General features: G+C 41.2%; 10 protein-coding genes and 1 long non-coding RNA gene across 42 annotated transcripts; 8 read left to right on the top strand and 3 right to left on the bottom strand.

Annotated features, from left to right (window-relative positions):
- The first annotated feature begins 2,221 nt into the window (after window positions 1-2,221).
- LOC144537218 (uncharacterized) lies at window positions 2,222-8,094 on the top strand. 2 transcript variants are annotated; one of them, XR_013503833.1, is made up of 4 exons: window positions 2,222-3,172; window positions 4,171-4,272; window positions 4,381-4,577; window positions 5,374-8,094. It is a non-coding gene; the product is annotated as an uncharacterized LOC144537218 (long non-coding RNA). The 2 variants fall into 2 exon arrangements; XR_013503832.1 differs by lacking the exon at window positions 2,222-3,172 and having other exon boundaries at window positions 4,114-4,272.
- Window positions 8,095-8,835: 741 nt separating this feature from the next.
- utp6 (UTP6 small subunit processome component) lies at window positions 8,836-17,744 on the bottom strand. Its single transcript, XM_078280740.1, has 19 exons — window positions 17,486-17,744; window positions 16,670-16,754; window positions 16,524-16,565; window positions 16,296-16,388; window positions 15,939-15,986; window positions 15,790-15,853; window positions 15,583-15,701; window positions 15,300-15,377; window positions 15,080-15,161; window positions 14,484-14,565; window positions 14,204-14,382; window positions 13,641-13,720; window positions 13,461-13,538; window positions 12,355-12,534; window positions 10,857-10,937; window positions 10,330-10,439; window positions 10,100-10,166; window positions 9,823-9,895; window positions 8,836-9,473 (listed from the first exon to the last, which is right to left on the bottom strand). The coding sequence occupies exons 1-19, from the start codon at window positions 17,575-17,577 to the stop codon at window positions 9,319-9,321; spliced, it is 1,788 nt and encodes a 595-aa protein (XP_078136866.1). The 5' UTR covers window positions 17,578-17,744; the 3' UTR covers window positions 8,836-9,318.
- A 1,058-nt stretch (window positions 17,745-18,802) lies between these two features.
- Window positions 18,803-31,446, top strand: suz12b (SUZ12 polycomb repressive complex 2 subunit b). Of its 4 annotated transcripts, none has more exons than XM_078280727.1 (17): window positions 18,803-19,133; window positions 19,458-19,535; window positions 20,156-20,202; window positions 20,285-20,349; window positions 20,568-20,636; window positions 20,807-20,856; window positions 21,785-21,870; window positions 21,960-22,191; window positions 22,454-22,559; window positions 22,644-22,749; window positions 22,854-23,031; window positions 23,894-23,982; window positions 24,330-24,473; window positions 25,880-26,037; window positions 26,579-26,777; window positions 28,477-28,556; window positions 30,476-31,446. In XM_078280727.1, the coding sequence occupies exons 2-17, from the start codon at window positions 19,460-19,462 to the stop codon at window positions 30,786-30,788; spliced, it is 1,998 nt and encodes a 665-aa protein (XP_078136853.1). In that variant the 5' UTR covers window positions 18,803-19,133; window positions 19,458-19,459; the 3' UTR covers window positions 30,789-31,446. The 4 variants fall into 4 exon arrangements, with proteins under 4 accessions (XP_078136853.1, XP_078136836.1, XP_078136844.1 ...); XM_078280710.1 differs by having other exon boundaries at window positions 19,391-19,535; window positions 23,897-23,982; XM_078280718.1 differs by having other exon boundaries at window positions 19,391-19,535; window positions 28,477-28,550.
- Window positions 31,447-33,734: 2,288 nt separating this feature from the next.
- Window positions 33,735-39,090, top strand: atad5b (ATPase family AAA domain containing 5b). 2 transcript variants are annotated; one of them, XM_078280666.1, is made up of 14 exons: window positions 33,735-34,377; window positions 34,523-34,858; window positions 34,949-35,045; window positions 35,150-35,232; window positions 35,405-35,553; window positions 35,727-35,895; window positions 36,104-36,378; window positions 36,484-36,577; window positions 36,652-36,716; window positions 36,845-37,043; window positions 37,244-37,368; window positions 37,455-38,245; window positions 38,411-38,569; window positions 38,837-39,090. In XM_078280666.1, exons 1-14 carry the CDS (start codon window positions 33,810-33,812, stop codon window positions 38,913-38,915), a joined length of 3,189 nt encoding a protein of 1,062 aa, XP_078136792.1. In that variant the 5' UTR covers window positions 33,735-33,809; the 3' UTR covers window positions 38,916-39,090. The 2 variants fall into 2 exon arrangements, with proteins under 2 accessions (XP_078136792.1, XP_078136783.1); XM_078280657.1 differs by having other exon boundaries at window positions 34,520-34,858.
- Window positions 39,091-39,363: 273 nt separating this feature from the next.
- tefm (transcription elongation factor, mitochondrial) lies at window positions 39,364-42,708 on the bottom strand. 2 transcript variants are annotated; one of them, XM_078280688.1, is made up of 5 exons: window positions 42,555-42,708; window positions 41,769-42,253; window positions 40,805-40,954; window positions 40,430-40,608; window positions 39,364-39,793 (listed from the first exon to the last, which is right to left on the bottom strand). In XM_078280688.1, exons 1-5 carry the CDS (start codon window positions 42,595-42,597, stop codon window positions 39,529-39,531), a joined length of 1,122 nt encoding a protein of 373 aa, XP_078136814.1. In that variant the 5' UTR covers window positions 42,598-42,708; the 3' UTR covers window positions 39,364-39,528. The 2 variants fall into 2 exon arrangements, with proteins under 2 accessions (XP_078136814.1, XP_078136805.1); XM_078280679.1 differs by having other exon boundaries at window positions 41,769-42,256; window positions 42,555-42,707.
- Window positions 42,709-44,928: 2,220 nt separating this feature from the next.
- Window positions 44,929-49,806, top strand: LOC144537161 (arf-GAP with dual PH domain-containing protein 2-like). 2 transcript variants are annotated; one of them, XM_078280634.1, is made up of 11 exons: window positions 44,929-45,236; window positions 45,736-45,866; window positions 46,310-46,401; window positions 46,667-46,752; window positions 46,885-46,997; window positions 47,112-47,258; window positions 48,389-48,472; window positions 48,579-48,641; window positions 48,801-48,878; window positions 49,124-49,352; window positions 49,452-49,806. In XM_078280634.1, exons 1-11 carry the CDS (start codon window positions 45,149-45,151, stop codon window positions 49,478-49,480), a joined length of 1,140 nt encoding a protein of 379 aa, XP_078136760.1. In that variant the 5' UTR covers window positions 44,929-45,148; the 3' UTR covers window positions 49,481-49,806. The 2 variants fall into 2 exon arrangements, with proteins under 2 accessions (XP_078136760.1, XP_078136771.1); XM_078280645.1 differs by lacking the exon at window positions 44,929-45,236 and having other exon boundaries at window positions 45,780-45,872.
- A 1,351-nt stretch (window positions 49,807-51,157) lies between these two features.
- Window positions 51,158-66,740, top strand: rhot1b (ras homolog family member T1). Of its 4 annotated transcripts, XM_078280597.1 has the most exons (20): window positions 51,158-51,521; window positions 52,755-52,813; window positions 52,983-53,064; window positions 53,223-53,266; window positions 53,361-53,414; window positions 53,580-53,632; window positions 54,112-54,220; window positions 55,553-55,654; window positions 55,845-55,943; window positions 56,250-56,358; window positions 56,470-56,590; window positions 57,105-57,189; window positions 57,580-57,725; window positions 59,919-60,019; window positions 60,364-60,494; window positions 60,750-60,833; window positions 61,856-61,978; window positions 62,061-62,263; window positions 64,755-64,877; window positions 65,500-66,740. In XM_078280597.1, the coding sequence occupies exons 1-20, from the start codon at window positions 51,485-51,487 to the stop codon at window positions 65,615-65,617; spliced, it is 1,983 nt and encodes a 660-aa protein (XP_078136723.1). In that variant the 5' UTR covers window positions 51,158-51,484; the 3' UTR covers window positions 65,618-66,740. The 4 variants fall into 4 exon arrangements, with proteins under 4 accessions (XP_078136723.1, XP_078136730.1, XP_078136739.1 ...); XM_078280604.1 differs by lacking the exon at window positions 53,361-53,414; XM_078280613.1 differs by lacking the exon at window positions 64,755-64,877 and having other exon boundaries at window positions 51,160-51,521.
- A 7,721-nt stretch (window positions 66,741-74,461) lies between these two features.
- rhbdl3 (rhomboid, veinlet-like 3 (Drosophila)) lies at window positions 74,462-134,615 on the top strand. Of its 3 annotated transcripts, XM_078280576.1 has the most exons (10): window positions 74,462-74,674; window positions 74,875-75,545; window positions 76,299-76,322; window positions 108,725-108,883; window positions 118,003-118,227; window positions 118,831-118,979; window positions 124,960-125,072; window positions 129,100-129,200; window positions 129,930-129,990; window positions 130,897-134,615. In XM_078280576.1, exons 2-10 carry the CDS (start codon window positions 75,405-75,407, stop codon window positions 131,166-131,168), a joined length of 1,245 nt encoding a protein of 414 aa, XP_078136702.1. In that variant the 5' UTR covers window positions 74,462-74,674; window positions 74,875-75,404; the 3' UTR covers window positions 131,169-134,615. The 3 variants fall into 3 exon arrangements, with proteins under 3 accessions (XP_078136702.1, XP_078136694.1, XP_078136712.1); XM_078280568.1 differs by having other exon boundaries at window positions 74,462-75,545; XM_078280586.1 differs by lacking the exon at window positions 76,299-76,322 and having other exon boundaries at window positions 74,462-75,545.
- A 1,788-nt stretch (window positions 134,616-136,403) lies between these two features.
- Window positions 136,404-146,832, top strand: znf207b (zinc finger protein 207, b). Of its 14 annotated transcripts, none has more exons than XR_013503816.1 (13): window positions 136,404-136,564; window positions 137,152-137,278; window positions 137,409-137,547; window positions 137,672-137,863; window positions 139,901-139,976; window positions 140,160-140,221; window positions 140,400-140,539; window positions 142,100-142,348; window positions 142,724-142,880; window positions 143,246-143,422; window positions 143,700-143,737; window positions 145,371-145,413; window positions 146,592-146,832. XR_013503816.1 is itself a non-coding variant. In XM_078280547.1 (11 exons), exons 1-10 carry the CDS (start codon window positions 136,524-136,526, stop codon window positions 143,395-143,397), a joined length of 1,335 nt encoding a protein of 444 aa, XP_078136673.1. In that variant the 5' UTR covers window positions 136,404-136,523; the 3' UTR covers window positions 143,398-143,422; window positions 146,592-146,832. The 14 variants fall into 14 exon arrangements, 4 of the variants coding, with proteins under 4 accessions (XP_078136673.1, XP_078136629.1, XP_078136681.1 ...); XR_013503812.1 differs by having other exon boundaries at window positions 146,574-146,832; XR_013503813.1 differs by having other exon boundaries at window positions 145,371-145,427.
- A 1,672-nt stretch (window positions 146,833-148,504) lies between these two features.
- cd7al (cd7 antigen-like) lies at window positions 148,505-154,584 on the top strand. Its single transcript, XM_078280482.1, has 5 exons — window positions 148,505-148,669; window positions 149,125-149,463; window positions 151,112-151,489; window positions 153,241-153,338; window positions 153,746-154,584. The coding sequence occupies exons 1-5, from the start codon at window positions 148,609-148,611 to the stop codon at window positions 153,953-153,955; spliced, it is 1,086 nt and encodes a 361-aa protein (XP_078136608.1). The 5' UTR covers window positions 148,505-148,608; the 3' UTR covers window positions 153,956-154,584.
- A 3,785-nt stretch (window positions 154,585-158,369) lies between these two features.
- tnrc6c2 (trinucleotide repeat containing adaptor 6C2) lies at window positions 158,370-212,239 on the bottom strand. Of its 7 annotated transcripts, XR_013503800.1 has the most exons (23): window positions 211,464-212,238; window positions 199,806-199,900; window positions 199,454-199,475; window positions 190,195-190,593; window positions 177,348-179,819; window positions 176,405-176,608; window positions 174,115-174,281; window positions 173,192-173,266; window positions 172,845-172,902; window positions 172,419-172,561; window positions 171,921-172,067; window positions 171,010-171,150; window positions 170,441-170,560; window positions 170,113-170,196; window positions 168,258-168,531; window positions 167,884-168,048; window positions 166,623-166,814; window positions 165,726-165,875; window positions 164,528-164,743; window positions 163,292-163,365; window positions 162,760-162,899; window positions 161,674-162,079; window positions 158,370-161,342 (listed from the first exon to the last, which is right to left on the bottom strand). XR_013503800.1 is itself a non-coding variant. In XM_078280430.1 (22 exons), exons 2-22 carry the CDS (start codon window positions 199,860-199,862, stop codon window positions 161,731-161,733), a joined length of 5,649 nt encoding a protein of 1,882 aa, XP_078136556.1. In that variant the 5' UTR covers window positions 199,863-199,900; window positions 211,464-212,238; the 3' UTR covers window positions 161,351-161,730. The 7 variants fall into 7 exon arrangements, 6 of the variants coding, with proteins under 6 accessions (XP_078136556.1, XP_078136575.1, XP_078136568.1 ...); XM_078280430.1 differs by lacking the exon at window positions 158,370-161,342 and having other exon boundaries at window positions 161,351-162,079; XM_078280449.1 differs by lacking the exons at window positions 158,370-161,342; window positions 190,195-190,593 and adding an exon at window positions 186,484-186,594 and having other exon boundaries at window positions 161,351-162,079.
- Between the last annotated feature and the right edge of the window lie 75,863 nt (window positions 212,240-288,102).

Raw genomic sequence — 288,102 nt, 5'->3', positions numbered from 1 at the left:
TGAGGTGCAAACATTTATCTTTTATCTATATTTGATTTTAAGTATATTTTATGACTTGATAACAAGGATGTTAAGAGTGTTTGAAATATTCTCTACATGTAACATTAATTAGTAGTAGGATATCGCCTACAATCACAATGTATTTAATTAGAACTTAAGGAGTTTAAGTGTCAACTTTCCTTGCAACGCCTTACAGACGTAACAATAAATAGCAGGCTTGTAAAGACAAATGACCTGCCACTGATCTGTAATGCACGGCCTACAAATAACTTATGATCAAGCAGTAACTTTTCAATAAATAAAACTGACGGAAAGATTAATGTAACCACTTCCCACTTACTGCGATGCCAAGGGAGTCTGTTTCACTAACAGGACTGTTTTAGGAGTGTTTTAATAATCACGGAGGTCTCATGTTTTTAAAATAAAAATCCCATGCTTCAGCGAATGTCTTACCTATGTGTCACTTGCAGCATGGAGATGCCACCCTGGCCCTCCGCTCTTTTAATTACATAGAGCATCTAGTGTCAGGATGCTAAATTCATTAGTGAGGTATGTACAGCATGCTAGGGTCAGGACAGATATAGAAACAGGCCTCCAAAACAACTTCTTCCCCACTTGACACACTTGTTCAACATAATAGAGAATAGCACTTTGGGATTTTTGTTTGTTTTTATTCATTTCAGTATATTATCATATATTTTGAGCTGAAGGTTTTACAGAAATGGTTCAATTTTGGATTATATTACTCATCTAAATTTAAGGAGGGTATGAATCCCTTGCTTGTGAATGCAACCAATTTTAAGTTTTTATCATTTGTGCTTTTTGAAGATACATTATATTAATTCAACAAATTAACTGATTTTCCATGTAAATTTAGCTTTTCTCCTTTCTCTAATCTATTTTTGATTAGGCTAAAAAAATAAAAAAAAAAGCTGAGAAATGCAGGGACGCTTTTTTTTTTCAAGAGAAATGGCATGTAAAAGTTGTTCATCATTGTAAGCATCAGACAGAAACGCTCTCTGCTCTGGGTCTCTGTGACTCTTGAGAAGCATGCTTCTCTTTCACAAGGCAGTAAAGTTCAAGTTTGACTAATCAAAGGTTTTAGCCGATTATTAAGCAATGACATTCACTGTTTGACCATCTGAGCTGGTAATTTTACATACCTGTACATTTCCTTTGGTTAAGTACCTGCAGCTGTTTGCTAATGCAGTCCTCTTTTGTGCATTAATTCCTTGTGTAGTTTACTGCCTGAAGTGGAGCTCATACATTTCAAAAAAGAAGTGTAATATTCGTATTATTAGTGACCTTATTATTCATAATATTTACCCCAAAAAATGATTATAGATCACATAATGTCAGCGGTACTAAATGGTGTGTTTACTGACCTTATCGAGCTTTATAATGAGACGACTTTATCTCCTGAGATATCACTGTGCTTCTTTAAAAGGCCTATTTATATTCTCCGTAAGTATCTGTTCCCTATTTATTTTTCTTCAAAGGATTAATATGTAGCAGAAGTGTACTTTCAATAACTTGGTGGTCACATGAGCCAAAAACTGGGACTTTGTAGGCCAGTTGAACGAATTGAGGACTCACCTTGCCCGCAAAGACCCAGCCTCTGACACACACCATCATCATCCGTCCCATCGCCGGGGACTCATTGTGGCTGAAACTACAAAGGTTTACCTATCGGATCCTGGAAATGTCTTTAATACCAAAAGATTTGACTTCCAGACGAGGTAATGAAGGAATGCTACGGGGTTTAATCTGTGACCACGCCGATACATACCCGCTGATCTGCTGTCTGTCAGTGTCTGCAGAAGTAGGTGATGCTGCCCGGTTGTTGTTACCTGCGTACCGCGCAGGTGTCAGCATCCCGCAGCCATATGGGGACTTCGAGGAAAGAAAAAAAAACGACTGTCTGGTTGGTTGTCTGGCTGTTTGGAGGAGATCTCGTCTGCAAGCGAAGTTGAACTTCACCATCTATCCTCCGCCACCACCACCGCCCCAGTAATATCTGATCACTTGGTGTTGTACGCATCCCAAATTGAGCAAGATTATCCTATTAGGGGTGGGGGAACGAATTTTCTTTTGGAAGAAGTCGGACAGTCCCCCCGGCCTATCTTTTCACCTATTTCCAAGGGGGAAAAACATGCAGACGCAACAGTGTCGCGCATTGTGTCAGTCGACCCTCCCCGCCCTCCCTCCCTTAAAAAAACGCCTTTGCGTTTCCCACCGAGAGATTCCCGGTGCGCACCCAGCACCCAACCAGTCACCCAATATCCATTCTGGAAAGAGACAGCCGGGGAGAGAGAACGGAGCCTGCTGTTGCTACTGCCATGCTGCAGCCTCGATATTATGAGCAGGATATTCCCAAACAGCTGGAAGGAGCTGATATATGGTGCTGCGCCCTCGTGGTGGGCCCTCCCCAAAATGGACCGGTGCTAAGTGGAAACCTGGTTATTTTCAGCGCGTCACTGGCTCGTCTCCAATTATAGGTTTCCGTCGGGGGCGCAGCAATGTAGCCCCGTATTTCCAATTATTCTGTAAGAGGACTTTAAAAACGGACAAGATCACTACATTGAGTAACGTCCGAGCATGTGTTTGCCTGTAACTGCACACATTCCTGCGGTGTGTTGGCTCGCCCGTCCACGCTCAGCTGTGGCTCCGGCTGCTCCGGAGCGGCTCGTCTGCGGCTTTCTCGAGGTGTCCCCCTTTTTTATCGATGCTGTTCAGGAGGCTATAGACGTCCCAGGTTCATCACACCTCTCGTTTCCTCCCTGACCAGCAACATGTTAGTGGGCTGCGACCCCTGGTGGCAGCGACGCGCCACGAGACTTAATTATATGCACGTCTCAAACACAACATTCACTGTTTTAGATCAGTGTGATCACGTGCAGTTTCGTACAGAGGGTAATAACAGCGTGACGGATAGATCATTTTGGATACATTTAAGCAGTGGCTTCATTCCAAATCTTAGGTCAGCAAGATTTATACTCTATATTGTTATGTTATATTATGTTATTGTTAAAAGTTCCCAAACAGAGGCCACAAGACCACACATCAGGGACTGCCTTAAAAGGAACCACCTCCTTAGGTGCAATCACTCACACCAATCAGAGGCAACTGCCTTCCTCCCTTTGTGCCATCTTTTCCACCTCAGCCATGATGTGTGAGTCCTGTGAGATGATTTCCTTCAAACTTGACTTGAAACCTGTCTTCTGTAAATAAAACTGCTCTGCTTTAAACGTTAACCTGCTGGCTGCTTCTCATTCCGTGCTGAAACCAATTAAGTCAACTCCAGTGATTCCCTTATTTATTGTGCTCAATTACTTTACTCTTCTACTCGATATTCTATCATATTATTTATGCCATTTTGCATTTACTCTATTCTTTCCATTTTACATTGCAGTATATTCTGTTTCAATCTCTTCTTTCTGCTATTTAGATTTTTTTTCTCTTTTGTATTTTTCATTAATTATCTACGTTGATATTACGTTCTATTATATCGTGATATTTTTATTTTCTATTCTATTGTGATAGTTTCCATTCTATCCTAATGTATTGTGATATTTTGTTGTCTGTTCTTGTATTTTTCATTACAATATTTTCTGTAATATATATTGCGTTCTATTGAGATATTTTGCTTTATTTTTAGGCTATTTTATTGTGATATTTTGCATTCTATTCAAATCTTGTGATGTCATTTTCAATTTTATTGTGATAGTTAGCATTCTATTATATTCTGTTCTATTGTATTCTATTCAACTCTGTTCTATTCTCGAGGTCATGCTCCACTTTTAGTGCCCGTGGTGACGCTCTCATATGGCTTCGGTCAGCTGCTTCATGTTGACAAGAAGCCCACTATAATTCCGGAAATTGGGAGATTTTCTTATCAAAATAAAATAAATGATCTGATGATTTGTCCTGAAGGACCTATTTATTTACCTTAATATCAACTGTAACTTTTTACGTGGTGTATTTTTTGGCGTCACAATTATTCTTCCATGCACATTTCTATTCGCGGATGCATTTTGTTACTGAAATATATTATATATTGTATTTGTTGTAGAATTGAACTATTTTTTTTTTTACGGGTTGGATCGGAAGCGATGTTTGTTTTAGGCTAACTTGACGCCAAATATCAATGTCCGACTTTGTACCTGATAGGAACAAGCTCGGCTTCTCCTAAACAACGCATTTCATTACTCCAGCAACAGCAGGATGGATGTGCATCATCTACATCATCACATTAACATCTGACAGCTGTCGGTGAGTTTTTAAGTCCGTAAATAAATGTCTTCGCCAAACAGCCTGTGCGTGTTAATCTCTGTGTATAACATCATTACCGTCTTGTTCCTTTATTTTCACCAAACTCAGGTTCCTGTTGCACTGCAGAATTTGAGTTTTCTGATCTCACAAGACCAAATGTCAGCTGTGAAGCCAGTTCAGTACTGGACCAAGTTTATTGCTACTGAAATGACGTCAGCGTGTGTTGGAGGAGTCGGTCGCCTATAGAGCAGAGGGAGAGGAATGTAAAGACCCTTTGTGTTTATGGCAGAAAGACACTCAGTTAGGTAGGTTAGATTGCATCTGTTGCTAAAGCAGGTAAAACAAAATGCATCATACATTACTATAGAAAAACAAGCAACAACTTGCATTTACAATGTTTACTCAAAAGTAGCCTACTGTCAGCAAAATATGCTGAGGTATTAAAAGTAAAAGCATCCAGAATAAAGTTTTCAGTGTTGTGTATATAGGCTATTAAACTATTGAATTACTATTGATGTATTAATGTGTAAGTTGCATTTCAATGTTAAAGGGGGTAATGTACTTAATGTACTTAGTATCCTGGGTAGTTCCATCTTTAACTACATATTTTATTAGCAGAATACATGTTTTGTAAGTAAACTCCTAATCTGTTCCGTTCCTAATCATACAATATTTGCTTCTGAAATGCAGTAAAGTAGAAGTATGAAATAGCAAAGACAAACACTCAAGTAAAGTAAAAGTACAAAAGTACTGTACTTGAGTAAATGTATTTATAATAAAACAATGAAATGGCATCTATAATGTGATTAGAATCACAGAAGCGCTGTGTTGTATTCCTGAATTGTCATAACAGAGCATTGTCTTTGTCATATGGCTTTTTTAACAAGTTTCACTCTTCCCACAGTTTTGCTTTTATTTTTTATTTTTTTTACAATCTTCTCAGATGGAGCTTCGCATTGTCTGTTAATGTTTGTAGATGTGTAACTGATTGCTATTTTGGAGGCTATCAGTGTGCCTACACAATGCTCTCTCCTCGCTGCACCATGTGTCACCCTCTTCTCTCTCTCTCTCTCTCTCTCTCTCTCTCTCTCTGTGGTGCAGTGTGGCCAAAAAGCAGTGGATGTGGCTGGCGTCCAGCTGCAGCCGGCCTTCTCAATGGTCTCTCCCACTATGAAAGCATTGGTGGATGCTGTATGGGCGGTGTGGAGCATCGGGGCCTCCATTTATGACTACATCCACACCAATGCTATGGAGGAGCGCATCCATGCTCTGGAGGACATCATCACCATCCACCAGTGTGTGATTGGACTTCTGTCCGCAGGCGTATTGGTACTCTTTACCTACATCCTTTTCAAGAAGATCTGAAGATGTATGAAGGGGTGGGCTATTGGGGAAGGGGGGTGGACTGACCAGAATCAAACATTAGTGTCCAGCGTAGTACAGCAAACACTGACCAGATAAACAAAGGGGAATTTTTACACGTTGGGTACATCAGACCAGCTCATTAGAGCTAGAGGGTATTAATAGCCAGGGGCGTAGCACAACATTTTGGACCATATACACAGGCATTCTCTATGGGCCCCTCCCCGCATCCTCAGCTATTCATTCTAGTAACTTTGTGGGCCCTCCTCAAATGAGGGCATACTCAGTCCCCCCCCCTCTTTAAATTTGTATTTAAAATGAATGGCTTTACTTCTAAAAAGGATTCATTGTTCCCCCCAAAATGTTATCTTTTACAGGCCTCTGATGAAGTAATTAGACCATCATGGGATACTGTGACTCAGCAGCTCATCACAAGTTTTGTTGGTTGAAGCTGTTGACTAAAATATGTTTATATTTTCTTAGGTTTGTTCTCTGATACAAGAACACCCAGTGTCAGCAGAACAGACACTCCATTATATCACCAGTAAACTGGCCAATTTGCAATTTGTTTTGAGCCCAAGTAGCTGAATGTATCAGCAAACCAGTACATCTGCCAACACACACACACACACACACACACACACACACACACACACACAACTTCAGATGACAGTATGAGTCTGGGAATTGTCTTAACATAGTAAGTCACAAATTTTCTAAAGGGATCTTTATTGAAAATAATCATTCGCTATTACTTTTGCCTTAAAGCATTTGATGCTTGATTTGATTGATTTTACACTCTCTCTCTCTCTCTCTCTCTCTCTGTGTTCATTTCCTTAAAGCCTGACTGAGATATAAGGAGAAGCTAATTCCCCTGAAACTAGTGTTGAGTGCAGAGGTACAGTTGTGTTCAAAATAATAGCAGTCCAACATCACTGACCTCATAAATCAAATTTTTTGGTAGAAGTGATATTTCTACATGGCAAATAATTTACTAGTAAGTGTTGTAGAGTCATAGAAAACCAACAGACCCAACAGTCATGACATGCATGCTGCTCATTCTGCGTAATTGAATCTGTAATTGAAAGGGGCATGTTCAAAATAATAGCAGTGTTGTGTTCAATTAGTGAGGTGATTGATTCTGTAAAGAAACAAGTGTCAATTATGGCCCATATTTAAGGAAGGAAGGAAGCAAATGTTGTGCATGCTGGTTATAGTGCATTTCACACTGAAATACTCAGCAAAATGGGTCGTTCCAGACATTGCTCTGAGGAACAGCGGACTTTGATTAAAAAGTTGATTGGAGAGGGGAAACCATATAAAGAAGTGCAGAAAATTATAGGCTGCTCAGCCAAAATGATTTCAAATGCCTTGAAATGGCATCCAAAGCCTGAACGACGTGGGAAAAAACGGTCAACTACCATTCGAATGGATCAAAGAATAGCCAAAATGGCAAAGGCTCAACCAATGATCAGCTCCAGGAAAATCAACGAAGACTTAAAGTTACCTGTGAGTACTGTTACGATCAGAAGAAGGCTACGTGAAGCAAAGCTATCAGTTAGAAGCCCCCGCAAAGTCCCATTGCTGAAAAAAAGACATGTACTGAATGGGTTGAAATTTGCCAAAGGACATATTGACTGGCCAAAGGAGAAATGGGGCAACATTCTGTGGACTGATGAGAGCAAAATTGTTCTTTTTGGGTCTAGGGGCCGCAGACAGTTTGTCCGACGACCCCCATGCACTGAATTCAAGCCACAGTACACTGTGAAGACAGTAAAGCATGGTGGTGCAAAAATCATGTTATGGGGATGTTTCTCATACTGTGGTGTTGGACCTATTTATCACATACCAGGGATCATGGATCAGTTTCAATACATTAAAATACTTGAAGAGGTCATGTTGCCTTATGCTGAAGAGGAAATGCCTTTGAAATGGGTCTTTCAACAAGACAATGACCCAAAACACACCAGTAACAAGCAAATATTGATGTTATGGAGTGGCCAGCCCAATCCTCAAACCTCAATCCCATAGAAAACTTGTGGAGTGACATCCAAAATGCTGTTTCTGAGGCAAAACCCAGTAATGCAGAGGAATTGTGGAATGTAGTTCAATCGTCCTGGGCTGGGATACCTGTTCACAGGTGCCAGAAGTTGGTGGACTCCATGCAACACAGATGTGACACAGTCGTCAGAAATAATGGTTATGCAACTAAATATTAGTGCAGTGATTCAAAGTAAAGCAAACCCTTGAGACATTTTTCAGTTTATACAGTAAATGTTTGAGTTTGTAAAGAAAAATGCAAATACTGCTATTTTTTTGAACAGCCTAATATTCATTTTTCTTCACTTTCTGTAAAGGTATAACACAAACTTGATCAATTTTGGTCATGTTTTGATTTGGAATTGAATGTGCAGTGTTCCCAATGCATTGATATTATGGAATTAAAAGCTATTCTAAGGATTTTGAGCATCATTCACTTTTTTTATTTGCCATGTAGAAATATCACTTATACCAAAAAATTGGATTTATGAGGTTAGTGATGTTATTAGTTATTATTTTGAACACAACTGTACATGGTTCTCTTATGAACATCTCTTACAATGAATAGGAGACCATTAAGTAGGGTTGCATCCACTTTACGATGCCCATGCCTGCAAGCTTTTTTTAAATTTTGTATCGGTGTTTCAGATGAGTATTATCTATATAATCGGTCTGAAAGTGCAACTTCATGATCCATTTATATAATGGATTTATAATAAATTAACGTTGTTATACCTCATAGCTGTTACATTACTGTAGGTGCCATTGCAGGCACACAAGACATTTGAAGTGTCCTTAAAAAGTAATTGTAAATAGATTTAGATGTTTATGGATAGTTTTTTTTAGCTGGCCATTGTAACATTTCATAGATGTTCAACTATCCCATAGTACTACTGCTGCTTAATGTTTTTTTTTTTATTTTAAAGGCAACATTTTGTACCATGAAAGGCGGGAATCTAAATGAGATGTTTCTTGTACTGACTGCAAACACTGGATCTAAGTGTGAAATGAGAATTTGAGAGGATAAAGGATGTTTTTGTCACTGTAACTTAAATTAACTTCACTAACCTGCTAAGGGAACTGTTATGGTGGGTCATTGAAAACTATTGCCGTGTGAATCTGAAGTATCTCGGAAAAACCACAGAATAGAACACCCCAGAATGAAAGCCTTTTCAATGTTTTATTATAACAGCATCAAAGTTTGTCTTCTCAAAATGCCAAATAAATGTGGAATTTAATAAAACTGGACATCCTTACAATACTACGTGTTACCAATGTCTGGTATCAAATGCAGTACAGACTGCTGTAAATGTAAAGTTGTAAATTACAGCTGCAAAATACGACCGCTTAAAGCTGCAAACATCAGAGGCAACTCAATCAAAAACATTTCCCCCCAACACTGCTGAAACCTTTAAAGAAGGATTGGCAAGCCTTTTCCTAATGGACAGAAAACTGCAATACTGGCTTTCCAGTTAAAGGCAATTAAACAATTCATGGATGGGCACAGCACCAATCTTCTACAAGGCCAAGAGGAACACCTGCTCTGAAACATGTGCTGCTTCTTCAGCTGGTAAACTTCTACACAGTTGTTGAACACTGGCTGTTATCTGAACTTACTACGCTACTTGGACCTTTCATGGCGACTCATAAGTGTCCTGTCTGAACCAGAGTATACTTGGAAGTGAACCTCTCCACACTCTCTCCCTCCAGAAACTTCATGGCTCTCCAGTGGATCTTGCCACAGTTCTCCGGCTGTCCAAAGGCTCCCAGCTCCTCCTGGATGTAATGCAGCCACAGATCTTCAGGGAAATAAAAAAAAAAAACAGAAAACATTTTAAGATAAAAAAAAGAAAAGTGGAGGTGTCCAAGGAAGATCATTGGGTACATATCTCAATTGATAGCTTTTTCTTTTGTTTAGAAACCAGACTAGTAGTTTATGTCGGATCCAGCCTCAGTCCAATTTTTATCTTCTAAATAGATCTCAGCTATATCTAAGTATTTGGTATTGGCACATTTCTGGTGCAGTTGTTGTGTTAGATGGAAACTTAGAATCTAGTCCTCGATACTTGATTAACAAGTAAATATTTTTAACTATTGCTACTTTTCCTTTTCGACTCTTGTTCCTTTAGGCATTTAAACTCTGCTCACCGTCATCTGAGGTACCAAACTCCTGCAGTGCCCTCTCATAGTAGTCTCTGAGATTGTTCATCTTTGGAGTCTCCTGGAAGAACAAACAACATTGTTATCACAGCTCAGGGTTGTCTCGGCTTATCGGTAATACAAATATTAACGTCCACCATCTGTCCCAACACATTATTATTATTATTATTATTATTATTATTATTATTATCTGTTCTCCACAGATTGAGCTGCAGTTTACATAAGAGCTTTCACATCTGACAGCAACGGTAATTGCTATACATACTTGTTCCTTCTCGATCTCAATCATTCGGGTGAAAAAGGCCTTGGACAAAGGACGGTTTTCCTGTAAGCTACAGAAAAAAAAGAAGAAAAAAAGCCTTTACTTAAAATTAAGCTTAAATTCTACAGCTTCGTCACAAGACACTTCTCAGGAGTTTATTAAATTTGCATTCCTTTTGTGTTATTTAAATAAACAACGTGAGCAGATAAAGAGTTTTTACAATTTGTTTTTACCTTGTAAAGGTCTTCCTAGATTTCTTGTAGCCTCCGGTGGAGTACGACCAATCAAGGTAACGCTCTTTCATCTCCATGGCAACAACCGCTACTGCAGACAGCAGACCTCTCTGGGAACAAACAAGAGAACTAACTGTCTGCGAGGCATTCTCGTTTCGGAGGCCAAAACACTGTTCAGACGTAAGGGGCTATTCATCTTTTCTGTTTCATCTTTAAGTATTCACCTGCAAGGATTATCAAGAACAGCACCTGCTCTTCCTGAATCCAATTTATCTGTATACAGTACTTTACATTATTGAACGGAAAAGTAACTTGACTTCTGCATACTTCTAAATAGGAAGAACTGGTTTTCCAAGCAAGCCAAAAATGTTCAAATGTAAACTACTCCATAAAGGCATGTCATTATGTGCTTAATGTTTACAAACAGCAGCTCTCCCTGTCAGTTGTCACTGGGAACACACTGTAAATGCTGTCAAAAGACTTGAGCAGTAGTTTCAAACTGAATCTGGTGGATTCAGGTGGACTACCTTGAACACGGCTTCTGTCTCCTCAGGACTCTGGTTGGCCACGCTCCACTGGACCTGCAGCTGCCAAAGAGGTAGACTCTCCTGTCAAGACAGGACAGAAAGGATTTAGCTAGCAGTTGGTTTTTAATCGGTATCTTGCTCAGTGGGGAGTCCACTTGCTTCCTGGAGCATTAAAGCGATGGTTAGTGTCAATGTCGTATAATATCTCCATCCCCTTTTAGTCTTAGAGCGAACAAACCCGAACATGATAAGCTTTAAATCAGACCCATGCTTGAAGAATCAACTACTGTGTTTTACCATCAAATGCAGACATTTAATAAATGAGTCAGGATCCCAGTGTATGATTCTGAGTGACAAATCACCTTGCTCTGATATCAGCTACAGGTCAATATGAAGTAAGAGAGTGCGTCCACATTTTCTTCATTAATTTATCTCCACTTCTGTGCCGTGCAATTCTTCATACTCTGGGGGTTTATACTATTTCCCAACATGTAAGTAGAGTGCTGAGAGAAAAGACTTGCCTAATGAGCAGCATGTAGTAATCCTCACACAGCAACTCAGGGCCACAGTCTTATGAAACCCCCACCACAACAGTAGCCAGCTATTCCGCTTATTACTGTAAAAGCCTGTGGCCGAGTCAAAGCATGTGTATTCATAGACAGTACCATTGGGGAACCCCCACAAGGCTAGAAAAATCTTTTTTACACATACATTGTGTAAAGTGATGCACTGCCATGAGTCCCTGAACGAGGCAACTGTCTGTGGTAAGTTCAGGCTTGATAGTGAATGACTAGTGAGCTAATGTGCTCATATTTGCCGTTTTTGTGTTTTTAGCTAAACTGGACTAGAAAATATTCAATTAAAATGTCCCTCATCGTTCGCCGTTAACTTTTCTGGTAGGATGTAGCATTTTATGTGGAGTGAGCACTGCGCCGGACTCCATTTAAAGCTATAGTGTGTAGGATCTGTCTCCCCCATGAGGAATTCTATGTAACGACAACAAAACTGTTGGCGCGTCGACATGATACAGCCTTCCGGGATCGCGCACGCGTCCCCACCCCTAAACACCCTAAAGCTTTAAATGCTACATTGCTTGTAAGGAAATACCGGTAGTAACAGGCAAACCAGCTTCAAAGTGATGCATTTTCTTTTTAAATAAGTGCTGTGCGGTTTATGTGGATTTTGAATTTCAGTAATACTGCCCATTTACCTGTCATATTCAATTTAGACTTAATAAAATAATAAATAATTACACAAACCTTATTAATCTCTGGGTTATGTTGTAATGCATTTGTTATGGAAGGGTTGCTTTAGTGCCTTTGTACACTTTTTCTGACATATAGAAGGAGGCTAAGGAAGCCACTTGAGCAACTTTGATATAATGAAATAGATCATATTTGGGCCAAGGAGATGGCCCACTTATACAGCAGTGCTGGTGTGTGTGTGTGTGTGTGTGTGTGTGTGTGCGTGTGTGTGTGTGTGTGTGCGTTCTGTGTACGTTGGGATTGACGTGTGTGAGAGCCTCCTGGAATAGCCTGCCCACGTCTCCACTCCCCAGCTGCATTAGCGTTCGCAGACTCAGGCTCCACACCGACACTGATTGGCTGTACCGCTGCGTGGCTGCCATGGCAACACTGGCCACTCCCTCAGCATCACCAGATGAGAGCAGGATCTGCAACTTTATTTATAAAACCAAAGAGAAAGTTAAATCAAGATCAGATTTCCTCCTGTTTCCATCTCCTTTTTTATTATTATTATTGTTCCAGCTCCACCTATGCAGGTAAATAAATACATAATATAGGAATTAATAAATGAATACCCCCCAAAGTCCTACAAGGCACAAAAACACAAGGGGCTCCATCTACAGGTGCAATCACACTCACTTTGTTGACTTTGGTTCTAATCGTATTTGTGTTACAATTTTATATCTGACTTGTTAAAAAATAAATAGGACTTGTAAATAACAGTCAGACTGAGTCACAAATAACTTGTTTACTCAACAAAGTTTTGGCAACATAAGATTTTGGCAGCAAGAGGGTGTTCTGTGTTATTTTATGGACTTCTTTAGTTCCTTAATTAGATGGTTAACAATAGAGAGCAGCAGGAAAAGTGGGGCTGGCATAGATAAAAAGGTCCAAAACCAAGATGGCTGCATGGTATGAGCCTTTAACCACAATGCCACCAGGATATCCTCTTTTTACACTTTCTTCTAATCAACTGTCTCAGATTTTGAACATCACAGGAGACAGTGGTCTGGTTTAATTTTGTTATGCTAGGATTTCCAAATATGATAACTGCAGACTACTAGCGTCAGATATAAACATTGTTCTCCTCTTGCCAATCACACCTTGTGTTGTGAGTGCAGTTACATTGTCACTCCTTATGAAGTGCATTTGAAAGAGGACAGAGACTGGCAAGCATTCAGAGATGCTTGTTGGCCTCCCTAGACTTTGACTACCACTGTTCTCAGACAGCCAAACAAGCTAAACTTTTGCAAGAAACATTCATTGTGTGAACAGACATTTGACAAGTCATTATTCAAATGAAGGGAGAGTGAGGGCCCCTATGATTCCTTTTACACATTTAATGAAGCCATTATCTTACCCAGTTCTTATAATATTCCTCCTTCAGCAGTGAGGAATCGTGGGCGCGCTGCAGCACTCCCAGCTGCCTCTCCTGCCTCTGTGACACACACACACACACACACGTCAGGATTTACCCCTTAAACATCCATGTCAAAAAACACTGAAGCCACTGACATTTTTCAGTGTAAACTCAACTTACCTTTTCCTTCAGTTCTTGGACGTTGGTCTTCCTCTTCAACCTTTCCAAGCAGAAGGCCACATAGCAAGTCCACATGGGCTCTAGAGCGCAGAGCACACAAGCGCAGCAATTGTTTCTTTATACAGACACATCAAGTTGGCAGGGAATATGCAAGCAGTGCAGTAATAAAGGGCACCCATAGGCTAACTGGATTTGGACACTGGCAGTGTATGCAAGATAAACTAAAGGAATTGAATTAATAATCTTGTTTGGTAATATAGCTGCCACTATATTGTAAAGAAAATTACATGTTTCATATTGTAAATCTCTTTTTGTTTTAAAGCACATGCAATGAGAAGAAATGTGTCACGGTCACTGCATAGCGATAAAACCTCAACTGTAGTTGTATTTTTTTTTTTTTTTACTGCTTTTCTTATTTCATACTTTATAAAACCAAAATGTCCATGTAGTAAAACGTTGATTGTAACTATTCATCCAACTTCAGTCTCAACAAGGATTTTTGCCCTTTGGAAAATATCCCAAGAGCATGTCTAGTTGCTCTCTGTGTATGTATGAGCACCTACCGGTGCTAAGGCTCTTGACAGCCTCCTCGTAGACCTGGCAGCAGCGCTCCTCTCTGCGGTTGATATCGGAGGCCCGGCCTTTGGCTGTCTGCAGCTCCTCCCCTGCCCCCGGAGCCTCCAGCTCCCTCTTAGCCATGAAATCCCACGTCAAGCTGTCTTCTGTGTAGTTAGCCTGTAAGCTGCAATACAAGGGGAGGGGAGTAGGTACGTTCATGCTTAGTGATAAAGTTCTGATTGAGTTCAAGAACGCAGATTGTGGCTTAGTAAGCTGGTGCCTTACTCTTGCAGGATGAAGTCCTGGAGTTCTTTGGTGAAGTCAAAGATAGCTGCTATGTTCAGAAGTGAGATGACGAACTCTGCTTCTGTTGGACAAAAAGACTGGTGATACAAAAGGTAAAGTGACCAGATCTGTGAATTTCTGTTGTTGAAGGAATAGTTGGACATTTTGGGAAGAACGCGTATTCGCTTTTTTTTTTTCTTCAGAGAGTTTGATGAAAAGATTGATACCACTCTTATATCTGTATGCCAGCAGTTGATTATCTTAGCTTAGCATAAAGAGTGGAAGCAAGGGAAACAGCTAACCTGGCTCTGTCCAAAAGTGAAGAAAGCCTGCCTGCCAGCACCTCAAAAGCTCTCATTTGTTTAATCAGTACAAAAAACAACGTGTGAAAACAATAGTTTGTGGTTTTTACGAGGGGTCATGTGCGATATCTTTGCCAAGTGCAAAAAAAATGAAATGAATGAATGAATGAAATAATTTGACAAAGTAGGCACATCCTTCTCCAATGCATCAGTTTTCTTACTTAAAATACAAATACAAATTATTGTTTAAATGACAAAATAAAATGTAAAGAGATAAAAAAAAAAAAAGCCTACCTTTGATTTTCCCTGTAGCATCTCTGTACACAACCTCAGCCAGTTTGCCACTCAGGATTTCTGGTGAAAACTCATATTCACCCTGAAAGACGTTAAGAGCAGAGTATTCAGGCACTGAATACAAAATGAGAGCGTGTGTGTGTGTGTGTGTGTGTGTGTGTGTGTGGACTTTTTAGATTCCCCCCCCCCACTGTTTGTGTTCCATTTGTGACACACTCACCAGGTCCATCTCAGCTTTTTCCAGCTCTTTCTTCTGCTTCCTCAGTTTCTCACAATGCAGCAGCTCCATACGGAAGTACTAACACAAGTTGTTGGAGACAATTAGAAAAGAATATTTGACAAATACCCATTCGTCACTCTTCAAACAGCAGCTACCGCCCCTTGTAAATGAATTTTGGTCAAGCAAACCAGTGAACAAAGTTTCTCTTTACAGGTTTCATTGTTTAAAAATGGAAGAGTTATTTGGATATAGGAAAGAAAAACTAATATTTTGCTTATTTTACCTCCTGGTAGACTTTCTTGTTGTCAGGATGGAAGCGCAAAGCCCTCAGAAACAGGTGTCTGGCACTTTCAGAGGAATTTCTATCCTCCAGCTCATTCTTGGCTGCCATTATCCACAGGGCTTAAAAGAGAGAAAAGTACAAAGTTCCTATTAATTACAGCTAATAGTGTCTTTGTTACAACTGATTGAAAAGTACAATCTTTTGTACCTGGTTTGTCAGGGTGTATAGCAAGCATGGCTGAGAAGACTTTGCTGATCTGGCCTTTGGTGGCCTGAGGAGAAACACAGAAGAAGAGCATTATTACCATAAGAAGACCAAGTGTTTGGTCTAAAGCAAATGGTGAGATCATTACATACCCATTTCTTACAGAAAGCAACATGTGAGAGCCACAGCTGCACATCATCCTGTGGGGAAACAAGGCATTTGACTGTTCACTCAGTTATGCTTACAATGATTCAGTCAGTTACAACTAACTATACATTGTATTTTAAAGATAATGGTAAGGGAAAACAAAATGAAAAATATAAGAACTGAACTGCTATAATGTTCTTAAAAAAAGAATCATGATAAGTTTGATTGAAAAATCATGTCAAGGCAATTTGATGATTTCTTTTAGCAGATCAATGCAGCTCATTTGCCACAATATATAATTAATACAATGATTTCATTGATACACTGCAAAAGTACAATACAAAAGCTTTTTTATACAGTACCTTCCACTTATTTGTTGCTCTTCTGAAGACACTATTTATTCTATGGATGACGGGGAACTCAATTTCCTCTTTTTTGAACTGGTAATGAATGTGCTGCAAACACAAAGTTAGGCACGGTCAAACGATGCAACATTATCTGAAAGTAACCATGTTTGCCACTCACTCAATTTGTTATGCATGTATGTTAAAAGTTTAACCATTAGACTATCAAAAAATGTCGCCACTTACTGCTCTTCTCTTCTTGATCAGTTCTAAAACATTGATTTCATACTGTAATTAAACACAATTTTAAAGTTAGTGTTTAAAACATATCACTCGTAGCTTTTATTTTATTTTTAATGATGGAGGATTAAGGAAAGATTAAGGCACCCTACCTGAATGTATGCAATGAAGTCCTCTTTGTTTACGATCAACCTGTGGAGCTTGTATTCCAGGGCAGTCGCTCTCTTGATTATGGATCTGAAATATTGAAAAAATAAACACTGATTTACCTAAAATGGAAAATGAGAATCAAAACTTGAATTAGCCGGTATACGTGCAGTTTAGTTATTTTCCAAAAACTGAGTGTCCCAAATGATGAGGGTCTTATTTGGTTGCCCTAACCCTAACCATAATCATAAACATAACCCAAACACCTGTTAAACAGGTGGTTTAGCAGGTTCATAATTAAGGACATTGTATGGGGAATTTGGGACACTAAACTGTCCGTAAACCAAATTAGCCTACTGTGCCAGAATTATGGACTGACTCTATACAAATGCATATATATATATATATATATATATATATATATATATAATTTTATATATATGGTATTCTAGCTGTGGATCAGAAAAAGTGCATTATGCACTCAGCCTTATATGTCATATGGAGGCTGTTCCATTATTCAGCACCTATACAGTTTTATGAAAAACAGTACACACTATGTGAAGTTTATTTTAGGGTTCATTTTTCTTTTAATCCATTTATATTCCCTCAGTAGTAGTGAGGTCAACGAGACAGTAAAAGATCACAAAACATATGTTCTTGTCAGGTTTACGGTCAGTTATTGCCCACAAAACATAACATTTCTCAGGTGGGTGGTGACAAAATCAATTCAACTATGCACAGGACATCACTTTGTATAGTGATGTGTTTTTCTACTGAACGAACACATCTGGAAACACTCGGTAAGTCTTATGTCGTCTTACTTGATTTCTTTCTTGGTGAACAGACCCACTCTCTCCAGCTGCTCCAGCTCAGGGATTCTCTCCTCAATCCGATGTTGAACGATCTCCGCCATCTTGTCGACGCAGCCGTTCGACTCTTATTTGGTGATATTAAAGTTATTAATGTCAACTTTAAATTGAAATACCATAAGACTGTAAGCACTGAGGCTGATTCTCTCCCACACACATGCGTGGAAGTTGTGATTCGCCGCTCTTCTTCCGGTTCCGTCTGCAAATAGCTCCGTCAGGAAACACGATCAAATGTGCGTGATGGCAAAACAGTCAATGGGCAAAACAAATTAAAACCAGCTAACGTTGATCCACTGATTTAGGAGTCACATACTGTATGTTTTGGTGGCATATACACATCATCTTAACTGATTTTCAATGGCACGATCTAATCATTGTCATTAGTTAAAACAATTTGAAAACAACTCAGTTAATGCCTAATACAAAGACAATAGAATAAAATGTCATTGAACTCACAGTTATATGAAAATGAAGAGGTCCTAAGCCGCTGTAGAAATATACCTGAAGAACCCGAGGACAGAGTATTTCCTCTTATTATTTGCCGTCTTGTTGTCAATTGTACATATTTTCTACGAACAGTGTACTAATTTATGCTGTTCTGAAGTTCAGTTTCAGTGGTATTATTACTTGGGACTAATAACTAAAGCACTTCAGCTCTTGACTGTGTAATGAATTCATTGCAGACTATAGTTTATTTTTGCATGAAATAAATCAGTCATGATATTCAAGTCTCAAATGAATAATAGAGTTTTAGCTGCAAGATCGTCTTGATAAGAAATATCTCTGACAATACAATACAATACAATATAATATAATATAATATAATATAATATAATATAATATAATATAATATAATATAATATATACTGGTAGTATTACCAGTAGGTCTCAAGGGTTTACTAGTGAGCGTGCCTTTGAAGAGGTGGCTCATCCGACCATAGACACATGTCCGACACTGTGGAACGCCCTTCTCATACGTTCTGTGGTCTCTGTTGACGCTTTTAAAAATTGTGTTTTTTCGGTTTTTATTTTTTATTTCAAATTTGATGGCATTCATTTTTATTGTTTGTTGTTTTTACTGTCGTTGGTCTTATTTTCCAATTTTACTCTTGTGAAGCACGTTTTTAACTTTGTTCTGTAAAAGGTGCTATATTTAATAAACATATTATAATTCTGATGAACTCGATTTCCCGCAAAATCGCAGAGAGCGAGAGCGGGTTGTATGTCATCTCCGGAGGTCAGCAGCCAATCACAGCGCTGGATTCTCTTAGTCCGTCTTCTATTGGCTGACAACTGACTACTGCTCTGTTGTTCAGTACAAATTGAAGGAAAGAACGCCGACAATAAATTACAGATAAATAATCAATAATTTGATCCGAAATACTCCAACCAGCTCCAATTCAAACGATATTCGTGATAGCTGAAAGCAGGGGAACCTCAGGCATACGGAGGTTTGTTTTTTCTAGTAACCATGCTAGCATTGCTCGCAAAGTAGCCAGCGTCTCGTCGCCTCCTCTTCATCTTCATGGGTCTTTGCTGTTGAGTCTGCCAGGCTTGTGCTGGAGGCAGCGAGGCTAACAAATTAATGCCATCGGCCAGGGTGGGTTGCTTTTATATATGCACAATATGTACGACATGCCGATTTTAGGATTTTTGTTAATCGTAGTCAGACTAAACGAATTGATACTACGATGAAATGCCAAGCTATCTAACCTGTTAGCATTGTGCTTTTAGCTGAGCTAGGTAGCTCGACTGCTAACGCTAGTATTTGCCTGCTGGCTAAGCTAACATGTTGTATTGCCACCATTTGTTCTGTAACAATTTATGTGTTAGTATGTGCCGTTGTTTCACTCGTAGAACTCCGGTCATATTATGAGTGGGGCGAGTTGCAAAGCTAACGGCGCTGTGTACCCCGCCTCATCAGCAATGATGAACTCTGTGAAGAAGCCGAAGATGGAGCAGATTCAGGCCGACCATGAGCTGTTCCTACAGGCCTTTGAAAGTGAGATTTCACTACTCGTCACTTTGTCAACTTTTCTAGTTTAGTAACACGATAAGAACTTTTCCATGCGCTCAATAAACATTTAGCCTACCCGCTTAACTTCACTGTTAATTATTTTGTTTTCAATAACTGCTTTTGGTTGACAGGCCTCCATAGTTTATCTGGCACTCTAGGGAGCTCCGGATATTGTTATAACTAACTAAAGTTAAACGAATCTAATGCTAACCTTTTTTTAGATAGCAATTCTGGAATCAATAAAAACACATTAATTTTTTAATACATGTTCAGTTTTTCTTTGGTTGTTGGGTGTTTTGCCTAATCAGCCACCACCTGTTAACACTCCTTCTTTTGACTTGTTAGCAATAATATGGAGTAAATTCTCAGATGCTGACACAGTGAAAGTGAAGTAACAGACTAATGAAGGTGTTGGTCTCACAAACCAGAAGCTGTAAAACAAAACAAAAAAGCCCTTTTTGTAGTTATACTCAGTATAATAGTTTCATTTTAGTGGGTTCCTGGTTAAACTTTGCAAAATTATCCAGAAAACGTATTGATGTGATGGGACTGTGTGATAGTGTCCAAACTAAACCTAACAATAACACTTTTTTTTCTATTTCCAGAACCGACTCAGATATACAGATTCCTACGCACAAGGAATTTGATTGCAGTAAGTGAATTAAAGTCATTGCATTGATTAGTCAGCCTACATAAAATGAGTGATTCATTCTTTCTTTTTTTCCCCTTTTCAGCCAGTATTTTTGCACAGGACGCTCACTTTCATGTCTCACAGAAACGGCCGAACAAATGCCAAAAGGTATGAAATCTGATGACGTGTTTTCAGTTAAAATATATATATATATATATATATATATATATATATATATATATATATATATATATATATATATAATCTCTCCACCAACAGTTTAAAATGGTGATTCATACCTGATATGTTTATAATCATCTAATTGATGTTCTGTTACAATATTAATGAATTAAGTTTGAACCTGTGTGACTAATCCTTCCTCCCAGGAAAACATTCAAAGTGGATGATATGTTGCAGACAGTTGAGAGGATGAAGGGAGAGCAGGATTCTTCAAGGTAATGAGGCTCTACAAGAGTTGATCTGCCCCTTTTTTTTATTGCTGGATATTTTAGGGACTAAAATACCAGAGAATCCGTATTGACATAATTTATGACCATTCATATTAATAGTTGGAGCACTTGAGATGACCCAATTTCACTTGTGCATTTTTCTGTTGGTTCTTCAGTTTGTCTTCACATCTACAGTTAACCTTCACTGGGTTCTTCCATAAGGATGGTAAGAAGATTTTACTCAAGCACCTGTGTGTAGTATATTTGTTTAAAGGGAAATACTCACAAATGCATCGGAAATTGGCTGAGTAGAAGTTTTGTTTTTTAACTTATAGTCATGCTCTCACTGTCATCAGGCCAATAACCAGTTTGTCATTGAGTGCATTTACATGCACACTAGTATCCTGGTTATCATCAGGTCTTTGGAGTATCCTGGTCCATGTAAACACCATATGGTGTACCGGAATAATGTCGCATGGCAACCAGGGTGCAAAATTAACTTTTTGTCCACCAGCCAAATGGCTATTGAATGTTCAAATTTTACCAGACACTCAGTAGATTACCATTGTGTTTTTGGCTGGTGAGTGAAACATATCTACCAGCCACTTGCATAGTTTACCAACATTTGGCTGGTGGATGGTGCTGATTTTGTACCCTGATGGCAACACCTCATTCATGTTTCTGATCATTCTCTGTACAGAATATAATGGGTGAGAGGTCAAGACACAACTGCACACAGAACCTGGATACTGTTAGAATTATGTATACAGGATTTTTTGTGTTCCGCGTAAACATCCAAAATAGGACGAAAACCAGAATAAACCTCAAAACCAGGTGTGTGGTGTGCATGTGAACACACTACTTGTAAGTGCTATGTTGCCATGATACCACCCAACTTCAGTCATCAACTGCTAGCATGCTAAAGATTTGTGTTGAATCAGTAGTTTGCTTTAAAAAATTGTAAACACGCTGATACTGGTAATAAAAGGAGTGGACACTTTTCCTCAGGAGTGACGCAGAAACGTTTTGTATAGTCTATCAATAGAGCATCAGCCTTACATAGAGATGCCAATAAATTGTGTGTGTTGCACTTAAATGTTATCTGGGATTTTGTTGTATGTGATTTACACTGAACTCTTTTTGTTGCCATACAGAAAAGCCATCTCAGAATTCAGAAAATGAACAAAATTCTGTGTCCTTAGAGGTGCTACTTGTCAAAGTCTGCCATAAAAAACGCAAGGTAAATTTAAAATATTTTTGAGGCAGTCTCTCACTTTAGCAGCAAGTCATTTCACCTTGCTTAATTAAGTTTGGTTATTTTTCTTTCAGGATGTCAGCTGCCCGATAAAGCAAGTGCCTACAGGTAAAAAGCAGGTGCCTTTGAATCCTGACAGTAACCAAACCAAGCCTGGCTCCCACCCTTCCTTACTGGTCTCCAGCAACGAGTTTGAGCCCAGCAACAGCCACATGGTCAAGTCCTACTCGCTCCTGTTCAGGGTGTCACGCACAGGGAGGAGGGATACTAATGGTCTGGTCAACGGAGAGGCCAACGAGAACATTGGTAGGAAATCCACGTCAAACCCTTTTGTGCTCTGTTTTTGCCGTAGTACAGTTTGTATTGGGAGGAATTTGTTAAAACTGCATTTTGTTATGAGATCAGCCTAGGCAGATTCTAATAGCTCCAGAGTGGGCCACAGTAAGCTGCTGGTTGCAAGGAGACTTCCTCTGGGCACATCCATATAATAAAATAATTCTGGATGCAACTAAAACGGTTGCTGGTGGGATATGAATTTTCTCAATCTTATTTTCTTTTGTGTGCAAAGATGTAACAGATACTCCTAGTAGAAAGAAGAGAAGTTCATCCCATAGAGATGAGGGAGAGACCACAGAGACCTTTGTTGCACAGATGACTGTCTTTGATAAGAATAGGTAAGGTTTTTCGTTTTTAATATCACGTTTGCCATTCCTTTTGACTGTACCTTAAAATCCCCACTCTTGACTTGTTCTCTGCAGGAGATTGCAGCTGCTGGATGGGGAATACGAGGTGTCGATGCAAGGGATGGAGGACAGCCCTGTCAGCAAGAAGCGGGCTACGTGGGAAACCATTCTTGATGGAAAGGTATGGGAGGGTTTTCTCCTTTTCGGCTCTCCCTTTCATATCTTAAGGATTTGATTGTCCTCTTCACATCACCACATCACTGACCATTATTGGCTGTCCCACAGAGACTGCCACCATTTGAGACATTTTCTCAGGGACCCACATTGCAGTTTATGCTGCGTTGGACAGGTGATGCTAGCGGAAAGTCCACTGCTCCCGTGGCAAAACCCCTTGCTACACGCAACTCCGAAAGCTCCAGCCCCATGGAGACTAGAACCAGCAATCACCGAGCTGCCCTCATGAGTAAGTACAAAAACACCACAGGGTAGCTTGCCTGTTTTAAGATGTGGCTGAATTAGAAATACGCTGTGATGTGGAGGATTTCTATCAATATTCTTGTGTGGAAACGGAAGTAATAATTTCATGACATCTCAAATTACATTTAAGAGCAGGAGGCAGAAAAAATCCATAGATAATGTAGGAGGGGGCATTAATAGTTAACAATTCCACCTTCTGCTTTATAAAATGGCTTCAAACCTCTTCATGAAGGACACCAAGCAATGAACTGAATGTTTTATTTATTTCATGCCAGATTCTCTGAGCAAAGTTGAATGGGTCATAGTTTTGGATTTTTCACCCGCTGTGATATTGGTGTGGGATGGTCTATTTGTAACTAAATTGGCAAAAGGCACCCTATGAGTCATAGCTGTTGAATTCATGCACTTCACTCCATAAATGTGCAACACAAGTTCAATTGATTTTCCTGGGATTGCTGAAAGAAAAACATGATTTAGGAAAATAAATAAACACATCTGTTTTTGCAAATGAACTTTTCATTTCAGCTGTTGTGGTAGTAAGGAGGAAGGAGCCAAATATAGCAAAAGCATTGCTGCCCTACCTGTAATGGCCCTGTCATCTTTTGAACAGAACCATAATAGAATATTTGCACTGAAGAGACCTGTGTAAGCCAGCAATGTTGCACGTTCCATGTCTGAAAGGGGCTTTAGCAACAGTGATATGTGTGTGCTTGTCAAGTCTTGATGTTATGGGGCGAACTATGCAATTTTTTATTTTTTTATTTTCTCAAATACATCTTGAATGTATCAAATCAGATTCATGATTTGGTGATTCACCAAGAAATAACCTGTCCATCTGTTCCCATCAGCAGTGAAAGAGTCAGTCAGCACAGACATTCAGACGAGGAAAGAGCAGGTCCTGTGTGAGCCGCGGCAGAAGCTACGTATATTTTATCAGGTACACCACACTAAAGTAAGAAACACAACTGAGCCTGGGACACTGATTTACTAGTCTTCTGGTGAGATGTTTTTTTTTTTTTCTTTTTTGCAGTCATTTAAAAAAAAAAAAAGTGTTTGGAATTACTGTCGCATTTTGAGACCGTGGTTTGTAATTGTCCAGCAAGACTAGCACAAGATTCATAAATAGCTTAAACTGTGACCCTGTTGGGCACTCAAACCTTAGGGTTTGTGTAACAAAATGTGACAGTAACTCTGTTATGCTAGAATAGAATCATCCATTTACATCTGCTGGAGGTTTACCTTCTCTAGTTTACTTTGTAACCAATATGATGTGTTTGTGTTCAGTTCTTGTACAACAATAACACGCGGCAGCAAACCGAGGCAAGAGATGATCTTCACTGTCCCTGGTGTACCCTGAACTGCAGCAAACTCTACAGCCTGCTCAAACACCTCAAACTCTCCCACTCCCGCTTCATCTTCAACTATGTGGTAAGGAACTGAGTGCAGGGCTTAAAGTATTCCGGCACCGTGCCGGATCTCCGGCGTGCAGCTGTGAGGGGAAAAAAAAAAGAAATTGGGAACTCGCATGCGATTTATTATTTTCGAGGCAATTGATTTCACCTACCAATCATATGAGAGGAACGCAGCTCTAACTAACGCAGGGCTTAAGTACTCTGGCCTGGTGCCCGATTTCTGGCATATGACATATTTTAGAAAAATAAATTTAAAAAGTCCACATGGGATCTGTTTTTGATGCGCTGGATTTAACCAATCATCGAACTTCCACCTACCAATGAAACAAGTTCTAGCCAATCAGATGCAAAGTAGGGCGGGTCTTTGTCGAAATGCGAGAGTGCGGTGCCGGTGTGGTCTCCGTGGTAACGCAGCTAAAAAAAAATGGAGGCCAAGTTTATCAAACTTGGAGCATGTAGATACAGCTTTAGTTGAGAAGGGAGTTAAAAACAAATGGCCCTGGGCATGATTAGAGGACAAGAGGTAAAGGGTGGAGACGGGAAGCCATTTTAGCACTTGGTGTCTCAAATTGAGGGAGCCGGGTGCTTGCTTCTGCAGCGCATGTTCAAGGAAGATACTGTACGGCAGCAGCGGTAAGAAAGTGCTGGCTAGTCATTAGCTAGATACTAGTCACAAAGCGTCGGTCCGTGCACTCTGTCATACGAGTACGTTACCGGCAACGACGGCTACCGCTGTGACTGCGCCTTCACTGACCGACCGTGTTTGTAATACAAACAATACGTGTGTACACATTCATAGCGGAACACGACTTGTCGTTAACGATGGCCACTGTGTAAAAGCTATCTGAAGCCCAAACTGCCTTGACAAAGCTGTCTGTTTGGAATCAGCATGGCAGGTATTTAAACATAACGGCCTTTTCCCAGAGTTTAGTTTGTGTGTATGTAAAGCCATATCTCAAACGCCACAACTCGGTAACAAACATGGACGGCTTGGTGGATGAATGGTAAAAGCAAGGCTACTTTACTCTGAAGGTTCTTTGATGCTCTCCTAAACAGCTCTTGTGTCAGAAGATTGTCACTGCACACACTGAGGGACACTATTCTGGGTTTACACTGTTTTGCTAGTTTGGTGAACTGAGAGTAAAAATGTACCTGGAAAACTAGTCCACCTAGTTTATTAAGCAGCTACAGTAGTTGCTCGTTCTTCACCTTTTCTCTCCCCTCAATGGTTTGTGTTCTCTTAAGATTGTGGCCATATGGCCCAGCCCTAATCCAAAGCATAATGTGGCTTTCCCTTTAAGAAATCTCCCTTCTAAACTTGACAATGAGTTCCCAGTTCCCCTTGATCACAGTAAGTATCAGGCAAATTTCATGTAAAATTTCACTGTTTATTCTTTTTTTTTTTTTTTTCATAATCTGCAGCCTCACCCCAAAGGAGCAAGGATAGACGTGTCCATCAATGAGTGCTATGACGGCTCGTACGTTGGCAACCCTCAGGACATCCACAGCCAACCCGGCTTTGCTTTCAGCCGCAATGGCCCAGTTAAGAGGACTGCCGTTACTCACATACTGGTTTGCAGGTAAACCTGTGACCTTGGTTCAAAAGCAGTTTTGATAGTCAAAGCATATCAGACAATGTAATTACCTATTTTCAATTGAATTTGGTTTGGTGATGAATTAGTAATCAATGAATTGACTTTAATGAACTGTTCATGAGCAGAGAGTGGCCTTAAAACCGGTTTAGAACAAGAGCAGTTTGTTGCACTTGGCAAAAAGGTGAACCTTTCAGCTCTTTTCAGTCACCAGATTTCTTATACTGGTGTGGTTATTAAAAAATGAAGTGTGGTGAAAATTAAAGATGTGAACTTCTGATATAGGTGCACTAGCACCCAATCGATTCCAATCCTTCTGCCTATACTGAGTCTGAGCTGATACTTATTTAAATGTTAATTAAATGTATCCAACACTTTAAAAACCACAGTGGTGGCCTACGTAATCTTTCACACCTTATTTTTCACCAACTACCGTTTAAGTACTAATGGTCCTGGTTAAAATATAATGAAGTTAACATTTTTAACATGGTAATATCTAAAATCTGCTTTCTCTCCCCCATTCTACTAGGCCCAAGAGAACCAAACCAAGTCTGTCAGAGTTCCTGGAGTCTGAGGACGGAGAGTTGGAGCAGCAGAGGACCTATGTCAGCGGACACAACCGCCTCTACTTCCACAGTGACAGCTGCATGCCCCTGCGGCCCCAGGAGATGGAGGAGGACAGCGAGGACGAGAGAGATCCGGAGTGGCTCAGAGAGAAGACTGCCACGGTGAGGAGCCCATTACTCATTGTGTTTGACTTCACTGTTGAATAAAGTTGTAAAACCACTTATGGAGACACCCATAAAGGTACATTTCTTAAGTTACTCTCACTAACTGAAGCGTCCAGAGAATCTCACCTTGGCTGACTTGAGAGGCATTGATTGATTAAAGGTGCCGTAGGTAGGATTGTGAAGATCCAGGACTTAGCCAAAAAATGTGAACATCGACAACTTCTCAGTCCCTCCCCCCTATCCGCTAAAGCCCAAAACAGTCCCCTACGCCCCCCCCCCCCACCCACATGGGAAAATGAATGAGCAGCGATTGACACGCAGTTAGACACCCCCCTGGCCCTGATTGGTGCATCTGAACAGGGAGCGGTGGATTTTTGCAAATCACACTACAGGCTGTACGTGGTGCCAGAGGAGCCGGATTTCTTTTTTTTTTAATTACCTGCTTCATGTAGTTCTACTCGAACATAGGGTCAGTTTCAGTAAATATGACAGTTTTATAAGTCTTACCTACTGCACCTTTAAAAGTCTGTGGTAATGACTGACTTATGATGTTGTTGAAGTGTGTTTCATTATGTTTTTTTTATTTAATTTATTTTTTGAGATTTTATTTTTATTTTTTTGGGGCATTTCTGTGCCTTTTTTAATGGATAGGACAGCTGAGATATGAAAGGGGAGAGAGAGGGGAGAGACATGCAGGAAACCGTCACAGGTCGGACTCGAACCCTGGACCTTCTGCGTCGAGGAATAAACCTCTACATATGTGCGCCCGCTCTACCAACTGAGCTAACCCGGCCACAAGTGTGTTTCATTTTAAGGAGAACATAAGAGTCTACTTTACATCCTGTCGGTATGCAAAAAGACATCTCATCAGTTTCCTTGGTTTGACTGTTAACTTGTAACACAATGTACACTTCAGCTTACATCATAATGCTTTGCAGAGATACTTGAGATTGGCTGAAAGCACAGTACTATGACAGGAAAACTGCATCTTATCTGCATCGGTTATCATTAATTCAGACAAATCAATAAAAACTGAAAACAAGTGTTTACCTAACTAATGCAAGTAGCAAGAGCCCATTAATGAAATCAATCAAAGGAAAAATGTTTAGTAACCTTGACTGAGGCCACTATTACAATCACTCTTGCAATGTTTTAAATAGAATGTGGTAGGAATAGTGTTTCTGAGGTACCCAGATAATAAAATATTGAAGGGGAGGTGAAAATGAAGCTTTGGAATACTGATGTTGGTGTCGGATTACCATGGCAACAGCGCCAAAGCTTTTGGGTCAACCCTGCACGCCATAAATAACTTGGAGGTGCTCAGAGCAAAAACAATTGCCAACACAGAACACTTCTTCAGCTTGCTCTTACACAACATTTGTATCACTTCAGTATTGATTTCCAGAACCTGCTAACATTACTTGCTGTAGTCTCTATCAATATTACAGTAGTGTTACATCAGGGCCAATAGGAAATGCCTAAAATGAATTTGATCATCATTAAAGTTGTTCCGTTGCTTTCAAGACCAAACTTCATTACAATCTGATCACAGGTATTGGAGTGTTTGCTGACATCACAGCAAAGGTTTTAAATATGACATACATTATAGTGTTAGGGGCCATGGTGCTGAGGTATTCCATCACTTTAATTGTACCATACTGTAATTTGTAAATGTGTTGTTTTTTTTTACTTGCAGCAACTGGATGAGTTCACAGATGTCAATGAGGGAGAGAAGGAAGTGATGAAGCTGTGGAACCTGCACGTCATGAAGTATGGGTATGTGGGTTATGGTAGACATTGCTCCATCCTCATAAAGTATTCATGGAGCTGAGATTTAAGCAATATAAGAGTTGGGTAATGTGTGTATTTATGCAGTTTTATTTTTGATGGTTAACTTGCCTAAACTGAAGAGAATTTTGTTGCTGTAGAAAACCAAACATGATATAGTGTCAAACAGGAAGGTTGCTACAGATTGAAACCAAATCCAAAGCACTTAGATTCACTTGTAATCCCTCACATGTAAAGTACAGTGGGGCAAAAAAGTATTTAGTCAGCCACCAATTGTGCAAGTTCTCCATCTTAAAAAGATGAGAGGCCTGTAATTTTCATCATAGGTACACTTCAACTATGAGAGACAAAATGAGAAGGAAAAAATCCAGAAAATCACATTGTAGGATTTTGAATGAATTTAATGAAAGATTTCTGGCTCTCTCAGACCTGTAACTTCTTTAAGAGGCTCCTCTGTCCTCCACTCGTTACCTGTATTAATGGCACCTGTTTGAACTTGTTATCAGTATAAAAGACACCTGTCCACAACCTCAAACAGTCACACTCCAAACTCCACTATGGCCAAGACCAAAGAGCTGTCAAAGGACACCAGAAACAAAATTGTAGACCTGCACCAGGCTGGGAAGACTGAATCTGCAATAGGTAAGCAGCTTGGTGTGAAGAACTCAACTATGGGAGCAATTATAAGAAAATGGAAGACATACAAGACCACTAATAATCTCCCTCGATCCAGGGCTCCACGCAAGATCTCACCCCGTGGGGTCAAAATGATCACAAGAACGGTGAGCAAAAAATCCCACAACCACACGGGGGACCTAGTGAATGACCTGCAGAGAGCTGGGACCAAAGTAACAAAGGCTACCATCAGTAACACACTACGCCGCCAGGGACTCAAATCCTGCAGTGCCAGACGTGTCCCCCTGCTTAAGCCAGTACATGTCCAGGCCCGTCTGGAGTTTGCTAGAGAGCATTTGGATGATCCAGAAGAGGATTGGGAGAATGTCATATGGTCAGATGAAACCAAAATAGAACTTTTTGGTAAAAACTCAACTCGTCGTGTTTGGAAGGAAAGAATGCTGAGTTGCATCCAAAGAACACCATACGTACTGTGAAGCATGGGGGTGGAAACATCATGCTTTGGGGCTGTTTTTCTGCAAAGGGACCAGGACGACTGATCCGTGTAAAGGAAAGAATGAATGGGGCCATGTATCGTGAGATTTTGAGTGAAAACCTCCTTCCATCAGCAAGGGCATTGAAGATGAAACGTGGCTGGGTCTTTCAGCATGACAATGATCCCAAACACACCGCCCGGGCAACGAAGGAGTGGCTTCGTAAGAAGCATTTCAAGGTCCTGGAGTGGCCTAACCAGTCTCCAGATCTCAACCCCATAGAAAATCTTTCTGTGTTGCCCAGCGACGGCCCCAAAACATCACTGGTCTAAAGTAGATCTGCATGGAGGAATGGGCCAAAATACCAGCAACAGTGTGAAAACCTTGTGAAGACTTAGAGAAAACATTTGACCTCTGTCATTGCCAACAAAGGCTATATAACAAAGTATTGAGATTAACTTTTGTTATTGACCAAATACTTATTTTCCACCATAATTTGCAAATAAATTCATTTAAAAATCCTACAATGTGATTTTCTGGATTTTTTTTTTCTTTTCTCATTTTGTCTCTCATAGTTGAAGTGTACCTATGATGAAAATTACAGGCCTCTCATCTTTTTAAGTGGGAGAACTTGCACAATTGGTGGCTGACTAAATACTTTTTTGCCCCACTGTATACCTGTTGGAGCTGTGGCATCAGTTTAGTCACACATACAGTTGTATTGTAGTTACAGCTACTCTTGTCCCATCAGTCTTATGAAACACTAGGAACAAAACTCTTCTCCATTTTTCCCTGCAGATTCATAGCAGACAACCAGATGAATCAGGCCATCATGCTGTTCGCGGAGAACACTGGTGCTCACATCATCCGCCGCAACCTCTGCCGCAACTTCCTCCTGCATCTGGTCAGCATGCACGACTTCAACCTGGTGAGCACAGCCACCATTGACCGCGCCATGGCCCGTCTGCGACAGATCCAAGAAGAGCTCCCAGACATAGAGGAGGAGCAGCAGGACCAGACTGTGGTATCGGCAGGAGCCTGCAATGGCAATGCCGTCACCTCCACTGGAGGGAAACAGGGCAAGAGGACAAAAAGCGCACTAACGGACTGATGTAGGATGGACGGATGGAACGATTGTTGTGTTTTTGTTTTCTTCTTCAGTGAACATTACCAATCCTTTGGTGCTTAGATAGGTGGGAGAACTGGTCGGCGCAGAATCTGACCTGAAGCAGACCAGTATACAAGGTAAACAAGTTTTTGGAACTTGAGAACTGAACCAAATATGAACAATATAAAAGTGAATCACCCACATCTACACAAACCAGGAATTTGAGGATGTAAATGGAACCTACTAAATATGCATTTTGTAGGAGCCGCTGAAGTCTTTGGGAGAGAGAGTGAACAAACTTGTCTTTTGATGTGGCACGACTACCTGTGGTATGTCCATGTTATAGACAACTGTATCAAGACTACAGTTAAAACTGTACTGGTAACATTGTCACTCGATTATTTGTACACACACAATAACCTTGTTGACAACTTATCCTTTTAGCAGATTATTTTAGCACTTGGTGTTTGTATTTAGAAATGTTACCTTGAAATTGTCTTTTTTTTTTTCCTCCTTTTGTTTTTTTTCCAATTCATGCTGCGCCAATTGTTAAATGCAGCTTCTTTACTGTCAGTGGAGAAATGCTAGTGGGTTTGATTTCACTGTTGTGAATGACATTTAATTTGAAGGGTCATACAGTAACAGTAACAATCTACACTATTGGCATCCATGTCTAGAGTATATAAAGCCTGTAAGGCTTGTGTTAGGCCCCCAAAATGAATTGTGGGTTTTGCTGGTAGGTTGCCATGACAATAGTGATGTTCTGTAAGCTTTTATTCCTGAACAAGAGAATAAATTCTGATTTGGGTCCATGCTAAAACTCCTACATGTACTTCATCACCCCTAAGCCTTTTGGCCTGCATTGATAAAGCTCAAGGAAAGCGGAAATCAATTTTTCGGAATGTGTTTTTTTTTTTTTTGAAGATTTACTGAAACAACCAGCAGCACATCGCCCCATGTTTTCGTGCAGAGTGCATAGCATTCAAGATATAAAAGTAAAGTTTTCTGATGACCTGTAGTTTCTTTCAACTTTGAGGTTTGAACATGTTGCAATCAAAATGTTAAACGTGTTTCAAGATGGGTTCTGCGTATCAGTAGCTATTGACAGAAAATGTGTTTCCATGTAATCACGTCAAATGTTTAGCTGTGCCCTGTTCTGAATCCAATAATTAACAGATTGTAGTTTTTCTCTTAAAGCAATATATAAGTCAGTTTTCTGTCCTATTAGGTGCAATTTATGCCAAAGGCGGATCTTTTCATCAGTCTCTTAGTTCTGTATATTATTTAGCATCTTTTCTTTTGTTCATTCCAAAACGAGTTTTGAAGAGGGTGTGGGGGGGGAAAGCAGCAGTAGTTGTGTTTTGTAGTGTGCACATTAATTGGTAATCATCACCACTCATTGTTTCATCAGACTTCCCTTGTGGCCAACCAAACAATATATTTTTCCTCCCTCCATTATTCATGGAAGGTTTCTGTTTTCATCTGGAAAATGGGAGACATATTCACTATTATTGTTAAAACACTCTGTTAAAAAATTGTGAACTGTACACTCTGGCTAGGGGGATTTTTATATTTAAAGAAATAAAATACATTTGACCTTATTCATGGCTGTAATGTTTAAGCAATTTTGTACACTAGCCATCATTACACTCTCCATCAGGGTCTCTGCCTAGCCATATCAGTTTTATCATAATCCAGTCTGAATAATACCATTTCCCTTCAGGTTAAAACCTCGGTTTATAAAAAAAAAAAAAATATATATATATATATATATATATATATATATAAAAAAAACCATGCAGCAGAAAGTTAGATACTTGAACTTAGTATAACACATTTTGTTTTTCAGTAACAACTTTCTTCTTAAAGAAATGGTCAGCTGCATGTTCTGTTGTATTGTAGGCCTTTTAGTTTGACAGCAAAACAATTTGCTTAAAAGTTTTTGACAGCATCATACTGTCCTCACCAGATTGAGATTGCTCAGTTTGATAGCACTCAAAACAAAAAATAACAGGCGAGTAAGTGAACCTAAAGCTAAGACTATTTTGTCAACTGTTTCAAGGTAAAACTCAATTTAAAATTGAAGATTCCTTTCATAAATGTTAACTAAACTTAATTTTGCTGAGGTTTCATGCGGCACATAACTGTGGCTCTTAACGTCATAACTCTTACCGTCAAACATGACATAAAATAGTCTTTAGACGTGGCCTCAGCATACAGTGCAAAAACAAAACTGACCATACACATACAATAGCTTATAAAAATAATGTATACCAGTCCAAATGAGCTTTCAAAATCAGAACCGTTTTTATGAATGTTTACACAAGGCAACACTGAATATGAATTACTAAATTGCTAAAGGAAACTTTGCATGTCTCTAGTGAATACCAAGAGAAAGGATTAGAGTGCAGACCTTGTACAGATTCCGACGGGTCACAGATTTCGGTGCAACACTATGTGCTCTCAGTGTAACCATTTACAAACACTGGTACACACCTAGTTTAATTTATTTTTAACTTATCTCATGAATATTAATCTACCAAATAAGCAGTGTACTTTTTAAGGGACCCACTATTTCAATACAGTGCATTTTACATTGCGGAAAGCTGTTTTATTTTAGGACAACAAAACCAGTAAAAAGCTGGTGACAACAGCAAGAGTTACCACTCTGCATTTAATTCTGGGTGAGAAAAAAAATGAGTGGTGGGAGTTAGGATTTTAGAGGAAAACGTGTCCTCCATGACCATTATAGTTATATTTGTTTATAATGCCGTCGCCACTAATAAGGTTTAGGCTTGTGTGATGTGAAGCTTTAACGACTTCGTTATATCGGAATCAGTTTGGTTCACTTGCTAAACTGTAGCTACGTCGTACGAGAGGAGCCTGCGTGTGATTTGTCTATACACGATCTTTGGCTGCTACACCCAACCTTCTCGCGCACGTTTTAAACGTCATTCCATAGCGGTTGAGACGTTTTCTATTCAACGCCAACCGTTAAGAGCAGAAGTATTTTACTAACTTACTATGCGAAACAAACTCAGGCGGAACAAGAAAAGTAAAGATGATTCGTGCCCGAGCAAAGAGCTGCCGCGAACCGCCGAGGTGATAACGTTGGAGTTGTCAGAGTCGGGAGTCGATAATAAAACGTCTCCAGAAAGAGCATCAGCCTCGCTGGCAGCGAAATACAGATATGTTGCTGGAGACATGACGACCCCAACACCACTTCAGGAGCAGAGGAAGACTTTTTGCGCAACAGGCATTAAAATTGCACCCGTTTTCTTACACGCAACACTGCGCAGTAAGAGTAAACGGAGCAGTGACGGGAGGCTGGGTCAGCCTGTAGAGAAGCTGCAGGAATCAGTGCTCCCTCCTCAGACTGAAGATGTGCAACTGGTGAAAAGTCATCAGCGTTTGTCAACAGTTTCTCACCTGACAGAGAGAAAGAGGTCCTGGAGAGGACAGCTGTCACCATCAGCTCTGCACAGCTGTCTGGACGAAATCCAAACAGCCAACCCAGCATTTCCAGTCCGAACAGTGTTCAGCACTTTGCAGAACAAAGTGGGTGAAAGGCTGCAGGATTTTGGATCCACAGGTTAGATTGAGCAACAGTCCCTGTTACTCTGAGTGTGTATTCAATCCATTGATTTATTCATTCATACAGCAGGTTGAAGGTTTATATAGCCATCTGAACTTGTGCTGCCATGACCATTTATGCCTCTTTCTCCTTTCCAAAGAAGAACATCTAAACTCCCTACAGAACCACTTAAAAGAGAAGAGAAAACGGGGGAATGAAAGCTCTGAGAGGGTGCCCAAACGTCTGAGGTCCAGTCTCGCTGCAGAGGGTGCTGTTGGTATGGGCCACTGTCTCGTGTCAGCACAGGGTGTCCAGGAAAGTCCTGTTACAGTCAAGACGCAGGGCAGAAGCAACAAGCTAAGTCGTACTCACAGACTGAGGCAGCAAAGTGGGAGCCCAGCAGGCCTGGTGAACCCCTGTGAGCCTGTGTACTCTGGATTGATAAATCACACAGAATCTTACAGCCAGTCCCTCAAAACCTCTGACGTCCACCAAAGAGGTAAACTTGTCATATGATAATTGTTTTGTGACATGTTTTATGTCCTTTACATTGCAGGAAATCAATCTTTTGTCAATTTATTTTGTCTAGATTCCAGTTTAGAGGACGTTCTCTGGACAGACAAATACAGTCCTCAGCATTCAAGTGAAGTCATTGGCAACCCTGCCGCTGTGAATAAACTGCAAAGGTTAGTTTAATATAATTAGCTCCCTCGCCCTTTAACTGATATATTGGACTTGAGTAGACAGTGTGAAAATAGTCTTTGAATGTTTTTTTCTCTCTGGTGTTCAGTTGGTTGAAGAAATGGAAACTAAGGGCCGACTGTTACGAGAGGAGAAAAATGGAGGAGAGCAAACAAGAACAACACAGCAGTGGTATGAGCTGGCATTTGTCATTCTCTTGTATCGCAGCTCAGGGTCAAACTTTTTATGTGGTTTCTAACTGAGCCACGAGTATGCACATGCCTTTTAATGACTCAGGATTTTGCTGATTTTTCCATGTGTGGGAGTTTTCGGTTAGAAAAGTCATGACTGTCATCCTGTGCAGACTCATGGGACTGTGGAGACTTCCAGGGTGAGGCTGGGGCCGAGGACGACAGAGAGGAGACGCTGTGCAACACCATGCTGATCACAGGACCTCCAGGTGTGGGCAAGACCGCCTCCGTGTATGCCTGCGCTCAGGAGCTTGGCTTCAAGGTTGGAATCAAGCTGGACCAATATATCTGGAATCCATGCAGCCAAAGGCTGATAATCTGCATTCATATCAATGTCTTTAAATACACTGCTCTGTAGCTCACTGAAATTATGTCTTAGTTAAAATTAAATAAAAGGAATTATCCTTTAATGGTTGTTTTCCTTTACAATCAAAGGTATTTGAAGTGAACTGCTCCTCACAGCGCAGTGGGCGCCATGTTCTGTCTCAGCTGAAGGAAGCTACCCAGTCCCACCTAGTGGAGATGCCGGGGAAGGACCCACTGAAACCAACTTACTTCAACAACTACATCAACAGCTGCACTCCTAAATCTGAGACTTTACCTGGTACGACATAGATGACGAAGATACAAAATCTCTTGCTTGCTAACTTACTTATTTAGACATGCTTGCAACAGATATTGTTTAAGGAAAAAGTAAAAAAAAAAAAAAAAACTCATGGTAACAGGTTTCTAAATTGTTTAAATGTACATATGTAGATAGTTAGGAGGCCTATAACATATATTACAGGTATTTATATTCTTTTCTTTAACAGGAAAAACCACACGTCCCAAAAATGTCCCCTCTACCTCAAAAAAGAGAGCAGCACAGAAGTTTGGCCACTCCATTCGCAAAGGAAAAGTTAATCCAGCCATGGTCACTTTGGCCAACTACTTTAAGATGAAGGCCAAAGCAGATTGCTTACATTTTGGTGGCCTTTCGCCATCTGAAAAACCAGAAAGCGAGAAATCAGGCAACCCATCCCCTGGCTCTGATCAAACAGTGCCACAGGATAAAAAGACAGCCACATCACTCATTCTGTTTGAAGAGGTAAACCATCTGGCAACCCTACACTGTAAGACATCATTTGATGGATATGAGACCGCACATGAACCATGTTTGGTTTGAGCCTTTTGCATCTGTCTGCTCCTACAGGTTGATGTCATATTTGATGATGATGTTGGTTTCCTCGCAGCCATCAAGACTTTCATGACCACCACTAAGAGACCAGTCATTCTGACCACCAATGGTAAATGCACACACTGTGTAATTTTAGAACAGATTTGAGGACAAGCTGTGATGCAAAATAAATGTCTTCCTTAGATCCCTCATTCAAAGAGAGATTCAACCACAGCTTGGAGGAAATCATTTTCAGAACCCCATCAGCGGTAAGTCGGATTTTTATGTCTACACCCTTGTACGACTTTGTATGTTTGTGACAAAAAACGTCCTCTGATGGCTGCTCCGTGTACTTTTGAAAAATTATTTGTCATAAACTTACCCCATGTATTCCAAGGTGAACGTCTCTAGCTACCTGCAGCTGGTGGGTTTGGCTGAGAATGTGCGCCTGGAGTTGGCCGATGTTAGCAGCCTCCACAGACTGTCCAGAGGGGACGTCAGACGTTGCCTCTCGCAGCTGCAGCTCTGGGTGCGCAGCGGTGGAGGACGGGCGTCTCGGAGTGGAGGCTCGCCTAAGGAGCCTACTCATGTACAGCGTGCGTTTCTCTAAATAAATCACAATCACGCCCCCTTATGGACCAACATTTTGTTTCCAAAAACGCCGGTGCAGATTTGCAGGATTTTTCTCAATATTTGCACTCCTCCCTAATATGTATTGCAACTGCTGCACAGCAGTTTCACTCTGGATAAATAAAGTTCTATTCCATCTTATCTTATTTTATCTTTACTTATCTAGACTCGGGTCTTACTGTAAGAGGAGAAAATGTAGACTCCCAACTTCCTGACTGTGACCCATGCTGCGCTGCTAGCATGCTGGGTCTCCACCCTGTGACCCAAAACCAACTGTTAAACCTTCTAAAGGCAAGTATTGCTTTCTTCGCCTACTGTATGTGAACCTCATACGCTTTGTATCACAGACAATTTACTCCATCTGTTAACATTTTCAGTGTCAGTATTGGTCTGAAATAGACATGGACAAGCTCCTGCGGCTCCTAGCTGAGAGCTGGAGAGGAGGTGTTCCTCTTCTGTACTCCAACCTGGAGCTTCTTCTACCCATCGAGGCCAAAGGGACTTGTGGGCTGCAGAAGGAGCTGGCACCCTCTGATATTGATCTTCACATCACGCAGCTGGATGGATATGTCAGGGGAAAGGCTTCAGCCACCAACAGCAAATCTGTTAGGCATATCTCCAGGCTTAGCAGAAGGAAATATATCGCAACAATGTCTGACACATCTTGCGGTTTGACACAAAACGCATCATTATCGTCAAAAAGGGCTCATTTAAGAGTCCCTAGTTTAAGAGACAAGACTGAAGAAAACCCAGCCAAAGTCGTAACAAACTGTTTGGATGCCTTGAGCGACTTCTTTGACCTCATGTCATGCCTTGATTCCACAATGCCAGCTGCTGCAGCACCGCTTGGTTCAGGCTCATGCCGACCTGAGGCCTTTCTCTGGACAGGAGCTGAGATAAAGGATGGCTTATTGGATGTGATGAGTGAAGAGGGGGAAGTGGACAGCATTTGGAGCCAGGAGAGGCTGTTGGATATTCAGGCCGCTGTTGAGGGCTTGGGGTGTCACAGGTGCTGTTGGCGAGTGTCTGAGGCGTGGACTGAAGCCCAAAACTACAGACAGGAACTGGGAGACGCAAGGTGGGGGAGGCTGGTGGAGAGACTGACATTACCGGTCTCCTCCAAAAAACAGAGCCTCAGCTTTAGTTCGCAACCTCTGTGTGCACCAAGGTAAGCCTATTCTCCATCTCAACTTCTTAATACTGATTCAAATTGTTTGCGGTCTAGTATTCCAGTCTGTTAAATGACTGGTATGTTTTTTTGTTTTGTTTACAAAGCACAAAACAAAAATGTCTTGTTTTTTCCACCGCCCCACACTGGTGCCTGTCCCTCCAGTGTGTCTAAAAGGAGGTACGAGCTGAGCAGGAGGGTGCTTGGCAGTAAATCCTTCAGCCTGCTGGGGAACAGACGAGCTGTCAGTGTCGACTACATGCCGCTCCTCCGCTACATCGGTCGCTTTCAAAGAGCACGGCAACAGAAAGAGGAGGCAGCCAGGTGAGCCAAGCACAGTACAGGTTTAATTCACTTTCATTTCAGGAGACCAACTATCATCAGTACAAATAGTGAGTCATTTAGAATGATAGCACTGTTTTAATGAAATAACAATAGTTTAACTCAATTACAATAAACCGATGTTACTTTGTTAGATCCAATTCATTTTTGCATGCCTTACAATTGTATCATTGTTGAATAAAATGTTTGTACATCACAATAATACTCAATATTTGCAGACAAACTTCAAATGATTTTTTCCCACATTAGGTGTTTGAACTACCTCAGCAGCACACATCTGGGCCTCTCAAAGTCAACCATTCAACTCCTGGCAGAAGATTTCTCATAGAGAACCTCATATACTACCTCTCTTTCCTCCAGTCAGTATTTACTTTGCAATCATTTTACCTGAATACTGTCAAATGAATTTAATGCTGTTGGGATGAGAAATCATCTTTTAGTGTGTACCATGAAAAGTAAATAAAAAAATAAAAAAAAAGTTTTATATTTTTGTAATTTTTTTAAGAATGTAAAGCACTTTGCTTGCTCAGGTATGGATGTGGGGGTGAGACCAGTGCAGTGTTTTTCATTCTCGTAAAAAAAAAAAAACAGAATTATTGCATAATCCATTTTATTACAAACCAACAGTAGTTGAAAACCTCAGACAGCAGGAAGATGGCAGACAGCATTTATTTTATGTAAGTGTCCAAATCGAACTAGATCAACAGCAGCAATAACACTGCAGCAACCCTCGTGCTCTCAGCAAACCCCCCCCCCCCCAAAAAAAGGGAAAAGAAAACGGTATTAAGAGTGTTTTATGTAACAGCAAGAATGTTCAATACTTGAAATGTACCATCAAATCTGTTCAAGAGGTAAATGTTTGGTAAAGGGCAGAATGCCACTCAGGTTTGTTTTGGTGGATGTAGTGCACAGTTCAGGCATCAGATCGGCACATGTAGTGGCTAACTGGAAGATTCGCTGAGCAGCTCGTAAAAAGCAACAGCCTGAAGCAGAGCATCACAGAGTTCCTCTCCTCCTCTTCTGCTGCCCATCTGGAAATAATTCCTGTACTTTACCAGCAGCTCTGGGGGGAAGTTTATCCTGGGAAGCTTCTGTGTCACCGACTCAGTCATCAGCTGTCGCACTGTCTGTGCTCCACTGGTCCGAGACTCGCCCACCATGAGTCCAAAGTGACGTCCCACAGCAGTACGCATCATGTTCAAAACTCTGCGAAGGAAGAAATGAAGGAGGGAACGTCATTTCGTGAATCGTCACCGACTTCAAATAGTTGGAACACAAAAAAATAATATCAAAGGCCAAGCACATTTTAAAATAAATGTGTGTTTGTACTGGACTGGGTAAACCCAGCCCGATCTGCCGGCGATTTGATTTCTCCCTGCAGCTCAGGCTGGAAACCTGTACGTTTATCTATCCTGCTTCCGTTACAAATTTGCGGGGACCAATCACAAATTGGCTTATCCACCTGGCGCGCTATTGGCGGATTTAACACAATGACGATAGAGACGCGACCAAGCAGCTTTTTGTTTACATTCAACAAGACGGCCACCGAAGCGCAGCAACCCGTTGATGCCGCTGTCGCTGCTACATCACCCGGATCGTTGGTCTGATTGGTTGAAGAACTATCCAATTGCGTACAGAGTCATTTGAACTATGCCCGTTGATCACGCCTCGTGTGCAGAGAAAATACAGAGCAGACTCCCCAGACTAATGTTCAATCTTAAAAGATTGAGCTTGGTCTGGTGATAGCCAGACTATGGCTGCGTCTCATCTCATTATGTTTGGCCAGTATTTTGGTCCCTTTCATAGTTGAAAAGTCATTGATATGAAATTGCTTCTTCCCACCTTGGAGGAATGTTGGACTCAGGCGATGAGTTTCTTGGCTCAAGCAGAGCGAACAGCATGGCCTCCACAGTCCTCATGTGGGCCATGACAGGGAACAGAGCCGTATTCTGTACGGAGATGGACGATTTCTCTATTATGTAGAAGTCAGCTGATGGGAGGAGTGCCAGAACTGTTGAAACCTAATGACAAAGAAAAATTACAAATTGTGCAGATGTAAATGGGCTTCTATTCAATACCATGAGTTCAACCTAGTTGCTAATAACAAAGTTAAAACAAATGGACAACAGGTGTTTCTCAGTTTCTCTATGAAAACTCATTTAACTAGTCACTGTGTAAAATTTCAATAATACCATGGACTCTGGCATTTATACTCACGTCATTCAAGTAAGCAGAAGCCATGTATGTTCCCCTCAAGAAATTTGGACATTCCAGCTGTTGCCAATCCAGTACTGTCATCCCACGGTCCACATGAGCCCAGGCGATTTTATTAGTTCCACATATTAGTGACACAATGCTAGTTGCATCCTGTGTAAACAAATACAGAATCATGACAGGTCATGGTCACAGTGAATTATCCTGCTTTGTCTTGTTACATTTGTTTGACAAAAGAGATGAGAGGAGAGGAAATATGGACAGGAAGTGGACTGTTTCCCTACACAGATTTTACATTACAGTGTTACATACAGTCACAGGGAGTGCTGCACAAAGGTGAAAGTGGTTTTAAAATATCTTCTATGGTTCATGGCGAGCTTTGTCAAGAAACTGAACTCATTAGTTGAGTATTATTGGCCTGGGGACAACAAATTTTGAACACAAAACCAGCATTACAAACGGAGTGTGGAGTTTTAAAGGCAATGGTGTTTTTACAGGCTAAGAGGGTAGAACAAAAGATGCTATCAGTTGTGGGAAATGCAGGATCTAGCATTTTTGGACCTTAACTACTACCAACCTTACTAGGGACTGTAAGTCAGGATCTCTCTTCTGCATAGAATTACCAGTTTTTTTTAAATCTGTATCTCACAAGTCACAACTTGATAGAAGCGCAATATTAAATTGTAAAAGTAGGCCTACCCCTTTCGGCTTCTCAGGCAGACCAAAAAACCCCAGTGTGTAAGCCTAGTATGACCTAAATATAACAGAGGGCGGCAGCAATGTAAAGTTGATCAGGCATTCCCTGTCATCTTCAAGCAGGGTCGATGTTTACCAACTGAGAGACTCGAACCCAAGACAAACAAAGTCTCTGATTGGCCACCCCACTTCATGTTTACAACTCGGGCGCTACAATAAGCACGTATCTCATATAAAGACAACTGTGTTTGAAAATGTACAAAGACCTCACCTCCAACCAGGACCTGTCAACCTCTGGCTTGATAAACTTTGCCAACTGAATCCTCACTTTCCTCTCTTTCTTAACCGGGTTGAGAATGGAGTTGAACACTATTACAGCACTTTTGTGCTTCAGCAGCGGTACATTCACCACACTCTCCAGAGTTTTAAAGGGTCCGTTTTTAGTCCTGTATTCCACAACGTTGAGCGACTTGCGGCCTCTCAGGAGCTTGACGCCTGCCATCTCTGACGGCGTGGCAGTGTTGAGCAGCTGGAGGATGGCGTCTCGTTGCTCGGAGGTGTAGCAGGCATCCAGTGATCTGTTGTCCTCTTTGCAGGGCTCAGACGTGGAGGAGATGGTGGCGTTCAGGGTCTCAAAGCCTGCCACGGGAACCCGGCTCCGCCAGCAACATGTGCACTGGAGATACCGCAGCTCCAGCTCAGGGAGGCCGCCGTGCTGAGGGCGACGGAATAAGCCAGACTGTCCTGCATACTGACCTGCTGAAGAAATAAAAGAGGGAGCTGACGGGTCAATCCAGTCAGGTTGGACTCTCCACAACACGTGAGGGAGCCCTCGTGTCACTTGCTGTGAACGTGTCAAATAGACGTCAGACTCAAAGGCTGTAAAAACTCTTTCTAAAACAGATAAAACTACGAACATAACGTTACCTGTAACAGTTTAAGGTAAGGTAGCAATGGAAACTAGCTTAGTTAAGTTAGCTTAACTTTACCATTGCTAGGCTGCGAATTCAAATGTAGTCCGTATGTTTTGCAAACGCGAATAAAAGACAAAACTTACTTCTCTGAGCGACCGACGACAGAAATCGCCTGGCGACCCACATCGTCGGTGATTAAATACAAATAATCGATGGTTTTAGCTACAACATCATACAGGTTGAACAAGTTTGCCCTTTGGTTGTTGTCCGACGGTTTTCAATCGGTCGGCGTAGCACCACAGCACCACTGTAATAGGTTCCGGTATAATAGTTCCGACCAAGTAGTTACAGGAACGTAGTACAGGAACAGTCCACTTCTAAACAGTTCTACTAACTACTCTCCCCCAAAACCGGGTTTGAACTCATTCACGTGGTGCTGATTATTGAGCTGTATTAATAAAAATGTTTTGTATGATTACATAACCCATTTATATTAATGAGGGTAGGTTAAAAAACACATTTTAGTATCGTGCAGTACAATTCAATAGCACCTCAAACTACCAGATGTGGGAGGCAACTATTTATCAATCAATCAAATTATATTATAGATATTATAAGAACAAATAGAAATAAGAAATAAAATAGAATGTGTGTAAAAATGAAATAAAAATATGTGCATTATACCAAAATGTATAACATCAAAATAGAGATATGAAATATGTAAAAAAAAATAATATAATAAATTAAAATATAATTTGATGATACTATTACATATTTATCCTTTTAATCCAAAACATTTTAGTTTATATAATATGTTAAATTGATATTGATTTAACTACCCAACCATAAAGTAGTTCAAAATGTCTTCCACCTCCACCAGCTATATAATCTGAAAATGTTGCTTACACAGAAGTCTCACATTGCCAGACCTTCCTCCACAGCGTTGTGGAGGACTTACACAGTAATGCAACACTACAGAGGGGCCATTATGCTGCATAATAATTACTTTTAATACTCTCTTTAAATTCATTTAGCTGATAATACTTATGCTACATACCTTACCTAAGTAAGATTTTGAATGCATGACGTTTACATTGTGGTATGTACTTTTACTTAAAAGATCTGAACATTTCTTTCATTCCTGCAACATAAGGGAGACCGGGGTTGGTTGTCACACTGCTTATTACAGCTACACTAAAGTCCACTTTGACAATTTATTTGATATTAAAACAGTTGTGAGAAGTTGTGAAAATAAAAGGGATACCGATTTCAAGGCAAGACCTTAATGCTAATTGGTGAAGTATCCCTTTAAGCTTTCATTTAATGTAGGAAGGACTATTAAAAGATTTTAATGATGAGCAATTTACACACAAGTAAAAAGTGTGACAACCAACCCCGGTCTCCCCTACACCCTTCAAAATGAGCATCATTTTAAGTCAAAACCCTGTAAAACAGTGTCAAAAGCATTCACAGAGGTGTTTTTTTGTTTGTTTTAAAGGGCTGTTTAGACTGTATTAGTAACTACCCACTGAAAATAAACTGGCAGTGTGTCTATTAGCTTGCTTTGCAGTTCGCCTGCCATATTGGCAGGCCATAATACACCAATGCAGCTTAAATTTAGATTTAAATACACCAATCTTTCAGCCATCTGTATTGACCTTATGCATTATAGCAACAAGGAAGTGCTCAGACTCCAATATTTTGTCTTTTAACTTCCTGTCTACACAGTGGGAATGTGTTGCATTATTTAGTCAGGCTATATGTCCTCTACAGAGTTGTGTTTGTGTGTTTCAAACTTTGAAAAAAAAATAATTGTGAACCGATCAAGAACAGCCAGCAATAGCAACCAGACCCTGAAGTGGAACAAACAATAAATATACACACACACACACACACACACACACACACACACACACACACACACACACACACACACACACACACACACACACACACACACACACACACACACACACAGACACAGATACAGATACAGACATATAGGCAGAGGAAGAGAAAACAGAAGAGGTCTAATTAGGCATAATTGTAAACAATAAGTGGGTGGACCAAAATGTGTAGAGCCTTTGAAACGTTACGTACTTAAATAAGTAAATTGTTACAGGTTGTGAAGAGTGGTTGTTTAATGCTTCAATGTATTTATCTACAAAGTAGTTATGTATATCCTGCATTTTAATTAATTGCAAAATATTCTTAACCCTTGTGTTGACTTTGGGTCAAATTGACCCGTTTTCAATTTTTATTTTATATCAGAAAATATGGAACGTAGAAATAAGCGCTGAAAATGTGTAAAAGAAAAATTTAACAATTTAAAACGTTGGAAAAAGCAAAAACAAACTGTGAAAAAAAAGCGTCAAAATTTACAATATTTACACCTCACACACACCAGTCAAACTTACAGTTATGAGCTACACACAATTCTATCACTTTCATAGTGTAGGTCAATCACTCTGTTACACAGTGACGTCTGTTTCACTTCCTTTCTCTGTTATTTCTGGACCTCTACGTTTGTGTGCAGAACAATAAACTTCATGATGCTGTGCTAGTAAGAGGAAATGCGGTGCGCCTGAGCAGTGAAAAGAAATTCAGTTTTTTCACCTGCTACAGAGCAGATCAGCTCTGTACCATTCATTGTGTGGAATCAGTATGGAGTTAATACCCAGTAGCTCTTTTGTTGGATTACAACTGTCAATCTGACCAAAGCAAATTACCTTCACCTATGGCCAGTCTGGAGAGAAACAACAAAATCCTACTTGATTTGGTGCAACAGCCAGGTAACAACTTGTGTGCTGACTGTGGAGCTCCTGGTGAGTACATGCTGACAAAGATTCATAACCACAATACATTCTTTTGATATGATAGCAAGCAGCAACATTGTTTGACTGATTTCCAACAATACATGTTTCAAGGACCATCGTACCTGATTTCTGTGTGAGTGAACATGTTTTCTTTATTAAAGTTAAAAGAATGATGAGCAAGAATGATGAACAGTAACGTGTGCCATCAGGCCATGTAATCTTGTTGTTAACAGAACTATCTCCAAAGTCATATTTTATAGCCTAGTCAAATTTTTTAATAAACATTCAAAAGGGGAAGTGGTGGCTGCTGTATATTCTGTGATATTACCTCATTGTTCCTCCTAACACTTTGTGGCCATCACTGACGAGAACAGTTAACAGAGTCTGTGTGAGAGGAAAAGACAAACAAGAAATTAAATACTTAAATTAATTTCACTGTTTAATGTACCCCCAGATTAGTAGTGCACATTAACCTACAAGAAAAACTTTTTTTTCCTTTTGCTTACAGAGCCTGACTGGGCCTCCTACACGCTTGGTGTCTTTGTGTGTCTGAACTGCTCTGGGTTGCATCGTAATTTACCTGCTGTCAGCAAAGTGAAATCCATACATCTGGATTTCTGGGATGATTCACTAGTAGAGGTATAGGTTTGTAGTTTGTACTCATTTTATATGGGTAGCTAATTACATGTATTATTATCCATTCAATTTACGTTTTTGTATTTTTATTATTATTTTTCTAATTCTTATCATTCCTATTATTCTGTTTATAATTTTGTAGCTATTGTATGCACATGTGACAGATAAAACCTTTCAAATTTTGAATCTTGAAAACTAATCTGTCCACTGTGTTAATGCTCTATTTTGCATAAGGTATTTATGGTTTAGGTAAGAGTGCACTTTGTTCTCAATATGTAAATAATTGTTTATAATCTCTTGAGATCTGTCTAACTTGTAAATTGTTTCTGGTTTGAGTAAATCAGTTGTCCTGCTCTGCAAGACAGGGATCTTCAAATATGAAATGAAGGGCATTCATATTATTTGTATTGTTGTAACTTTTAAAATCTCACATCTTGTGATTTCAGTTCATGCGGAAGTGGGGAAATTCTGCAGCCAAAGCCATTTATGAAAAGTGTGTCCCTGCCTTCTTCTACCAGCCACAACAGAAAGACTGCATGTGAGTGACCGTCATCACATTCACCATCCATTCACCTCAGTAGCACAGTGCAAAGTGAAGTACTTTACTTCTGAATGGGTGTGGAGAGGTAAAAAAAAAGAAAAGAGGAACAAACAGTGCCAATTACCGAAGTGGAGCTATTACTAAAGACAGTATGAATTAGCTTCATTCATCAATGGCAGGTTTACACATTTTCTGGTATTTACTTAAACACTCGTGTTTCATCCATATGGAAACAGTAACGTTTTTTTTTGTTTTGTTGTAGTGTTCTTAAGGATCAGTGGATCCGTGCAAAGTACGAAAGAAGAGAGTTCACAGGAGAAAACAATTTTCAGCAAGCTTATTGTTCAGGTAAATATCCTTCCAGTATACCACCATGTTCTTCCAAACAGCAAAATAATCAGAATTATGCATTTGAATTTGGCATGCATAGAAGTTTAGTTGCTCTTCATCTCTTTTATTTATTTGATGTATCCAACGCAGACCTGTTTGAGTCAACACTATGGAAGAAGGGGAAAGACAACAAGCAGTTTTTAAAGAGGATCTTCCTGTTGTCCCAGAAAGACTTCACCCTCAGATACTTTATTAAAGAGGATGTGAGATTTTCCACATCACCATTTAGTCTACAATGTTTTTGAGCATACATGGGTAACAGTCAAGTACCTTTCATTTCTAATCTTTTGAAATCCTTCCTTAATCCTCTTATTCAGTCCAAGCTTCCCAAAGCAGTCATCTCCATGAAGGACCTGAATGCAGTTTTCCAGCCGGAGAAGATCAGTCATGCTCACGGTCTGCAGATCTCTTACATGCATGACAAACGCACAAGGAATCTGTTTGTTTATCACGAGAAAGGACAGGTGAGCTTGAGGGCCATAGTGATATTTTATTTCTACTTTAAACAGCTAAATGTCTTGACTTCAGCTCATGTATATAGTCTCTTACCTTTGAATCTCGCACTTGCTGTGACAGTTGTGGACTTGGCCTGTCTGATGGGCAGGGGCTAAAAAATAAATAAAAAGGGCACCAGCATGTAGGGCAGCCTATATGGTACTGCATCACGTTTTCTCCACTAGAAATGCACCCAAGAGGGCCCTGCATCGTACTTCCTCTACTAGAAGGGCACCCTAGAGGCCCCTGTGTCACGTTTTCTCCACTAGAAGGGCACCCTAGAGGGCCCTGTGTCACGTTTTCTCCACTAGAAAGACACCCTAGTGAGCCCTGCATCGTGTTTTCTCCACTGGAAGTGCACCCTGGGAGGTCCACCTCCCAAGTCCACAAATGTGCTGTGGTGTAGGCCTACATCTCAAAGACTAGAAGTACAAAGGCAATACATCACAATCTCAATAAAACACCAAAAATACAGTGGTTAGCAAGAGGAGAGGGGGACCTGGGTTAGGGTTAAACAAAAACTAACTTTCTGTCATATTTACTGAAACTGCCCCTATGTTCGAGTAGAACTACATGAAGCGGGTAATTGAAAAAAAATCCGGCTCCTCTGGCACCACCTACAGCCTGTAGTGTGATTTGCAAAAACCCACCGCTCCCTGTTCAGATGCACCAATCAGGGCTTTGGGGGTGGGTGTCTAACTGCGTGTCAGTCACCGCTCATGCACACGCATTCATTCTCCCTTGTGGGGGGAGGGGCTTAGGAGACCGTTTTGGGTTTTAGCAGAAAGGGGGGAGGGACTGAGAAGTTGACGATGTTCAGATGTTTTGGCTAAGTCCTGGATCTTCACAATCCTACCTACGCCACCTTTAATTAACAGAAGTCATATCAGAAAATCTCCACACATATGCATCATATTTTACTGGTAAAATACTCTACAAAAATATGTGTGTCATGGTCAAATACAGCTTCTATGTTCAGCTATCCTGGTTTTTCAAGCTCTGTCGTTTTTTAACCTTAATTGTATGAAATTAACCAGACAACTTGCATGATACAGTTTATGTCTTCCTGATATGCTCTTCTATATCTGATGTCTTACAGGTAATTGTATCCTTGTTCAATGCTATTCGAGCAACACGCTTGGCATACCTCCTGAAGAAACATCCCACTCTTCGAGATAATGACGTGAGACAAAATTTCAAAAGATTTAGCTTGGATAGATTGTTAAAGTTAAAGTGTTAAACTGACACTTTTGGTCAGTTAAGATTATTAAATGTGTCTCTTTGCACAGTTAATACCTGAACTAACGGTAAATTGGCTGAAGGAGGGGTACATGGAGAAAACTGGCCCAACGGTTCGTCTGAGTTTATTACAAAAATGAATTTGATTTATGATGATCTCATTTATTATAGCTGACAAATTTAGTTGATTTTGATTTGAATTCATTTTCTCTTCCTCTGCCTATATGTGTGTGTGTGTGTGTGTGTGTGTGTGTGTTTGTGTGTGTTTCCAGCATCGGGAGCCATTCAAGAAGAGGTGGTTCACACTGTGCTCAATGAACAGAAAGCTTCTGTATTTTAAAAGTCCACTGGTAATTAACAGATAATACCAGTGTCTACAGTGTGTGTATAAAGTGTCTGTATAAATAAATGGATAAGTAAATGAGCAAAAATTCTAACACTCATTTATAAAAACTACAATGATTATACATTCAAATCAATTGTATTATTTTGGAGGTGGACATTTCCAGGAAAATACGCAGACATTAGCCTGATATGAAACAATACATTTTTTTTGCTAAGTGCTCTTCTTTGTGCTGCTTGTTATCAATGTTAGGATGCTACAGAGCAGGGTGCTGTCTTCATTGGCACAGAGAGCCACAGTTACTCTGCTTCAGAGAGCAGCAGACAGAGCTTGAGGGGAAACCGATGGCACTGTGGCATCAGGCTGGAAACTCCGGAAAGGCAGTTTTTGTTTATGTGTGAGCAGGAGCAGGAGCAGAAGGAGTGGCTGGAGGCCTTCAGAAAGGTTATCTCTCAACCCATGACCCCAGAGGACTACGCTAGTAAGATACTGTTGTTATACCTCATACAGTGTAGGTAATGTCTTCTGGTGCTTATCACATGTGAAAACCCACTCCCAACCTTTTCTTTCTTTGATATAGATGAAGCCAGCATGAGAAGGGGAAAGTGACTGGAGCAGTTCGACCCGTTGGTTTGCAGGAGTTCAGGATGCAGTCTTTGCCACTATGACATCGCATCAAAGAACTCTTTGCAATACATTATAATTACACTGGAACCACATATTGTAGACTATTTATTAAAAATAAGTAAAGAATAAGAGAATAACATTGTATGTACAATTTGCATTTGTTCTGTAGTTATTTTTTATTTTATGTTTCACTGAATTTGCACATTTTTAAAGGATTAGGTTCATTTTTTCACACACTGTTTCATTTATCTGTCTAGTTGTGTGAAACTGAAAGCTCTTTGTAATTTTAATAAATTGTATACACAATTGATTCCTGCTTTTAATATTTTACCAATTCTATAGGTAGGCCTATGTACAGTATATTCCTCTTCAGTAGCAAGATACAGAATACTGTAGTGATGTATCACAGATGACAGTTGAAGATTATATCAGGCATGGCAGAGGTGTCTATCTGGATGCCTTCATCGTCATAGGCAGGTTATTGTGATATGCAAGGGTGAATTAGCAACCAGGCCAAGCGGATAATGGACCCTTTTTAATGCCTTTATTATTTCCATTTATATCGTGTATATAGTGCTTGCATGGTGCAATATTTTAAATAAATAGATGCTTTATAGACACACTATGCAACATTTCTGGTTTCTGCTGTTGGTTTTCTTGCCTATGACGCGTTTTGACAGGCGCTGTTGAGCTGGGGGAAAAAGCAAGATGTGTCACTCAACGCCATTCTCCCGGTACCAGAAATGTCATCGAGCTAACCAGCCAACGGAGATTATGGACCTTTTTCACAGCAGACATTTTGGACTTGTCATAGTAGGAAAAGCACAGCTGAAATTGATAAACTTAACGATGGCTCAATTCCATCAAGTGTCCCAGTAAGCTATTTCAGTGAGTCAGAATGCACCATACCAGAGCCTCTCCTAAGTGGAATGCAGCCATCATTAATGGTTTTGAATACACCTGTGCTTTTCCTACTATGACATGTCAACATGTCTGCCGTGAAAAAGGTAGTGTTGGAAGTGTTGGAAAGTAGTAACTAAGTACATTTACTCAAGTACTGTTTTTATGTTCAATTTGCTCCACCAGCTGTAACATTAATATACAATGCTTCTTACTAAAGCATCGATAGGTTGTAATCATATATGGCCATTCTGCTAATAGGCTACTTTAAGTACATTTTGCTGTTAATACTTTTGCACTTTTAATTCTTGAATCTTGAATAGGACAGTATTGTACAATATACTAACTATAACAAACTATATATATATATATATATATATATATATATATATATATATATATATATATATATATAACTAAATAAACTAAATATTTAATAAAATAATTAAATTAGTTATTTAATATAATGTATATAATGTATTATTATGTATCTATGTATATTACATTAAATAACAAAAAAATAGACTAAATAAATAGACAAACCAGACGTAAACTAAAAATAAAGTTATGATACATTTACAACAGTGTCTAGGGAACTTACATGCATATGCACAAGAGGTAGAAAAGACGAAGAAACGTCAATGCTATGATATATCAACAAACAGTCCAATGCTTTAAACACTCCTGGCTACAGTGGCTGTTTGTACGTGGTTCAATATACGATCTTTGCTCGCCCTCACTGTCATGAGAGGCGTGGCGGAAAGCACGCATGCTAGCGCCCGCTAATGCTCTTCAAGTTTGTGTGAAGAGCTGGCTGTGGCTGAACACAGCAGCAGCAGCAGCACTGTCTGACTGACTGAGCCTCGCAGGTGGAATATATAGTAAAAACACCGTGTTAGTATTCCCGGAGATATAACAATTGTCTATCATCTGTTCTGAATCAGTGTAAACCGGAGCTGTCATGCAAACATAGCCGTTAGCAAGCGAGCCAGGCCGAGGAGAGCTGGCTAGTTGTAGCCTTCATCCAGACAGGAGCATAAATGTTTCACACAAGCCAGTTTATCGAGTTTGTCTACGCCGAAGACGATGCGCAAGGACGTGAGGATATTATTAGTGGGGGAGCGTAAGTAAAGCTATAAAACTGTGATATTTAACGTAACTTACAGTGTGTTGGTCAGCAGTGATTGTCTGCAGTGTCAGCTTTTAGTGTTCACTTTGCACTGGCGCTACCAGCAGGGCATCATCATCTCATGATGATGGTGTTCATTCAGTCCATTCATCCTTTCTGTGTAACATCTGATCTGTTTTGTGTTGTTGCTACATACATCCTGCCCACGATACTATTGGAAAAACAAAACATCTGCTGTAGCTTTTTGAAACAGTAGATATTTTTATGTCCCCATTACACAACTAACATCAGTCTTTCCATTGTATGTTAGTGGACATAGAACAGATAAAGGTTGCTCACTTTAAATCTTTGTTTAGTTCTCAAGCTATAGAAATATATTGCAAATTGACTGTCCCATGTTTCCTGGCAGACATTTAAATCCCTACAGTCTCCAGATATGCTCATTTCTGTTTTAAACAGCAAAGCCAAATAAATAAAATTTAAAAAAAATAAAAATAAAAAAAATAAATATATATAGTATTTTACAACTGTGAAGAAAGCTCATTCTGCCTTTGGTAGTTTTCTCTGGTCATTGAATTCATGGAATATCTGGGATTGTTTTTGGGAAGTAAACTCCAGACAGACAGAGAATGTTATTCTATCTTTCCACCTTCTTCACACTGTGGCTATTTTTCCACAGGAAGCCCAGCTGTTTTGGGAATTATGTTTTCACACTGTTCACACACACATTAACAGAACAGTTAGGAATACATTTAGTCTTTTATTGAAGGTTTCGGGCTTACTAATAAATAGGAAGCCATTGTAAAGGACAGTAGTTTTCAAGATTATTTTTTGGGCTTTTCAGCCTTCGATTTTTGACAGGACAGCTAGGTGAGAAAGGGGCGAGAGAGGAAGAAGACATGCAGGAAACCAACCCGGCCACAAGGACAGTCGTTTTAAAACTGAGCCAGGATGAAAGCTTCAATTCATAGATTGTACACACCCATAAAAAATTGCCCTGTGGTGTTTGTGATGTCTGTAGTGTGATATCTGTGTCTCAGTCACATGGCCCGGATAGCTTGTTAACTTAATGACAGTTAGTTATTTTCATCGTAAATTAATAAATGATGTCCCCCCGCAGTTAAAATATTAATATGAATTGTAATGAGTTGTAAGCAAATGTGGTTGAGTGTCTGCTAAGATCTACCAAATAATCAGTCTCATTTATACTTTCGCTCCTCTCGACAGCCAAAGTGGGGAAGACGTCTCTCATCATGTCCCTGGTCAGTGAGGAGTTCCCAAATGTGGTACGGATAAGTGATTATTATGTCAGATGTTTGATACTTTGATGCCTCTCTACCTTCAATATCTAATATTTGTGGCGTTTAACACCATTGATTTAACCATATTATTGGAGCCCTGTAACTAGTTGTAAACATGTCTGTGTAAGTGAGAGCCATGTTGTGTTCATCCTAGGTTCCCTACCGAGCTGAGGAAATCACCATACCTGCAGATGTCACACCAGAGAGAGTTCCCACACACATTGTGGACTATTCAGGTAATTTACGCCCATGACTGTTTCTTTGTTTTTAGATTTAACTGCATTAAGTTGTGGTGACCTTTGTTGTAAAGTCATAAATATCACCTTTTCTGCCTGCAAATTGAGAAAGAAGAACTCTTGGTATTAACTGTAGTACACTTATCTTTCTCCTACAGAGGCAGAGCAGACAGATGAGCAGTTGTTTCAGGAGATCTCCAAGGTCAGTCAGTGCATTATGCTCTCCTTTTAGTGCTCTGTTAAGTACTGAGTTCAGGTATAAGCCTAAAAGAGGTCTGTGTTGGTCTCTTTCATAGGCAAATGTGATTTGCATTGTCTACTCTGTCAACAACAAGAAGTCCATAGAAAAGGTGAGCTACCTCTGTGGCTAGGATTTCCATAATTGGTTTGTATTGCAGTTGGACAGTAAAACGTTTGAGGCAGTCAGTGTGACACTCATAAATTAGAAGTTGTCTCTCAAAATGGTGACGATCTTTAAAATTTTTATCTTTTTTCTACCTTTTTGTTTTCCATAGGTGACGAGCCACTGGATCCCCCTCATTACTGAGAACACAGACAAGGACAGCAGGTGTGAACTTGTATGGAAATAGGTCAGAGTTTTCATTGTCAGCTCAGTTTTGGACAATGAAATATGGGGCGAATAGGGTTCCTGTTTCTTCATTTCTCTATGAGCACAGCGGGCTCCTAATGCACAATCAACCTAATGGAAAGTCTCCAAAAGACCGTTTTCTGTAGGAAAAGGCCAGTCATGGAATCTTTCTACTAGTCGTTGAAGTGATGACGTACAATCACATGGTGGAAGTTGTCTCACAAATGCTTTTCTGTAAACAGAGAGCTGAACTGGAAGGCAACATTTCACATGAACCGATAGCCTTATTCTCCATTTGTGTTTTGATTTTCACTGTGAATTGAGTCACTGCTTTTCTGGGAAGGAACATGTATTAAAGGGAAAGTACTCTTTTGCCTAAAATGTTACATCTGTTAAATTTACAGTTTATGTTTGTATTAGTGTTAATACAATGCTGTGTTTGTTATTTATGCGTCCAGGGTTCCTCTGATTCTGGTGGGAAACAAGTCGGACCTGGTGGAACACAGCAGCATGGAGACTATACTGCCCATCATGAACCGGCACAGTGAGATAGAGACTTGTGTTGAGGTAGGGAGCGACAGATCTGTTCACTGTTCGCATGTGAATGCTGTGAAAGTGCTGATCTGTTTTAATTTGCCAGACAAAAACTTCCTCATTCAAGTAATGCAGTAGCAATGCTATTGTTCCAGACAGCAGTTGTGTTGCTACGTACACAAGGTCAAAAGGGACATAAACACAAACGGAAATCAATATCTTATTCTATTGTCATTAAACAGAACATAAAGAGGGGAAGAAGTTTTTGTTGGTTTAGGAGCCAAGAGGAACAGGATTGTTTTTAGTTAAACATCCAGACATTGTTTTTTTTACTTTATTGGCAGTGCTTTTAGTGGTTTTACCAGCACAGTGAAGACACTTAAGTTGATGTAAAAACATTAAAATCTCAATAAATGCATTTAAATTGTTTTCACATGATGACCGTATACATGTAGAAACAGAATGCTTACAAAATAGAACTGGCCCAAATTAAGAATGCTATTGTCATTTACAGTGACCTCTATTTGTAAAGCCCTTCATGTTTATGATCCTCACTATCAACCAAACTGAACACCCAGTTCTACAATACAGTATGTGGAGTTGTCAGTTATGCAATTTTAAACTTGTTGAAATCCCGAAATGTGGAAGTCTGCAGCCAAGGGATAATCTTGTCAATTGTATTGATTGTTGTCTTCGTTCGTATAAATTAACCCTAATTGAACCTTTTGTCAATAGTATTGCTATTGCTGCCCCTTTTTTTTATTTATACTTTCCATGATGGACTCCATTTCTTTGCATATGTTTACTATAAACAGTGTTTACAATAAGATAGCCCAACAATTGTACAAGAAGATTTGATACTTGACACCGGCCATGAGCTTAACTCAAACCCATAACATGATGACTGCTGTATCTAAGCACGGTGAAGAAGCTCCTAATGGTTGAGAAGTCTGCTGTTCGTGCTGAGTTCACTCTTTTCCTCCTCCTGTGTCACCTTTGAACACTGAGTACTATCTCCTAACTGGGCAGCGCCTGTGTTTCTTTAGACTGGTTAATTAAACTAGGCGTGTCACTCAGACAGATCCTGTGTGTTAATACCCCGTCTGGCCCTGACTTAGCTCCCGCACACACATACAGTATATACAGGAATATATATACACACACACACACACACACACACACACACACAGGTACGTAAACAGGGTAGGCCCCATTTTGCCATGACGCTGTATTTTCACAGGGTTGCAAAGACGTTAAGGTGTTTATGTGCAACAAGGCTGTATACAGGTTGTTTTTATAGCATATTGAAAAATAGTATACGTATGTATAACCAAACTCAGTTCTTCCTTTTCTCATTGTTTATAGTGTTCAGCAAAGAACCTGAAGAACATCTCAGAGCTGTTCTACTACGCCCAAAAGGCTGTTCTGCACCCCACAGGTCCTCTTTACTGTCCAGATAAAAAAGATGTAAGAGCAAACAAATTGACACGGTGTTTTTGTGATATGCAATGGTTGTCAGCTAAAAACCTCACTCTATGAATTTACATTCGAGAGAGTTATTATGTATATATACAGTATTAAACGGAATTTTAGCAGAAGGTGAATTACAAAGTAGTTGCGTTTAAAGTAACTTTTGATTTGCCTTTTGGATTCCCAGATGAAGCCACTGTGTGTCAAAGCCCTGACTCGAATCTTCAAAGTATCTGACCTGGACAATGATGGGATTCTCAATGATAACGAGCTCAACTTCTTCCAGGTAAGTCAACTGATGACTACTGTCGCTTACAAAGTTAACAATAGGTTTATCGCGGCTACCTCAAGCTCACCCGGTAGAGCGTGCGCCCCATGTAGGTTGAGTCCTTGGCAGCGATTGGAGTTTGCATCCGACACGCAGCCCTTTGCTGCGAGTCATTCTCTCCCCCTTTCCTGTCTACCTGTACTACCTAATAAAAATGCAAAAAAAGGCCCGAACACCTTATTTTATCAAAAGCTACTATTTGCACAGGACCTTTCTTTGGCTGCTTTTGACAACAACGATGTTTTTGTCTGATTGCTCACACAGCGGACGTGCTTCAACACCCCACTAGAGTCTCAGGCGTTAGAGGATGTAAAAAATGTGGTGAGGAAGAATTTGACTGACGGAGTGTGTGACAACGGACTCACTCTGCAAGGTGAGTCCGACATGGATGGACTGGCTTTCTCCTTGTGTTGACGTACACACACATCTCTTGTAGCATTATTCCTGACTGTGTTTTTCGGTATTTCTGTGATATCCTCTCCAGGCTTCCTCTTCCTCCACACCCTGTTCATCCAGCGAGGGCGCCATGAAACAACGTGGACAGTGCTGAGGAGGTTTGGGTACGACGATGACCTGGAGTTAAATCAGGACTACCTCTTTCCTCCGTGAGTCTCAGTCTTCATTTCTTTAGACACCCACCACCAACTGCATCCTGTGTGCATGCCTTAATAAAAGCCTCATTATTTCCCTCACTGAAATAACGGATGGACGCAAGTATTTGTGCTCTTTTTAACATAATACTTTATTTTCTTCAAACATAATGTTACCTTTTTATAGTTAAATTTAAACAAAAATAAAGGTGTAGCAACATCTGTCTTTCACTTTTGGTGCCTGTGCTCATTTTTACCAAACTGTCAGTGTTGTTAAGCCCTTAAATTAGATACTAGATTCAGTACTTTACATTGATGTTATTACCAAGGAAGGATTAATAGGTAGATTGAATATGCACATTTTCACAACACCTACTAAAATGTCTACTGAGGACTACTGAGCCACTTTTATAAGTAAACTGTAATATTTATCCTCTTATTTATATTCTTTTGTAGTAATGTTTTCTGTTTATCACATGTTCTGCTCATTGACTAGAACATTTACTTTGAAACATTTTAATGTCTTTAGGTTGAAACTTCCTCCAGACTGCACCACAGAGCTCAACCATAATGCCTACCTCTTCCTCCAGAGCGTCTTTGACAAACATGACAAGGTATAATCCTGTAAACCTGGTTCTGTATTTACTTTACCCTCTGCCCTGGAGAGGCTTTTACAGAAAGCTGCTCAGTACGGAACACCGCACAAAACCAAACAGCCAGCGCTGACCACCTGCTGAGGCGTGATTTAAACGTCTTTTCACTGAGGAGAGATTGACGGGAGAATTAGCCGCGAGGTTAGACTGGAAGTCAAAGAGTAAAAGTGGCAGCTTGTACCATGATCTGCTTTTTGTCATAGTGATGCGTGTCCTACTGTGAATGTGTGCTTCAGTCATGTTTTGTTTTCTCCGGTAGAAATAACAAACTATTTCCTTCTTCAAGCACCATTTTCTATAGGTTACCATAGTTCACTGTCCTGAACAGTAACCAACCTTTGTGTCGATCAGGACCGTGACTGTGCCTTGTCACCAGAGGAGATGAGGGACCTGTTTGATGTTTTTCCCTACATGCCCTGGGGTCCAGATGTCAATAACACAGTTTGCACTAATGACCAGGGCTGGATCACCTACCAGGGATATCTCTCCCAGTGGACGTAAGTGGTGATTATGTAAAGGTTCTGTACTCGACATTCAGAACATTAAAGCTATAGTGCGTAGTTTCTGTCGCCCCCATGAGGAATGACAACAACACTGTCGGCCCACCCCTCCTCCACGCAGTTGCTAGTAGCCGAAGAGGACACGGAGAATAAAAAAAACATGATGGATTCTTCAGAAGAAGTAGTTATCTTCACTCGAGCTTCTACGCGGGAAAGTCACCGGACGACACAATCTTCTGAACACAGCCATACTGAGAAATACAGAGAGTTGTGTGCAGCTGATAGTCTTAATTAGCTTTGTAGCAACTCATTTGGCAATGGCTTGAATGTAACGCATGTTCAATAATATCAAAAAGTTACGCACTAAAGCTTTAATATAGCAGCAAACAAATATTTGATATGTAAAGATATAGTGGAGTAATGGTGTCCTGAGCAGACAATGAAGTCACACTCCCTCTGTGTCTGTTGTAATCCGGGCTTCTGTTTTTTGTTTTGTTATGTTGTGTGCATGTGGCCGTGACAAAACGTTGGTATTTCACAAATTGCGGAACAGCCCACTATTTGTTTCAGTATTTCAAGTATAGCCCCTCTAGGTTAAAGCCAGTATACGTGTGTACTTTGAACATTTCTGACATTGGTGCCCTCTGGTGGCAGTATCAAAAAAGATTATGTGTCTCAGATGGGGTAGTCTATATCCACGATGTTCCACTTCCGGGATTGCTCCATTGCCGTCGGAAATTCCGCCGGATTTCACTCTTTTCAGCCGGATGTCCGTTACCTGCCGTTTTGTTTGTGTTGGAATTTTACACTCTGGTTGATTTATGAGGAAGAATGTTGACTGCTTCTCAGATCTCTGCAGGGTAAATCGAAACAGCTAGCTAGACTTTCTGTCCAGTCTCAGTTTTCTGTTGCACGACTAAGGGTGTTTTCACACCTACCTCATTTGGTCCGGACTTTCAGACTTTTCAGTTTGGTCCAAACCAAAATTGCAGGTGAGAAAGATGCATCGGACCACGGTCCGGATCAAAAGACCAAATTTTGGTCCGAACAAAAGAGGTGGTCTCGGTCTGGACCAAACTGAACCATGGATCGGTTCGTTTTGGATGGTTCGGACTTTTGGACCAATTACAGGAAGCTCTGGCAGGCTATCATCGTTTTATAAGATTGGGGAAGCTCCTTAAGGAAGAGCTCAGTGCTTACGTGTATGTGAGAGAGAGACAGTGAATGTGCTCAGAGTAGACAGCTGTCGGCTATCAGAGCAGAGAATAAATCAGCAGTTTACTTGTTAAGTGGTAGTAAATGTACAGCGTAGGTTTCAGTTTGTCTCTGAATAAATGCTGCAGCTCCTCAAACCCCAAGTACATTTCCCGTGTCTTGCTTCTCAATAATGCAACAAAACAAAAAGAGCCGCCAAAAACTCTGACAGAGAGAGGATATGAGAGGACGGGGAAGCCCGTCTACAAACCAACTATTACAGTTACAACTGTCGGGAGAAGCAGCGCACGTATGTGATGACAACAGGACGTAGTTTTGTCACGGATAGTTCTTTAGTGTGCTTGCATAACTGCAGTGTGAAACCAAAACTTTCCAGATCAAATGTATACAATGTAACAAAATCATGAACCTTGGTCTGGACCTGGTTCAGACTTTCAGGTGTGAAAACATCCTAAAACAACTTTGAACATACACGTTCCACCAAAACAAGTTCCTCCCCTAGGCTATTTTGCAGCGGCACCGTGGCTTTTCCCAGTGCTTAGCGCCGCCCCATGACAATTGTGATTGGTTTAAAGAAATGCCAATAAACCACGCAAAGCACGTTTTTTCCCCCATCCCGGAATGCTGTGTGGACTAGCCAGTCTGGCAAAGTGAAACTACACATGGGGCTGCTGAGCTTAATAGGCTGCAAAGACGGTGCAAAGATGCCACCAGTTGTCTCATTTGTCAACAAACACAAAACTTGTGCCACCATTAGGGCTAGGTATCAAACTTCCTTAAAATACTACACATAGTGGCTTTCAACTAGTCTTTGTTGGTTTTTAGTGAACTTATTCAAAGTTGTTTTCAGGAAAACACCAATGTACACACATTTCCCTGTCTTGTGTGTGTGTGTGTATATATGTGTATGTGTATATATATAAAACCACAATATCTCAGTCACATTGGTTTTGGCTGCAACTTACATTTGTTCAGGTTAACAACATATCTGGATGTCCAACGATGCCTGGAGTATTTGGGTTACCTCGGTTACTCAATAATTGCTGAGCAAGAGTCCCAAGCAGCAGGAATTACAGGTGAATGAAACCATCACATCTGCTTTTACATATTCATACTAAATGATGAATTGTAGATCCCTATAAAAGTTTGCTGTAATATCACAAATATAGTCATATACATTCATAGGTTATAATGTTTGAGCCATTAGTATTATTCAGCGTCATAAGCTGATCGGAAGTTGCTTTACACATCATTGAACTACTCGAGAGTCAGTAATCCCATCAGTAAATCAACACCATACAACACTAACTTTTGGACAGTTGAAGCAGCAGTTCAATCTTAATGTTGTTGCTGACTGACTGCAGGCATGTGTTGTCTGAACTGAGCTCTGATACCCTTGTGTGGTTTTCCCCCTCTGCAGTGACCAGAGATAAGAAGATTGACCTCCAGAAGAAGCAGACGCAGCGCAGCGTCTTCCGCTGTAATGTCTTTGGAGACATTGGCAGCGGCAAGAGCGGCTTCCTCCAAGCCTTCCTGGGTAGAAACCTCATGGTAAAAAAAAAAAAATTAAAAATAAGCACCAGTAATGACACATTTGAATGCATACTTAGCTCAGATATTTCACAATGTCCCATATTTAAATGAAACATATTACACTTGTTATTATCACAACACACTTCTCATTCTTGCATATATGGGATAGTATCATTATAGACCGGCAAACATTTTCCTGTTGATGCTTTCAATCATAGTTTACAGTTTCATATTCTGATCTGCTTTTATATGATGTTTCTTCTCTTCTCTCAGTGCCAAAAAACAATTCGAGAGGAACACAGATCCTACTATGCCATCAGCACAACCTATGTTTACGGCCAGGAGAAATACCTTCTTGTGAGTTTCAAAGATACCTCTACTATTACTTGAATTACTATAATTTTGCAGTTATGATTTTAAATAACACTTTTTTTTTATCAAGAATTCTAATAATAATAATTGCCAAATTGTGTGTGTGTGTAAATATATAGATATACATAGATATGTTTTATATAATATTTTTTTATATTCATATAAAAGACATGATTTAAATGTATACGTACCACTACTACGAGGTTGTCAGCTGTGAACCATCATGTGAACTGTGAGCCAGCCCAGCCTGAGGTTGGCTGTGCTTACATGTACCTGGCTGTTTATATAAGCTTGTTATCAGGTTCACCCAGTGCTTTTGTCAAGCAAGCCTTTCTACTTGCTTAACAAAAGCACTCGCATTGCACCACTCACTTGTAACAGCACATGCAAAGCCTACAATGCTAGCCATAGTTTAACATAGTATTAGTTTATACAGGCACTTAATACATCAACTGCACTCTTTTTTTGTTGGCACTTGTTTGTCTTTTAAAAACACACAGGCACTCCCTCTGTGCTGGCATCCGCAATGAAACCCCTCGCAGCACAGTGACTCTGCTTCTGTTGGCACTCCTAGGCAATTTGAGCACAAATGTGGTAATGCTCCTGTGTGGTTCAATCTTTAGTGACTGTGTCAGTAAAACAGCAGCATGTGCTCTTCATTGAACATCCTCAACAGAAGACTGCTTTGTTTAAGTACATTTCATTTCTGACAAGATATTATGAAATTCGCAGTGATCCACATCATTTCATCCAAGTCAACAGTATGCACTCTCAACTGTGATTGCTGACTGAGCTACACTGTTGTTCCCATGAAGTCAAGAGAAAAAAGACAAACCTGCAGTTCTTTCCACCATCCATTATTGCCAGAAAATTATGGCTGTAGTAAACCAGGCCACTACAGCTGGCCACAGTGATGCAGAGAATATTGGCAACTATCTAGCATGGGACTAATGTTGGAACTCAGCAGTGTTGTTCTAACTATCTCCCCTCCTCTCCTCCTCTATCAGCTTCATGAAGTGTTCCCTGACTTTGACTATCTGTCTGATGCTGATCTGGCCTGTGACATTGTCTGCCTGGTATATGATGTCAGCAACCCTTACTCCTTTGAATACTGCACCAAAGTCTTCAAGGTAAAAGGGTGTAACTGCATTATTGTTAAAAGACAAATGACATCTGAACCACGGTCATTCATCGCCCTCTTTCCCTCCTCAGGAATACTTCATGGACAGCAAGATTCCATGTATGATGATAGCAGCGAAGTCAGACATGCCAGAGATCAAACAGATCTACAGCTGCAGTCCTCTGGAGTTTTGTAGGCGGCACAAGATGCCACCTCCCCAGTCCTTCACATGTAACACTACAGCTGCACCCAGCAGAGACATCTACACCAAACTTACCACAATGGCCATGCACCCGTAAGTATGGAGACACTTGATCTAGATTTGTTAAACTTGCACTAGTCATTTTCGCACATAGGTGTCCCAAATGGTAGCAGAGTTAACTCATTTTAAGAACTTTATTACTAAAGGCTGTTTTATGCTTCGGCATTGAATCGACGGCGTACCCCCCACAGACCCCTCTGCCTCGCCACGAACCCCTCTCTGACCCCTCTGCCGTAGCTCGACATGCACCTCCAGAAATTTGTAACTTCGCATCTGTGATTGGTCAACTCGTCCTATGTGTTGATAGTCTGTGTTTCAACAGCCTACCGTGGGGAGTAGCAACATGCTAGAGTGCTGATTGGGCCACATTTTCCTGTCCGAGCCCGGCCTGCGTCCGACAGAGCAGTAACCGAACCCGGCCTGAGCCCGACAGGCATTAAGATATTTATGTCCGAGCCCGACACAGTTAAAATCTCATTTTTTTTCTCATACTAATGACACATGTACGTTTGTTTGTGGAAAACGCGCTTTTATTAAGCAACTGTAGGAAGGCATTCGGAAATGTCAACAGATGAGCGTATCAGCGCACACGGGGGAACAAGTGCACGTTAATAAGCTGTTTAAACCAGGGGAGACTCGTTACCTCCAGGGCCGAAGTTAAATGAAAAACGTCCCGTTTCTGGTGAGCAAATGAATGAACTTTGCTTTCAGTCTGGGGTTTATTTCGGACACCGCACACACTATGTACAAAACTTAAACTTATTCCACCAACTCTGCTCCGGTTGCATCTACATCTACACATACTCTATCTCTCTTCTGCCCACTTTGCACACACATACCCACACGCACTGAGCTCTCTTAAAGGAGCCGCAGCGCCATTTTACAACAAATGCCTTATCACGCTTATGTGACCAAGCCCGACCCGAACCTCATTTCTAAATATCTGTCCGAACCCAGCCCGTCGGGTACCGCCGGATATCACAGCTGAAGACAGGAAAGGGGGGAGAGAGAGGAGGGATGACATGCAGCAAAGGGCCGTGGGTCAGAATCCAACCTGGTCGCTTTGGTAAGGACTGAGCCTTAGTACATGGGGCGCACACTCAACCAGGTGATCTAACAGGGCGCCCCAGGGATGTCTTTTAATCTAAGGTTTTAATTTGTATTTCCTTAACACTGAGATTCATTTCTGCAGTTGGGTCATGTTTGGCAGTGAATCCTGTGTAAAACAGGTGGAATAGATGGATGCCTTTTTTTCTTTTGTAGTCCACTTGATCTGTTAGTTTACAAAGCCCTACTGTGTGTTATGTCTGTGACTTTACTCCACGCCTCAGGATAAACCCGCTCCCTATGGGAATGCTCCTACTCTCTGCAGGTGTCAGTATCAGACATGATGTACTTGAGTCTAAAATAATGCACTTCGCTGCTCTCTGAACATGTTGCTTTCAAGTCTGATGCTACAGTGATTTGCACTGTGGGTAAATGGGTTTCCCTGCTGAGCAGTAATGTTGATGTCTCGCACTCCTGCAGTCAGTCAGGCTGCAGTGTGCTGTCAACACATAGTGCGTGAGTCCTTTTTCCAAATACAGTGGGGCAAAAAAGTATTTAGTCAGCCACCAATTGTGCAAGTTCTCCCACTTAAAAAGATGAGAGAGGCCTGTAATTTTCATCATAGGTACACTTCAACTATGAGAGACAAAATGAGAAGATAAAATCCAGAAAATCACATTGTAGGATTTTTAATGAATTTATTTGCAAATTATGGTGGAAAATAAGTATTTGGTCAATAACAAAAGTTAATCTCAATACTTTGTTATATAGCCTTTGTTGGCAATGACAGAGGTAAAATGTTTTCTCTAAGTCTTCACAAGGTTTTCACACACTATTGCTGGTATTTTGGCCCATTCCTCCATGCAGATCTACTCTAGACCAGTGATGTTTTGGGGCTGTCGCTGGGCAACACAGACTTTCAGCTCCCTCCAAAGATTTTCTATGCGGTTGAGATCTGGAGACTGGTTAGGCCACTCCAGGACCTTGAAATGCTTCTTACGAAGCCACTCCTTCGTTGCCCGGGCGGTGTGTTTGTTATTGACCAAATACTTATTTTCCACCATAATTTGCAAATAAATTCATTAAAAATTCTACAATGTGATTTTCTGGATTTTTTTTTTTTTCTCATTTTGTCTCTCATAGTTGAAGTGTACCTATGATGAAAATTACAGGCCTCTCTCATCTTTTTAAGTGGGAGAACTTGCACAATTGGTGGCTGACTAAATACTTTTTTGCCCCACTGTAGTTGGATAATCCCATTGCATCTCATCGATAGATCTCAATTGAGTAAGGTTTATCTGTTTTCATTGTCATTCATGTATTCTGTCTCTTAAGCGATGAGCCCCACTCAACTACTTATTTCATGGTGGTGGCATCTTTTAACTCTATCTTCTTCCTCTTGTGTGTTTTTATATATATATATATATATATATATAAACTGCGTGTTGGTGTTTGTCTTCCCAATATCTCTCCTCAGCCACGCCCGGCTGCGCTGCATGTGCACTTGTAACCGGTGCACTTTCTGCTTGTGTCAAAACTTCCTCAACTCCGAGCTGCTGCAGACGGTCAGGGCCAAACTCTACGCTGTTGTACTCATAAGGTTCTTTGACCTCTCTTTACCTCTGCACACTTCTCAGATTTGTCGCCATCGTCACCTCAAGCTTGTCCCGTTTATTTCTCCTCATTTTTTGCTTGCCATCTTTTTGCCAAGTTGTGGTATTTTATGCAACGATTTCCCAGAAATTAGAATAGAATAAAAGTGTCAATCACTCACATTTTATACATCATCATTTCCTGCCACAATTTATTAGTACCCCTTGTTTCATACTGTCAGAGTCCTTTGAGTTTGTGATTTAATGCATTTCCCTTTCTATTTTGATCCCAGTCCCATTGTCATTCGGTTGGAGTCAACTTCCTTGTTGTCATCTTGTTTGCTCATGACACTGTGCCTCAGAGGTGTCATAGCTAATTTCTTGTCTTGTTGTCTCATGTCATAACTATAATCCTGCACGTCCCTCATCTGTTCGACTGGCTTTTTCTTCAGCATATACAGTATATCCATGTTTCTACATCCCTGTTCTGTCATTTCATCCATATTTTCTTTAGTTTCATGTTATTTATTTTCACATCATCCTTCTCAGCACCTACTCTTTACTGTCCTTCCCTTCACCCGGTCTCTGTATTGATCTATTTCTCTGGGCCTTCTTCTCTCTGTTTAACAGACATGTAAGCCAAGCAGACCTGAAGAGCTCGACCTTCTGGCTGAAAGCGAGTGTCGGGGCCACGGTGTTTGCCGTGCTGGGCTTCGCCATGTACAGAGTGCTGCTCAAACCACGGTGATCCTCAGGCACCTGGGTCCAACCCTCTTCACCCCATGGTACATATAGAGCTATTTTGTCACACCATTGGGCTCTCCCACTTGCATTTGGTAAATCTAAATCTATTTCAAATCTGTCGTGGTTTTATTTTGGCAAGAAAGAAAAATGTATGAAAGCTTACCTTAGCATTTTTGCATTTTCATTCCACTGTAAATTTCTCTTCTTGGGAATAAAAAGAGAAAAATATTTGCAAGTTTTTGCAAAGTAATATATCTATATTTATATTAAAAATGAGCATGAGGGTAAGCCACTGATGAGCCCAAGTGAGTAACAAGTGAGTTACATATATAGCTATTTTTGGTTGCTTGCTGTCAGTTGTGATAGGGATTGTGATATGTCAATAACACTGATGCTTTTATTAGACTGAACTCTATGTATATAGTGTATATAATACAGTAGACTGTACATTTGTTTGTCATTGTCTAACTTACACACACAATACTGAATGCAAAGGTATTAGCTTAACAGTCTGGTTATGAACTCACACAAACATTAGCATTGATATTCACATTGACAGAAATTGGTTTGCCTTTTAGGGCCAAACACTTGGATGCAAACTTTTCTAATGTTTGTACATTTCTGCAGGTCAGGGTTTGATCAGTGGATGTGGATATGGGTCTGCTGCTCTCTCTCTCTCTCTCTCTCATGTCTTCTTATGTTGGTCACTTAATTCGTCAGCTCATGCGCGTGTTACTGTGCTAAGATATTTGAAAATGACACTTTACAGCCACTCTGTACATTTTGAATTTGCATGCTTCAGAATTTCTGACCACATTCCAGTGTTTTAAGACTTACTGTACAAAAGAATTACCACGCCAACTTCTCCACATTGCTTTCCATCATCCAGGGATTATAGTAGTAACGTTTATTGACAGGAGTGCTGGACAGAGAATAGTCGAGTCATAGTAAAGTCATTTGAACCTTGTTGTGATTCCCGGTCACCTCTCCTGATCGCAGAAGATGCAATAATGTGGCCCCAGATGTTGATTTCCATGCATTTGCAACTGCTTGCCACAATGTACTGTTTGATGTATTCACTTAGCCCTGCCTTTCCAAAAGTTTACAATAAATAAATATCTCTATTATATCTGGTGTAATGCAATTTCTTTTCAGTTTTCAAGAGATTTGAAGATTTTGCCAAGTAAGGGCAAGCTTTTGTGTGAACGAATTACGGTAATTTGATTCTTTTGTGTATTTCTGAACAGCAGTGGGGCAGTGACCAGTGATCATGGTTGCTTGTAATGAATATGATGCAGACAGTATTCTTCAGTTATTGAAAAGGAAACTGTCAATTATTTGTGACCATCCTTTATTATGCTTTTGTTTCTGATATCCCACCATGTCAACTTTAGTTTAGTTTAATAATAATACATTTTATTTATATAGCGCTTTACATGGTACTCAAATACACTTTACAGTAAAACCAGCACATTAAAAACGGATGAAGCAATACAACCAACAAAACAAGCATATTAAAAGCAAAAGTGATTTTTTTTAAATATATATTAGGGCTGTCAATCGATTAAAAAATGTAATCTAATTAATTACATACTCTGTGATTAATTAATCGAAATTAATCGCATACATAATTAACGGTGCCTGAACCGATACTTTTTAAGAAAGTAAGAAAAGAAAAAAAAGGGTACTAAACAACAGTTGGTTAAACAGCTTGTTTATTGCTAAGGCCATATGGTCAAAATTAAATGATTTAATAATAATGTATAACAATAACAATAACTTATTTCACTAGTAAATTGCTGTTGAACGACAAAAACAACAACCAGATAGGAAATGGACATTTACAATAACTTCAAATGCACCACGAGACTGTAGTTTACCAGTTTCATTGAGCACTGGCTGTGTTTTTTTTTCACCGTCTGTGTTGTTTCTCCGACGGCAGCTGCAGATTGTTACATCCCGGTGTTGAATCCTCTACAGTGAAACACAGTCAAACTTTACACCGTTTAGCGTTAGCTGTCAGCATTGTAACCGTGTTTAATCCAGCTACTAGCTAGCGGTAGGCTAACGTTAGCTGCTGTCGAGTATAGTGTTATCTAGCGTCACATGCAGCGGTGTTTGTGTTTCCTGTAACGTCTGTTTCAGAGCAGCAGAGAGAAGCGCAGACATATCAGTGGCACCAGATTTTCGTCTGTATGCAAGCGTCAATATGGAATGGATTAATCTGCGTTAATTTTTTTAACGCGTTATTTTTTCTCAGATTAACACGTTATTTTGACAGCCCTAATGTGTGTGTATGTGTATATATGTATGTGTATGTATATATATGTATGTATGTGTATGTATATATATATATATGTGTGTGTATATATATGTGTGTGTATATGTATATATGTGTGTGTATATATATGTATATGTATGTGTGTATATATATGTGTGTGTATATATATATGTGTGTATATATATATGTGTGTGTATATATATATATATATATGTATGTATATATATATGTGTGTGTATATATATATATGTGTATATATGTGTGTGTATATATATATATGTGTGTGTATATATGTGTGTGTATATATATATATATGTGTGTGTGTGTATATATATATGTGTATATATATGTATATGTATGTGTGTGTGTGTGTATATATATATATATATATATATATATATATATATGACATGAACTACTACGACTACCATTGTAGTCACTGTTCCATTATCTTTATTGTGACTAGTCCTACTCTATCTGTAAAGTGTTTCGAGATAACTCTTGTTATGATTTGATACTATAAATAAAACTGAATTGAATATATACAGTACTGTGCAAAAGTCTTAGGCAGGTGTGAAAAAATGCTGTAAACTAAGAATGCTTTCAAAAATATAAATGATTGTTTATTTTTCAATTTACAAAATGCAAAGTGAGCGAACAAAAGAAAAATCTAAATCACATCAATATTTGGTGTTACTACCCTTTGCCTTCAAACCAACATCAATTCTTATAGGTACTTGCAAAAAGTCAGGGATTTTGTAGGATTGTAGTCAGGTGTATGATCAACCAATTATAGTATATAGGTAGTTATACTGCATCAGCAAGGTCTCTCCCAGACAAATATTTCAAAGCAGACTGGTGTTTCAAGATGTCCTGTTCAAGCTCTTTTGAAAAAGCACAAAGAAACGGGCAACGTTGATGATCGTAGACGCAGTGGTCGGCCAAGGAAACTTAGTGCAGCAGATGAAAAACAGGTCAAGCTTATTTCCCTTTGAAATCGGAAGATGTCCATCAGTGCCATCAGCTCAGAACTGGCAGAAACCATTGGGACCCAGGTACACCCATCTACTGTCCGGAGAAGTCTGACCAAAAGTGGTCTTCATGGAAGAGTTGCAGCCAAAAAGCCATACCTCCGACATAGAAACAAGGCCAAGCGACTCAACTATGCACAAAAACATAGGAACTGGGGTGCAGAAAAATGGCAGCAGGTGCTCTGGACTGATGAGTCAAAATTTGAAATATTTGGCTGTAGCAGAAGGCAGGTTGTTCGCTGAAGGGCTGTAGAGTGGTACAATAATGAGTGTCTGCAGGCAACAGTGAAGCATGGTGGAGGTTCCTTGCAAGTTTGGGGCTGCATTTCTGCAAATGGAGCTGGAGATTTGGTCAGGATTAATGGTGTCCTCAATGCTGAGAAATACAGGCAGATACTTCCATCCATCATGCAATACCATCAAGGAGGCGTATGATTGGCCCCAAATTTATTCTGCAGCAGGACAACGACCCCAAACACACAGCCAAGGTCATTAAGAACTATCTTCAGCGTAAAGAAGAACAAGAAGTGATGGCATGGCCCCCACAGAGCCCTGATCTCAGCATCGTCGAGTCTGTTTAGGATAACATGAAGAGACAGAAGGATTTGAGGAAGCCTACATCCACAGGAGATCTGTGGTTAGTTCTCCAAGATGTTTGGAACAACCTACCAGCCGAGTTCCTTCAAAAACTGTGTGCAAGTGTATCTAGAAGAATTGATGCTGTCTTGAAGGCAAAGGGTGGTCACACCAAATATTGATTTGATTTAGATTTCTCTTCTGTTCATTCACTGCATTTTGTTAATTGATGAAAATAAACTATTATAGTTTACAGCATTTTTTCATACCTGCCTAAAACTTTTGCACAGTACTGTATATATATAGGTCATATATATAGTAAATTCAGACTAAGGAACAAGCATGTAATGATTTGAGCTATGACAACATGATTTACTAAGACACAAGAGGGCAGCATTGCTTAAAAAAATACTAATTCACAAGTGGATAAAACTTGTCATCAAATTGAGTGGCTGCCATGTAATTTATTTGGCTGTGCTTACCTGGCTGTAATATTTTGAAAAATGCATTGTGAAAGTGACTCAAATCTGTTCATGTGATTACTGTAGATAAGTACACCAGCTTCCATAATGAGCCAGTTTGCGAAGGGAGACCAGGGTCAGATCGGGAGTGAGGTGAGTCTTTTCAGTATATAAGAAGAGCTGCATCAGGAATAACTTGGAGAAATATCATGAATTTATGGCTCAAATATATAGAATCATTATCTTATTGCATTATTGTTCCAGTGCAACAAAGATATGATCAAGCTATTACCTCAACTTACAAAACCTATTTTTCTCCTAAACAAATAGGCCTTCTCTCTCCAAATGCCTCTCATTAAGTGAAGTAAAATACAATTTATTAACCGCTCATTCATCTTATCCCTCTATAATTTAACAGCACCCTTGTGTTATCTCTGTGTTGGTTTTTGGTATTGGGTTAATCATTGATTTAACCCACATGGTGGTGGGTATGGCATTCAAAACAGAATATCAAGTCATGTAGGTGATTTAAAAATTAAATTTGGTACACCTTCACTTCCAGTATCTGTTTTACCTCAAAACATGTTCCACAAAAAAAACACATCAGTCGTTTTTTTTACAAGCATAGTAGTCTGGAGCAGCTTCAGTTGACCCCACAAAAATATGGATGATGTTAAATCCAAGAAACACTGCCTTTGGACATCTAAAGCTAAATTTGCTGGTGCAGCTGCTTTGTCAGCACATTTAAAGCACCACTGGTTCTTACTAATGAGTATCTGTAATTATGGGAGGCAGTCAGACACTGTGCTACACCAGAACTCTTATTTAACCATGGAAATGAAGTCCCTGAAGTGTACTTTCTGGTGAAACCATGGGTACTTGTACCTCAGAGGGTACTCCTGCAGTTGTCATGTGTATACAGTGTACTATACACATATTGCGTCAGCTGTGACACCTAAATGCCATTGTTGCAATTGCGGGTGCACGAGAAGTTAGCGAACAGAGAAGTTGAAACAGTTTGTTAAAAGTGATGAATTAATAGTAAAAATAGTTGGCTAAGTGTAAAAGATAAGCAGTGCAGCTGCTGTAATGGTTAAAATAATGATCTGAAAGTAATTGATAAATGATTTAAATTGTTAGCTTAGCCAAAAGTAAACAGTTCAAATTGTTGTTGTTGCTGTGCCTATGTGTATGTTTTCTTTAAATACCATCAACCTGTCAGGGACTGCAAATGGAAATTGTCTTGCATCACCAAATGGTGATGTTAATGAATGTGCATTGTCCCTTCTTAAAGTATCAAAATGCTCAATCCACAGAGAAATAACATTAAAACATGTAAACATGTTCTAGTGGAAACCCAAAATACAAGTATGAACCTGAAAATTACAATTATATATTCCCTTTAAAATCAAAATACATGTTGGGCGCTGCATTAAAGCTACTCGGGGGAAGAACCGTGACCCCGTGACCAGGATTCAGGAGTTAGTCCAGGTAACTAAATATAAAAAATGTGGAGCATCTAAATTTTATTAGATTTTCAGGGAGGCTCGTCCACCCAACATGGAAGGGTTGAGACTGTGCTGGGAGAAAGATGTGGGCGAACAGATCTCAGCTGATAGATGGATGAAGTTGGTTGCGTCCTGGCATAACTGTTCTCGTGAAGCACAGTCTCAGCTGATTCAGTACAAATTACTTAACAGAAACCACTGGACCTCCAGTAAAATGGCCAAACTAAAACTTAAGGACAGTAACACGTGTTGGAGGTTTGAGAAGGAAGTGGGTACTCTGATACACATGTTGTATTCTTGTGAAAAGGGCTGTTACCTTCTTGAATGATCTATTCGAATTACAACTCACCAAGACCCCAGCTCTGTGTATTCTGGGTCTGCTGCCAGACAATAACACTCTGACCGGAAGACAAAGACTATGGATACGTCTGGCTACTACAACAGGATGTAGAATAATTCTGAGGCACTGGAAGTCATCTACTCTGTGCTGTTTTAGGGAATGGACTGAACAAATGACAAGAATGGCTACGTATGAGCGAGTCACTTACAGAGTAATGGGGAGAGAGGATATCTTTAATCAAGTCTGGGGCTCCTTCCTGATGGCAATAGAGGGGTTGTCTGTCTGAATATAAGGCACCTGTTCTGATCCAATCCAATATAGCATTTGACTGGTAGAATAATGTAATGCAATGTAAGGCACATTTTCTTCTTCAGTGGATGATATAGATGTCTTGTTAGTTGTGATGGTGACATAGGTTATACTGTCTGTCAAAAATATGAAAAAAAAAAAAAAAAAATCAAAACACATGAACACATTTTAAACATTGCTAATATTGTTAATAAACTTGAGTTTACAAGTAAGGGTCTGTAGGGGTACGTCGGACAGAAAAAGTTGGGAACCACTGGCTTAGAGAACAGCTGGTGCCTGGAAACAGCTTTGAGAGATACTTTTGTCAAAAAAATAGAATACTCCCAAGCTGTTAATTTATACATGAGCTAAGTTCTCCCACATAGCAGGTGTTTTTCTTGCTGTATATCTTGTCTCTTTCGCTTCTTTCTGTTCACACTCCCTTCCCTCATCTGCCTCTTATGTCACAGCTCTTCAGATGATGATAGCACATGAGTTGTGAAAGCAGCCACTGCAAAGATTATTTTGTCCAATTAGCTGCTTTTAATGGAAATTCCCATTGGTGCCTGTAGCTAACATGACAATAATTCCCCTCACTCCTTGGTTAATATGAAATATTGAATCAAATCTGTGCTAGAGAGTCTGTGACATAGTGTATTTATTAATTGATGTATCTACCTAGTTCATTTTTGTCACTGTGGGACCCAAAAAATCATTTAATTTTGCAGTGTTATTATTCTTTCTCTCTCTTTTTTATTGCCGTTACACCCTGTCATTTATTTGATGTACTATGAAGGATGTTATTTCTGGTTGTCCAGCAACAGTTGAAAAAAATAGATCTGATAATATTGAAGATGTAGATTCTGATTAGGTTATAAGTTTATGCAAATAAGATATACATTACATCATTTTATGCAAATCCCAACAGACAATATCTCTTTCTCCTTCCTTTTCTCTCCGGATAGGCTACATCGGATTTTTATCATCACAATTTAACTCCTTATAACTGATGAACAGACCTAATGTGCAATAACCCATTATTGCGAGTGGTCAAAGTAAATTATTTTGAGGCTGTTGAAATTTGTCTGAATTCTGGGTGAGGCCATAATAAAATATTCCATAAAAACATGTTACGAAAAATTGTGTGAAAATACAGAATCTCAACAGGTTTGCGAATCTCTGACCACGGATACAGAATGGCTCCTGAGTCTTTTCTAAACAACATATCAGACTCCAACTTTAACCCAACAGTGCTGTGTAGGAGTTGGGAAAAGACCCCTAGGGTTAAAAATATCAACTTTTATCATATTGTTTCCATGGCAATGTTATCACATACCGTACAGTGTTTGGTGTTTTAAGCCCCTGGGGGAGTTTCACTAAGGATACTGATCAACCTACACACTGCAGACGCCACCGCCATCACATAATTTCTCCTCACATGGCTTCCACCCCACTATTAGTTTTGTTTGATGTCTCTGTAGGCAATAGGCCGGTGTTTGTCTGAAATGGGGCCCGATCATCTGGGTGATTGTAGCAGCAGACTTGAAGTTTATATTCCCTCAAACAACCTGGAATTTACAACCTTGGACAATCCCTTCTTTCTGAGCCTTTGAGCAATTCAACTGTGTGCTGTTTTTGTGGGACACGATGAATTAGTATTTATAACACGAGACGAGATTGCATGTGAATGAACCCTGTTGAGAAATTTCTAAAGAGAAAAAAATAATGTTCCCTTTTTGCCCACTTTCTTATAATGCACCATCTATAAAGCATTTAGGTTGTAACTGATCCTTTTGACTATATCGTTGTAGCTTTTTCATTTGTTAGGAAGACCACTCCCATGGACCATGAGGCCATTTAACAGTAATAGGACTAAATCTTTTATTAGGTTAGTTAACAATATTAACATTTTTTTAATTAATGGATAACCAACATTTATAACAACCAGAAAAGATAAACCAATGGGAATTGTGACGTGAATGGCGTCTAACTGTTCTGTAAAGCAATGATGATTGCATTATTTACCATTAGTAAACCCTAAACGGTTCCTTATTAAAAAAAAAAGTAGTCTACCTGATAGGGTTAAAATATTGAATATTGGACTGGTGTCGTCAGTTACCATTTAATTATAGCCTACAACTAGGCTACTACATTTCAACAGCATGCACAAACGACCTACAACCTATGAGCCGGTGACGGCCAGCTGTAGCCAGGGAGCCGGAGTTCCTTGAAACCCCTGAGACAGTGAGACAGGCTGGTGATCCCTCCTCAGCGTCGGTCAAATCTCTCCCTTCCTCCCCTCTCTCCGCCCCCACCCTCTCTTTACATCGCTCTGTGTGTGTGTGTGTGTGTGTGTGTGTGTGTGTGTGTGTGTGCGTGTGTGTGTGTGTGTGTGTGTGTGGAGGGACGCATGCGGCTGGAGTAGAGTCCCGGCGTCTCCTGGAGCTGAATCAACCCCAACGGAGGCGGTCGGTGTGCTACTCCCCCTCTTTGAGGCTTCCCGTCGGCACGCGGCGGACAAAGCAGACGGCTGTCCCCGTGCTGCGTCGCAGACCGGCCAGAAAGCAGCTTGCCAGGTATCATGACGCACCAAAAAATTGGGCACTTGCTTGGACTTCTCTTCTCTTGAGTCTACCATGTGGCAGTGCCCACGCTGTTTAAGTCGACTTTTACCGGCTCCCGGATGGAGCAGCCATATAAGACTTGTGTGGCTTGTCTTCTCTGCCCTACCTTTCATGTTGTTGTCAGTGTTTGGTGATGTCATTATTTATTTCAGATGGATCTGCACTCTGTCGCTGCTGCGTCGCATCTCTCAAAGTGAGAAGACTCGCTCTGCAAATGTGCGTCCCCTGCTTCATAAACTTGGACCACTGCCTCTGTTCGTGGCGAGCGAAATCCAGGCTTCTCTCCAGCGCTGCAAACCTCTGTCACTGCTGACTAATGATGTGGTGGACGGTGGTGTGACACCGCAAAGGGACAGCCCAAGACTATCACTAAACTATTACCAAATCAACTTTTCCTCTGCGGATGAAGATTTGTTTGCCCGGTCTATGTGGAAGTGCTCTGGGAATAACTGGAGTAACTGAGTACAAATTAGTATCCTACGTCTTTAATTTATAGGTGTCTATCATTCCACCTGGACTAACTAATCTGACTGTCCAAAGTCAAACTGGAAGGGATGCGAAGGCGAGCATGATGCTCTGCTTTCTTACCTTCTGTTGTTGCTAACGCACAAAGGGAGCGAAATTGGATTGTAAACTATGTGGAGTGATTCCTGAGGATTGAGTCGCTGCTCTCCGCGGGTGCATGGAGAAAAGCAGCCCGAGGATGACGGGACTAACCCGGGAAGTGCCTGTGAACGCCTCTCCGGCGGTTGCGTCAAACGCGGAGGGCGAGGAGATCGAGGTTTTGGAAAGCACCGACGTCCTCCCAGTGGCTCCAGAGGACGTAAGTCTGCGCACAGTACAGAGAGACCTCAAGTGCACATATGAACACTGTTATCTTTCACGTTTTAACAATCAAGCAGAAGGACCTTCACTTTACTTTGCACTGGAGCAAATTCATGCAATAGCTTACATTTAATTTTTGAGGCAGAATACCATAGCATGAGCCTAAAATACATTTTAGATGGTTATTTATCTAAATGTCATGTCATAACTTGGAGTTTTTCCAGAGGTACCAGATGGGATTTAAAATACTTAGTATTACAGAACAATGAGAGTATCCACAATAGACACAAAGCACAACCCTTCTAGGAATATGATTTTTTCAAAGGGACAGACAGACACACACACACACACACACACACACACACACACACACACACACACACACACACACACACACACACACACACACACACACACACACACACACACCACTCTTGCTCCATTAGTTGTCTTAAACATTCAAATAGCCTACAATAAGAAAGTCCTTACACATAATGATCCACACTTTTGTACCTTATTATCTTTTGCTGTGGCTCATTGAACACAATGATCAGTTAATAACAGCATGTGATTTTAAGGCTGCAATTAAGGCAATTGTGCATAGAGAGGAGAGAAGTCATATGGCCAAGACTCATCATTTCCAAACAGGTGCTCCTCTCCACTCCAGCACCTGTTTCTGAGATTTTTTTTCTATCTCTTCCTCTCACTCACTCCTTCCCTTGCTCTTTTTTTCTCCCTTTCCTTTTCTCAGCAATGGAAGTCTCTGTTTGACAAGGTATGTATTGCAAGCTACAGTGGCTTGAATCTCTCCCCATATGCATGGTTTACTATCTGTGTGTGAACTGTGGGTGACCTCTGACTAAACCTGTGTTATTAGCTTGAAGCAACACAGATGTATAGACTAGATGAAACACTGCATTGTCCTGCCTAAAGGTCATGAAACATTGGGATGATTTTGGATGAACCGAGATGCCATATTGCAAGAATCAGTGGAAACAGGATAAAGTTACTTTTTAATGTGAAAAAGTCTAAATTTAGAGCTTTAGTGTAATACATATACATGCCTATAATTTACTTTCAATACTGTGATTTTTACAGATTCTGTCCATGTATCATGGCCTTGACATTGTAATTATGCTGTAACACTGGCTTCATCACTAATGGAAGTGTCTTAAACCAAATCATGATGTTAAACTTCACACAGCTTGCTCATGTTTGTCATCGTTGCTGTTTAAAGGATCTTAATTCTGCTTCTCATTCTGCTGAATACATCTATTTTTCGAGTGATCACTCACTGCTGTCTATAGTTTTTGTATCACTGATTCATTTAGATTTGTCTCTTTCTGTGGGTAAACATACCCATCACCAGAATTTAATTTGACTAACTGAGGTGAAACTTCTAGGTCTCAGCTAGTGAAGATGGCTCAGTCTTCTCTCCTATAGCCCCAGTTTGTGATTTCGGCTGATTAGACAAATGTATTTTTAGATAAAAATCTTGCCTAGTGCAGCTTTAAATCCTTTGCCTGCTGGGTAACAATCACGGCATAACATGTAACCAGGCCGGGGCTTTGTCAAACCAAACTCCACCAGAGGCTAGAGCATCAGAGGAGTGGAGCACACCGGGGGTGGTGGGTGTGTCGTCCGCTTACATTGACCCTGATAAGGCAATTAGGATAATACATAATCCTAGATGCATTGATCCATCAGTCAGACCGATAATAAGAAACACACACACACACACACACACATATTAATAGAGCCAATAAACCCCAGGAGAAGAGAAACACTGACCAGCTGATCATGCACGCAGAATGTTGGACTGACAGACGGCAAACGGGCCCCTTACTATCACACACACACACACACACACACACTTATACACGCACGGCCACCACTCTGTGGGGCTGCTGCAGCACCTGCCCGACCTGGTGCCCCCTACTTTCTCAGGGGGGAATTGTATGCATGTGACTGTGTGTGCAGGGGGTTAGCGAGGATGTTTAGGGTTGAGTCAGAGGCTTGTGTCGCGCTCACTCTTTCAGGGGGAAACTGAGGTCCCATGGGATTATGGTAAAGGCTAGCTGGGGGGTGGGGGTGGGTGTGTGTGTGTGTATTAGTAATGGAGGATATTCTATTTACAGGCAGTAAGTGGGCCTCTCAATCCGCTGTATTATGCGTGTGGCACAGCTTTGAATTTCCTCAAGTGGACATTGGTCTAAAAAAACGTGGGTTTGCCCTAATGGGAAGGTCATTGCCCAGTCTTGCAGCAACAAATGTCCTTTCACTCTTTTATTCTTTTTTCCTCCTTTCTCCTCACAATGAGTTGATCCATTTGTCAAGGGGCTGACCTCTGAGACCCCCAGCTTCTGTGAAGCGACACAGTCTGGCAACCTGTGTCACTGCATGAGAGACAAAAGACTGAAAGAAGAAAGTCTGCTTGAAAACAGAGTGATGTCTAAGCTTTTATTTGTCTAATGCACACTGTGCCTCTCTGCATGTCAAGTTTATACATAGTTCAGTTTATTTCACAGCATTATGAGAGGGAAGATGTAAAATAGGGCTGTCAAAATAACGCCTTAATTTCGATTAATTAATCTGAGAAAAAATAACGCGTTAAAAAAATTAACGCAGATTAATCCATTCCATATTGACGTTTGCATACAGACGAAAATCTGGTGTCACTGATATGTCTGCGCTTCTCTCTGCTGCTCTGAAACAGACGTTACAGGAAACACAAACACCGCTGCATGTGACGCTAGATAACACTATACTCGACAGCAGCTAACGTTAGCCTAGCGCTAGCTAGTTAACACTATACTCGACAGCAGCTAACGTTAGCCTACCGCTAGCTAGTAGCTGGATTAAACACGGTTACAATGCTGACAGCTAACGCTAAACGGTGTAAAGGTTGACTGTGTTTCACTGTAGAGGATTCAACACCGGGATGTAACAATCTGCAGCTGCCGTCGGAAAAACAACACAGACGGTGCGTTCAATGAAACTGGTAAACTACAGTCTCGTGGTGCATTTGAAGTTATTGTAAATGTCCATTTCCTATCTGGTTGTTGTTTTTGTCGTTCAACAGCAATTTACTAGTGAAATAAGTTATTGTTATACATTATTATTAAATCATTTAATTTTGACCATATGGCCTTAGCAATAAACAAGCCGTTCTTTAATGTCACCAACTGTTGTTTAGTACCCTTTTTTTCTTTTCTTACTTTCTTAAAAAGTATCGGTTCAGGCACCGTTAATTATGTATGCGATTAATTTCGATTAATTAATCACAGAGTATGTAATTAATTAGATTACATTTTTTAATCGATTGACAGCCCTAAAAATAATACATCTACAAATATCAAGAATGACACTGTTTAGGCTGCATGGACTGCATTTGGCTCTACATTTAACACATACATGGCGATGGCTGCAACTATAGTTTTGGTGTCCTGTCTGAACCAGGGGTCAGTCAGATCCAGACTCAGATGAAGACTCTGTTGTGCACCAAAATTGGCTAATAGCAGATGTATCAGAATGGTAAGTGTGGTTAGCATCTTTTATTTTTTTGTTAGCTGGTAACTGGCAGTGACTGACAGCAGTGATGACAGTGTGTTTTTTCGCTTAGACTGACAGTCCGCTATGCGCTGGAGGTTGCAGCTTTCCTTGCTGACTTTTGCATTAGTGACATACCTAATCAAACTTGCCTGTGATACGTTTGAATAGACATCTCTCCGTTCAGCAGAAGAATGTGAAAACACCTTTCTTTTTAAAGTTTTTTTTTAATTAGATAGTGATAGTTCATAGACAGGAAAGGGGGAAGAAAGAGAGAGGATGACACGCAGGAAAGGTCCGCAGGTCAGATTCGAACCCTGGCCGCTGCCAAGGACTCAGCCTGAATGGGGCACACACTCTACCAGGTGAGCCGGAGGTTGCCCCCAAAAACACCTTTCTAGTGACAAACTTTGCACGGATACAAGTTATTATGGTCAAGGTCAGACATTTTGGGTGACATAAACATAAATAAAAACACATTATGAGTGGAGGGAGACTTAATAAAATGTTCCAGTGTGTGTAATGCATTGGCAAAATAAGATTTTCAGAGATGATGACAATGATGCATCTATTGTGTTAATCAATTCTGGCAACCCTGCCTTGTTAAATGCAGAGCACATTCATTTCTGTCTATCCCATCAGGGATGTTTACCCAGTAGAGAAAAGACAGGATCATCTTCTCTCACTCATGCTTTTTTTTTGGAATACAACTTTTCTCTGTCTTCTTCAACACAGTTTGGGCTGTGTACAAACCTTCCCCATCATATCATTTTTACCAGCCCCTGTGTAAACTCGGTACATACAGCTATCAGTTTCTGGGTTTCAGACCGCCGGGGGCTGGAAGTGCTGTGTCGCTCCGTTCGCTTTCCCCTTCACTCCTCTCTCCTGTCCCTGGAGAGGATTTTGTTGCTGTATAAGTGCTTTCCTCCTCTGCGTGCAGGAAGTAAGAGAGCAAACCTCAGAATGCTTTGATTCATGGTCCCCATCGCCTGAAACAAACATGAGTACGGAACACAGACAGAGACAGTCTAATGAAGGAGATGAGATGCTATTAAAGGATAGCAGCTGCATTACCCTCTCTCTCCCTCATTATCAAAGTGTCCCAGCCTTTATCTGTCCTCTAGACACACACACACACACACACACACACACACACACACACACACACACACACACACACACACACACACACACACACACACACACACACACACCTCCCATCTAATAAACCCCAACATTGATGATAGGCTTACTGGCCTATAGGTAAGGTAGCCACTATGGTAGCCATCTACAGATACAGGTAAGCTTATGGATTCACTGTGCCTTCCACATGTATGTTTGACATTAAAACATGATGATATATGAATATGTAAACAATTATTAGTATTGTAGGGCACCTGTATATCTGTGCAATAGAAACATGTTTATGTTTTTTCTTTGATTCAGGCTTTGTGTCCGTGTGTGTGTGTGTGTGTGTGTGTGTGTGTGTGTGTGTGTGTGTGTGTGTGTGTGTGTGTGTGTGTGTGTGAGTGAGTGAGAGAGAGAGAGAGCGAGATCTATACATGTATGTGTCCCCAGTTGCCTATGTGTTGACAACCTGCCCCCAACACCATGTTGAAATGCCCCCAGGCGCGTGCCTGCAGGAGCTTAGTGATTAAACACTTTCACATGGCTGCATACTTTCCCCCTTCATTGCTTGCTTGGTGGCATAAAAAAAACCTCTCAATGTGAGTTATGATCCTAAAACTCCTCACTCTAACCCACAAAAAAAAGTCTTTTAGATATTTCAGGAATGTCGTCTAGCCAGAGGGACTTACTCTGTGTGCATACTGTTGTAGTTAAAAGCACTGTTTTAGCCATATGGTACATGATTTATGTTCATTCCCCCATCACTTCTTAACTCAAGTATTGACAGTTAGTTCTGGTGTTAGAATAGCCCAGCTCATGTCATTAATTAAAACAAGCAGGGAGCACCTGGATATCTCACCTGGTTGAGCTTGCGCCCTGTGTACAGAGGCTATGTCCTTGCCGCAGCGGCAGCGGGTTCAATTCCAATTGCCCTTTGCTGTATGTCATTCCCCCCTCTCTCCCCCTTTCCTGTCTTCAGCTGTCCTATCTAATAAACGCCCCCAAAAAACCCCAAAAGTTATTAAAACAAGCAGAAATTCAGTGTTGGGGAAGCCCCCTGTTCCCGGTCAGACTCGTGTTTCTGTCGTATATTTCAATGAGCTTGTTAGTTAGACATTCAATGGCCATGCTTGAGAGAAAAGGATGGTCATTATTAAAGTCTTTTTGTCTGGCAGTGCAGTCTAGCTTCACTGTCACGTGCACTACACAGCTGGCATCCTTCTCAGCTTTTCGCTCTTTTTTTTTTTTTTTAAGTACACTTCAATGAATGATCCACCACCCAGGTAACAGGCACTTAATGGATAAGGAGCCCTCAGCTGCATTTACCAGTGCATGCAGGGATAGCATGACTCGTCGCGCCCTGTCAGTTTTACCTACATTAAAAGCAAAAGGGTGTGTAGACAATGAGATCATAACAGCAATCAGTCTTGCAACAGTAGTAAAGACTATAGCTGCAGCTGTTAAGTTAGTATTTTTGAGTAGGTGTTGGCCTCTTCTTCTGGGTTCCTTTCCTTCATAGTGTGTAGATTTCTCTTTTTCCCATACAGTACGTCTTTGGCATACTGATGTGCTTATCAAGCTAATTGCCTTTGACACACACACAGATGGTGGGGTCACAGTCTGCTGACCTGCTCATCTAACTCTACAGCAGTGATTGACACCAGCTTGTCTAGTCTTGGAGATAACTCAACGACAAACGTTTTGTGGTGATATTGAAGTGTGTTGTCTTGATTCAGAATCGTAAAAGTAAATAAAGGCAGCAAACTGTGCCCCGCCCCATTCTATTAAAAAGCTGTGAGGTGATGAAATAACAGACAGAGCCTCAAACATTTTCATTGGAAGATTTAATCAGAGCTCATCTTTCCCTGCTCCTCTGCCTCTCTCCTCTACTCGGCTCTAAATAGATTTCCTTAATGAAAGGCACAGTTCCAGTTGGCAGAGTATGAAAACAGTTTCTGCTTTTATGCAGAGGTAAAAATAACTGCTGTGCCTGTCGATCTGTAAATGGGAGAAAGAAGATGTGCCCGTTTACCTGTAATTGGCAACAGTGTGCAAACCCATGGCAGCGGTGGAATGAAATCGAAGTGTCTCTTTTGATAGTTGAACGGCTCAGTGATCTGGCAAGCTCCATATGCTTTGTGTATGTATGTGGGTGTACATACAGTATGTTTGTACTCACCAGGCCTAAAAATGTAAATCCATTACTAGAGGTCAAGGGAGGGCAGTTAAAGTGACAGCACACAATCCACGCTAAACAAGCATGTGGTGGATGCTGGGTATGCCTGCTGCCTTTTAGGACCAGTGTGAGTGGGAATTGGGATTTGGCTCCTACACAAATTAGCCCTGATTTGTCTTTCATCTCCTTGTCACTTATTACCTCTACCTCTCGTTCTCTATGTCTCACATCTTTTTGTTCTGAAGTCCCCATCAGAGTTAAGTGGATGACACTGCAGATGTGAAGAGGCTTCAGTCTCAGTCTGCTCATCAATGCTTTCATCTCATCAAAAAACATCAAATTAGGGTTTGATGTTTTTGTTTTTTTTACATGTTGTGTTGTCGTGAATTCAGTGTGCGTCTGTGTCACTGCTGGCTGTAACCTACTTTTGTTTGGAAGCGTATCATATTTCAGTCATTGCAGTTAAACAAACTTATCGATGCCTTATTGTTCTGTTCCTTGTTAAGCCAAACCAGTTAAAGAGACTGGCTTTAGAGGATGGATACCCGAAACAAGCCCTTCGGGCCGGGCCGGGTTCGGACAGATATTTAGAAATGATGTTCGGGTTCAGGTCGGGCTCGGTCACATCAGCGCGATAAGGCATTGAACATTTTAAATTTAAAAAAGCTTATTATGTAGGTGCGCGCCTGTGTTAACGTTCGCTTGTTGCCCTGTGTGCGCTGATGCACTCATCTGTTGACATTTCCGAATGCCTTCCTACAGTTGCTTAATAAAAGCGGGCTTTCCACACAAACAAACGTACATGTGTTATTAGTATGAGATTTTAACTGTGTCGGGCTCGGGTCGGGCTCGGACATAAATATCTTAATGCCTGTCGTACTCGGGCCGGGCTTGGTTACTGCTCTGTCGGACGTGGGCTGGGCTCGGACAGAAAAATGCAGCCCGATCCGCACTCTAGCTTACACAGAAGAAGCTGTTTTTGTGTGAAAACTATTTGCACCTACACCAGTGTTTCCAGGTGTTTTCCAAACCTCTGTCCTGTCCTCTGCTGCTCTGCATCTCATTTGTGTGTTTTTCAGTTTTTTATTGCCAGACAGCTAAACGAGTATGAAATAGTGATTTGATTACCTGTTAACCAAGTGAACAGTAATTCCTGCGCTGGCACACTCAAATCACTGTTTAATGAGAACAAAGTCACCTCACAAAATAGATACAGTTTAAAGACAAGTGTACTGTGAGATCAGCTATGTATGAAGTGTTTCTGCTACACAGCCCAAGACAATGTCGGAGCAAGCATAATACATTGTTTGCCAATAGCTTATTTTTTCCGTCCACACATTTTTATGCTCAAAACAAACTCATTTGTACAATTTGTTCAACCTGATGGAAGGGAAAGTGTTTATAGATGTTCCAAACGTCCAAACTTAAAGGTGGATTTAAAAGCCTGCCTCCATAGAGAGTGGCGAAATGCGATAACCATTGAAATAAGGGAATAACGGTGCACACTCCACTTTTGGACAGTCTGTCCTTTAAAGCATTCATAGTGTTGGACACACAAAAAGCGGCAAAGTAGTTGTGTGAAGAATGAACAACAGCTTAAGAGGAAAGCCATCTTAAGCTTAACCCTCTACATTCTCACCTCTGGATACCTGGCCAATCACTGTATGAAGTGAAAGTGATTGCCGGATTGTTGATTCGCAAAGTCTCCCCAATTCAAACGTCAAAATGTGTTTGGGGGTTTCCGACGCTGTTTGACCATCCAACAGATGACAAAGTTTTAGCATACTGACACCTTCATTTTGGACATATCGCCAGAGTGTATCATAAGGTTGTTTATTTTGGGTCTGCACATGGCAGCAGGACTACCTTTGTTCAGGGTAAGTTGAAGAATGTCTTACCTACCTCTAACTTACCAGTCAACCAGCACTGTTAAACTGCTTCCAGCTTCCTATTTCAGTCCGTCGCTGTGATCCTCCGGGAATCAAAGGCACAGTGCAAGTCCATTCATTCCTTATGGCTGAAACAGTAATACCTTCCCACAGGTTATAGTTACAGAACCGTTGACAGAGTGACGTGTGAGTGACCCATCACAAAAACACCTGGGGGCTTGTGTGTGCGCATGAGTGTGTGACAGACTTGTAGGTCTGTTGTTCTTCTGTTGTCTAGTGACGGCTCAAAGGTTCGTGGGACCTGTGGAGCACAAAAATGTAAAAGGTCTGTTTTTTGTCACAGAGCTTAACGTCACCATGGGAATGTTCACTGAGTAAGATCCTGACACACACACCCACCCACACACACACACACACACACACCCACCCACACACACACACACACACACACACACACACACACACACACACACACACACACACACTTTGGGACTCATCCCTGCCATAGGCCGTACAGGTCCGCAATGAAGCCTGACAGGTGCACTGCTGACACCAGGTACAATAACACTGTTTGATATGTACCCCTGTGTTTGTGTGTGTGTGTGGGGGTGTTCATGTGTTCGTGTTAACTGATTTCTGCCTCTTCAGTCAAGCACAGCCCATTATGGAATGTTCCACACCGAGCGTACAACTCAGCTAATTCTTTTATTCTCCTTTAGAAAGATCAGTTGAGTCTTTAACTGAGACAGATGGCGAAAAGCTGACGAGCTACCAGCATAGATGTTTATGCCTGTGTGCTGGATTTATGATGTCAGCTACACTTTCTGCATGTGAATTCCACATTGTTTGCCGGCTTTCACATCAGTTTGTCTTGCTATGTGCTCAGTTGTCCATGAAGCACTGTTCAAACAACATTGTCTCACTGTTTATTCCTCCTTTTCCTTCGCTCCCTGGAGTCATAGCAGACTGCGGTGTAGATAATATAATACACTCATAATTCAAAAGCAATGGAGTTTTTTGCTGCTTATACGCCCACGCTAAACCTGTAGGTAGTGCAGTTCACAGCCACTGCTCTCTGGATTCATTCTTCTCATTTTCTAAAAACTTTCTTTGCATTTGTTGTCTATTTGTTCATAAAAATGTATGAATTATTAAACCAGATGATATCATTATCTATGTCTATGATAATTGTTATAATTTCTCTTTATTACGTCTGCTAAAGAGGTTATGTTTTCGAATCTGAAGTACATGCAGATACACAAATTATTTTCACTTTTGTTAACATTGCATTAACATTGCAAGATTGCAGGGTGTTTGTGCTGCATTCATGCGGTGTCGGACCAATTGGGAAAAAAAAAGTTCTCTACTTGGAAACGTCTTAACACATAAAGGCAGTATGACACATTTGTTTTTGGATCAACTTCCTGTCTTAAGTGGTTATGTCCATAGTTACACTGAATATGCCAAACACCTTAACATATTGAGTTAATCAGGTTAACATCAGATTACTGTTGGAAAGCAAAGCACGGACTGTAAACACCATCAGTGTCATTTAGAACATGACCTGCTAAATCTTCTCGGACAGTAAAGCTGGGTTTAGGCTGTTAAATTAAAGTATTCAGTTATTCTCGGATGCCCTGGCTGTTTTGCTGTTGTCATGGCAACCTGGCCCGGCCCAGCCCGGCAGGCTCAGCAGTTGCCCAAGGTGAGCGACAGTGCTTAGCTTTCACCCAGATCTCCGTTCCCCTCCTGTCCGTGTCGTCTTACAGGGCATCGCTGCCAAAGCCTGCCAGCAGAGCCAAAGTGCTGAAGTGGCTAACTGTGACAAGGAGAAACCAGATCACACAAAAAAACAGACCATAACAAAATATAGCCATTTATGACCCTTTACTCCCAGGTGTGATGTCTGATTTTGTTGCAGTGTTGTTGCTGACTGCTGGTGTGTTTTCATGTGGAGGTACATTAAACACATAAGGGGCTCATACTGCTCATTTGCTACATGGAATTTTTCAGTGTATAAAAACTTGGCTAGATGTCTTGTGTATGATTCATTGATGAAGGCTCATGCCAAAATAGGTCCAAAAAAGTTGGTCTCAGTGATAATAAAATGTACTTATGTTTACTATGAAATATGAGGGCCAGTGGTTATTCTGTGATCCCCTTCTCTGAAGTACATTCATGGCCCTAATTATATAGACACATCATTTATTTATTTAGTAATAAAAAGAGATTAACTTACGTAGTTCAGCAGTGGGGACTGTAATAACAAAATACAGTTTTCTGTAAATAAGATACAAAACTATAGTCATATTTTTACAATGCAGACATGTCTTTTGTGCTGAGTTTAGTCTAGTGAATAGGTAATAAATCACTGTGTAGTAGTATATTGTGGCAAGGCTTTAGCCCAAATATCTTGTGACACTTGATCATTTCATGGTTGAGCAGGTAGACTTTCATGTAAGTTGGGTGTTTGGGTCTTTAAAAAAATGAATACTGAAGGCAAGAAATCAAGTAGTGTTGCTCTGATCCAACTTTTTCTCTCCCAATATCCTACCTTGTCCAGTAAGTAATCCAAGACCAGACCATTGTATTTTTAAGGTAAAATGAGGCCAGGGATTTCTTAGGTACTAAAATTGAAGTTGGTGGTCCACCATGACTGCCTACTGTAAATGTAACTGTGAGAGAAGCCACAATTTTAAAATGTCATAGTCAAAGAAACAGTATGTAATATGGATCATTCACGTTATGGCCTGAATAAATTCAGTTCCTGGGCTGATCCCAATCTGGCCCATCAGATCAGAGCATTCCTACTGCAAAGCAAGTCATTGTTGGCATGATGCAGTGTTCCCTCTTGAAAAGGCTTTCTGAATTGTCCTTTTACATAGCTATTTCCAGATATTGTTTCGAAGATGAATTGTTGGAGCCCCTTTGAGAGGATTTGCAACTGCAATGTTTCTGTGCAGTACTTTGTTCAAAACGTATAGCTCAGAAACTATCATGGCCGATTACTCTGCCCAGTCCCTTGGAGATCTGTTATTATCATTTCGCGGTACTTTTGCTGTTGCTGTACTGTCTTGAATACCAACAGTAACTGTTCACGTGACATGTAGGATGGGCCAAGTGTTAAGAACTGTAGCAACAGGGGAGCTCCTTTTTTATAACTGTACATTTGGAAGGTTTTCAGTGTTTGGATCGATCCCAAATCCTTTGCAAACCCACCAGGGATTTTTTGTTTTTATGCGGACATGTCACCTTCAAATGTGACTGTAGTGATCAAATCCCAGCATGTCCCTGATGCATTTGGGGTGCAGTCACACTTATATTTACAGCTGTCCGCTTGGAATCGGATTACTGCATGTAAGTGTGAAAACAGGGCCTAGGAGAGCCTTTAGGCTGTCGTGTCCAGTGACAACATTATCACCCTGGCAGTCTCGCTGTGTCTAATAGAAATCTTCTCAGCGTTTCGGGGGCAAACTGGGTGAATTCTTATCTTTGTCTGTGGGTTTACCACAGCCACAGTTGCAGATGCCGTGGCTCATCAGGGTGCCTGTCAGGGTCTGGCACTGAGGATGTCATTATGATAAGAATTTTCTCCTTCATGGGAACAGCTGCCAGATTGTGATAACTTACAGTTCCATTACAGGTGGAATAAGGATCCCTTTTTATTCAGCACTTTTACAGCAGAGCCTTTCCAAAATAAACTTTTTTTATACTAATGAACGTCCGTTATATTCAAGCCATTGCCAAATGAGTTAAAACAAAGCTAATTAAGTCTATCAGCTTCATAAAACTCTCTCTGTATTTCTCAGCATGACTATGTTTAGAAATGGTTGTTGTCCGGTGGCTTTCGTGCGCAGAAACTCAAGTGAAGATAATTACCTCTTCTGAAGAGTCCATCATGTTTTTTTAATCCTCTGTGTCCTCCTTGGCTACTAGCAACTGCGTGGAGGAGGGGTGGGGGCGTGTGTGCGATTACGGAAGGCTTGTGTCATGTGGCTTCAACAACAGTGTTGTAGTCTTTACTTAGAATTCCTCATGGGGACGAGAGAAACTACGCACTATAGCTTTAATGTTTTTTAATGGTGTATACAGTATGTAACAGTGTTTATGTGTTTATGTTGTCTGTGTACTCCAGTGAAACAGCTGTGTGTGTGTTTAGTGCGGTCTTTGGTGTTTTTTGCCCCCAACGTCTCCTCCCAGGCAGCGCGGCAATGGTTATGTTTAGGGTTAGGGTTAGCTGCCTGGAAGGCGACGTTGGAGGCAAAAAACACCATTGAGCGTTTAGTGTGTTCAGTATTTTCTGTCTAAAGACGTCAGGGTTCACATAATGTTCATAATCTTGACTGCCACTGCAGATCTCATTATTTTGAGTCTCTCTTATACCTCAACGAAAACTGTGAGTTGTAAAGATATTGGCTATAAGACTCTGCTCCAACTAATCACACAGGGAAGGATGATGGAAGTGGCTCTTAAGCTCACTTTTCTTTGAAACTTTTTTTAAGTTCATATAAATAGCGTCATATGAACAAGACAGTAAAGCGCTTGAATAAAAGCGCTATATAATGTCGTTGAAGGGATAACATGGTAATTAGTGAGCTTTAGCGCTGTTGGTAGGTGGAATGTGTTACCTGTGGACAGAGCCAGGCTAGCTGTTTTGACCTGTTTCCAGTCTTAATGCTAAGCTAACCAGCTTTTATCATACAGACATGATAGTGGTGTCAACCTTCTCAGCAAGAAAGCAAATGAGCATATTACTTAAAATGCCAAACTATTCCTTTAAATCAGAGAAAAAGCGCTCACGCACAAAATCAGAAAGAGACTTGTATGTCTTGACTGACAATAAGAAAATCATCTGCCTGTACAAAGGTGAAATTGTCCTTATGATTTCATGAAGATATGAATCCCTTGGCTGCTGCATGAAGGCATTATATCTGCCTCACCTCTTTAGCACCCTGAACTGCCTTTCCTGGACGTTTTATTTTCCTACTCCAATAGTGCAGTTTCAAAGAACTCCTCTCTCGCCTTAAAAGGAAAGGGGAGCGAGTGGGGATTGTTTCTTGCTGGCTGACCTCTGAGGATTATGGGAATAGGATTATGAATTAGAGGGTGCCCTAGTAGGGCTTTCCACCACCACCAAGGATCAGAAGACAGCTGACTGGCTGACCGCCTGATTTCAGTAGATTAATAAAAGCTCCTGCTTTCAGAATTGCCCCCAAAACAGTCCAGAAAATGACATGTCAGTGGTGGCAGAGAGCATTTGTCCCTCGTACTGTTGTAATATGTCCTTTTCTCCCCACAGCCTTATCCATCTGGTAGGGGAGGGGTTCTGGTTGGAGATTGGCAGACAGTTTGAAGGGTCCTACCCGACCCAGATGGCAACCTTGAAAATGTTTCCGACAATCCCCCATCCTCAACCCCAGCCTCACTTGGCTCCCCCTTTTTTGATGCCTATTCTTTTTGCGATTTGAAGAAAATAAGTCGGGGGCCTCACCTCAAGGCAGCCCCAGCCTCGGGTCAGTTTGCCAACTATTAGAGATCATAAATCTCTACGTTGAATAGAACCACTGCCATCAGTGGTGCAGGGGATTGACCTCGGGGCAGGCTTGGAGCAGAAGAAGGGACTGAATGGGAGTGAAAGACAGCCCGGGGACGGCTCGTTAAACAAATGTTTCTCCCTTCTTTTTGTTCCCCTTCTTATTCTGTGAAGAGCTGCTGAATGTGTGCAGCAGTAAAGGGATGTTTGGTAGTGGGTTGGGCCTGCTGTTAATAAGGGGTTCTCACCTTGGTGTAAATGGGAGGTTTGGGGGGAAAAGGTCACCAATCTCCATCTTTGTCTCTGTGGTGACCTGCCTGTGCCCTATGCTTGAGTGACATGGATACTCCATCACATCTTTGTGTGTGTCTACGTGTTCGTTTGACAAGGTTGCCAAAAGGGTTTTTTATTTCTGTAGCTTTCGGAAAATAGGTCTCGCGTTTGTATCTCAGTGAGAGTGACATTAATAGCCACAGTGGTTTAAGCTTTCCCTTCCTGGTGGGTGTTTGTACATCTTGGATTCTAGGCTGTGTTTTTGTTTGTGTTTCATTGGGTTTTCATACATACTTCCCTCCACTGTGTCTGCATTCACAAGCAGCGACAGGGGGTAAAGTGTTTATTTGAACACATGCTAAAGAGTCTGCTAGAGCTATTTGGCTGTCTGCTGCAATCCCCTCTGTCTCTGGAGACACCCTGGTGGGATAATACAGCTCTCTCTCTCTTATTTAGTCTGTCTACCCCCCCTGTTCATCAACCTGTCTGTCATATCTACACTAATGCAGATCATTTTTGAAAAGATCTTTTTCCTCTCCGTTTTGTACGTTCATCCACTCTTAGACGCCTGGCTCTAAAGTTGAACTTAAAATGCTTTGTTTTCGTGTTTAAGGAGAAAACTGAATTTATTTGGATTCAACCTTTCACAAACATGCAGTAGCAAAAAGAAACTTTTGCAAATGTTATTCCACATGCCTGATGGTGTTGACCGTCTGGTGCAATTTAATAGGATTTTTTTTCTTTATTTGGTCAGAATTTATGGAAAAAACAGCTAGACAAAAACCCACCTTACACCCACTCACATCTGGCTTTTGACTGCAGTGGGAAAGGTTACAATCTGCATTCAATCCTTGAACAAATGACTCTGTAGTATTTATGACTATTAATCGGCTCCAGCTCCAATCGGCATTGATGGAAACAAACATGACACCCGGGTGGACGCACTAATTTTCTCCCCTGTTAAGGCATGATGATATGATGCGCATGCGCCTGTCAGTAACTTCTGTCACTGGCCTCCATGCAGCTTTCTACTAACCCTAAACTAATGTGACACACCAGAAAAAAACCCAGAAATGCATACTTGTCTACTGACAATAGGAAAGGAAAAGAAAAACATGCTTATACATGCTAATTTTGGTGGAAAAAGGGTACTGTAGTAGTAATCTGCTTGAGCAGTGTCCAAACTGGTCAAATAACGTGTTGCCCAATTCACACTGAGGGCAAATACAGTAAACAGTATATACAGTATATCTAAGTCACTGCTACAGTCGCCTATGGCTCCACGGAGCAAGCTTCAACCGACAACCAGCAATGCAGGACTTTTATAGCATCCAGAGATGATGAACAATCTTCCTGCTCGATATTGCATCTGTCAAATAAAAGACCTGATGATATTATGATTGCATCTTGTCTCCCCCTTGTACGGTGGCTGACAGGGGCAAACACACTGCAATTTAATGAAACACACGCAAATAGACAAAACACAAGCAAATTAAGAAAACATCTTCACAAATTTGACAACACATGCACAGCATTTAGCAAACGCACTGCAAATACACACAACACAACCACATACACAAACGCGCTGCAAATACAGAAACGATGCAAAAAGAAAAGCACACAACCCAAAAAACAGAAACGATGCAAAAGAAAAGCACACAATCCCATCCCAGGCTTCTGAACCAAACACTACCCAATCGGAGATGTTTCAGCAGTAATGCGACCCGCAGATTGCAGATAAAGGCTTTTAAACCAAATACTACATAACAGGAAATGTTTCAGGAGTAGCGTGACCCGGAATTTAACAACACTGGCCAAGATGACATCTTTTACTGCCGTTTGCATGTAGCTACATGCAACAATGGAAACACTGCAGTAAAAAAAAAAACACTCCAGTCCTGCCTACCTGGAGCAGATGACCAATCATAGATGGCCGGCTTAGAGTTGCGTAACACTTAGCCGACAGTAGAAAAAACTGTTGAAACCGGAGCATTCATAACAGTTGGAAATCTGACCGTTTTAGCTCACTGGGATTCTCTAAAATAGGTTTACCTCATTATTTGAAATTTAAAATCCAACATTATAACATTGTAGATATGACAGAACATACGGAAAAGCATAATATGTCCACTTTAAGTGTCCATAACAAAGAAAAAAGAAGAGCATTCTTGAAATAACGTAGACTCACACAGTCAAATGGCTGCTTTGATATCACATAAAGCTTTGAGGGCACTGATCATTATCTTGGTTAGAATGCCTGCCATGCACAGATGGACTAAAATGATGACTGTGAGATTTTTCGTCATCTTGAAGGATTAACCTTGTTGAAAACAACCTGTTCAGTTAAGATTTCTTCCTTTAGTCTCTAGAACATTGAGCATGCAAGTAGGCAATGTATATCGATATTATATCGATATCGTGATATGAGACAAAATATTCAAATATATATTCAAATAAGATTTTGAATATCTTAATATGGCATAAATGTTGTCTTTTCCTGGTTTTAAAGGCTGCATTACAGTTAAGTGATGTAATTTTATGAACTTTTTTACCCACTTAGTCATTAAATTACCATTACTGATGATTTTTTATCTAAAATGTCATTGTGAAAATATTTTATTAAAACAGTAATTGTCAAACCTACAACATTGTCACATTATTGACATTGAGGTATTTGGTCTATAATATCTTGATATCTGATCTTCCCTATATCACCCAGCCCTACATGCAAGGTCACAATGTACTTACAGAGAGATGGCAGTTGTTGCTAAAGGTGTCACAGCTCCTGTGGTTTGGATGTAATTACATGTTAGATTAGGGTATGTAGATCAAATAATGGTGAAGCTGCTTCATTTGTTGACACCATCATTTTAACATTATTTTTTGACCGCCTGCTCCCATTCAGCAAAGTTAAAACCACAGGCAGACAGGCAAAGACGTGCTGGAGTCAGTCTGCAGGGCCCTGAAGCCCGGCCTGGCAACTATTACATGTTTATTAATATTAATCATATTGCCGATCAGTATTCAAATGCTTCGTTGTTGTTGTTTTTTTAAGTACACGATTACCTATGCATTACCCCAAAAATCGCCCATGCAATAAGGAATAGTAATCCAACATTATTTATTATGCATCAACATTCATTATTAATAAGCCTAGTTAATATTCTCAGACGGATGGCATGTTTGTTGTGTATGTGACAGGTGCTGCATGTGTAGGGGCGGCACTGTTGTATGTGCGGTACTCAAACAGAGCGGAGATCGTTTCTTGCCTGCTTGCTTTTCGTGGTTAATAAATTCCAAAAATATTTAGCGTCTGCTAGATTCTTATGCGAGTGCTCTGGTTAAAAGGAAACTGTTCAATGTCCGGCTCTGTTACACTACAGCGCGGGCAGTACATACAGATGAACTGCGCCCATGGATGTATTATTAGACCTGGATGCAACGTTAATGGTGGAGCCCCATTCATTCCTATGGGAGTTGCTTAGTGGCGCATCCGCCAAAAAAGTTTCTAAGCTTCCGGGTTTACTTCCTTGATATGTGACCACTGACTATGCACAGTAGTGATTGTCTCGCTGGCAGAACGACGGACTGACCGACGGACAGAGATTACTTCCTTTATTAGATAGATACTTTAGTGTCTAACATCTTTCCACATATCAAGCCCCATCTGTGTGTGTACTGTACACCCGCTGTACCCACTGAAGACATCTTCACACGACCAACGTTGCCTGGTTACAAGCCAGTTGGCAAGGAAACTGTGACGGCCGGTGCTAATTTGTGATGGCCTCAGACAACTGTGTGTGTGGGGAGATGTGTGTCTATGTGAGATGAATGAGGGCTTCTTATCTGTCAAGCAAAACAGGTGACCCAGCGCTCCGTTGATTAGGCCAGACAGACACAACGTCAGTCATCCCTGCTGCCAACATGAAACACGCTTCGTGTGATAAAAAAACCCAATTCAGGACTGTCTGAAATCCACCTCAGTTATTTTGACTGAATGAGCAATTTTTTTTAAACTATTGGCAGTAACTGTATGGAAATCTGACAGTTATCTGTTTTATATTGAAAAGGATGGAGGAAAACAGTGAGAGAAGAACAGAGAGAGAGTACATTAGACAGCATGCGAGAGAAAGCAATTACCTGTGGCAGACTATGTGCATTTTCCGTCACAGAGGACAGGAGAGCAGTGGAGAGAGCAGAGAATGGCAAATGAAAGAAGGCTGAGGAGAGAAAGAGAGGATAAGGAAAAGAAAAAAGGAGAAGAGAAAAGAGATGGCCAGCAGGGCCTGCCAGTCACTTTTTTTCTCTGTACCTGCTGATAAGACTAATCTGAGTGAATAGCCCCACCTACGTACTTCCGCTCAATTTTCATTTTCCTTCAGTACGTTGTCTGGGTTTGCGGTATATTCGCGGGTTTTCTCCAGCCAATCTTTACCGGTCCAATCAGCGAACAGAGGGAGTGGCTGAGAACGATGACGTTGCGTTGGGAGTTGTGCTAGTTTGAGTTGTAGTTCCGTAATGGCGGCGGAGAAAGATGTGAGCGAAGCCATTCGGTCCGTTGTGGCAACGCTGCCGAATATCCAGAAGTTAAAGCCCGAGCAAGAACAATATTTGCTGAGTTTTGTTGGTGGCCATGATGTGGGGGTTCGGGAAAAGCTAGATTTTCCAGCTCGCTCCGTTAGTGATGAAGGAGTTGGCTAAGGCGAACGCTAGCGATGCTAAGCCAACATCACGACCAAACGGTAGTGATTGGTTATGGCAGATCCACTTGCACTTGAAATTTCTTTTGTCCCGATATTGGGACTTTGACTTAGTATCATTTGCAGGTCCAGTTAGGAGCAGCTGCTCTGCTGAGAGAACATTCGCCTCACTGCAGGAAGGAGCTGGATTTGATTTTTATTCTTCCTGGTGAGTTTTTTTCTCTGTTTCCAAAAACATGAAATGTGTTACACTGTGCTAGTGTCCCAGGGGTGGAAGTGGAACATTGGTTGGTAAAAGGTCAATGGAGATCCTATTATTTTAAAGTACATTTAACCAATACGGGGCAATAATAAAGTTTTTTGTTGTTGTTGCATTACACAGTAAGCCCATATAGTGGGGGGACCCCACTAGATTAGATAGGATGTAGAATATAATGCCACAAAAATGCCATAAAAGCTAAATCTGTGAAGCTTATTATGCCAAATCTTTTTTGAGAATGTGTCAGAGATGTGAATTTACAGTACATCTGTGGTCATCTGGCTGTAGGTTGTTGTGGTGTTGTTTTACTCTAATGTTATATAGACTACCTTGTATTTTGCCACTTCCCGTCTTTTCCCTCCCAACTTTTCTATTTAAAAATGACAAACAATACTTTATAATTATCACCTACTCGTGATTAGTCCCCACCTTTGGTCTCTCTTCCTCTTCCCGTGTCTCTTCACGCTTTGAAGCAGAGTGGATTCGGTCTGCTTCCTCCAAAAATCATCTCCTCGCACAATAAGCTAGGGAAATAACAAGTTCAAGTGTGCAGTCTTTTCAACACTTGCCCCCTCAGTCTTAAACCGGAGTTCCCCTGGGGGGAAACACTGCTTGTATTCAAACATGAGTAACAAGGGAAAGAAAGGAGAGTGGGTGAGAAACTGTGGAGAAGCTGCTGTTTAATGAAAGTGGGTTATAATAGAGTGCTGTGCTGGGACAAGTGACGTCCTCTCTCAGCGTGTTGATCTTGCTGATGTATGCTATGCCAGGTTGTTGCTTAATTGACTTAGTCTGTGACCAGCTGATGTTATCCTATTAAAGGCAATAATTTCACCTGCCAGCCACTGGCCTTTATTTCTTTCCAGCAAGCGGTGCTGATTTATTTCAGCAAAGTCTGGGTATTTCTTTAAATACTATTAAAGCACATGCTGTAGGCATCTTTAAAGAATGGCATGTTAGCACACACAAGTAAAACATTAACATAAACTAAAAGAAGCTCTTTTATTCCCAAAATGTCAAATATTGATATTTAGTTTTTCCCTTGCAGTACCAGCCTTGTTCAGTACAGGCCAGCTCTGCCCACTTCATCACACTAAGGTCTCATCTATTTATAACTCCTCTTGTTTTTAATAATGACTTTAAATCCTTTACCCCTGTTTTTTTCTTGCTATTTACTGCTTGTTTCCTGCCGACTCCACTACCTTTCTTCCTCTGTTCTCCCTTCAGTCCTTCCCTAGCTTTCCTTACTCGTCGGTGGCCTTAGTCTTAGCCTCAAAGTGTAGGCGTTGTTTATGTCAGCATTAACAGGCACTGCTGTGGCATTTTGGGGGCTATTAGAAGTCTTGTTGAGGTATTAGTCATGTCTCTGAAGTGTGACGTGGGCAGAGCACTGGCTGGGGCAGCGGGGGCCGTGACATGCATGGCGAGCTGGTCTTTATGTGAGCCAGACGGCTGACCTTTTCCTGCAGAATCCTCGGCGACGGGATAGGTGATGTCTGGGTAATTAATGATGTGAACCCTCGGCGGCTCATCACATCTCTCCCTTCTGCATCTCACCCCGCTCTGCTGTCTCTGTGTCACTGTCAAGGGACACCAGTGGGAAGTCTGACTGGGAAGAGCAGGGCTGTATTGGATCTGCCCATCTGTGTTTGTCTCTGGTGGAAATTTGTTCCCAGCTGAGATGCAGGCAAAGCTTTGATGATAATGAAATTGAAAAGAGGAATGAGATTCTGAGTGACAGCCGGACTGAAGAGAGTCATCTAGTGTCAGTGTCACACAAGTCAGATTGAGCTCATCGTTTTTGTTTCATCCCCTGAGATTTAAAACAAGACGAAGAAAGGACAATTAACAATTTTCTTCTTGAATTTGTATTATTAGATGCTGCAACATTCCAGCATCTTCCAGCACTTCTTCTCCTCTGGACAGTACTGCTTTTGTCTGAGTAACTCTGAATTCTCTCTCTGTCAGAGAACAATGGTACAACCCACTGGCTGCTGGCTGATACCCTGTCAGCATCAGTGCCTACCCGAGCCGGGAGCTGTCAGGTCAGACACAGACCGTGTTGGAGATAAGACTTGCTCATGTCAGATTGACCTCCGTAAGCGTGGTGCTTTATTCTTACAAACTGCACTGACCATTGTGTTGGCTTATGTGTGCATTTGTGTGTGTGTAAGGCTCCACATCCCTTTCAGTTTATACAAGTTGCTCTTCATAAAAGACTTATCTGTACCATACCTAATAAAGATGTACATCAGAGGGCTAATAATTGCACACACTAAGCCATCACATAGGAAAGGTTTTGTTAAAATGCCAAAACAATAGAAAAGGCTAAATCCCTTCTTCTTTCTCTCCTGTCTTTGGGTTGGCAAACAACACAATTGTGCATTACAGCTACCATCTAGTAAGGAGTGGGACAGATAAATACCAGTCCTCAGTTTTGTCTCAGCAGGTTAAACATTTGCTGATTGAGACAATGTACTCAATGTAGTTGTTCTCATTGACATTTGTTTTTTTCTGTTTCCATACAAATTAATATGAAATGGTTTGATCTTGGCTTATAAATTCTACCAAGAAACTAAGGCAAACAGTAGTTCTAGAAAGTATTTTGAAAATTCAGTTTGGGATGCAGCCATGTTAGCGGCTCTGTGAGGCAGTACTTAGCCACAGTGGTGCTTTGATGGTAATGTCAGCATGCTAACATGCTGATTTTTAGCAGGTACAATGTCTACACACCAAACACTGTAAAGAAATTTATTGGACAGAATATCCGAAACTCACCGACACTTCTAGTCTCAGAAATGATGTGGCAAAAACATATTTATAACGTCTTGGGTTTTCTGGTTCTGTTTTAGTGTTTCTAATATTTTAGAAGAATGTGAAAAATAAGCAGCTTACAGACAACGAATGAAGGAGAGGGCCGACCTGATGAGAGAGAGACGATGATGTGTTATCACACAGATGACCAGTGATGTATAGTCCGAACAGCTTATGGATCTGAAAGTTATCATCCCTTAAATCCTGTATAAGTCCATAAATTGTGTGCAAGGTTGAAATTGCAGGCTAGTAAATGCATTGTTTTTGGTCCACTTCCTGTATTTGGGTCGGATCGCTTTCTCACCTAAAGTGAACTGAACTCTATTTCACTTGGAAGCGAACCGAGACCCCCGTTTTCAAGCGGATCAGAGTTTGTTTTAAATTAACCAAACGAGGTAGGTGTGAAAGCAACTTAAGTTAGCATGCTACATGCTACACAACATTTGCTCATCATCACTTAACAATCCATCCAATATTTTTCAATCAACGAATCTCAATCTCACAGTGGTGCTCGAGATAAAGTCAGGGGATCACCAACGTCATTAGGATTTATCCTCTGGGGACAAAGAATGTCTGTACAAACTTTTATGGCAATCCATCAAATACTTGTTGATTTAATCTGGACCAAATTGGGGGACTTTAAAAGTCTAGAAGGATAGAAAATGATGCATTTTCAAATTCAGCCCACTTTGTGTGGACATGGCCACTCTCACTCACTAATATGAGTATTTCCATCCATGATGTCTGATTGCCCCACTGTCTTGACTGTGGTCTTCTGGGCGATGTTAGCTGTCAGTCTGAGTGTTTGACTTTTCACCACTCCATCACTGCCCCGCCCCTCCCATACAAAGCCTCCGCCCACCGACAAGCTGTCGACTCTACTCAACCTGAACTAGTCTGAGCCTGTGTCTAGGCCCATCCGCTGGAGACCGACGATAAGCCCCATAGCAAGTACCAATAGCACTGATAATGTAGTCTTTCAGCTGTGTCAGATTATGTGACAAAAGATTGTTTGTGTGTATGTGTGTGTGTGTGTGTGTGTGTGTGTGTGTGTGTGTGTGTGTGTGTGTGTGTGTGTGTGTGTGTGTGTGTGAGAGAGAAAGAGACAGTGATAGAGGCAAGAAAGATATCACACAGGAAAACCCCTTTTGGTGTTGAGGGCATGGTCTGTAAAGCCTGATTAACATGAGAAGGTGAGTTTGTTTCCATCGTACCTGCTATGTCGGAGTGTGTGTATGTGTGTGTGAGTGATGGCCAGTGAATGAGGTGACCCTAGTCTCGCCTGTCCTCCCTGGTGTTTCAGTGTAATTATCGGGGAGACTAACGAGCTTCTCCCACTCTAACGAGACTGGCTTTTTATTAGAACTGCTAATTGCTCCATATCAAGGGAATACTCTGGCTTTGTATTCAGGAAGCACCGTGAAGCAGAATAACTGTGCATGAGGGTTGTGTGTGTGAATGTCTACAGTCTTTGCTGCTACTCTGTTTGCATCTGCATAATCACAATAATAGGGAACTGGAAGAAGAGGTCACTTACAGGCATCTACATATATAATTGTGCATGTATAATAATAATATGTCTGTATGCACCTTTACATGTTTGCCTTTGCATGTCTCCAATGACCCGAATTAACAGGTGAGTGTGATAGAGATGTCAATCAAGTGCAGTCTTTAAGGGACAGTTCACCCCAAAATCAAAAATATTTTTTTGTGCTATTTATCAGTCTAGATTGTTTTGGTGTGAGTTGTCCAGTGTTGGAGATATCGGCCATGGAGATGTCTGCCTTCTCTCCAATATAATGGAACTAGATGGCACTCGTCTTGAGGTGCTCAAAGCGCCAAACAATACTTTGAAAAACTCAACAGCAATGTCTCTTTCCAGAAATCATGACCTCGTAACTCAAGATAATCCACAGACCTGGTCGTGAGCAGTTTCATGTAGTAACCATTTTCTTTCTACCGAGCTACACCCACCGTATGGCCATGCAAAAGGAAGCGTACTTGCTAGCTTGTGGAGATTAGTTTATAGCTAACCCATACTGCTAGCTCACCTAAGTTAGCAAATGTTACATCTTACATGTTACAAAAGGGACCGCATTAATGTTGCGCTGTCACAAGCACAAGCCTCTTGTCCATGATGACGCAATACACACCAAAACAATCTAGATTGATAAATAGCACTACAGTTAAGAGGGAAAATATGGATTTTTGATTTTGGGGTGAAATGTCCCTTTAAGTCCATGAGTAGAGGTCTAATCAATTAAAAGTGAAAATACCTCTGTGGGTGTACCGTGAGGGTGTAGTAGCTTTTTATAGAACTTTTTCGCAACAGAAATGTTCACTTGTCACAGCAGGAAAAGCACAAGTGAAACAAATTTAATTAACAATGGCTAGGTTCCATCAAGTGTCCCAGTAAGCCATGCCAGTGAGCCAGCATGCACAATACCCAGACTCTGAAACTAGCTCACCTAAATGGAAGGCAGGAATGGAAGGCAATCATTTTAATGTCATCAATGACTCTTGAGCTTTTCCTGCTATTGTAAGCCAACATTTCTGCCGTGAAAAAGGTATATTATTCATGGAGATTAAGATTAACCTGTTGATCAGTGATAAAGTCATTGATGGCACAATATACGGTACATGGTTTAGCTTCTACTGCAGCCATCTACTGGCTCATAAGAAGACACTTTTAAGGCTTTTTTCAAACTGTTTGCTGAGTATATACTTTACAGCAAACACTCTGTAGGTATGTTGGAGAATTATATAAGTCCGGGGGGGAAGCTATTAGGAGAGTAAGACTCAGCCAGCTCATTAAATGGGCTGTTATAATGCCGTCCACAGGTAATTAGTCTGTCTTGGCTTGTCTGCCTTCATGCAATATAACAGATTGTATATGTAGTGCAATACACTATAAACCCCATACTGTAGTAACCCTTTAAATTAGGGGATTGCAATTGTACAGGATTAATTGAAGGTTTGAAAATATGGAAAGTATCCAAAAGAACCTTGATATCTGGATAATCTAATAGCTTGTTTTGTCTGTAGGTCAGCAGATCGAACAGGTAGAAGCTGTTTTTTACTGCACCTTCTTTATAATAGCAACAATTCAGTGGTGCACTGTCTGACTCTGTGGGGTGATTATAAGTAATTATACTGCTGGACAGGCAATAATAATATACAGAGATCCAGTAATACAGTAATATATTTTTGTGCTTAAAAAATATAAAATAAAAACAGTATGTAAGCATAAAGTAAATAATTGAGATGAGCACAGCTTTGCAGAATCGTACTTGTATGTTGACTGTGTTTTTCAGACATGCAATTTAGTAACAGTAATAGTATAGGGATGTTTTCCATGTCGTGACACACGCAGAGTATATACTGTATATACAGTACTTCAGATAATGTAAGCTTTTGTGGTGTGTTTGCATTTTTCTCTTATGCTTGTTAATATGAAACAATGCTGACACACACACACACACACACACACACACACACACACCTCACTTTTCTCATCTCACGCCTTTGTCCTCTGTCCCACTATCATTATGGTCATACAGTAACTCAAGGGCTATTGGAGCTCCTGTTGCTTAGGTTACATGTTATTGCACCCTCAGTCAGTCTCGTCATGCATGTTGCCATGCTTATTGGTCATGCCTGCTGTACCGCATCAGCCTGGAGGACATTAGAATCAAAAAGTGTGACATTAGAAGTCTTTACTGACCACTCAGGCAGCAGCCATGTATTGTTTTTATCCACCAACACATCTTTGCTTCATTTCAGAGACGGCTCACACATGTTACGGTGCTGAATGAATTATTCATGCCTGTTACTGCATGAAACTGTACGGTTGTATTATTTTTTCTGTGTAAAATAAGATAACTTTATTGGGGATAAGACTTCAGGTTCCTTCCCTTTCAGTTTGTTTTAGATCATTTCAGCTGTGTTATATAGAAGACAGTGAGAGTGACTGACAGCATGACTCAGGTCTTTATACCAGTTCAAAGTCAACAGTTTGTGATATGGTACAGTTTTAGCAGTTTTCCACAAAACTCCCAGGGTGCATCCTGTCTGAAATGTTGATGATGTTTTTATTAAAGTTTTTTTGGGATCCGCTTTCTGCTTATGCAGCATAAATTAGATGCAAGTTTATTGTCAGCAATGTAGCTACTGGTGTGTTTTTGTTTATAAAAAAAGATTACTTTGTACTCACTTTTGAGATGTTACACTGGACAGATATAGAGAAGAAAAGATAAAGAAAACTGGACTTATGAATACCGGTATGAGAGTAAAATGCTGTCCTACTGCTGAGCGATTATACTGCAACACTTTCACTTCCATACACTACATGACTATTAGACACTAGCAGTCACTACATCAGCTCTTTAGTACGAGGTTCAGTGTGTGTGATGTAGGTGTAAGAGGATTTGAGAGTGGCCACCAGTTAACTGTTATTAAACAAGGATTGAGTTACTCACTGTCTCTCTTAGGCCGGCTACACACTGCCTGCATGGCATGAGCTTGGCGTTTCTGTTGTGTGTCAGCTGCGTGGATTTTTCTGTCTTTACACACCAGAAACATGTCTAACGCGGTGCTGCTTTCAAACATCAACATGTCATTTATTAATATGTATTCGTGTCAAAATGACATATAAACATCTTTTCGTATTCTATTTTACCTGGAAACGCTTCCAACACGCTTGCGTGTCGCGTGAAAAATAGGCGTCGGTTCTATTTCTAGCATGCATGCGTTTTCGGTGTAGCTCAAGCTGCGCCTGAGATGTGCGTGTCACGCAGGCAGTGTGTAAGCTCTAACCTGTTAACATGGGAGCCGAAATATAAATGGACACGCCACACAGCTGACACGCTCACGCGATGCAGCCAGTGTATAGCTGGCCTTACTGTAATTAACTCTGGACTCTCTTCATTCACACCCCCATACTTCCTTTTTCCCATTAGCTTGCACTTACTGTTCCAGACAGCAGCTCATCTGTAGCTCAAAGCTCCTGGACAGTGACCCGTACCAGTGTGGGTCAAATGTCAAAGCTCACTGAAAGTGACAGAAGTCAGCCAGGCCTGAGAGTCAGTAGTGAAGTTGATCAAAAAAGTCTTGAATGACCTACTACCAAGCCTTTCTCTTTCAAGTTTTAAGGGATTTGATTGCTGGGTGTAATTTAGGATAACAAGTTAATGACTTGAGATAAATACCCCTGAGGTACAGCAGAGTACTTTGCTGGTTTTGCTTCTTTCCAGTAACTTGAAATGACTGAATGGAGTCAGTTGAGTTTATTTAAAGGTACAACAGTAGTAAGAGTAAGTGAGAGAGGTAGTAAGAGTTAGTGACAGAGGCTTGGACAATCTTTCCCAGATTTTGTATTTACAGTATAAATAAAATGGACAAGACAGTATAAATGGTGAGAAAATATCATATCCATCTCCGTGGGCTAGGTTCAATCAAATTTTAATTTCTGAGTATATTTTTCACTTTAGCCTTTTAAATATTTTTATGTTTTCCCAGGCTACATCATTTATCCAGACTTTCTGTGCAAACTTCAATAGTTGGAAAAAATTCTCTGACCCTTACATACCGCCTACCCTCTAGGTCCTTAATATTCAGCTTTATGAAAATGAGGCTGAAGACAAAACGCCTTGCATTGTGTTCAATATGCACCCCTCCCCACAGCCCAAACCAAACCCGCCTTTACTTTCTGCTCCACACCCTCCCTCTGCTGTTTTTCTCCTCCGCACTGACACCAAGCTGCTGAGAAGCCCTCAATATAAAAGCTCATTGGCTGTGAAGGTTTTGTGGTGCACCAAGATGTGTGTGTGTGTATGTGTGTGTGTGTGTGTGTGTGTGTGTGTGTGTGTGTGTGTGTGTGTGTGTGTGTGTGCTCATTTTAATCTGGGGGGTTTTCATCACACTCCCTTTGCTGTTAGCAAAACAAGCCTTATGGAGCAGAGACAATAACATGGATATAAAAATGGAAAATGTGCTGTGGGATAAAAGCTCAGTGAAATTCACAATCTGGTGAATGTTCCAACACGCACAAGCTAAGTACTTACCAGTCAGTATGAATGTACTGCATTAACCAAAATCCTCTCCTCATATTAGTGATGCTGTAACTTATTGCAAAATTTTTTTGTTGTTTTTTATTATGACCTAGTAAAGTGGATTTATGGATATATTACATTTACATAAATAAGGCAGAGTCAATAAAACTGAATAAAAAAATGAATTGGAAGTCATTTAAGACTTATTTTTCTTTCTTAAAAAAAATTCCAATAAGTTTCTAGTTCAAGCTTCTTCAATCGTAAATATTTGCTGGTATTCTTAGTCATCTATGAGAATAAATTGAATATCTTTTCTGAGTATCTGAATATCAGACAAAACAAATTTACAATTTTCCAAGCATTTCATCGATCAAGTGATAGAAAAATTGGAAGACCAACAGATAATGAAAACAATCATTAGTTTCAGCCTACAACTGAAATTCCTAAATCCTAAATACATGCCAGTTTTCAGTTTTTGTTGAAGCTTGAGGAGTCTTGGATGGAGAGTTATTATTGTATCATGTAATATCATTCTGTGTGGATCTCTGGGTGCATCAAAAGGAAAATAACACTAATTGGAGTGAAGGGATTGGGTGAACCTTGCATGAAATTGCCATCGGAGGCCCATTGTTGAGTGTGTGTCCCTCTGCCGCTCCACCACAGCAGCCAGCCTGTTGACTTCAGAGAGTGCTCACTCAACTATGAAGCCTGTGGTGTCGCAAAAGTGGAGCGAGGGAGTGTGAGTGTTTGTGTGAGGAAAATAATGTATGGCTGCCTGCCTCAGGAAGTGACAGGAAAAGAGATAACGAGCAAATTTATAAAACTATTTATTTTTCTTCTGAGGGAGTCCACATGTTAGCTTTAGAGAGAGAAAGTGAAGGGAGAAGGGTATGAATGTAGGGTGAGGGGGTGTTGTGTGTGGGCAGGGCGAGGCGGGTGACTGGGGTTTTGTGTGTGTGTGTGTGTGTGTGTGCGTGCGTGCGTGTGTATTTGAGAAAGAAAGATGGGGGAGGTGTGTACTGAGGGTCTTGGATTGGACTGTAATCCTTTAGTCCTGGTTAGAAACAACCCTGCGCAGTCTGCGACAAACATGCACACACACAAACACAAAACATATTGTTTAGCTCACACACTGTTAGTAAGTAATGAGACTCGCTTTGGCTGACGTTACTTCATCATGACAAAATGGCCTCGGCAGAAACTGGCAGATTTACTGCAAGAGAAGGTTGGTTCTTTCTTTTCGTAAAGTAGAGTGTGTGTGTGTGTGTGTGTGTGTGTGTGTGTGTGTGTGTGTGTGTACGTGTGAGTGTGTTTGAGAGAGCAATGTTTTGGTGTGCATATACAAGGGAAGGGGATTGTGATTATGTTGGACTCAGCAGTGAAAGTTTAATTATATTCAGGTGTTCTTGTTTGTTTGTCTTTGCAGGAACAACAGTATGGAAAGAAATGCACTGTCATAGAAATATTCTTAATAGGATTATAAAAAATATTTCTGCAACTCACAAAATATCTCTCAGAAGGAAGAGGGGACCTTTTTATTTCTATTTTTTCATCTGCAATCCTCTAGCAATTATTGCTTTTACTAAAAATGTCTGTCAAAACAGATTTCTGAGCAATTCTCTAACGCTTTTCCTGCCAGACACAATACAAGGTCACAACTGTAGTTTTTCCATGCCGTATCTCTTCCAAACACTTGAGAAGATGACATTGAGTGGAAAGTGTACTGACAACCATAGCTTAAACAGCAAAAAAAAAGCCTTATTGTGTTGGGTAACATGGAAAAAAACAGCACGAGGGAGAGCCAAAACCTCTTCTCCCCATTTTCATTTGGTCAAGCTGCCAACCTGGCTTTACCCAGCCCCTGCCAACATCGGCATATGCAGGGACGGACTGGGGCTAAAAAGCAGCCCTGGACTTTCTCCCAAATAGGCCCATCATCCGGCCATTCGCCCCTAGTCGTGCGCGACAGACACTAGCCAAGATGTCCTGATACTATGCCACAATACTGTAGCCTATCAGACAAGGTATTCAGAGCAAGTAACATCTCAAAACCAATGATGATAATTTGGGTTGTGTTTATTAATGAAGCCTCAGCCTTCAAATAAAAACAAAATATGTACAATGCCATTACATCTGCATTGAAAATAAAATACAAATAATGAAATGTCACTGGCTACAGAAACCCCAAATTACATAAACTTGTAGTTATAAAACAGTACAGAGTATTACTGATCATCCTGGGACATCCTGGCACTTCCCTGCACTCTCCCTGTCATCTGCAACTATCTTCAACCTGAATAAACAAATGATTTTAAAGATAGGTCATTAGCTATTATTGATGATATAATATGTGTTGCTTTGTGTTAAAGAGTTAGCATTGAATAACCTATTTCATATTTAGTCAATGTCATATTACACTTTTGATTCATATTAAGGCTGTGAAATGATGAAAATGACTAGGCCCTATCAATTTTGTCTGTGAAGCGTTCACAGTAAACGCAAATATGAAAGACAAGGAAAAACTGCACTCTGATGGAAGACAGACAGAAAGTGCAAGCTAGGATTTTTTGGTTAAACTTTTGGTTAAAATTTGGTGAATTATTTAGCCCCCTTACCTGTTTGTTAGCACATTTGGAGTGGTACCAATGCATCCCCAATGTTTTCCCGTTTAATTCAATACCATAGTCTTCATCATAGCAGAAAAGGTGGGCTCACTACAACCGCTCATATACAACGAAGTAAAATCGTGGTCAACCCGCGATTAATTTCTAACGCATTTAATGTTTCAAATTAAGCTAACAGAAATGATTAAACACGTTAAGTTTGACAGTACGAAATGGCACGATCATTTTCATAATCATGATGAACACCCATGTTGATAGCTGACTATGCAATTCGCTAAGATAAGGATAAAGGCATCCTATTATAATTTGTCCTGCTCCTGGCACTTACCAGTACCTCTTGCTGATGTGAAATTAACTCCGCTGTCTGTCCCTCATCATGAGCAGGCTGTGGATGCTCAGGCTCTGTGAGCTTTTTGCATTTTGCTGCATCAGTCTCGAGAGACTTGGCCCTCTTTTCTTTGAATTTTTCCCACATTCCCACATACATTTACAGGTAGCATATAAGTGATTGTATTTGTGCCCCCTGCTGTTGGCTGTTAATATCGCTTTATTAGACTTTTTTGTGCCGAAGGCCGTCGGTTGGACGGTCGTTCTGGATTTTTCCCGAACGCACAGATTGTCACACACACACACACACACACACACACACACACACACACACACACACACACACACACACACACACACACACACATACATGCATGTACACGGCACTATTTCATGTTCAGGAGTGTCGGAATCTGGCAGGCGGCTCATAATGTCTGAATGTCACATCTTAATGCAAACAACGGCAGAACTGGCAGCAGCATTGCCGTCAATGTTTTCGATTTGATTCGGTGACCAACTTCGTCGGATCAAGCCTTTCATTCACCATAAAAGAACTCATCTTAACCCAGTAAGTTTACAAGAGAGACTTGCAGTCACTCTGAGAGTCCTGGCATCCGGTTACCCTCGAGCTCGTTCATGTTTCCTGTTTCGGCTTTGTCGCGCGCCGCTGAAAAAAATAGAGTGGTGCGTGCCCTCTGGAAGCGCACGCAAAATCCTGGCGCGCCAGCGAGATGTAGCGACTGTAAAACGCCCATTAATGCATGATTGCGCTGTATTTACACTGGCATACGCACATTTGCGAATGCTGTACACCCACCCACGCAAGCACGCACACACACACACACACACACACACACACACACACACACACACACACACACACACACAAACACAAACACACGTACATAAAGATGTGTCAGCTGTCTTCTGCCAACCTGACATTCACATCAAACATTCAAGTCCTGGATTGATATGTATTTTAGGCCAGTTTGTCCTCAGTTGAACAGACAAATACTGTCACACAGCTGTAGCCTTGTTTTATCCTTGTTTTAGGGGTGTCAGGCAGAATTACTGGCAGTCTATTCCATTAGAAAAGACAAGGCCATAATAAATGTTTTCGCTAATTTCTCTGCAGTCCGTAAGCCTCTGTTATAGCTTCTAGCTCTCTTGGATATAGTTTACAACATGAAACACAAATAAAATGTATATTACTTTTTTAAATATTTGTATATGTTTAAGTGGCAGTTTCACTCTAAATTGCCACTAAAGATTTGAAGGCCTGAGCTATTAAGTGCAAAGGAAAGAAAAGAGTGTGTGGCTAGAGAAAAGTGTTGAGCTCTTTACACAATCAAGTGCTTTAGTGATCACTGCTCTAAAGGTCTTTTGAATGTCTAGCTTTTTAAAATATCTCAGGTTTTGTCAGAATATCTGGGTTTTTTTTCAGATACATTTAAATGCCTCCTTTGTTCTGACTGTGAATAAGCACAAAAACAGCCTGCGGTGTCATTTTAAAGCGAAATCCAAAGCTGTTAAAAGTTACTGCTGCGTCTCAACAGTTGGGCCTTTTTGGAGCAATTAGGCCTCATTTATGAGATGCTCAGACTGTGACTAAACCACTGTTGATTTTTTTTTTTGAGCTTTTGAAGTTTGGCTGCACAGAAAATTATGCACTGGGGGGATATTGACTGCTCATGAACTTCTCACATGTTTATTTGAATCTGGTGCTTATTTGTTATACTGCATGTGCCTGTAATCCATAAAGAGACGTATTTGTGTCTATTCTATTTACACTTCCATATTTGTGTGTTTGTGTGTGTGTGTGTGTGTGTGTGTGTGTGTGTGTGTTAATTTGCAGTATGACCCAGAGAATTCGGGCTTCATCAGTACAGAGCGGTTCAGGGACCTGCTGGCGACCCACGGCTCTGAGCTTGACCCCCACAAACTAGAAGTCCTATTGGCCCTCGCTGACGGTAACGCCGATGGAAAGATCTGCTACCAAGACTTTGTCAACCTGGTGAGATTTCTTGACCATTTTACGTTATATATAATATGTATGTATATATCTTGCATGCTGTGGTTTTAATGTTGAATCGGACTCATGAATCTGATGACTTGACAAGACAAGACTTGACTTTAACACCGAAGACTTGTGACTTCACTTAGACTTTTGAATTGTAATGACTTGATATCCTCCATAAGTCTCAAAGATTTAAGATTATTATGTTAGAAACAAGTGTAAATCATATTAGCTCGTCATTTTTCTGACAATGGATATTCTTTGAATCAACATGTCAGCAGCTAATCAATGTGTCCCACCTCTCCATTATCTGTCTACATTGTCTACGCTTGGTTTTTATTTCACACATCAAACTTTTTTCTTCCAGTTTTACATCCAGCCATATTCCAAGATTACCTCAGCTGCAAGGTGGAGAGTCTTCCTAATAAGAAACTACTCTCAGTCTGGTGATAAATTCCCCTGTTAACGCTCACCTTGCCCCACTTTCAGTTTCAACTTCAAACTGCAGCCTGTTTGTCCAAGGTCTCACTCAAGCATCTCCAGCTGTGCTCGCTGCCTCATAACCTTCTCATTTTGTGTTTTCCGCTGTCTTGCTGCCGTTCCTCATGGGAGGCTGATCTATTGAACCGGGACAGTGTGGAGTGGTCTTGGAGTGGGAGTAGTTGTGTGGTACACAATAACTACTGGGTGGCAGTGGGGGTGTGTGCGTCTGCAGAGACGGTAGGGAATTCATTGTTGTCTGTGAGTGTGAGTTTGTCCATCTCTTCCTTTCTCTCTTGTTCCTCAGAGCTGTTTATTGTCTGGTGCAGTGGGTGAGGAATGAGGCCTGTAGGAAGCTTGGAAAAATGTCAAAAGGGCTTTTTGCTGTTGCTTTCCAATTGGTGCATTCGTGCCATGTGACATGCTGTGGTTCATGGCGTGCAACTGGAAGTAGGACAGAGAGGAATGGGGTGCCAGCATCTGTGTGTGCATTCACTCTTTTTTTCTTAGTCGCTATTGTTTTCACCCCCTTAATGGTTTATACATTCACAGAGGCAACCACAACAGAAGCATAACACAGGCAGGGAGGGAAGAAAGAAAGTAGTGACATGTATTCATTATGGTAATATGCTGAATAAATAAGTACTGAAATAATTAGTTTGATTAGTTTGATTAATCGATTAGTTAATCATTTATTAAGCATAAATGCCAAACATTTGCTTGTTCAAGTTACTCAAATTTGAAGATTTTCACATTTTCTTTTTTTTTTTGGTTGGAAACATAAAGGGATGGTATGGTAATAGATGTTGATGTGAAAAGATGATTAATCAATTGATCAACAGAAAGTTCATTTACAGCTGGTTTGATAATTTGTGAATTGGTGAAGTCAGTTAGTAGTACATTGCTGGTTTCAGCTTCTAAAATGTGAGGATAGGCTGCTTTTCTCTTTTTAAAATCATTGTTAATTAAATATCTTTAGGCTTTTCAAGAGTTAATCAGACAAAACAAGCAATTTGAAGACACCACTTTGGGTGGTAAAATAACTGGGAAAAAGCCCTAGATTGAGCACTACAATTACAGGATAAAGGTTTTATTGTACAACCAGCAAACAAGCAATAATAACTAAAAATCAGGCACTGAAAGTAAGAGTGTGCACCTCCTGTTTCAGGAGTTATTCAAGGCTAAATGGTTGGTGTTATCCACAAGGATTTCTGCCCATGTGAACCCAAACTGAAAAAGCTTGTAAATATGATATGAATATCTCAAGGAATGTAAGGTATGTTAACACGGCATACTGGACCTTCTAAGTGGCAGACATCAACGGTCTCTAAGATAAAGATCAAAGGGGTCAAAGCAAATATGAGAACTTGAGAGAGAGTTATAATTCTCCAACAAGTTGATTGTCAGTGCCTGGTTTCTGTAGGTACATATTTATCTCTTTAGCTCTTCTGCCTTCACAGAAGGAAGGAATAAAGAAGAGTAGAAGGAGAGAAATACAGAGATAAACTGAGGGTTTTATTTGTTGCGTCATCTCCCCTTTGCACCGCAGCTCTTCCATCAATGTGATTGTCGGTAATTGCCTGCTCACTGCTTCGTCACAGTCGGTGTTCAAATCACCGCTCACTCCCTCTCTTTACCTCTTCCTCCCTCCATCTTCTCTCACCCTTTACCTTCTCCCTCGGTCTGTCTTCCTTTGCATAAACTCTCAGCAGAGATGGCAAAAGTACTCACTTCCCATACTCAAGTAGAAGTACAGATACTTGTGTTAAAAAATACTCTGGTAAAAGTAGAAGTACTGATTTAACTTCTTTACTCAAGTAAAAGTAACAAAGTACAGGCTTGGAAATTTACTTAAAGTATAAAAGTAAAAGTAGCCTTGCGAATGACAACCATTTTTTATGCAAAGCTACCTGGACCACACAAATGTTACTAGAGTGCAAGCTGAGAAACGTCAGTGGACATGGAAAAAAGGCTCTTTATAGGCCATTGCCTACATTTTAAATGGATGTCTGCCAATAGGCCTAAAACATCACATATATGATTATTGTGACAGAGACTGGGACTCCAGCTTAATAAGATTCTTACTGAGTAGCAAGATATGAATTCAATTGTGATTCTGTGAGAATTCACAGATCCAGTTTCTCTTTTTTAATCTTCCCCTTAACGTTACCGCCATCAAGCCGCAATGATTTGCAGTGAATGAATGCCGCCAAATCTGTTGAGTCGTCTTGTAGTGGTGCGTCAAGTGCAACGTATATTCCCATCCAATTATAAAAATAATAACGGTAACTCCACTGAAATTATTTGAAACAAAAGTAACGAGCCAATTTTGTAAAATGTAAGGAGTATAAAGTACCGATATTCGTGTTAAAAATGTAAGGAGTAAAAGTAAAAAGTCGGCACAAAAATAAATAGTAAAGTAAAGTAAAAATATCTGAAAAATCTACTTGAGTACAGTAACAAAGTATTTGTACTTCGTTACTTCCCATCTCTGACTCTCAGCTTCTTTCTTATCAGTGCCTTTCTCCTTCTTTCTGTCCATCCATCTCCTCCTGTCTGACTCTCTCTCATAAAACGCACTGCGACTGTTCACGGTAGAAGCTGTCTCAGTAATATGTTTATACTTAAAATACCTACAAACAGGTTGAACCGCTCAGTTTTTCCCCCAGTGGAATGAAATTGTGGAATGATCATGATGGATTTGTCCTGGTTCTTACAGATGCACTCATATATATCCTGCGTGTATGCCTAATACAGTTTTATTTTGCTAGAGATACACTATATTGTCAAAACTATGTGGACACCCCTCCTGTTTCTCACAGTTAGGGCTTCTTAGTTATAAGAAAGGGAAATCATAAGGCTACAGCATACAATGATGTTTAAGACAATAGTTTGCTTCCAAATTTGTGGCAACAGTTTGGGTTTGTTGCATGACAGGACGAGGTGAAAGAGAGATGGGGACATCTCTCTTTCACCTCGTCCTGTCGTCTCTCTCCTGTCAACTATCTAATATAGCCAGGAGATGCCAAAAAATCCTTTTAAAATAAGGAGTTGAATCTGGCTTAACTTTTACCACAACATAATAAAGCTCAACAGTCCCGCCCCTCCGCCGAGAGACCTTGGGTTCCGGAAGTAAATTTCCCATTCATTTCTCCCATTGACGTCTGGAAAAATCTGTATATAAAGAGTTTTAGACCATGCCTTAGGCTAACCAGACGGTATGTGACTCATAAGCATACAAGATATCATTTTGAGTGAAAAAACGAACAGAAAATCAAAAAGAAGTCAAAGGTACAAGACTGTGTACATATTGTCATTTCAGAGCGAAGGAACTACTCATCCCACCACCGCGCACCACTGAATAAAGGAAGCTACGTTAGTTTAGCTAACAGTTAATTCGGCTAACCGCTAGCTGAGACAGCATGTAATAACTTTGAAAGACCCTCAAAATAAAACCTGAAAATAACCGTTAAAATATATAACAGCTGTTACGTCAGCTGTAGCCTACTTTTCCCAGTGTTTAGTTTGAGTTACCGTTATTTTAGACTGAATCAAGCTGTCAGCTAGCGGTTAGCCAAATTAGCTGTTAGCTAAACTAACGTTAGCTTCCCGGTGGAGGCTAATGGCAGAAGTGTGGAACAGATCGTGATTCATGCAGTGTCGTAAATCCTCGTAAAACAGGATTATCATCTTGCGCATGCGCATGATGGATCGTGCAGGCAGCACAGATCGGGTACTGACCAAGGGGGTAAGCCAGCTTCCACAAAGCGTACCTCCTATGGCGCCATTTTGATGCTACCTAGCACTCACCCGCACCCGTTAGCATTCCATTGACTGCCATTCATTTTGGCGCCACTTTGACAACGAATAACTTTACATCTGAAGCGTTTAAAGACTTTATTTGTCCATTGTTTATTTCTAAAGAAATACGACAATGTATAAAAGGCTCATTACCTTGTATCTCACGTTATGGCTCCGTAGCAGACGTTTTTGTAAAAATAGGCTAACGATTGTGTCATAACCACGCGACTTACTGTCGCATAGTAGATAAATTACCGTATAGTACAGGAGAAGCTCGCAGGCAGTTTCTTACATTAGCTGTTTAAGTTTAATTACTAATGTTAACTAGCATTTTAGTTAGCAATAATTAGCCTGTGCCTATGTTATCTCCTTACATATACCTACGCTCTCCGTCTCTGCAAGATTCGGAATGATTGAGATTTCTCTTGGCACAGCTACCAAAGGCTTACAACTTTCAACTTTCACGTTACATCTACGTAGTCAAGCTCAGTTGGAGGCTGCGCAGTAACGCTCAGCCCTCACCGGAAAAGTGCTTCTAATATACTTCACTGGTCTCCGTTGAAAACAACGACGTCACTTTGTCCATTAACTGTCTATGGTACTGGCACCCATAGACATACACCCCCCCTCCTCACCAGCATGAGTTCCACAAATCAGAGGCATCACTGTGGGATTGTGGGATTGTTCAGGATTGCGGGTAATGAAGTACTTATCCAAGACATTGCGAATAAAAGACATTTATCTCAAAACAAGGTTGGTGCCCCATGAACTTTTGGCGTCTATATGAGCATATACAATCACTTAGTCATGTCAGCATGCTGGTTTTAAGTCTACCATTGACGGTTACGATTTTATGGCTTATACTCCAATTGTCAATGGAGAAATTGCATTGTATTTTTACTTCCGGAACCCACTGTGGGCGGGACTGTTGAGCTCTATACAGTGTCATCTGGCATGTTGTTGCGTTGGCCAATTAAATACGCCTTAGTACAAATTCCTGGTAGATTACTTTGTAGAATAAATGCCATATTTGTTGTAACACAATTATCAACGCAGCCCCTTGCATTTTTTAATTAAATTTTTTGCTCCATCCTTCATCTTCCTATACTTGCTTCTTCCATCTGTCCTTCCCATCTCCTTCTCATTCAATCTGTTTTCCCTCTCTGTCTCTTGCTCATATCGCTCTCCCTTGTCCCTCTCCTCTGACTGTGTTTTCCATTGATCAAACAGTGAAATTGTATCTTGCTGGACGAACACCCATTTCTACCCTTTACCTTGCCAATGGGTAAACAGACAGAATGCCATTCGTGCTTTTGTGTCCTACAAAGAGGAGAGGGATTGCAGTCACTTCACACGAAGAATTTACTGTCTTTATGGAGCATGGCTGCCTGGGGGAGGTCTGTGTGTGTGTGTGTGTGTGTGTGTGTGTGTGTGTGTGTGTGTGTGTGTGTGTGTGTGTGTGTGTGTGTGTGTGTGTGTGTGTGTGTGTGTGTGTGTGTGTGTGTGTGTGTGTGTGTGTGTGTGTGTGTGTGTGTGTGTGTGTGTCTCTCTTTGGTATGCGGTCCAGAAGTGGCCATGGTAACCCATAATCATTTTCCCACAGTTCTCTGTGGCTAACATAAAGGCAGAAATAATTGGCTTTTTCTGAAGTTTATCTCCAGATGGTGATCCATGCAGAGACACTAAAGTCTCATTAAACAGTGCCAGAAGAACCATCAGCCAACTTTTCATATAGATATGTTATTAGTCTGATTTAACATCTGTCTTCTTATCACTATTTTCTCCTAATTGTGTTCTTTTTCTATCTCAGTCAAATTGAAATGAAGTGTAATGTTGTGAAGGTTTTGACTGATAAGTATGTCCACTATCTTCAAACGAAAATGTTCCCATTTCTCTCATAAGTCTGTGCTTGTGCTTGAATAAACATCAATCACAACTTCAATATGCAGGCAACAGTTTAAAGTTGTAGCTTTTGAAGTGGCTGTATTTTAGTTTGCACGCTTTATCCATCTGCAATTTTTATTATACTTTTAGTGCAGATAGCCACATTACATTGATCTATTTTACCAATATCTGCCCTTGCTGAAAACAATATCACTCACCCATGTTGCCCTAAAATAACATCCGCTAACTGACACATCTGGGCTTCCTGCAGTCTTAGAGACACAAACACAGTAGCAGGGTTGAGTTATTGAGTGTGACATAAACAGAGCAGAGTAAGAAAGAGACTGGAGGAGTTAAGTAGGACAGAAGTCATTGCATTGTCATGGAGAAGTTATAAAACACAGCAAGTGTAGTAAAAGGTCCCATATTGTAAAAAAGTAAGATTTCCATGTCTTTTTTATTATAGAGCAGGTCGAGGTGCTATATAAATAATGTAAAAGTATTAAAATGCTCAATCACACATCTCATATTTAGAAGCTGTGCCTTGAAACAAGTTGTCAGAACTTCCGTATGATTGTGATGTCACAACTATACCATAAATAGGTAGAAAGTCCCACTACAGGGCTTTTAGAGTCAAGAAGAACTGGAAATGCTGACCAATCAGGGCCGACTGGGCTTTTTCGGGAGGGGGGCTTAAAGGGACAGGCGCTAAAATCAAGCGTTTCAGACGGAGGGTAAATACAGCTATATTCAGACAGAAAGTATGCAAAAACTGTGTTGTGTGTTGTTGTGTTTTTTGAACATCAAAGCATGTAGACATGTTCTAGTAGAAACCCAAAATACAAGTACAAACCTGAAAATGAGCATAATGTGGGACCTTTAGCTTAATATTTTAATTGATACAAATACCATTATTGTGTTCATTATTATGACTATTAGTAATATTTTACTGTTCCATTGTTCCTTCTATAAATATGTTTCTTCTCATATTAATTCCCATAGTGTGTGTAATATAAACTGTACATTTTTATTAAGTATAAATGCTTTGTCAGTAATGCTTAATTGGTTAATAAAAAAACAACCTGCTTCCCAAACCAGCAGCTTGGGAAGCGCATATTATTCTCACTGATTCCTTCTTTTCTTGTTGCCCCTCAAAGAGGTAGAGTTGAGTAAATTTTCAACCCTTGCTTTGAGGTGAGAAATAAACATATGCGCTCACCTGCCTATATGTATCCTTAATGTGTATGAGTGTGAGCATGTTTGAAAATGAGAAGTCCACAGTTTGAAAAATGTGACACCTCTGCAGAAAACATTGATTGCAGTAAATCAAAAAATGGCAGCGCTTATGAAATGAGAGCATAAAATGTTGTCAGGTTTAAAAAGGAAAGAAAGAGACTGACTGGTGGGATCCTCTCTTAATGATAAACTACTTGTGAGGATCCTGCCCATCAAAAATGGACATATATGTTTGAAAATGACCCGTTAGACAGAGAGGGATTAAGAGCGGGTTTGGTGGTTGCTACGTGATGATATGGGCATTCTGTTGCCATGGTGAAGTGGGAGGAGTCTGTCAGTGTGCTGGACTGAAGAAGATTGGTGTGTGTGTGTGTGTGTGTGTGTGTGTGTGTGTGTGTGTGAGAGAGAGAGAGAGAGAGAGAGAGAGAGAGAGAGAGAGAGAGAGAGAGAGTGTGTTGAGTAGTTTGTGAATGTACTTTACAAAATAAAGTACCACATGTTAAATAAAACGGGATGGTCATTAATGTTATATATAAACTTAGCACAAAAAGTAAGGAAATTTGTGTTTGGTAGATTATTTCGCTGTGGTAACAATGCTTTTTGGCAATAAATCTTATACCGTTGGAAAGCCTGTTTAGTTCCCTTTCAAATGGTGCCCCATTTGTAAGGAACATGCATTTGTGGGATGAGCAGCAGCGCTGAGTATGTGGGTTGCGCCCATGAAAAATTTGCAATTTACAAATGTTCTCAGCTTATTCTGCCATTGACTCGTTTGGTGTTTGGTGGATTGGATGATTGAAGTTTGAAGAAACAAGACATATTGGCAATTTAACAATTTATTCATTTCACAACAGGAGCCGCAGTAGCGTGTGGAAGAACCATACACAGCCACAACAGCCTGGCACCTCCTCCTCATGCTGGTCACCAGCCTGGTCACACACTGCTGTGGGATGGCATCCCATTCTTCAACCAGCATTTGTCGCAAGTCAGCCAACGTGGTTGTGTTGGTCACTCTGGCACGAATAGCACACCCAAGCTGATCCCATAAGTGTTCAATGGGGTTGGGGTCAGGACTGCTGGCAGGCCATTCCATCCTCTCCACTCCCACATTCTGGAGGTAGTCTCTGATAAACCCTGCCCTGTGGGGGCGAGCATTGTCATCTTGAAGGATAGAGTTCGGTCCCAGACTGTGGAGATATGGGATTGCCACTGGTTGCAGAATCTCATCTCTATATCTCTCTGCATTGAGATTGCCTCCAATGATGACAAGCCTCGTTTTTCCAGTGAGGGAGATGCCGCCCCACACCATCACACTGCCTCCACCAATGGCAGAGAAGATTTGGCAATTTTTCATGGGCGCAACCCACATACTCAGCACTGCTGCTCATCCCACAAATGCATGTTCCTTACAAATGGGGCACCATTTGAAAGGGAACTAAACAGGCTTTCCAACGGTATAAGATTTATTGCCAAAAAGCATTGTTACCACAGAGAAATAATCTACCAAACACAAATTTCCTTACTTTTTGTGCTAAGTTTATATGATAATAATGTAAAAACATGCTGAGCGATTGATAGTAAAGCTCTTACCCATCCTCCTCCTTTCTTACTTTCTGGCCTTCCTTCTCTCTCTGCCTCCCTCTGTCTCCTCTTCCTCCCTACATCTTCCTTTCATCCCTCCATCACCTTCATCTCTTCCTTCCTCCTTTCTCCAGATGAGTAACAAGCGCTCCAACAGTTTCCGGAGGGCCATCCTGCAGGGGAGCAGGCAGCTAAAAGGTTGCAATCTCAGAGATGAGGCGGACTTGGGGCTGTCTCAACGGCTGGTCCGGCATGTCGCCTATGAGACGCTGCCTCGCGAGGTCGACCGCAAGTGGTACTTTGACAGCTACACCTACTGCCCCCCACCCTGGTTCATCCTGGCTATCACCATTGCTGAGGTAAATTGTTTGGGAGCGTGAGACCAATATGTATTCTATAACCTCTCTTATTAAGAGTACGCTGTGGAGCTATGTTTTGATAAGCAGGCTAGTACACAAGGAGGGACACATAAGCACTTGAGCATGCCGGGGACGGAGTAAACCGCCCTACCAACTGCAGAAGATGGCAATGCAAATGTATAGTCACACAACACAAAGAAGATGAATTGTCCAGAGCGATAGTGCATGAACAATGAGCAAGTAACAAAAAGTCTTGCATGACAGACTGCAATGCTCTGCAGAAATGTAAATCATTGTAAGTCATTGTGTGCTCAACTTCCGAATATCATTATCTTTTTTCAAATTAAGACAGATTACTTCAATAAATATCATCTCTCAATAGCTTGCTCAAACCAGGATTGTTTTTCCTTCCGAGTTCATAATGAAATGTTACTGATAACGCCTGAAGATAAGTTTATGTTCAACTTTTATCTAATTACCAGAGCAATGTGTCTGATTTATGATGCTGAGCATTATTTCATTGTATTCATTGTGGTGTGTATATACTGATACCACTCCTTCTAAAATCACACATTCTGTGTTTATCTATCTGTGTTCTCCCAGGTGGCCGTGTTCATGTATTATGGGTTCCAGCTGGACCGCTTGGTCCTGCAGGTATCCAGCCCGTCCTTTCTAAAGAGCCCCTTACCTTACCACCCCCAGCTACGAGCCCAGGCCTGGAGGTACCTCAGCTACATTTTCATGCACACTGGGTGAGTTCACATCTTGCTATTTTCCATTATTATTACCCTGAAGAAATGACACATTTCATATGACTTGAATTTGTTCACGTCAGTCGTGTAATAAGGGGAGTGTGTGACACCATGGGATGGAAATAACAAATTGATAGTTAAACACCAACTAGAGGTATTGCAAACCTATGATGCTTCTGGTGGTTTGGGTTTGTGGCATTTGAAACATTCAGTGAGTCAGAGCTTGTTACATTTGTTACGTTTTCATTAACCAAAAATATACAGTGCTATTCATTTCCAGTGAAACACACCAGTGAAAGCAATTCTATCCTTTTCAGTCATGAAGGAAAAACACAGATAAGGAAGAGGAGATTGTGAGTTGCTAATAAGTCTATGGATGCATTTCGTAATACTCAGATTTCAGTGGATGTTTGTTTGTTTGTTTTGTTTTTTCTTTTCTTTTCCTCAAGATCGTGGAGGGTGGGGGGTGGGAGTGGGTGATTGTTCTTGTTCAAGTGTGTTGTGTGTCTGTTCTGAATGTTTAAAATGAAAAAATCATTACAAATGGATCTTAAAAAAATTATTCTGTGGAACAAAAAAGCAAATGACAAATATACCTAAAGTATCATGTTCTTAAACAAGTGATTATTATTGGGTTATTGGTCCATCCATCCATCCATCGTCATCCGCTTATCCGGGGTCGGGTCGCAGGGGCAGCAGCTCCAGCAGGGGATCCCGAACTTCCCTTTCCTTTCCATAATCACTCTCTTCTACCAAAAGAAACCACTAAATACTGTCAAAGACTTGACAGATAACTTAATATAAACTACCATTGTACTTCTTCAGCCTACATCCTCTCCTCTCCTCTCCTCTCCTCTCCTCTCCTCTCCTCTGCCACAACAAGCACAACAGACTATTTTATTATGAGCTCAGGCCAGGTCATCCAGGTTTAATTAACCTTCTGGGTAAATGTAGTCTCAGGAAATAGTGAGAACTAATAAAATGGTAATTTAATTAGGAGAACCAGGAGGTGCTGGGGAGAGACGGTAGGGATGACAGTGTGTGTTTAAAATATGAGGTAGAAGGAATGAATGGAAGGCTAAAAGGAGGAAGATGGGATGTTTGCACTCATTACACAGGAACATATTGAAATGATTTAGGTCCTTAGGGGAAGTGTCTGTATAAAAGAGCCTGTGGGAGTTATCTTTTGCCTACCAGTATGTGCCCCATTATATGTGTAAATGGTTTATTTATCACTGAGATGAAAACATCAGTAACATCTTTCTAATAGTAAAATCTCATCACTGTGGTTTTGCAGTCATTGTGAGCTGCTCACTACTCAGTATCTGGTAGGCCTACATGTTTACAGCCAAGATGGTGGGGATGCAGTAAATGGTTCTGAGTTGAATCCTGACTACAAGAAAAACCTGACATACTCATATGATGATGATTTTGATGATTAAAGTTCTCTAAATTGCAATATCGCATTGCTTTGTTAAATCCGTATTGAGTGCATTTAGTGGCCTTCATTTCATTTAGTAAAGCAGATTTTGTAGATTTTTGTTTCAGAGGGTGTTTGTGTTTGATGCACACAACTTCAGAAATATGCAGCGCTGATCAAAAATTACTTTCAATAATTCAGGCAGTATAAACATTTCATTACTGAGTAATATTGGATCCTTTGGGGTGATGGCACAGAAGAACATTGGTCATTATATGCTGGCTGGCTTAACCAGTTCATCTGCTCACCAGCTCATTTGCTAATGCTGATACAGGAACCACTGGAGAGACCTTCATTAGAAAGCACACCAAGACACATTCTTCAATGTCTTTGTATTCTAAATTGTACAAGGAATTGAAGTTCATGTAATAAATCTCTGGAGGGTAAAGGTGGTGAGCACACACATAGAAATAGCACAATTAAAGATAAGATTATAATACCCTTTATTATTAGTCCCACAGTGGGGAATATTTTCAGTGTTACAGCAGCAAAGGGGATAGTGCAATAACCACAAGCATGAATAAAAATACAATATATAGGGCCTAATAATGTAATAATAATAATAAAAAAATAATAATGTAAGCAGTACAAAGAAGAAGTTTCCGATTCTTTCTTTCGATTCCGGTTCTTATTGATTCTTGATTCTGATTCTTTGAGGGTGGAGTTGAAACGGGTCACATGCTTATTTCACAGAGGAAATTTTTATTTTGATTCAATGGTGGTTTATAGTTTTACTGGGCTTTTTCAAGGGAAAATAAAGCCACACTTTAGAGCTCCGCTTACTGTGCTCCATGGCTGCAACACAACAAGCACCTGAAAGTACGCTGGCCGCTACGGAAACCAAAACATGTGCATGTTAGATCTGGAACTGATGATCGGCTTCGAAACCAAACTTTACAAACGATTCCAATAAAAAAAACTATTCCATTGGAATCGTAATTTTTGAAAAGATTCCAAGTTGGAACTAGTTCTCGATGCCCAATCCTAGTCAGTTGTCAGGAGCAGTGTTGGTTATAAAGTCTGACAGCAGCAGGAAAGGAGGACCTGCGGTATCGCTCCTTCACACAACATGGGTGAAGCAGCCTTTCACTGAAGGAGCTGCCCCGTGCTGTCAGTGTCCTGGATGTAGATCCAGACCTGTGTCTTTATTTAGTTATAATTTACTAAAGAGTGACAGAAAACATCTGTGCAAGGATGGAATGACCTTTAACAAAGGTCAAGGTCACACACACACACACACACACACACACACACACACACACACACACACACACACACACACACAGACATCTACAAACCATGTAATCCTATCAACAGCTCAGTAGGACTGATATTGCTGCCAAAACATCCCATAATAGAGTATTATGCAGACTCTCTTTTTTTACCCTCTCTCTCACTCTGTGTCACACACAAAAACTATGTTAGCAGCAGCTGTGCAAAGATTAGCTTCCTGCAAGATTAAACCATGACTCTAAACATTTTGCAGAAAAATATTTGTTATATATATATAGTTGCATTCGTCCTGCTTCTGTCCACCTCTCATTATTCTGAAAAGTGAGGCCTACAATAATTAATGATACTGTTTCAGTACATTCTGAGATCATGTTTCTTTTTTGAGTGCATCACAATCTTTTCATCAGTTTGATGCAGCTGAGACATAAAAAGAAGTTTCGCTGAGTTCAGTGCTTGAATCGTGCCGTAAACTGAACTGATTGTAAAAGTTCAGCTGTAGTTTGGTGAGCAAGTGATAAAAAAAAGATTAAAACAGTACTTTTGTTGAGTGCCCTGAAAGACCATGGTCATCTGGACACAATAGATCCTCTCATGGGTATCCACAGATCTGCTTGACAGTGCAACCCATCCCTTACAGCCTCATTAGCAGTATAGAAATAGATAGCCGCTGTTATCTAGAGTGGAGTTGTCCTTGTGCATTTGGACAGGCCTCTCTCAGCTAATCAATATCCCACATTGTCTCCCTGATGGAACGATCCTCTCTGTCGGCATTGTAGTTGAAGGGGCTGAGGTGTTTCAAACTAAATAGACTATCTGCCTTGTCTTGTTTCTTTCCTGTTTGGTTGGGGGAATTGTGTGTACATGTGCTTGTTTGTTTGTGGGAATGTTTGTATTAATTTCTAGGATGTAGAAGCTGTTTGTTGAATGAATGAATGCACTGACAGGACACACAGCATTCAGCGGTTCAGTTTGTCAAACTGTTGAATGGGAAAAAAGGAGAGTCATCTCTGTCTCCTGCTATTCTGTCATCTCTCTTTCAGCAATGTGAAAAAGAAATGACAGGATAATTCAGACTGAGACAGAAAACAGAAGAGGGGAGTGATTGAAGCAAGTGAGCGACAATGATGAAGATTATGAGAGAGAAAAACACCAGTCGGCTGTGACACCCGAATGTGTCTGTGCTGCTGACTGAGGTTTGGCTGGAAGGACTTTCTAGCCATGAAGGGCAGTGTGTGTGTGTGTGTGTGTGTGTGTGTGTGTGTGTGTGTGTGTGTGTGTGTGTGTGTGTGTGTGTGTGTGTGTGTGTGTGTGTGTGTGTGTGTGTGTGTGTGTGTGAGAGAGAGAGAGAGTGTGTGTTTGTGTGTCCGTGTGTGTCTGTGTGGGCGTGAACAAGCATAACAATATGGTCTTGGAGGGAACAGGCAGGTGATAATGTGTTATAATAAAAACTGCACACTCTAAAGTGACTGTTTTGAGTCATATCTGTTCAAATCAAACTGAGTATTTGCATAAGGTTTTCCTCTATTATTGCTTTTGTTATTTGTCAAAGGATTAGTGCGTTTTTCTTTGTTGTTTTTTTACTTATGCCAATCATCTTGGTTGTACTTTCCTTTTAAAGTATTTCTGGCCATGTCTGCACAGTCAATATAGTTTGATATATCTTGTTTTCCTCCTTTTAGAAGAAGCCATTTGCTGCCATTCACTCTTGCAAATGTGGAAAATAACATGAACCCAGAACTTGATTCACAGTTTCTGTTTTATCATTGTATGATGACAGAGTTAAGTGTGTTTCCTGTTAATCATCTGACACCTCACCCATGGAGGAAATGGAAGCATGTCGCCCGTTCAGAGTTTATATTATCACATCTCTGTCTTTGGAGCATCTTACTGACAGGGGGGACATTTGTTATTTTCAAGCTGCTTGCGATTGCAAGTTTGTACAAAAATCTAAATAGGTGCATCATGGATTGAAAACTGATTGGAAAAATGTAGACAGACGTAAAAGGCATAGGTGAACACTGGTTTAGTGTGTGTTTAGTAGCCACATTGAAAACAGTAAAAAATGCATAAACAGCATGCTTAGCAATTTAGTTGTAATTTCTGTTCATACTCAAAAGCTGCACACATATAAATGAACCCTGTAATCCTGCCAAAAGCTCGACAACGCTCGTAGGCGTAATTTAAAATAATCAAAACTGGCCAGTGCAACCCACCTTTCTTTTACATACATGAAGACATTTGCACCATAACTTGATGCAGAAAAGGCACAAATTGTTGCAGAAAAATTCACCAGAATGCAGAAAATGATGTGTTTGACATCAAAATTTTAATTTGACTCAAAAGTGGAGATCTTAACTCCCCTAATGTTGAACCCAAAGTTACGCCCATGGCAACACTGATCCTTCCCAATTCTCAAAACCAAAACGGAGTGTAAATATTTACTATGCTAACTCGCCCACTCTCCGTCTCTCTCTCTCTCTCTGTCTTTCTTTTTCTTATTAAAAGTTTCAAAGAATATATATGGAAACCTTTGCAGAGTTGATTTACTCAAATTACAAAGCAAAAACATTGTATCTTCTGTACTGGTATCTACACTTGATCAACTGAAAATGAATCAGCAACTATTGTGATTACCTATTAGTCATTTCAATTGTTTAATCAAGCAAAAATGACAAATATTTGTTGGTTGTGTAGATTTGTTATTTTTGTGTGATTAGTATTATTGTATTTAACATCTTTGGGATTGTTGGTTGGACAAAACAAGACATTTGAAAATGTCGCCTTTGGTTTTCACTTCTTTTTTGCCACCAGATTTCTGGTGGTGGTATTTACAGCATTGAAAACACGTGTTAAATTACAAAAGCAATGTGTCTTTCCTGAAACAGCATATTCTGAATAATCCATAGAACACGATGTCAAGAGTTTTCATAGGGATTATTCTTCAGTAAAAAGTAGATCTAAGGAAAAACGTTCACTTCATGTTCTGTGGATTGTTCCAGGTAACTGCGGCAATGCCTTTGGAAAGACATTGCTGATTCAGTGTAATGTTTCAATACATTGAGCACAATAAACAATACTCGATGGGTTCATGTTGTTCACTAAATTAAATTGTATTTTACTTCATTTCAGACTTGTATATCCTCTTAAGGTTAATAAGGATATTATCAGAATCAACAGCTAACACCAAATTACCATAACTACAACTATCGCTTTGTCTCTGATTCACTTTTTTATATTATTATTGTGGCTCATTTTCTTTTTCTACAGGATTGAACACCTGAGCCTGAACATGGCCATGCAGCTGCTGGTGGGAGTCCCTTTAGAGATGGTCCACGGAGCCCTGCGGATTGGATTGGTCTATGTGTGTGGTGTGCTGGCAGGTGGGCATGTGGTCTCATACACGCATGCAACAATTACAATATCAGTCCTTCTCCACTCACTGCATATATTTCCATCCCTTTTATCTACACACTCCCTACACACTATAGAGTTTTGCCTTTCAACTTTACCGTTGTTCCATCTGCTGTTGTGTGTTTTTCATGCATTCAACAGCCTATCAGGTTGCAGCCAGTGTGTTGGTAGACTCTGGTCAATGAGAACATTGAGCGTGAGTGTGTGTGTGTGTGTGTGTGTGTGTGTGTGTGTGTGTGTGTGTGTGTGTGTGTGTGTGTGTGTGTGTGTGTGTGTGTGTATGTGTGTGGGTGTGTGGGTGTGGGTGGCTGTTCAGGACAGATGGCCTTGCGTTTCTGTTTTCCTACTAGACATGGTGGGCTGTAGGGGGTATCCCCCTGCATCCCCCTACGGTCATGTACAATAGGGCAGAGCAGAGACATCTCAAATGGAGCTCAATCAGAATAACATGTGCACGCGCACACACACACATACACACACACACACACACACACACACACACACGCACGCACGCACACACACAGTAATAATGAAATAGGAAAAGGGGTAGTGTGTGAGGGAAGAGATGGAGAAGACTGTTAATAAGCCTGAGAGAGTTTGGAGAGGGGGACCAAGATATGAAAAACATAAAGATGGGAGAAGAGTGGAGGTGGGTAAGATTTAGGAGAAACCGAGTGATTAACTATAAATGATAAAATAAAGCAGACATTACAGCTTTGAACAAAATGTCACCGCTCCCTTCCTACATCCCTCAGGCACGAGTCACGTTCAGCCCTGTTCAGCTGAGACAGTAAGTCAGTATTTCTGTGTGTGTGTGTGTGTGTGTGTGTGTGTGTGTGTGTGTGTGTGTGTGTGTGTGTGAGCCCTGTTTCTCTTTACTGAATCAGTACAAACTAATAACGGCATCTTCTCCACTATGTGTTCCCCAAAACTACTTTTTTGGTTCAGAGGGGCAACACTTCTAGCTACAAATTAACTGGAGTGGAATTATTGGGCTACTTTTTAAGATGAGGGTTGAGTGTTGTTGGGATTTTCAGGGATGGAAACATTATGCCTTGTGGCAGTGAGTGAGTGAGTGAGTGAGTGAGTGAGTGAGTGTGTGTGTGTGTGTGTGTGTGTGTGTGTGTGTGTGTGTGTGTGTGTGTGTGTGTGTGTGTGTGTGTGTGTGTGCGTGTTTGCGTGCACAGGGGTCAGTCACAAACACCCTGGGGATACCAGCTGTGGTGGCCTGGCCTGTAGTAATAACCTTGCATTGAAATGAGAAGGAAATGCAGCATAAATCACACACACTTATGCATGCACACAAACCAACACACACAAGTCTGCTGTTTTAATTAGATATCGACCACCAGCGGAAAAGGGGAAGCTAGGGTGTTTGGGTTTGTTGTGTGTGACTGGGCTTTTTTTGTTTTTGGCAGCAGAATGACTGGCCAAAGTCACAATTCTCAGAACATTCAGCATTAGGCAACAAGAGGGTAGCTGATATTTGCTTACTATTGTATTTGTGGCATATATCGTGCATCATTGTTTTATAGGCTGCAGTTTTATGTATTATCATTTTTATAGCATTTCTGACTTTATTGGATAGTAAACAGTATAGAGAAATAGGAAAATAATGATTTCATTTCCAATGATGTTTGAAATGTATGGTTTTCTTTAATTATTGGAATTTTTGATGGTTAAATTTATTGTTCAGCTGAATATAATAATATCCTGCCTAGTACACAATCTTTGCCATAATTAGAGATAATTGGCACATGTGTTGTTAATATCAGCTTACACAGTATATTGTTTTATTTAAATTAATTAATTCATGGTTTTACTCTCAATATCTCACAAGTTTGTTTGTCTGTGTGTGTGTTTATGTTAGTATGTTCATCAGTAAGTGAAGGCATCACCATTTAAACATACTTTATTTCTCATATGTTCTTTGTTACTTAATGCCATTTCAGCAGTTTGGCTTAATTCTCGAGCATTTTCGAAAAGTGGCTTTACATTTGCTACACAATGACACTGCCAGATTGTGTGAAGATACACAACAAGCAATAGTGAACAGACAGGGGCTCAGCTGGCACATACAGGGGTCAAGGCAGAGTTCAGAGGTCAAGTAATGACTCAGAGAGAGGACGATGGCCCTGTAGGGCCAACACAAACTCTGACACTTTAATGGACACAATGGACCCGCATGGAAACACACAAGTACTCACATAATGGACACAAGACAGACAAGAGGTCTGCCTAAAGCATAAGGCAGGTGTAGCAACAGGCAAAAACAAGTGTACAACAACAGAGGATCAGACACAAAAAACAGACATGTAGACAAGAAAGTAAACAACAAAGAAAGGGAAGTCACACAAAGTCAAACAACGGATTCAGCTTTTGCACATGACTTTGTAGATTCAGTCAACTCAGCATGCAGCCAAACTGTTGACGTTTTTCGTTATGAGTGCTAATGTGCATTATTATTCCCACTCATGTTCCCAGTTCTTTCTCTGCAGTTAGGATGAACAGCCAAGATAAATGAGATACCACTTTCGACTCTAAAAACTACAGGCCTCCTGGGTCCTGCTGGGGGACTATGAGAGACTGTGTTCTTGTCTGTATGTGTGTTTGTGTGCACAGGCAACCAAGCTAAAATAATGTTATCAAACCAAGTTAATTACAAGGATGGAGGTCATCCTGCCCAGACACACTTCCTAAACACAAGAACTACAAAGGTAGAGGTGTCCTAAACCAGGTGTTTGAGTAACTGTATGCTTGTGTGTGTGTGTGTGTGTGTGTGTGTGTGTGTGTGTGTGTGTGTGTGTGTGTGTGTGTGTGTGTGTGTGTGTCTGTGTGTGTGTGTGTGTGTGTGTGTGTGTCTCTGTGTGTGTTTGAAGAGGAAGGAAGTAATGTTGAGTGCTTTAAAAGGGTGTAACCTAGGGAGTGGCAATCTTTGTGCATGTTAATGCTCAATTTTATTAAAGAGGGTCATGATTCAAACTTGATGCTTGATTTAAAATGTATTCAGAATTAATTAAAGCTGCTACCAGTTTTTCCATAATCCTTAATATTAAAATAATTTGGTTTATTTATTTAGAATCGATTCAGAAATGAAAACACACGCACACACACACACACACACACACACTGCAGTGAGAACAAATCTGGTATCTGGTAGCTGGTGACTGTCTTTAAATGTCCTCACATTTAAACTTTTTAATTCTTGATTGGATCTTTTGTGCTCTCGTTGAATCGGTACCAAGGTGCTAAAGAGAGCAATTCCCTGTTTGCAGCAGCCCAATTTGTATGAATGCATTTGTTTTACATAAAATCTCACTGTGTGCTGGTACAGTATGAGCAAGCATCTATTCATGAAGGCCTATTTACTATACACCCACATTAAATAGCGAGTAGCAAAGCCGCCTTTATGCCATTGAAAATAAATGTTTTCAGTTCACAAATGGTTACAGCTTGTATTGTTTAAATTAGTCAGTTGGTCAGTATGATCCTCTAAAGGAAACAAATATTCACATTTCCTGCTGAATAGTGAAAGCTCAGACTCAAGATTGTAGCACAAATTTCAAATAAACAAATGAAGTAGTTTATCATTTTAATATTGTATTACATTATAGAATATTTGCACAAAACATATTTATTCCCCAAATGGCCAACTGTCAGGCAAATCTAGTTGAGTAAACATTCTCACCACAAGCTCTATGAAGTAGCTGTTCTAGAGCTCTCGATCATCTCGCATAACCTTCATCATCAAAAGAAGTTTGCACGGATGATAGATTTCCATTTTTTTCTGAGCACTTTAAAGACTAATCAATATTTTGATACTAAAAGTGGATCACATGAGTATTTGTAGTTGCTCGCAGTGATGAATTATCACCAGACTCTGCACTTCCCCTTAACTCTTTCTGGGTCTCTTGTTGGTTTTTCAAGATGTGGATAATACAATAATGCCCTCATTTGTTTATTTACCTAAAGCATGTTCCTTTATCATCACTACAGGGTCGCTGGCGGTATCTGTCACGGATATGACGGCTCCAGTGGTCGGCTCATCTGGTGGAGTGTACGCTCTGGTCTCAGCACATTTGGCCAATGTAGTAATGGTAAGTTTTTGTGTGAGTGCATGTGTGTAGATGATTATCACATCACTCAGTTGTCCTGTGACTACAGAGCATTGCCATTGCCATCATCAAAGCAACTTTTTTTGGGCCCAGCAGGTGCTGCTCTATCTACAGATGCCATACATTCCTCACCATCAGTTTTTCTTTTTCCCCCAAAGATCAGAAAGTGTGTGAGTGGGTGCATGAGTGAAGAAATCCCTTCCCACCGCACTCTCTGACACCTGCTCTGTTTGGTCAAAACTCCCCATCTTGTGGGTCATCACAGACACATTGGCCACAAAGGCACTTATTTGAACCTCTATTATGTGTATTAGGGTACTCATTATGTACCCTGCCAGATCCTCCACAACATTCTTCTTGATATTCGGATGGGGGAGTTTGTCCTCCTCTCAGCTGAAATCACATTATCTAACACAGCAGGAACAGCTTTGGGGTCAGAGTGGCTCTGGTGCTTTCAAAATTGACGTGAATTGAGACAATTCACAGGGCGAGATGTCTTGTCATTTCATGTCTGCATCTCTGTGTGTGTGTGTGTGTGTGTGTGTGTGTGTGTGTGTGTGTGTGTGTGTGTGTGTGTGTGTGTGTGTGTGTGTGTGTGTGTGTGCCTGACGAGGACTTGACCTTCTAGCACAGTTTGTTCTGTCTTAATCATCAGAACTTGAAAATGATCTTCTGAATTACTTCATCCTCTCTTTCTCTCTCTTTCTGTAGAATTGGTCGGGAATGAAGTGTCAGTTTAAGTTATTTCGGATGGCCATGGCTCTGGTTTGCAGTAAGTCTCAATAAAGATGCCACACTCCCCTTCACCTCATCTTAAGAATTATTTTTCAACAAAAGACTTGTACTTTTAATCTGCTTGTCATGCTATTCAATCACCAGAATTTAATCTTACACAGCAAAGGTTTCTTATAAGAGAAATGTGGTTTTGCTCCAAAGGCAGCAATATTGAACTTTCTGGCTTTGCAGTTTCAGCATATGGAGGATGTCTAACTGTGAAGACCCACTGAGCATGCAAAGCTCGCCCCTATTCATTTTCACGAGCAAATTGTTTTGCAAGTCAGTGTGGGATTCCAGGTCTTAACCTGCTGTGGATAGATGTTTGTGAGAAGGAGAAGATCATTATTTTAGTTTCTAGGATACCTTTTTGGTATGTCCCTTTCCTCAAATATTACAGATACAAACAGAAATGAATTGCTGCTTGGCACAATGTCAAGTGATTTGTTAGAAAAGTAGTGGGTTGCTTACTTACACAATGATTGAAAGCGAGCCAGCGAGCGAGCTGCTTGCTAGCTTGTGACCTTTGACACACCCACAACAATGACTGAGACAGCAGAAAGACATTCAATGAATTCCAAGTTTATCTTTACCAAGTTTATCTGAAGTTAATATGAGGATTCAGCAGTGTGAGTTACACAAATCTAGTGAGTATCTTCCAAAGTCTTTTTAGTACAAAATTCCCTCTTTCAGTTACAATCCCTCCACCATAGCACAGAAACACTGTCTGTGGAAACACAAACAGGGACCTGTAAAATCTTTTTTGTTAGTTGTTTTTGTTAACTAAATAAAAGTAACTCTAATTATTCTACCTCATAGAAGAGATTTTTTATTACATGACATGTTAATAAGTGCAGTAATTTATAATATTGTGTTTTCTCTCTCTCCCTCTATCTGCTCACAGTGAGTGTAGAGTTTGGTCGGGCAGTGTGGCTGCGGTTCTATCCACCGGCCTTTCCTCCATGCCCCAATCCTAGCTTCGTAGCTCACCTGGGAGGGGTGGTGGTTGGTCTGACGCTAGGTGTGGTAGTACTGCAGAACTATGAGCAGCGACTCCAGGAGCAGTCCCTATTTTGGATCTTCTTCTGCGTCTACACCTTGTTTGTGCTCTGTGCCGTCTTCTGGAACATCTTCGCCTACAGCTTGCTTGACGTGCGACTGCCCCCACCACCTTGACTTGCTTATTAGAGGCAGACTAGACTCTGTAGCCCCTTTATCCCTTCATCGGTAGATCCCTGACCGCCTGGCTGGATGAGTCAGCCCTCATATTCTGAGCCTCATTGTGTGGTGATCGGAGTCATCTGACAGCCACCCTCATCCTAAATCCAGCACTCTGATGCAGGGATGCACCAGACATGCAGCAGCCCTTGCTGTCGGTCTCATCATACCTTTTTCAGCCCACCTGCTTTTTCGGGTTTAGCATTACCATTGTTTCCGCTTACCATACAAGCTAACCTACATCTGCTCTTTGTCTACATCTCTGTTGGACATTTGTGTCAAGAGTATCAGTCGGTGGGACTTTTGTTGACAACACAATGACAAATGAGAAGTCTCAGATTTTAAACAACAGGAACAAGCAGGAACACTCCTGTCCACATGGCTTAACCTTCTCTGCCTCTTCCTACACAATCCAACGGTGCCTTCTCATGGAGATGTCAGCCTGATGAAAGTATTTCTGCACAGTTGCCTCTTGTGTGGGGTGACAGTAGTAAAGCCCTGCAGTATAATCCATTTTCAGACACAAGAGTTCCTCATAATTCTGTAATCTGCCTGCACCCTCATCATCAGTAAATTAAGAATAAGGTCATATGAGAATAACCTCTTTGTTTAGTCGGTGTTATGTCATCGTTGACATGAAAGGTTTAGATTAAACAGACAGCAGGATAACTAAACCTCTCCAAGTTTGTAGTGAGAGCATGGAGTATATAGGCTACAGCAACCTTCAAAAGTTATTATGAATTTACCTTTGAAGGAGTGTGGCTTAGTTGCCTTCAGACTTTTTTGTGTGCAGGTTGTGTGACAAATGTACCATTGTGCATACAGATAAAAAAACGAAAGAAGCAGAAGTGCCATTCAGGCTTTTACGCTTTCAAAAGTGATAGCCAAAACATTGCTACAGGCATTTGTGCAAGCAAAAATACATCTAATTTTGTCTGTAATGAGTCAGTCATACGTATGTACTGTAACAGAAAATCATCGCAAGAAAAACTAAATCTCTCACTCACACCCTTTGAATTCTTGTCATTTGCAGTGATGCAGTGTTTTTTTGCGACTGGTTAAAAATAGCAAAGAAGTGGCAAGTTTATTTATTGATTGGTGAGGTGGTGAATTAAGGCAAAGTGTAATTAAACTAATGAAAACACTCACTTGTGCCATTCTAAATAAATCTAGTCTTTCTTCTCATTACCAAACATAGAAGAGCAAACATGCCTGACCTCGACTACATCTGGGCTGAGGTCGTTTCACTCTCATATCAGGAGGCATTGGGTGAAAGAAGAAAATCAATGCTCCCTCATTAGTTCCTGTCACAACGTAAATTGTCAGTTGATTGGACCGGGATAGAAAACAACCCCAGTCCTAAGCTGCAAGTCCCAAACTGTACTTTAACCTCATGTTACGCTGGTTAACTGCTTTGAACAAACATTATTATTATGTAATTATATACAGATTAATATTTTAACATGCATTTGCTGTTGCTGATTTTTTTTGTTTTTAACTTTGTGATATTGGTATATTGTGTACATTTTTTGGTCTATCTGCATTGTGATATGTTAGCTATATCCTGTATGTATCCTATTTATTGATTGGTTAAATATGGTCTGGGGTTGTATGTAATAAGGGCTATGACACAAAAGTGAGTGAGGGATAAATCGCTGATAATATTTTAACATTGTGCATATTTTGTAGATTTGATATGTACATACTGTAGTACATTAAACAGTTTTATACAAAAAAGATATGATATCTTTAAATTTTGCCCTCATTTATATCAGTTTTAACTCAGGTCACACATATTCGCATGCACACATGCAAACAAATAAGTTTTGTTCAATATTCTTGGGACAGGAATTACCCCCCATTGTACAAAGAAAAGTGCAAGCAGGTTTCCAGCCTTGAAACCAGAGTAACTTTAAACTCCAACCCCAGTGTTTAGAGAGAGCTCAGGGCCCCAGAGTGGAGAGCCGGGTGAAAAGAAGCAGACATCAAAGTGATCAATGAAATGTGTGAGCATACAAGAATCAGCCATAATTCATTCCGAGAAGGGACTCCTAAGCTGACACTGAATGTCTTCTCTGTCTAGCCGGTACAACCATATGGAGAGGAGCGCCTTTGTAGGCTTATAATGAAAAATTCATTAGATGGCCAAGGAAAGCCGCATCAGTTTTGTTTCCCCTTCATAAATCAAAAATTTTAGAGGTAATCATTCACCTTGGTGAGAAAGAGAAGACAAGTGAAGCTGCAGGGAAGGAATATCGGTGTGAACGTATTTGTAGTGTATCTGCATTTATGCTGCCTGCTGAGAGCAGCACTTGTTAGAATTTGGCCACATTTTAATTTGCATTTCACTTCTTTTTAGGTTACATGCAAGAAGTGGGACACATAACTATTACCAATGTTTCTAACAAGCTGATGGTGATGATGGTGTGACAGTGGCGTCGATTAAGATGACTTAAGTACTTAATCACTTTGTCATCCTATTCTGTCAGCGTGTGTGAGCGTTATCTATGCAGTACGTTGCATGTGTGTCATACAATTATTTCTGCTTTTACAATTTTTGACATGAAAGGCATGTTGGTCAGTGCACATCAGACAGTGCCTTGGCTAAAGCCCCATTTACACCTGGTATCAAAATCCGATCTCTTTAGTATTTACAGGGCACAGGCAATTATGATCTTACATGGTCAAAAGTATGTGGACACTGGTGCATTACACCTATGTGTTATTTTGAACACCTCATTCTAATACTATGGGTAAATATACAGCCTTCACTCTCCCTGGCTGCTGGTACATGCTCCCATTCGGCCACATTAGTGAGGTCTGTGTCACAATGTATCCCAAAGGTGTTGGATAGGGTTGATGCCAGGGATCTGTGCAGGCCAATCAAGATCTTCCACACCTAGGAGACCATTTCTTTATTGACCCACGGGTTTGTGCGTGCGGGTACACTCTCACGTTGAAAGAAGAGAGTTCCTTGCCCAACTTGTTGCCACAAAACTTGTTTAGCTATTGTCTAAAATAATAGTGAATCCTGTGGCATTATATGTCAATAGAACAGAGGAAACCATGAAAAATCACCAAACTAAAAGAATAAAACTATGTTGACAGGATTGTCTACGTCCTTGTTTCCATGTGTAATTTTGTACAAAATAAACAGTGTTTAAAAATAAATCACATATTGAATGCCAAACATGCATGCAACATCCTTGATGCCAAGGAACGATGGGACCTAGATTTGATTTCTGCAACGTTGTCTCCATCAGGTGGACACTGTCAACATAACAAGTTGCAATCGTATGAGTAGAATATATTGTCATTCTCCATGTAAATTGTGTATATGTATTTGCAGCGTTTTTCTGTTGCATGTGTTTTGGGGTTTTTTGTGTTTTATTTTTATTTTGCATCGATTCTGTATTTGCAGCGTTTTTCTGTTACATGTTACAGCGGGGAAAATAAATATTGAACGCGTCAACATTTTTCCCAGTATATATATTTCCGATGGGGCTATTGGAATGAAATTTTCACCAGATGTCAGTAACAACCCAAGTAATCCACACATACAAAAAAATCAAAACATGTATGTCCATGACAAAGTTATGTGTAATAAAGTGGAATGATAATGGGAATAGATATTGAACACATGAAGAAAAAGGGGTGTAAAAATGCATGGGAAGCCAATAAACCAGCTGAAATCGGTCAGTATTTAGGAAGCAATCCTGCCCCCTATTAGTGCAAATTAATATCATCTGGATTAGTCCTAATTGATGGCCTATAAAAAGGTTTCTCATTACCAAGGTGTCACTCAAGAAGCATTGCATGAGCTGTCCCAAGACCTTCGCAAGCTTATTGTAGAGAAACATACGGATGGCATTGGTTACAGACTAATATCTAAACTTCTGAAAGTTCCATTGAGCACTGTTGGGGCCAATATCCAGAAGTGGAAAGAACATAATTTCACCATTAACCGACCACGACCAGGTGCTCCTTGCAAGATTTCTGACAGAGGAGTCCATATAATATTGAGAAGATTGTCGAAGAACCAAAGACCACTCGTGGAGATCTTCAGGAAGACCTGGAAGAAGCAGGTACAGTTGTTTCAAAGAAAAAAATTAGTAATGCACTCAACCGCCATGGCCTCTGCACGCACACCAAGCAAGACACCACTGCTCAAGAAAAGGAATTTGGAAGCTCGCTTAAAGTTTGCTGCACAACATCTGGACAAGCCAATGACATACTGGGAGAATATAATCTGGTCAAATGAGACCAAAATTGAACTCTTTGGCTGTCATAGCATACACCATGTTTGGAGGAGAAATGACACTGCACAGCGCCCTAAAAACACCATACCAACAGTGAAGTTTGGAGGTGGGAGCATCATGGTGTGGGGCTGTTTTTCAGCATCTGGCACTGCCATCCACCAGGATGCTGAAGATGAAACAAGGGTGGACATTTCAGCAAGACAATGATCCCAAACACACAGCCAAGGAAACTCTCAGTTGGTTTCAGAGAAAGAAAATCAAGCTGTTAGAATGGCCCAGTCAATCACCCGACTTGAATCCAATTGAAAACCTCTGAAAAGAACTGAAGAACCTTTTGTGTGGAAGAATGGGCAAAAATCACAGCTGAGCAATGTGTGCGACTAGTTTCTTCATACAGGAGGCGTCTTGAAGCTGTCCAAGGCTTTTCTACTAAGTATTAAATACATTTCAGCAAGTGTGTTCAATACTTTTTCCCTGAGTCATTTCACTTTATTACACACAACTTAATTTATGGACTTATTTGTTTTGATATCTTTATATGTGTGGATTACTTGAGTTGTTGACATCTGGTGAAAATTCCATGGGGATAACGCCATCAGAAATATCTTTAGGCCTACTGAGAATAATGATACTTATTTTCCCCGCTGTTTTTTTTACTTTGCATGGTTTGTCTTGGGCCGTAGCGCGTTTTCCCTTGTAGACCTGCAGTGAAGTGGGAACCCACATAATACCAGTAATACAACTTGAAGCCTGTAAGAACACCGTTTGAAAACCTTATTATATCACTGTAGAAACTCGCTGAAGAAATATAACTTTGGCTGGTGGTATTATGATAATGTGAACTATTAACCTATCTGTTAACCTTTCTCCAAGGGGCGTGTCTATGACATGCGCCTATTTGCTGTCATCGCGAGACTGCAGTCTCTCCACCACAACTTCCTCCAGTAAAGCGCCATTTTCGGCGTCGTTACGGGACTACAGCATGCTGTTGTCAAACAGATAATAAGACTAGTATTTAACGTTGTAAGACCTATTTTTCAGCGTTCATTAAAAGATGGGACGAAAGAAGAAGAAGCAGATGAAGCCATGGTGCTGGTATCCTTTTGACTGGATGACAAAACACCAACGTAGAGATACCAGAGGCTAAACGTTAGCTTGACAAAAGGAAGGCCTAAGCTAGCCTCTCGTAGGGTTTATCGGCTTGTAAGATAATGTTAGCTTAACTATTTGTCCATTGGAGGCTAATTGTTTTAAGTATTGATTTTAATCCAATCTATAATTAATACCCGTAAAACATTTGGCGTCGAGTACATTTACGCAGTAACGTTAATTTTAGTCGATTGCGTTGAGTTCATGGTATTGCCAAGAGGAAGGTACCCTATCGTTAATGTTAGCTAACGTTAACCTGTTAGCCAAGCATTTATGATTCAGGTAACGTTATGATTCAAGCTTCAACGCTGATTAATCTGCAACCTTGTTTTCCGCAGTTGTTGGTAACCTTAACGTTAAAAATTGCGCTGCCCGGTTATTGATCATACATGGGGATTAAGAGCACGAGAGTTTTAGGCATTTACGTTATTTGTAAGACTTACATTCGCTTTGTGAACTTGGTTGTTGCCTAGTGTATTTTTGGTTTTGCTGATGTTTCCTGATGCAACATAATTCTTAACTTTTTACTCAAGGTACTGTAATCGAGACTTTGATGATGAAAAGATCCTCATTCAGCATCAGAAGGCAAAGCATTTTAAATGCCATATTTGCCACAAGAAGTTGTACACAGGCCCAGGCTTGGCTATCCATTGCATGCAGGTTGGTGCCTTTTTTTCTTTGTCATTTATCTTAGATTCGTGAGTTCAAGTGTCTTTGTCATAGTTCGTGGGCTATGGATGCACTGTGCTTGTTATGACGGTATGAACTGACTCACTTGCACGCGTTTCAGGTACACAAAGAGACGATTGACAGTGTACCTAATGCAATTCCTGGAAGAACAGACATTGAGCTGGAGATCTACGGTATGGAGGGTATTCCAGAGAAAGACATGCAGGAAAGAAGACGAACGTTAGAACAGAAGTCACAAGGTTTGTACATTTTCATGTACTTTTTTGCCAATTCTAAGTAAAAGCCCAGATAACCGAATTAAATGTTTTCCTCAATTTTTGTAATGGTTTTGTGTATTTGGCATGATTACTTTTCTGTTTGCAGAGAGTCAAAAGAAGAAGTCTAACAATCAGGATGATTCGGATGAGGACGATGACGATGATGATGAAGCAGCAGGACCATCAGTTCAGCAGGTTTCTGCTGTCCAGCCTCAGGCAGGCTACGCTGCGCCAATGGCCCAGCTTGGGATGCCTCCTGTGGCTGGCGCACCTGGGATGCACCCTGGAGGATATCAAGGCAAGGATCTCTTTAAAAAGAAAAAAAAAGCAGAAGCTGGGAATCAGTCCTGACTCAACTTGACAAAATAATAAGTTGACTTTGAGTTAGGGCCCCTCATATCTACCTTTTCAGTTTGATCCAAACCAAAATTGCAAATGTGAAAACTTCCCCCTGACCAAACAGCCGAACCTTGGTCCGGTGAAAAGAGTTCCTCTTGGTCTGGATGAAACCGAACCATGGTCGGGTTAGTTTCTGGCGCAAAAACATGTTTTGGATGGTTCGTACTTTAGGACCAATTACAGGAAGTTCTGGCAGGCTATCGTCGTGTTATACGAGTAGCATAGCTCCTTAAAGGAATAGCTCAGTGCGAGTGTGGGGTCGAGCGAGTGATAGTGGCAGTGGATGCGCTCAGAGTTGGCAATCAGAGCAGAGAAGAAATTAGCGTGAACGTTTTCAAGTGGTAATACATGTACAGTGTAGGTCTCAGTTTGTTCACGAATAAACACTGCAGCTCCTCAAGCCCCAAGTAAAGTTCCGTTGTCTTGCTTTCTAACTACTGGGTAAAGTGAAGAATCCAGTGTTTTAAGCATTGTTGTCAACCCGTTTTTCTCAACGGTCCGTAGCGCGACCATGTTCTTGCAGAGGTGGATTGTTTTTGCCTTCATTGTGTCCCTGACTGTGCAGTAGGGACAGAGCCTTTTGCGCTCCCAGCTGTTAAGACGGTTATGCTACCTGGCTAGCTAGCAGCTGTAACGTTACCTAGCCGGCCGTTCGGTGGTGTAAATTTGTAAATGTACAATTAGTGTTACAAATAGTTTGTGTCAAATTGTGCCATGTTGTTTTACACTGTTAAAAATAGTTAGTTGTGGGATGTTAATTGTTGTATCTTTCATTAAGTACTAGGCCTGTCACGATAACAAATTTTGCTGGATGATAAATTGTCTCAGAAATGATTGCGATAAATGATAATATTGTCGTTCTGAGACCATTTTCATCTAATATAATGATAATGGCATAATGCAGGCACACCTTTTCAAAGATCAATCAACTTTTATTCTAAAGAATATTTAATATCCACAATATGTCTTTGATCTCCTTTTTAGTATGTCGTCTTTCACGCTGTTGTACAGTTGTGGAATTGCCATTGTGATGTATATGTTCTCCCAGGCAATTCGTACTGGCTATCAAATGTTTGCAGCATTCGTTGAGTGTTTGTGCGATAGACTACAGACTCTGTACTACATTTAACAATTATTTATTAAACACTAAATATTAAATTTAAATAATATATAATTAATAAATTATATCTATGTGGCTATCTGCCACATGGCGAGTAAATGTTTGTACCAAAATAGTTGGTGCAGCTACTTTCTTCTGCTGTCTGCAGGTCGGAGCCTTGCGGGGGTGGGCCGACACCCACACACACCCACCCACACACCCACAGGCACACACACACCCACAGGCACACACACACCCACAAGCGCACACACACCAGACGCCAGCCACCACAAAACTTCTGTTTACTGATGGCTATCGTTTACCTCAGGCTAATTAATTAGCTAGTAAGTGGCGATTTTTGACAGCCAGCCTTCCAAAAGAAATCGCAACGAAATTAAATAACCGATCATTAACTGTTGACCGACAAGCAGGTAATGGAGTTACTTGACTTGACTTTCCGCACTCCGTGTCCGCGGACAGCTGTAGTTTGTGTGAAACACACAAACAAGGACTAAAACAATCAAACAGATGTATGAAATGCAGAGATGTAATGACGACAACACAAGTAATGTAGGTATTAGTGGGAGATGCTTACATTTGACTTAATTGTTAATTGTTATAAATAAATATAAATTCTAGCTCAGAGATAAAGACTGACGTGTCCAACAACTCGACCACCTAATTATAGGACCAGGGTCAAGGTTTCGCAAGTTGCATTCAAGGCTAAACTAAACTTCGAGTTCAGAGTTTAAAATATGTAACAAGGTAGTGCTGCTTGTTTGAAGTGATGTAGTTTTGAGTTGTTAACAGAACATGCCCTCTGACTCATTGTTACAGGAATGCCTCCCATGATGCCGGGCGTTCCTCCAATGATGCACGGCATGCCTCCTGCCATGCACGGCATGCCACCAGGGTAAGGGATCTCTCATTGATGTTTAATGATACTATTTCCATCCGTTTAGTGCTATTTTCGGTTTGATTCTTTATTAATTGATTATATGCCCATACAACAACTTATTTGTTTTGGGGAATACATTAGATGTAATTTTACTGTAGTTATAGCACCAAATCATCATTATCTTATTGTCTATTGCAGCATGATGCCAATGGGTGGAATGATGCCTCCCATGATGCCAGGGATGCCCGGTATGCCCCACGGTGAGTTGTAGTTGTATAGCTTTTTTTTAATATAATTAGAATTAATATAAGCTAACAAAGTCTAATGAAACAGACATTGGTCTTTTGAAATTCTTGCTCCTGTGCACTGTTTGCTTATTTATGTTTTCTATGTAATGGTGCAAGAAAATGTGAGTGACCTGTTTGGGTAATTGTTTAGGAATGCCACCTCACATGGCTCCAAGGCCAGGCATGGCCCATATGGCCCCATCCGCCGCAGCAGGAGTGATACCCAGTCGACCAGCAGTACCAGTGGCTCAGCCCGCCGTCACCAAACCTCTCTTCCCCAGTGCAGCACAGGTGGGCACCATGAACACCCCCCACCACCACCACTACCACCACCACAACACACTTACACATACTTTTCAGAGAGTTTAGATGTTTCTGTAAGCATGTCCCCACTATTCAAGGTAGATAGTTGTTGGCGTTTTATATTAATCTTTCTAGGCTTTCTTATGACCACAATGCTCAGTAATATTGTTTTATTTCCTTATTTCTGTAGTCAGCTGGTGCCCTTTTCCCTCTTTCTCAACCCATCTCATTTTTTGAAATCAGTTTCACTGTTATGTAGTATATTTTGTTCTCATTGAATTTGGATTGAGTATGTGGACATGTTACATGTCAATGCTGTGATCTCCTTCCCACAATGCTGCAGATGGGCGCTGGTGTTCACAGCAGCACAGCAGCTGTTTCCTCTCCGCCTGCAGACCTTCAGTCTGCCTCCTCTCAGCCTCCCTTTCCTAACACGCCACAAGTAGGCTCACAGACAGGACTTTGACTTGGGCTGTGGCAGCTGCATGTTGCTTATTTATTAACTGCCTGTAAATTCTCAAGTTGTAAACTAGGCTAATTACTAGCAATATTTGCCTTGTTCATCAAAATGAGCACATAGGCTACAGTGTTGGTGTCAAAGGATAATTATCCCCGACAACAACTGATGTACTTTTGTCTGTGCGCTTTATTACTGTGCATGTGCTTTATTTAACGCAGAATGAGGCATAACAGTGGATTGACATGGATGTTGTTTTGCATCATTCACCCCTCATAACCTCTGAAGCATGAATTCTGCAATAACGACTCATGCTAAAGAACCGCTTTGCGCCGGCCGTTCCATTGATTTCCAATTATGCGCTGCGCTAGCCCTGGCGTCGCACATCGCTCGGATTTGCCGCTTTGCACTGCGCTCAGTTCAAATTATTTAAACTTTGACCTAGTTGCCGCTGACCTTTCGAAAGCGCAACCGATGAGATAACAGCGTTTCCTTACCTAGCAACGAGAAATAGCTTCCTTGCCACCCTTGATGACGAATACCTGCGCTTTGCTCTGCGCCCTACCTAGCGGTGCACAGAGAGCAACTCGCTTATCATGTGTAGGCGGCTTTACGCTGCAGCAGTGCTAAACACGCTGTCAGTTCTTTCCCCCCACAATCTGAATTGTAAATGTCTGTCGATTGGTTATACTTGTATTTCAGGAGTTGTTTTATCCAATGATTCATTTACTCTTCTGCATACAAAGGGTTTACCTCATTTCATGCTAAATTTGCTCACCAGTTGAAAGCAAATGGTGTAATTGTTTTGATCCTTAAATGAAGTCAGCAAGTCAAATCAATATTATTTCCAGTTTAAAGTGAAATTCGAATACTAAACTAGATTCAGAGTGACCAAATCATGAATAAAAATGCAACTTTGAGTGTTTAAAAAAGGCAAGCCTTAAATTGAGGGGAGGGGGTTATATTTCTAAGTAATGTTACAGAATGATTGTCACAAAGGTATAATCCATTGAGGACTTTTGTGTTTTTGCATCTTTGTAAGAAAGCAGCAGTGGACTACAGTCAGTTACCTGTATTGTGTCTTTGTACAGGCCCAGCAGAGCACTTCAGGAGCCACAGCTTCAATCTCCCACAGTACAGCCGCCTCCTCTGACCCTCCCAAAGCAACATTCCCTGCCTACACCCAGCCCTCTGTCTCTTCTTGCTCTTCCACTTCTTCTTCTAACCCCTCTAGCAGCACTGTGGCCAAACCCCCAGCCACAGTGCCCGCCAAGCCTGCCACCCTCACCACCACGAGTGCAACTAGTAAGTTGATCCATCCTGATGAGGATATCTCACTGGTAAGTTGCTTGAGCTTTCTATTTTGCCCTTTTCACAGTAAGTAATGACTGATACATATAATAGTACATCTGTTGATGAATGGGTTGGTGCAATATTTTACCATCAGGCTTTTTTCTGAATATCAATATCATGAACATCATAAATCATAAAGTACATTTTTGGGATACCTGCCAAGCATTTATATCCTTACTCTTAGTAGTTTCTCTTTTGTGGTTATGTTGAAGGATGATTCTGAACCTTAATATCCTCAGTGTGAAATCAGGGCACGCCAACATTGGTACCCAATTCCTCGTCATTGTTGTGAGTGTTTATCTTTGTACTGTAAGGGGCATAATATGGTTTCTTTAGTCTGAGTCGTTTGTCCCTGCCAACAGGAAGAGATGAGGGCCCTCTTGCCCCGTTACCAGCGTCTTACACCCAGGCCGGGTCAGGCCCACGTGGCTGCTCCCCCAGTGGCGCCTGTGGGCAGCATAATGCCCCCACAGCAAGGCATGCCACCACAGCAGCCTGGCATGAGGCATCCCATGCATGGTAAGGAAATGCTTGATAGGAAATCAGTGCAAAATACCCATCAGTTTCTGAACTATATGTTCAGTCATTTTATTATCACTATCTTTATTGTATTATCAATTAATTGGGTCCTCAGTCTACAGTTTCATTGCACTGAGCGTTCAGCTTTTTTCCTCTAGATCAGTGGTTTCCAAACGTTTTTAAACCGTGGTACTCCTTCATAGAATATATATTTTATGGCACATTAAGTCTGTAATGAAGTAGCTTTTAGTATACATTTAATGCACTTTTTGTCAAGCTAAAAATGGGTGTTAAGTTACTTGATTTTAAATAGGTAAAGAATGAATTAATATAAGCTACAGTTTAATTGACTGTTCTCTGTGCAGGTCAGTATGGTGCTCCTCCTCAGGGCATGCCAAGTTACATGCCTGGAGGGATGCCTCCATATGGGCAGGGTCCTCCTATGGTTCCCTCTTACCAGGGAGGCCCTCCCATGGGCATGAGGCCGCCCGCCATGTCTCCGGCTGGACGCTACTGAAGCAGCAAAGCAGCCACCACATTAGGTTTGAGGTTAACACCTTTCTCTCATCCTTGTGCTTTTTCAAACCTAGCTGCAAGCAAAGAGCAGTAAGACCAGTGGTGGTGAAGACAAACATTACTTGTTAGAACACATGGACATTTAATGTAACATCTTTATTGGAAAACAGCCAACCACCACACAAGTTCCTGAAAGCTATTTGTTGTCATTTGATTACATGTGAGGATATATTTTTCCCCTATAGGTTTCACTCAGGTTTATAGAAGTGAAGTGTGTTAAAATGATTCATATTTCTTTTGAAGCTGCTGGAGTTACATGAACGTACCAACTCCTTACAAAGGCAAGTTTCTCTTGTAAACATTTGATTATTTTTTTATTTCTGTTTTTTTTTTTTTGGTAGATTGAGGCCCTCACAGCATGCTTAGGTGCTGTTGGACTTGCGTCCCCAACCTTGGTTGGTGAGGGTCTCAGTGATGATGATTCCAACTCGGTAGTGTTAAAATTCACGACTCATCAGTCTCTAGCTTTATCTTTATTTCAGGTTTGTTTTTAATATTTCCTGGTCTAAAGGGTACCTGTATGCATCCTTTGTAATGTTTTATGAATCTGTTGTAATAAAATTCATCTTGAAATCCAATGCTGGTTTGTCCTGACGTGCGTGGAGGTGAGTGAAGGTTTGTACTGGTGTTCCTTTTCTTATGGCTGTTTAACTACAGGACTTCATCAGGTATTTAAAAACCAAGTTTGCCACCATCTATTTTTTTTTATTTTTTTTTTTTGAGTCCACCTTACATCGTCTTTGTAAAAGACTGGATATTGAAGTACAAAAGAATGCATTTTCATTTTTTAAGAAATGGAATAAAGATTTAGTGCTCAAATCTCGTGTACCACCAGCCCAAAACTAAGATGTTGGCCAACTTCTGGTTCCGAATACTGCATGTTACCCCATAATAATGATGGAAATAACTGCAGATTAAATAATACTTGTAGATATAGTACACTTGCACAAATATGAAAGAGAAACTAAATTTCATTCCTGATTCATTCACTTTTTTTTGTCTGTACATACATTCCAGAACGCAAACATGCATGACTGCTGTAATGTTAGTTTGTCATCTCGAGTCATGTTCCCATAATGTACTACAGGGGGCAAGCAAAACAACAAACCCAACAATACACTAGCTCTGTTAAATACAAATGTTGTGAAGCTCAGTTTTTCAGATCAAAACGGTTGATTAAGCCTTTACAACCTTTCAAAGTGTAAGGTTTACAAGTGATTTATTTTTACCTTGCTACATAGTATTTGCAACTGATAAACAATTTAGTGGTTATTGGGTTCATTGGTTTATCCCTGTTTGAATTACTGATGAGGAAAAAACTCCAATGGTGGTTGTCAGATGCGGACACAAACGGCTAAAGGGTAAATCAGATTGCGTCTGTAGTTGTGAGATATAGCAGCCAGCAATTTCCTGAATTGCGTTCATCCAGTCCTGCAAAAGGATGTTATGACATAATCTAAATGGAAGAAAAACTTGCATCAGCAAGAAGGAACAGTGGCCACTAGGAGACCCTCGCCTGCACTAAAGGATGCCTAACAATATATTTCTGAACAGTCCGTCAAATAAATCAACACCTGAGATGGTCTCAAGAGAAACTGCTTCGCTAGATTGGCATTTACTGCAGTGCTAGTTTGTATTGCTGGGTATTTTTGTTTTGTCCAACCTTTCAATCCTAAATGTTTTTCATAATCATCAGCCAGTGACAGCTACAATGATCCTGTGTTTGTTTTTGTACAGAGCAATCTTTGAGAGATTAAATCTGACTTCATGCAAATATGTTGACAGCAGGTGCACAAATTTAAGTTTTTAGTGCACACATGGATCTTCAAAAGAAGTTCTTGTAGGTATTTAGTGTGGCACAAGTTTTTCCTCTGCGCATATCACTTACTGCTTTGTATTTGTTTTTGTCTGTAGCCCATCCATATCAGCCTTAAAACCCACTCAGCTGGCATGAAAGGTCAGTTAAACCCAGTAAGTACCTGATGTTTATTATAGTGTGGGTCTGTCCTGTACAACTGGATGTTAGGCCTTGTATTACACAATGCATTTTTTTTTTTTAAAGTATGTTATCTATTCGATAATTGAAGTAAATAAGTGTTGTGTAAAAGAGAAGGAAGAGCATTTGTAGCTATTAAAAGGAACAAAAACTTGCATTGAAATGTAAATGTTAAATTGTTTTCTCTGGTATGAAATTGATATATATGTGTGTGTGTGAGAGATAAAGGGTCAGCTCACCTAAAAAATATCACTTTTCCTATGTGGTATCTAGCGCAGTGGCCTTTTGGCCTTGTGGCCCGTTAAAGGGGTATTTTACTTCCATAAAGTTGAATCCTACATTTTCCACAATGTAACTCAATAGTATTTTTCATTAGACCCTTCCCACCTGATAAACACCCATGTCTTTTCAAACAGCAATTTACAAAACGGGCTGTCTTAAACCTAATGTCAGATTATTTTTTTCAGACTCCAGAGCCACAGAACGAGCTGTTTTCAAAGGCTGAGTGGTAGTCCTCTAGATAGGCAACTGATCTTAATGAGTAAAATGGGAGCCCCTTTAAAATGAAGCGATGCCTACGTGACCGCATGACACAGGTTATGGCCTCAGTGTGAATAGGATTTTAAAATAATTTTAATTAATTTATCCATTTAAAAATTAACCAACATTTTCTACTACTACTTTCCAGAAATCGTTCTTGTTAGTCTGAATAAACCACAGAACGCAGTTTACACTTTTTATAGGGACTATTTCTTTGAACAGATACTGATATCTCAACACGTAGACCAATCAAACCAACATTATCAGCATGACTAGATGCCACTAGAGATAAGTGAGGAGATTCTTTTTCTTAATTTGGGTGAACTGACTATTAGTAAAAGCTCAGTTGTTGGCAGCAACGTGTACTTAAGTGTTAAAGTAAACGTATTCATTATGAATGATGAGCGGTTTACCACTAGTATGTAAGGAAAAATGTTTCTTTGACATTAAAGTTTAAATGTATTACATTTTAGATAAATCTAGTTTTTGACCAGCTGTCATGACCAGTTCAAAATCCCATGTAAATCTTTATCGCTGGCCCCTTTTAAATTGGTGTTTGCAAACTCTTGTTTTTGGATCAGGTGTATTTGTATTTTAAGGTGCTGTACTTGAAATACTGAGGGGGAAAAAAAGTGGTCAGGGATTGTCTCCACACGGCTCAAACCCAACACATCAAATACCGACGCTCTGTCACAGCCTTCGGCACAAGGCACACGCCACCGGACCAGCTATAAAAAACGGAACAGAGAAGCTCGAATTACAACACACAGAGGAAGTGTGACTTCACGCCATTACTCAGGATGCTCAGGACGCCATTACTACCTTTTTTTTAAAAGCAAATATTTGTTTGCTGCTATATTAATGTTCTGAACGTTGAGTACAGCCATAAAGAGTACAGCCCCTTAAAAGGAATACAAGCTGTCCTATAGAGAACAATTGTCCAGAAAGTTGACTGACTGACTGAACATGTTACAACAATGTCAGAATTATGTTTTTGTTTTAAATAAAACTATTGCGTTATTTTGCTGCCACTTGTTTTCCTTCAATTAAATTAAGACGTGAGACGAAATCCACTATTCTGAGGCTCCCAGCACCTTTTAGAAAATACTATTTTAACAATTTATTAAATTGTTTTTATGATTGGTTTAGGAGTATTCCCTAATATTGAGTTAGTATTGTGTATTGTGTATTTTATATTGGCCATTTTGCAATAAATCACTGTAGCTTTATATAGTTTGAATTGATATGATTACCTATATACTGTAACTGCACTGCAGCCATTAGATGCATGTATTGAAGTAAAAAGTCATTAAATGGAAACTTTGAGGACCTTAAGATTGCCCTTGTCATGTCTTCATTTTGTGTCTTTCTTCCTCCTCTGGCCTGCATACATTTCTCAGCCTGAATTTGTGGTTTGAAGCATCAGTGAGGTTAGAGACTCTACAGACCTCTATAAACATTTAGCTTCAAAGCAAGCCTACCAAGCAATACTAGCAAAGCTTCATGAGTGTATTCACAGGCATTGTTAAACAAAAGGTTAGCTCATCTATAAAAGTGAAAACCCTCAAGCTGCAGCCTCTCAAATAGCAGAACCCTTCTTAAAACGGCTGCACTTGGTGAACGGTCACTAAAACCTATGCTATGCATATATAAACCTAAGTGTGGCTTCCTGCTGCCGGACTGGTACAGGGTGCAAGAACCAAAGAGCAAACTGCCTGTTTAGAGAGAAATATTGGCTACCACGATTTGCAGGTTTGCGTGTGTGTGCACTTGCGTGTGTACTTATGTCTATTTGTACATTGAAAATGTTATGTATTCATTCCTCTTGTCCATATTGTCTGTGAAAAGTTTTTTTTTTTTATATAACTGAGACAAGGATTTTTTTTTCCAATGCTTAGGTCCAGTAATCAAATATTGAAGCTGTACTTGAGACTTGAATGTTTTTGCTGTCAAGTCTTTGGGCAGTCAAGCCTCAAGTCACTATTTTTCACAGTTAAATCAGATTGAAGTCTTTTGCATAAGCTCATTTAGTGTGCAGGCCTTTTGACACACTTGACATTCTTTCCACTGAAGCAAATTATTAAATAAATAAAAAACAGACACATCATGTCCTGTAACAGGCTGTCAGAAATATTTCCTCTGGGAAATGCACAAACTATTTTGTCTGTGGAAAGTTTTTCTCAAGCGTGTGAGACGCAATGAATGCAAATTTTGACGAAAAAACGTCACTGATGCTAGTTGAACTTAAGAGTCGGGTCAAACTGCCTAAAACAAAACAAAAAAACTTGGATTGTTATAGGGAATTCCATGCACATGTTGGATCTTACTATGCTGCTGATCCTTGTAAAATACTTTATAATATAATCATAAACTTTCAGCTGTGTTGTAGTGTTACATTTCTTATGTATTATTATATTGCTTTAGAAGGTTAGCTTTTGCTTCCTCTTGTGTTCATTTTGAGGTTTGAAGGTGGAGCTTCATGGAGTTCCTCTTGGTTTCAGTTACAGTTAACCAAACTTTTGTCATCCAGTTCTGAGTGATTGCATGTGTGCTGTCATGGTTTACATCAATGACTTCCCTTAGGAACTTACTTAGTGTCTTCTGACAGTATTAAAGATGACTGGGATTCAGTACCTGGCATGTCTGTGGACTCTGTTCATCACACAGACTGGATTTGGTAAATTGATCATTTGCTTCTTTTTTTCCAGTTTGAATTGTTCTTGGAGCGTAAGAATAAGAATAACGGAAGTCATTGGGAGTCAATGTCTACTTCACAAAATATAATGCACCGCTATGGATTGTGCCAGATTAATTTACTTTTGGTAATTTTTGGGAGCTGCAGTTTGTTGTGGTATCATGTTGGATTATAGTCTATTATTTTGTCCATATAATGCATGTGGAATAGTTTGGTCAGAAGATTACCAAATAGGATTTTCTTTGGGCGGGATGCAAATCTCCCAATTTCTTTTAGCATAGTGTTTTAGCATAGTTGAATCTAATATTATTTACCATGTTAATTAGCTGATTTTACTTTGAAACTGACACATCTTTAAGCATATAATCACTTTTTTCACCAAACAAAAAAATGTTTATTCTAAAAAAAAAAAAAAAAATGTTTTTGTTTTTATCAAGTGTGCAGTGACATTCAGTTCTTGGAGAGGCATGAGGGGGAATCTGTGGTTCTTCCCTGTGTAGTTGACCAAAGAAACCCTTCGCCCTTCGGTATCTACCTGAAGCGCAACTGGCTGAAACCCAGTGAAGTGCTGTTCATGCACACCGGGAACGACGTCAGTGCAGATAACCGCGTCAGTGTCAGTGGAGACCCGAGCAACCACTCTCTGAACGTGACCATCTCTCAGCTGAGTGCCAGCGACACAGACCGCTACTACTGTGAGTTTGTTGCGAACAACCCTTTAGGTGAAGACGACCGAACACAGGGGAAGACTGAATTCTTCCTTCTTGTTAATGCTGGTGAGTGTTTCTTTTTTTTCTTTCATCCCATTCACTTTTCACCTGTTTGTCACCCACAGAAGTTTAAACGTTCCAAAACTAACACAAAACAAGAAGGTTAAATATACTGTAGGTGGTTGACATTTGAAAAGTGTGTTTGGTGCTGTTTGCTCACTACCAGTGCTCCCACTAAGCACCACTGTCTAATAAAGCATACTTAGGATGTTGTAAATGATAATAGTTCTCAAGTCAAGTCTTTCAAGTCAGCTTTATTTGTCAATTTCTTCACATATACTAGACATGCAGAGGAATCGAAAGAAAAATTAACAGATAAGACAAGACATTCCTAACACTAAAACAATAAACAAAAGAGAGAGGGGGTAGAGAGGGGAGAGATTTCCGTTTCCTGACAGCCTGGTGGATAAAGCTGTTTGCTAGTCTGGTGGAGCGGGCACTGAGGCTTCTATATCTCCTCCCAGAAGGTCGCCCTCCTTCCTGTAGTTGGTCTCATCGTTATTGGTGATGAGAGCCAGCCACACAGTTGTGTCGTCCACAAACTTCACCATGTTGTGCTGTAGGTTGGTGTTTCAGTCGTGTGTCAGCAGGGTGAATAGCAGGGGACTGAGCACACAGCCTTGGGGGGGCCCTGTGCTCAGTATGATGCGGTAATAATAATACTGCTTGTTATTAAATGAGGTTTGGTCCAGGTGCCTTGCAGCCAGCAGGAAAGCAGTGGAACTGAAAATGTAGGTGGCATTTAAAGAGCTAACTAAAGATATAAAGTATATTATGCTGGAGGAGGATATACACCAGTAAAAGGGATTTTTCACAACCTGGCAACCCAAAAGTTTCCCTTATTAATGATGTTTTACTGACATTTCAGTTATTAATAAGTCTTATAACCCCGATATAAACGATGCCTTATTAAAACTGGTACCATGAAGTCTTTTTTTCAAAAAAGAACTAAACTGCTAAAATGCCGTTTCGTTCGTGTTTAACCGTTGCCAATTCTTATTGAATAGCCTGGCCATGAATCCCCTCCTCTCATTTCACAGTGCTAGTTCCAGATCTAAAAATACAAACCCACCATTACCACCGTCAGTAGAAACAAGTACAAATTAAAATTATACTGAGTTTTAGTAAACTTCTAAATGTTAAAAAATATTACTCACAACACTAGGTGGAGTTGGGAGCTCCTCTCAACCTTCTTTAAACCTTTTAAAACGGCAGACATCATGCCAGTTGGCCAAGAGAAGAGGAAACTGTTCTTTGTGTTCTCTGTTCTTTCTCTGTACCCCAAATATAAATGTTCCTACAGCACCCTCAATATGCTTTCAAGAGTAGATGATTTTATGGTATTGTTTTACATAGTATGAATTTATATTTACAGATACACTGAAGTTCCTGTCTAAAAAAGTATATATATGATTACTGCCTGTTGACTACACATATTGATTGATTAAAAGGTTACATTCAGTTAATCCTATCTGGTTACATTTAGTACATGTGCTCAATAATGCCACTACTTTAAATAATCTATATAATCAGCTGAGAACTCCTTCTTATAACCTTATGGCTGCTAACCCCCCATACATATTTAGATTATTCAGAGGAAAAAGGGGTTTACCATAGGTCATACTCTAAGCTTTATTCCCTTTACCCCGTGGAGATGCCCTTGGGCCAGTGGACATTGGGTTGCTGGAGACATGTTCTGGGGGCTCAGCCGTGCTCCCCTGTCTCACTCCACACGGGGAGGCCTTGGCCGTGGAAGGGGTGAGTCTGAAGAGACAGAGGGGCCGGGCACCTGTGGAGGTGTTGTACCACTCAAAACGTCACCACGGCGGCAGCCCTCCATCCTCCTCCCTGTTCCCCGTTGAGAGGGTCCACCTGTCCTCGGCTCCCGGTCCAAGGGGCATCACCTACAACCTGACCCTGCAGCAGCTGCAGCCGGACGACAGCGCCCTGTACAGCTGCCAGCTGCTCCTCAGTGGCAGGCCCGACACCAGCACCACTCTAGGAAGACAAGCACTCTTTGTTTCTGTGCAAGGTGGGTCACGTCACAGAGGGACTTGATCGCCAGGTTACTTATACTTACTTCATTTTGTTTTTCAGGGTTTTGAAAGTGAAAACTATTTTTTTTGGGCTTTTCCACCTTTAATTTGACTGAACAGCTAAGTGAGAGAGAGGGGGAAGGCATGCAGGAAATCGTCACAGGTTGGATTCGAATCCTGGACCTCTGGGTCAAGGAATAACCCTCTCAGTATACGTGCGCCTGCTCTACCCACTGAATCAACCCGGCCACAATGAAAACTTCTTTTAATACTAACTGTTGTTCTGTTGTACCAATTTGTTTCCTTTTTGTGCTGTTTTTTCCCCCCAATGTCAGCCTTCTACTAACATACCTGCTACTAATTATATCAATAACAATGGCTCTAACCTTAGTAAATATTCCACTCATATTTGCCAATCAACATGTGTTGTTGTTATTGTTTGTTTCTTAAATAACGATTTGAACTGAGTAGATTCAAGTTTTGTGGAACACTGACATGTTCAGAAACCCATGCTGGCTTTTTATAAGCACTATCATTGTTCCCTTATTTGTTCACTTGCACGCCTGTGGGTGTGTGCACAACTGATAACACTAGACAATGATAGACATCACTAACAGATGTTATTTATATTTATGTACTTACAAATCTTATCTCAGTGTAATCAGTTAGTTGGTTAATCCATCGATCACTCCCACTACATCTGACATGTCAGCCAGGTTGGGCAGTGCAATGAACCATTAAATCAGAGACGCAAAATTATTTTGAAATCATAATTGTGTGTCTTAAAGGATAAGTCTGGTGCTATTCTATATATTTCTTTTTTATCAACAAATGATCCTGAAGCATTGAGAACGCTGTGTAACCAGTAACCAGTAACAGCTCAAGCACGGCGTTCGTCGTTCGACTGATCGTGACTGTTTTCCCAAGATGGCGCCTGCCTGTATACGCGAACGGTACTGTCTTTATAAACTATCTGTTTAATAAACTGTCTGTACACTTACAAAGTTCTCAATGCTTCGATTTACATGTAGAGACCCTCATTATGTTACCGTGGAAGTGTGGTGCTATTTTGAGCCTTGTTAGTGGTATAGAAATAGCGATTTCTTTTTACTTTACCCTTGCCCCGACGACTAGCTTTATAAGCTAATTATCGGTTTGCGTTAAAACTGGTCACATTCGATTAGCATGAAAACATATCCCAGAGAACAGTCGACTTGGTATGTGTTATTATCCTCTAGGTTCATTTTGCGCCGGATTTCTGCTTTAAAGGAGGTTGACTCAGATTATTTAAAATAGATGATTCAATTTCTACCGAGAATTTTGTGTTTGAGATTTCAAATGTCATTGCCAGTTGAGCTTATTTCTCACTTTCATTGAACAATCAAAACTGCTATCACTCATCTCCTGATAATATCAGACCAACCAGAACTCCTGTTTGCTGCTCAGTAACGGTCTCCCTATTCATGAAAATGTTTCGGTGATGTTGATCTTTACATTGTACAGAAACCCTATTCATATATTCAAACTGCAGCCTACAACTAGTAAGGAACCTTGGGTCAGTGGTTTTTGCAATTCCACTGAACACGTTATACTTGAGCATTTGTTGTGTTTGTCTTACAGTGTTTTATGAATGAACATGCAAGTGTCAGTGGCGGAAATGCAGTGCAGCAAGGAAGCTGAGTGCTGTCGGTGCAGCAGTGAAGTTGACCCTCTTATCTTCAACATTTCTCTTTCTGCTTCTTCACAGGTCAGTGTGGCTGCTCCAACTACTCCACTCTGCTATATGCTTTGTCCTCAGCTGTGGCCATTCTCCTCCTCATCCTTGGATTTGTGGTGATTTATAAAGTGAGTAGGCTGACACAACACAAGAGTTAAGGAGAAAAATATAAGTGATTAATGCGAGCAGCACCTGCGTGCTAGAGAGTTCCTCTGCAGCTCACCACAAAACCACACGGTTTCATAACTTGTTGCTACCAGTTGTCAGCATGCTTTTCTTACAATTCAGTTAGAAAGGTAGTAAAACCCTAATTCTATTTTTTGTTTAGTTTCACCAAGTTAGTAGTGAACTACAGTGTTTATTTTAAGCTTTGTTATTGCTGGTAGTGATATAGTGAGGATTAGATTTGGTTCGGACTTCACAATGAAAATGCTGCCTCAACAGAAAATAACACTAATTTTAACAGGAAATCGAGAGTGCGTTCACTCTGTTTGTTCTCTTCACTGATTTGTTTTTCTTCTGTTTCAACTGTCAGGGCAAAGCACACCGCAGTGTCAAGTCACACCCTCAGGCACCCATTTACGAGGAGATGACCGGGCTGCAGCCTCTCAGTCGAAAACTGGCCCCCCGTCATCTGGAGGAAACTGAGTCTTCAGAGTACAGAAACTGCTCTGTGAAGAAATCCTATACTGAAAACCATTACGAAAGCCCCATTGGAGCCCTGAGCCCCAGGAGTGAGTCGTAGAAATGAAATATTAGACTTTGTCACCAGCATCGGGAACTAGACTAACTCATCAACTCCGCTGCCTGAAACTCACTGAATTCCAATTAGCACTCTGAAGTTTCTCTAACAGAAAGATTCTCCTCATACTGTCCTTTTTCTCATGTTTATTAGACTGTTGATAGTTTGAAAGAGTTTTGTTGGTTTGGGCATTTTTTTAAGAACCTTTGTAAATGTTTACTACCACTGTTTTTGGCTATTCAGCAAATTAAAGGTACCCTGTGGCGTTTTGGTAACAAAGTTATGTCACTGTTTATAATATTGTTTATGAACATTTCTCACCAAAACCCATTGTGTGTGTGTGTGTGTGTGTGTGTCTTTGAGATCTAACAAACACATTGAAAGCATTTCCTTCCTCATAAAACATTTAGAAACCTCCAGATGTCACATTTCTACATTTCTTGAACTTACCGCCACTGACAGTCAATCAGCAGAACAGTCTAAAGAAATCGGCACCAAGTCACATGCATGAGCGTCATGCTTGTACACAAGAATCTAACGAAATGGGTACCCATTTTTAAAAATGTTGCTCCACAGTACTACACTTTTAAATTGTAATTGCACTGAAAAGTTAATAAAAACATTGACTTACACTCTCTCTCTCTCTATATATATATTATATATAAAATATATATATAAAATTAAATTTTTTTCAACATACTATACTGACTTTTTTTTAACATTTTTACGACATACTATACTATGGCCTTTTTTAATGGCATACTATATTATGACTTTTTTTTTAATTAAATGTTTTCATGTTATACTATAACTTTTTCAATTACTTTTTTACAACATTTTTATACTGACGTTTAATGAAATTGTTTTGGCATACTCTATTTTATGACACAACATACTATACTATGAAATATATGATTACATTATGGCATCCTATTCTATGACATTTTATGTCGTTTCACTGTATATACTGTCATTTCAACATAATATAATTATAACAAACTGTTAAATATTACTTTTGCCTTTCTACTGGATCTAGGAAACCAAAAAAGGGACAAGACACCTAATAACAGCCAAGAAAATTTGTAATTTAATATAGTCCGAAAGAAGCTCCATAATTCATGGAAACATTTTTTCCGGTGCATGTCCTTAACAATCACATTCTATGAGGAGAAAAAAGAACAACATTAAAAGCCACAACTTTGTATTTCAGTTACAGACATTTTTCCTTAATGTTTTTTTCTTCAAAGTAAAGAGAAAGGCAAAGTACCCCCATCCCCCCACCCACCCTCCTCCCCTTTAAAAAACTGACAGCCTTAAAAGTCATGGGCTTTTTTTCAGTACAACCCACAGTGCTTTAGCAGAAGGATAAGCGCTCATTGGTTAAGGATTACACAGCATGGCGACGCAGTGTAGAATTGCAAAAACATTAGATGGCGATGACAATAAGGAGGAGGAGGGAAGTAGAGTGGAGGAAATTTGAGCAACAGACAAAACAAGAACAACCCTACGTCAAACCCTGAACCCCAGAGTCTGAGTCGACAAACACCCGCAGTATAGCAGCTGGGTTTGGACTCTTCCCTCCCACTTGTGCATAGATCATGATCCTTTAAAAACCAGCTTTATTCCTCCACTTCAACCTACCTCTGAAAACCTACTGTTACATGTTAAGAAATTTCTCAACTATTGAAAAACCTGTCACAGGAACATGTTAACAGACAGGAGAGATGATTAAAAACAAACAAATGAAAACTTCTTGCACAATGCTCCTGGACTACAGGATGGAAATTTTAAAGTCATAACATGCAAATTGCATGTCTTTTTGACAATCAAACCATTGATCAGTTTAAATGTAAAGCAATTCTACTTAGATTTCACATGTAAAGCACTCCACTTTTTTCAAAGTTGATTCTCAGTCTTATTTGGTAAATACACAACTTGCTACAAACTTTTTGTTGCTTTAAAGAAATAATGGAACTCTATATTCTGTTAAACTCATGACCTTCAGTGCTTGCCTGGAGTTTAATTGTTTTCAGTTGCTTTTTTTTTTTTCACACAAACACTAAACCTAGAAATTATGGAGTTGGTATCTGGAACCCTGGCCTTCCTGAGACAAAATCCACATCTTTTGAGTGTGCAAGTTAGTGAGCAAACTATGTCGCTTACAGGAAACATAAAATCACAACTCAATACATACAGAGATAGTCTTACGACACTGAAAGAGAACTTAAAAATTGAAATATGACATAACACTGATCAATCCCAGAGTTCTTAAAGTAGCATAAATCTTCATTTTGCAAGATTTGCATGTCCATATTTGATGGAAGATGAAATTTGTCTCTTTTTAAGTTTTTTTTTTTTTTTTTTACAACATTCCTGTTTCCTTGAACTTTAGACAAATGAAATGCTTGTAAACGACAGGTGGCTTTTGCAACAAAAAAAGAAAAGATAGGCACCTCTGAAATGAGTCTTGTAACAAACTCACCTCCCACACTTTATCCCTTTCTCCATGAAGTTAACATAGGGATTACTAGTCCTTCTACAGCTATCTATGGCCACAGTTTTGTTTTTTTTTTCCCCTTTTTTTGTTTTGTAATTTTTTTGTATTTTTAATTTTTTGTTTGTTTTTTTGCAATTTTTTGTATAATTGGAACAAAATGGTGCAATACTCAATGATAATCCTTGTACTGGATTATTCCACAATAAAAGCCACTATAAAGGTAGATAAACCTTTTACAGATAGAATGAAAAAAATCCATTAAGTCCTTGAGTAAACATGTACACGAATTGTCACCATCTCCCCTCCGTACTTTGACTCGTTTATCTACCATTAGCTGAGTGAGGGGTAGAAGACACTCAGTGCAACTTTAGAAGATAATAACAATGTCTATCAGAATATGTTTTGACAGAACAAAAAAGAAAAAGATAAAAACAGACATAAAAAATATAACATACTGAGTGGAACATAACAGGCCATGTGCCCGGTACACACAGTTTCTTGCACACACATTCATACAAACATCTGACTTTCAAGCACACATCTAAGATGACTTTTGCATTTCTTTTTTTTTTTTTTCTTCCAAAGATTTTGTATTTGTAACTTAATGCAATACATTTTTTATATTTTCTAAAAGCCCCTACGTGTACCTGTCAGATGGAGAGAACAAGAAAATTAATTACTGACTTCACATTACATTATTGGCGCTTCATGATTCAAGTATTTGTGTTCAATATTTTGTCTTGTTTTGATATGTTTGGGATTTTTTAATCGACTGGATGGGTTGGGCTTTTAGACAAGCTAATTAACAAACAAATACACATATATACAGTACAAGCACTTCAAAGTACTGCAATATGTCATCAAAACCAGAACGTGCATATCCAACTCCATATAAGAAAGGCGTAGCTTTCAATCAATCAAGTATCAGATTACACCCGACCCAAATCCTTTCCTTCGTATCACTTATTTGCGGGGAAATACATATTGCTCATTTTTCAGTTGTATTAAACCAAGACCTTTCAAACAAAAATGAAGTGTCAGAGGTTACGATCCAAGAAGTCTGAAGAGGTGATACTACACACCAAACTCACAGTGTATATATATATATATATATATATATATATATATATATATACTGTTATCTAGAACAGAGCTGTAGAGAGGAGAACCTCTCGATGCTGGTGCAGCATGGGAAACCCCCTTCCCTGTCAGGGTTCTCCAGTTAGTACAGGATGCTGGGAGGTCCTCGGCTATTGGGTCTGTCTGAGCTTGGATGAAGGCAGTTACAGAAACAGGCAATAGTGATTTTTGCTTGTGTGCTGCAGGACTCCAAGTCCTGAAAGGTAGCCTTTTTCTGTTTTCTTGTTTATTTTTTTTTTAGAAGTTTTTTAATTTTTTTTAATTTAATTTTTTTTAATGTTTTTTAAGACTTTGTACCTCTTGAAATGTGCCCCTCCCCTCCTGCTGATGCAGAGTGAGGAGAGTGAGGCTGATACAGTGGGCCCAAGCCATCTGGGTCTGTGGAAATGTACAGTTCAGTGGGCCCACTTTGAGCAGGACACAAACATAAAAACGAGATAAATACAGCATCCACAAAAAGGCACCCCGGCCACCACTCTACTCCTTTAGATAGGGTTAGTAGAGGCTGATGACCAGAGACGTTTCAGCTAGAAGTGCAGAGCTTTATCATATTATAGATAATTTTTTTTCACTTAGATTTTTTACCATTTTTTAGATTTTTATGTCAAACTTCATAAAAATGACGTTAAAATGCGATTTCATTTTTGGTTTTAAAAAAATATGTACCCGGGATTACCCATCAACAACTGTGCACTGTAGCAAACTGAAACCCCCAACTGAGTAAAGATTTTCTCGTTAGCATGGGGCATTCTCCACAAAAGCATATATATATATATATATAAAAAAAGAAAGAATTCTCAGTCATTTAAGGGTGTGATGCTGCCGCCATTTGTTTGATCCCTCCTGTCCCCCGCTGCACCCTCTGCAAAGGTTATCAAAGCTCCTCCAAACAGGGAACAGAAGTGCTCTTTATACAGATACAGTATGACACAGCAAATTTATATTGGCACATTACGTTGGCAACTTTTACACGCAATAATGGGCCCCGAAACATAAACAATAGACCATCTTTTGAGAAAAGAATTCAATACAAGGCTTTTCCCTTCCAATTAGGATTAAGTTCGAGGCATGAGGTCCGTACATATTGTTGCGCAGATGGCCTTTTAATTTAAGACTTTGCTCTCACAGTAGAAAGGACAGATACGGAGAGCTGCATCTTATACTTGGTATCATCTACTCCCCTACCCTGAGATCAAGCTGGACAGAAGTGTCTTCAGCGCAGAGAAAAAGGCCGACCTTTGATAAAGTGTTCGGTCTTGAGTATATGACAGTGTTCTAGTGGCTTAGCCTGAACTTTACAGAAACGGCGGCCATTCTGAAGTGCTGACAGAAGCGCACAGGGGACAAGGTTAGGGTGTGCCAAGCTCTGGGAGGAGTGCTTATTCCCGAGTCAGGTTTGGCTGTAAAAGGGCCCCAGCCTCTAGTCTTTTGCATAGAAACAGATAGGAGGGACTGTTGGTGCCTGGTCAGGGGAGGGCTACTGGGTCTGGTTGAGGTGGAGAAGGAGAGGAGGTCATAGCGTAGCAGCTAGGCAAAGGGCAAGGGGGGACAGCCTGTGGGCATGCGGAGCAGTTTAGAGCAACAAACACCCACACCCCTGTCTGAGACACCCTATTTTTTTACACAACCTAAAGATACTACCTGGAAGTACTACAGAATACTGTCAAACACAAAAGCATGATCAGTTATAAACAAATAGACAATCAATAACTCTGTAGTATTGATCCTCGTTTTGCATTCAATACACAGGATGAACATACAGAGGCACCTCTGACCAAAGTGTTTCTGCATATGAACAGTGAAGGGCTAGTTCAGCAGCCAGTATTTTGTAGACCACTGCATGTAGACAAAAATAACAATATAACACATTGAAAAAAATAAAGTCAAAATAATCTTTTCCAAAAAAATAAAAAGTACACTGGCAAAAATTCCAGAAATATGACTATTACATCTTCCAGCTAAAGTGATCTTTGTGTCAAAGAACTGAGAGATGGGGGAGAGGGCAGGACGACAGCAGGGTCGAGCGGTGGCGGGTCCCTGTTGGAGATGCCGTGTGTGGCGGAGAACCGTGATTGGCCGGTCTTGGAGGAACCGCATTTCTTGCCAGACTGAGAGAGGGTCAAGTGGAGCCCAGGAGGAAGTGCTGCGCTGTGGGGCTGCCGCTTGACACCCAGAGGACCACAGCAGAGAGGCACTCAGTGGACACTCCCACTCCCCACCCCGACTCACCCATCGACTGGCTGACTGGCCAACGGGTGTCAGAGACAGCTGACGTTGCAAGTCTAGTGCCTCCAAACAGAACAAGGCTTAACATTTGGAGTAACAGTGATATTCACTTTGATATTGTTCAAAGAAGGAAAAAAAAAATCATTGACTGCAGTTTTTTTTCCCCAATGTCCAATGGTACATTTCAGTTTTGTTTCCCTTCATCCTGCTACCAGAGGAACAACGCCAGACACATTTCCAAGGAATAGATATAGTACATAAAAGAGCAGTATTTTTTTTTTGTTTTCAATGTTTATGATGCTCCTTTTTTGATTTATTGGATTGCAGTTGAAGCGATTTGCTCTTCATAAGTGCTATGATAAAACCCTTTGAATTTATAAAAGTCTTAGTCTCTTCTGTTTGTATAGTACCAAACACAAAGAACACTCGTAGGTCTACTGCATTAGGAGAAACCTTATTTGGTATTGTGCCAGATACCCAGAACCATCCAATCCCACTGTAGTAGATTCAGTCTCTGTTGGGTGTGGCTGTGGCAGAGAGGAAGGTGTGCATTATTGTGTAGCCAATGTCACTCTTTAGTACACTTTGCTGCATGCACAGTTCAACAGCTGCTTCTTCCTCTTTGCAGAGTTTTCCCAACAGTTTCAGGGAGATTGGCGGCCTGGAGGGAATCCAAGTTTTGAAAGGGGGTAAGGTTTTTGAAGTTCCAGTCTTTTGCTGCAATCAGCAACAATCAAAAAAAAACAAAAGAAAAGAAAAAACAGATCCGGTGGACATAGAGTATGGACGGAAGAAAAGTCTATGTTGTATATTGCACAATGTAACTAAAAGGTGAAATTGTGTTCTTTTTTTCCTCCAAAAACTGGCAGACCATATGGACCGCTGGGCTTCATAACAAATCCGACAATAGAAAATTCAACAAAGCACCAGTAAGCGACTGGGTTTAAGGTGACCAGAAGGATCTGGGCTTGCTGACGTCAATGATTAGGTGCCACCGGACATACATAGAGATGTATGGAAACGGAGACACGCAGCAAGGTTGACAAATAATCTTCTCTCAGCTTATATGTGATAGATATCAAAAAATGCGCTTGGGTCTAGACCTACAAAAAAGAACATTTAACAGCTGTGTCAATCCCTTTGAGAATACAAAATCTAAATAATTAAGCTGATGATTGGTAGGGCCAGTCACGTGGCCAGGCCTTTTTACTGCCCAGTGACAGAGTTGGTCACCAGCCATGTCCTGTACCACTTGCTGGCTCAGAGGTGAAACTGTGCAAGATTTCAGCTATTTCTTCAGTTACAAAACAAACTAAAAAAGGCGGCTTGGGAAGGACCTGGGCCAGAGAGCACTTAAGGCTAATATTAGTGCTGAGAAACAAACGTTAACTAGTCTAAAGGTCTTTGAACCACATCATTGGCCATGGACATGCTGGGAATGGTCGTTTTAAGTCTTATTTTGGGATGATTTTTTTTTTTTTTTGGAGGGAAAAGGAAAGTCTCAGATGGCAGCTTTGATTGCTTCTCCTAACTTCACACAGAATGTCATGTATACTTGGAAAAACTTAAAACACTTGAAAGGTTTCTTTGTGTTGTGTCTCATTTCAGTTTGTTTTATACGATGGTTTTCAAAAATACCAAAAGGAAAAAAACAACAAAAAAGGACAAAAGCAAAACAGAAGGACTGGAGTCTGCAGTCTATGTGGTAGGGACCCCAGCCTTCTGATTCACAATTCACAGTTCAAAACAGTTCAAATTGATACTGATTATCGCCACATGATTTGCTTGGGTTTTGCTCCTGTTCATATTTTTTTTGTTGTATTTTTTTTTTCCACCCCACCCTCCACCGATGGCTTACATGACGTGGTGGTGGGTTGGTTGGTTGGTTGGTTGGTTGGTGTATCGTGGCATCATCCTACATGGACTCCCCACTCAGCAGATCTCCAGGCAGCAGGGTGTTAATGGAAGTTGGGCTCCCGATCACGCGGGCGTCCTCTCCGTTTGGCGGCCCCCACAGGCTGGAGTACTGGGGCACACCGCCCCACAGCAGGTCGCCTCCACTGGGCTTGCCTCCACCACCACCGCTGCTCCACTGGCCAATAGAGTGGGACTGTGCTGCCCCGCCCATCCGGTTTTGATTGGTTCCTGGGTTGGCCTGCCAGCTAGTGGTGTTAGCCCCCAGCGACTGGCCTTGTGCAAAGAAGCGGTTCACCTCCTCCTCACCGGCAAACTCTGCCAGGATGGTGGTGTTTCCAAGCACACACCTTACAGAGGACAAAAGAGGAAATCAGTCTTACAATGATAATTCAACCAGAAATAAGGAACTAATAGTTTTTTTATGTTATGAAAATGTGTTCTTTCATGAAATATAGCTGACATACTTTCTAAGCAAACCGTACTGTTTTTTTTAGGGCTTTACCATGCTTTTTTTGTGCCCTGCCATAACCACATTTCGTGCTGCTGATAATGAAAAGTGGGTCACACATCTTGCATTTTGTTTCCATGACAACCAGCTGCAGTGGCTGCCATTATTAGCAAAGCAAAATTAAGGACAAACCTAAGATTAAACACAGCCAATGTGCCTCCAGGCCATCTCTGTGCTGGTCTTTCCTTCCATTTCACTTTGATTATTACAACAACCACAGTAATATTACAATACAGCGGACAACGACATGACTCGCCACCTCCTCTTTCATCTGACAGCCCAGATACAAAAATAACATAACTATACTCATGCAAAAAGATTAACTGTTCTCATGATGGGAAAACACCTTCAAGAAAGCAGAACCATTAGGTTTTTTTCCCTAGTGTTTCCCATTTTCTTTCTCTGTAATAGCTGCTTTAGCTACGTTAATATAAAAAAGATTGAGAAAGAAATTCCTTAGTTTCTGTTTGCTACTGGGATCCCACTTTGGCTGATGTAAGAGACTTTGCTGAGGCTTACATGTGCAGAGACTTCTGGGCCTTTGCAGCCTCGTCCTTGGAGCTGTAGCGCACCACAGCGTTCCCCTGGGTCAGGTTGAGGTGGAATGTGATCAGGGGACCGTGCTGCATGCACAGGGTTCGCAGAGTGGAACCATCAATCTGGAGCACAACAGAAAACACAAGTGCATTACAAACAGCTAATATCTGAGATATTCAGCTGTATTACGCCATATTTTCAGTCACTATTTATTTCCCTTACTCACTGTACACGCTCTATTTTTGGAATGTTGTTTTTCTATTATAATTTTTTTCTATTATAATTTTTTTCTATCTCAAGTGTTTTGTATCACACTTGCTAGAAGGCAAACTAAAAGCGCAGAATCATATTTGTTACATTTTGAGTATCCTACCCCCTAAGCCATCAGATGCGTTGTTTGAGACATCGATCCTTGACCAGATCTATCTTTGAAATGCTCATATTTATATGCTGGCTTTACTCATAATATGCTGTGGCTTCAATCTAGCAAGTCCTAGCAGCACAGAGGACATACTTGTGGGGTGAGATTCCTCAGCACCAGCCAGCTGCTGGTCCTATTGGAGCTGTCAGTACTCCAGGTGGTTCCCTCTGTAACAGAAATGTCAAATATAATGTTATATATAAACTATTAAGTGTAAGAAGAAAAAGTAAAGTTGCAGAGCTGCAGAGTTTGCCATGATGAAATGTCAGTGCATTTGTGATTTAAAAGCAATTATTTTCATGAGAACTTGGTTCAATACTGCAGGCAAATGTGAAGACAAATTGAGTATGGGACAAATAGATTTAAAGCGAAATGACAGTATCCTTATAATAGTAATTTCCTGTCAAATCATGTGTGTGAAGATTTTTTTTTCTGCCACTGTAATGCTTTTAATCTCTATGGGGGCCCGGGAGCTCTGGGCTCGAGGTCAGAGAGTTTAACTTTTTAAACAACAGATGAACACGCCTTCTGCCAACTGCTATCTATTTCCACACACACAATTTCTTGTCTACACAACTACTAGTACTCTTTCCTCTTTAATCTGCATGAACTCAGACGTGTTATGTCAAAACAAGGTCACATATATGATGTTTAATGAAGCTTCTTGCAGAGCCGGTAAACCTCAAAATGTCAGTTTACCAGGGTGTGTTCCCCCAGCCTTTATATAGAAAGTGCTGTCAGCGCACAGCTGTGAACTTCGGCACACGTACACATCTTCAGTCATGCCTGTGTTTGCTGGGTGTGAAATATATCATAGCGGTTAATATCTATTTCTTTGACTTTGGAGAAAGTTGCCTTCAATTCAAGGCTATAATGATACTTCTTCATTTAATCTCATTGTAAATAACAGATTCTTGCAAATGACTTTCCATTCTGCAATCTAAGACGAAGTCTTTGTAGCAACACGTTTGTTTTTTCAAAAGTTAATGGACTAGAGACTGTAATGATGTTAATATATTTTTAAGAGATCTAGTCCTGAAACACCTTGAAGTGAAACCTCAGACTTAGAAGTGTGAAAAAATTGAAAAGACAATGGTTAACATTTACAGAATTTATTTGGCCAACTAACTAATAAAAAGATGCAACATTTTTGTGTGTTTTTCTTTTTTTAAATGTTATGCTTTGAAATGCAGTCGGAAAGGCAGGTTGGTTGAAAAGTCTGGAGGAACAGTGCATGACTTTGTGACGGAGGTAGAATCACGTCATCTCCTTTAGATGCTGCTAATAGAAATTAAACAAGTGGATTGTAGTTTAGAGGAGAGCGCTCACCAGAGGAGTAGGAGGCGCTCCAGCCTTGGGCCAGGCCCAGAGAGTTGCCACCCCAGGTGGAAGAGGGCTTGTTGTTGGTGAGGCCTGGCGGGGGCCGGGAAGGGGCTGCGTTGCTGCGCGGCCCCTGAGGGACTTTCCACAGCTCATGGGAAAGAGAGGCTTGGCTCTGGGAGATGGGCCCTGGGGACCAGGTGGACTTCATGTCAGACAGTTTACCTTTACATGGAGAGAGTGGGGGGAGATTGAGGACAGAAAATCAGTAACAGACAAAGATGTGATGTTACAACTAAGTTGGTTACAGGCTACTATGTCAAATATTCATATTTTCAAATGTATGTTTCAGTTTCATGTACCGCTTTTCTAGACTTATGTGAAATCTGACTTCCTTCAAATTTTGTGTAAATGCAAAAACAAGAATAATAGTTAAAAGACTCTACCAGTATAAACAATAGTGTCTAAAAACTGTATATTTTAAGAATCACACACACACACACACACACACACACACACACACACACACACACACAGTGTGTACTGATGTCATGACCGGCAGGGTGAGGCTTGTTTTTTTTTGTGGGTTGGTTCAAAGAGGCACAGATGGTTGAAGGTTACATTTAGGTGAGGTTGCTGTCAGGTGTTGTCTAAAGGCACTGAGGGCACAAGTTTAGGTGTCACTTAGAGTAAAAGAAAGGTCATAGACTTGGGTTAGGTAAGGTTTAGGATAAGTAGGGAGCCTAAGACCAAGACTAAGTGTTGCATCAGGGCTCCCGTTTGGATGAGGAGAGGTTCGGCAGGTCAGCACATGGAGGGAAGACACTCTGGATGTGTACCTGAGCCGTCTCCATCAGAGGATGACAGACTGAAAGAGCTAGAGTAGCCACTGACAGGCCAGTCACTGCTGGTTGGAGGCAGAGAGCCATTCTGAAGTGGCAGAGCTGGGGAAGTGGCTATATGGTCGTAGAAGTAACAGTGTTGTGACCGTAGACAGAGAGAAAGAAAAAACAAGTAACTTCACGTATGCATTCGTTCAACCACGTGATATTGTGGCTTGTGGCGTAGCCGAAATAGTAACATGGGTCAGCATGTGTAAGTGAAGTAATTATTAATTTACATCTGACACTTTACACAGCATGTGCATTTGGTTTAGGACTATTGGTTGTCTTAAAATGAATATGTGTGGCCTTGCTTTAGTTCATACCTCCATTCCTGTCCCGCAGCAGATATCGATTGACGTCATGGATGTTGGTGTTGATGGTGGGACCGCTGGGGACGCTGCCAGGGGTCATGTTGGGGTCATTCTCAGGGTCAATGTTCTGAAGGCCCTTCCATGGCACACCTGGGCAGAACTCTAATGGAGCAAAATAAAATGCTTAAGAAAGTGCTTAATTAAGGATTTTAAAAAGCGACAAGGTCAGATCTCAAAGAACTTTTCGCCATCTCATGACTTTCCCACAGTTCAAGCAAGTCACACAAGCCTGCAACTGGTGCAGAACATATTTAATGAATTAGGCATTTCCTCTTTTTTACATTGTAGTCAAAACCTTTGACATTGTATTTGGATGTCCTACAATACAGATTTGCCCCCAAGCCAAAATATTTCTCTTTTTGTGTATTTATGTCTTCCTCTTTAGTTTATTTGGATGCCCATTAGCTGCTATTACAGTAGCTTCTGCTCTTGCTGAGGGCCACAATTTAGACTCTCAAAAAACACGGTGGAATTGCAGTTGACCACAGGCTGTTTTCACAGAAGACATTTACATGTACCAATAGAAAAAGCACAGGTGTAAATTATAAAATGAATGATGTCTAAATTCCATTTAGCTGATTCAGTCTCAGGGTCCTGGTGTTGTGCACGCTGGCTCACGGTCACACTGTGAATTACTGGGACAGTTGAATAAAACGGAACCATTGTAAAGGTTATCAGTAACACTTCTGCTGCCAGTATCGCTATTGAAAATGTAAAGTATTAAAAGGCTTGGCACAAACACACAGGTGATTTCAATTACTCTGGCTGATTAGACCTTCAGGCAGGTTGAAGCTATGGTGGGAAATCCATGATTATGGTTAGGGATATTTAAATGCATCTTGTCCTCACCTGGGGGCCAGTTAATGTTGGTCCCATTGGAGATCTTTTCATTGGGGTTCTTGCCCTGTCCCCAGCTGTCCGAGGGCACCAGGGGGCTGTTGGGGGACTCAGAGCTGGACATTAGATTGTAAGGGCTGTATGAGTCCTCTAGCTGGGGGGGCTTACCAGGGGGGCACAGGGTAGAGGCAGCAGATATGGCACCTAGTATGCAGACAAAGACAAATAAGAGAATACGACTTAACCCTAATGTTACTTCCTGGCTGGATTATTGTATGTCCTTATTATCAGCTTGCTCCAGTAAGTCCTTAAGACTCTCCAGTTGATCCAGAATGCTGCGGCACGTGTACTTACAAGAACTATGAACCCCCCACTCTCTCCTTTCCCAACCGGGTAAGACAGAGGGCCGAACAACTTAGAGACAGATTCTGTCAGTTTCTGCCTGTTAAAAGAAAGTTTTTCCTCGCCGCTGTTGCACCAAATGCTTGCTCTTGGGGGTTATTGTTGGGTCTAAATTATAGTGTGGTCTAGACCTACTCTATCTGTAAAGTGAAAGGAAATGCCCAGAGCTGAGAATATCTCAAATGTTAAAATGGAAAGCGTAAGATTTAACAAGATAGTGTGAGTTAGTTTCTTATCTCATATGGTTAACATTATTCATGTGTGTTTTGTGTGTACGAATATGTACTTCAGTGGTACCACGTTGGCTCAAATATAAGAAGAGCTTGAGCAGCTTCTGTTTTAGCTGAGAATGAGCTTGCAGTCAGAATGTGTGAAAACAACAAACACACAGAGAAAAGACATTTGACACCTCAAGTGTTTCAATAAAGGATGCTGTTAAATTTCCCATCTGCAAAGTGTGATAGGCTCAAATGTGTGAGGACAGGTGGCTGAGATCATCATTGTCTTAGCTATGAACCATTTGCAAATATCCCAAACAATCCCAAAAGTCCATCCATCTCAAACAACTATTGCATATACTAAATAAAAAAATAAAATATATATATATATATATATAAAAATTCAAATCCCTGTTGAATTATAGTGGTCATTATACAACATATTAGCTGCCTTGTGGCATTTTACATCACATGTGCAGGGGGACTGTACAGAATCTGTATAATGTGTGCATTTATTTAAGATGGCATTGGAATTTATTTATAAGATACCTTCATAGGACATGCTAAAGGTGGTTTCATTTGTATTTTTATACGAGTACCGCATGTATTTGCATGTATGTGTGCATGCCTGTCTATGTTTTTCTTTGACATACCGTGCTTATTGAGGTTGTTCTCCATGTTTGAGGAGTTGCCAGAGAGGCTGTCCATGGAGTTGGAGTGTGTCCACTGGGACAGGCGGGATTGGGGCTGAGGGGGCTCCTTTAGGGACAAACCCCCAACCTCCATGCAGTTTACATTCATGTTTGGATTCAGTCCAGCTACACACACACACAAAAAAAAAAGAATACTTTAAATGTTGAAGTAGTAATATGCAATTCAGTGGTGGAAGATTTTTATTTAAAAATCTATTAAAACCGCTCAAACCAAAATAGGAAAAGTCAACATTTTAATTGCATGACGATGTAGGTATTAATATGTAGCAAAAGTGACTTTTTTCAACTTTGTGTTGTCCCAACCCCAGACTCACAGAGAGGGTAGGTGCTGTAGGCGTTGGACGAAGACGGCGGCTCTTTGGTGTGCAGTGTGTCGGCTAGGCCCGAAGCCTGGTGTGGGCCTGTGTAGGGGTCCAGGTTTGATTTTCCGGAACCATGGACTCCAGCGGGGCCACTGGAGGGATGCAGACCAGCGGAGGAGGAAGAGGAATGGGAGGGAAGTTGCTGCTGCTTCATCAGCAGCGCTTGGTACAGCTGACGCTGGTGCTGCTGGATCTGCTGCTGCATGTTGGTGATTGTACGTGCAACCTGGGAGAGAAGAGATGCAGTGTCAAAACAATGCATCATAAAAAGCAATTTGGGCAATGGTGGGGGAGGAAAACAAGAAGATTAATAAAAGTATAGGGCTGTAAAAGTAAGATGGATGGAAAAATAAGGACAAGATAGAGTTAGAAAGAGGGAGGAGGAAACAGTGGAGGTTAGAAGGTAAAGGATAAGTGTGACGAGGCGCATGTAAGTGTAAATGTTGATGGTATGTTTTGTTAGCGTGTCAATATGCTCTGTTACTTATCATACTGGGTTCATATGTTCTGTTAATAATAGCCATTCTTTCATCAAATTCCCCACAGTAATCCCGTAGCGTTCTTGTGCACATATTTAACATCTAATACTGCGGTGATTTATATGCTATAGCTACATCCATCAATACATCATTCTCTATTGTTTAAAACCATACCGTTTATGTCACAAACATCACCATTTGTAATAATCACGCAACACTTATGTCTTTGTTAACTACATTGCTGTTTATTTAGTTTAAAAGGTAACAGAGGTTAACATGCAGTCTGTGTGGCTTACCGGCATCTGCTCTCTTCTGTTTATAAAGGAAAGTTCGCAGCGATCAGCAAGTTTAAATGGCGCTAGGACTTCCGGGGTAACTGGAAGTTATTGGAATTATGAGTAATTATTTTATTGGCCGTCAAGGTATCTTTGTGAATTGTTTTGTGAATCATGTAATTAATCTTCGGTAAATTTCTAGCCTAAGGGATCTATTAAGTTTGGCTGTTTTGAGCTTTTATTGTCTACTCGCCTGAGCCACCCCTGTATTGTATTTTTGTTGGTATGTTCCAATTCCAGGGGTGCGCTACAGGTCTTTATAGACTGGCTGTTTCAATTGCTCAGGTGAGGAAAACCTGAGGGAGGACGTAAGTCTGTTGGATGCCCTCAGAGTATTGACTAGATTTAAGGTCAGTTAGGAAACAGTTGTATGTTGGTATTATCTGCTTGTTTTGACTCCCATGTCAATTTTACTTTATTTTCTTGAAAGTACATTTTTTGTTGCTTTCCTTAATTTTGTTAATTTTTATATTATCATTCTTGCTTCCGTGGCCTTAATTGGGGGGAAAATAATAAAAATCCCATCCTTTCAACCTCATCTCCGACTCATCCTGAGTGTTTATATCTGCTCAAGACTACTCTTCGACATCTACCCTTAACAATGAGAAAATTAAAAAGGTGATGGATAAAATGAAAGGTGGTATGGAAAGTGAAAATAAGTAGTGGGAGAAACAAGAAATTGTTCAGAAAAGCATCCCCTAACTTGCAGCAGGCCACTAATATCTGTTCAACAAAAGGAACAACATATTAAAAAAGGAGAACAAACTATTTCTCCTTTTCACAAAAGCACAAGAGTGGTTGGCTCATGTCCAACGAGAAGTAACCTGTTTCCATACCATGCTGGTATCTTAAAGTTGTCATCATGTGAGAATCAAAATATTTTCTGAGAAAAAGTGAAGTTGTCTCAGCGTCAAGTGGGGGGTCACACACACAAAATGAATTACGTTTATGATCATACTTTTTGTTGGTTTAATGATGCATTTGTTGACTCACTTGCTGCTCTTGCTGTCTAATGGGGCCGGAAACATTGCGTTGCGCCTGCATCATCTGCTGCTGGATTTGTAAACGCTGGTATGCCTAAAGGGAACAAAAAGCACAATACAATGATTAAAATATACAATAATGAAGGGAAAAATACAACAGAGTAGGAGAGAAGGGTTAAATTAACAACTGTTTCCATCTGATGAATCTTTACTCATTTTAGCTTTACTTTTCATCTCCTTTCCATTTAGATTAAAGTCCACAACACACATTCTCTGCTTCAAACCTCTAAATACACGATATACTGCAAATACAGATGGAACGATGGACTCTGACTCACCATTTGCAGTTGCTGAAGTTGGTACAAGAGGGTCATTTGTTGAGGGTTTATTGGTGAGGTTAAAAGTGCAGGGTTCAGACCAATATTTTTTGCTGCAAACTGCAAGAGCTGTGCTTGGACCTGGGGGTGGGCATAAAAGAGAGATGACAAGTTAGTCACTGCAAATCACAACAACTGTACAAAAGCAGCTTCTGGTTGGTAAAACTAGCCACTACCACATGCATGTAAGGAGGAAAAGAGAGGAGAGAGGGTCTGCTAGAGGAATCTTGTAAAGCCAATTGGTTATAACAGGCATAGTATGGTCCCAAGAAAATACATTGTGTATTTCTTCACAATATATTTCTGCTGATTTACTTCTAAAATTTTGAATTTTGATAGGCAGAAATTATACTACCAGTTTTGGCTTCTTGTCAAGCATATCAGTCAGAGAGTGCATACGTCAAATCCTGTTCCCTGGTTATGGGACAACCAGTACAATCTGCCAGCCAACTTTTACTTGTTCTTGTGTGTTAAGAACCAATATAGCTCCTTGTTACACATGAAATGTGTGTGTGTGTGTGTGTATCTACCTGAGGGGAAAGAAACTGAGGCACTTGAGCACGTAGACTAGGCTGGGATGAGCTGAGAGGTGGCACTGGTGGCTGAGGAGGCTGCTGCTGCATGGCCCGGGTTTGTGCTGCTCCACTACTGCCAAACATTCCACTGGGTATCTATAAGCAGGAGTCATAAAGGTGAAACCTCCATGTTTAGTCAAATGACTGAAGCTGTTTCTTAACTGAAGAGCCACTGAACTGGGAATAAATGTGTGTATTCTTGACTACTCCAGAGCAGCTAGTTGTTATTTTATCTATTTTGCCATTTACCAAATTGCACAGATCAATTAGCCTGTTAAAAGGCAGTTTCATCCACATTTCCGATTCCATACTGTGAGCGAGGTCTTTCTATTCAGTGCAGAAAAAGGCCAGCTTACAGTGCCTTTGTTTTGGCTTCAAGGACATACTGTAGTTTTTCTGGGCCATGACTGCCTCTAGGGGTGATATCTGATAGAGCATAACTATCTGATGTCAATGGGTACTTCAGGCAAGGTCATACATGCATAAGTGAGCAATAGAAAGTGGAGATTTGGTAGAGCATGTGGGTAGAGAGGGATGTGTAAAACAAATTAAATGTACCAGTTGTTGCCATTACTGCATCATATACACTTAAATCTTAAAATGATGGTTACTGTATTTGCAGTGTGATAAACACAGCCTGTTACTGGGCTTTACCTTCTAACTGTATCAAATTGTTTTGCACTGAATAAGGTTTGGTAGCACAATCTGTCAGCATATTCTGGTGTTAGTCAAGTCAATTTCAATTCTCTTTATCTTGTTAATAAAGCAGCTGCAAATGCATCAAGTCCTGAAATGCTGGTATGCGATCAATTTCACTTCAGTTCTGCAACAGTGTTTGGTATAACTTCGCATGCTCAATGTGTTACCTGTCTGTTGTTCAAGTTTTGCATGGCCAGCCCCGGGTTGCCCTGTCCCAGACCCTGCCCAGAAAGGCTACTGTTGGCCAGGGGGAGCTTCAGGTTGGGGGAAGGCAGAAACGGTGATGGGGGGGCATCATCTGACAGAACACCATCCTGTACCAGAGCAAAATAAATGGTTGACCGGGGATAAACAGATAAGAAAAAAAAGCATCAATCATTACAAACATGAATGATTAAGTGAGTGAAGATTTGTACCGACAATAAGAATGATCAGATACTGAATGTCATAATGACCCTTTAACCTTTCTATGTATCAAGTCAAAACAGTTACAATGTAAAAAATAAAAAAGGCAATTGCCCCAAAAGGTAAAAAATTGCAAAAACTAAGTACAAATCAAAGTCCAAGTAAAAGCAAAACTATCAATGCTTTTTTTCTTTACTACACTCATTTCAAACATAGGTTTGATAAAAGCCTGATGACTGGTCAGTTGCTTAATGTCTGACCTTATCAAGAAAGGAGGTGCGTTCGGAGGGGTCTTTGGAGAGTGCAGAGGGCCGACACACCATAGGCTTGTTCATGCCGTTGCTGTAATCAGACATGCCCATGCCCCGCTTGTCCAGGTCCGTCTTCTTCTCCAACAGGGCGCCTGGGAGCAGAAGGGGAGGAAGGTAGATTTATTACAAGTCTAGACAAGGAAATAAACTATACTTTTTTTAGTATTAGTAAGCCAAATCCAACATTCACTGAGATTAAATACTAAACTAACACAGAAAAGTGTGGCTTGGTATTATTCCCTGTTAAATTGAAGCGGAAATGAGGCAAAAAGATTTCCACTAAAGTAGGACAGTTGCGTATTTGTTTTGAGGCATTGAGAAAATCGCATATTAGCATTTGCAATACACATACAAGGAAACATGTTGTAAACTTACTCATGGCCTGGTCAAGGTTCATGTTGTTGCTCTTCAAAGCCTCCTCAGCAGGGTCTCTCTGTAACAGATGGATAACATAAGCCTGTCACTGACCATGGTTAAGTTGGAGAAAAAGGTCTGATAACACAAGTTTAGGCTGCATGGCTGTATTTATCATTGGAGGGTTTATTTCCCCCCTTAATTGATTGTCTGTCCTTATGTGCTTCTACACTGTACAGCAGAGGATCCTGTATTTAATTAAGAACATTAAAAGGTGGCCCATTTTTGGCCTAGTTGGGTAAAATCTTGATATAAAGATCTGCCTAAAAGAAAGAGTGTCAGTGCTGTGTGTCAGTGTGAGAACTTACCGGAAAGCCCATGTCAGTGAGCTGTTTGATCAGACGGTTAATGATCCAAGCATCATCTGGCTTGCCCATCTTCCCCTGACAACACACAAGCAAAGTATAAAAATATTGAATTATCATTTAAATGACAATAATTCCCACCATTAAAGCTGCGGGAGGCAACATTTTTTTTAAAAACACTACAATTTGAAGTAGAGTGAGACCTCCTCCTGCAGCTCTACCCCCCAAGGTCTTAGCTACATAAACATGAATTTGAATTAGCCGCAGCAGTGAGCTAGGGTGAGCAGAAGGCTAAAGTACCGGATCGACTGCTGCATTTGCGTTTCCTCTGGTGTGTCTTTTTTGTCTGTCATCTGAACGAGGAGACACGGAGGCTGTGTGGCAGGAAACATGAACACCACAAACGAGCCGGCGTTTACCATGCTAGGCTAAGGGCTAACCCCAGCAGACCAGCTCTCCTGACTGTTTTTACAGCAAATGTCCGCTCCCTGGACAATAAACTGGAATACATGTTTACAGTTTCATTCCTCTTTGTAGTTTATATAGATGGATGACAATAAAGTCTCTTATCTAATAGTTTAGCCTTAAATAAGCTGCAGCACTGAGCCTTTAGCTACAATAAACAGAACTTTCACCAAAAGGGATGTGCATGCACATCTGCATTTGTAGAGCAGCCAATAGGAACGCTCTCTCTCTCTGAAATGACCTGTGATTGGCCAAAGTCTCCCTTGTTGGCTAGATTTTCTGAATCCTGAAAACAGAGCCAAGGAAGAGATGCAGAAGTCCAATATTTGCTCAGACCACTTGAATTACAAACATGCTGAAAGGTTATTATGATTTTTTTTTGCCAAATGCAACAAAAATAAACTACTTACTGCAGCTTTAACATCTGCCAGTGTACTTAATGACTTAGTGTGTTCTCTGACCTTGCTCAAGCCCTTCTTGGGTCCATTGCCCCAGGAGTTGCAAGAAGAGCTGCTCTCCTGGGAGGTGGGGCTGTTCCACATGTCCCCATCCTCAGTGTCCCATTGGCCGGTAGACATGCCCATCTCCTCTCCTCCATTTCCCCAGCCATCTTGCATAGGTTTGGGGCCTGAGAAGGCGATAAAATAACATAATAACATTAATCTGTTAGTGTTTTAGTATTTGTGACCCATCTTACATGCACATTGAGAATACACAAGCCATTTCAGAGGATGAGAGCAGGTAATTTTTAACCTGACCACTTGGTGCCACTGTTGCCATTTGACATGCTGCATTTTTACCCTACACCTCCCTCTACCATTTCAAACCAACACCACAAATAACCAAGACCTACTGAGGCATGGAATTACTTTATCACAGAAAACCTCCAGTCCAACAAAAACCTTCATTTGGCACAAATGATACAGGTCTGAAGAAATTTCCTGTTTTTGTTCACTTAACTGAAGTATGGTAGTGCACACATTCTGGGCGATACCATCAATCAGTCTTTTACAAAAAGGTGTGGCATTGCTGCACACAACCCAAATCTCAAATGCCATAACTGTCAAGGTGGCAATGTGTGGCATTATCTAGATTGTGTGGACTTGTTTTGTACACCAGCACACCTGAAACTATGTAATATATATATAATCTGTTCTGTGTCAGTTTGCTATGGTAATATAGCAGCCACAAGACAGACATGTTTTACTTGCCCGATAGCTAAACTTACTTGTCCGAAATGGAAAATGTAAAGGCCTATTAGAAAATAAATTAAATTAACAGGGATTTAGATATATAATTATAATAATTAACGGACAAAACATACAATTAACAGGTAACAATTAAATAGCTGGAACAATTCTAACTTATTTCTTCAATTATTGGAGGAACAGGGGCTTCCTCAATTCCTCCAGCTGCCTTTGGCTTTTCAGCTATTGTGCAGTGATGCCTTTTGCTGTTATCATGAGCCTGTAGAATGTTGTAGCTGAACGACGTCGTTAATGTAGCCTACAAGGAGGATGTGCTGAAATAAGATCATCAAGATGGGTGTGAATGATAGAAGGACACAAAAAATTACAATTCTATGCATGCACTAATATTATGTGGCAAATGAGGGACTGTCTTTTTTTTAAAAACCCTTTCATGACTAATAAAATTAAATGACAAGGATCAACTTGTGAGGTTGCTGTACCTAGTACATTTTCCAACCAGCCACCCTTAACAACCACTGATTGCTGATATAAACTCACAAAATATCAAGAAAGGAAATTCTTACACCAATTGTCCTTATCAAAGGAACACGCCGACTTATTGGGACTTAAGCTTATTCACCGTATCCCCCAGAGTAAGATAAGTCCATACATACCCTTCGCATCTCCGTGCGTGTCGTAACTCTGTCTGTCTGCTACTTGGGCGGAGTGATTTGCTCGCAGCACCTGAGAAGCTCCGTGGTGAGGAGCAGAGAGGTCACCTGGAGTTCGTTCAAGTGCTGTGAGCAAATCGTAGCAGAAGTAGCAGGGCTTTGCCTTCTGAGAATATAGTTCCCAGTATATATACAGTTAGAAGATGGCTGTGTCTCATGTGACCTTGTTATTTGTACACACTGTGACTATACAAATCACAACATGTAAATAGGAAAATGTTGGCGTTATTTTGTCACTTATTGGGAGCAGTATGCTAGATGGAGCCAGTTACCTCCAGGATCTGTGCTAAGCGAGGCTAGCGGTGGGGGCGTCAGACAGAGTTACAACACGCACGGAGATGAGAAGTGTATGTATGGACTTATCTAACTCTGGGGGATACGGTGAATAAGCTGAAGTCCCAATAAGTCGGCGTGTTCCTTTAAATAGAAAAATACAACTGTACACCTTTTGAATTCAAGTTCTCTCTTTCAGCAAACTCAAGGCCTTTACACACTGCGGGCGTGACATATAAACTTCATGAATCAAAACTATTTATACTGGCAACAATGCAAATTGGAAACAAAGGTTTGAATATTGGCGCAGCTCATCTACCACAGCTGGCTAGGATGTGGGTGGGACAGTTTGAGGTCTTCTGGGGATGCTGCATTCCACTTGCCCGAACACAGAGTTTATTTGCCCTGTTTATTTGCCCTGTTTATTTGCCCTGCAGAAATGGTGTGCGAGTTCAATCAATAACAGGTGGTACCATAGTCCTGCATCTTGGTACATGTTGATTTCCCATGTTTGACATAATGCATCACTGTAAATATAATTCATCTGTGGGTGTTACCTGGCTTGCAGGGTGCAGAACCAGTGGGTCCATTGGCCCTGCCATAGGGTCCAGAGGGCTCATGGCCACCATCTCCCCATCCTCCTACGCCCCCTGAGGGCTTGCCCCAGGCAGAGGTGCCATTGTCCACACTTGATATTGGAGCTGCTGGCTCTCCCCAAGCAGGCTCCGACTTGGGTTGAACACTCGGAAGCTCTCCCCAACCTGGACGAAAGAGGTGAATTGATGAATGAAGAACATTTGGTCAAAATGCTTTTTGGTAGCTGCAGTGCAATTGGTAAACAGCAGGGGGCAATGGTCTCATTCACAATCAAAAGGAGATGAGACTGTTGGACATTAAAGCTGTACCATGTCTACAGTATATGCATGGCCTTTGTCTTTACAAAGACTTAATTTAACTGGCTGCAGAGGTAACTTAAGCTTGCTGTACAGTATATGATTATGTATGCATGACCATTGAGATGCCCTCCATACCATTGAGACTATCTGCTTAATAATCACTGCGATAAGTCTTACAACAAAATATTGAAATGGAATAACCATTGTTGCCAACAATGCTTTTTTAGTAATTTTGTGAGTTTATGAGCAAAAACTAAACTAACTTCAGCTTTGTCAAGATTATCAAGACCGACTCTAAAGCCTAATACCATTCAGGAAAACATACATAGCCTTTGGATCCCTAAAACATCAGGTTTTTATTATTTTTTTAAAGAAAATCTGCCTAATACGTAAATATTGCATTTTTAAACATTTTTGTATTTTGCATTGTTTTCAAGTAATATCCAATTAGGTTAATAAAGTTGTTTTTGCCTTTTTGTTCCTTCTGTATCTTAAATTGCACTGATCATTGCTCCCAATTTTGTTGTATTTAATACAATGACAATACAAGTTTTTAATTCTATAAACAAATTTGTAACAAAACAGCACAGCCATACGGTGTTACCTGGGTTAGCGAGGGGGGGTCTACCCTGGGTCCCCACACTTGGATGTGGGGGGCCATTATTGGATGACCCATTGTTGTTTCCATGGTGTTGCAGGTGAGTTGGGGGCTGGCCATGATGGGGATGGTGGTGCATGTGGTGAGTGTGATTGTTGTTGCCAGGGCCGACAGAGTGATTATTGTTGTTATTGTTGGGGATAATCCCTCCACCATTCTTACTGGGAGGTGGGCCGCTGTTGCCTGTGTTATTATTGGGATTTTTGCGATCCCACATATTGACAGTCTTGTTGTAGGTGCCGGGATCGCCCCAGGTGGACGTTCCATCGTCAATCTCCATCTTCCTGCGGATGGAGGGAGGGGAGGGCTCTTCCCAGCCGGTGGAATCCATGCCCTGGTCCTGTTTGCTGCCATTGCCCCAGCTTGATGTGTTCTGCTTCACAGTACCAGGACCACCCCATGAACCCATGCTTCCACCTCCTCCGCTACCAGTGCTGCTGCTGCTGCTTTCCTGGGGCTTGGAAGAGCCCCATGATCCTTGTACTGGGCCATTGGCACGTGGGGTCTCCCCCCAGCTGGTATTACTCACAGTAGGAGCAGGCTTATCCCAGCCTCCTCCTCTATTTCCTCCCCTGGGGCTTTCCTTCCATCCACCACTTCCTCCATTTCCTCCATTTCCTCCTTCTCCTTCCCACATACTGCTGGAGGATCCGTTCTTCTTGACCTCCGCCTCTCCCCACTCCCCTGTGCTGGAGCCATTGGAGCCCACATTACTGTTGCCCCATCCATGGGAGCTTTTGGGGCCATCTCCCCAGCTAGTAGGCTGACTTTTCTTCTGGCCATCATCCCAACTGGGAGACTTGTCCTCAGAACCCCAGGATGGTGTGCCTCCGTTTCTAGGACCATTGGAAGGCAAAGGGTCACCCCAGCCACTGGTAGTGCCATTTGGTACTTTGCTGTGTGACTGTGGGGGGTCCCCCCATCCTGATCCAGTCTGGATAGGCTGAGGTGGAGGGGCTCTCCAGCCTGAGGATGATGATCCTTCACTGTCAATTTTTTCTCCACACCCAGGCCTCTGACTGGAGCAAATTTTCGGGTTGATGATACCTCCATTGACGGATGAGGGTCCACCATTAGAGCTGGAGCCTCCGATGGTGTCTGAGCTGCTTTTGCTCTTCCCATCATCAGAATTGGCTTCTTCCATCTCCCATACAGTGTGCTGCCGGATGGGGGTCTGTCCCCAACCTGTGTTACTCAGCACCCTAGGGTCCAGGTCCTGCCGGGGGAACAGAGGGGTACAATCCGTGCTGGAGGACCTGTCTCTGTCGCCAGATTTACTTTCGCTGCTGTCCCCACTACCGTCGCTTGCTGGGGCTGTTCTGGGCTGCTGGCCCCATGAGCTAAGTTGCTGCTCTTGGCCTGAACCAGAACTACCAGCGTCTACTGAGTCCCAGCCTTTAGATGCATCTCCGCCACCAGAGGATTTCCCCCAGTCACCCCAGCCACCACTTCCACTACTCCCACCACCACTGCCTTGGCGGCCCCAGGCCGAAAGACCTGCAGAGGGAGTTGAGTCCCAGCCTGAGTCCTTGGGAGAGTCAGCTGCCTTGGTTTCTACACTACCCCATACAGAGCTGCTTGTTGTGTCCCCATTGAGCTGGGATGATTCAGTGGGTGACTGGCCTCCCCAGCCAGTTAACCCATGGATAGGGCTCATAGGCTCATGAGCTTGCTGCTGCTTAGTGTGGTTTGGTCTGTCAGTGTTAAGGTTAGAAGGTTCCATTTTGAAGGACAAGCTTGTGTTGGCTGAAGGGTGCTGTTGATCATTTTCGTTAGCACTTATCATGCCAATCCAACCTCCCCCGCCATTATCTGCACCTCCCAGGCTTCCATTTCCCATGTTTCCATTGCCATTAATACCTGGTGGGAGGGATTGGGAGTTTGACACAGCGTTGGGGCCAATACCACAACCCCCACCACCCTCATGTCCCAGTACAGGCCAGGCTGATGGGTTGGCATTGGGATTGAGGTTCAAGTTAAAATTGGGAGAGCCCCAGTTATTGGGCGCTCCTACTCTGCCACCATTCATACCATCTTGTTTCCCATCTGAGCCCCAGCCTCTATTACCACATGTGTTGGCTGATCCAGGTCCCGTCATCATGTTATGGTTAGCTTTAAGAGAAGGGTAGTGGGCCTGCTGGCCTGCGGCACCTGTGGCCATACTCAGAAAACTACTACTGGTGGTGGTAGTAACAGCACTGGTGTCTGCGTTAGAGCTAGCTGAGCCCAAGGAGCATTCTGGTGCTGCGGGGTGGCTGGGGTCACTACTGCGGCTGATGGAGGGCCAAGCTTCTGTGTCACTTTCGTCAATAATCACTTTGTCCCAGCTATTGGCACTGGAGGAGCTGTCAACTGGCAAAGAGGCTCCCCAATGAGAGGTATCATACTGGGGAACTGAGCCACTCTGAAGGGATATGTCTAAAGAGAAAAGAGGGAGAGAGAAAAGAGACGTTGAGACAAAGTCGAACAGAACACAGGAAGTAGGTGAAGATGATGAGTCAGCCAGATAGAAAAACAAAGGAAGATTTGAGTGACAGAAGATACAGAAATGCAAGAAATAAAGAAGAGATGAAGCAACAGGAATAGAGACAAAGAGTAAAAAAAGACAAAACAGAAGGAGGAGGAAAAAGGGGGGATGGTGTGGGGAAACAAGAAAAATACATCAGGTTAGACTAAGGAACATCATGTAATACAGCCCCCTAAGTCCCCTGGACCAATTGTATCTGACTGGCTGGTTATTGCTAGCTATCAGACTCCTTGGCAGGAGATGGTGGTCACACTTGCGCGTTCCACAATCTAACACATACAGTATTTAGAATGCACAGCCAAGCATGCTACATATCAACTATGGCATATCCATATATTCTGGTGCAGTTGGCCAAACAGACACAGGGACATAGAACCCTCACTTTCTTGGCTTTATCCATCTTTCTTTCATTCTCTCTCTCCTCACTTTTCACTAAACTTTCTTTTCCACTTCCCTTTCCGACCCGTTTCCTCCCCCCGTCTTGCTTTGCCCCTTACATTTCTTCCTTCTTACTATCTAGCTGCCTTTATCTGTTACCCTTCCTCCTCCTCGCCCCTTTTCTCTCTGTCCATGTCTCCTCTCATTTTCTGCCCCCATCTCTTTCCTCACCCTTTAATTTCTCCCTCTCTCCCCTCTGCTCTCCTCTAAACCCAGCAGTGAGAAGCCCATCTGTCTCCATCGTAGCTTCACTGGCTGGGGCCGTGAAGGGAAGCCCAAGTGGAACGCCGCTCATTTATTGGAATGAAACCAGGACAGCTTTTCATCCATCACTCCCTACACTCCACCGGGCCTACTCCTCCTCCAACTGCACTACACTAAGAAACCACAAACACTTCCTCCAAGCTTGTATGAATATGTGTGTCTCTTGGCTTCTCACTACCTGCATATACATAGTATTGAAAATGTATGCGTGTACATCAATTTTTTAATCACAATCTGGGAACTAAGGACGGCATGTAAATCTTGTCCTACTACTTACAGGTTTTAAGCATGATTTACAAATTAAGTACCACACCACCAAAATAGCATTTCCAACGTTTCTCTAACCAACATGGTATCACACACAAGAAATTTCATTAGGCAGAAAAGCATCCCATCAGAGGGGGAATTAATAATAGACTGATTTGATGCTGTAAAGGGGTAATCAATCAATGGGAGGCAGCTAATCAATGATCTTATTAATGCTAGTGGGTGAGAGCAGGCAGGCTATTGATCCAGCATGCAACCATCCTAACCACTAGGCCAGCCTCATGCAATGGGCTTAAAACCAATGGGAACTGCTGGGAATATCACCAGCACACAGGCCAACCAATGATAATGAGAAATTCATCCAGTAACTCTTGGAGGAGAAAGGAAAATTCATGTGTATTATGAAACAGCCAAATCGTGTACAAGCTAGATATTTATCTGCGTTTGTGGTTTCCAACATATAGCAACTGGACTTTTCAGGGGTAAAAGAGCAGATATATTACTGCATGTAAATACTATGTATTCTTATGCAAAAGTAATATTCCTTATGACAATATACAAATACGTTTTTCAGTTGGCTGCAACACAAACATAAACAAAATGTGATGCCAAACCATATGCAACATAAGCTGTTCTGTTCAACAAGTATTAGAAGCCTACTAGACAATAATACATTTCTGGCTACCCTCTTGAGCAGCTGCAGTAAGCGTGGCTCACCAACCTTTAATTATAAGACCCAGACTGTGTCTGTAAAATATTTGCCTTGTTTGGTAATTAAGCAGTTTTACCTTCCATTACTCTGCCATTAGTTTCCATCAGATTGTTGCAGTGATTTCCATAATAGCTATAAGTTATCCATCATGAGATAAAGACCCAGTGGTCAAAACAATTCAGTCAGATGAGAGAAAAGTCCATTTGTTGAAGGTGTGTGGAAACACATACGCTGGCAGATATGTGGCTTTAAGATGCTGCGCAACATGCCACAGAATGGCTGTGAATGCAATTCTCGCCTCAACACACTTATCTCCACTCCCCAGGCAGCTTTATCGCACAGGGTCGTCAGACTGATGGCGCACACGCACACAAAAGTCTGCAATAACTATGAAATCAGTAGAACACAGAAACTACTGAAACATCACAGCAAATGTAATCCCTCACAACTGCTGTGACAGTGCCAATTGTTTTGGAGTAAAGTAAAAAGTTGCTCAAACTATAAAACAAGCCAGATGTGAGCCTTCAATTGGAAAGCCTTTAATAGGACTTGAGTTTTCTTTGCCATTTGACAATAAGTTGGTTTCATCGCCTGGACTAATTTCGGTTTGCATGACAAATATCCAAGGTAAAAGTAATGCCTGCACACATACCTGTCCAATCAAACTTTCATTCCTAAAAAGTGGACAGAAAAAAAATTGTCAGGTGGAAACTGCCAGGTGCCCAAAAGACAGCAAGCTAATATAGCATTAAGGAATAATTTTGGAAGATATTCAAGGGACTTGGAATTTAACACCAATATATTCATGTGTCAGATATACTAGACATATTGAATATTGAGGAGATACGTTAAAGGTGCAGTAGGTAAGACTAACTTTCTGTCATATTTACATATTTCTGATCCTATGTTCCAGTAGAACTACATGATGCAGGTAAATAAAAAAAATCTGGCTCCTCTGGCACCACCTACAGCCTGTAGTGCGATTTGCAAAAATCCACAGCTCCCTGTTCAGATGCTCCAATCAGGGCCGGGGGGGGGGGGGGGAGGGGGTGTGTCTAACTGCGTGTCAATCACTGCTCATGCACACGCATTCATTCTCCTTTGTGGGGGGAGGGGCTTAGGAGACTGTTTTGGGTTTTAGCAGAAAGGGGGGAGGGACTGAGAAGAAGTTGATCCTACCTACAGCACCTTTAATTATATCTACAGTTATCTTAGTTACAAAAGCATTTTACATGCATCTAAATGTAGGTGTTTTGATGGTTGAGTTCCACTGCAATTTTGCGTATAGAGTAGCTCTGTTTAAAAAAAAGGCTGGTTTGGCACTATTTCAGATCTATTGATCTGGAGCATGACAGCTTGCCACACAGTCAATTTGTAAAGAAATGAAATAATTTAAAAACCCAAAAAGCTGGTCTTTTCAGTTACCACTGCAAACTCTCAGTGGCTTGTAGGTGTTTTGTTTTCTAAATGCTAAGAAATATGACAGCACCATTAAAAGCTACTAATGTTACTCCCTTTCTGTTTTGTCCTAGCTCTGGCAATGCTAGCTTTGAAAGAGAAGACAAGCACCATTTTATCAGACCTGAAACATAGCCAAGAAGTGCAGAGGCTGCAGCCTCTGGGAATTTTTTTTTCAGTTGACCCCTCACCCACCTGGTCTCTCTCTCTCTGTCACCCATTCTGTTTCCCAAAGAGTGTACAAATATAGGTTACATGATAAGTTCATCAAAGCCTGGAAAGTCTTTTTTTAAACCACTCCTGTCACAGATAGTGTAAAAAAACCAAATTCTTAAAAAAAACAAAAAACATATTGCCTGTTGTGGAAAAAAAGGGGTCAGTCAGAGAGAGAGCGAGAGTGGAAAAATACCTGAGGAGAGGCGCACCAGCGGCACTCTCAGAGTGCTTACACAGATCCATGCAAGGAGGGCAAACAGCAGACATCCTCTTAGTATGTCTGCGGCAAGCTACCCAGTCAAACACAAAATCCTCACACCACCAAATCACTGCTGCTACATATTGGACCAATATAATGTGCAGTTACTGAGTGTGCAATGCAAATAGCAAATGTGAGTAACAAAATGGAACATTATAAGCTCTACAAAAGGAGTATTTATTGCGGGACTATTGTATTTGGATTGCATTATACTGAAAGGGTGCTAATGCTATTGTGTCTACTTCTGTAGATATGTACATGTGAGGACTAATGCAAAACAGCCTCTTTTTCCTTTCACCTCAACATGCCCCGATTGTTCCACTTTAACTCCCTCCCCAGACACTCCAATAGAAAGGTCTTGCTGATTCTTGGCAAAGCAGTGATTTGGCAGAGAAGAGACGAAAGCATGCTTAGCATGAAAAACAAAGAAAAGGGGACAATTATTTCCATCCACCATTTGCAATCATGTGTCAGTAATGCGGTGATGCTTTCATTCTGGTTGCAATTAGGAGGGCAGTCTCTTATTACACTTTGTGAATGAAAAAAGATTCAAAAATAAAAACTAAGGGACCCTAAGATGCTTCCAACAGGGACCAAGGCTGCCTTTTTGTGAATGTGCAAGTCCATGTGTGCAGATACAGGCTTGTTCTCTTTATAGGAGCCTATAACCTGGAGAGCTTGTGTGCATTAAACAACAGCAACAACATAAGCAGAAATAAGCAAGAGATGAGCTTCTGATGAAACTAGCTGCCATCATAAAAATGGGCAGGTAGCCAAGAATTAAGTGCCTCCCCTCCACTTTGAATAAAATGAAAGGCAGGGTGACCGAAAGAGAGAGAATGGTAGGGAGAGATGGAGGAAAGTCTTGGGGGAGGGGTTGGCATTTGCAGTGGCAAGGAAAAACAAGGGAGACGGTAAGAGAGAACAGACTAAGAGAGATGGTGTGGAAATAAATGGAATCCTTAGTTTGACTGTGAGCCGAAGACTACGCATGGTTTTCTCAGAGCAAACGTGGGGTGACATAACACCAGAACCAAGACAGGTTTAGTAGTCTTTTGCACCCAAATAGACCCCTTCTATCTCTCTTTGAGGGGTGCTTCACGCCCACTCGGATCAAAGACGGTATGTACTTGTTTTTCCGGAAGCAGGGTAAAAAAGAAAGACTGAGGGAATGGTCACAGGAGGGTTTAAAAAGCTCATTATACATGTCTGTTTACCTCTGCTGAGAGAAGAGAAAAAAACAGGAGAGCGAGACCATGGTGACTTCTCTGGTTTCCCTCACATCGGCTGGATTAATGAAGCCACTAGGGGGTTCTCTCACTTGTGTGTGCGTATGTGTGTCACAGCCTGAGCACATGGGGTAATCTATACCTCCCCGACTTCATTAGGGCCAAGTAGTCTTGTGATTATGATTTTAAAACATAATCTAAGTGGTAGATACTTTTACATCATAAATGGTACCATGTTTGAAGAAGCAGACCTGCATTTCCACGAGAAGATATTTGAAGAACTTTACATGTTTTAAAATTAAAGGTCCAATATGTAATATCTTTACGGTTATAAATCCAAAAATGCCCCCAATGCGTCATCAGATATTAAGGAAATATGCTAAGTTGAAATACTATCTTTTCTGATGAATGCTAATGCCAGTATTTTCTCCTTTTGAAATTTTCGTTCTGTGATGGAATATTTGTTTGTGTTTTGGCCTGTGTGTTGTTATCAACTGCCCAGTTTGACAGCCAGGTCGGGTTGCCAGATAGACCTGTAAAAACGTAAACCCAGCGCGTCAGCACAGGCTTTTATGACTGTCAATATAGCCAGCATCTAACGTTAGCTACTCCGCTGTGCTGTGAAGTAATGTCTGGCTATGTGAAACAAGCTTCTAACAACATTGTTGTGGATGCTGTGGTCTCAGCCTGGCAACCACTGTGAACTTCGAGTCTGGGGAGGAGGGGGCGGGGGAGACGACTCTCTCCAGTATTTTGAATTTGTACTGCAGTAACTATTTTAAACACTAGCTGTCAGTATTACATATTGCACCTTCAAGAAATTGTTAAGTGATGAAAAAAAACACAACCCCATACACCATTATAGTTTATGCCTTACTCAGCCCATCAATTTCTTTTTCCTTTCTGTTCCACCTTCATACTAAGGATTTAACTTAAATAAGATAAGCTCAAAAACCCAACTGCTTTACCTGCGAATCAAAAGGGCCCAAATGACAGGGCCAAGTGTTTTAAAAGCACCCAGCAGAGTGCCTTCCGGCTACATGCTCTGTCTGGGTGACCAGCAAACAGCTGTTGGGCTGCAGTTCCCACAGTCTGAGACCCCCACTCCAGCACCTGCTACTGGAGAGCCTGTCTGGACGGCTGCTGGCTACTCCAGACTACTTAATGGTCCCCAGTCAGCTGGAGAGATGGGGATGGTGGGTGTGTCGAGGGAGGGAGAAGGGACAGGGGGTTTCTGTCTGGTGTTTGGGACAATTAAATGGGGTTCAGAGAGCGGAGGTCACTTGGGAGTGGTGTCAATGCCCTTGAATTTGGATGGGGTTGCCTTTCAGAATTTGTGGATGTTGCAGTGTGTGTGGATAGCCCCTAGTGGATAGCGTGTGGTTAATGTTACTGTTGTGTTGCCTGGGCGTTCCTCTTTTTGTAGATTGTAACATAGCGGGCTTGCTGGATTTGTCTTGAAATATTGTGAAATGGGATTTAGGAAGGAAGACCAGCACTTCTCCCTGTTGTTAACAAGTTGTATGTTTACATTTGATTAGCATGGAATCAGCTGCTTAGCATTTACATTTTAGGGAAAATAACTGTCATAACGTTAATGTTACTAAATGTTACATTTGTGCTAACAAAACAATTTGCTGGTCACAAATGATCTGTTTAGCTAACAGATCAATGCTGTTGCGAGCTAGCAATCAGCAATAACTTTGACTTACTGTACAACTCAGCTGGTTGTTGGTAGCCAATGGTAAGGTTTTGTAGTTCACTGAACCTTATGAAGTTTGCCTCCCTGGTCTCTTTGGTCCTTTGGGTCAAGCAATTAGGGGCTGCACAGCAGACAATATATATTAGTTTCTGCCCATAGGTGGCGATTTTAAGCAGTACCCAGGTAAGAGACGATAAGACGGTTATCCCATTACACATGACGCATCTATTGTTTTATGTCTATGGCTGGAATGTTATTAGTCACGCACACTTAAATTTAATATGGCTTCTAAATTAAATCTGTTTGATTTCTCTGAACCAAATGTGAGGAAAATAGCCCAAAAATGGGTCAAAAGAAATGTTTTAACCACATTTAACCACCTTAGGATATCTACCCAATAATACTGCAGTGCGGCTGGCTCACAAACTAACATGCATATGTGTGTGTGTGTGTGTGTGTGTGTGTGTGTGTGTCTCTGTCTGTCTCCTTTAAACTCTGAGCCAGCTGGCCTGCAAGGCAGACCTGATCTGACAGGACACAACTAGGTCAGACTACTGTGTTCTTATTGCTGCACAGCCACTACATCTATGCACATGTGTTTGTGTTTACATGTGCACAAGTGAAAACAGTGTGTACATCATCACATGCATTTGGGCCACAGTAACCTCACCAGAGAGGTCAGAAACATGTCCTCAAAACAGATGCCATGCTTACGTATAATATTAAAAATGTAGCTGTACTTGCAGGCAGGGATTTTAAGTTAATTCTCAAGGTCTTCTACTACAAAAGCAGTGATAATTTATGCAAATAAAGCAGAGGTTTGGACTTAAAATTTCAAGTGCAGGGTAATAAGTTTAACTACAATGTCCACTCACAATGATGTATGCTTGAATCTTTGCAATAGCAGGGCCACTAGCTTGAGGCTATTTGCAGAGCAGACAGGATAGAACAGAATGTGAAGTGGAAGCCCTCAGGACAAGAACCAGAGGGGAAGAGGGTGAAAATCCAGCCAATGGCTACTACGCCACAGGCTGTGTTGTACTGGGAGGCCCCTGGGAAAACCGGGGCGAAGTAAAGGCCAAACAGGACAACAACCAGTGGATGAGGACAATATTTAGGATATTATAGGTTACTACACAAACCAAGGGAGCGTGACTTGTCTGAAGCAAAAAAGATAAATATATTCTTTTAAATCTAAAGGCTTAGAGGTATTGCTTCTCTTGAGTGAGTTAAGCCTGCAGCCAAATTTAGATCCTGGCCCACAGCAAAGGAAACCCTGCAATAAACAGCTAAACCCAGACATTAGGTAGTTAAATACACTGGTTGACTGACATGACACCATTGTATTCATATAATACTATCAATCCAGGCTAAAGTCAATTATATTAATAATGCATGCATGTTGCTTCCTCTAAATTTCAGGTTGTAGTCGACTAGCGAGGCCTGCTTCGTTTGTTTGATAAATTGATCAACGTTGATTGAGAGCCTGCATGTCACGCACTAGCAACAAACTGTGTATCCAAGAACACTTAAATCAGTGTAGACTTCTGTTGTAGATTAGTGTTACGTTTCCAGCTTCGCGGTTGTGAACCGTAACGTTAGTTGGGACAGACCCCTTGTTTCTTTAGGCCAACTATATCAGCTTTAGCCAGGCTGGTAGTAGCTTTCTGGCAACTCTGTGGTTAAAAATGGCTGGGAGATGTTGTGATAATGTTGCATTAATCAGGTGATTTATTTAGTCTTTGCGGCGAACATAGAACACTGACTACTGTAGGTTCACTACCCATAGAAAAGCATGTGCATCACTGTGTCCGCGGCAGCTGCCGCTTATGGTACTTTTCTACACACGGGAGAACCTCACTTCCCATAACAAACTCCGTCGTTGGACTAACGTTACATCACAAAGACACGTTGCCCACATGGCTACCTGTCTTAAAGGAGAAGGGTCGGCCGGTAACAATCATGTAAAAGGAGAAGAGAACGGTAAGAGTTTACTTTTCTATATCAAGCAGCAAAAAAGTTGTAGCATTAACATCGCACGTCCTGCGATGCTACTGTCGCAGTTGTGCACACTGCGATGTAGACAATGAAACAAAATATCGTGCAGCCCTAGTCTCAATTATTTAATGTTTAATCGTTTGTGAAATGCTGAAAGAAAGTTGATTTACAACACTTTTCATTAAATGGACTAGTAAATACGACAACTTGTAAAAATAAAAAAAGGCATCCACTCACAGGCTACACAGACTAAGCGTTTGTTTGATACTGTGATTGGTAGCAAAGGCCCAAGTATAAGAACAACGGCGACTAGACAGAACATAGAAGGACCAGTTGCCTCTGTGATACAGAGGGTTGTAGTTTGCTGACTAACAAGCCTTGCACCACAGCTGCTGCAGATTTGTTTACTGAGTGCCTGGTGTTGTCCCAGCAAATGTTGAGTCAGTAATGGAAGGCAGAACACAGCGGCAAAGGAGCATTGATGAAAAGAAAGAGAAAAAAAAGAATCTGAGAAGAGAAACACAACCAAGATGCGAGCAGATACTCATGTGAGCGTCTGCTAACCTGAACATGAAAACATTGCGTGGTGGGCTAAAGAGATGTCCTTGCATCTATGTCTTCAAAGTTAGTGTTTTGTGTTAGAGGACGTGAGCTGCATTTTGTGTCTGTGTACACTATTAAGCAGATGGTTGTGATTTCTTTACAAAGAAAAGAAATCCCTTCAGACAAATGCACACAAAAAAAAAAGCAAAAATAAGGATAAAAATCTAAAATTCTTGAGAGTGCGTGCGAAAAGAAAGGAAAAAACTGGAGTAATGACATAAATAAATCATGGTCATCCATTATCAACAGATTACTTGCATACAAATACACACAAGCTGCTGCACAATGAGCACCTAAAGGCAGGTTCAGTATTAGTGATCTTAGGGGCCACCGGTGAGTTCATTAAAAGATTACCGCTGGCTACAGAGGACTGAGAGTGAGTGTGTGTGTGTTCCTGTGAGTCGAGCAAAAGAGCATGCAGAGGCTTCAACAACAAAACCATGTTCTTCTGACTTAGACTAAAACAGCTAAACAAAATTTTCCATGGCTTTGAAAAAAATTTGCCGTTATTATTGCCAGCGTTATAAGCACGTGGATCCAGACTTGCACACTAATAGAAACAAGCATAAAGCTATCAGAAGGCCAAAGAAAGGAAAAATGGAAAAGTGGGGGGAGCAGCCAATTGAAAACAGCTTAGACTTGAGGCTAACATTTTAATTTGGCTTTAAATTGGTCAGCCAACCCACATTATTTAGGAGCTGTATCTCGTCATTATTTTACACCGACAGGAAGCGAAGGTGTGCCGTTACAACTACTACAACTAAAATTATAATCACCATAATTTATTATGCCTATAGTGCAGTAAATCTGTCAAAGCTGCATTGCATACCACTGTATCTGTGCCAAACTAAACTGAATACAAACTCTAAAATGAAGCTTAATGTAGGGTCCTAAAAAATTTTTTTTAATATAATTTCTACATATAAATGTCTAAAATTTCCCAACATTTTATATTTGTTATGTAGCCAAAATACAGCTGACATGCACAAAAATGAAAACGATAGACTAAATGAAGTTTATAAGGTGAGACAATTTGCACACAGCCACCACGATAGCATTAAAATGAAAAAATAAAATCAAGAATCTATTCCAGGGCAATTTTTACTGTATTAACACAAACCTGGGTGGTGTTTGCTCGCAGTGGACGTGGTAGAGTTCGGGGATGTGCTGCTGGTAATCGTAGAAGAAGAAGAATAAGATGAAGAGGAGGAGGAAGAAGAGGAACAGGAGAGGGTGAGAGAGCTGAGGGCTCCTGCAGGCAGTGGCTGGCCTCTCTTCAGTAGCTGCTTGTGCTCCTGCTGGCGGAAGCGCGGGGGCACCTCTCTGGGCGGGTAACGAGCACTGGCAGAGGACAACTGGCACTGCGGCTGAGGGGGAGTCTGAGTCGGGAGTTGGCTACTGGAGGAGGCGCGCTTGCCATTGCCAGAAGAAGAAGAGGAGAAGAGGGGCAGCGTAGGGCTGGCGGGGTGGAGGTGGTGGGGTGGGCCGGGACTGGGCTTAGTGGGAGCAGGCTCTGGCACTGGATGGATACAATACACAGTCACATGTACGCACATGTACGCACACGTACGCACACGTACACACACACACACACACACACACACACACAGAAAGACACATGCAGGTAGCAAGGTATTAATGTCTGGGTTAACCCACTATTAGTCGTTTATATAAGAAATTATATTTGATTGGGTAGTGTCGACATTTGACACACGGTAAGGAATAAATAGCAGCTGAAGTAAATCCTGCAGTTGTCTCTGAACAGTGAGGTTTTTCTTATACGTCCTTATATGTCTTAACGTCCAGTTTAATCAATACCTTGGTAATCCAAATTGTTTTTTTCAATTTTACTATATGACCTGCACATGTGGTGATAGCACAAAAATAGCCATCTTATCAAGTTATATTCTAGCAGTATGTGATGAAACTAGGGCTGCAACTAACGATTATTTTCATTGTCGATTAATCTGTTGATTATGTATTCAATCATTTGATTGGTTGTTTGGTCTATAAAATGTCTGTATAAAATGGTTTTCGATCAGTGTTTTCCAAAGCCCCGTCTTCAAATGTCTTGATTTGTCCACAACTCAAAGATATTCAGTTTACGGTCATAGTGAGAGGAGTGAAGAGAGAGGAGTGAAACTAGAAAATATTCACATCCAAGAAGCTGGAATCAGAGAATTTTTACTTAACTTTTAACGCAAAAAATTACTCAAACCGATTATCAAAATAGTTGGCGATTGATCAATTAATCTTTGCAGCTCTAGATGGAACGGTCCTATTTATGGGGGAGATCTTCAAAGAATGTGCTGCAGACATGTTTTACTTTCAACACGTGTTGAAAGTCTCTGGAAATTTAATTTTGTGTATTGTATTTTATGTATAGTACCTAGCAGGTGTTAGTAATTTAATCTGTTGGTTTGCACTGTATGCTGGTGTGCACTGTCCCTTTAAATTAACTGCCTCATGCAGCCTTTTGTCGAACATATGTTACTGGCCCAGGCGCACTCTATGAAAAGGTCATATTTTTTCTGCTGACTGAACACCGACACACACAAACACATCGAGACACCTCCTTTCCTCTTCATTACACTCTCTTCTCTTCCACACGCACACCTTTCCCTGCTGGACTGGCCTCAGTCTAACCCTTTCCCTGTGGTTGCAGTGACTAGTCAGCCATCTAATTGAGCGTTAGCCTGAAAGGTGTTATTATTAGCGGGCCCTGGACAGCAAGCAACCAAAGTGATTGGCTTGGCTAAACTGCTCTCTCCAGGCTGCTGCAAGACTGAGAAAAATGTACTGTCTGACCTAAACACTGAATAATTCCTACTGAGAAAATCAAAGACTATGTTGGTATGAGTCTGTGGCTGTATGCACCTATGAGGAACCTAGATCTGGTATAGCACTACTCTACCTGAGCATTCCATTCCACACAGAAACAGCTGCTTTCATTATGGCTTCTAAATGCTAGTGACCTAAGAGCTTCTGTGAATTACAGTTCCTTGGTCCATGGGTAAATGCATGATGATTAGAGTTGATTATGTTGTTTTGTATAGTCCCTAGATAGATATGGCTGTTCTACACAACAGCTTAGACTGCCTTCACTCAAGGGAGAGACGAAAAAGACACAGGTTGTGTGAGCATGTGTGGAGGGAAGGGGATTTTTTTTAAACCATGAAATAGTGGTAAACTGATGGCATAAATAAAGCTTCACTCCTTTACTGTCCAGTGTAAGAACTATTCCTACAGCAGTCCTGTACTGCAGTGCTGGGAAATAACCACAAAGTGACACGCTCACACAGGCCAAAGCTGCCACATCGAAGGTTAAAGTAAATTCAGAGCGCAGAGGTATTTACTGTGCCTGCCAAGAGCTTGTCTAAAAGCTAAAAACAGAGGCCCTCTCAGTGAGCACAGCACTAATCCAGATGGCCGCCTACCTGCGGAAACACACAAACAGCAGTAATATTAAGAAAACTTGAATTGGCAGTGACACAGACCTATCCAAAATACAACACCTTTACATGGAGAGAACTACATATGTAGTAAAGTATTTGAAGGCAAAACATTGTTTTCTTCTTTCTTATATTGAAGCTCTTCACAGACACACACTTCCACCAAGGTTATAATCGTTAACGAAAACGAACGAAATAACGAAAACTAGGTGGGAAAAAAACAGTCGTTAACTGAAATAAAAATAAAAACAAGGCATTGCAAAAAAAACGATAACTAAACTAAAACTGTAACTGCGTTGAAGTCTCGCCAACCCCCTTTCTCCCCCGCAAAACAGATCAACACGTGCCTAGATCAGCTACTTTGTCCACGAACTTCACATGTAGGGTATTTTTATGAAAACGCTGTGTCATCGACTCACTGGCACTCGAAAGACACAGCCTTAAGCTGGTGGCCGTTTTGTAATGAAAATTCAAATACAAGCTGGGCTGTCGCGCCGAGCCATGCCAGCATATGTGTATGCAAAAAAAAAAAACACTAAAGATAGTACTTTTATTTAGATTGTAAGCACATAACGGTTGTTGCTAGAATCAATTTCAGACCTAGGGAAGGAACATTCATTTAATGTATTTGAAATAAAAAATTTAAATGACAGCTTATGTACCCAAATCCTGACTAGTTGAGAAGCAAGAAACAAAACTGAAAGTTGACCACAAATGAACCACAAAAAAAACATTGACCTACTTCAAATATGGGCGTTTTGGCTTTCTGCCTCTTTTGATTTCCTTCCTGACAACATCACAATCACATACCAGTTTCCCGTCTCAAAACAATTCATTCATACGCACACAAACGTGCTGAAGTAATTTCCAGAGCTCCTAACATTTAGTCTTCCTCTACACATAAGGATGTTACTCAGTCAGCTCACTGTTTATATCATCTAGTCTGGTACAAGAAGCAGATAAACCCAGAAGACAGACACACAAGTCCCTTAGCTCAGGCATGCCTCATACAGACCCTGCTTCATACAGCATGTGTTTGTGTTGCTGTAGTAACAAGGGTGTATCCATGCTGCAACTCCCTTATGTTGCAGATGACCAAATCTCATTTCTCCTGCACAAACAATGAAATATTTCTTGAATATAAACATGATAAATTTAAAACCACATTGTCACAAACCTGTTCAATTACATTATTCTCGCAAAAAAGCTAAAATATTCATTTTCAAGTAAGGTGCTGCTATTAGACTATCCAGCTGGGTAATGTGCAACTATTGATGGTGAAATCTGTATTTTTAACAAGTGTATCAGTGAGAAATAGTGTTCTCCTGAGAAGAAGCAGTGTGTGTATGCAGACATACGCACACAAATGAGAGGGCAAAAATGTCATGTCTGAATGTGTAAGAAATGAGAAGAAAAGTATGTGTGAGAGACCCAGCACCCCTCTGCCCTGAACAAATATAAATACATTAACTGACTGGCAATGAAATACGCACAGTATATTAGTGAAGTTGCAAGTTTATTGCATTTGAACTGAAATGGATGACAACTTTGCAGGAACAGGGTCTCTCTGCTTATTAAGCCCTTACTGTAAGTAAAGTTTTCTTTCTAGGACTACTTATTGACTGCTTCTAACATCTACAAACTGACATTTTGAGTGTTCCAAAATGAACTGACACACCGGACATTTTGACTTGATGGTCAGTGGCTGACTTAAATAATCAATAATAATCATCCTCTTACTACAAAAGTGATGAAGAGACAGAAAACAATACCCTTTGACTGCAAGCCATCTGTCCAAGTACTTTATAAATTGGTAACTTTAAGATATATTAATAAGAATCTTAATTCGCAGAGGTAAACACGGAAATATTTAAGTTCCAGCGGTGCAAGTGCGATTTGTGTTGTGAAAACTAAATGTAGACTTTAATGTGGTGGTGACCTTAGTACCTCTAATTGAAGCTGAAAAGGATAGCCAATTAAATTAGCATTTGTATCAAGTGCACTGTAAATTCCATTAAACCCTCTAGCTGAGGCGCTCTCTGCAACCTTGCACCAAACTTTTAATTACAGCTCTTCTTCACACTAAATGGTTAATTACACACAAAGAGAGAGAGAGAGAGAGAGAGAAAGAAAGAAAGAAAGATCAACTGCATAAGAACAGAGAACAAGTGAGAATAGATGAAGGGGAAAAAAAGCATACAAGGCGGAGGGAAATGCATAAAGGAATCAAATAGAGAGTAGAAAATTTATAAACCAGGCAAAATGGGCAAGAAGGTAGGCCTATTTGTTATTGTACAGAACAACTGTGATTGGTTCCCTGAGCCTAGTGCCAGGCAGCGTAGGTTCCCACATCTCTTCTGTCTATTGTCTGCAGAGCCACTTTATTATGCAGTCATGTTTATAGAAGGGGGGATGGACACAACACACAGGCCTGTATGCCCTGCACAATGGTGTGTTTCTTAATCCAATAAGAGCTACGAGGTAGGGGAGGTAAAGGGAAATACAGCTTATAAAGTGAGTTTACATCTGTGTACAACAATTGTACACATACTGCTTTTTTTAAGTGGTTTTATATACAGTACTAGTCAAAGGTTTGGACACACTTTCTCATTCAATTTAAAAATTGTGTGCATCAAAACAAGCTAAAGAAAAGAAGCATGCCCTTGCCTTAGTGAAAGTAGTGTGACATGGTCCACTCAGTTTTGTCCAAAAAAAACGGATCAAAACAATATAGAGGCAGAGTCACAAATAGATGGGTTTGCCTAGTACATGAAGGCCACACACTGAAAACAAAATTAGTTTGGAGTTCATGACCTTCTTAATATCACACCTCTCATTTCCCGCAAATTCTTTGTCAGCGCAGATTTAGGTTCCTTTTTTCCTCATTTCACCAGCAATATGACCGTTTCCCCTTCTATGGAAGTAGTTAATCATTACACTATTCAATACTTTTGGTCTACAATCCATAAAATTGTTGACTACATTCTCTTTTACAATGACACTTGGTTGTTTTAAAAACGGTAACCAAGAGGACATTTTTCCTTGTCACGGAAGGCAGATGTATGTCTGTGACATGTTTATGAACACAAGGGAGGGTCAAGTGGGTGTCTCTCTATGAGGTCCCATCTGTCAGTATTAGTAGAGCAAAACAGAAACAGCCTCACTCACACACAAAATAAAAGGCAAGTTTTACCACCCCTCAGCCTACCTATAACAGGCCGTTACTATAGAGACATTTGCCTAACGTAACTCCATTTGCCTCGTGACCCCCAGTGCCTCCTGTGACCTCTTCCCATACTACGCATCTTCCACCCTCTCGCTCTAGTAGTAGTAGTTGTTCCGATTGTTCGTCTCAGCTGTCCCTCGCTGGCCTGCTAAGATTATGAAGGAGTTGCCCCAAGAAACCCCCTTTTCCTTTTTAGCATCAATAGTCTCTCTCTGGGTAATGAGCTTCAACAGGATCACACTACACCTCCATTCAAGGTCAGTGCCTGAGGGCAACAACTGCCTAAGGATAAGTAGATTTTGATAGATATGTAGCATGATGATTGGTATCTTAAACATTTTAATGCTGACACCCAAATCAAAGATGTGGTCTCCCACAGTCATAGCCCCAGGGTCATTAGAGCATAGGGAACACAGCAGGCAAATGGACTACCACTTATTTACAGTCGCAATGTGTATATAGTATGACTAATCTTCCAGGGCATTATAACCATTCTCTATATACAAGTAATAGAAACAATCTTATCAAGTCAAATTCAATTAGCAGAATAATACTGTGTCTCAACTATGGTCTCAACATTCTTTTTCTTCTAACTGCTATTTGACAATGGCCTGAGGGAAGAGCGAGAGGCGATCTATATGCAGGCATACCGGCAGTCTTTGAACCTTACAAACACATATATATGCGAACACCATGGCTTCATATCACAGGCTAAACTGTCATTCATATAATCTGCCTGATATTTGACATGAAGCAGCTCACTGTTGGGGGAGGAGGTGGTGACGGGGGAGGGGCAAGAGGCACACAATTGGGCTCTCTTGTCAGCAGCTTGTGAGTGATCATACAACATGAATACACAGAGAGGACAGCATTGTTCGAGTTTGTGCACCCCTCGTTTCCTTTCTCTATGCCCCGTCTCTCCCTCCATCCCTCACTCGCCTCTCGCACTTGACATGCATGTGGGGTGAGCACACGGGGGTAGAGGAAAAACAATTATGCTTGGCAGTCATAAATCCAAAAGGATATAATTCACAAGCTATTCACTATTAATTCACTGAGTGTTTATAAATGTGTTTAACAGAAGAGAACAACAGCCCAAATGCTAAAGTAAATTAGCCTCTAATTAGATTGTGATTCATGAAATTCGTTTTCAAAAGTGTTGACGCAATTAATAGCATGTGAAATCGCAAATTAATCCAATACAGAATTATATGACACACTTGTGTTTATGTGCGTCCCTTGCCACTTTGAAAAACATAATGCCGTTATCATTGTGGTGACACCGTGAAAATATGTTTCTCCTTAGATGTGGTCGCCGGGGATGAGCATATCGTGGATGAAATGAAACAGGCGGAAGAAACAGCGTGGGTAGGGAGGAAAGCGAGGGGACGAGGCAGTGACAGGCATTACATTTGTTCTTTAACATTTCAGCAGTGGAAAAGTGCATGAGCAGCAAAAATGGAGACTGCAGATTTTCTGATTATCGGGGTGTGGGAATGCGACGGCTGCACTGTGGTATTACTGTGGCTTTCTGTGCCTGTGTGTATCCACCTGTTTCATGAATTGCATTTGTGTAACTTCCTGTTTACTTCAATAATAAGTGTGTGTGTGCATGCTTAAAGCCACTATGGCTAGGAAATAACTGCCCTTGCTGCTTTGCAGTTTCACAATGTAAGCATTTGCTTCAGTCACAGAGTAGATTGAAAGGCTTTAAGTCGCTGTAGGGAGGAGGGTGCATGTCTTTTAATATGACTGTGGGCATCTAGGAACACACATCTGCAGCTTGACAGATACTGCAGTCCTCTGTGTGTGCGTTGTATGTCTTGGCATGTACATGTTTTTGTCAAGTATGTGTAGCAGTCAAACTGATTGATTGTGATTGCAGTGGGGGCAGAGATTGTGATGAAGCTGCGTGTGTGCTGGGGGTGAATAATCAGCATCCCTCTGAGGTAATGGGAACTGGGAGGGAGGGCCCTGCATCAGAGGTCCAGCCTGTTTGTGTGGGGGAGGTGAGTTGGGGCAGTGGGACACTCCCTCCTGGAACCCTGCGTTCGGTGTAGCTCCATGCTTAATGGGGGGCAGAGAAGTTAATTCCACTGCACCAAAGCTTTATCTCATTTTCATACATATGAACGCGCCAGGCCGAGATCGATTACCGCAAACAAATTGAAATGCCTGGGACCAAGGAGGCCTGCAGAGAGGAAAGCAGAAAAAGGCGCTGAGGATGGGGGAGGTGGTGTGCATGTCTATGAATTTCTGAGAGTGTATAAGGAAGGCAGAATTCACTGATATGGATGGAAAGACACAAATCACTACCGCATACTGATTTTCTCCCCGCCTGCATACACATATACCTATTATTTAGAGTCACACATGAAAACTCAACTCATTCCAGTTGATGCCACCTTCCTTTTAAGAGATATTGCAGATGGGAGGTTATGAGCAAACTTAGAGATCCTGATGGCTCACTGAGCGATTAGTCTTCAAACAGGCCCTCTTTCCCCATTTATCTTTCTGTCTGCATGAGCACCCACTACATACACACAATCAGTTTCTCATTCTATGTCCCTTTCTCTCTCCATCTCTCATTAAACATACCATAAAACAAATGTCCATGTCATTAGTCCTCTTCCATATTAGCACCGTCATTGACTCCCGACGGTCATTTTTGGCACCGTCTAAAGTGCTCACTGCTTCATTACTTTCTTTCCTCCCTTCATATTTTGCTTTTATCTGACCCCAGAATGCCCTGTTACACTTCCTCTTTCTTATTCTCCTTCCCTCCTCCCTTCTTCTTATTCTTAGCTGTGCCCCTGTCCATGGGCCTCTCAAGCATTTTTTGAATTAATTACATCATATCCAGTTGTAAATGCAGAAATTATACCAGAGTGGTGCTTCGTAAAAAGACAACAAAGCAGGATGCTGTGTGTGACAATTAGCACTGGCCAAGACACGTGAAAATTCTGGTCTAAAAGCAGACATAATACAAGACAGTAGGCAGAGGAAAGGGCCAAAGATGGAGGAGATAGGGACTCGTACATTCGCTCAGTCATTCGTTTATTTAAATGTATTATTATACATTTCTTAAAATGTTAAGAAATATAGGTACAACCTTTCCCTTATTTTGAAGCAAGATCAGTAGAGGAAACTCTTGCTAGTTTGTAAACATTTCAAAAGAAACTAAAGATAATTTCATAGTGCTGTTCTCTGAAGATCTATTTTAGCATCTTAAAAGAACACGGAGGGCATGTGAGGACACTGTTCTTTCAGTCCCCCTCTCTCTGCATTTCAGCTGAATTTCATGCCCTTTTTTTATTCCTCTCTTTCTCTGTCTTCCTCCTTTACCCCATCCCTCTACGCACACTGTCTGGGTGCCCTCACGCTTCACTGCCTGGTGCTGTGGGCGCACTGGGTGTCACTCTGCATCACTCTGCCTTAGACTCCACTGTATTTGCTCTGCTGTGTGTGTGCGCGCATGAGAGTCAAATGGCCCAATTGTGCATGCATGTGCAAAATGTGTGTGTCCATCTGTATACGAGAATGCTAAATGCTGTGTGTGTAATGAGTGAATAATATGTGGTGTGCCTTTACGGGCCAGTGTGTGTTAATCAGAGCTGATTAATGTATTGTCAGTGGTTGGAATGTAGTTTTAGAAAACAAGGTAGATGAGAGGGTGCAGTTTACTTGATCATGACGCTCACCTTTGGGTTTCTGATCAGAAGCCTGCAAGGAAAGAGAGAGAAATGAAGTTAGGAACTTAATACAGTGGGGGTAATGTTTAACAATCATTCAAAACTGTAAATAAATCAAGAGCCTTATGAAAAAACCTAGACTTTATTCAACAGGAAAGGGGCTAGCATTACTGAGTAAAATTGATCCAATCTTGTTTCAGTTGTTGAAGTTATTGGTTTAAAAAAACAACAACAAAAAAACCCACTAACTGTATAACCCACATACAGTCCCAACTTTAAGTTCCTGCTGGTAGACTAAAAATACATATGCACAGCTTCTTTAATGGTGTGTTGTGCGAACGTGCATAATTTCAAACATCACCTTTTTCTGAGCGATGTCTGTCTTGGTCTTTTCTTCTTGTTTTTTCTTTTCTTCCATCAAATGGTTCTCTTTCTTCTGTCGCTAGCTTCTCTCAGCTGCCCAACAACAAAAGAAAAAAGGAGAAGGGCTAGGTTTCAGCTCAAATATGTCCATTTCTTTTTCCTTATTACAATTACATTATTACAATTATGACATTCAGGCACATTCACATTGTCTATGCAAAACAATATTCCACACAAAAATGCAGAAATATGTATACACACACACATAAACTTTCAACCCTTTTGATCCATGTGTAGCCCAGTGCCAAAGAGCACTCTGTCTGGAAAAACCTTTCCATCCACAATCAACCTCATACAAAAATCATGTCAGGCACTTCTGAGAAACACTTCCCCTCATGGTCAAAAACTGTAAAAGGAGATGGTGGAATGGATGGGTTATGAAATAGGAAAAAAGAATGCATGTGAGTTAAAGAGAGAGATAAATACACAGAGAAAGTGAGTTAACAGTAAGAGTGAAGGCCTGTGTAAAAGGGCTGGTTTAAAGACAGTCAGAACATGGCAAGAAGATAAAAAGGCAAGGGATGAAAAAGAACTGAAAGAAAGACAACATAAAGGCCAACGGACTGAAAAAAATAGGACACCACACCTTTTTTTTTTTTTTTTTTTACAAAGTAAGCGGGCGTGAGTCAAACTAGCGAGATAGCTAACCCAAGGCCCAGGGAAACTAAGTGCTTCTTTTCAGCCTGTATTTCCTTTGGCTCAGCTTTAGTGACAGCTCCTGGAAACGATTAGAGATGCTGGGCCATAGGGACTGAATGTGTATGTTGAGTCTTCTTTACTAAGTGCAATGGACACTAATCTATAACACAGCACTATGTCATATCAAATCAATGATACCGCTCTCTAAAATGTGCAAATACAATCAATCATCTTCATGCCAGTCTAACAGAATGGTCTATTCCTATTTGCAGGCTATCCTGCAAAGAGTGCATGTACGCACACGCAAAACCTTCTTTTTATGTGTTGGAGTCTGTTATAACTTGGACAAATTCTTTGGATTGCATGTAATGTATACCAGCTTCTAACGTGTGTGATGACAATGGAATCTGTCTCCGCGAATCCTTTTTTATTAAAAAAAAAAAAAACAGTTGTTAGTTAATCATTTTGCATAATAATGTTGGACTGTGTTTAGAGTAATAGCTAAATGATGATATCCAAATCTGGTCTGACAAGCCATCGTTAAAAGTAATTCATCAAGCAAAAATGTCAAACATTTGCTGGTTCAAGCTTTATATTATTGTGAATTTAAACTGTTAATCACACTGGCCAATTTCTCACTATTTTCTGACATTTTAAAGAACAAACTTTTATTTCCCTAACTGAGGGGTAAAAAAGGCAGATTAATCGATAATTAAAATCATTAGTTGAAGCCCTATGTTGATTAATGTGTACTGTCCCTGACAAGCAAAATAAACACAACATACAAAATGTGTCAACACAGGGCCTGGAAATTAATCAAAATCTGAATGTATGAATGAATCATAATGCTCATAACAGAAGATTAATGAAAGGCCTGCCTCCCACTGTGAAGCCCACTGGCAGGGGGAGGGAGCTGTCAATCAAACAGACAGGAGAGGCCTCACAGAGACTCTGTGATGGTGGGGTAAGGGAGAGAAAAAAAAGAGAGAAAGTAGATAAGGGTTAAACAGACATACAGATGGGCAGAGGGAGAGATGGAGGAAGAGAGACATTGAACACTCAACAGTAAAGCTGGGTGATATGAAGAAAATCAAATATCACAATATTTTTGACCAAATACATCAACATCGATATTGAGGGGATACTGTGGGGTTGACTGTTGGTGCTTTCACAAAATATTTACACAATGAGATTTTTGATAAATAATCATCAGAAATTGTGGATGTAATAAATAAGTGGGTAAAGGCAAATAATAGAACAGCTAGAACAGTCTGGTAAGTTCAGAAAATGACATCACTTTATTGTAATGCAGCCTTTAAAACCAGGAAAAGTCAACACTTATGTCATATTACGATATCCAAAATGTAAAGCTATCTAGCCATATATATAAATGTCCATACAATATTGGTATATTGCCCAGCCCTACTACTCAACAGTGAGTTGAGAGCCAAACCCTGGGGAAGACTGCCAGACTAGTGGCCATGGCAGCAGGGTAAAATGAAAGAAAGAAGATATCCTTAAATTTTTCGGCTCCATCTGGATTTTCTCTTCTTTATTCCGTGTTCCCCCATTTCATTGCTCTCTCCCTCTCTCTCCTACATTCACAGTCCTATTTTTCATACTGAGGAGTCTGTGTGTGTCATTGTGCTATCTCAGCAGCTAGGGTAAGGCAGCCCTCAGGTAATAAATAGAAGCTCAAATTATTATGTGTGGGTGTTTGTGTGCATTCAGATAATTATATGCAGTATCTACAGTATATGTGCAGTAGTCATTCTCTGAGCGGTGACACAGTGACAGGATGCAAGCAGAGAAAGGGATGGGCGATATAAGTGGGAAATGGCTTTTTCCATTAACACTGTGTGCTAGATTTTTCTTTCACGATCAGTTGCTACAAGTGACTGAACCTCTCTGCTACAGCTGACTATATCATCCTGGTAGTCTCACCTTTTACCCCCCAGATAATAAGGGATCTACCCTATGTGGTTACTATGGCTGCTGTCACAGAGGACAGGGGGTACAAGTACCCTATGGTACACTATGGAAGGCTTAAAAGTTAAATTGTTGTTTTTGATATTTACTGTCATGTTGGAGGCAGCCTAGTAAAAAAACAGTTATGTGAAATGTGAGAGAGCGGACAGTCGTCTTTTGAGCTGACATAGTCATGCCAAAGTTAGCTTCCCTCCTGACATCCTTTGCCCCCCCCCCCCCAATCTCACCCAGTACTGCTGACACCAGCACTGACCCTGGGGTGTCTCTGTGCTGCATTCCAGCATCAGGTTTACCCTCACTGGTAGTATGACACAGAATTAGGCGAAATGTCCTGTTTTGAAGTTACTGACCTACACGGCCACGGTGTGTCATTCAGTCTACTCTTACATTAAAGGGGCTTAGATCACTTTAGCTAACATAACGTAACCAGTAACTAATATGCAAAAAAAATGATATGCTTTCCAGCAAATGCCAAAAAATTGTATTACATATTGTATCATCTTAGCTAGCAAGCTGTTCACCAATATGTCCAAAGAGGCAGCTGTGTATTGTCCAAAGTTGCAAATGTATGCAAAGCTGGCTGATGCGTTCAGTCTGTTGGTCAAAAATATGCTTCAATGCACAAGCTAACAGCTTGTTAAACCACAATTTACAAAAAAACAACCCTTTTTCTATTTCTACATGTAATACAACATAACATTTAAATAGCTTTTGAGTTGTTGGAACGGACCTCTGCCAGGGTTAGGCTAGCTGTTCAAGCTAACCTAGGCATAACAAAGCTACCATGGCATTGGATGCATAGAAGAAAACAATGTAAAACTCTCAGTAATACAATATACATGCAAATCTCTAGAACAGGCACACAGACAAGCCAGGGTCTTTAGAGCCAAAATTACCACCATCCCCTCACATTTATAAAGCAAAGCTATAGGAAATACAACATATGAGGGCCCCATTTTTTCCTCCCCCTCTATCTTAAACCCTAACCTAACCAGTGATCCTACATTGACATAGTGGCTTAAGTTCTTAAGAATACAGAGTTGAGTAGGAAAACATCCCAAGTCTAAGCAAACTGGGCCGCCGGGAAATTGTGAAGAAACTGCATAATGAAGTAGTATCCTCTCTTCCTGTGCTGCACAAAACAGTTCCATATCCTGGGACTATGGGGCTAAGCTATAGAGGAGGCATGACAACAGGAACACACTGTACAGGAATGAAGGCGCTAGAAACACACAACACACACAAACCCAGTCACATAAAAACATACAGGCTCACACACGGGAAAGCTTGATGTACACAGGCAGGAGGCAGTCTGTCTGATGCCTGTCTTTTTCTTATTTCTGATGCAGAGGAGAGGGAGGAGGAGAAGGAGAGATGAGGATGGGGAAAATGAGAGGAAGGGGAAGAAAAATAACAGGCGGAGGATGAAAGCAGACGCAGAGCAACACCAATTAATAACAACAGCCGCCGGAGAACCAGACGGGGCACAGGGAGAAAGAAGAGAGTTTACGCTGGAAGAGGGAAAAGACAGAAAGAATCCTCAATAGCGAAATGGAGGAGTTGGGGGAAAAAATGAGTGGAGCACTATTGAGGCTGGCAGACAGGAAGACACGGGGGGGACGAGGAGGGGGGAGAAAGAGGAACCGAAATATCCATGCACCTTGATCGCTAGTATCTAGAGATGCACAGAGAAAAGAGAGGGGTTAGGGGGAAAACCATGCAAGGGTGATAGAAAAAGAGAATAAAGGGGGAGTAAAAAAGAGCTACACTGAGGACTAAAGACAAAGGAAGATAGACAGAGAGAAATTTAAAAAAGGGGAAGGAAAAGGAAAACATGCAGCTTCACGTGTTCTGAAAAAGGCTGTCAGATCAACCACAGACATTACACCAATCACAAAGAGAAGGAAGAAGAGGAGAGGCTTTCCTCTCTCAGGTCGTGGCTACAGAATGTGGTAAATCCACACTCCACCAACATTACCATTCAGCCAGACACCCATTCCTGTGGCATCAGAGAAGCCGTATTACATGGAACATTATCATAGACAGCCCTTTTCCTGGGGAATAATTCCTCAAAACTTGCTACAGACCTCAACTTCTCTCCACAAATGTGTGTGGGTGTGCATTTGTGTTCACTCAACCTGAATGGCTTGGGGAAAACAAGCCTGTAAATTCCACAGTTGATAAGCAGCAATAACAATGTTGTTGCATGTTTTCATCCCTCAGCCACACTGACAGTCTCACTGGCTGCTAGGTTTCTAAGCATTCAGGGCATACCAGCTTTGCTTTCAGCAGGTTGAGAGCGTGTAAAGATATACAGCACACTTTATTGCTACTAGACTGCACTTGCTCAATGAACTGTCTTGAAATAGTCTTGGTTGTTTGGAGTCTGTAGAGGACTGATTGAGGGCAAACGGGTGGGTGGAGAGCGGCGATGAAGGACGACGCAGATGGAGAAAGAAAGTCAAAGAATCACTTATAAATAACAGCTTTGAGGTTTGCCTCCAGAAAATTAGCTCTCAGTGTCTTGGCTGCTTCCTCTGCCAAGTCGATATGAAACTTTTACACAATGGCAGCTCATTAAATAGGAAAACAGCACAATGCACAAGACCAAGCAGGCCTGCTCCCTGCCAGCACCACAGCTAAAGCGTATTGAATTCAAGAAGAAGCTGTCAGGCCGAGTATGTTGGTGTATGCGTTTGTCTTTACTTATGACTGCTTTGTGTTTATGAGAATAAGTGGTTGTGCCTGCTCTGCATATTTTGCGTATTTGTTTTAATCTGTGTGCCTGTCTGGCAGCTTAGAGGCTGTGAGGTGACTCCCTGTCTAAAAGGTCTGGATAGTTATGAGGCGCTATTAGCATTAATACGACACCTGACCTCACACAATTAACCTTAAGCAGGAGTTCCTCAAAGTTTTTACCAAAAACTGAGCACCTCTAAATATAAACTGGCATTTATTAATTAGCCTAAGTTTTATACGACGACCACAGAAAGCACTGGTTGGCTGTTAGCGATTCAAACTGTAGTTTAGATCAATCAAATAATAGATGTTATGTATCCCATTTCTTAGATTGACTTATATTCACTATACTACATTTAAAAAAAAAAAAAGCACCAATGGCTTTCTGTTGATGTCAACATGTTATTAAAGCAATGTAGTGTAGGAAACAGGTATATCCGGGTTTATAACAGAGTGTGACTGCTGTCTTTTATGCATCCCTTAATTGATGTTTGGGACATGAGTAGGGACAGAGAATGTCTTAAACTTGTTTCAAATGATTCACTGAAACTATCAAACTGTCAAAATCAGAAGAGCCAAACTAAATCAAAGAACAACTACACTCCCGATGCATGCTAAGACAAATGAGCTAATCGGCTGGGCTATACACCCCTCAAGGTTACTTTGACTTAGCCGCCATGTACAAAATGTCAGTAGACAATTCCCTGGCTGTCAACAGTGTAAGCAATAACATAGACTCTGAAAGAGAGACAGAAAATAAGTGATGTGCTTAGTTGTGGGAACAGAGCCCCACTCTTGTTAGGAGGACAGAGATGAGGACAAGAAAAAGCAGGGAGAGAGATGTAAAGGTCGTGACACACCGACCAGACGGCCGACCCTCGGCAGAAAAGGCAGTTGGACTGATCAGTCTCCCCGAGTTGGTCAAAAAAGTGCCTTGGAAAACACCAACGCGACGAGACACAATACGTCTCCATAACGGCAGGCAGTGCTAATCTGTATTGTTGGCCAAAAATTAAAACCAGCAGCTGATTGGACAAACGCGTCACGTGGGTCTGGTTTCTCTGGAAATTCAAAGCCCGACTGTCATGGCGGCTTGTTCAGAATACAATCTCATATTGTAATAAAATAGTTCACCGAAACGTGTTTCTGTTCAGTTTAAAGTTAAGTTCAGTTTAAAAGATTTTCATCAGATTTTGAGAGACTCTAGTCACGCTCATCCCGCTCCTCGTTTCCGGGTTAGCACTCTACCAATCAGATTGGTCATTTGAGTCCGACTGCCGGCAGTACCCGCCTTCCGATTCGACATGTCAAATTGGCCAAAATGAAGGCCGATGGCCCCTCCAATGGACGACGGCAGGGAACACACCGAACAGACTCGAGTCACTGACCTCGCCAGACTGTCCAACGGCCGATTATCGGCTTGGTGTGTCTCGGGCTTTAGAGACAGACCCCACTGTAAAGCCGTAGGGATGACGGTGGAGATGTAGAAATACTAGGGAAAGCAGAATGGTAGTATAAACATGTTTCCCACTTTAGTAAAAAAAATAGCTAGTTTTATGTCATTGAACTTCTGAGAATACGCATCCTGAGATCTACACTCAATATCTTCAGTTATATCCTGCAGATGTGCATTGCAGCTCATGAAAAAACAGAGAATACTACAAATGTAAGCCTAAGGCTAACTCTGGTACAATGCATCAAATGGCAACATTTATGTTACAAATTGTACATGGCTAACAAATAAAATTAATTAAAAAAATAAAAAATAAAAATACTACAGCAATTTCAGTATCAAAACACAGTTTACTTGCCCAAATTATGTAGTATCCTCAGATACTCTGGTGTATGCCTGAATTAATATGAATTAGGCTATGCCAAACTCTGTTGTTAAAATTCAATCTGCCCAGAAGAAATTCTATTTTGTAATTTAACAGGGTCACAACTACATTACAAGAAATGTTTTGTTGATAATTTTTCAGCAGTTAAAGCCCTTACAAATGTGCTTTAACAATCCAAATACACAAAATGAAAGTAAACACTTGAACTTCATTGACTGCACTTAAGTTGATTAAGGTGATAAAACATTCTAGACAGCAAACAAATGACCTGAGCTTACTAGCCTAGGCCATGGCCTCAGCACAGAGGAAAACTGAGCATGCTAGTGCCATTTACATAGACATAACTGAAGACTTTGGAAGTGCTCTAGGCCCGAAGTCCTTCTGCATAAGGAGTAAGGCTGTCTAATGTCGGTTTGGAGCATGAAAAATGGAACACTGTAGGTTGGATGTCCTGCATATTCTCTGTCATCTTTCATGTGTTGGCCCTCTCCTTCTCTCCACGGCTCTCCAATTAGCCGACATGGAGCAGAGGGAGGGAAGATGGCCCCCACCAAACCTCGGCACATTGAACATTCCCCTGGACCACTGCCAAGACTCACAGGCAGCAGCTCGCAGGTTTCAGCTCTGCTTCCCCCATCCCCCTGCTTCCATCACAGGCTGGCTTACCCCTGCTGGGCCCCCCAAGCTCTGCCCCCTCCATTGGCACACAAGTTGGACAAAAAGGTGGGGGTTACACAGACTCCCAAACCACCCGAACACCCATAGAACTCTTTGGTTGCTACTCTCCCATACTTATTTAATGCAAAAGCCCTGTGTATGATAGAGAAATGTACAGGAGGTTAACCTGTGTTTGTAGATAGCTGGTTTCACAAGGGACTAAAACTATGCTTTAAACCTGCCTATGAAAACCTAAGCATTATTTTACCATATAAGCCTAAAAAGTGAATGCAGCTTACTCTTACACATTTGCTATCAAGAAGTTTCAAATTTAGGGCTGGGAGATAAGCAGACAAGATTATGACTATCATAACATGAGATCACTGTCTCATTCCAAATCAGATTAGTGTCACATCTGAAGTTAACCCTGGCTGAGACCATGCAGACCCAGGTTGCATAAACTCTGAAGACCCAGACACCATTCGAGTACACCACAGACAGACATAAAAAAACAAATCACACCCCTCACAGAAAATGTCAGTCTGGGCACTTGGAAGTGTTAATGACAGACTGATACGGTTTGATTTCAGGGTGATGTCTATCCAACTAAGGGTACTACCTATAGTTATTACTGGCAACACCACAGTCAACATACACTCCCCCCTCACTGGCTCTCACACACGTACACAAACACTCATGTAGTACAATGGCCACACCAAACACACCTGCCTGGCAAGTCTTAATATCCCCCCCCTCGACTTCAAGATAGCCGTCCATACAGCAGAGGAAGAAGGTAATGGATTTTGATAGCCTCCCATTGAATCCAGCTGATTCTACTGTCAACGCTCCCTACTGCAGCAGCACCCTGCGGCAATGTTAAGCACGCAATCTATCAGGATTGTGCCAGTTGTTTGAAAAGCCTCATAATCACAGGCTCAGTAACTACCACAGATGGACAGACCTGGGCTAAGGTCAATGACAGGGAAAAGGGATAGACAACACAAGCCACTTTTCCAAAGCACGACTAAGTGGGATTTACTAGAGCAAACACAAAATGTCTGACAACGGATAGAAATAACTTTTTGTTTAGCCTATTTTAATTGCAGTCTCCAGGGAAAATAGACTAACTACTGTACAGGAATAAAATCAAAAATCAAAACAGAAGAAAATGTGTATGGGGGATACAGTGACATACAACCAGCAGGCCCATTCCCATTACATTTGGCCCTGTAGTGGAAACCAGGGTAATGATGGCAACTAGTGTTCAGGTTTAGTCTGTAAAGGGTCTGACAAGGGAAAGCAAGCTTACATTTTCCTTTCAAACAAATGATCTGGCCTCCTCTATGATAAGGAGCTGCAGATTGAATTACTGCCAGAGTTTGTCCTCATGGCTTTGTTATAATACACTCTAATCAAAACGATGCCTTAATGCCAACAGCCTACAGCCTGGTTGGATCTAGAGCCAGCATTGGTTATGGGTTTCCTGCAAGTGCGCAGCCAAAATGGCAAAAGTATAGCAATATAACCAATTGAGTCTGGGACCCAGTGAGAGACTGCATTTCTCATTTTGGGTCTTGTTGCACTGGGAAAGAACCAATTATACAGCTCAAGATTGAGATAATTTAGAGTTCTGCAATTTCTGTGTCTAGATTTGCAGATGTTGGCATTCCTTGATAGACTATCCATGCTCTCTATCAGTGCTATCTATATTCTCCTACTGGAGAATTTATGCATTCCCTTAGAACCAAAAGTAACAAAACCTTTTATACCTCTCCGTAGACTAAACATTTGTAAGCACATCTGACATCTTTATTGCAACAAAACATGTCTTGGCTTGGAGATAACCCCAGTGCTGGTGATCTAACACCTATACACCCCCCCCCCTATTTGCCCTAGTGCCCTCCAGATGAGCCACCTGCTGTGGCTGTAGTGGTAACTATGGTGCTAAAGCAGTTATATCTGGGACAGGTAAGCCTAACTGTATGGTATTTAAGAAAACTAGCTCAGACTAGGACTCCCTCAATCTCTTTCCAGGCTTTAGGTCTTTCTTTTCTCCCTATTCACTTGTTTTACATACACACCGGAGGGGCCCTTGCAACATCTTTTCACAGCCAACCCCTTACTGCGTGCTCTTTAGCTTTTTGGAAAGATGGGTGTGCACACTGAAGGGAGGAGGACCCTTGACCCTGGGTAAGAACAGGGCTCTGTGTGTGTCTGTCTGTTACTCAGCTGGGTGTCTAGGGTATGCAGGAGGCAGCTCACGACCTGAACAACTGCAAGGCATTTACCAACTGCCGGAGCTTTGAGCTTGACACAAATGGTCACACACTCCCATGGCAAAAAAGACAGGTATTCCACGTGTGTATTCACTGGCTGATTCAGACACAAACGCACAACACTTGCGACAACACACTGACATTCCAACACATGGCACAGACATACACAAACAGGCACGAATGCATACACACAATGTGAATGTACCGTACACACTAATAAATGCCTGAACATTCTCCCTATCCGATTGCAAATGTATGTGTGCCACTGCTGCTCGCTCGCAGTTTTTTCAAAATTCACATGACGATATAAGACAGTGGTGACAGAGATGTTGGGGGGGGGGTGTGTGTGTGTTTAAATTGAACGGGAAATTATGTACTTCAATTAAGACATGCGGAGGAGATATTAAAAGCTATACTCCAGTGCCTGGGGACAGGATGCAGGAAGGGGGGGATGCAATGGAAGGCGACAGTTCAATCAGTATCTCCGGCTTTCTAACCGAGCCGTGGGGGGGTGGGGGCAGCTATGTTTAATAATGTACTTGGAATTATTACAGTGGAATGTACAATAGATACAGGATGTGATACAGCTACATATGAACCAAAGACTAAAGAGTGACAACAGAACAATCCGGATAAAATGTAAGCATGTGTCACACACACAAGAAAACACTGCAGCTTCAATGTGCAAGCACAAGAAAATACTGTGTTGTCATAATAGGTTCTACTCTGTCAATGATCTACCATTAAATAGTACTGTGTGATAAAAAAAAAAGGCAAAGCAATTCTCTTAGTCAGTTTAAGAAACCATCAAATTGCACACTCCCATGTACTGAGTGTGTTCCAGTCCACTTAGCCAATCATTAAAGAGCTATGATATAACACAAAAGTTCCCAACATTTTCTGCCATTTTCAAGCCCCTACAAAATAAGCACATACTAAATTTAGTAATCAACTTCATTATTAATATCCGAACACAGCCCATAGGAGAATACCTCTGGTCAGTTAGTCATTCTTGTATGGTTTTTTTCTCATCTATCCAACATAACATAAAAGCACTATTCCTAATTTTGCAGGGGACCCCCTTCAAAAACCCTTTGGGTTTGGCTGCTCGCCAGGAAGAAATCAATATAATAACCCAGTCTTATTTCCGAGGACATACAAGATTGATATTGTGAAGAAATCGTTAACTGTGACACCACAAATAACCACAGATACTTGTTAATGGGTGTTTTAATGATGTGGAACTTGACATTGCTTGCTGTGACGTCGTAGTTGTAACTGGGCTGAATAGAGCAATGCAAAATTATGTTGCGATAAACAGTAGTTATTTAGCTTATTTATTTGACATTGCAGCTAGCTTCTCTACACTTTCCTCTAGCTCCTACGATTTCGATTTTTAAACACTGATCAGCAATAACATTCATCACATAAGAAAAACGTTATTCATATGAAACTTACCTTGCGTTAACCACAGCTTTGGCAGCTTTCAGTGAAGAGTCGGTGCATGTCAGAAAAAATATGCAGAAAAGCATTCTCCGATGTCTTTTCTAAAGTTACCCGTAAAGAGATGGAGCAGAGATTCAGTCGCAATTAAAGTCAGATTTGGCAGATAAGCCGACTACTGCTGCTGAAGCAGCTTGGTGATACCGAGGTAAACAACGGCTACTCAGCCAGATATACACACAGCAAGTACGGTAATTTATACTTTGAGCAAAGAAAACGTACAATATTCCGTGAAATTAGACTAGCCGAAAAACAGTTTGTTAAAACGTCACGATATACTGGGGGGCGGGGAGGGGAACGAAGCACCACCAACAACAAAAACAAAAAAAAAAATAACACGAATAAAATGACTTTTAAAAGCAGCTAAATAATGCAAGCTGACGTTGGCTGATTGACGTTGTAAGTCGTCGATCGTTGCGAGGTTTTGCAAAAGGGGGGAATCAGGCAGTTTTCGTTAAAAATCGCCGATGAGTTCTCGCGCATAAGAACAAGCCGACGGCCGTCAGCCAGCCAGCTAACTTGTTTTAAAGTGCAAAATAAATATTTTTGTTTAGGTCGCCAGCTGGACGACTAGCAACGGGCTGGCTACCGCGAATGCAAAGTGAGAAACGACTCCTGGGAAATACATTCTGTGTGGATACAGACAGCGGAGCGGATAGTCATGGTAGGCGTTCAGTGAGCTCTCGTTGACAGTGGTCTCGCAGCCATTTTGTTCAAACTAACAACACTGCAGTCGCTCTCCTCCTCCCAGAGAGCAGACAGACCAGGAAGTGGCTCCAGATACGTCACTCTCGACCAACCAAAACACCAGACGCCAACTCCGCCTGCCGCTCTCCGGCCCGCCCTACCCCGTTTGCCAAACCTCCAAGCGGATACAGAGAGGATGGACAGGCAATTTCCAAAGTAGTTGCTGAAGCATGCAGCCAATACTGTGAGCTTAAAAAAGAAACATGTGACTCTGTTATGGATTTTGGGAGGATGAGTTGTTTTTTTTATTGTAAAGATAGAAAGTACCACCCCTGGCTCAGAGTAACACTTATATAGGCTATACTTTATATAATATAAATAAGATACCATACTTCCTGTGACTCATGTCCAAAATAGTGCAAAAGAGACACAAATCGATGAGTCGTAAAAGTCTACAAGCAATTTGGAACTTTATTTAGCAGACTCAAATGTCTCATAAAGGGCCCACCCCAAGTTTCTCTATCCAAGATGACCTTTGTCAAGAATCTCTTGATCACATTGATGTCCAGAAACATGGGGCGATAATTCCAGGCTATTCCCAACATGATGGATGAGGTCGCCCTTGTGCTCCCTGAACCACATCTGCAGCCGTCTCAGAGAAAGAAAATGCGGCCCCTGTCCATTCTCTGCACTCCTTTCTCATGGAAATGACTGCTCCATGCACAGACAAACACAAACACACACACACACACACACACACACACACACACACACAGTGAGGTGGGAATAGGTCAAGGCTGCAGTCCACAAAGGGGAAGGCTGACCAGTGAGAACTCTCTCAGCAAAGCTCTGAGTTCATATACATCACTGTGAGAGACTGCTAATAATGAGAAAGCCAGGGGCCCTGGCCAAAACTTTTTTTTTCTCCTTTTCAAGGCAAGATGCCCAGAGCTATTAAAATAGCGAGCTCCATCTGAATGGAGAAAGCAGATGTTCCATACTCTGGGTTAAGAGAGGTGAGAGCAGAAGGCAATGCCTTCAGAAATGCCTGAAGGCATAGTTCACTGCCGATCACAGACTATTAAACCGCAGATATTTGCTATTTGTTCATGCCACCTAATTAAATTGTGTTCCGTGTAAGCATTTTGAATGTGCCGACTTAAAGCATCAATGATTGAATGTTGATGAACAGTGATTTACAAACTAAAGTGCCTACATTACTTAGCACATAAGTTATCAAAGACGGAGATGGAAATCTATCCACCACAAAGGACAACTGAGACTTGAAACGTTATGGTTTGACATGATCTTAGCTATCAAAGGCGAGCTACTCAGGAGTATGTGTTAATGTTGGTGAGAAATATAAGACAGGGAGAGCGTGTGTGTCTCTGTGTGCAGACATGTGCATGTGTTTATGTGTATATAAGTGTGAGCACATCCTTACTTCTGCACATCCCCTCTCCAGCTCATCACAGCTTTGAGATGTTTCTTTGACTCCACCAATTTCCACAATTGCTTTCACATTTAAGCAGACTGCTGACAGAAGCGAGTCAATGGGAAATGTCTGGCTGGCATTCTGGAAACAGGAATACATAATAATAGGAAACAGTCCAGACACAAGCTGTAGGACTGCAGCAAAGGCAATCACTCACTCCTTACCCACTCAGACAATACACTTCTCCTCCTTTCACCATTCTCTTTTTCTCTTCTCATCATTTTTTTTCAGTGCGCTCTTCTGCTTTTAGTTTTAATCCTACTCCAATCATGAGCCGCGTTCCGCATAAGGTTTTAATTTCAAGCTTGCCACCGGAGTCTGGATATGCATACACCAAACCACAGATACTTATGCATACCATACACACACTCACTTTACTCTCACATCACAAGTACACACACTTGTATGTTACGTGGCTACATGCATATTTAATGCATGTGCTCTGAGGCTACATTTTATCATTTAAAAATGTTTCCCATGAGAAAAAGTAATTCCATCCAGAAACAATAATAATCACACAATAGTTACATAAGGCAGACACATGACCAGACAAATTACATAAAAAGAATCCCAACAGGCTATATCTTTTGCTTTAGAAGTCAAAATATATTCCATTTCATTGTTTATGATAGACCAGCTGCATTCATAGCATCATCAAATGAATTTCCAGTGCTCAAAATCTATTCATTTATTTATTTAAAATACAAAGGCTCTATTCAAATGCTTAACATTTCATCTCGTGGAATTAACCAGACAAACATGATCTGAGGGGTAGCCAAACATTTCATGACAGCAATGAATCCAAAAGCAGATCTTAGTTTAAATCCTAATTCCCCAGACACTGAATTCTAGAAGAAGACATTCATAGTTTGCTGTGTGATGCAGAATGACTGATGAGTTGGGGGTGTCAGTACTGTGGTATTGATTATGAATACTCAATCCTCCTCCACAGTCTGGACTTTATGCATGTGAGTAATCAAAATGCAGACAGCAAGCTACTGTTGCTTCGCTCAAAGTGACATTTCCAAAGGCATGACTTGACATATGCAAAAGGACCGTCATGATAATAATTCTGACAGAGGAAGGAGCCAAATGAAACCATCTCCTAACTGCACATAAAAAAGTAATGTTGCACGGCGAGTCTCCCAGTTCTGCTACTTCAAGGCAAAGATTTGCAAGTAGTAGCTGTGCGATTGGGCTGAAACATTCATTGTGAGTTTTTCTTACTCTGATTAGCAATGTGATAGAACTGCTTATCCATTAAATAATAGTTAAGAATGAAATCCTGCTGAGTTGCTCATTGCTCATCTCCAAGGTCTACAGAGTTGCATTGAGAGATAAGACGGACTGCAAGTAGCTGGTAGTCCATTAGAGGAGGAGGGATCCTTTTCATTAACTTTCATTAAGACTAAAGGGTGAATTACCCTGAACAGAAGAGGTTCAACACATAAAAGCCATTAGGTAGGGGAATATATACACACTCCCCTGCACTAAAACACACATGCATACATGTACATACAAACATGGGGGAAGTTACTGTTCCATGTTTGTAAAAGCACACAGATACACTATTAGACTCTTGCATACAAATATAGGGCAGACCTTGGCAACAAAATGTTTCTAATCCTCCATATACTGCTGTGCCTATGTATAGTACATAATATATTATGGGGGGAGGACAATAGTAAGAAGAAACAGTCTATATAGCAGCTGGTAAAGGGGCAATGCTCGGGGTTATGCAGCCTCTGTTTGTAGGTGGGGGTGCTGCTATTGTGTGCAAAGGGTGTGCATGCATGCTTGTGTGAGCGCATGTCCACAGTATACGTACGCTTATGTATTTGCACGTGTCCATATGTGTGTGCTGTATGGGTGGAGGGAGGGAGGCAGGGCAGAGCGTTGCAGTGCAGTAGGACAGCGTTTCTGAGCTGTGGTAATTTCCCCTGAGGCGAGCGAGCAGGTAAAGGCCAGAGAGAGAGGGAGGGAGGGATGGAAAGAGGGATAGAAGGAGGCTGGAATAGAGGGAGGAAGGCAGAGAGCGAGTGTGTCAGAGAATAATGAGGAATGATACAGCGGTGACGGAAAAGAGGCCGGCAGATTCGCCCAATCAAACGCACAGCCACACCGCATTAACAGCATCTCAAGGTTGAATACAGTCACTCTCATTGTCAACACATTAGCGTTTCTATTTTCATTTCAAATGCCTTATCTTGTTAATGAGTGTTTTTGAACTGAGTCATTGTTTTTATAATGAATTTATCTATTAATTACAAGAGTGCCTTTTCTTGATGACCTTGCTTTATTTAGTTACAAGCTGCAGACCTTAATATTAGCATACATTAAGTCCTGCTTATCTTTCATCCCAAATTGTTAATACGTCAAATTATCACCCGAAAAAAACGCATCACCACAGAAGTGGTTTGTATACTGGGGTTTGTGTGTATGTGTTTGTGGGTGAGCACCCTCACTTATTAGCCTCTTCCCCCTCCCTACTTGCAAACTCATTACCAGGGTATAAGACCTGCATGGATTTTATGGTGTTTTGGGAACTGACTGATTAATCAGATTTATTGCACACTTAAGCTTAATTGATTGCCTTTATGGATTCAAATGAATAATAACGTGCTAACAAGCCTAGTTTCTGCTTCATCCTTCTGAAATGATGATAATGACCCACAGAGAGGGAAGGAAGTAGAAGTGTCAATCAAAAAATGCTAACATCACAGCACAGGATCCAGTATTCTTCCTTAGTCCTGTTAACGATAGAAACTGATTATAATAATGTCATGCATGAATTGTTCTACTTGCCTATCACTCAAAACACAGACGGAAACACATTGTCCACCTTATCTTTAAACTCACACTTGTAAAACCTAAAGGCAGAGATTTATTTTTCTGTCCACTGCTTTGCTCTTATATTCCTGTTATATTTAATGTTTCTATTAGAAATGAAGTAGTATATGCTGTTATATACCGGCAGTAAAGGGACAGACAGTGTATTAAGATCAAGGCGGTCCAAACAGAGACAACATATCCTGACCTTCAGATGATCTTCAACAGATCAATACTATCATCAGCACAGACGAGCGGTCAAAGATTAACCCAGCCTCCTGTGCGCGCGCACACACACACACACACACACACACACACACACACACACACACACACACACACACACACCTGATTCAATAAGGGCCCTGTGTGTATTGATTGGTTTGTATTGACTGACACACAGAACTACCACATCTACACACTTGCTTGTTGACTTTATTTTTCACTGGCTGGTTTGCTGGCATTACATAGTTGGGGTAGTATAGGGTCAAAGCTGTATATTTGGGTCAGGGAAGTTATATTGTAGCTGTATGGATCCCTAACTGTAGAAACAGGAGAGATGGATGCATTGGTCTTCACCTTGTTATGAGCCAAAATTAATTAGTAATTGTATTTTTTTTAAAGTAAAAAAAAAAAAAAAAGATTTAAAATGAATTATACCTAACCGTAGGTTAAAAACTCTGCAGTGTTGTACTAATAATGATAATTATTAATTATTGATTCTGTATTTACTAGTGTGTTTGACATAAGAGAAAAGGGCATGATAAAGGCTGCAAGAATAGGTCAATATTGGAGGTCTGGTACTGCATTTTTCACATACCTCTGCACATTCATTACATGCACACATACATTCAAACAAACATCCCAATCTGACTCCCCACAAGCTGTTTCCACAAAATATGCACCAAAGCAGAGAGCAAAACAAGCAAATCGATATCTACACGTCTGCGAGTGTCCAGAAGGCAACTAACTCAATCCCACATCCAATGTAAATGTTGGTGGCATATCCACAGGCAAGGGCTGATATTTAGAAGTCCATTAACACAGGGTGGAGATGGGTTAATTTACTGTTTGTAGCCAGAGATCCAGAGAGGGTTTAGGGCATGCAAAGAAGATGGATGATGGGAAAAAAAGAGGAGAGAGACAGAAAGAAAAAGAAAAAAAGAGGGTCATGTGTGAAAAGCAATACAACAGAAAGAAAGACAGAAAAGATATGAAGTCAGATGAAGAATGCATATAAATGTGGTAGAGGGGGTTCTGGTGTTGTTGGAGGGTTGAGTGTTTGGGGGGGGTTATTGTGAGCATTGCTGCCTGCTATCATCTGCCTCAGCCTGGGCGTCAGTTTGATTAATGCTGCTTTCCTCCATCTGACCTCCAAGGTCACTGGAATAGTGGGTACTCAGCCTCTCCCATTCGCCATCGCACCGGAGGGGGGTAACGGCCATATAATACGCTCCCCCAGAGGCTCTTCCTCTCCGTTTTTTCTGTTTCCCCTTTTCTCTCTGTCTGTCTCTCATTTGAACTCTCTCTCTCATCCTCCCTGTCTGTCTGTCCATGTCTCCCCTTGATCTGCCCTTCCTCTCTTCCTATGTTCTATATCTCTCATCCTCGTCCATCTCTTTCTCTTGGCCATCATTTCTCTTTCTCTCGGTCTGACTCTTTTGCTCTCTTTCCACTCTCTAATCTGAAATGCAATCAAAAGGTGCAATAATGTAATGTGTTTGAAGATGCTGGATAGAGAAAGGGGGAACAGGCCTGCAAGGGTCTATTAGAGCACCCAATGATGTTTAGATAAACACATACACATTACACACACACACACAACCACCACCACTCTTCCTCCCCTCCCTCTGTTCACAGACAGACTGCCAAGGTGAAGGCACATGAATAGAGTTGTCCTACACCAATAGATATTTGGCAATGACACACTTCCTCTGACCTGGCAACAAGGGACTTACATATAGAGAGAGAGAGAGAGAGAGAGAGAGAGAGAGAGAGAGAGAGAGAGAGAGAGAGCGCTGGAGGACAGGGGAAAGATTTTAAGTGTGCCAACTTTCCTAAATCATTAGAAGTGTGTATTGGTGACCTACAACCTTTCCTGACTACAAACCATTATGAAAACTGTTAAGAAATTACTACTACTCACTACAAACAGTACAGGAACAGGTTGTGAACAGTAATTGGCAGCACAAGACATTTACAGGGAGACACAGAGCATTGTGTATTTGTGTGGGTATCTCTCCTTGTTAAGCTGTGTTCAGACCGACATTACTTCATTAAAAAGCACAGCCTCCCTATTTATGCCAGTCAGATGGCACAGTGGGGGTGCTGGTGCACAGGGCTCTGGCAGGTGTTACCTAGTAGTTACTTCTTGTTTCATAGTATTATAAACCGCTTTGTAGTGATCCGTGTTAAAACTCATGGACGTATCACTAAACTGAACTTCTGAATTGTATCTCATCTCATCAGTACCTGTGGCATTACGCCCACAACAACACAGCCTCTTGCAGTTTTTATCCCAGTGCTATGTTCGGTCTGAACGCCCACTTAGTTCTATGAAAAGGTCACAGGTCACAATTTACACAGATCGGTTTATTCATATTTGCACTGCATAGCAGCCGCATTGTCGCTGGCCTGTAAAAAACATGTAGAGGTTTTCACGGAACTGAGTTCTGACCTGGGTCCCCGGTTGGATTCTAATCTGGTGTAAATATGTCTGATACCTGAATGGATGTACTCAGTATCAGCTTTGATCCTGTCATAATAACCGTGGGAAGAAATGTTTTTTGGAAATCATTAGGCTATGTAAAATAGTTATGCTATTGAATAACATGTTTTTGATTTGACAATTATTAAATTGGTTAGAAAAGTATTATATTCTCTCTATCTATAGCACACATGGCAACAGAATGATTTGGTCCAAAAGACCTCGACCATTTATCGCCAAAACGCCAACGAATCAGTTAATTTGAGTTTATTTAGTTTGAAAGATTGAGACATTTGTGTTCCAAAGGGCGGTCTAGCTAAAATGGTGTCTGAAAGTGTGTGCAAAAAAGAAGTAGTATAATCCCAGCCTGGAGAGTTAGCCCGGCTGTGCACTGTCAATTTGTCTCACACTCCGTACCCTCCACCCCCATCCCCCTCTTTCCTTTTCTCTGTCTCTCCCTGTTCCCTTTTTCCAGTCAGTGCCTGAGCATGAGGGACACACATACACACTCTTGAGCATCATGAATCTTTCATGCAAGCGGCCTGTATAATCCCTGAGGCGTGCTCTCCGAGATCCACACACCAGACTCCATCACCTTGCACCAGGAGAGAGAGAGAAAGAGAGAGAGAGAGAGAGAGAGAGAAATGGAAAGAGGGAGACATGCAAAGGGAAGGAGGGGGGCAGGCAGGCGAGAAGGGAAGGCGAAGACGAGGAAGGGCGGGGTGAGAGCAGCAAATGACAAATTGAATGTGTGAAGTACAACCTGGCTGGAATTACCTTCCTTTTTTGACCATTGAGGGAGGGATGAAAGAGGAAGAAGAAATAACAATGGAGAGGTTTGTTCTTTTTCTTCTTGGCCGCTGAAGGCTGCAGTGGAAAGTCAATTGGCTTATCGTTACTAGACCTTGTCTGATGGAAGCACGCTAAACACTTTGTCCAACCCAAAACATGTTTTAATAAACAGACTTTCACCTGGAAATGATGCAGACTACCATCATTTACAGTAAATTGTTTCCTCTTGTAACAAGCTCTGCTTGGAAAATCTTCCAGTGGGAAAAAATTAGAAGAAAAACAAGGGAGAAAACAAATACACAACCGTGACATATTATCGTCTTATTAAGTCATTATAGCTATCATGTTAGTGACAATCACCCACTGACAAAAAACTATTTCATCGTAGCAGTGGGACCTTGTTTCTGGGCCAATCCACTATTACCTGCACTTTAGCTCTGTTTGGTCTCCTGAGAAATATCACACCAGGTTTATGAGAATGGTGACTATAAATGTGGGAGACATCACACCGAAAGAATGAGCAAACGGAGGCTAAAAAGCGCCATATGATTGTAGAGTTGTGATAATTGATTGTTCATCACTTTAAGTGACATCTTGTTCCTCACAGTGTATATTGATTCATTAGTCAACGTGATATCATGACTTCGCGTAAACATACATGCCACTGTTATCTGTACGCACTACTCGCTACGGCGTCAATTCACACGCAATCACAAGTTAATGTACGTCAATGGAGGCCAAACGGTGTTGATAAACACGCTAAAAAACGAGTATGCATCTTGATAACACGCCAATAATGGCATACAAATTGGCGTTGTCATACATACGCCACTTCATGGGATCAGTCTGCATTAGTAATATATAAACATTTGATTAATGCAGCTTTAATGTTAACCAATAAATTCCCTTAATGAAAGCATAAGAAAACAATATGCATGTACAATTTGTTTACCTCAACAAATGGGATGATGGACAGTCAAGTATTGCATCCCTTGCATTAATCTACTCTTATCAAGGTGATTCATGTAGGGACTTTAGTTGTATGTCATCCCTTTTTATCCTCCTCCCTTGGACGTGTTCAGTTAAATACCACATAATAGTTCCTCCAATAGACTCGCAGCACAGTTGATTAGTGTCATACTGGCTGTCTTTGGTGCGTGTCAACCCGAATGCAGGTTGTCCAGGTTAGTTGCTAATGGAGTGACAATGGAGGACTCAGAGGGGACTGGACAGCACAGTTGTGGTTGCTGCTTTAATTACCTGAGACCAGTCAACACAGCAGCAGGGAAAACCTTCACACTGGCCAGATGAGCTTATTATGCCACCCAACCTCATACCCCAGGCCTCTGATTTACTATGACACTGATTAACAAGGCTGTCTGAGAGGAAAAGGTGCAAGTGTGTGCGTGTGTGCGCGTGTGCAGACTATGTTTTAAGGTGTGACTGTTACTGTGGATATGTCTGAAATCCTACAGCAGCATAAATGCATTTAAGGAGCGAAAATGTTATTAGCATTTTCATTGTGCACAGAGAGCTCTTTAAAGTCCAGACTTGGATGACTAAAAGCTCCCCAGCATACACAAACAGCTCAGGAAAAGGTTGAATAAAGGAGAAAGGGTGCAATAACTCCTTAATGCACATGTGCATTCATGAACAACAACTTTTTGTACATGTACGTAAAAAGGGCAGGTGCTCTACTTGTGTTTGACTTATTGAGCATATGTGTTTCCATACAGTGTTTTTGTATGTGTGCCACCTTAAATGTCCACATATCTGCATTAGTGTATATTCAAGTGTGTTTTCATGCTTGCTGAGGGTGAGCATGTTTTTTTGAGTGTGTGTGTGTGTGCGTGTGTCCTAAATGCATAATGTGTGTTTTCAGGGGTCAATAGGTCGGTCGTTTCCCTCCTTCCAGTACCTTGCCCTTACTCCTATTACTGCTCTCTCACAGTCTCAGCTACATTTCACCATGCACTCTACGTCTGAGCACAACCTACGAAATACAATTAAGGTGAGTTATGACCACTCCATAGGAGTGGCAGGGAGGGTGGGGTGAAGTGTGTATGTGCGTGTGCGTGTGTGTGCGCGCATTAACGAAGAGATATATATATATAAGGGGAGGGAGTGAGAGAATGCATCACTTGTGCATAGCAGTGTCAAATGTAGCTTACTGGGGTATGGACGGACACACACACACACACACACACACACACACAGCTATAGTCGGTGCAGACATGGTCCCTTCCTTGATGGAACGGAGCGGAGGGGGCAAGCAGGCGGTACGTTAAGATGGGGGGGGGAGCTGTGGGTGGTGGACGGTGCAGTGCCAATTTCACGCCTCCGCTCATCTCTGCCTCTTCCAGCTGCACGCTGCATGCTTTTCTCTTCTCTCTAGCTCTCCTCCCCCAACTAAGCTTTACCCTCCTACACACACACTCACACAAACACAACCCTTTCTCCAATGACTGTACCCCCTAACCCCATCCATCCCTCCTTGCCCCTCCCAGCCTCCATCCATAGGTTGGAGTGTGACAGCGCAGTGGCATGGGGGATCCATCTCCAAATAACAACCCAGAGCACATAATAAAACACATCGGGGCTGCCTTTGAAAGAAAAAAGAGAGACAAAGAGACAGAATAAGCAATTCAGCAGCAGTGCGAACTAAGCAGCAGTGCGAACTAAGCAGCACGTGGGAAGCCTTGTCCGCGTTCAATCCTTTAGCACCCACATCCAGCTCAAGATGGATGCCTTGGTACGCTCCCTCCTCATGCTCGGCGGCGCAAGGACAAAAAGAGGGCACGGGAAAAAAATAGCAGCCGATTTGCATTCGTAAAGGTAACATTTGTTTAAAGCGCGTGCAACACCTCTCTTAACGACCCTACCACTGATTGAAGCAAGCTTCCTAATTAGCCATTAATTACTCAACAATAGAAGTGGCAATTTGGCGATGCAGACGCAACGTTGACATATTCCCACCTGGACTAATGTCAACACAGCATTATTACTATCACCGCCTGCTGTGGTTATGGCTATCTAAACAGTCATAAACGTCATATTGTACCCCAGTTGCTATACAACCAAGCAATATGTTTTCCCTCTCTCTCCCTCTCTCCGACAGTCTCTCTTTACTAGTAAACACCAGCAGACGGCACACAAGCAGAGAGTTTCTTCCCTGGTGTTAATTGGTGAAAGCAGTGGGATTTACACAGGCAGGCAGGCAGTGAGGGTTTTTCCCTTTGTAGTGGCACCGTGTTTATAGTCTGCTGCAGCGCAGGCTGGGGCCGCGTGGACGCTGCCTTTGTTTGTGCCACATCACACAGAGACGGAAGATAAACCCTGCTGCTTTTCATATCACACACAGATACATGTGTATACACAAAATCACACAGACAGATAGACAGAGACACAGAAACTCGAACACACCTGACAGAGAGAGAAGGGGGATTAGAGAGCTACTGGTGGACAGATGGGAACACAAGTGTGTGTGTGTGTGTGTGTGTGTGTGTGTGTGTGTGTTTGTGTCGATCCTAGGGAAAAGGATCAATTTAAAAAAAATCGTTGCAAAAACAAATCACGATACATACGATTTTCGATTCCCCAAGTCATTAATAACATAAAAGCCCTCATTTAGAAAAATAAACAGTAGGGAAATGGGATACCAGCAGTAATCTATAAATATACGTATAGTGTAACCTCTCAAATATCTGATGAGACTGTATCCTTTAAACCTTAAGGGGAACTGAACTCTGTCTATCTTGTTCCTAGAAAAAGCCCAGGATGGGGATTTCACACATGAACAAACTTTGCTTTTTTCATCCATCCCCAAAGGCATCCACTTGTGCCTGTGGGCTAAGTAAGCGATGGGAAAACTATCCCACTCCTGATCCGCCGTTCCCTTTGGCCCATTTCCCCCACCTCTAAATTAGTGAAATTTTCACAAAGTGAGAATAAATTAGGGAGGGATCAGGGCAAATGGCACACATTATGAATACTGTCAGAAGTGGCCTATTAAAGAGGAATCAGACATTATCGACGCCTACATATCTGGAGAACAATCTCAGTTAAGTTAATAATGTGCAATTAATCATAGGTCACTTAGCACAGTATGGAGTATAACATACCGCAGTGGAAGCAGGCCTAATCTGCTGTCCATCCGTCCTGAGGAAGAAAGAGATGGATAGAGGCAGGCTGGCAAAAAGATGGGGAGCTGGCTTTGGTTTTTGACAGCTAGCCAGAAATGGAATGGCTGAAGCTAACCACTTGCTTACAGCGTTACTCAGCAGGCCCTTCGGGTCCTCCCATTACATTTATTTTAACAAGTACATTTTTCAGATAATTTTAAGCAACATAGTTATGTCATTACCTATATATACAGTCCTAATGGCCTACTGGGTGGCATAGTGTTGGGAAACAGCAATGTCACCTCACAGCAAGAAGGTCCTCGGATCAAATGTGAATTGGACCTTTCCATGTGGAGTTTCCATCCATGGTCAGTACATTTCCTCTTGGTCTCCAAACATGTTGGTTATTAGCAATGCTCCTGCCATTGTCTTTAAGTGTTAGGGTTAAAGGCAGTGACCTTACATTCCTTAGTGCTGAACTATGGCCTACTTGTGTCAAAGGCAGAAAAGTACTTTCCCAAAAGGTACAGCAAAACCTGCAGGTATTTACTGACAATTCTTTGTACAGGCTTCAACATTCAGAGAGAGACCTGGTTATTGTCATTCTTTACTGAAGCACAGAGAAAAAAAGTTTAGGAGGGACTTTTATTACCCAGGCTGCACCCTATAATGGAGCTTAGCTGATGGATTTCACACAGAATGGTACACCGTTCAATAAGGATGCAAAAACATGCACAAGTACATACCGCTGAGAGGCCCTTGTCCCAGACACATAGAGAATCCATATTTCAAATGCATACATGTGTTGTGAGAACTTTATCACTATATCATCCTAAATTAGAGTTGTATGTATGGCATGTAGGCCAGACTCATTCAACTATTCAGAAATAACAAATTGATGATACATGCTATTACATTTTCAGCATTATGGAGTTTGCCATGTTATATTTCCAGTATCTTACAAAGAACTTGCATATCACAAATTGTCTGACTAATGAAAGAAAAACACATTAAGACACACATGTACAGTGGGGCAACAAAGTATTTAGTCAGCCACCAATTGTGCAAGTTCTCCCACTTAAGATGAGAGAGGCCTGTAATTTTCATCATAGGTACACTTCAACTATGAGAGACAAAATGAACCTACAAACAAGCAAGATTTCTGGCTCTCACAACTAACAACTTCTTTAAGAGGCTCCTCTGTCCTCCACTTGTTACCTGTATTAATGGCACCTGTTTGAACTTGTTATCAGTGTAAAAGACACCTGTCCACAACCTCAAACAGTCACACTCCAAACTCCACTATGGCCAAGACCAAAGAGCTGTCAAAGGACACCAGAAACAAAATTGTAGACCTGCACCAGGCTGGGAAGACTGAATCTGCAATAGGTAAGCAGCTTGGTGTGAAGAACTCAACTATGGGAGCAATTATAAGAAAATGGAAGACATACAAGACCACTAATAATCTCCCTCGATCCAGGGCTCCACGCAAGATCTCACCCCGTGGGGTCAAAATTATCACAAGAACGATGAGCAAAAATCCCAGAACCACACGGGGGACCTAGTGAATGACCTGCAGAGAGCTGGGACCAAAGTAACAAAGGCTACCATCAGTAACACACTACGCCGCCAGGGACTCAAATCCTGCAGTGCCAGACGTGTCCCCCTGCTTAAGCCAGTACATGTCCAGGCCCGTCTGGAGTTTGCTAGAGAGCATTTGGATGATCCAGAAGAGGATTGGGAGAATGTCATATGGTCAGATGAAACCAAAATAGAACTTTTTGGTAAAAACTCAACTCGTCGTGTTTGGAAGGAAAGAAGAACACCATACGTACTGTGAAGCATGGGGGTGGAAACATCATGCTTTGGGGCTGTTTTTCTGCAAAGGGACCAGGACGACTGATCCGTGTAAAGGAAAGAATGAATGGGGCCATGTATCGTGAGATAAACCTCCTTCCATCAGCAAGGGCATTGAAGATGAAACGTGGCTGGGTCTTTCAGCATGACAATGATCCCAAACACACCGCCCGGGCAACGAAGGAGTGGCTTCGTAAGAAGCATTTCAAGGTCCTGGGGTGGCCTAGCCAGTCTCCAGATCTCAACCCCATAGAAAATCTTTGGAGGGAGCTGAAAGTCCGTGTTGCCCAGCGACAGCCCCAAAACATCACTGCTCTAGAGGAGATCTGCATGGAGGAATTGGCCAAAATACCAGCAACAGTGTGTGAAAACCTTGTGAAGACTTACAGAAAACGTTTGACCTCTGTCATTGCCAACAAAGGGTATATAACAAAGTATAGAGATTAACTTTTGTTATTGACCAAATACTTATTTTCCACCATAATTTGCAAATAAATTCATTAAAAATCCTACAATGTGATTTTCTGGATTTTTTTTCTCCTTTTGTCTCTCATAGTTGAAGTGTACCTATGATGAAAATTACAGGCCTCTCTCATCTTTTTAAGTGGGAGAACTTGCACAATTGGTGGCTGACTAAATACTTTTTTGCCCCACTGTACTTACAAATCAAACAAATAAAAAATGTCATAAATGTGTGGCTGTATTTGCCAAAGAAATAAACTTATATACCAACCTAACTGGATATAAACAAAATGATTTTCCTACATACCATATCCAGTTCTGTCCCAATGTGTTGGATGGGCACTAACCGCTGAACTGACCATCCAACGTACCCCTAGGGATGGTCCCTGGGCCCTATCTCAAAACCAAAGAGCAAAAAGTTGGCTGAAAGCAATCAAGGCTTTCCCCTTGTTTTTACATGTAGTGATCACAGAGGTCATACAGTACAACATAGCTGGATGTAATTTAGTCCTTTACGCATCTGTCCATGTTTTCATTTCCAAAAGGCATTTAACTATAAAAACAGGGAATACCGGAGAGTTATGTAGACATAAGACCGACAGGTACCACAGACACAGAGGATAAGAGAGTATTATCTGACATTACAACGTACAACATTACACATTACAACATTGGAAAGGAAATAGGAATATAATCCATTGCTCAGTGACAGGGAGGGGACGTGAGGGACAGAGAAGATGAGGGAGAAAGAGAAAGTGCATGAGAGAAGTGGAGGAAGAGAGAGAGTGAGAGGAGACAAGTAGAGGAAAAATTCACTTCCACAGTTGGCTGATGTAGGAAATCCTGCAATCTCACAGCAGCCAGAAAGCAGCAGCAGATGAGCCATGTCTATCCATCCCTCATCCCCTCTCTCTATTCATCATCCTCCCTTTTTTTCATCTCTGCCTCATTCTCCAGATGAGTTGGCCTCTCTTTTTTTCTTCTTTCTTCCTCACTCCTTTGTTCTATCTTCTCTCACTCACAACCTTTTATATTGTCCGTTTCTTTCTTCCGCCTCTACCTCACTGCACTCACTCTGCCCCCCACCCCATCTCTCTCCCTCTTTCATGATGTCCGGAGCTGTTTGACTAGTGCTCAAGCCAGACTATAGCCCCCAGTGGGCTCATTTCACACCTCCAGGTCTGATGCCAGCCAGTCGGGCAGCGTGTGGTGTTACAACTGACAAGACATACAGCACTTGGCTTTCTACTGGCCCTGATTAGGATGCATACAGTGGACTGGAAGGAAGAATGGGAGGAAAAAGTTTATTTTCTCCACTATTTAGATGAGCTGGGTGAGAGGAGTTTAGGTAGAGAGATAGAGAAAAAAGTGTGCATATAGTTTTTTGGGTCTGCATGCTTGTCTGCATTTAAATTGTTTGTATCCATGCTGAAGCCAGTGTGTTACAGGAGGTGTCTGTACATTTCAGTGTGTGCATGTGTGTGTTACGCCACAGAATACCAATTGCCAGTGATACAGCCAGAGCCTTCAGGCTCCCTCATTGTACTTCACAGTAAACCACCCATCACCAGTGAAAGCCCACTTCTCTCCTCTCTATAAAGACAATAAAGACAACTCGCCAAGCTTGCAGAATAATAACTGAAGGGGGGTGTCACATATTACATAGCAGGTCAAGTATGGATGAGCATGTGCATTGTATAATGGCAGGAGTAAACGGTGCACAACAAGGACAAATTGAGATGCTCTAACAAAGCAATTACATCTTTTAATAAAGCTGTAATTGTGTTTCATTATGGCGCGACAACATCTATTTGCATCATCTTTTATTCCCTTGCTCATCAAGTGGTGCCTGCTTGCTAACCTCTGGCTGGCTCAAACAATGCTTATTATGCTTACGGTGGTGATCACACACAAACACCGGCAACACATAAATGCATTCACACACACACGCAGAGAAACAGACAATAAAGTGAGGGAAGCCTCTAGCGTCAGAGCGCAGATCTCTCCATTGAGAACCTGTAATTATAGACCCTGTCTCAAGATAAATCAATTAACGCCAACATATAGTTTTTAATTTAATCCGGAGCTAATTAAAATGACGAGACAAGCAGGAGGGGTGGAGGGAGTGAGAGGGGAGGAGGAGGTGGTGGTGGTGGAGGTAAAACAGAGGAGGTGTGTGTATCTGTGGAGGCTGGGGGATTGTCTCAGTCCCTGGGTTCAACTACGCACGGCGGAGATGATTGAAATGAATTCCGCTGGCAGTTTGGTTCGGGGAACTCTGATGTTGGCTCAACTGTACAAAACATCACCTGGAGCTGTCTGACTGACAGGTGACACTTTAATTGAAATATTTAGTGGCTCATTAAGGGAGAAAGACTAAGCCCTGAAGTGGGGGAATAGGAGATAGATGAGAAGTGTGTATGTGTGCGTGAAAACAGGCATAAAGAGAGTAAAAGAGCAATTTGCCTGGAAGGAGCCTTTTCTTAGTACTCTGCAGATGCAAGTAAAAACCGACATTCTTGGAGCTGCTGACTTAGCCTGACTGAAGAGGAGAAAGTCATTCTTAGCTCTGCCTTTGCCATGCCAACATCCTATTTGTGGGATTGCTTTACATGGAAACCATATAGATGCATTTTTAATGACAAGACTGGATATGTGTGAGATGAGTCTGATAAGGACTGTGTGTGAGTGTGCATGTACGATGTTATGTTTTATTAAAGAGACCGGGCATATCTTGTACATTCCCTCCCTTATCATGTCTAAAATCTCTGCTGGTGGCGGTATGAAGACCAGTGCTGACAAAACTCGCACCCGTCTTCAATTTAGCCATTGCTGCAGTTTACGAGATGTTGTTCCGGTCCTGCTGATTATCTGCTTTTTTTTTTTTTGGCATGGCCATGGAAAAGACACTAATGCCCGTGTGTAGTGGGCCACACAATACAGAATCAAACCAAAAAGAGAAAATATTTTTGGTGTATGCACTGGGTGAATGTGTAGGCACCATACTGAATCACAGTAAACAAATTTCTCCTAATACTGTATATCCACGATTGAAAGCTTTCTTCTTTTTTTATTAAAAACTGAAATGTGAATTCATATCATGTGAACATTCATGTTGTCGATGTTGGGAGAAAGCCGTGTATGGCCAAACCTGTTGCTTTTCAGGAAATAAAAAAAGGCTAATTTGAAAACATTTTTTGAGCTATTTACCTTCAATAAAGTCTTAGAGTAAACTCAAACTTTTGCCCAATTAAAAAAAATGACAAACTATTTAAAGAAATAAATTTTGAAAGCGGCGACACAATCAAAAAACTAAATAATGAGTAAAAGAAAAGAAAAACTATTAAATGACATATCTCTCTACTATGCTCTCATTATTGTGCCCCAGGACACACTGTGAGGTGACAGCACATGTGTGTTGCACACAGACAAACACATACACAAATGTACAAAAGCACATTTTATCCCACACTGCTTACATTGATCTTTTTTCTCAGGGTTGTCTGCCATTACATTCAGTGCGACTTGAAAACCGACAGATCATTAGGAAAAGAGACAGCAAGGGCAGGAATTTTGGTTGCAGACAATTTTGTCATTAATTAAGGCAAACTTTTGACTCCACTTTTGTTCCTTTGTCACCCATATTACAGTTTAATTTTGAATTTGATGTCATCTGCCAACATTCACCCTGCAAACAATAATATTGGGCATTTCCATTTGCATGCCAAGATTTCCCGACTATGAAAAATACAATACAGACACAACAGCAGAATCTCATTAATAAAATAATCATGGTAAGTGAGAGTTGTTCATCTTCATGTCTTTAAAATCATACCCACGTATCATGTTTTTTAGTTAAAAAACGACTGAAGTTGGAATGTGGCTGGAGGGAAGCAGACTGAAGCATTGGGGTAATTAAAGTCACAAATTACCTCAATGAGGACATCAGTCACTTTACATATTTGGGAGAAAAAGAGAGAGAAAGTGTCACATGAGAACTGAGGTTTAAAAAAACGGAAACAGAGACACAGACCGATCAAAGATAATAGTACGATATACCATCTGTCCATCCAAATGTACATACATCAGCCAGCTAAACTGCTCTTATGTTTCCAACAAAGACATGAAATGCCTATTATATTTAATAGCTCTCTATATCATAATCCATATGGACACAACATATTGAAGGATTATGTGTGTGTACATAGAGCACATGACCATTCTCACCAACCCTTTCTGCCCTGGGGGATCATAAAATGCTCATTAATTCCTTAAATTAGCTTAAATGCCCTTATTGAATGGCACCTTCATGATTATTTTGTGCTTATTAACTATTCCCTAAGTGGGCTGCCGGGGTCCTGTCAGGTCAAAGGAGTGGTGTGTGTGGTGTGTGTGTGTGTGTGTGTGTGTGTGTGTGTGTGTGTCATGGGAGAGAAGCCAGTGCAGAGGCAGACCTACACCCCCCCTCCTCCCCATCTCTCTCTCACCAAGCACAGGGGCCTATCACAGTTGCCTTGGTGACGCTGGCTGGCAGCCGATAGGAAAAGAGGCTGGCAAATGGAAAATGTCAATTACTGCTGAAGATATGTAGATCTGAGTGAGAGACTGCTGCAGAGAGCGAGAGAGATCAGGAGAAGAGGAAGAGGAGAAGAGGGAAAAGAGGAAGAGGGAGTGAGGAACGGATGGGAAGAAAACCAAATAAAAAGAGATAGGGTGTCAGACTGCAGCATGGAAGACCGAGACAAGGATAGAGAGAGGGGGAGGGAGGGAGACAAGTTGACGGGCAAATATAGAAAGAGGTTGGCAAATGAAGGGATGGCACGAGGGTGTTAATGCAGGAGATGAAAGGCAGAATTGAGCGCTGGCTCCTAACAGAGAACGTCTGTCCACATCTATTACAACACCTTTCCCTTTCTGAGAGCGGAGCTGCATGGTTGTGTTCATTATTCCTCTCTCCTAGGCTATCTCCCATCCACAACCTTCAGCACCAACCTCTACCTCTAACTGGCAATTTGATTAAGCCTGGGAGATAAGGTCGCACAGGAGAGGAGAGCAGAGCGACAGAGAAGGGGGGGGGCACTAGACAGAGCTAGAGCCATAGTGGTGTAATCACAGCATTGATCTCCTAAGCATGTGGCCAGTGTAGATTATGGGACCAAGTTATGTCCATCATGGGCTTTGGAAGTCCAAGTGTGTGTGTGTGTGTATATATACATTTGAATTTACTGCAGTTAATCATACCTGCATATCCTGCATGGTGCATATGTGTCCACCCTATTTGTATGTGTACATATTTAGCCTTTTTAGCCATTGTACGAATCTTCTAGGAGTGTGTTTGTGTGCGCTTCACCGAATGAGCATATCCTATTTGAGTGTGTATCACCAAACCTGAAGATGAATTAATGTGTCCTTACCCCCATTCCAATTTCCATCAGTGGTCTCTTGACCCTCCCACTCTGCAGACACATAATGGTTCATTTGGGGTTTAGCAGCAGGCATTACCAGGCAGCATGGAGACAGTGAGCTAGACTGTATTTCCATAAGATTGGGACACAGAGGCCCTTATATACATATATTACTCCCTTTGTGTCTGAGAGGTCTCATGTGGGGCTTGTCTACACCACTGCAGAGGCAAGTGTACACTTCCTCACACACACACACACACACACACGACAGGATCCATATGCAGCCTGGTGTGAAAAAACAAATATACTGTACACACAAGCACTCTTATAGCAATGGAAACACACACACACACACACACACACACACACACACACACACACACACACACGACAGTTACTGTATAATGGGAACTACACAGCAGCCTGACTGTGATTGACATTGATAAGCTCTGAAAGAAGGTGTCCCACCTTTGCTGTCATACTGTAGCTTTACAAACATTTGCAGTCTCTAATGCAGTTGCTTGACTTTGATGCATTAGAGATCTGTCTCTCCCAAAGTTTTTTCGTCCGTACAGATTTTTAGAATGTTGCTCACTTTCCTAATAGACCTTTTTCACAGCAGATATTTTGGCCTGTCAAAGCAGGAAAATCACAGGTGAAATTTGAGAACATTAAAACTGACTGTTCAGTGTAGGTGAGCTATTAGTTGTAGTTCATGCTGGTTCAGTAGCATGGCTTACTGGGACACTTGATGGAACTGAGACATTATTAACAAAATTGGTTTCACCTGTGCTTTTCCTGCTATGACAAGTCAGAACGTCTGCCGTGAAAAAGGTCTATTCAAATCCATTGTCGCTGGTTTTTGAGGTGAAAGAGTCACTACAAAACCCAACTCTGAATTATTATTCATTATTCAAGAAAGGAATGCTCTTTCTGCTCATTGTTCAGTATAACTAATTGTGAGTGATTACATAGGTAACTTTAGGGTCTCATAAATGGATCACAATTAGCAGCAATCACAGTCATATTTTATCAGACTCATTTTCATGCCAAATTTTCTTTTGTAGTAAGAGGTGTACTCGGTGCTTAAATTATATCATTTCCATTCTGGTAGATGAAAATCTGTTTAAGTGTCTTAAAGGGAACAATTTAATTGAAATCAAAGGTTTCATTTTTAATGGGAAAAAAAAATTCAATTTGATTTCAGTTGTATATCTTCAGTTTTATGGAGTGCCTCTAATAGACACACATTGTCAGTAAGAGCTTAAATTGCCATCAACTATTAGGGCTGGACTGTTATCAAATCATTTGATCATGAGTACACAAGACCCTGAGAGCACCTTAATGAACACAGGCTTACTCACATCAAACAACGCAAATCTCTCTCTCTCTGTCCCTCTCTAACACACACACACACACACACTGCACATCCCACTCTCACACTACAAATATCAGCAAACAGAGGACATTGCTCTCGGTTGACCCACTTCCGATGGTATCGTCTTCAAAGAGAGAGGGAAAAAAAATCCAACGGAAAGAACTGAGAAGGGGACGAGAAGGGATTAAATTGAAGAAAAGGGAGTGATTGACCAGTGTTTCTTTATCTGAGGCGCTGGTGCTGTGTAGGTAGGTATAGGTTGGGTTGCCCAGAGGCAGAAATGCTCCCCGTTAATTTACAGGCTGCTGCTGTTTGAAGCCAGCGACTCATCTTCATTTGGGATTCACACACGCCTGCCCTAGCAGATGGCCATTTCATCATCATCACACTCTCACTCTCTCTCTCTCTCTCTCTCTCTCTCACACACACACACACACACACACACACACAGGCATGCTGATGAAGTAGGTTGGCATCTGTGCGTGTGTGTGTGTGTGTGTGTGTGTGTGTGTGTATACACACTGGTGGTTGGGGGATTCCAAAGTATCATTATTTCAGCATAATTGGCTGACAGGAGCATTTGGAGTTAATTGGTTGGCTGACAGTGTAAACCCTAGGGCTTATGGGTATTGTAGTACGGATAATGCAGACATTCTGCTTGGTCACAGCCTGATGGAGACGATTATCTGAATGCTTGAACAAATTCATCAGTGGCTTTTTTTCTCCTTTGTGAGTAAGTGAATCATAAGTTCTACAGATTTTGGACCATAGCACCAAATTAGCATTTAGTTTCCATAATCACACTTAAAAGTAAGTTTCAGGCCTCTCTGCTGATAAAAGTGCCTGAAGGAATTTTTTTCTCTCGTCTTGATTGATTGGGGTCAATGTAATTGTCCCAAGGTTTAAATCTGCGTTTCCCAACCAGCTACTTCTGTTCCACAAAATAATGTTTATATTTTTGTCATACGTATTTTTTTTCTTGTGAAATACGGGAAAATTCCACCTTTTCAGAGGGGTGGACTACAAAGCAAGTTCGATATAGCCAGGTTTTCTTTGCATCAGCTGGATCGACAAAACAAATAATCAGAGATAATGGGTATTATGACGGTGGTTATTAACTGTCTTTGTTAACCCAGGTTTTTTCATCAGGCTCTGTGTGTGTTCCCATAAAGGGGGCGTTTTGTACTTGTCCATTCTGTAGTATTTGTGCAGTCCCTTGATGGAGGAGTGATGTTTATGAGATATCTATGATAGTGAGCACAGTAGGTTTGGGTCAACAGCTGAGCAAATCTGTAAAGAAAGTCTTGAACTGTGCCCCTGAGGCAAACTTCAACTCTGGCAGAGCAGTAGTTACTGTGTGAGAGATGCTGCCACCTACAGCAGAAATTTACCAAGCCTGTGCCTAGTAATGAATTCAGCTCAACACATAGCAGTAGAGAAAAAGAGCCTTGGGCAAATACGAACAGAGGTTCCCAAATCTGCTGCAATAAACCTCAATCATACGCTACTTAGGCTGACTGACAGTCAGTCAAAACAGGCGTGAGTCACCAGATTAAAAGGAGGAATAGAATAGAAGAAGGTAAAATTGGAGTCACCTATTGAGTAGGTTGTTCACATAAAATCCTTGTAAAATTCCATCACCTAACATTTGTCCTGCAGGATTATGGCACTCCACAGAAGAGGCTGATTCAATGGAGAAATATGAATATGAGGAAAATAATTATGCCGTCTGCAGTAATGAGCCCCTGGTAATTCTTGGAGAGGTTATTTCAGAGAAACACTAACATTTTTATGACTGGCCACACAAAAGTTTGTTCTGTTCACACTCATGGAAGTGTGACAGTGAAAGAAAGATAAAGTGACAGAAAAAAGCAAAATGCATTTGTAAGTGGTATTTGTGCGTGTGTGTGTGTGTGTGTGTGTGCGCCCTCAGTGGTAAGAAAGGCAGTAAATAATATTACCTAGGGGCAAAACAAAAGGACAAAGCAGACACGGCGAACAGCAAAAGGTCAAGGTGAAGCAAGGAGGAGAGGCACTGGGAAAAGGTCGGCTGGCACCAGTAAAAATTAGGTGGATGTGAGAAAAATAATGTGGTAGAGTCAGAAACAGCGTGTTCTCTAACTTTAGTGGGAATGATTGGGAAAGGGGGGGGGGGTTACTGTTGTCTGAGTTGATGAGGGGCTGCAATAAAAGTTTGAAGCCATCATGTGGTTTTCATATGTGTGTGTGTGTGTGTGTGTGTGTGTGTATGAAAGAGATGACATTAAAAAAAGGAAGGGGCCTATTTTTATATAAATATGACTAACAGAATAGATAGCCAGATAATGCCAAGCCAGATAACAATAACTCCAACAACAAAGCAGTGTAACATAGATGATAATATCCAATGGAAACACACAGAGCTCTAATGACATGAAATCATAAACACACCCTCAAATTAATCAATCACCTTCATGTTATTCATAACAGCACGCACGCGCGCGCGCACACACACACACACACACACACTTTATTAAAGTGCCAACTAGGAACATGATTTACATCATTATGCTTATGACTGTCATAATTACGAGTGCTGTTATCACTCTCATTATTAATAGCAATGACACTATTATTAGCCTGTCTGCTGGTGTGCTACTTAGTCTGCAAGCTAATTACTGTGTCTGACTGTCCAGGCATGGTGCCGGTCCACAGCTCCAAGGTCACCAACCTTCTCCTCCTCTCGTCAAGGGGCTCACATATTTACTTAATTCTGCCACTCATAATCTCTTTTAATCTCGTAAATGATAGTGAAAGCGTTAATTCTCTCCCACACGATTTATTAGTGTGTGTTTGTGCTACCGAGATCCAGTAGTGCATTACTGTCATGGCTAATCCAATTAGTGTGGATGCATCTAGCCGGGCCTAAGGGGGAAGAGGAGCAGGTAGGGGAGGCGTGCAGAAAGACAGTGCTCCCCGCTGTGGGGAGAGCGCATTAGGGAGACTCCCATCCTGCGCCTGGGGTCTTTTTATCATCGCTGTGATGGCCTGAAAATTGATGTGGGATTTCAGGAGGAAGAGATAGTGAAAATATGGAGCATCACTCTGAGTGTGTGTGTGTGTGTGTGTTATTGTTTACACAGCCGAGGTGGTGTGATGATGAGGTCCTGATACCTGACCGGGATGTGAAGCAGCATGACTCTGTAGGATAAAAATGTAAAGACAAAGGAGACAACTTGCTAAGCTGCTTTCATTCTGTACAGTGACAGTATCTTTCTTGTATCCATTAGTATGTACTACAACTGACGTCTGAACTCTTAACAAAAGGTTTTAACATGTTATAACTCCCTTTTATATTAATATTCACCCTTTTATCCCACTGAATGTTAGTCCCTGAAAATGTCTTTGTATTGAGTTATACCGATGCAATATGCTTTTTCTTGTGTATTTAAAAAAGAAGTTAATCTGTTTAAAATCGATTTTCACATTTTTTATGTGATTTTATGTCACCAAACATCCAAAAGTTGTAGTCAGAAAATACTTCCAGCGATAGAAAGTGAATGAAAAATAGTTTACAAGTTAGCTGCTGAATATGCATCAGAGTTCCTCAAAATAATTACCAAATCAATAAACATTTTAACTGTAGAATGTTTGTGCAACACAGTATTAAAAGAAAATCTGATATTCTTCTTTGTATTATTAAATATTAGATTTCACCAATTTCTTTTGCACAAATTTCAAGATTTTGAAAAAAAAAAAAAGAGAAAGAATTATGCAGCACTCATGTGAATACGCACAAAAGGCTTCCAGACATGCTATCCACAATCATCAGTTTTTGGTAGGATCTTCATTAGTGCAAACAAAACAATGGCTCCCATGTGCATTATGGTGTTTGCAGAATGATTCACCGAATCCTGTAGTGGTTGTATACAACTGCTTCCAATGATTACTCACATAAACACACAGAGTGCTTGCAGCACTTGTGACACCAATTATTACTGAGGCTTTAATTAAAGAAGGCAGGAATCATCCACAGGGGACAAAAACAACAGGCTGCCTGGCATTAAATACCAAAATCATACAGCTCTCATCGCTTTAATTATGATGTGACAGCACACTGACAAAATAGTACAATATGCTGAGTTGTGTTTTAGAAAATGCAGTATCGACAGGCATTTGTGTTTATGTGGTTAAATAGTTATTGTACTTTAGAAAGATCAAGATGAATTGAACATTGTAAAGATACAACTTCCTGCTTTACTGGGAGCAGAATTGTACTTTGTTATTTCACTTCAATTTTTTTTAAAGTACATTTTACCCAGAATGACACATTGAAAAGGGGTTCAAAATGCACCATTCACACAAACAACTCATCAATAGACATTACCACTAACTTCCCAACTACCCATTCGTCCTCGTTACTAGTCTTGTCTGCAATACAAAAAAAGGGTAAACACGGCTCTTGAGACAGTGACAAGGCACGCAGAGTAATAAGTGATGGAAGAAAAGAATGCTTTTAGTCTTTAAGATGTTGGATCCTTGTGAGCTCTTCACTGTCAGCGTCCAATTTTATTAATCAGTGCTATTGTCCCGGTCCCTTTACCAACATAAGTGCAGGATGTACCCTTTGTGTGTGTGTGTGTGTGTGTGTGTGTGTGTGTGTGTGTGTGTGTATGTCTGTGTTTTTAAGAGATAGATAATGTGCATGTATAGGCTTGTGTGTATTGTGCTCCAGCAACTTGCACTTTTGAAAATGCAAATTGTAAGCAATTTTATGTCCCTTAAAACCATAAATTACAATAAAATGAAAAGTGGCGGTTTTAAGACAAACTCTCATTCAGAGCCCCCATGATGATTATGAGGCAAGAACTGCAATAGTTAATTTCTTTAGGCCAGTTGGGGGCAGAGAAAAACAAGCTGTGCAACACAAATATTTGACAAAATCACCTTTTAAGTTCATATGGTATAACAGTTGCTTATTTACATAGCCAGCAGTTATTGAGCAACAGTATTAAATCGTCGGGAGTCATGTTTCTGGCCACTTGGCAAATGTAAGTACAATATATCTCTGTTTTTGGTCTCAACCAACTCCTGAGGAAATATCTGTCTCTTTAGATGCTAAATGCCTGACTATGTTCACCAGCTAGTCACTAACTATGTGGTGTTGTTGTTTGGTGCCAGGTAGTGTATGGTGGGTTTTTAGAGCTTTCTTACTGAAAACAGTTGCCTGTTGCAGCCAAAAACAATGCTATGAGAGCGGTGAGAGTGAACCAAAACAGTAAAGTTGCAGACCAGACAGCTAAACAGTGAGCTAATATTCTCTATAAAGCAGCGGGGAGCTGCGGATTCTTGTGATAGTTCTCTGTAGGTTCGTCACCATGAGCAATCCCTTTCACATTGTCGCATTGTCAATTCATACATTGTTATAAGAAAATCGACTATAGCTGCTTTAAATAACAAGATGCTAAGCAGTTCTATGGAATTTTATCTGTAATGGACATACTATATCACTATCTGTGTCGTGTCGCCAGTGTCGCACATAATCTAGCAATGTGTTTATCATGTTTGTGTGTTCAGAGTTGAATGACTCTTAGATTAAAGGGTATGAGGGGAGTACCAAGCAATTTTTTTCTCTATAGGTAAGGCCTTTGACACGTATGCCACATATGTAAACTAATTATTAGTAAACTAATAATCTAACAGTCCTTACCCCAAGTGAAGGAGTTCAAGTACCTTGGGGTCTTGTTCGCGAGTGAGGGGACAATGGAGCGGGAGATTGGTCGGAGAATCGGCATAGCGGGTGCGGTATTACATTCAATTTATCGCACCGAAAAGAGAGCTGAGCCAGAAGGCAAAGCTCTCAATCTACCGGTCAGTTTTTGTTCCTACCCTCACCTATGGTCATGAAGGATGGGTCATGACCGAAAGAACAAGATCCAGGGTACAAGCGGCCGAAATGGGTTTCCTCAGGAGGGTAGCTGGCGTCTCCCTTAGAGATAGGGTGAGAAGCTCAGTTATCCGTGAGGAGCTCGGAGTAGAGCCGCTGCTCCTTCGCGTCGAAAGGAGCCAGTTGAGGTGGTTCGGGCATCTGGTAAGGATGCCCCCTGGGCGCCTCCCTAGGGAGGTGTTCCAGGCATGTCCAGCTGGGAGGAGGCCTCAGGGAAAACCCAGGACTAGGTGGAGGGATGATATCTCTAACCTGGCCTGGGAACGCCTCGGGATCCCCCAGTCGGAGCTGGCTAATGTGGCCCGGGAAAGGGAAGTTTGGGGTCCCCTGCTGGAGCTGCTACCCCCGCGACCCGACCCTGGATAAGCGGACGAAGATGGAAGGATGGATAATCTAACATAATTAAAAGCCCCTTCTCTAAACAGGAACAATAATAATTTGTCAGGCAAACACCTATTGCTACAGCTATCTAAAATGATCACAATGAGTTTTAATTTAAGAGCAGGTATCACTGTTCTCAAGAGATGTAATTTTTCACTTATTCCCAATATTTTTCTCTGAATTCTTGGTGTAATCGTCCTAATGACATAGTCTAGCCCTGCTAAGGAAATGTGAAAAAATGCACAACATCCGTCGTCTGGAGATTAAAAAGCACCATGAAAGAGGGGTTAAGCGTATTCTTGGCAGACAAGAGCTATTCTGAAAATCCATTAGTTACTCAATTCAGCATCATTACCGCCAGCTGCTTAAGCATACAATATCCGGGCTTTGACTTTTTTTGACTTCTTGGCATTTTCCTATGAGGTGAGTCTCAAAATACTACATTTTACAGGATAAGTAGAGAAGGAGAGGTTTCTTTAATGGAGAAAGCGGGGGTGTGGTATTTTAAAAGCCATTTTTATGCTTCTACTGAAAGGACATGAAGTCCTTCCATTAGCAATCATGTCGGCTATACAGCAGGCCATATTTTGGACCTTGTAAGAGTGTTATGCTGTAATCAGAACTCCACAGAGGAAAATCAGATTTGACAAGTCTGAAATAGAGAGAGCTTGAGAATTCAGACAATCAGACATTTACACAGAATTCTGAATAAGTCACGCAGAGACACAAAAGAAGAGTACACACTCACACACAGCAGCACCACACACAATCAACATTGTCTGACATTGTCAACAAGCCTTATTTCAGACGTCTCTGATCCGGATCTTCATCCTGCAGGAGACACAGACACATCTATTGAGTCCTCCTCCTCTGTGTGAATGGTATTCTTTGGAGTTTTGTCTCTTTTGTGTATTTGTGGCCTATCTGGCACCACCAAAACATATTTACTACAAGAGCTAATAGACTTTACTAACACTAGCCTGTAAGAAATAACACTTATGGTGAAGTAGACATTTTTTGTGATTTTTTATTTGAAAGTTATGAGCAAGAATATTACTAATAAATATGGCAGCAGTAGGTCCTTATTTCGTTTTTGGTTGTCCATCAAGAATGGTAAAGAAAGGTGCTGTACTGAAAAAAACAAAATAAAGAACAGAGAAGCTCAGATTACAACACACACGGAGGGTGGGTGATTTCATTCTCTGCTTAGGATGCCTTTACTGCCTTTACTCCTTAATGCCTTGCTCTTTACTTATATAGCAAATAGCTGTTTACTGCTATATTAATGTCTAAATGTCGAGTCCAGCCCCTTTGATCTCTGACATCGAGCTTATTTATAAATACAGTATTTGCCTTTCGAGACATTTAACACTGACAGATACATTTGAAATTAAAGAGATTAAAAGCTGCATTGATTGTTTTTGGGCCACTTGGGGCCAGAGGAACAAGCTGTAAACAGAAAACTGACATATATTACTTTATATAGTTGTGTTAGCAAACAGTTGGCTATTTACGTACCCAGCAGAAACAAAGCAAAATTAGCATTCATTTAGAGATTGTGTTTCTGGCCTTAATGAATGTAAATCGAATACCGACTCTCCTTTTAGCTCTGTTTCGGTCTTCACCAACTCCTAAGGAAAATATTTGTCTCTTTAGCTGCTCAATACTCCACTATGTTGACTTTGTTTGCCATTTAGTGTTTTGCCAAAGTAGACTAAAAGGCTCCGTAGAACTGAGTGCAACTGCAGAGTTGGGTGGATTCATCATTACTAGTCATTTTTCCATCATTCAGTCATTTGCTAATGTATATACATACATACACACATATATATACATATATATATATATATATATATATATATATATATACACACACACATAAATACATACACACATATATACATACACACACACACATATATATACATACATACATACATATATATATACATACATATACATTATTCTTTGTGACAAGAGGCTTATTAAAAGGTGCACCAGACTTCCTCCGGATCAAGTGAGATTGGTGTTTCAAAAGGCTAACACAAAACCACAGAAGATACAGGCTTCTGATTCTCATATACAGTACAAAGAAACCATATCTCACGCACCCACCCACGCACGCACGCACGCATGCAATGTGGCACTGTCTAATCACAGCCAGTATGTATTTCTGTGTAGACTCCTCAAAGGAGTCTCCATGCTGGGCTTACAGTTCCCTAGTGAGTGTCAACCCAGTGTGTGCGTGTGTCTCGATCATGTCTTGATCACAGCAGCGCGTTGTGTCACAGAGGGATAGTTAGTGATCAAGAAGCTACAGGACGGGTCAGGTGAGGACAAATAACTGTAGGTAGATGAAAAATTGAGAGATTGAGGTATACTACTACAAGAAGAAAAAGAAGAGAATAAAGCCTGAACACTTTGGTTAGTTTAGAAACAGAAACAAGAGCGAAATTAACAACCAGATCAGCAGACATCTTGCCACGAAAACAGCCAAAAAGTGAAGGTGGTCAACCAGGACCACTTTCTTGTTTCAGATTCATTATCATTTAGTTCAGACTGGATTAGAGAGAAACAATTACACAATGGCACATAAGGTACGCATTCACCCTGTGGTTGTCCACTCTCTCACATGCAGACACACTAAAAGACACACACATACACAACCTCATTTCACTGCCCTGTCACACAAAATGGGATTTCTGTGTTTGAGCAGAGGGGGTCCGATGGCTACAGAGGGACACATCAAGAGGTAAGGGCTTTATATTTGCTGATACCAGACTGGATGTCAGCTGCAGCGTAAGTGACTATCTATCACCAGCGTGCCGCATGTGAAGAGGCCCGTTTTATAGACGGTTAGACTTCAGACAGCACAGAAAAAGCCTCCTCCCTCAACTCACTCCACTGCCCTGCAGGAGGGATTGCCACACATGCATACAGAGGCCTGCATTCATGCTTACATGCACAAAGCAAGCAGATACACACATGGTGTTCAGCCAAACGGCTGTAAACATTCACTGACATACAGTGGCAGACAAACATTTAGAAACACACACATAACTCCTTCAGAAAACACATCACAGACAAAGCCTTGGTCCGCCTCTAAGCACTGTCTCTCACGCACACACTCAAGCACGCGCACGCACGCGCACACACACACACACCCACCCAATGGCCATCAGTTTAGAAGACTGCATAACATTTCAGCGATAAAATAGGAGTTTTACTTCTAAATTGAAATGATTATATTATGTAGTTTGTTTTTCCCTTTTATATACATTTGAAACCCTGGGAAAATTTACTTTTACTTGAGATGGGGTGTTTTAGTATTGATGGATGTGCATACAGTAGGTTCAAGAGAGGGGACCAGTGGTAGAGGAAGGATTCAGATGCTTTATACATCATTAGTACTAATACCACACTATAGAAATACTCCCTTACAAGTTAAAGTCATGCATTGAGAATGTTACTAAAGTAAAAGTATGTAAGTATAATCAGAATTTTTTTTACTTGAAGTAACAAAAGTAAAAGTACTCATTGCAGAAAAATGTCCCCTGTGACTGATATACTATTATATATTAAATCATTTATTATTACTGATGCATTCATTTGTAAGCAGCAATTCACTGTTGGAGTTAATTTTTATTTTATTTGTTTAAGATTTGTTCAAGGCATTTCAGCCTTTAATGGAAAGAACAGCAAGATATGAAAGGGGAGAGAGAGGGGGATGACATGCAGGAAATCGTCTCAGGTCGGACTCGAACCTCGGACCTTCTGCGTCAAGGCATACGCCTCCATATATGTGCGCCTGCTCTACCCACTGAAGCAACCCGGCCACGAGTTGGAGCTAATTTTGAACTATTTTGTGTAGGTCTGCAGCCAATGATTATTTTCATTGTACTCATTATTTTGATTGGTTGTTTGGTCTGTAAAAAAAGACAGAAAATACTGAGAAATGCCCATCACACTTACCAAGCCCAGAATGTGCTTGGTAACCAACTAATAGTGCAAACCTTAAAATGATTAAACATAATAAAAATACTTCAAATGATTTAAAGGAAAAGCAGCAGATCCTCACATTTAAGAGGCTGTAACCATTAAATGTTTGGCATTTTGCATGAAAAATGACTTAATCATGTATCAAAATATCAACTTAACATTTCAGCTCTACTTGTAAACTGTATACTGTACTGTTGGGTTGTTTGATTTATGAAAACATCCTATTTTATAAGCTCTTTGCATGTTCTTGGATGCAAAAACTTAATTTGTAAAGTAATTGGTAACTAAAGCTATTAGATAAATGTGGTGCAGTAAAATATTTTTCTTCTGCAATGTAGTGGAGTAGAAGTGTAAAGCAGCATGAAAAGAAAATACTCACGTAAAAGTATCTCAAATGTGTACTTAAGTACATTGCTTACTTTCTACCACTGGAAGTGACAGAGACCCATAGAAAGAGGGAACATGTTTCTATAGAAAGGTAGAGTGAAACAGTATTTGTTTTCATCTCTGGGATCCTTTGCTAAACCATGCATGTACTTTACTCTGCAGCCGCCATGAGTACATTTCTGTCTCTTTGTGTGTGTGTGTGTGTGTGTGTGTGTGTGTGTGTGTGTGTGTGTGTGTGTGTGTGAGATAATGCATAGTCTCTGTCTACAAGTGTCCACATGTACAATATGTGTGTATGTGTATGTGTGTGTGTGTGTGTGTGTTAATGCATAGTCTCTGTCTGCAAGTGTCCACATGTACAATATGTGTGGTGTGTGTGTGTGTGTGTGTGTGCGCGCATTGTCTAGCAGCAGCGACAGTGGCAGATGCTAATCTGTGCTGAGAGTCATTATCTGCGTTTCCTGGGCCATTAGACTAATGCTAAGGGATAACGCAGAGAAGTAGATGAGACCTGACGCTAACAGGGGCTAATCATCGGGACCACCTCTCCCTGTGAGTTCAGCTATGACACTAAATATCCCTCAGAGGCAGGAACCTCAGGCACTGGCAATCAGATAATTACAGGAGCCCGGAGCATTTTATTAATACAATTTCAATAAATTGTCTCAAATATTTGAACTAGCTGAGGTGTGTGTGATTTGATTTGACACTTGAATGGCCTCAGAAGTGCTAACATCCTTTTTGTCACTGTTATTAATTATTAATATTCTCAAAAACGGATAATTCATTGTAGAGTAGTTTTCTGGTCCAATATGCAACCTGAGTGAGCATTGGGTTTCATTTGATTTGGGAAAAAAAACTTCAGGAATACCAAATCTTCTAAAAATTGGCATGTACAGTAAGTGATGCACAAAACCTGCTGAAGAGATACAGGTGTATTTCTTACAGCTCCCCTAACCCCCAAATTTCCCCCCAGCAACAACCAGCTCAGAATATTCCTGGCATGTGGTGTTCAAGCTTTCAGGCATTCAGGCATTGGCACAGCACAGCATGGCATCTCTAATCTGCATATCACCTGATCTGACCAATGAATGGCTTCCTGTTTAATCATTCCATTTGACCTAGCAACCAAAAGCGCCCAGTGAGCTTTTGACTTGCAAACAGTAAAGTAGAATACATTCGCGGGACCTTGAAAAGCAAATGTTGAAGAAAGAGCTAACGAGGCAGGTATCTGAGCCTTTTTTACTTTTTAACAAGCCGCTACCCGATGAGGGTGACACCGCTGCTTCACATTACACCGGGGCTATTGAATGCACCCCCACAGATTCATCAAGGCTACAACTCAATATTAAACAGTCACAGGTACATATTTACCCAGGGTTAATTCACTGCCTCCACCCCCCCATGAGAAATAAACTAAATTGCATACTAAAATAAAAAAAATATGCCGAGGGAAAGGAGTAGGGAGACAAGAGAGCTGAATGTGTATCATGTAATTTATGACAGATAAAAAGAGTGCTCATCTGTGTGTTCCATTTCCTGCTTCAAACACAAATCTTTAAAAGTCGAGGAAACACTACGTCCCTGTCTTCTGTCGTCCCTGTGTAGCTGAGCTCTGGCTGCATTTCAAAGCCAACCTGGCTGAGCCCTGGCCACAGAGAAGGGGAAGGGAGGGCTGCATATGATTGAAGAAGAGGCTGAAGAAATACAGCACACACAAATACATACATGCAGACGCACACACTTCTCTACTGGAGGAAGCAGTAGTGGGTTCCAGCACAAGGCCCTGACTACAAAGAGACCCCACTGAGGCTGAGCAGACAAACAGAGGTGGCCCTGGGCCCAGAGAGATGATTGAACCGACGGATGGAAGAGGGAGAGAAACTTCAAACAAACCTCCAGGATGAAAAGATAAAGGGAAAAGGAAAGTAAGGATGAGGGGGAAGAGGACGACGAGCAGGAGGCCACATCTCCTGTTTAGCATATGAGCCCCTTCATTAGACCTTGCAGGACAAACTATAGATGGAAGAAAAAGGAAGAAGAATGAGGTTAGGAGAGGAGTTAAGAGGAAAAGAGAGGAGAGGTAGGAGGGAGGGGTGAAGGAACGGAGAGGGCCCCTATTAGCAAGGTCTATCACCTTTTGGCCTGCCTGGATCTCCTCATCTCCATAATAGGCTGACCCCCTGTGTTTCAGGCTCATTAGAAAGGCAGACAGCAGGGCCAGGCAGACACACACCTGTCACCTCTCTGCTCCCACCAGAGACCTTGATGAGACAAAAGGAACATGAATGGAGAGATGGTCGGAGAGAAAAAAAAGGATGGGATGGAAGGTTGGGACCTAGGTTTGATCAGGAGAAGAGAAGAAAACGAAAAGAGCTGAACTGCTTCTTTGGTAAAAAGACAGGGAGGCGACAGGAAACAGAAGGAGAGGTCGTGTGAAAATAAATCTGCCTAGAAACAGTCATTTGATAGGAGTAGGGAGTGTGCAGGACAAATAAGTCTGCTGTGATTTGCCAATGTAAACCAAGCATACAGTTTCAGAGCATCCCTCTTCACAATCGCACAATTCCATATAAACCCAGAATCAGTCATGCATCTGTCAACTGTAATGTGTGTAGATTCTACTTCTAAATTCATGTTTTGCCGCCCAATTTCTTCCTGTTTTAGTTTGATTTGCACAAGTAAATCTCTCGAAACAGTGGCATCTTATTGTCTAGTCGCCAAATGTTAATATACTGTACCTATCTTCTACAATCACTGCACGCTAACAGCAATTAAGCTTTACCAGTAAACCTAAGTGATTTGCAGACTTTAATTGCTTAAGTGATAAATATGTAAACAATCCTAACTGAAAACTTACGGTATGATTCAACTTCAACCATCTTGGAGTTCATTCCTGTCACAAAATTGCTCCACTCTGTTCAAATCTCCTCTTTGTCACAGCTCATGAAAACAAACAGCCTCTTAAAAATAAATTGTGACGCTGAAGCAAAAGTGGTTGATTGACAGGCAGCCTGGCCATTCAGGACGCTGGTGGTTTGTTTGGGATCCTCCCTGGAGAGCTCTTGTTTTATTACATGCCATCCATGCTACTGATTAACCCGGCGTCCCTACGCCAGACTCCAGCCGCACCAGACCCAGGGATCAGAGGAACAAGGTCAAGGGTGACAAGGTTGATGACCTCATCTGGCCTTTTCGCTATTGGATGGTGATCAGTTACCTCACGGCTGATTGACCGATGGGTTTCGTCGATTCTGCGTTTCGCCCTCAGGGAAATCATGGTTGATGAAATCACAACTGTCCCAGAAGGGGGGGAATTAAATATGATTAATCCTACAAGAGCTTTATTAGGAATATGATCAAATATTTTCCACATATTTGAGATGAAAAAATGGAGCAGACATTTCCCTGATCACTTTAAACCTCCTCCTCCCCTCCTGCAGGAAAAGGGAAAAACTAACTGATCAATCCTCTGCGGCTTCCTCCATGTCTCATCTTAGATATCTCTATCCCACATCCCTCCATCCATTTGTAAGCCTATGGATGCTTCCACTCTCTCCCTTTAGTTTTAAACATGTGTGTATCATTTAAATCTCCTTTCTCTCTGCATCACTTCTCTCTAGCCCTTTCTCATCCCTCAGTGTCCTCCTGTTTTTTCTATTGTTCTCTTTCATTGTCATTTAGTGTGTATATTTGCTTGCCACACACAAACACACACACACAAGAAAGTCTTTCCCAGAGGAAATGCCTGTCTGCACAGACTCCGAGTATCCACTGCCTTTGACATTTTTTTAAGCACCGTTCAACAACAACTTGCTTACATTTTAAAGCTATAGTGAATAGTTTCTGTCGCCCCCATGAGGAATTCTAAGTAATGACAACAACGCTGTTGGCGCATCCACGTGATGCAAGCCTTCGGTGCTCGAGCAACACCCCCACCCCTCCTCCATGCAGTTGCTAGTAGCGTTTATCCCGTCAAATCAAGGAGGACACAGAGGATTAAAAAAACATGATGGACTCTTCAGAAGAGGTAATTATCTTGTAATTCTTATGTCCTCCTCGTCTCCAACGATGAACGCTGCTGCAGTCCTTTCTCAGCGGTGAAAGCGTAAAACGCATCACTCAAGCTTCTGTGCGCAAATGTCACCGGACAACACCATTTAGTAAACATAGCCATAATGAGAAATACAGAGAGAGTTTTGTGGAGCTGATAGGCTCATTTTAGAATGGCTTGAATGTAACGTTCATAATATAAAATAGTTGCACACTGTAAGTTTAATGCATCAATGCATGGGATGTGTTAACTCATTCAATAACATAATAATGGCAATGCCAATAACAGGTGCCATTCCGCATAATGTTATGATCTACCCTCTTTCTCTCGTTCTCAAATGCAAACACATACTGACAGGAACCTTGTGCATAATTAAGCCTATACTTAGGGCACACAGAAATATACAGTAACCAAATACAATATAGCGTTTTGGAAGGAAAAACAGGCAAATCATTATCTTTACACACATCAATTAAAACTCATCCCTTCTCTCTCTCTCGTTCTTCCATCCTCCTCATCAATGCACACACAACTAATACAAGTGACAAGTGATACACTGGAGATCCCTAAACAAATTTATCCAGCTTTTACACAAAGATCTCCCTGGTGTCTTAGACACCTCCCCCCCATCTCTGATGGTCAAACAACCCCTGGGTCTTGGGGAGCTTGGCCATTTACACTAGCTGGCCTCTCCTGTCAGAGCCATTGATTGAGATAAAGAGAGGAGAGAGGTGAAGAAAGGAAGAGTAAGAGAGACGTATGGCTTTATGTGTGCGTATGTCTCACTCCATGACAACCCTGTCCTCTCTCATCCCCTCCACCTCCTCCCCCTCAGTCTGTTGTTTGCTTTAATTTGCCCTGCCGGCCACGACTGTGAGCTCATAGTTTATTTTGATAAATTGAAAGGGGAAGCCCAGCTAATAAATCAGGGCTAGTGAGGAAGAAAAGCCTTAAATAGGATATTAAGATTTATATCGGAGACTCTGGTTGTACGCAATTGCTCCATCTTCTCCCCGTCTTTCTTTCTCTCAAACGCACTCATTCTATCTCACTCTCCTGCTCTCAAGTCAAATTGTCCTGGCTTCCTTCATGGCACCGACAGGACGATTTCTTATCAGGGCTCGGGAAGGTGGGGAGGGAGCGAGGCGAGAAAAATTAGAAGTAAAAGATGAAAGGGGGGGGGGGGGGGGGGGAGTTGGAGAGTAGAGGGGGTTCTCTGCTGCAGCCTTTTGTGTTATTGGCCTAGCGGCCGAGCGTGAATGCAAAATCTTCATTACTGGAGCGCAGGGGCTATCTGTGTGACAAGATGCACAGGATGGGGAGTGTGCGTGTTCTGCATTTGTAGCAAGACAAACATGCAACATTTGTGCGCATGTGCCTGCTCCTGGGAGTATGTACACAAGTGTGTGTTGGTATGTGTGTCTTCCTTAGATCTGCGACGTGAGCACACACTCTCCCAGTAACTTATTTACTCCAGAGGCGAGGCTCTAACCCTAGGTACAGAGCCCTGCACAGAATAATTGCTTTTTTTCATCCCCCTGCATCGCCTCTTTGTTCCAAACTGCTCACATGCAAGAAGTGACATCTATTTGTGAGTGAGTGTGTGTCTGCATGCATATGAATAAATAAGAGTGCGCCTGTCTGTCTGTCTGTCTGTAAGTATGTGTCTCTGCATGGATATGAGCCCCACATGTTTGTGTTTAATGCCACAAATTAAATAAGATAATATTAATTTCATCTTTGTGTGTTCAATACAAACATATGTAAGCCTAGCTTAGCACCATGACTGAAAGCAGAGGGAAACAGCTAGCCTTCCCCACAGAGATACCTCTGTGCTGAATACACAGTGATGAAAATCTAAGTCTCAGTGAGGCATAAAAAGTTAATTTGGCAAAATGTGAGAATATTCCTTCAAACTGCATCAGTGGCGTCTGTGTTTTCAAATATGCTCAGATCCTCTTTGAAACGATGCAGCTATGCAAATCAGCAACCACAACTGTGAGTAATTACCAGTTCAGCATTCAACCATCATTTCATTCAGTTTCGGCGAAAAGGGCTCCAGTATCTGGTCTATTAGACTGTTGAGTAATGCTTTTAACTCAGTTCCCATAATTAAACCCAGTGTACAATTGAACACTCAAAGGCGACTTACTTGCGTTGTGTAATGATTGCAATTAAGGGTCACACACAAAGCTAGGGCTGCTTTCGGAGTCGCTGCGCGTGACGCTGGTAATTAATTGAAAATGCAAATACACAAACTGATGAATGAGAAGAGTGTTGGGTCTACACTGCGTGAAAAGACTATCCGCCACACTTCAGAAGGCTGGGGGGTGGGCGGAGGATGAACCTTGTATTTCTTCAGAGAGAAAATCAAACCAATTGGACATGAAGCATAGCAGAGCCGCTGGGAAGAGCGTGTTGTTTGCTGAGACAGTGTGATACTGCAGACTCCAGGCACAAACACAATAAGGCACTGATTAGACAACAACAGGGTCATGAAAAAAATTGCTCTTTGAGTTTACATTTGCAACTTAGAAGGGAAAGCTCACATTTTCTATTTATATAAGCATCAGCATAAGCCTCCAAATTTAGTCAGATGCAGCCTTACTGTGATCAGTCACACTGATGCTGCTGCCAAACTGCTACCAAATATTGCTCCCAGTCTGCAAAATACTTGGATATCTGAAAAGTACCAGACAAATAATAAAAAGACCGGCGAGGACAAGACAAATGGACACAGAGGCAGAACCACTGTGTGCAGTTGTCTTGACAACAGAACAAGAACAGCACCATGGAATTTGAGTGTGGACGGAGAATGAGAAGGGTTGAAGAGAAAAAGCGCTGTGTAAACCCCATTAAATCCATCCAACTCACAAAGATCAGTGCTACAACATCAACCTTTGTCTTTCATGTAGGCAAGGACACACACAGGCAACATTAAGTGACAGAGATATGCTATTTACAAAACGCCCATTATCCTTTATTGCCGCGATATCCTGATCCGACTACCAACATGAACCTTGACATGATTCTGAATAGCAGTCCAAAAAAAGCCTATGTAATGGTACCCAAGCATTATGACAGTCATGGTGAGCTGTCTGTATCTGTGTCAGCTACCAGTGTTCTCCATTAGCTGCAGCTGATTAAAGGCTACGGCATTTAATAGCTGGCACAGCCTGGCAGGAAGAGCTTGGCTTATAGACGCTAGGGATGTAACGATTACCGGTGAAACGGTAAACCACGGTAAAAATGTTGACGATAACAATTACCGTTTTCATTTACAATATAATTATTATCACGGTGGATTACCACGGTGTGGAAACCCTGTGTTTAATCCTTTCCAGCTTCATCCGAGTCTCCTGAAGTTGCTGCGCAGGCGCACTGCGCTCAGACAGGAGAAGGGGACAGAACGCAGCAGCTGTAAACTTTCTTTACCATTCCTTTCCCGTTTTCGGACTTCTAGAAGTGATGTGTGTAGCCCAGAACGTAAGTTAAAACTATTCTGTAACTTGCTAAACTGTCATGGGTTTTACTGCCTCGTTATCTGTGTAAACGTTAAAGCTACATTTATTCATATTTCAATGAGTGTTCTGCTACGATGTGGATAAGTTTAGCCCGTGTTACGACGTGACATTTATTTGGAGAGAGAGAGAGAGACAGAGCGAGAGCTATATTATCGCCTTGATAATATTGCTGTTGCTGTGTTTCTTATTGCATAGCTGATAGATGTGCAGATTGTTGAATATTACTTGTGCAGCCACGTGTTGATGATATATTCAGGTTGTGTTGAATATATCAAGCACCCTGGGTAAACAGCACTGTAGAGCCACGTGCTTAGCTATTAAAGGTGTATTACACAGTTTGCTCCGTTATGGATTTGTGTGCTGCAATAGATGTGGCTTATTCTCAGTTTGTGTTACTGAGCAATATGTTACATTTATGTTAATTATTACAGAGAAATTAATGTAATTCTTAGTATTGTTTCTTGTTATCTGGTGGCTATAACATTTAGTTTTGGTAAGTTAGTCAGATGCTTATTAATGTGCATTAGTATTTGCTTATATTTCAGAACCACATCCAACTTCAAATGTAACATCAAATACAACTTCATAGTTAACTTCATTTGGAGTTGTAAATAAATCATCCTGGATCTCAAAGTCAGACATCTCTGGTTCAAGTTCTTACCCGACACCCTACAGTGGGCCGGTGTTTCAGTAGCCAGTTTTCAATAGCTTTTACAAGCCTATTGCCTATATTTTTGTAATATAATAAACACTGTTACACGTTTTGAAACTATTTCAGCTTGTGTAGGCCTATCAGTGCTTTCTGAACATATTGAACACACTTTTAAAAATACCGCAATAATACCGAAAACCGTGATAATTTTGGTCAATATAACAGTGAGGTTAAATTTTCATACCGTTACATCCCTAATAGACGCACATACTAGATCGGAAATGATCATTGGTCAGTAGGAGGATTTAGCTACTGCTGCTATTGGATGCTTCATGTCAACATTTGCTAATTTTGATAACAAAAGAATCAATCCTAGTCATCCTGCAACCACAACTTTTGTCAAAACTCTCCAAGACTGTTCTATCATCACAGGGACAATCTAAGCCCCTAAACATTCAACTTATTCCACTTGTTTGGCTTCTTGAATGTTTGAATAATAACATGTGTTCTATATCAACAACATGTATAACAGCCAAATGACTGGTTACAGTATTTTAATTCAATCATCTTTTCCTTGCATTCAGGGACGCTGTTGTTTAAACTCAGTGAATGTAGAATGGCACTGATTCTTACTCCTCAACTACACTGCCACCACTGACCAACTGGTGACATGATCAAATGTCAGCAATCAAGTGAACGCTCCCTTTGAAGCCAGTTGGACTTTCGGTGGAGCCTGGATGTGTCATTTCCAATAGCAGACTCCAGGGTATGCATTGTCAGTTTCAGCTTTAGAGTTTCATTGTGGTATGATAGCGGTTTGTTATTGAGTATATGAGAAAGAAATATCTAATACAATTCAATAAAAACACAATTTCCCCTCAAAATCTCATTTTGGTCAAAACACATCACAGACAAACACTTTCGAGAAATGGTCTGCCTGTCCTCAGTGTGGCACAGCACAGCACAGCATGGCTGGGCATGGCACAGAGAGCCAGACCACCTGGCTGATGCCAACTGTGATGTATGGTGCTGCCTTGGCAGGGGCCCCCTACTCAGTGGCATTGGGAGGGTACCACCAGTCTGACGAACAAAAGGCACTTAACTTCATTGCACTCCATCAACATCTCTATTTACCTCCTCTGTGCAGGAGGGGTGGAGCCTGTTGTATGCTGTGCAGCACACACACAGGTGCATGTATGTATGTGTGTATGTGTGTGTATGTGCCTGGTGACAGATGGGGGATGAAGTTGTCAGACCCACGCTTGGCAGTGCTGTAGGCCCTTGTCGGCTGGCGGCTGCTCCTTAACGCGTTAATTAGCCTACTTGTTCCTCCTGTTTGGTAATTACAGTCAGCCTGGGCCAGGACACTCATCAAGGGCCACTGATCACAAGACAGCAGGGCAGGAAGGGTTAGCATGGGGACATATGGTTGAGGTGGTATGTGGTGCATACAGCTAAGAGTTCCAAGTGTTGTCCAAAACTGTCCAAACTAAGTAAAATTCCAAGATTAGACACACCTCTATGCAACATTAAGGACCATACTGGCATGTTAGCATTCTTTATAACTTGTTCAGACTGTGTGGAGACACACACTGTTATGGCGCTTACTCACTGCTAGTACCAGCTCTGCTCGGCTTGACCGCGGTGCCCCATCCTCCAATTTCCTTTGCAGATTTAGTACCGCCTCATGCGTGAGGCGAGCGTGGCTGGTCGTCTAAGCAACGCCGCAGGAAACTGCCGTGACCTAACGCGACACTCACACAGAACGTCGAAGGTGTGTTGTGGATGTTGCCACAGCCAGAAGACAAATTTTGTTTCAAAAGAAGCTGAAGGCAGCAAAAAAAAACCCACAGCTGGCTAAACTATTTAAAAATGGCGAGTTTGTTCAGGACACCTCCCCGTCTGTCGCTAGCAATGATGACGCAGTGATTACTGATGATTCTCTCTGACCAATCAGTAGTCTGCAGGTTTTCACGTCACCTTTTGGTATCGCCTCAGCTCGCTTGGAACCTTGACGGAGGCGATACTAAAAAAGTACCTGTTAGCAGGTAACAGGTACTTTGTTTTTCATAATGGAAAAACAAAAAAGCCAAGTAGAGTCGAGGTAAGTCAAGCAGGTACCATGTAATGGAAAACGCAATAAGACACGCTCACACCTGGAAGTAACTAAGTACAACCACAGTCTGATCTGTTGGCCACTGAGCAGCTCCTCTAGAGCAATTGGGGGTTTAAAGCCTTGCTCAAGGGCTCCTCACTGGTGGTAATGAAGAATGGGCAAGCAATTCTCTTTTACATTCCCCCCACCGAGATTTAACCTGCAGGTCAGCGGATCAAACCAGTAACATTCCGGTCAAATGCATTAGATTCTTAAATGTATTTTTCCTGCATTTGAAGAAAGCCCTTGACTTCCATTAGCGTGAACATCAAGTCTGCATAAATTCATGTCAATGTTACATTATGAGTGGTAATGCACTTTAAGCATAGATTTCAGCACTGCATAACATCACTACAACAATGTTACTTTTTTACAGACTTGATGTTTTTGTAAAGGTTTCAATAGTGTGTTGATATAATTTAGATGGGGAAGAATGGAAATCAGTGTATAGAATGGTACAGTAAGTTGTGATGTGAAGTTTAAGTGATTTGTAGTAAATTGACTAAAACATGCAAAACCAGGTGCTTTAAGGAAATTTTGTGACAGTTAATTGGCAGTTAATTGATGATGGGCAGACATTCAGAATGTATAAAAAATAATAGCAAAAGAGATATATAAACTTAAACTGTCAATATATACACTTACAACACTGAAGGGTAGAATATTCACTGTGACCGTTTACCCTGAAGAAGGTAGACATGGGAGTAAATGAGGTGACAGAAGGAAAAATAAAGATAGAGATATATATGTAGAGAAACATGAGCAATAGAAGAAGTATGCTGAGCAAAAAAGCAGGCAAGAATGGATAAAACAAGCACTTTGAATAGATGTCATAAGTGCTAGGTGAGGTGGAGAGGGGAAGATGGGGTGTCTCCACCCTTTGCCGTTATCTCTCCCCCACCTCCCTGCAGGAAGCAGCCAGTTCATTTGCCTAGTGTCTGACAGAGGCGATTAAGAGCAGTTTGTTTTATAGACATGGGCTAATTGAGTTGGCTAGATTGCCGTCACTTGGCTCGCTCTCTCTATATTGAAGATTACATATTTCCTTTTCATATCTTGGCGCTGCAGCAAGCAGCCTGACCCATCTATCTCCATTCCTCCTTTCTTCCATTCCCCATCTACTGCTATGTAAAGTAAGAAGGAGCTTTGGTCTTGAGTCTAATTAGTGCTCCTCTCCATCACTCTGCCTCTGCCTTGTTCACTACTATATCCTCACCCCAGAGACCCTGGTTCGCCTCTCCTCTCTCTCTGAACCCTCCTTTCTCATTATCTTCCCCTCTTTCTCCCCTCTTCCTCCTCATCTTCCTCTTTGCACCACTCCATCTTTCACCCTCTTCATGTCTCTGTCATTATTCAGCCACCCCCTGCCTCTGCCCCTCTCTTCCTCCCCCACCTCTCCCTCCCTTGCTCTTTCCTTCTCAATGAGTTAATTAGGCTCATCTCTGACACCCTCTTGCCAAATCCTGTGCCCACAGGGCCAGCCGCAGAACTCCTCTGATGATTGGGGAGTTCTATTTTTAGAAGACAACAGAAAGAGGAGAAGTTTAGAGTGGGAGAGAGACAGCTGAAGGTCATTTGAGCATATCTATATCCGAATGTGTAAAAGTGAAAGACACAAGAATAGGAAAGGGAGAGAGTGAGATGGAGAGAGAATAAAGCAAAAGCTGTACATTATGGATTAAATAATTGAAGACATTTTACAGAGGAAGTACACAAAAAGCTATGATTTAAGAGTTAACTTATCTATAAAAAAATAATAGAAAAGACTGCTGCTTTCTTTGTATAACCCTCGCTATAGTAGATGTTACTAGTGGAAGCAACAGCCCATTGTCTGCCATCGTAAATTCAACTCTCTAATTAGCCAAGCCATGTGAGAGCTCTGTATGCATACTGTAACTCCACAGACAATGGGGCACTGACACCATGGCTAACACCCAGGTAAGCCACCCATACTAAAAATCCACAACTTTATGTGAGGTGCTTTGTTAAATTGCCTAAGAATCCCAATACAGCTCAACAGTGACTGCCCACTTTTTGAACGGCTCCCGTTTCAAAGTGATTATCCCAATTCAATTATTCCATTGACGTTTCAGAATGTGCCTATATAAAAGGTTTACACCTGGAACCAAGCCAACCAACTACAAGATGAATTGTGACCTTTGATTCAGCGCAAAAAAACATTTTGAAAACTGAAAATAGGGTAAATGAACTGTATTTATATAGCGCTTTTCTAGTCTTAACGACTACTCAACGTGCTTTTACATAGTACAGGAACCATTCACACACATTCATACACTGTGTCAGAGGCTGCCATACAAGATGCCACCTGCTCATCAGATACAAATTCACACACATTTACACACCGATGGCGCAGCATCGGGAGAAATTCGGGGTTCAGTGTCTTGCCCAATGACACTTCGACATGGGACTACAGGGCCAGGGATTGAACCACTGACCTTCCGATTGGTAGACGACCGCTCTACCACCTGAGCAACAGCCGCCCCAAGACTGTGTACATTGTGTACAAACGATCGTGGACTTCAATGATAGCAGCTCACTAGCCGTTCACGGGTGCGGTAAACATTTCCATGGTAACAGTGAGCTCCACCAATCATAGACATTGCTGTTATGGCTTCTTGGCTGTTATGCTTAGGATTGTAGGTAGTGTAGCACTTCTCAAAGCCATTGCGAATAAAACATGTTTTTCTTAAAACAAGGTTGACTTCAGACGGACTTGTAGCTTCTACAGGAGCATAAACCTTTGTTTCACAAACTAGTAGAACGTGGCAAGTCTAGCTTGGATAGTTAAGACATTATGGCTAATAATCATAATCTTTATGGAGAATATGAATTGGGATTTTCACTTCCGGAACCACACTGTTGACGTCTATAGAGCTCCATTATTGTAGTTATTATGACTCTGAGGACAACAGAAGCATTTCAATGCGTCTAAAGATGCAGTTAGCTGAAGACGTTTGTCAGCAGATGATTATTTCTATTGGTGAAATGCCTTGTTGGAAACTCACAACAAGGACAAGACTTATTTTTTCATCATTCCACTTTAATTCTACGCACTCATTATCAACCACAATTTAATAGTGTATAGACAGAATGAGTCATTTCTCATACGGAGACTATGGAGAGTGGAAGGTCTATATATATATATATATAAAATAAATAAATAAATAAATAACTCCTGTAAATCTATAAAACACTGTGGGCAGAGAAAATGAAGAAACTAAGTTTGTGGGATGATAATATACCTTTTATTACTGCAATATTGTACAGCTAAGCAAACGGCATTTGCATGTACTGTAATGCTGTTTTTGTAGTGGAGTCTCTATTACAGCCACATGTGCAATGCACTGGACTATATTCAGTGGGTATATTTTGTTTACCTCTAGTGGATACTACTGTATTTCAACTGTACTTCATTTGAGTCCACTGTCAGTGTACCTGAGTTGAGGGAATGACCGCACACAACTTACAGTCGAGTTACAAATGTCCTCCACTTTGCCACACACTGTCAAGCTGACTGAGGCTACATTTGGTTACCACTTTGCTAATACACCAACCATCTACTGTACGTTAACAAACGGGACCACGAGGCAAATGCCTAATGACAAATACAGACACCAGCAGACGGTATGAGTCAAACCACCAGGAGTTCATTTACCCCTCTCCCTCTAATAAACAAAGCAATCACCGACAGTCAGAGACACAATTATGAGGTAATTACGCAAAACAACAGATTTTCTCTCTCCACCTTCCACACTTACCCCCACAGATTACAACAACTCCCATCAACCCCTCCTCTCCTTTGTGACTGTTAACCCCCTGCACTCTCTAAACACAGTCACGCTCATGTGTACTTACACAACACAGAGTATACACACGGATACACAAGCCCAAAAATATACACAAATTTATGCAAAAGGTTATTCATGCGAGCGTGCACTCACTCGCTCACACACAGAGTCATCCCTCTCCCTCCGAGAGATCGTCTTAATTAGCAGCCAAGTCGTCTCATGGCAACACTCGTCAATCTCCCCTCTATGTAGCCTTGTACTAATTAACGGATTTAAATGGGAGTGTGTACAGCAGAATGACACGGGGCGCGAGTTCTAGTCTCTGAACCGCCCCCCTATAAACCCATCTCTCTACCTCACACTTCCTAACTTTCTCTCCATTAATCCCTCACTCCATCCCTCCTTTCCACTCTCCTACCCTCCAACACAACTGCTGACTTATTTGATTATAGTCATCAACACGGGCAGACTCTTCACCCTGCCAACTGGCAAGCCACGGTGCCCCTGTTGGCATGGGCAGTGCCACTCATTTCACAACATGGTCATTATCATGGGCAGCTCCATGGAGACGGATTACGATAAATATGTAAATGAGAGTAATGTTGAAAGGGTCATTGCAAGAAGGAAATGGGAGTGTTGCAGAGAAAGCTGTGTCCTGATGTCAAAGCAGCAAAATTACAATTTGAAGAGTCTAGGGAACATCTCAGAATCAAGCTAAGCCAACAGCCATGGGATAATGGGTAACTGAAAAAATGGAATCTCATTTCCATAAAAATGAAATGGAACATTTGTCTGAGTGAAAATTTTTTGTTTCATAGACAGTCCTGCCTACAGCAGTTTCAGCCCAGGCAATATCTTTGTTTTTGTAGATAATGAATGAATCACTTTTGGCTGCCATATATTTTGTGGAAATGATGTAGAAATCAAACCTTTGCCTGTCCCACCCACCAGCCAAATTTGATCAGATTGATCCTACATATTTGAAAGAAAAATAGAAAACAGTCTTCATGTAGAGGGGGGCACAATCCGGACATAATGCTGCAATCAGTCTCAGTGGAGACAGACTTAGGAGCATTTAAGGGATAATTGATGTCCAATTAATGTTAGATGGAAAAGTAGATTCCCCACAATTCTCTGTTTCAGTCTGAGAGGCATCATGGGAGGTCCTTGTTTGGAGCAGAAGTGTAGCTGATGGCTCTTACAAGCTGCCCTGAGGGCCTCTCTCTCTCCTACTGCTCAATTACAGCCTGGAATGATAAAGCAGCTCATATAGTAGCCAGGCTATAGATCTGCAGGCTCCATGTCCGGCCCTCATCAGTATTTCAGCTCCCTTCCTTTATACTGCATTTACCCTTATCTGTACAATGATAGGCCACATCACACCTCCAACCTCTCTTCCCTCAGGCAGTGGCCAGTGGGTTGTGTTAGGTAATGAGCTGTTACACCTGAATGAGAGCAACAGCAAAAAGGCACAGATAGGGTTTCACTGAAGTGTGTGTTTATGCGTTTTATGTATTTAGGGGGAGGCATGGCTACATTGTCTCAAACTGAGCCTGAATGCAGTGACAGGTTTCAGTATGTCCAATAAGTGAGGATACAGTCCATCTCTGGGGAAAAAGGCTGTCGTCTTTGGATTCCATCAGTCTGGCTCATTTTACAACTCATCCTTTTCTTCTTATTATTCTTCTTCACAGTTAAAGAATAATTCCAATATATTACAACTTGGGACTAATTTTCATAGTTTAGGCCATCATCCTTGTCGTGTCGGTAATGATAACATTGTACTAATCAAGTTAATTGAATGAAATGGGGGCGAGCAATCACATGATCAGACAATTTTAAACAAACAGCCAGGTTAGCAAACCTTATTTATGAAAGACGTAAAGAAGTAAATGGTTACCCAAACTGTTCAAAAATCCATCACAGAGTACAAACCGACTACCTGTTTCAACATTGATACTCATCTGTATTTGTGTTTCTGTGAGCAATAAGAGATTATTAACATTACATGTATGCTCACTTTCAGTTTCACCTTTAACTGATGTAGTAGTATATAGTCTGTAGACAACCTTGTCTGATTATCATGACTGCCCTGCATTGTCACCATGTTCTCAAAAGTCAGCAACTGAATATGATAAGCACAAGGTTACCAAACCTAATATACATACACACCTTCACACACCCTGTAATAAACAAGGGCTATGAATATAAGACCCAAGTTGGGTAACTAACTATGTAGGGGTAACTATTGACAATCATGCTATTAATCGCAATTACATATTTTAATCAATTGACAGCCCTAATGTCTATACGTATTTAAATATTGGGATGAAATCTGCTTTTACCCATTATTGTTACATGTTAAAAAAAAGAAACCAAAGTTGACTGTCAGTAGGAAACGGGACGCAGACTTTCTCGCTCTATAATAACGTCAACAGCCTCTAAAATCATTTAAGAGAGTGAAAGGTAAAAATAGCTAATAAAGCAATATATATATATATATATATATATATATATATATATATATGTGTGTCCAAAACAGAAATATAAGGGGATGATGAAATAAGCGTGCAGAAGTGAGGATTAGTATCAGAGAGCTATAGAAGGACAAGCTGAAGGCACATTGTAAGGCCATTTTTCTCACAGCGATCCAATATTATCAGAATGACCCCCCCGTGAAACCCCCTGGCTCTCCATCACGGCTCACGGTGCCCGTTTTTCACAGCGGATAGCTAATTCCGCTTTTATCCCCAAGTTGTATATTGGCCTTATCGCTCGCGCCACTGCATCCATGCCGAGACTCAGTGAGCCACAGGGGGGTGGGGGTGGTGAAGCAAGGCAAGGCTGGTGCTGGTGGAATGTCAGCTCGGTGGAACTGATTGCGGCCGAGCAGAGCTGTTGCACACAAACACACACACACACACACACACACACACACACACACACACACACACACAGACAGAGGTAGAGAGAGTGACAAACTCCCCCAGGTCCTGCCCACTCAAGCCCCTTCTTAGGCCACCAATATTGAGAGGGGCACCAAAATTGCCTCTGTGTTACATCCTCCCAACATTCTCTCTCTCACACACACGTTTGTGGGACTATCTTTGTGGGGACCCATCATTGACATAATGCATTCCCTAGCCCCTTACCCTAACCATCACAGCTAAATGCCTAACCTTAACCCTTACCCTAACCATAACCTAATTCTATCCCTAATCCTACAACCAAGTCTTAACCCTCAAACAGCCCTTTCAACTTGTGGGGTCCAGCATTTTGGCCCCACAAAGCTGTCGGGACCCCACAAGTATACTGGACTCCCGGTTTTTGGACCCCATGAATATAGTTAAACAAGCCCACACACACACACAGAGAGAGAGAGAGAGAGAGAGAGAGTAACAAACTCCCCCAGGTCCTGCTCACTCAAGCCCCTTCTTAGGCCACCAATATTGAGAGGAGGCACCAAAATTGCCTCTGTGTTACATCCTCAAACATTCTCTCACACACACACACACACACACACACACACACACACACACGAGAGGCAGGGGAAAAACATTTCACCCACCCCTTCTCCCTCTGACTATATTCATTTTTCCCGTCCACATTTTCTCATTCCATTCCTCAATTACAAGTGAGACCTGGGGCTCCCCTTGTGCCCCCTCCCTTTCCCAACCCACTCTCCTCACCCTCACCCAGAGGATAGGGTCTCTCTCTGTCAGTAAACAAGGTGCAGAAGTCAGAGAATACAGGAGCCTGGTAATGTGCTCCACTGCTATACTAAACCATACATCACTATGTTAAGGTCTCACTCGCCTTGCAAAGTCCCTCTCCCTCTCTCCTTCTCCAATTTGCTTTATATGAACGAAGAAAACATGTTGCCAAAGCAGTTTACAGAAAATGCATATATAGTACATATCATATTAAATACATACAGTAGGTGTCGCATAGATTCTATACTGCACTGATAGTGATACAACACACTACAAAACAATTACATAACACAATATAATACTTAACAGTTTTATACAATATAATTTCAATCCTAAACCAATCTGTAATAGTGGTGAGTCCCTCAGGTTGTGGCAGGCAGGTACATATTTAGCTGCCAGTGGAGTTGCTGTCCCTTTTCCTAGGGGAACTACCAGCTTATTTTCTGATGTTAACATTGGGAAATTTGCTATTTTTTTGGCCATTTTTCCAAAGTGTAAATCTCTTAGTGAAGAGAATTTTTCACAGTGGAGGAGGAAGTGTATCTCTGTTTCCATCTCCCCTGTTGAGCAGTGAGCACATATACGCTCCTCTCTGGGCAGCCATGTCTGTCTGAGTCTTCCTGTCTCTACGGCCAGTTGGTGGTCACTGAGCCTGTATTTAGTCAGGATTCGTCTCTGCTTTGGTTCTCTGACAGTGTGTGGATACTCAGCCAATATACCGTATATTCTCTGTTAAATAACAATGGATTGTGTTTTTGTTTGACTTTTCCAATGTTCTAAATATTGATCTTTTGAATGATTCATAATCTGTTGATGGGAGCCTGGTTTGTTAGCTTCACCGTCAGCTGACTGAGGGGGGTCTCTCTCTCTCTCTGTCTGTGGCATTGAAAGCTAATGCCACTAACAGGTTGATTCTGCACACACAATGAATGCGCACACAATGAATTCAAATTGCCTGCTGTGCACCACATCGAGCTTAACACACTACACTTGAGCATTCCCATCAAACTGGGGGCATTTCCCCTGATGCTATCTGTGCTGTGTTAATGAAGATATATGGCACAGGTACAGTGATGACATTTTCATGGGCAGCAGACAACTTCCATCTGTCCCGAGACTTCGGTTTATACCACGGCTGTCAGCTCGGTGATTTGGCAAGTCCATAGTTTTAGACACTACGAGAAACAGGTAGTGTAGAGTGCAGGGAAATGAGCTCTATGTGCTGTCAGATGGAAAACTTATGGTTTTCTGGCACTTATCACATGGCCGTGACACATGGCTTAAATAAACCCCCTTCAACCAAGGAGAATTCCGTTTATTACAACGTGGGTCTTTATTTTCGTCGTTTTGGCCATCATGTTATTAGAACATTGTACTCACCAAAGTAATTGCTGACATCCATAAACTCGGCAACAACACATCGCATCAACAAAGTCAGACGCCACTTTAAGCTCTCAGAATGGTCTGTGCGCAACAATTAATGTGTTACTCACATAAGCCACGCTTTGGTCTGTGCCTGAGTTGCCATTGGACTCACAATGTAGTTAATGCTAAGGACCAATCTACAGCAATAAACTGGAAAATCAATGTAGAAGAAGAAAGCAGGCAAGCCATAAGCAACTTTTTTTGTTACAACCTTTACAGTGATTGTATGTCGCCATATAGCATTTCGTTGTTTTCTACTCGCTTCCTTGTTATCAGCATCTTTATAAATACGGTAGCTGATTATCGTGTTTTTGAAGGAGACGGAAGTGGGAAGTGATTGGGTCGGGAGTCTCAAGGACCAACAAGCCAATCATCAACATGGAATAGTGCGCAGTTGACGTGGCCACAGACCCCGAGGCGTAGGAACCATGCAACAAGCCTTACTTTGAGGTGAAACCAAAAGAGAATGCAACACAATGTTGTTAATAATCCATCATTTACAACAGCTGGAGCAGAAGTTAAACCAAGATGTCAGACTGTTAACTATGATGGATATTTATGGACATTTTGGATAATAAGTATTTTTTGGGCAGCATCTTACAGTTTGTAAGTATTTTACCACTCATCTTTGTTTTCTCTTTCATGTTTGGCTAACCTGCAAGTTTGTTTAAAAGTTTTTTTGAATGGCCCACCGGACTTCTTTTTAGCATTGTTACAGCAATCCAAGATTTTAGAAATTACCTGGCGAGTATAATATTATTATTACAATAGGAACGATAGACAATTAGAGTGATGGACACAATTACAACACAGTAAGACCTAAGCTGTAATAAACTGTAACGGTCCTTTATAAGATGCCAAAACTGTGTGTTTGTTAACGTAATCTTAAATTTCACCATCTGCTACACTAATTCTCAACTATTTGCTTTATGCTGCCTTCTTATTTCCTCTTTCTCTGTTTTCTTCCTTTTTCCACCGATTTACCCCATTCCTTTCTACTTCTCTCCTTGTGTGTGTGTGTGTGTGTGTGTGTGTGTGTGTGTGTGTGTGTGTGTGTGTGTCTCTCTCTCTCTCTGGGTGGTTGTAGCTGGGAGAGTTGGGGCGCTGGCTGGCTGATGGATGAGGCTGAGTACGTTGCCATGGTGCTACCTGGTAGGGAATATTCTGCAATGGGAGGCTAAAGCCAGCCGCCTGCCAATGAGAGAACAGAAGGAAAGAGGAGGGTGGTGTTGGCAGTGTGTGTTTGTACGGAGGAGGGGTTGTCTAATTTCACAAATACATACACACACTAGCTCAAACAAAACCTCACAGGCATGCATGCATCTAAGCAAGTGAACACACACGCACACTTTCCCTTCAGTAGAATTAAATCTTACCGCTTCCAGAGACGGTGCAGTTGAATTATTTATGGCTGCCCGTCTCCGGGCCAGGCCGTAATAAAGTTACGGCCGAGACTAATTTGCAGTTTGATGAGGTGGGCTTTTAGCAGTGGATCCTGGACCAACATTAAGTACATATTGTTTTTACAGATTTGATTACCTTTTTATTGTTATTGTTATTAATGCACTGGGTGTGTGCATAGAGTATAAGGGAGCACACCCCTCCTGCTTTGCTCTAGACAATACAAAAATCTGACCAGAGGAGAGAGACAAAACTGAATAAGCAGTGTGTGGGGAACCATTAGACATATATGGGATGTAATCTCCTCACTTTAAAAATCCAATAAAAGTGGCAGCTCAACACCTTTTATAGCAACCTGGAGGCAATCTGCTTCTAAATACATAAGCCTCAGCCGTGAATCAGCTGTGAATTGGACCTGAGCTATCTGCCGTTAGCACATATACAAACGCACACGTACAAGTGTGCGCACACACACAAACATGCGCTCACACACAAACATGCGCTCACACACCTCTGTAAGGGCCTACAGAATCAGGGCTGGTAAGCTATGTTAGCACTCACAGATAGTACATTAAGGCTAGAGTGGGGAGCTTTACAGTAATGTGATGATGGTGTTGGGAATAATATAAGATTTTGATCTGTGATTTACCCAGGCTAAACAAAAATTCAAGTGTACACAATTTTCAAGAGAACCCCACTTTACCTGGTAAAGATGGGCCACTGTTAACCCTGTGGATAATTTGATGGAGTGTTGCTGGGCTGTAAAATAAGGACTTTCACAAGCTATTAAAGGCTTAAAGCCTGTAAAAATGTTACGGCGATTAAAATACACAGAAAAATGTAGTGTTATACAACACCTTGCGGACACACTATAACATCTCACACTGCTAAACAAGAACAAGACACTGCCTGCCCTGGATACATGATAATCCTTTGATTAATGACACCCAGCATATTTAATGCTTAATACGTAGAACGGGAGCTGACAAGCCAAACAATTAGGTCAATTACCGGATGACAACTATGTTGTGTTGGGTTAATTACTGGAATCTTCTATGGCGGGGGACATCCATTTGAAGGCCGATGGCACGTAACAGATCGCACATGCAAATGAGCTCACCTACAGTGCAGGACACAGCCATGCTAGAACATGTGATCTGTGTTACGGATGAGGATCAGTATGCTGGGGTGTATGGGTATGCTTTTGTATTTTTGCAGAGATACAGTAGATAAAGGGACTAGTTCTTTCACGGTAAATTATCACTATTTCATAGGTATAAAGGTTAGGCTTCAATGCGTATATCTCGCCCGTGCTGTCCATTTGTGAATATATTGCCCTAAAGTAAATATTTATGGAGAGAAATAGAAAGTCAGAGAGATAATTTATGTTTGAATGTATTTTCAGTATTAGTTATATCAGTCACTGGCGTGTAATGCTGGTAGCTCCACCCGGAGAAGAAGAGAGGAGAGGAGAGGTCCTGGCCATGCTCTCAGTCTGCCAGGGGCCGCTGTCATTGGAAGCATATTAATTCATCAAAATCACGACACTTGAGCCAGTCGCAACCACACCTTGGGGCCCATCATGTCATCATGCTCTCTCTCTCTCTTCCAGCTCACTTCCTCTGAAACTTACACACACCTCCCTTGTGTATCTTAACTATAAACGCACAGACACGCTCCTTTAATGCTGCGACGCTGACACATAAACAGAAACAGAACATACTTGTCTCCATCATGCTGCTCTGTGCATTTGGAGAGGTTAGCGTGGGAGCAAAAAGAGGATGGCGGAGGTCATTTCCATATTCACTTAGCAGAGTGTTGCCTCTCTCCTTTCTGCACTGTAGCGTTTTAATCAAAGCGGGCGGCACTGCCACTGCTTCTAAATGGCCCTGGAGCGCCTTTGAAACACACTGACACCAGTGTCACGCTGAAAAGGACATGCTTTTTATCCCCTTAAATAGCTTGTAAAAGGGCCCCATTGACTACACAAGCAGCCGACACTTCCATGCTTCCTCGCTTTTTGCGTCTATTGTACTACCAAGTGAATGTCAACGATACTGGACAGGCACCCTGTTCAACAATATCCTGTTTTTTTGTTGTTGTTTTTTTTCCATAGGCTTGGAGTAAATATTTATATTGACAATCATGAGCTGGTCTTTTATGTCACTGCTCTGATGCGAACAAAAAAATAATAGAAGGAAAATACCTGATTTTAAGGATGTGAAATTCAAGGACATCATTTTCAGTTTCCTTCTGAGAGTGGATACACAAGCATTGACACAGACAGTAATGACACGCAGACATACACATTTAAACCAGAATACACAGTCATGCACACTTAACCACACACTAACATGCACATGTACACTGAAGCCCCCCCCTTCCCAGCACACACATCCTATAAGCACGGCAGTACAGTATGAAGGCTGTCATCCATCAAGAGGTATTGCCTGTCCTCGTTAGAAAGTCCTAATCCACTTGTTTCTACAGTCTATATTCTCCTGGTAGTTGCCCTGCACTACCATTCTAATGGGCCCACAGAGCTCACTGCATACACACACACACTCTCTCTCTCTGTCTTTCTCTCTCTTCCCCTAATGGTCTTGGAGTGCTGAGAGAGAAGCAGGAGAAATTGTGGAGGCCATTGCCTGAGTGAGAGTGAGTGTGTGTGTGTGTGTGTGTGTGTGTGTGCGCGCGCGCATATATGTGTGCGTGGGAAGGAAAAAACATAAATACAGTATACCCCAACAGTCATTTTCTAATTCCATGCATTAACATGCTAAATGTATACATTATGTACTATATAAAATGTATCATAGTATAGTAGGTTTTTGTAGTTTGCATACAAGAAATCATTACTTTTATATCAGCAGGAAATTGTATACAGTACCTGTGACAAGGAACATCAATCTGCAACTTTTGATTGCCACTGACAAATAAACTTCACAAACAGAAAGCAAAAAAGAAAAAGATCTGAGCTGTCTCACGTCCAATTTATTTAAATGTTTCCCAACTTAAGCAGCACCCCCATTTTCTCTGTGCATTGCATTGTGGGACCATAGATTAGGTCAACAGCCAAATCAAAAATATCATGTTTTTTTTGGTATGCACACCTAACCTGAACATGTTAAATACTCAAAACCTGCTTATAATTTCAATGTAGTATGAAATTGGGACACATCCTACGCCATTCTCCTCCATTAAGAGATCACACAACATATTCATACTACATAATGATGTCATTTATCCATGTATACAAAAATCAGACATATCTCTGAATCTATATAGGTTAACATAAAATATTAAAACCATGCCTATACCAGATTCATAATTCATACAGTGTATTCTGCTATGTTATGATGCAATTATGATGCAACTATGCAACTATAATGTGTTCATGATGCAGTAAATCTCGAGATCTTGTAAACATCCATGTGATGTGTTGTGTGAGTAAATAGAATCATGTCATCTTAAAGGAGAGTGTCGGAGACATTTCAAGGCCTCAAAGACACAACAGAACACTTTATCGACTATTTAGGTTATCCTTGCTCTGCACTGAGAGACTTCTTAGTGCTGCTATATAAAGTGAAGCTCCATCTTCATCAAATGTGATTGGTGTGTGTGTGTGTGTGTGTGTGTGTGTGTGTGTGTGTGTCCGCGTGTCTGTGTCCGTGAACAAGCATAACAATAGGCTCTTGAAGGGACAGGCAGGTGATAATGTGTTGTAATAAAAACTGCACACTGTAAAGTTATGTGCGCAATTGAGCTGGTGTAAGCATGGCCCCATCATTTCTCTCTCTCCCTCTCTGTAGTCTCTCAATTAGGCGGAGAGCGGGTCCACGGGGAGCCATTGTTTGAGAAGCAGCAGAAGACAAACAAGACTGCCACCGCACGCAGTATTTCACTCACCAGCCCCTGAACAAACAAACACACACACACACACACACACACACACACACCCCTCTAAACCTTGTATATACTTACAAATGCAGTTAGGCAAAAAACAACAACACAAACACATGCATACAGGTACATTAGCACTCACCATGAAATTATGATGCATGCATAGATGCACATTTTTGGTAGCTGAAAAAATAACATGTACACATTCATGTAAGATTCACACACAAAACATGAACCATATGCACACAAACATACACAGAGTGATATAGCGCAGCTCAGCTCCTCTTGGTAAATGGACCAAAACCACAGATCCAGGGGGAAAAAAACGAGGGCACACATGTTTACACACAAATTACACCCTGTGGGATAACTTAGACCCATTTCTATGACGAAAGGCCACACAGTGTTAGACGATAATGTGCACACGGATATTCCCCTTACGCCAGTTTACTTACGCCTCAATAACAGCTGTTTTGGGGGATCGAAAAGACTGAAAATGGTTCGTCTACGATTTTGTCCGTTTACAGGTGAAAAGGCGCAACAGAGATGCTCATTGTGTTGCTTTCCATCTGTCTCAATTTCTCCTTCATCCTTTCATCTCAGTGTTTTTTCCAGAGAGAGAAATAGAGGATTTTCAAGGCATAAAAGTTTTATAGGAGCCGTGACGGGTAAGCGTGTACAGTCGGCCCCTCTGAACTCACTCCCTGCTCTTTATATCCATTTGAGAGGAGAGATGGGCAGTCAGGCAAATAATTGCTCTGGAAAATAGCTTTTTTTGTTTTTAGTTGCACCGTTTCAAGGCTTCTGAATTTGTGATGCTCTTTGTGTTGATTCTACCTGCAAAGTGTGTGTTTAGTGACTTGAAAGCAGTCTTATGCTCATGTTAACGACAGCTTTGCTAAGGAGGCGAAAGCTCATTGAAAGATAAAAACATTTTATACAGCCTCAAGTCATAGACAGTACAGGTATTACTTCATATTACAGTCTGAAGTGCAAAGATGTATTCCCAGGCTTTCAGTGTCACATTAAAGCACAGTTATATTTATTGTTATGTACTATAGGAATACACACCACAATTTCTATGGTGGGTATCTCCATCTGTCTTTTCACAAAATAAGAAAATTACTTCAACCTACAACATGGGCTCGCAAATAGGAGATGACAGTTATTCAGCGGAATGGGGTGGCAGCCGGCTCTTTCCCCCTAACCTATGCGGAAAGCTGTATAATAGCAAGCGAGCGAACAACAAGAGAAATAAATGACTTTCTGGACAAAGGCAGCAGCAAAGCAGAAAGCATTTCTCCTGAGGCTAAGAGGGAGAACGAGAGAGAGATGGAGAGATGGAGGAGGAGAGGGAGGGAGCGAGGAGGGGACACATCACCTTGTGCAGCGCTCCATATCATTTGCATGGTTTATACTCTCAAAGGCCCCCCACCATGCAAATGACTCATAAAGTAGAAATAGAGAGACTTTGGAGCTGGTGTCAGGAGTGAATTTATATATGATTGCCAGGCGGGCCCGATGTCCTAAATCATTTTCAATTAGATGACACTTTCAATATCGAGCCGCTGATTTAGAGATATTAAAACTTCTTCTCCCTTATCCTCCACAGAGTTGAAAGCAAGCAAGCTTATCTGCCACCCGCCCCACCCCTCCTCTCTCCTTCCTCTTCTTCTTTTCATGCACGCTTTCTCATCTTCCGCTTCTTAAAAGGTATATGTCAGAAAGATCTTTTACAGGAACGAGCCAGCTCTACAAGGGAGGAGAGGCCCCTGGCATACAAAATAAGTGCAATGTGAAATTCATTTTAAATTTACCATATCATTGTCTGGGTAGGCATATGCAGCACTAAAATAAATAGGAAGATTTTGCCATTTGAGAGCAATTGTCTTTTGTTACAATTAGAATAGGTGGGGTGTAAGTCAAGGTGGCATCCTTTTTACACAAGGTGGGGAAAAAGATTTACGATGCCATTCCACTGGATTGCCTTTGCATTATTAACAGCAAAAGTATACTACTTAAATTTGACTTTAAGTACTGTCACAGAAAAGTAACCTCGTGGTGTATGTGAGCTAAAATAACCAGCTGGAACTTTTAAGACTTCACCCTCACAAACAACCTCTACATGCTCTGCCTTTGCACGCACATTATCAAGACAAGCATCGATCCTGAATCTCTTTAAATAGTCCTCCCTCATTCACATTCTGCTCATGTGGCCCTCTCGACCTTTCTCGAGGCTGCCTTTCAAGCGTTCATTGTACCGCACTTAACGACTGCATTGCATCTGCCTGTGTTATATTGTAAACCTCAGTGTGAAAGGCACCTACATTTTACCAAGTGCATCAATGCGCTCTTGCTTCATCCAACCTTGCTTCAAGGCAATAAAGCTGACCAGAATTGACAAATTGGGGTCCAAATCAAAAGCTTCACTTGCTGGCACCGTCACCATCGCCTTATCTCGGCAACACTGAACACACAGCAACACCAACCCATTCTGAGGCAATAAAATCTATATCTTAATGGACATACACTAACATAATGTCCCACAGTATTGCAACCAAATGGAATCTCCACCCCTCTTGGTTAATGTCAACCTCTCACATTTTGCCTAACTTACGTCCACCTCCTCCCTGTACCACCTCCACCCTTGCAGGAACAATAAAACCTAGGCTTAGATGGACATCTCCCATTTCTACACTTCCCTCAACATGCTGCCCTCCACCTCATCTTCCTTTTCCTCCTCTCATCCCCTCTATCTTTGCTTCCCTCCCCCCACCCATTTCTGCCTGCCAATTCTCCATCTCCCTCTTCATCCAGCACTCTCTCTCCCTCCCTCTATCTGTTGTACCCTACGTCTTCCATCTCACTCCGTCCTATCCCCCACCCCCTTTTTCCCCTCTTCGCTGCTCCTGGTGTGATTGTGTGTGGGGCAGGTCTTGCTGACAAGCCTGGGCAGGGCCGATAACGCCGGGAGCTGAACAATGGGGGGAATATTGTAAAGCCATAATGGAAAGGAGCTGGAGGTGGAGGGGTTCAGGGACATAAATCAACGCGCCTGGCACTGATGGGGCTTTTCAACAGCAATAAGGGAGGCAATACCTCTCAGAGCCCCATGGCAGAGAATGAGTGAGCGAACCTACATACTCCTTCCCTTGTCTCCGATTGAGAGAAGACATGTATGAAATGACCTGACACACACACACTTACAAAGAAACATTTTCATGCATACACAAACACTCCTACATACACAAAAGTCGCTCTTAAAAACATATCCATGGGCATGCTGTATAAAATGCTTGTATATGTAAACATCTCCTTCACACCCACAGACACACAATATGAAAGCAAATTTTGAAGGGCTATGTTAAGTATGCACTGTGTCATTCTGTGTGGGGATGGATTGAGGGGAGGGGAGGGGGGGCAGCTCCCATAAGCCAGTGGGGATGGATGAGTCACATTTTACCTTTATGGTGTTCTGCTATTCACTGTGTAAAGATAATGGACAGGGCCACTTAGTAATCAGAGGTAGAATTAAAGAGCTTCTCTCATCTCCATTCCGACTCACTACAAAGCCTTTCTTATTCCATCACTTCTTGTTCTTTTTTTTTTTAAACCTGCCAACATTTCTAATTATCTAGAAGTAAATGAATTGCTTCTGCATTTGAAAAAAGGTGCTGTCTGTGCCGTTTTTCAGCCAAAATGTGAGCAAGAGCATCTATCTACAGTACAGTGTTCAGAGTGATTATTTGTGTCACGTAAAAAGTTTTCATTTTTAGCTTGCTGTCAGCGTAGGGCTGCAAAAATATATACACTGTTGCTTTAACATTTGACACATATACAGTACTTTCACAGTAGAATTGTTTTTGAAGGATCCGGTTATTATTTTATTTTAGATTGGGCCAATGGTTTGTTGGTTCTACGGATTGTCCAACCACTCTATTATTTCTTGCCCTACCTGACTTTTGCGACGTCACTATGTTACCAAATCTCAGAAATTAACTTGCTGATTATAATGTTATTTTAATCAGGAGATACTAAGTGAAAGATGGGCTTAAGAGCTGTTAAGAAATGAATTAATTTGATATAGAGTGCACCACAAGGTAAAGGTGAAGGATTGGATGAAGGAGTGAAGCCTAGCTGAAGGTCTGGATGGATGTGACTAGGACAGTTGGTTTTGATGAAACTGAAGGTGGATTGTGTGGTGGGTTGCACTGATCTGACACTGAAATAACAGCTAAAACCAGCAGATAAAAGGCTCAGTTATACAAATTTGACAGCAAAGAGATGTTTGGCTAACAGAGGTTGTGGCAAACCTGATTGGTTTGAGTGAAATGTGTCAATGTGTCAATGCCCTCGGTCAGCTGATTGTTTTGAAAAGGGAAAAAGGAATAAAAACAAATCTGAAAAAAACAGTGTGAGCGTTAGGATAATCTTCCTGACTGAAGTCTGACTAAGATTCATAATTACAAAGAAGAAAGACCAATACTATGGAAATAAGACCCGTTTTGTAATAAACCGCAATTATCCTTAAATACTTGTCCCGAAAACATAGCTTGATCCAGCTTTTAAAATTCTCAAGTCTGAGAATACGTGGCTTGTGGTAACATATGCAAAACCGAAATAACAGAAGAGTGACACAGATGCTCATGCACAATACAACTTATTATCATTACCAGACACAAAGAAAGTGAAGTGTGAGGGCAAAATAGAAACGCATGTTGCTTTGTGTGAAGAAACTAGTCGATAAAAACAAACATTGGTTAGAAAAAGATTCACAACAGATACAAATGTATAGAGCAGGATTCTCTCACACACACACACACACACACACACACACACACACACACACACACACACACACATCTCAACTCTGATCTTACAATATAAAATAAGTGTCATGGGCCATCTTTGAGCATTTATCACTGTAATAGGCTACATAACAGAAGCTGCCCGGTCTAAAACTCAGCAGTCAGTTTTGCTTAAGGAGCGAGAAAGAGAGGGAGAGAGAGAGAGAGAGAGAGCGCGAGAGAGAGAGAGAGAGAGAGAGAGAGAGCGAGAGAGAGAGATATTAGACATCCTTCATAGGTCTTAAAACATCATTAATCATTGCCCCTCTATTCACTTTCCCAACCCTGACACAGATAAGAGCTTGGTATAAAAGAGGAACTGGGGAAGACAGAAATAGGAAGAAAAAGAGCAAAGGAAAAGTATGAGATCACAGACTTGTTAAAAATAATAAGCTACTACAGAGCCACGTGGAGAGGCCCTGGCGAGATGGGAATTGCTGATTAAATTAAAGGCTCATTAATCAGCCCTTGACCATGACTTGTTCAGCTCGTGCCACTGACTTCCCCCATTTTTCTCTCTCGCTTTTCTACCTCCCTCTTGCCAAGAGAGGGATCTCCTGCTGGAAGGTCAGGGTTAAGAGTCAGCAGGAGAGGGGGATAAGAGGGGAGGGGGTGGGGTGGGGTTGGAGAAAGACCTGGCAAACAACTCTGATGATTAGCCTGGAAAAATAGCAATCTGGCCTCCCACCTACTTGACTGCCCCCTGGTGAAAGTGAGTACAGCCTGGGCTGCCAGTTTGGCAACACCAAAAGTCCACTACGTCACAAACACACACTCTCTCTTTCTCATCCAAACAAAGCTTTGTTGGTAGCTGTGATTTGGCTACAGATCTGGCAGCAGCACCGGTGTCTGACGGCATCTGTCTGGCTGACAGAAAGAGGAGCGAGGAGTGAATGAGTGATGGCTGTAGGCATGAGTAGGCAACACTGAAGTGATGAAGTGGTTTTGAGAGCTGAGTGCCTGTTTTGTAATGGTGGTGATTATGCTGAGGTCATTAGAAACCTATGCATTACATCATAGCTGCCAGCAAGGGGAATCCCCCCTGGTTTGCTTTAATGGAGAAAAAATGTGTTTTCCCCTCATTACAAAACCAATCAATTAGTCAGTCAGTTAATCAATCAATCAGTAAATCCATCAGCTGGTCTAGTAGGAGAATGATTCCTGCTCCCGTTAATATGGAATATGCATTATGGATGTTGTGCATCCTCTGATGCTCTTAGTGGAGAAAAACATCATGTCCTCATTATGACTTGATCAATTATTTCAATTATCAGTCAGATATTCAATCCCAGAGCCAACCATCAGTCAGTATTTGGTGTTTACAGTGTAAAATGCATTTTACAGTCACTACAGTCCTCATATAGTCATGTGTTTATAAAGATCCATGTCCTATTCCTAATAACAGGTGAAAGAAGTATTTAGTATTCAGATCTTATGTGAAAGTTGTAATACCCCAATGTAAAATCTCTCCATTAGTAATTCCAAACTATCTTAGACTATAAATGCTGTATGTAGTGGCCCATGCTATAAACTTAAAACACGTTTTGGTACTAAACAGCAAAATATGCTGATAGTATCTAAAGTAAAAATACTTACAGGCAGAATGGGCCCTATAAGTGATATGTAGGCCGCATTTAACTTTGCCTCGCTGGCTGTTTGGTGCCCAGCAGGTAGTGTTACGGGGTTTATTAGAACTTAGTACACTCTTAACGTCCAGTAACTGCGTAAATGCGCCCTGTGAAAAACAAAAAAGATGTGAGGCACAGCCGTTAGCAGTTAGCTCGTGCTTAAGATGCAGATGCCGGCTAAAAGACTCCTGAGGGAGTTATAAGCAGAGCGAGACATTTTTAGTGATTTTTTTCGTGGAGCTGTCTTAACTGTGTTCAGTGCTGTGGCCACATCCAAAGCGCTTGTTTATGTGAAGAAGAAATTGTGTAGAATAATTAATCAAAATGACACGTTTGACGTGCACATAAGCACAGGGGTTCTTCTGTGGTTAACGTTATTTTACAACAGACTGATGCTGGTTGCACAAAATGTAACCAGTGGATCTGCCGTGCGTAATTGTGGCTTGGCAGTGACATCACTCCAGTTTGAAATTTTCCTTTAAAAAAAAGAAGCTTTCCCAGCATCTACAAGCTATTATAACGAGTCAGCGGTTGAAAACACCTTTACAACCGATATCACTGCCAAATTCAAATCTCCTTTGCATTATTTTTAGGCTTGATGTGGCCATTCAAAAACACAAGTCTTTCTATACTTTCTGCACCTCGATCTGTGGGGTCCCCCTCAGGATCACCGGATAAATTGAACAAGAGTCCTTGACATATCTGACAGCATCCTTTTCACTCCTCGGCATGCCCTATCCCTCGCTCACCCCACCGTCCCCTGCTCCATCCATCCACCACGAAGCGGGAGGGAGTAATGGGATCCGTGGGTTACCTGACCCCCACATATGAAAAGGGCCAACGCACAAAGCAAGGAAGGAGCGGCCACTTAAAAAGGAAATGGAATGAAGGTGGAGGAATAGAATAGGAAGGAGGGAGAGCGAGAGAAAAGCAGAGGAGGATGATGAGGGGAGCATAGAGAAAAAAAACAAAAAAAAGTGCCTAGCCATGTGTGAAAGACATAATTGAAAATGTCAAAAGATGTAAGGAATGAAGGCAATGAACTGGCTGAGCATGGCTGTGCAGTCTGTCAGTGAGCTACTGCTTCTCTCCATGTATTCTCTCTGTGTGGCGCGCGCACGCACACACACATGCACACACGCACACACACACAGCAATATTCTCCTTTACTCATTCGATTTCATCGATGTGCTTTTTGTCTGTGTAACTTAACCTCTCTGGCGGGTTTCTCAGCAGAGCGCGTGGGCGTGCAGCGACACATGCAGCTAGACTCTAATGTGTGTATGTGAGCATATGCATATAGATGGATTTGAAAGGGAAATGTGATGCCAGATCAGCACTTGACCCTAATGTCAGCTTTACCACTTATCCTCACTTCTGCTCTTTACTCTTTTCTTCATGAGTTATCCCCCCTTCTTCTCATCTCTGAAGATTCGTCGCCCACATTGGCCATAGATGATCAGTAAAACACATGACTTTCAATTCAGAAAATCGGCCCGCTGTCAAGTATGTTTTATCTTATAATACTGCAGGGTGGGGGGGTCTTTGTAGATAAAACGTGTAGCTCACTGAAAAATGCCACTGAAGCATCATTATACCAATGTAAAATATACAAGAATCAGAAGAAAAAACTTTCTTCATCTAGATACTTGATCCGGCAGAGAGGAAAATAGAATGACATTAACAATGTACCAAGAAAATTAGACGGGCAATCAGTTAAATCATCAGATATGTTAATTAAAATGTTTCGTCATTGTGCAGATAAAAAACAGAATTAATGTGGCATTATAAGACATATTTGCTGTTGGAAATTAACAGTATATAAATGTAGTTTCTAGTTTCCAGTTTTTGGTAGATTTCAGTTTTCTGCTGACTTTAGTTTGTCAATGAATGAATAAACCTGAACTTACATGTAAATGTGTTATAAATGTAACAATAGTACAACAAATGGGTAAAGGTCTATCAGATTTCACTTTTTAATTTGTATCCACTGCAGGGTCACATAAAGAGGTATGACCATCTGATGGGGAATATTTTCTTTAAGTTGTCAAATAAAACGTAAGTACAGAATTATCACTTCCCATTGATAACTGCACCGATTTTGTCTTGAAGGAGCTAATCTTCCTTGGAAGAAAAAACATTTTCTCAGCATCATTAATTAAGGAGAAAGAACGGGCTGTATGGAGATGTGAGGATGTAATTTGCATAGTTTGATGACACGGGTGGAAATCACTTTGATACATATAGGCTTTCTGCACGTTCATGAATATTCATTGAGTATGTCACCAACACAGCACATAAAAAAATAGATGTGCAGGGTGGAAAATGATCTTATCAGAAAATCCATGGATGACATACAGCATTCAGCTGCAGTCCTCCACCATGGAGAATCTGCTCAGTGATTTTAAGTAAGTGTGTGTGTGTGTGTGTGTGTGTGTTTGTAGAGGAGAGAATGCGGTCTAATCAGCTTTATTGCTCATATGCCTCACAGACTATATCCTTGACATTCCACTTCTGGGATTGCTCCGTTGCTGCCGGATTTCACTCATTTAGGTAAAAGTGATAAACCTATAAAATAATCAGACATGAGCCTTTTTGTGTTGGTGCACAAATGAACATCACTTATTTCAGGAGTACTTACAAAAAACAAGGAATAGAAAGGACCTTGTGACATAAAGAATCTAGCAAAATAATACATTGCGTGGCAATGTTTACAACATAGACTAGTACTGGTACAAAGCCTACAGGGTAGTCAAACTACAATGTTATTTAAATGATATGGAAGCAACCATAATCACAAAAGACAAAAACACTGTATATCTCTAAATCGTACATTTTACTTTGTATTTCTAATATTGTTTTTCTTTGGTCATCCCTCAGCAGGTATAAACTGGAATGTACTTCAGAGAATTGTACATGTGTGTACGTATACTGTGCACATACTGTCTGTTTGTAAGAATAGGTGCATGTGTGCTGGCATGCGTGTCTGTGCACATCTGCCCGTGAGCACAGTTGTGGCGAGTACAGCTGCATCAAAACAACCTGTGAGTGCCTCAAAACACAACACAGTGGGAAATGAGCTAGTCAGCCAGCAAGAAAGAGTGCCGACACAGCAAACAATGCTGCGACCGGGGACAGCCGGTAATGGGATAAGTGGCGGGTTGCAAATGTGTCAACTGGAGTATGAAAGCCATGTTAGGTATGCAAATGAAGAGGAGAACCTATTGGCTTGGCATGCATGACCCATCTATTCCACAGCAGCCTACAACAGTGATACAAGGCTTGTCAGAGATGGCCTGCAGTGGTTGCAGCAGTTTATACTATAAATTAAGAGTTTATGAGTTATTGATTCCAACCTAAGGAAATTGATACTACATATCTCTCAGTGTGAGCTATGTGATAACAAAAATGTCCTGCTTTCTGAATTCAAGCTCTACTGTTGTTTGGAACAAGGGGAACTTTTTCGGAAGGTTTTGCAGCATCAATGCCAGTAACAGGCAAGACAATTATACACTGGCTACAGCTGTGCAACACATACACTTACAACATACATGAAAGGCCCAAACTCACATTTGATTTTAGGAATGTGAAAGTGCAGCTTCTGAACTTGTCTATGGACATAAAAACTGTGTTAATTTGATTTTGAATAGACAGATCAATTTAATATTATTTGGCAGTTTGTCATTCCATATGCACACTGCACTATACTACAGTATGTGTCCCTGACTACCTTGACCAAATCAGGGCATCCTCAGTGTGTTTGAGTGTATTCATAACTGTATTTACAGCTGTCCACTTATGATCAAAACTCCTAGACTGTACTCCAGACCTGCACCTTAGATTACAACTGAGCACTGGATAAATGATAAGTAAGACTTGAACATTACCTACTATATCTAGGGCCCTATGATTTCCCTGATGCAGAAAAACGCGGACGGAATCACAGAATCTACACATGAAAATATTTAAAATGACATATTAAATAAACAATTTTTTTTACTTCCTTTTAATTTTTCAGTTTAAAACAACAAGTGTAGAAAGGTCTCTACCTAAACCGTGGCCAAATGGCATTGTTAAACATGTTGCCTAGTAACCACACCTTGAATATTCACGTTCACATTGAGTTTGCTACGTAGGAAAAAAAATGTCGAAGCTGTGGCTCCCGATAAGCCAACGGTGGCAAAAAAATTAAGAAACTCTCAATTGACTGCTAAATACCGGGCTGAACAATACCCCAACGACTACTATGAACCTGGACAACAACTGTTTTGTAAGTTTTGTCAACATACAATTGACTGGACCCGCAAAGACACATGTAACGACCATTTAAAATCAAAAGTTCATCTCAAGAACAAAGCTAAATCCACAGCGGGCAAATCCCTCCAGGTTACCATTGAGGCAATGACACAATTAATAGATGCAAGGCGTGAGTTTGTGGAAGATTTTGTTGCAATGTGTGCTGAAGCTGACATACCGCTTGAGAAAATGAAGAGGATACGTCCATTTCTTGTTCAACATTGCAAGTAGGGAGGCATACTTCCAGAAAACGCCAGCAGCCTCTGGCCTTTGACCAGCACGTGCAAAAAGTGCTGCCAGAAAATCTTCGTTGTTGTCGATGAAACCTCTGACAACCGAGATCGCAGTGTCCTCAACATTGTTATAGGTGAGCATCCAATTAGCTTTTATTTAGGTAGGCTAATACAGCATATTAGCCTATTTTTTAACTAGGCCTAGGGCCTATATTAAATTTTAACATAGGCCTACACTTTCTACCTACACATATTCTACTAGCTTAGCCTACTACATTCATCATTTTGGGAGCAAAGATAGACAAAATAAATACATAAATAAATAGATAGAAAAATAACTTTTTCCCCTTTTCAATTCAACAGGCACTAAGGGAAAATACTTTCTAACTAATGTCATCTTCATGGAAAGCTGAAATTTTTCGACATTTTCACAGGCAGTACTGCAGTCACTTCATACCAGTCAGTTGAACTTGAATGACATTTTGGCAGTGGTGATTGATAATGCATCATACTGTCTGAAAGCCTACAGAGAAGTACTGAAGGGAATCATGCCTCACAGTGTCCATACAACCTGCTTATGTCAAGTCATCAATTTTGGTAGGAGGGACCTGGCAACACTACAAATACTTCAGTGAGGCTACAGCTCTTGTGATGTGGGTTAAGTCTGCCTTCTTCAAAAAGCCTGCAAGAAAGAGAAGATGGTTGCACTTCTTGACAATGAAGGAGGCTGTGCAACCCAAGGTAGCCCCTGAGCCAGTAAGCACAAGGTGGTAGCTGGTTTGAAGCAGTTCAATACCATGCTGAACATGTCCACCTGTACAAGGAGTTCTTCTTAGCTGAGAAGTCCTCTGCTCAGGCAGTAAGAAACATCATTGAGCTGGTTGAAACAGATGAAAAACAAGAGGCCCTCCACTTAAAGCTGACCTTCATCTCTGAAGGGTGTGGGAAACTGGCTACAGCTCTGACAACGCTGGAGGGCACCTACACTCCTGTAGCAGTCTCTGCATACAACATCATGAAAGATCTTGGTTCCTTTTTAGTTAATGGAACAGGCAAAACCCATGGCTTTGGGGTCAAAATTGATGAGCTGCTGAACCAAATGAGAATGCCAAAGAAAAGGGATGTGTTGGATCACCTTCACGATGGATTTCACATCGCATTTGGAAAATTCTCAAAGCACTGGGATGTCCATCCTGCCAAACAAATATACAAGATGATCAGAGTGTTTGATCCCAGACAGGCTCCTGCTATGGAAAGGCAGACTGAAGCCTATGGCACACTGTGGGAATTGAGGACCCCATCTCCAGAGCTCAGTGAGCAGTGGGCCACATATCAACACTGTGTCAGAAATGTAGGCCTCTCAGCTTCCTTGGACCTTGCTGACTACTGGAAAGGTACAAGCCAAAGATTTCCAGGCATTGCAAAGACTGCCATGTCCTACATACAGTATACTTCCCAGTCAGTTCTGTTGACTGTGAGAGGAGTTTCAGCAAGTACAAGACACTGCTCACTGACGAGAAAGAGTCTCTTACTGAGCTCAACACCAAGTGCCTTCCCATCATGTACTTCCATACCTGCAAACTCAGAAAGGGCTGACACATCTCTACCCCTCCCCCCCCCCAGAAGGAAATAAACAACTATTTCCTGGTGCTAAAATGATACATTTAAAACGGTGCCTGAACTGAAAGAATTTTATATATATATATATATATATATATATATATATATATATATATATATATATATATATATATATATATACATATATATATACACACACATACATACATACACACACACACAGGTCATATAATTAGAATATCATGAAAAAGTTGATTTATGTCAGTAATTCCATTCAAAAAGTGAAATTTGTATATTATATTCATTCATCACACAGACTGATATATTTCAAATGTTCATTTCTTTTAATTGTGATGATTATAACTGACAACTAATGAAAATCCCAAATTCAGTATCTCAGAAAATTAGAATATGACTTAAGACCAATACAAAAAAAAGGATTTTTAGAAATGTTGGCCAACTGAAAAGTATGAACATGAAAAGTATGAGCATGTACAGCACTCAATACTTAGTTGGGGCTCCTTTTGCCTGAATTACTGCAGCAATGCGGCGTGGCATGGAGTTGATCAGTCTGTGGCACTGCACAGGTGTTATGAGAGCCCAGGTTGCTCTGATAGTGGCCTTCAGCTCGTCTGCATTGTTGGGTCTTGCGCATCGCATCATCCTCTTCACAATACCCCATAGATTTTCTATAGGGTTAAGGTCAGGCGAGTTTGCTGGCCAATTAAGAACAGGGATATCATGGTCCTTAAACTAGGTACTGGTAGCTTTGGCACGGTGTGCAGGTGCCAAGTCCTGTTGGAAAATGAAATCGGCATCTCCATAAAGTTGGATAAAAGCAGGAAGCATGAAGTGCTCTAAAACTTCCTGGTAGATGGCTGCGTTGACCCTGGACCTCAGAAAACACAGTGGACCAACACCAGCAGATGACATGGCACCCCAAACCATCACTGACTGTGGAAACTTTACACTGGACTTCAAGCAACGTGGCTTCTGTGCCTCTCCTCTCTTCCTCCAGACTCTGGGACCTTGATTTCCAAAGGAAATGCAAAATTTACTTTAATCAGAGAACATAACTTTGGACCACTCAGCAGCAGTCCAGTCCTTTTTGTCTTTAGCCCAGGCGAGTCGCTTCCGACGCTGTGTCTTGCTCAAGAGTGGCTTGACACAAGGAATGGGACAGCTGAAACCCATGTCTTGCTTACGTCTGTGCGTGGTGGTTCTTGAAGCACTGACTCCAGCTGCAGTCCACTCTTTGTGAATCCCCCCCACATTTTTGAATGGGTTTTGTTTCACAATCCTCTCCAGGGTGCGGTTATCCCTATTGCTTGTACACTTTTTTCTACCACATCTTTTCCTTCCCTTCGCCTCTCTATTAATGTGCTTGGACACAGAGCTCTGTGAACAGCCAGCCTCTTTAGCAATGACCTTTTGTGTCTTGCCCTCTTTGTGCAAGGTGTCAATGGTCGTCTTTTGGCCAGCTGTCAAGTCAGCAGTCTTCCCCATGATTGTGTAGCCTACAGAACTAGACAGAGACCATTTAAAGGCCTTTGCAGGTGTTTTGAGTTAATTAGCTGATTAGAGTGTAGCACCAGGTGTCTTCAGTATTGAACCTTGTCACAATATTCTAATTTTCTGAGATACTGAATTTGGGGTTTTCATTAGTTGTCAGTTCTAATCATCAAAAGTAAAAGAAATAAACACTTGAAATATATCAGTCTATGTGGAATGAATGTATACATTATACAAGTTTCACTTTTTGAATAGAATTACTCAAATAAATCAACTTTTTCATGATATTCTAATTATATGACCAGCACCTGTATATATACACACACACACATACAATATTTAAAATTAAATGATTTATTAAAACGGCGATTTTCGCCGAAAAGCGACTAGTTTGCAGGTATGTACTTCAATGGAGATGTTCAAAAGATGGGAAATGCCCTAGAAAGCAACACATGCCTGCTTGAATCTACATGAAAGTACTTTTAAAGTTGTGAAAAATTCTATTTTGAGTTACAAAGTGCCCTTTTATTGGGATCTAGACTTGCAGCCCAGTTATGGCCATTTCATTGAATTCATGTTACTGTTATTTTTGGCCAGAGATTTGTTGAAGGTTTGGCTGAATTTTGGAGAATTTTGAATGTGCTTTGCTGAATATATTAACAGTTTAAATAAAAAAAGAAGAATTGTGAGTTTGTGTCACTGAGTTTTTAAAGGCCAATACTGCTTAGAAGTGAAAAGAAAAGCAAATCCGAAAAGGCTAAAAATAAATCCGAAAAAATGGAACATAATTTGAAAAAAAAATAAAACAGATTTCATAGGGCCCTATGTATCCCAAGCTGAGGACAAGTTATTCTTACTTAACTGTTCACAAGGTTCTACCGGTCACTGCAGCCCCTTTTGCCCTAGAGTTTGCAAATATGGTCAACAGATTTGGGCTACACTCAGAGCAACTTATATCCCTGGTCTACCCTGATAATCAGACTGGATCATTTTATTTTCACTTTAAATGAAATGTGAGCAGTGATTCAGAGGTTAGACCAGGTTATCCCTGGTTTAGACCTTCCCAGTCCAGCTAATCCTAGCACAGTGCCACATGCTAGCATATCAGAATGCCTTTTTTTGGTAGCACAGAACAGATTACTCAGTTGTTTGGCCAGTTCAAACACAAATCCTCCCTCCACCACCACTCCCCCACCTCTTCCTCTTTCAGCACCCTTATTTATCTTTTTGATTTGGCGCACCTATAGCCAAAGAGTCTGTTTTTCCTTTTTGCACATAAACAAATAAGAAAAGGCCGGTGGCGGTGTTAAGTGTGTAGAGGAGAGACAGAATTTATGGTGATGCAAAGGCAGAAACAAAACTAAAAGAAAGTGACCCACAGTGGCGCCCATGAGACATGCAGCACGCCTCAAGCTCCTTTGAAGAAAAGTCAGGAGCCCTAAGATTCAGAGAGGAGAAAAACCTGATTTCTTTTCCTCTGCATTTTTCTTTGTCCTTCCAGTCATCCCTCCTCTTCCCTCAAATCCCCCCCCCTCTTTTTCTAATTTTCCTGAGGACGGAGGTGCCTGCCTGTCTGCCTGGCACATGACATTGATTTCCATCAGCGCTTGGAAATAACCTCGGAGCCGTTGCCAGGGCAACCCGCATCTACCTTTTTGCATTTTTGCATATTGCCGCTGAGTTTTTTTCTGGTTTTTTTTCCATTGCGTTGGCCACGGCTCGCAAAGCGACGGGATGACAAATGCTCTCAGGTAGAGCGGCGATGGCAGGGGATTGAGGGGAGGGAGTAATGAAAGAGGTGAGTTGAGGAGGAGGAAGAGGAGGGGGGATTGCACAAAGAGATAGATGGCTATGCCAGGCAGGAGCAGGCAGGGCCGTGGAACCTCTGGCACGTAGTGTGTGTGTGTGTGTGTGTGTGTGTGTGTGTGTGTGTGTGTGTGTGGGTGTGGGTGTGTGTGTGAGGGTTATTAATGTCTCTCCGTTGGGGGCCAGGGGGGGGCAATAAAACACCAGAGCACTGACACGGATGGACTCCTGCCTCCTAATTAACTACATAAGGACATGCAGGCACAGAGATTGAGAGAGGGAGATAAAGTTGCATGCAGAGAGATAAAAAGAGATACAATGAGTGAAATAGAATTATATTTAGTGGGTCACAAGCACAGCAAGATGCTTCTCTCTTTCTAACATGAACTATCATCCATACACACATCTGTCTGTGCTGCAGGCCATCGCCAGCGCTGCCACTCACAATGTAAGCCTGTGGGGTACATCAAGTTCCTTCACAGACCGCGACAGCATGTGTGTGCGCGAGTGTGTTCATGTGCATTTGTAACGGTGTGTGTGGGTCTGCTTGCTTTGGTCATTTACAGTTCAGTGGTGTAGAGAGGGAGGCATCCTTGTTATTGTGTCTCTGCAAATCTGGATGTGCACAGGAACATGGGGCATGTGAATGGGTGTGTGGGGGTGGCTATCGAATTGCCGGAGTGTGTCATGAGAAATGTTGATACGCAGACAGAGAGAGAGAGACAGAGAGAGAGAGGCCAGGCTACCTACGACATTCCCTCACCAACATTTGCCTCGTGATTTCTCTTCCCTTTTCCTGTATCAACACCCCAGTCAAAGTGCGGCCAGGGAGAAAATTAATTTCATTACCTGAATAGATTATGAGGTTTTGCCTGGAGTGTCACTTAAATATTCCCCATCAGCATTTCATCAAGCAGGGTAAAGCATGGTTTAGAGGAGTGTATTGTAAAGCAGGTCTATGGGTTGAGCAGGGCAGGCCAGCAGTGTGAGCCTGAATTGGGGGCTGTAATCGTTTGAGACGTGCCTTCCCATCCCGAAGAAGAAAGACTGGCGCTGGCAATATGCTGGCAGAAAGCAATTTGCTCGAGTGCTATTCACACACACACACACACACACACACACACACACACGGCTCAGGAGTTTCACTCAGGTAAAGCACTCAACTACATACACATTTTCTGTCTTGTTCTCACTCACATATACATAAGCAACATAGGGCTATTTTTTTCTCAAATAAGCACAAGTGCACTGCAATCGTCCAGCCAGCCCTCAGATTTGCCTTTTACTCCCCCTCTGCTCCAACACACACAGGATTTAAGACGCGACCAATGCCTGAGCGTGCCCTGCAAAACCCCTCCCCAAATCTCACAAACACACAACTGATGGTGGAATTTAGAGGTCGGCCATCAGATGAAGAAAATGAAAATAAATATATTCTGAGCACTGCAGGGCATCAACCAAGGGTATACAGTATATACACAAAAAAATCAAAAGAAAGATAGACATCCCTAGTGTAAATCAATCTCATGTTGTATATCCCTAGCTCAAAATGTCCTGATAAGTCTTGGAGGGGATACAGTAAACAAAATTGAACATTACGAAATTCATGAGGTCCAGAAATCCTAACTTGGGTCTCTTTCCTCCTGGAGGGCAATGTTATTATTTTTTTTTCCTCCATCCCTCGAAACTAATCTACACACTTCGTGGCTAAGACTCGAGAAAAGGGCAAATTTGCATACATTCCATAAGGAAGAAAATCTGATCATATAAATGTAAATAAGGTGAGCTTAACTTATATTTTCCTTGAGAAAACAGTGAATTGATAACATGAGTGAGCAGCAGGCGGAGGAGGCAAGGTGGATGGAGTGGAGAGGGCTCCAAGGGGCCTGTAGATCAGTATATTCATTAATGTCAGGGACTGGGAAATTAGCTTTTTTGCACATGCTGGCACAGGCTTGAAATGTTACTGCTGTGGACAGACAGCAGGAGGCAGTGGTGCAGCAGCAGCACAGATGCAAACACATGCTTCTTCTGCACGCTATCTGTAGCCATCTGATTTGTTGTTTCACATTTTTTCTCAATTGCTGTTACAAATGTTAAGTGCAACCAACACATCAGTTTATACTGCGCTTAATTTAACTTACAGTATACCTCACTTTGCACCAACTTTGTAATGCCTACTTAATCTGCACTTTATTGTAGCCTTTTGTATTCTGTATTCCTGTATTGTATTGAATGTGAAACTGTATGTTGTCCTGCACGCTTATGCTTTTCTTGGCCAGGTCGCCGTTGCAAATAAGAACCCGTTCTCAACGGCCTACCTGGTTAAATAAAAGTTAAATTAAAAATAAATTAAAAAAAGGCCATCACCCCACAAAACAGTTAACTCATCTTTCAAACGTAAATAAATTTGAGTGCATCACAGCAACCAAAATGTCTCTATCATGTCTTAGTAAAAAACAAAGTAAAAAAGTATTTTTAAAATATATTCTTTTCCCTAGAATCAATTTGTTTTTTTTCTACCAATGATTCACCTAAATATTTACCGTTTATACGGTACCGCTGACGGGGATACATCATATCTGTTTCCAGCAAAACAAAGCAAGGCAGAAAAAGCAGAAAATCCATGTAATGTACTTCTGTACAAATGAAATAAATGTCAGACTGACTGACTGACATTTGATGTGCATTCTTTTTAGGAAACAATTCGTTTTTAGAAATGTCTCATGACATTTTGTCTCTAGAAGTATATTATTGAACTTTGGGGGTTTTTTATAGAAGGAAAAGAAAATCACAATACTCAATACTATCGAATTGAAATATTTCTAGAATCGCAATAAATGAAAATCGCAAAACAAGAATCGGGACAAAAGCATATTATCCCAGCCGTAGTTGCCAGCGCAAATGTGAAAAACTGTATTGTGGTCTGACTTTCCGTTATTGTTTTCCAGAAACTCATGATATAATAAACATATAGCTAGCTCTGTATTTTTTGCTAATATCAGGACTACTTCAGAGGCGTATGAATGAACGTCCTTGTCGAGTTCAACATAAGCATTTGACTGCTTTGCTTCAGTTGATATACTGTATTTGGCTGTGAGGCACACAGGCTTCCAGACTAAATGTAATTGTAACAAAGAAAGGTTCATGGCTGAGGAGACACAAGACAAGCATTCTATTAGCCCACTCCGGGAGATGCTGCTCTACCTACAGAGAAAATGAAAGGACAACCTCTATGGCTGTATGCGCACTGCAGGCTTAAATCTGATTATTTTCCCCACCTATTGTGACTCAGAATTTGATCTTTTCATCCAAACAAACACTCAATCTGATTTTCCCCATGTTTTGACATACAATGATTACATCAAATACATGCCACAAACCGTAAGAGAAACAGGAAAAGAAAGAAGAAAAAAAATCAGGTTTGAGGATGCAGTTTAATTCTTCCTCAGAGCAGTACAACCCACAGAGGAACAAAATGTGATTCACATTATCATGACCTCGAAGGGGGTTTCATCGCAGTGTGACTGTGAGGATGCCAACTCGGTCAGTGGTGCATGAAACTGCCTCCTTTTATTGGCATGGCATTCAATCAGTTCCTTCAGGGTATATGTCCTTGGCTTTGCAGC

The sequence above is a fragment of the Sander vitreus genome, chromosome 2 (genome assembly GCF_031162955.1).
Source record: "Sander vitreus isolate 19-12246 chromosome 2, sanVit1, whole genome shotgun sequence".
Lineage (NCBI taxonomy): Eukaryota > Metazoa > Chordata > Actinopteri > Perciformes > Percidae > Sander > Sander vitreus.
Note: the sequence above shows the minus strand (reverse complement) of the source record. Positions and strands in the feature narration are given on the sequence as shown.

Coding starts and splice junctions, on each gene's coding strand:
- utp6 (XM_078280740.1), bottom strand. CDS start 17,577: ATGGCGGAGATCGTTCAACATCGGATTGAGGAGAGAATCCCTGAGCTG. Junction 13,721..14,203: donor TGTCAAGAGCCTTAGCACCG/GTAGGTGCTCAT, acceptor TCTGCGCTCTAG/AGCCCATGTGGACTTGCTAT. Junction 9,474..9,822: donor GTTTGGTACCTCAGATGACG/GTGAGCAGAGTT, acceptor ATTTCCCTGAAG/ATCTGTGGCTGCATTACATC.
- suz12b (XM_078280702.1), top strand. Junction 20,857..21,784: donor TGGGTTCTTCCATAAGGATG/GTAAGAAGATTT, acceptor GTTGCCATACAG/AAAAGCCATCTCAGAATTCA. Junction 22,750..22,853: donor AAACCATTCTTGATGGAAAG/GTATGGGAGGGT, acceptor GCTGTCCCACAG/AGACTGCCACCATTTGAGAC.
- atad5b (XM_078280657.1), top strand. CDS start 33,810: ATGCGAAACAAACTCAGGCGGAACAAGAAAAGTAAAGATGATTCGTGC. Junction 35,046..35,149: donor GCTGTGAATAAACTGCAAAG/GTTAGTTTAATA, acceptor TCTGGTGTTCAG/TTGGTTGAAGAAATGGAAAC. Junction 37,044..37,243: donor GGAGCCTACTCATGTACAGC/GTGCGTTTCTCT, acceptor TTACTTATCTAG/ACTCGGGTCTTACTGTAAGA.
- tefm (XM_078280679.1), bottom strand. CDS start 42,597: ATGTGGGTCGCCAGGCGATTTCTGTCGTCGGTCGCTCAGAGAA. Junction 40,955..41,768: donor TTGACAGGTCCTGGTTGGAG/GTGAGGTCTTTG, acceptor TTGTTTACACAG/GATGCAACTAGCATTGTGTC. Junction 40,609..40,804: donor CTTCTGCTTACTTGAATGAC/GTGAGTATAAAT, acceptor CTTTGTCATTAG/GTTTCAACAGTTCTGGCACT.
- LOC144537161 (XM_078280634.1), top strand. CDS start 45,149: ATGGCCAGTCTGGAGAGAAACAACAAAATCCTACTTGATTTGGTGCAA. Junction 46,402..46,666: donor CCACAACAGAAAGACTGCAT/GTGAGTGACCGT, acceptor GTTTTGTTGTAG/TGTTCTTAAGGATCAGTGGA. Junction 48,473..48,578: donor CCACTCTTCGAGATAATGAC/GTGAGACAAAAT, acceptor CTCTTTGCACAG/TTAATACCTGAACTAACGGT.
- rhot1b (XM_078280597.1), top strand. CDS start 51,485: ATGCGCAAGGACGTGAGGATATTATTAGTGGGGGAGC. Junction 57,726..59,918: donor GGATATCTCTCCCAGTGGAC/GTAAGTGGTGAT, acceptor ACATTTGTTCAG/GTTAACAACATATCTGGATG. Junction 62,264..64,754: donor ACCACAATGGCCATGCACCC/GTAAGTATGGAG, acceptor ATCTCTCCTCAG/CCACGCCCGGCTGCGCTGCA.
- rhbdl3 (XM_078280576.1), top strand. CDS start 75,405: ATGGAGAAAAGCAGCCCGAGGATGACGGGACTAACCCGGGAAGTGCCT. Junction 108,884..118,002: donor ACCAAGACTTTGTCAACCTG/GTGAGATTTCTT, acceptor TCCTTTCTCCAG/ATGAGTAACAAGCGCTCCAA. Junction 129,991..130,896: donor GGCCATGGCTCTGGTTTGCA/GTAAGTCTCAAT, acceptor ATCTGCTCACAG/TGAGTGTAGAGTTTGGTCGG.
- znf207b (XM_078280555.1), top strand. CDS start 136,524: ATGGGACGAAAGAAGAAGAAGCAGATGAAGCCATGGTGCTG. Junction 139,977..140,159: donor ATGCACGGCATGCCACCAGG/GTAAGGGATCTC, acceptor TGTCTATTGCAG/CATGATGCCAATGGGTGGAA. Junction 140,222..140,399: donor GATGCCCGGTATGCCCCACG/GTGAGTTGTAGT, acceptor GTAATTGTTTAG/GAATGCCACCTCACATGGCT.
- cd7al (XM_078280482.1), top strand. CDS start 148,609: ATGACTGGGATTCAGTACCTGGCATGTCTGTGGACTCTGTTCATCACA. Junction 148,670..149,124: donor CATCACACAGACTGGATTTG/GTAAATTGATCA, acceptor GTTTTTATCAAG/TGTGCAGTGACATTCAGTTC. Junction 149,464..151,111: donor CTTCCTTCTTGTTAATGCTG/GTGAGTGTTTCT, acceptor TACCCCGTGGAG/ATGCCCTTGGGCCAGTGGAC.
- tnrc6c2 (XM_078280430.1), bottom strand. CDS start 199,862: ATGGAAGAAAAGAAAAAACAAGAAGAAAAGACCAAGACAGACATCGCT. Junction 190,594..199,453: donor TTCTGATCAGAAACCCAAAG/GTGAGCGTCATG, acceptor GTATCCATCCAG/TGCCAGAGCCTGCTCCCACT. Junction 162,900..163,291: donor TGAGGAATCTCACCCCACAA/GTATGTCCTCTG, acceptor GTTGTGCTCCAG/ATTGATGGTTCCACTCTGCG.